This window comes from Camelina sativa, chromosome 9 (assembly GCF_030686135.1).
Source record: "Camelina sativa cultivar CO46 ecotype springtype chromosome 9, ASM3068613v1".
In the NCBI taxonomy this organism is placed as follows: Eukaryota; Viridiplantae; Streptophyta; class Magnoliopsida; order Brassicales; family Brassicaceae; genus Camelina; species Camelina sativa.
Window position 1 is genome coordinate 24,339,264 of NC_141888.1, and position 267,181 is coordinate 24,606,444.

A 267,181-nucleotide genomic window follows, 5' to 3' on the forward strand; every position below is an offset into this window, starting at 1 on the left:
AAATACATGCTAAACTCTATACATAAAAATAATTACTTTAAAAACTTAGATTTTTACGATTCATTTTAATCTAGTTTATGCTATCATGGCTAATCTACTTTCCAATGCTATAAAGAATAGAATCGGGAAAAAAGACTATTTTGTTGATTTGAACGACTTGAACCCTTTCATTCATGAGTGGAAAATTAGAGTAAAGATTCTAAGAAAATTTGAGTGTGTTCATCCTCTCTACAATTCGTCTGATTTGATTTTGGTTGATGAAAAGGTATTTTTATACGATCTCTATATTAATATTTTCACAGTAATTTTTTTAAAAAACCTTGGAGTTACAAATTATTTACAATCCTATGCCATTGGCATTTATTAATTTTCACATATTAGCAACAAAAAAATCGAGTCAATCGTTTTCCTTTATCAGAACCCTATAAATCAGTTCGAAATCGATTTTGTATTTGCATCATTATTACTCACCACATTCAATTCGGAAATTAATATTCCCCCTAAATCTCTATATGCAAAACCGAAAAAATAAATAAATTAAAGTCTCAGAAAATATAGATAAAGTTGGTATATTCCTAATAATCAAAAATTTTACAATATTTAATCCCTAATTAGTAGCATTAACCGTTAAATCTTTTTGTGTGCAAAGGTTGAAATGTTCAACCTAATTTAGAGCCTACAAATTACTTGGCCCCTAATCGCAAGTTAGTATCACCAACAATATCAAACATACGAGTGTTTTGTCAAACACCCTTTCTATTCACAATGGCTGATAATTTCCCTTTCCTCAAAGATGTATGCCCCTAAAAACCTGCTTGGAGGGTTGAAGTCAAGATCCTCCATTCCTGGCCAAAACACACGTGAAACATTCGAATTGGTTCTGTCATATGAAGTGGTAAGAATGTTTTTAATTACACTTCTGTCAATTACTCCAAATACTAATTTAGTTGAGCGTCATTATTCATTACATTGTAAAATAATTCACGCATGAGTGAAGAAAGAGTTGGTCCGCAAGTGGTCAAAATAATTCAAGTAGGCTCACAGATGATAATTGTGTGTTAATTCAAGTAGACATTTGGTCTTAATTATGCAAGTGGTCATGCAGTGTGACCCTAAATCTGATTCTAACTTTCTCTCATTGGCAAAGTTTCAGAAAATCCAGTATCCAAATCTGAGAAATTGTGACAATTGGGGAATCTTGAAGCCAACAATAAGCCAACACCAATAAAGATTTTGAACTTATAAATGAAACGGGAGTGTTGTATACTATGTTGATAGTCTATATATCCATGTTGTTTTATTCTCCTGCTAATGATTGATGTTAAAATTACTGTCCACACGCCATGGCGATGAGAGAATGGAATGCGTATGTTTTCATAATGTTGTCTATTGTTTTGCTTATCATATCAATAAAATTAAGTTTTCAGTTTCTACTCATGACTAACCACGTGCGTATCTTCATGTCTATATTTTTCCCGCTGTACACCGCGGGACAATATTTTTACAATAAAAAAAATTAAATTTTAAAAAATTGTATTTGTTTGTTAATTTTGTTTTTTTTGTTTAGTGTTTAAGATTGTATAATTATATTTTAATTGTTAATTATAAAATTTGATCAGTTGTATACCGTAGAAACACGACAATTATTTAGTTTTATTTATACTAATGTTACATTTGTACCATATCGAATTTCTTATGACTATAAAAATAGAAATTTTTACTGCTTTTTAGATTTAACCCGTGAAAGAATTATTCTTACATTATTATATTTTTAAAATTTTAGTGTTTTTAAATTTAATCCGTAAGTTTAAAGTTATTTAGATTTAACCCGTGAAAGAATTATATCCATAAAACTTATTATATAGTATACCGCATATTAATTTATATTATAAATACTCCAATTTATTAGATTTAATCCATGAAATAATTATTTTTACATTTTTTATCAGCATATTAATAACCATTAAAGTTTTAATTGTTCATATGAAACAATATAGTTATTACTGAATATTAGAGTTTTTAAAAGAAGAAAATATTGTATAGATATTTTTGGCATATGTTATTAAGTGCAATAAATTTCTTAATATATAAATTGTTTTAGAAAATTATAAACCAAATTTGTAGAGACATTTAGGAATCTAATTGATTTCGTTTGTATGTGCAATTTTTTTAAGGATTAACTTTGTAAATAAGTATAAATTAAAGGACACCAAATGTACTTCAATTTATAGAAACACCACGGGATAATTATTTAGTTTTATTTATTATAATGTAAGAAATCTAAGGAATCAACTCCTAAGTAACTCAAATCAAGTAATGTAGATTACAATCAAAATATGTAAAGCAAAATTTTCTATAGAAAGTCTATGCAAACAAAATCTCTAAAGATAGTTTTGATGATTTTATGGGATTAAAACTTTAATGGGTAGAGCTGTTTTTGGAAAAATCGGAATGTATAGATATTGTTAAGATTTTATGGCAATAAATGTAACAAATATTGTTCGATTTAAGAAAGTTTAGTATTTGAGTTTCTCTGCAATGTTATTTATGGAGTTTTTTTAGGGGTTAATGTTGTAAATAAAAATTTAAATAAGCAAAACTTAAAGGGCATAACACAAAATATACTTCAAAAATGTTAATATAGATGCTAATTGTTTTGTTGATATATTAGATACATATAATTCAATATCACCCACTTATAAACAACTTTTGCTAGACTTCTTTAGTTACTCTTTTAATATCATTTTTATATTATTGACTAATTTTTTACAGCATGTTACTGTTTAAAACATGTTATCTCTAAGGGGAAAAAGAAAGACATTTGATATTATGTATATGTTTACTTTTAAATGTTAAATATGTTATAAAACGGGGTTATATTGCAGATTTTTTAAAAAAGGTTAGACAGTTTACATTAACATTAGTATAAATTTTTAAAATAGCATTAGTCTCACCCTTGAATACTGGTTAAATCTTCATCTTATTGTTTTGTTAACACCATCAATTTTAGAATATTAGACATATTAAGTTGATTGATTACGTATCTATAAAATCAAATTGTACTATGGGTGAAATTCTAGAATTGATAATCAAAATAAAATTTTACAATTTTAAACACTAAACAAAAAAAAACAATATTAACAAAAAAATAAATGTAACTTCAAATTTATAAATTTTAGCTATAAAAAAATTTCCGCGGTGTACCGCGGGTTAAAATCTAGTATTTTTCATAAGTTAAGTTGTTCTTTACATATATTAATAAAAATTTCTCGCAGGGTCAAAAAATACACGCTTTGATGGGTCCTAGATTTCGCGACGTTTTTTTAAACAATTTGAAAGAAGGAGAGTGGATCATGTTGGCAAGTTTCTCACTATGCAGAGTTACCGGAAATTTTAGACCAACTGATCATCGTTTTATGATACATTGGAGAACCTTAACATGGTTTAGAAAGATTGCTGCTTTGTCTTCAAATCATTCTTCTCTTCTGTATCATTTAATGATATCAAAAGTGGTTATTTAGACTCTGCTAATTGTGTTGGTAAGAGAAACGATAACATTATATAGATTTTTAATATCAAAACACTAATTGATTGTAAATTTATAAATTATATAGATATCATCGGAAGAGTATTGCGGGTTGGAAATCGCTTTGAGGAAGGTCCTCCCGACAAATAATGGAATGAGTTGAATGTTGATTTGGAAAATATCGAGTATGTTATTTAAATTCATTAAACTAAGATTATGTTGTGACACTTTGACTAAATCCTAATAATTTTAATGTAGGGGTGATCGATTGTCATGCCAATTACCAAAACCTTATGCGAACGATTTCTTTAATGATTGGATACATTGTGTTGATGATAGCGTATGTGTCATACGCTTTGCAAGAATTGAGAGAAATCAAGGTTTAGTATAATTATATCTCTATATGTTTAGTTATAGTTTCATCAATTTAAATGGTTTAATATAAAAAATTACAGTTTGCTTCTTATAGATTCAATCATGGTGACCATAGTGCATAATTGTACGAGAGTGATGATAAATCCTCCATGTCTGCAGGCCACGCAGATGAGAGATGCCTTTGATGATATGGAATCCTGATTTTTATAGTTTTGAAGTTTATGGGCTTTTAATTGACATGGAATCTTGATTTTTTATAATTTTTAAGTTTTTTACCTTTTGGATTTGATATACAATTATTCAATAATTTGAAGCTTTATGGTGTTCGGTTTGAACTAAGATTTACAAATATTATTTATACATTTAAAATATCACATATTTATTTATACATATAAAATTTCATATTTACAAATTGTACTATAGATATTTTAATTATATTATTTATAAATAGATATTCAAAGATATTATTCATAACGAAAGAATGATCAAAATTTATTTCATTTTACTTCTAACTAACTATAAGGGTAGTTACAAACTTTTAGGAAATATAAGATTATAAAATAAAAATATTTAAGTCCATAATATAGATATAGAATATATACTTATTAAATTAATATAATATTTAAAAAAATTCTTGAGCGAATTTAGTTATATTATATTTACACGATTATTATAGAATACTGGAAAGGTAATTTGGAAGAAATTGATTATCACTTATATTTATATTACTATAATCCTAAAGAGTCGAGTATTTAACTTTTCCTTTAAAGAGATTGATTCATTATTATCATAATATACTTACAAAAATGTTAATTAAATATAGAAATTATCTTAAAAGTAAAATATCCTTAAAATTTATATGCTTATCGTCTGAAAATGTTATATTGACATAATTTAAATATGATAATTATTATAATGATTCTAAAAAGGAAGATAAATTCAAATTCAATATTATCATATTAATTATATATGTAAAAATTAAGAATTGGATACTCTATATATAGTGATACACATTGAATCATTGTGTACAATTCAGCGATCCTTTTTAAAAATCAAAATATTCATTATAGCCTCCAAAAAAAATCATTATCCTTCCCTATGTTAACATTAACCAGATCAATCCTGCTCTTGATCACTAGAAGATCAGGGTTCGTGTGATAAGACTTTGGAAAGCATTCAAATCACTGCAGATGGTTTTGGTCGATGAGGAAGTTTGTTTCGATTAATTCAAGTTTATTTCAAAAAACTTTGTTAACAATAATTTAAATAGTTTATTAAAGCTTTTCTACACCTTAATAACGATTTTGATTTAAACGTATTGACGACTGCTTTAAATTTAAGGGAACAAGAATTCACGCGTCTATTGAGGATGCATTAGTGAAGAAATTTCATAACCAGATCAATGTTTGTGACTCGAAAATAATCGATACTTTCTGTTTGGTCGATTATGATGGTGATTACAGGACAAATGCTTTGGGATTTAAGATGGTGTTCTATAGAACCACCACAGTTAAACCATGTGATGATTTTCCGGCACGAGTTCCTGAAAAATACTTTCAAGAATTTTTAACTATTTTGGCTGGAAAAATAGATAAACAAGTATTGTTTGGTAAGTTGTGAAACTCATGTATATATATACTCGGTTGTTGATTAGTAACTAATATTGTTATGTTTTTAGATGTGGTGGGCCAAATTGCTGGTGTTGGTTCTCTTGATAATGTAAACACTAAGGGAAAGGACAATGTGAAGATAAGTTCTGACTTACAAGATTTAAAGTCTGTTTTAAAAAAAAACAAAAAAAACAAAATACAAATATTTTATAGCGGAAGCTAACTTAAACTTTGTCTTTACAGTGGTGACCGATTAAGTTGTACGGTATGGGGTGATCTTGCTAGAACTTTTGAAGCTTCTATAAAAGAACACGAAGACTCGGTTGTTGTGTGTGTGATTAGATTTGCATGTTTGAAAGAGTGGAAAGGTAATTTTTTAAATGATATTTAGTCGTTTACTGTTCTCTGATTTAATTAGTTGAATTATCATCTTCTTGATAAATCCTAAAATTATTTCGCAGGCAATTACAGTGTATCAAACGCATTCAACACCACAGATATTCACTTAAATCCGTCAATTCCCAAAGTCGAAAAATTCCGACAAATGTATTTAGTTTTCTAGAGCATCAATTAGACGCTAGACATGTCTAAACGTATTCGCATTCTTATCTTTTATGTTTTTTAAAGGATGCCAAACACTAGCGTTGTTGACTTGGTTCACAATGAGGATGAAGCGAAGAATATACAGCCAAAGGTAACTTTGTATGAGGAGTTTTTCATGAAAATGAAAAGAACGATCTGTTCGGTCGAGACAGTGCCTAAGTGGTATTACATTGCATGCAAAGAATGTAGAAAGAAGGTTCAACCATATCCAATAGAGTCTGACAAGGGGAAAAAACGTCTATACAGTTGTGGTGTTTGCGATGACGATGTCAAAGAAGTTGATTACAAGTATGTATTACTTAATATGATTAGAATTGTGTTCATGTGAATATGTTGATCATTTGATTGCTTCTATGTTTTTTAGGTATAAACTCATACTACACGTTTCGTATGGAAGTTCTCCAAAGATTAAGCTTTTATTTTTTTTTATGGTCTAGCCCAGCTTTTTGTTGGTAAAAAGGCGGATGAATTGGTTTTCCAAATATCCGAGGTACGTTCTAACAGGATAGACAATGTACTTTCTACCAGAATATATATTTTCTAGGATTCTATAGTAACATGCACTTTTCTAACAAATTTGAAACAATGGTCAGGACGATCTAAACATCATGCCCATTTCTCTTTCTGCTCTAATCGGGAAGACCGTGCTCTTTAAGATTTCTATCACCATTGATAATTTGAAAAGTGACAAGGCTTCTTATGTTGTTGAAATTTTTTGGGAAAAAGAGGATATGGTAAACCAGTTTGTCAAGGTAATATACTAAATTAATAATGTAGACTATAAGATGATTAAATTAATTATTGTAATTCCATTATGTGCTTATCCATAATAAAATTGCTAGGAAATTTACGGAAAGGTTAATGATAATTACCAAGAACTAGAACCAGCTGAACAAATTCTACAACTTACGTCAGAGGAATCAACATCACTTTCGTCAAAGAGGGAGATGTCTAGAATCAATGAAGAAGTCGTACGAGGTTATAGCATGACTACTAGGAAGAAGATCAAGATTGAAAAGCAAGCATAGTATTATGCTTATGTTATGAATTATTTTAAAAACAATATATGCTTTTGATATTCGTTTTTTTCAAACTTCAGGCCTTTAGTTGCGTTAATAAGAATATGATTATTTATTATTTATAAATTTTGAATTTGTTAAAATCTCTACATTTTATTACTCACTAATAAAATGAATAAGTTTTATTTATAAATTAAAATACGAAAATAGGTATAATCATGTTCCATTTACTATTATTTTGCATAGATACAACATAATCTAATCAAAAACGAAAAAATGGTGATATTTTCCCACCTTTTTTAAAAAAAAACATATATATACTCTCAATTTAATTATGATTAAATAAATATATGTTAAGATAAATGAAAAAATGTTAATTTTACATTTTTGTGATATTGATATTATTATGTGATATTATTATCCGTTTGTGAAAATATTTAAGTAAATTATAGTAATGAGGAGATTATACCTACTGGTCATCATATAAATAAAGAATATCATAGACCTAAAGTTATATATTTCTAAAGAACGCAGATCGTTTCGACTGTATGCATACGATGAGACCTGCAAAATTACCAATACGGAGAAAGAAGGATCTGATTCATGTCGTGAATACAAAGGGTAACTAATATTCAGTTTCTGATATAATAAAATAAGTTTTGATTTTAAATTAATGTTCAAACGTATAAACTTATTTCAAGAGTAATCTCAAAACATGCAAGGATGAAAAGAACGCAAACTCTTAAATCAAATAAAGTTCGAAAACGCAATGAAGATCGTTTCTATATCCACATGTTATAGTATATACTAAATATTTTATTAATAAGTTTTTTTTTGTGTTCACCTATGTAGTTCCTACGTTGTTGCCTCTGATGCATGAAGATTTTGCATGTTTTATTGTTTCTGACTCTGGGTCAAATAATGATAGCGATTCTGATAGCTCGATTGATGAATCTGATACTGAGTATCGTACTACGCCTAATGTAACATGTGAATTCACAGCCGTAACATCTGGGTTACAAATAAATGGTATTTTTGTAAAGCTAAACTTTTTTTTGAAATAATTTTAAATATATATATACAGGTAAATTAATTTTGTATTGCTAATGTTATCAGGTTACTATGATGAAGGAGATCCTTCGTATCTCTGTGAAAATTGTGGAGCATATATGTGGTACGGAGAACGGTTAAACAAGCGAGTAAAGAAGGCGAAACCAATTTTTGCAATGTGCTGTGGAAAAGGGAAAGTCCAACTTCCCAAGCTGAAAACTCCACCGAATACATTATCGGCGTTGTTATATAATCACGATGATAGGAGTGACAACTTCCGTTATAATATAAGAGCATACAATATGATGTTTTCCTTCACGTCATTAGGTGGGAAAATAAACCATTCTATTAATAATGGTAGAGGGCCGTACGTGTTTCACATGTGTGGAGAAAACTATCACCGTATCGTAGATATTTTACCTGAACCTAAAGAAAAACTGACGTTATTACAACTTTATATACATGACGTAGATAATGAAGTCCCTAACAGGATAAATGTGTTCGGTTCAGTTTCATAGCTTTAAAAAATATTTATCTGCAGGTCAATTGGTGACAGTTTGTCTTGTGGGAAGGTTGTTAAAGGGTGGGGACCAGGGTTCGAGGAACGCCTGGCGCACCAATGAGGGGTTAGGATCGATGCCCTGCAGGGCCAGCTTCGGGCATATGGGGGCAAGCTAGCGGTGAGCTAGTGGGGTCAACGGGACGGGTTGTCACACCATATGGAGAGGATGGTTACAGGTTAGGCATTGACATTGGTTTTGTAGATACGGCTGGACGAAAAAGGAAAACAGTCTCGATGAGAGAATTTTATGCTTTTCGAATATTTGAGAGATATCAAGAATCTTCTACGATTGTGATGTCGGGGAAATTATATCAGCAATTTTTGGTAGATGCATTCACAACCATAGAATCTAACAGACTGAAATATATTTCCATGAACCAAAACAAACTACGGACGGAAAGAACCGATAAAATAGCTGAAGCTGTTTATCAAGGAAACGAAGATCTTGCAGAACACGGAAAAAGAATCTACATTCCTTCATCGTTTACAGGTGGAAAACGTTATAGGATGAAACGTTATTTAGATGCGATGGCTACTTGCAAGTACTATGGTTTTCCCGATATTTTCATAACAATTACTTGCAACCCCAAATGGCCTGAAGTTGTTCGATATCTAACAAGGCATGGTCTTAAGCAAGAAGATAGACCAGATATATGCTGTCGGGTCTTTAAGATGAAGCTAGATAGACTAATGGAGCAAGTGACTAAAGAAAAAACTTTTGGTGTTATAAACTCTGGTATGTTTCATATTATTAATCAATCGACTTTCTATACGTTACCATGTTAAAACCCAAATTTATTAACAATGGCTTTTGTTTGTGTGTGCAGCTATGTATACAATAGAATTCCAGAAGAGAGGTCTGCCTCATGCACACATGATTTTATTCTTGCATCCAGACTATAAAATGCGTACACCAGAAGACATTGATAGATTCATAAGTGCTAAGATTCCTGATAAAGAACTGGACAAGTACTTATATGAAGTTGTTTCTGATGTTATAATTCATAGACCTTGTGGTATTCATAACAGAGGAAGTGCTGGCATGAATAATGGTAAGTGCACTAAATTTTTTCCAAAACCATTCATGGAAAATACTGTCGTCGATGATGCTGGTTATCCAATATACAAACGGAGGAAAAACGGGAGATTCGTGCATAAAAAAGGTTTGATTGTGATAACAACTTTGTTATTTCGTACAACCGGGATTTTCTATCCGTTATCGTGCTCATATTAATGTTGAGTGGTGTAATCAGTCACGTTCAGTGAAATTTTTTTTTAAGTACATTACCAAAGGGCCAGATTATATTCGAGCTAACGTAGGAGAGGAAGACAATCAAAATGAAATCAAGAAATTCTACAACTGCAGGTATGCCTGTTCATTAATTTCATATAAATTTAACCCTATTAATTTAATATTTAATAATAGTATTATTCTTTTATTAGATATATCTCCGCATGTGAAGCAGCTTGGCGAATATTGGCTTTTCCGATTTGCTATCGTACTACTCCCGTTGAAAAACTTCCGTTTCATCTTCCTGGACAGGAATTAGTAGTTTACAACGAAGATGATCCTATTGCAGATGTTATGAAGCGTTCAGCCAGAAGATCTAAACTGTTGGCATGGATGGAATGCAATAAAAAACATCCAGAAGGTAGAAGTCTCACTTATGCTGAATTTTCCAACATATTTGTGTGGGTTCATAGTAAAAAAATCTGGCAACCAAGATCTAAGAGAAGAAAAAGTTTTGCAGTAGGCAGAATTACATATGTACCACCTTCTATAGGCTCGGCGTATTACTTGAGAGTTTTACTTAATACAGTTCCAGGGGCCACAAGTTTTGATTTTTTAAAGACGGTAAAAGGTAAATTGTACAAGGAATTTAAAGATGCCTGCTTTGCATTGGGATTATTGGATGACGACAAAGAATATATTCTAGCTATAAAAGAGGCAAGTATGTGGTGTTTTGGGCCGTTTCTAAGGAAGTTGTTTGTCATACTATTGTTTTCGAAAAGTGTTTCAGTGCCTCTCGATCTCTGGGTCGCTACAAAAGATATATTGTGCGAAGATATTTTGTATTTGCAAAGGAACCGTACGAACAACCACGGTAAATACATTGTTTTTAATAAAATATATATATAATAAAATTTAAAGTTATATTGATGTACACAAACATCTACGATTATTATTCTGATCATAAATATGTCAACTAAAAAAAATACTCTGTAATGCAGGTCTAATGTTAAGTCAGGATAAGATAACAAACCTATGCTTAGCTGAGATTGAAATGATTATGCGATCCAATGGAAGCTCTCTGTCAACTATTGTGAATATGCCTAAACCAGACCAATCTGTGATTGATAATAATTAGAATAGGCTTCTGATAGATGAGAGAAACTACAGGCGTGTTGAGCAAAGAGAGGATTTTGACAGGTTGTTACATATGTCAACCGATGAGCAACGAAGTGTCTACCTATAAATTATTGAAGCTGTGAATTGTAATAAGGGAGGTATGGTTTTTGTTCATGGATTTGGTGGTACTGGAAAAACATTTTTGTGGAGTATTCTTGGTGTTGATATTCGATCTAGGGGTGATATTGTTCTTAATGTTGCATCGAGTGGTATAGCTGCTTTACTTATGGAAGGTGGCAGGACAGCTCATTCTAGATTTGGTATACCCATCCATGTGGACGAATATACAATATGTTCGATATATGATAAATCACATCTTGCCGAGTTGATTAGAGAAGCAAAGCTCATTATATGGGATGAGGCTCCAATGATGAACAAATTTTGTTTCAAAACCTTAGATAGGAGTATGCGAGATATTATGAAGTGTGATCGGGTTTTTGGAGGTAAGGTTTTTGTTTTAGGGGGTGATTATAGACAAATTCTACCGTTTGTGCCAGAGGCTGTTAGAGTTGGGACAGTTTGAGCCTCTATAAACTCATCGTTGCTTTGGGATAGTTGTAAAGTACTTCGGCTTACACAAAACATGAGGCTTCGCAAGGCAAAAAATAGTCAGGATGCAGATGCTCTCTCTACGTTTTCAAAATGGCTACTCGATATTGGGGATGGCAAGATCAACGAGCCTAACAGTGGTGAGGTCAAAATAGAAATACCCGAGGATTTATTAATTGCTGCATCTGACAATCCTATACAAGCAATTGTTAAACAGATATACAGTACATCATTTGCAACAAGGACCGATGCAAAAAATTCTTTTGCGAAAGAGCTATTCTTAGTCCAAGAAATGATGACGTCGATAAAATAAATCAATATATGCTCTCTCAACTTCCAGGTATATTAAGAGTGCAAATTTTTTTTGGCAAACAAAAATCAATATAAACGGTTTCTTATTTTGGTTTTATTATACCCAGGGGAGAGAGACAGTATTTTAGTTCAGACAGCATCGAGACTTCCGATACAAGTGCTTACGACGATATGATCTACACTCAGAAATTATTAAACAGTATTCACGTTTCTGGATTATCTAACCATGTTCTGACGCTGAAAAAGGGAGCACCTATCATGTTGCTTATGAATATTGATCCTAAGGGAGGTTTATGCAATGGTACAAGATTGATTATCACTCAAATGGCTAATCATGTTATTGAAGCAAGGATTGTAACAGGTAAAAGAAACGTCAACGATAAAGTTCTTATCCCTAGGATGTTTGTGTCACCACCGGATGAAAAGTTTCCCTTTCGTATGAGCCGTCGTCAGTTTCCCGTTGCTCTTGCATTTGCGATCACTATTGAAAGGACCGACCTTTTTTTTTAATAATAAATAATATATATATATATATATATATATATATATATATATATATATATATATATAAATAAACTACAACTAGTGGTCCCATACCCACTAGTCACCTAACTACAATCACAATCAACAGCGGAATAACAATACCATCAACAATATCCAATAATAAAACCAATACTATAGCATAAGCAATAACCAATAACAAGATAACCAATAATCTAATAACCAATCATCAGAAAACATGAAACCAGCAACCTAGCAATGTTTCTAATGACCCAACTCTAGCAACCTAACAATGCCAGACAACATCCAATCGAGTCCCTAGAACATCCTCCTCTTCATTGCCTTGATTCCACGATCACAGTTTGCCTTTACCTGCACCACAAACACATATTGAGATGCATGAGTATTTGATAAACACTCAGTGAGGCAATCCTCCCATCTATTGGGCTATACACACAAGCAACAATAATTCCAATGTTCCAAACAAACAACAAACAAAACAAACAAACCAGGAAATCAAACATCGTCTCGCTGGAAGGGAGGTGTCGACCGACACCAGCCTAGTGTTGACCGACACTGGCTCAACGGTGTCGACCGACACTACCCCACAGTGTCGATCGATGCCCAATTTGCTGGTGTCGACCGACACCAAGTGGTGTCGATCGACATTCCCTCTGCAATCGCGATCCGCTCGAAGCCGAGAGTCGAATCTCTCTCCCAAACTCCACCAAACTCCACCAAATCATCCATTACTCGAAACCCAAGCCTTATACATCTGTAAGAACCTGCAGCAACCCATCCCAGCAAGAAAAACACACAAACAAGCAACAAACAAGCAAGAACAAGGAATCAAAGGCTTAGATAAGCCATGGTCATGCACTCACCTTCTAAAATGAAAACCAACCGTTAATTATCAAATCCTTCTGGTGAAAAGCTATCCCTAGATGCCACGAAGCTTCCCACAAAATTTCAGCACGATCAGATCTCATATGAAACCGCAATCGATCCCGAAACACCCGCTGGTCTCAATTCGCGACTGAGAAGAAACGCCCCACCAAACTGTCGATATCTTCTACAATATTAACTCAAATTCACTTCTGTAAAAAGGAGAGTGTACGAAAATCTCTTATGTACAATCCTACCAAATATCAATACCTTTCAAAACGATTTGAGCAGTCGGATCCTCCTTTTCCCAAACCCTGACGATTCTGTTCCTTTTGCTTTGAACACTCAAGTTTACTCTCCCTTCTCCTCTTTCTCTTTGTTTCCAGCGGCTAGACAACAGCAAAACACGACCTAGGTCGTTCTTCCACTTATATATCACGGTTTAATGGTTCTCCTTAAACCAAACAAACCAAAATGATTAAAAACTCAATCTGGTCGAACCAGAAAATCAGTGGTGTCGACGGACACCACCTTGGTGTCCATCGACACCCATCCCCAAAAACCAAATTTTTGGTTCGCGGATGTTACAATTCTCCCCCACCAATCTAGATTCGTCTTCGAATCTCGAATGACCATCAGCCAAGGACTCCCGTGCAACCGTCTCCACGGCCCGCACTCCTCCGACCGATCTACGGAAGGTCACCACTAGGCGATAGACTCACGCTCCAGGCGTCATTTGCTCTCGAATTTTGGACTTTCCTTTACTCATAGGCCTAGACCTGGAGTTTTTATTGGCTCCTCATCAGACCTAAGTCTGCATGCCAAATGTTGGCTCCTCATTGGGCCTAAACCCGCATGCCATAATATATAAGAAAAAATCAAAACTCATCTCTCGGGTCGTCACCCTACAGCGCGCCTCCGGATCGTCATCCGAAGTCGATATACCAACCATACTCCCGAGTCACAAAGTCTCCGAATATGGCAGTACTAGGAGAACCAAAGTCCCCCAAGAGTCGCGAGCAAACGATTCTGAACACGTCTAAGTCCTATCCCTATCCAGGTTTCCTTCCCGTGGCTCGCGTAAAACATCTCAATGTCCTACCAACCACATATCCCCTCACTGGAATACCTAATGACCACACAATGGTCATATACACGCCACAAGGGCCGCCACAAAGGCCAAACAAAATGTCCTAAAGAGGACTGCCACCAAGGCCAAACAAATGTCCTAAAGAGGACCGCCACCAAGGCCAAACAAATGTCCTAAAGAGGACCGTCACAAAGACACTCTGGCTAAACAGCCCGTCACAAAGACCATCTGTCCCAAAGGACCGTCACAAAGACACTCTGGCTAAACAGCCCGTCACAAAGACTATCTGTCCCAAAGGACCGTCACAAAGATCATCTGTCCCGAAGGACCGTCACAAAGACACTCTGGCTAAACAGCCCGCCACAAAGGCCACGCAATTGGCTAAACAGCCCGCCACAAAGGCCACACAATGGCTAAACAGCCCGCCACAAAGGCCACACACGGCTAAACAGCCCGCCACAAAGGCCACACAATATCTAAAAAGACCGTCACACCCGGGCACACTGACTCGAAAGTCCGCCACTAAGGCCACACAAGCCCTCCAAGGCTCTCCACCGCTAAAATAGACAAATTCTAACTCCCGTAAAACTTTCCATATTTAGCACTTTCCATTTTTGGAAACTTCCCACTTTTGGAAACTCCTATTCCAGGAAACTTTCCTCCAAAAACCCCGCCTCACGGAAACTTTGTACCACGAACACCACCTCTTCTTGTTAGTGAGTCGCACAACCAACCATCCCAAGCGACCGAGTAACAAGAGAGATGGGCGGGAATACTCCATTCCCGCTCCAGCCACGGATTACAGATGGGACCAGGCTAAACAAGCTCAAGTAGCGGCTTGCTTCTCATACCACTTCTTGAACCTTGCCTTCATCTTTGCCTCAGGCTCCCAAGTCTGCTCCTCAACACCATCACAGTCCCACAGAACTCTCATTAAAGGAATCTTCTTCTTCCGAAGTTCCTTGATCCTCCTCTCGAGAACCCTCACTGGTCTCGCCTCCAATGTCATGTTAGGTTGAAGATCCTCAGGAATCTTAGCCAACACCTGCTCACTCTCACGGAGACACTTCCGCAACATAGACATATGGAAAACTTTATGGAATGCACGCATCACCTCAGGTAACTCCAATCTATATGCCACTGGTCCAACCCGCTCAATCACTCTGAATGGACCCATATACCTCGGACTCAACTTAGTCTCTGACAATGACCTGTTCAGACCCCGCAACATGGCCATCTTGAGGTACACTCTGTCTCCTACCTGAAACTCAAGATCTCTCCTCCTCCTATCAGCATAACTCCTCTGCCTATCCTGAGTCTCCTTCATGTTCAGCTTGAGAATCTGAATCTTCTCTGAGGTCTCCTGAACAAAACTAGCACCAAACATGCTCCTCTCCCCCACCTGAGTCCAGCATAATGGTGTACGACATGGTCTCCCATACAAAGCCTCATAAGGAGCCATCTCAATACTCGCCTGATAGCTGTTATTGTAAGCAAACTCTACCAGGTTCAGGTGATCTGCCCAATGGCCACCCCAATCCAACACACACATCCTCAGCAAATCCTCCAGCGTCTGGATCGTCCTCTCAGACTGTCCATTTGTCTGGGGATGATAAGCTTTACTCATATGCACCTTAGTGCCCATCTCTGCCTGAAATGCCTTCCAGAACACCGAAGTGAACTTAGAATCCTTGTCAGACACAATGCTCGCTGGCACCCCATGCAATCTGACTATCTCCCTCACATACTTCTTAGCCAAGACCGCTGCTCAATCAGTGTTCTTAATGGCCAGAAAATGTGCAGACTTAGTCAACCGGTCCACAATGATCCAGATAGCATCAAAGGTCAGTGACACTGGCAATCATACTACAAAATTCATCGTGATCATATCCCACTTCCACTCTGGAATGGATAGACTCTTTAGTAATCCGCTTGGAACCTGATGCTCAGCCTTCACCAGCTGACACACGTTGCACCTCGCGACCCAACTAGCTACAACCTTCTTCATCCGGACCTAATGATAGTACCTCTTGAGATCACGGTACATCTTAGTCGCTCCTGGATGAATAGAAAACATGCTCGCATGAGCCTCCCTCAAGATCTCCTATCTCAAATCCCCATCCTTGGACACACAAATCCGACCGCGCACCAAGATAGTACCATTAGCTGAGACCTGATACTTTGAATCAATATCCTTAGAGACATTCACCAGCCCCAAATCCTTCTCCTGAGCCAACCACACCCTGCTCAGAAGATCCGCTCCATAAGCCGCCTCCTAACCCAATGGTTCTCGAGAAACCGCACACAAGCTCAACGCACTGATCTCTCCTACCAGAGACTTCATCTCCTGGTCCTGTAGTAACCTGTCAAACCAAGTAACTCCTGCTCTCAGTGACATTCTGTAGTCTAGACCAATCCCTGATAGCCTGAATCTTCTCCAGATCTACAGAAACTCACTCTACAGAAACAATGTGACCTAGAGAACCCATAACACGCTGCCAAAAACTACACTTGCTCAACTTAGCAAACAACTTCTGCTCCCGCAGCTTCTCCAGAACTGCCCTCAAATTCACTGCATACTCCTTAGGACTCTTAGAAAATACCAGGATATCGTCGACGAAAATGATGACAGACACGTCCAGAACCTCCTGAAACACACTGTTCGTCAATCTCATAAACGTTGTTGGTACGTTATTCAACCCAAAAAGGCATCTCCACGAACTCATAATGCCCATACCTCATCCTGAAAGCCGTCTTTCTCACATCTGCCTCATCTATCGGTATCTGATGATAACCCGACGCCAGATCTACCTTAGAGAACCAAGTAGCACCCCTCAACTGATCCAACAACTCATCGATTCTAGGAAGAGGGTACTTGTTCTTCACAGTGACCCGGTTCAAACCCCGACAATCAATGCACAATCGGAAACTCCCATCCTTCTTCTTGACAAATAACATTGGCGCTCCCCACAATGATACACTAAGACGGATGAATCCCTTACTCAACAAACCCTCTAGCTGCTTCTTCAGCTCTGCCCAACAAACACTCAAGTATGACGACATCAACTCAAAGCCACCTGAATGTCAACCCTCTTGTTCGTCCAAGAACCTCCAGTAACTTGCCTCTTAGGGAAAAAACTTCCACAAGATAGCTTATTCCAAAAATAGCTTTCCGCTTGGCAATTCTCCACAGCAAATCATCAATACGAGCGTAATAAAACAAACAAGTACCATACGTTCGCATATTCTGATTCACCGCTTCAACTGCTTTGCAAGCCGCTAACTCAAACCACTTGACTTATTCCCTCCAACAAACTTACCAAAACCTTGAATCTAGCAACCCTGTCCATCTCCAATGAACTTCATCCAGCATCGTCGTAATGATTAGTTTATCCTGCCATGAAGGCTTCTCGTGAACTTATGTATCTGGCAAACATGTCTTTCCCGGTTCAAACCTGCTGTAACTCCCCTTCCAGGGACTCCAGCACCACCGGCCTCACAATCCTGGCGCAAAGCCAAACATTCATAACCGCTCTGGTCATAAAACCCTGTCCCAATGGTCAACACATCCAAAACCCGAGATTAAACCACCGTCAATTATCTCGAGTTCTACATCAATCGTTATGTTTATACTCACGTCCTAGGCATTGCTTGCTCCCAACTCTTCCTCTCTTAGGTCGCAACCTTCGAGCCATACCGATCTCACTCTCAGACCAGTGTCTTCGAGTTATACCGTCTCACTCTTGGACCACAATCCTCAAGATCTCGGTATCAGGGGAACTACTCATCCCCTCAGGGGAACATCATCCCCTCTGCTTCTCGAAGCCCTCAGCCCCTCAAGCTATCGGTATTCAAGGGAATCACCATCCCCTCAGGAGTAACAATCCTTAACGACTATAAACATCTCTCGACACAAAGTACCTCCTGTGGTCCGAGTATAACATTGCAATGTTACACCTGCCCACTCAACTTCCAATATCCAACTGGATTAACCCCAAACAGAGAAATATCTGCTCCAACTGCATATTTCCACCTATCCGCCTCTCTAGGCCCGATACCCCTTGAGAATAATCTCATACCGCTCATCTACAACTGCTCCATCCCCTTAACATAAGGTGGAAAGTCCTCAACTTCCGCAGCCCTCGGCTGCACCCCGCCACATGCGGCACAACTGGAGCCTACACTGGTACCCCTCTCGGTAACCGCTCCAACAGCACGCCAACAGATCCACCAAGCGATCATCTCGACCTTGGGCTCCACCTGCTGCAACCCCACACCTGGGTTCCCAGCACTCCCGACACGCTCACCGGCTAACCCTCTCTGGTCCCTCCTGCTACGCTTGCGACCCTCTGACGTACCTCCTCGTGGAACTTTAGACCACACACTCGCTGGCCTCGGGACCCGCCCGACCATGACCAAGACCACGTCCTCGTCCATGGCCAACAACTCAAACACCTTTAACCACTGCACTTCCAAGAAAAGAGGCTAACAAGTAAACTCTTTCATAACACAAATACACAAAAAATATAAACTCACCGTGGAATCACACTGTAGGCTCGAAGAGGATGTTCTAGGATTCCATGCCACACACAATTGACTAACTCACATAATCAATCAAAGCATGCAAATCCCAAACATCTACAGCACCAAGCCTAGTGAACCCAAACCTAGAACCGTAAGGGCTCTGATACCAAAATGAAATGACCGACCTTTTTTTTTTAATAATAAATAATATATATATATATATATATATATAAACTACAACTAGTGGTCCCATACCCACTAGTCACCTAACCACAATCACAATTAACAGCGGAATAACAATACCATCAACAATATCCAATAATAAAACCAATACTATAGCATAAGCAATAACCAATAACAAGATAACCAATAATCCAATAACCAATCATCAGAAAACATGAAACCAGCAACCTAGCAATGTTTCTAATGACCCAACTCTAGCAACCTAACAATGCCAGAAAACATCCAATCGAGTCCCTAGAACATCCTCCTCTTCATTGCCTTGATTCCACGATCACAGTTTGCCTTTACCTGCACCACAAACACATATTGAGATGCATGAGTATTTGATAAACACTCAGTGAGGCAATCCTCACATCTACTGGGCTATACACACAAGCAACAGTGATTCCAATGTTCCAAACAAACAACAAACAAAACGAACAAACCAGGAAATCAAACATCGTCTCGCTGGAAGGGAGGTGTCGACCGACACCAGCCTAGTGTCGACCGACACTGGCTCAACGGTGTCGACCGACACTACCCCACAGTGTCGATCGATGCCCAATTTGCTGGTGTCGACCGATATCAAGTGGTGTCGATTGACATTCTCTCTACAATCGCGATCCGCTCGAAGCCGAGAGTCGAATCTCGCTCCCAAACTCCACCAAACTCCACCAAATCGTCCAATACTCGAAACCCAAGCCTTATACATCTGTAAGAACCTGCAGCAACCCATTCCAGTAAGAAAACCACACAAACAAGCAACAAACAAGCAAGAACAAGGAATCAAAGGCTTAGATAAGCCATGGTCATGCACTCACCTTCTAAAATGAAAACCAACCGTTAACTATCAAATCCCTCCGGTGAAAAGCTATCCCTAGATGTCACGAAGCTTCTCACAAAATTGCAGCACGATCAGATCTCATATGAAACCGCAATCGGTCCCGAAACACCCGCTGGTCTCAATCCGCGACTGAGAAGAAACGCCCCACCAAACTGCCGATATCTTCTACAATATTAACTCAAATTCACTTCTGTAAAAAGGAGAGTGTACGAAAATATCTTATGTACAATCCTACCAAATATCAATACCTTTCAAAACGATTTGAGCAGTCGGATCCTCCTTCTCCCAAACCCTGACGATTCTGTTCCTTTTGCTTTGAACACTCAAGTTTACTCTCCCTTCTCCTCTTTCTCTTTGTTTCCAGCGGCTAGACAACAGCAAACACGACCTAGATCGTTCTCCCACTTATATATCACGGTTTAATGGTTCTCCTTAAACCAAACTAACCAAAATGATTAAAAACTCAATCTGGTCGAACCAGAAAATCAGTGGTGTCGACGGACACCACCTTGGTGTCCATCGACACCCATCCCCAAAAACCAAATTTTTGGTTCGCGGATGTTACAACTATAAACAAAAGCCAAGGTCAGACGTTGGAACATGTTAGATTGTATCTACCCAAGCCCGTATTTACACATGGACAACTATACGTTGCATTTTCTAGACTGACAAGCAGAAAAGGATTGAAGATTTTGATTACAAATTAAGAAGGGCAATGTCAGAACAAAACCCTTAATGTGGTTTTCAAAGAAGTCTTTGAAAATATATGATTTTCTATTAAGCATCTAATATCTACTATAACGTTTCATTTCATACTATTGTCATCCGATTTTCAGTTTTTTCCCCTTAATAATATTACCTTTTTACATATCAATATCTAAGTGTTAAATTTTTAAAAATGAAAACATGAGAACATCTTCAATATGTTAACATAAATTATATTTTCTACATACAAGTGTGACAAACCTTATATTAAAAATGTATTAATTTATATAATATTAGTAGTTTTAATAATCCGACTAAAGTGAGAAACTAAAAAGATTAAGATGCAACGTTTAGTCGTGACTCTTTGTATTCTTACAAATCAAAAATCCTCTTTTTGTTTTCGATAACAGAGAAGAATCAAGAAAAAGCCTAATTTGAGAAAATCATGAGATTCGATTATATTGATGATCTGCTTCCCGGAAGAACTAATTGGTGTATCAACGCCAAGGTCTTACATTCTTGGAGAGTCAGAGATTTCTTTAATGGTAAACGAGTTCTGCTTCTTGTGGATAAAAAGAGTAGAGTCGTTAGTTGAATGATTGTTACTTAAATTTCAAGTTCTAACAGTTATTGTATATAAGACTTCTTACATAATTGTTGTTAAACTGTGAAGGGTGACACAATTGAAGCTCCTTATTTACCTGATACACTTGCTAACCTCCCTAAATTTATAGACGATGGTGAGTGGTACAATATTAGAAATTTTAAAGTGATCAATCCAACCATGGAGGTGAGGAATACTCATCATCCCTATCAGATTAAATTTACGGGTCAAACCACAATGACGCTGCTCGAATCATTGAGTCCTAAGAATTACTTTCGGTTCGAGGATTTGGATGACATAAATCGTGGAAGAATAGATCATCCCATCTCTTTCGGTAAGAATTTCTTTAATTAATTTTCTATTATTTTGGAACAATCCGTCAATATAGTTAATTGGTATCTTTGTGTTTGAAAAACTAGATTCTTTTTAGGATTTATGAAACTTTGTGTATTGGTCCTTCACATAAAAAAGTACGACTAACATTTTACCAAAAATAGATTAGCAACACTTTGGAAACCTAAATTCTGTCTTTTTCCCAAATTAGATGTTTGTGTATGTATAATGGATGTGGAAGATAGAAGAAGGCCTGAGAGTATCATTGATATTTAATGAAGTTGTTCTCATGTTGTTGAATGGCAGGTAAAAGATATTTACTCTACATTTATGACTGTTACATTTTAAAGTTGTCTCTGTTAAGATTTTTATTTGATTTGATAAATATGTAGGTGTGAGACTATGAAGTGTCATCTCAAAGACAACTATGCTTCTCAATTCAGGACCATATGGCAATCAAGCGGGTGCCATCTCATATACAAATCTGAATCTGTGTTCTGTGTAATGCGGTTTATGAGGGTTGGAGAATATGAAGGTATGTAACATAAGTTTTTCTGATATAATCATCATAAGGTAATCAATAAATTCACCTAAAATTCTAAATGTCCATAGGTGCACCATGTCTTGTAAACACCTTGGACTCTTTGAAGATCTTCATAAAACCAGAGTTCGAAAGACTGGAGCATCACCAGGCTATGTAAGATGTAATTATGTATATGAAATCAAGTTTTGTATGATGTTAAAGTAAAATTTCTTAAAACACTTTATATATTTACAGGTCTGAATTTGCTGGACGTTATTACATAAACCATGTGATCAAGCAACAAGGTGAAAGCTCAGGCACTCAAGTGTAAAGAATGGGGCGTTGGCCGTTAATTTTTTCTTTTAGAATGTCTATAAAATTTAGTATGTTTGTAGTAACCGCTACTTGAAATCCAACTTTGCATTACTCCCATCTTTATTTTGTAGCTGAGATAATACATTATATATAATATACTCCCTCCGTTTCAAAATATAGGATGTTTTGGAGAAGTTTTTTGTTTCATAATATAGGATGCTTTCAAATTTCAATGCAACTTTTAGATTAGTTTAATATTTTATATTATGCAGTATTGTTTCTGATTGGTTAAACTTGTTAAAAGTAAAGATTTCTTAATCTGCGTGCTTTGCTTAAAACATCCTATATTTTGAAACGGAGGGAGTATAATTTTGAACTATTGGAAATTGCTTACGCTTTTAAAATTTGGAATTTACTTATTGAATTTCAATATCTGTTTTCTACAGTTTAGTAGTTTATTTTAAAGACTCAATTAATATTTCACATTGAGAGTATTATTTATATTTGGTAAAATAACATTTCTGTATATATGCAAATACAAAAACTTCTGGACAATCCAATAAAACATTTAAAACTTTTTCAAAAGATAAAACACAATATTTAAATATGTCAATTATTACATATTACGTCATAAAAGCAATATATCATAAAGTTTAAAAGCAGTTGTTATTAAAATCTTAATACCGCGCTTTAAGCGCGGGTACCTCCCTAGTATTATATTATTTTTGAAAATACAATATGACAATTTGTGGTATAACAAAAATTAGTGATGAGTTCTAAGAAAAATACATATTTTATAAAAAACACTATTACAAAAGTTTAGATAATACAACAACAAACCAAATAAAAACGAGTGATGAGTTCTAAGAAAAAATTATATTCATAAAACCACTTTCAAAGTTTAGAAAATACAACAACAAATGAAAGACAACTTTGCCACTCATTTTAAGACGCCTAAAATGGGGATCGCAAATGAACAACCAAATGCAAACGCTGTGATGCGTACGAGCTGGTTCAGATCATCTTAGTCTAAATCGTTACACTCTTACACATGATTTTAGTTATCGTGTACTCACATAAACTGCTAAAAAATGCAAATTCGAAACCGACAAGGGAAGGCAGTGTTTGATCGAAACTAATTAACTATAATTACACGATTCAAGTCTACAATGTCAATGAAACAACCAGTACTGTGTTACCAAAGGATACATTTTTAGTATACTTAAAACTAAAGGCGGTCTGAACAACAGACTTACGAACAACATCTTATAGAATCATCCAAAAATGCCTTAAAATTTGAGGTTTTCAGTTTGACGCGAATATAAGATAGAAGTACCACTGGCAATTTAATTGGGATGTGCTCTCTAATCAGGAGAAAAATCATTCCAATGTAGGAAAAAAAACAACCCAAACTGTTGGCAGTAAATGACATTGAGAGTGTTTTGCTTGCCACAATATCATGGCGCAAAAGTGGCTTCAATTGTGCTTTGAAAAGGTTGGCTAGTGCACATGTCCATCTGCAAGAGGAAACTCATGGGGTTAGATCCACCGATTAACATTATAGACAAAAGAAAATTACGTATGGCTCAAAAGCTCTCAAAAACCAAGTTCAGGTGTGTAAAAATTATACAAGAAAACGAAGCCAAAGCTGGGGTGTACTAAGTAAAGGAATTCAGTAACTTGCCTGTTCGCAGCAGACAAGTCTCGACAGCAGAGGGTAGAACTCTCTCATGTGCTTCCTGAATATCGTGTTGTTCATAAAGCACATGCCTTCCAAAACCTGAAACAAGATGACATAAGAAAATTATCCTTCGTATAAAAACATTTGTAGTCTCAGTGACAAATGTGTAAGCAATTAAGGTGTATTGAACGCAGCTCCAGATAATGACGTGTAACCAATTAAGATGTATTAACGATAGATCTATAAGAACGTATAAAAACATTTTCTTATAGATAGTTTATCAGGCCAGACATAAAGGTTAAAAAAACATGGCATTGTATAAATTCAATTTTCTTATAGATAGTTTATCAGGCCAGACATGTCCTACGTAAATAGAAATGATTTTCCAACACCATAACGGAATCCTGTAAATTGTTTAAGCAAAAATCCAAAGTTCTACAGAGTTAAGAGGCAAGCTTCAGAACCATCAGACTTAGATTGTATCCCAGATTCTAGGGAAGCACCATGAGTACCAATCATTGGAGATGCCTGAGCAGAAACTTTCCCATTATCTTTAATATCATCCGGATTAGGATCACCTCTTGGAGACTCAGAGGCATCGGCCTCTATATCTCCTGTCAGAACTAAGTTATTTTTCGGATTGTCAAAACTCAAAGCATTCAACAGCTCCAGCGGTTGAGTTGTGTATGATGCATCTCTGGAAAGTGAAAGAAAAAGTTAGATTCAACAATTAAAGATAAAAGTTTGTAACGAAAGATGGTTACCTAATGCTTTTCAAGAGCATATCCCAGTCGCCCTCACTAAATTGGTGGCCTCCAACCTCTATCAGGTGAACCAATGCCCCTAAAGAAATTGAGACAACTGTCTGATCTGATTTCTTCGCACAGTCTTAGGAGCAAATTTAAAAGTGGAGGCAGCATAAAACAAACTTCCTGCTCCAAAGGTAAAAAAAATTCGAAGGATCAAATTTGCAACACGCAATAATATGTTTCAACGTTACATGTTACGCAAAATTTTCTGTACGATTTCATGTAGTAAACATGTCAAGTACTGCAATAAGTCTGAAAGTTAATTGAGTAATAATGGACAAAGGAAGCAAACGAAGAAAGCTTCATCAGTACCTTGTAGAAGGTATTGAAGAGATTGCAGAGGAGCTGAAGGGAATGAATGCTTCTTTCACGGAATTTTACATCCCCAGAAGATATTAAGCTTTCCTTTCCAGCATGACTCACATGATTAAAAATTGGAAACAAGATGTGACGGAAGATACTCTCCCAAAACTTTTTTCCCCTTTCATTCAGCAAATCAAACAACACTTCCGGAGCACAGTTTCTAACTTCGGGCCTAAAATCAGATGTGAGATCGGATAAACCGGCAAGCATCGGAAACCAGTAATGCTCTGTCACATCAATAGTTTCATCCTCATTGGTATCAACGGGCTTGACAACACCACCAGGTATAAGTCCCTGAGAATCATCATACGCTAGGAAAATGAGCACATGTAGTTACAGAGGGAGAACTAAAAAGGAAGTGAGGGAGCTAGAAGACAGCCGAAAAAGTAGATACGAACGGGAAGGAGTGTGGAGCATAGGATCGAAGTTATAATAGAAAAATACAACGCTGAATTATCAGGCAAAATTTGGCTTGAAAACATACCTCTGCAAGCCGATCCTCACATATTCTGAGAAGGGCAATAGCTTTCAGGCTTATACGGTCTGAAGCTTTGTTATTGGCAAACCTGATGAGACAGTTGACGCAATCCATGAAGCAGTCTCCGATCACTTGATCAAAGTGTTCAAGAATAACTGCACACAAACTAGTGGTTACACAAACATTTATCGAAACAAAAAAGTGAGAAAAAATACTAAAACTGGGATACAGGTGCAAGAGTTTGATGGACAGTTTGTCACCTTGCTCAACATTCTCAAATGATTTCTCAACTATCGATTCAACTTCGTCATCTGCAGCTGCTGTGAATATCATAAAAACACTCCTCCATCCCGATTTTATACTTCCAACTTTAGATTTTATCATCTATATAAAAAAAAAAAAATTGATTACCTGCTGACAAAATGGCTGCATACTACCGAATGACAAAATTCCAGGAAACATATTAATTTTCGAATTTAGAAAAGACTAAGCAAGAAACCTGAACGATGCAGCCAACAATTAGGCTCCTTATGGTCTGACTTTGAGTATTCCGCATGATGATAACGAACGGTTTGAGAATATCATTTTGAAAAGTGAAATTGGAGAGCTCAGCACGTTCCAAATATTTCATCCCCAGTTGCCTCAGAGAATCTATGGCATACATTGCAATCTTTTCATCATGATGACTACCAGCAGCTACGTAATGTTCAGCAAGGACATACCATATTCTTTCCCAGACCTGATATATGTCACAAAACAAAGAAAATAAGTAATATGTATATGTATTTTTAAGTATCAAAATGCATGTATAGCCTAAGATACATAATCTATCAGGCCTTCCATATTACTTTGACAAGAAGTGAGGAAGCAGTTGTATAACAGACACCAAAATTTGTTGCAATGCACACTAGAGAGTCAAATTTATAACAGAATAGACAGAACAGTTAACAAAGTTCCCCGTTTTACTCTCTGATTGTGTTATTGTTAATGCTTCTCATTCTAAGGGTATACATACTTTCAAGTTGCATGAGGTATGAGGATAGGATATGTGTTCTGACTATTTTTAAGTTCCCGTAGTTAACCATGCATTGACTAGGATAAAAGACTATCAGAAGAGTACCATTCGAATACGAGCTATATTGTAATAACTGATCTCAACAAGCTTCTGCAAGCTGAAAACACGGGCAGGAGACTGTTTCAGTTCTTCAGCTGAAACACCACATAGAGCAGTAAAGAATTCCACAACAGATTCACTGGGCAGCTTCACACTGTTTACAAAAACTTGTTCAGCTGGCCTCCCGGCTAATTCCTTCAATGATTGAACAACCCCATCCCTGGATATCTGGTTTGATCCATGCATTACTGTTGCAGCAATTCCAGAAGTAGAAATAATGAATTCTAGCCGAGAAACACATTCTAAAACTGCATTCCAAGTATCTTGAAGGGTAACAGGTTCTGAGTCACACAAAGACAGTAAGATCCTAAGTGATTCAACATTTTTGCTCCGCATTTCTTTTGGAGCATGCAAGAAAGTGAACCTATGGACAATTCAAGGAAAAATAGTCAACATGCCATAATAGCTTTCTGCTCCAACAAAACTTGCACTGTGATGGCACAATACCTCACATAAATTGCCAATACACAAGGCAACCTAAATAAATATTCAACGCTCAAACATAAAAGGGAATGTGAAGAAAGTGTTACAAGTTTACCTGACAAGCGATGTTAGAAAGGCATATCGCATTGTATCCATTCCAAGAACAAAAGCAATATGTATGCCAGCTTTAAATCCCTCCATGCAGAGAAGAATCCTTGGTTTGTTATCACCTACTTCCATTGTAACGGAGAAAGCAGCAAGCAAAGGCCATCCAACAGCTTCCACCATGGGCCTTATAATGTCACTTGCTCTACAGTGTGAAAGACTCCTCTCTTCACCCCATGCTTCCGGAAAATTTCCTGTGTTTTCCTAACAATATCCTCAGTCTCAGACTTAGCATCAGCTGCTGATATTCTTTTTGCAAACCCAGATTAAGAATGCTGACAAGACCACCTCTTTCTTCTCCTCCTGGCCTTTGACTGCTGAACTTCTTCATGCTGCTGTCATCATCTTTTAGTTTAATTTCTTCTTGTACAATAGAATCATAGATCTCTTCCAGAAGTTCAGTTGGAGCAGAATCTTCAGGATCATTCCTAGCATTCATACGTGTGAAATCTGATTTTGACATTTTCGGCCAAACCATTGGATTATGTGCATCTGTATTCAACATGATAATTGCGTAGGCTAGAACATAGGCAGTATCTGCGTTATTGACAAGACCAGGATTGTCTGCGCAATATCTACACAAAGATAACAGTGGAACAGAAAATGTGTGTTATAAATGAGGAAAAATGGATAGGATAATCAACTATAGGTTTTCAATTCAACTAATCCAGAAATAACTACCAAGCTTAAAATTTATACTAGATTCAGAAAACGCTACGGAATACATGGTGTCCTTACCTCTGCTAACTTTTCCATAATGCGATCAATTTTTTGAGCTTCTCCTGGAAGTCTAAAACCTTTGAGAAATTCACGAATAGCTGAATGAAACTTCATTTCTGAAAATTTCATTGAATCAACAAATGCGTGCATGACAGCAAGAGGAAACTCCTCGTGTTGGCCCAGGTAATCGCCAATCATAACCTATAAATAAGAACAGTTATATCCCACCTATAAATACTGAAAATAACCATGCATAGTTCTATAGTTCCACCTTGCTCAGACTCGAAGTACTTCTCAGAAACTGTGCAACTGAAGTAGGATTCCTTTCAACCAACTTGTTTGCTATTGAATATTCTACACCTTTCACTGAGTTCCTGTTGAACTGCAAAACGATTATCCATGCATTAGTATGTCACTACTGGTGGTGACAAGTATTAATGATATTGAACAATAACCTCGGAGATGGCAGCCTCCATTGTGGACTTATGAGCTTTAGCCTTCTCAAAGTTGCTTGGGACATCTTCCCTACTTTTAGTTTCAATTGGCTCTCCAGCAAAAGCAGAGTCGTCGTTTGCATTTCTTGTACTATTTTCTGCATCTCTCCTTAGTTTCTCCCAGTCGACTAGTGACTTAAGGACGTTGACCAGGCACTAGAAATTTATCAGGAAAAGGTTCCTTCAATTTCTTATTGAATATGATATGGAAAAAATAATACATAGGAATTTAACTAGTTAGTTTTCTGGATGTACGTAAAGAAAGCATGATATGAAGCCTACCTGAAGTGATGAACCTTTAACTGAAGATGTCTGTGAAGCCATGAGCAATTTTAGACAGTGTTGTTACCTAAAAGAGAAGAAAGATGCTTTGTGAGTCATAACTCTCAGTCACATTCCTGACGTACAGTAACTATATAAAAGAGAAGAAAATGGAGCAAACCATGCGCTCAAACAAGTTCGGGGCCTCTAGATCACAATCATAGTTTACATACACATCAACAAGCATCTGAGGATCTTTACAGACTTTCTCAAGCATCCTGCATTAAAGATATAGAAATGAAATTCAAAGCAAAAAGATAGTAGATTCACTTGCTTATGTATTCAAAGCAAAATATATCTGACCACAAGAATAATATTGTTCCTAAGAACACCCATCTTTTGGTCATTGGGACACTCGGAGCTGTCTAATGATCTTAAGACGATGATGGGGGAAAATATACCAATTTCACCCTGGAAATGAGATTTAGGATTATAGAAAAAACGGTAAAAGGTAAAAATCCCCACAGAGAAGAAATTTTAAACTGGAGACATCACATGCTTACTTTTAAACTATCTCTGAACCGCAGCAAAAGCACGGAGAAGATACCAGATGCATACTGCCAAAACATAAAATCCTAGTAATATACAACATTCTGATATAACTTTCAGAGATCTATATCAAATGGATAATCAAACCTGAAATATGACAGGAGATTGAGATACTGATGCCGTAACAATGCATATGAGAGGTAGGCTTTCACCGAATCAATAAAGTGAAAAATCTTTGTAAACGAATGACTAACTCCTTCTCGGGTAAACAAATATTACCTCTGTATGACTGAAAACAGAGCATGGCGAAAATGGCAGGCTGCATATTTCGTGAAAGCATTTTTCCAATATATAACATATTGAACACCCTGCCATACGAAAGCACTAATAGAAAGGAAAAAAAAAAAAAAAACTGATTAGAAGGACTGACATAATGTACTATCAATTTAAGCAATTTATTCAAAGGGCTTTTACATATTAACTGTTCCTTTCAACTACTCTTAATCTAAACCATAGCTAGGTGAAACAGAGCAACAAAGAGGTAACAAGAAGAAAACGTACTAAACAGTAAGGAAACAGAAAAGTGCAAGAATGGTGCACCTTAGAGTAGAGTGCTTGAGCTAATTCTTCACCATTTGGAAGCTCAAGGTAAACCTGAGAAATCAATATGAAACCAAAGCATATTAATATCTCACTAGGGACAATTATAAACAGAAACTTAACAAGTGAAGAATATTTGGGCTCTTGTTATGAAAAATGTTTTAACACTAAATGTAGAGGAAACTCCATAAAGCCTTTAAATCGAAACATCAAGAGACTAACAGCAAATTATAAAGAAACCAAACCAACTTCAGATGTCTAAAGGAAATCCTAAACTAAAAAAGAGTAACGTAAAAAAACGAATGCACCTACCGTTGTCGGTAATGTGGAACCAAACAGAGCAACCAAGGCATCAGGAGTAGAAAAAGCAGCAAATCCCAACACTAAGGGACCAACTTCATCACTATCTCCACTCTGCTCCCCTTGCAAGTAGACAAAATCCGTCGCAGAAGAGTTAACAGCAACCTGGAACTCCTCTGTCGTAGGATTATTCAGTACCTGAATCTACAACATGAGAAAAAAAGCATACACACAAATGCTTAAACATCTCCATAAAATTTCACTAGAAGGAACTCCCAAGTCTAGTAATATCTGAAGCCATTGAAGATTCTCACCAGCTAAAAAAAATCCCTACATACATAACTAGAACCAAATTAGTTCAACATTGTCCAATCTTACAAAAGATTCCCAATTTCAACCAAATCATTTATGCAAATCATTTATGAGAAGTAAAAGAGAATTAGAGAAGAAGAATTCAAAGGGGGCCCTTTACCTTGAGTCGCCCTGAAGAAGAGAGATCTGGAAAAGGGTATTTGGGTTGAAGAGGAGGAGGAGGAGCTCCATCTATCTGGTTATTATTATTCTCTCCAGAAACAACTGCCACAACATTACAACGGTTTCTCGAAAAACCTTGACCATGAAACATCATTCAAAGCATAACCAAACTTTCTCTAACCCAAAAGAGACAACAACTACAAAGAAGAGAACAATTCGACAAAAGAAAAAAGAAAAAAAACCCTAAAGAATAAGTTCGTCAAGAACCCACTAGTGTGTCGTGTCAAAGGCACGAATAAATCGGAGACAAAAAAGCAAAAAGAAAGATTACTCCCGCGACCTCGAATCAGCCCTAACTAAAGAAAGAAAAAAAAAAAAAAACCCTAATTTCGAACTCTTAGAGGTGAAATCGAGGAGACCCAGAAGACGGATTTTATTGGAAAAGGGGAAACTAAGAAGGAGAAGAGGCTCATTCCCAAAACTTGTTGATTAGAAGACCGTGAAAAAGGAAGCAACTTTGATGATGAGATAGTAGTAGTAAAGATCTCACACACACACAACCCAAAAGATTCAAATTAGAAAAAAATCTCAAGAACAATAAAGAAACTGTTAGATTTTTGTATTTTTAAGGCAAAAAAAAAAAAAAAAAAAAAAAAAAAAAAAAAAAAAGAAAAAAATCAAAGCAGAAAAATAAAAATCAAACATACATAGGTGAATTTTTGTAATTAAAATTAAGAGTTAACAACAAACAACAACTCAGATTAATTCCTCAGACAAAGAGAGATGTTTTGTAATGTTTTTTTGTTACAACTTTTTAACTAAAACTATTCGTCTTTCAACACTTCTTCACACAAAAAGAGTAAAACCGAGAGAACGATATGATGTTATGTTACTGCCCTTCTCTTGAGAGATTTTTAAAGATCTCTTTGATCAAAAGCTATACTAGCAGGTGAATATAAACATTATCAGGGTTAAAAACTCAAAGCTATTTACTGTTTTACTTTTGCTGTTTTCAATCCATATATGAAAAACACAAGCACACAAAATATATATATTGGAAAAGTTAAATAATACTGTAGCGATCAGTCATCTTTTTTCTTCTTTCCAACTAAATAGTAGCAATCGATCTATTCAATTATTTTATGTATTTGATAAACTATACAAACTGCATCATTACATGTCTATACTTGTTTGAAACATTTATTCATTTCACAGTCTGATGATCTTGCTATTTTTAATATTGACATGTATCAATTTCTACGAGAGATAAAAGACACAAGTAGTAATCTAGACATGTAAAAGGGAAACGTAAAAGCTCCTCTTCGGCGGCTATATATAAGAAGGACGTTCCCTAATAAGGCCTTAAACCTTTAAAAATGATCCAAAAGTCGAGATATATTATAAGAGAACAGGTGGATTTCCTAATATCTTCATCTAATCATGATTGTTAGGGAAAAAAATATGTATAAGATGATGATAATGACAAAATAAATCGTTTTACATATTTCTTTTGCCTTTTCTATAATCTATTAGTCGGCTTGCAAACAAAAGGGGAAACAAGAGAAAAGAACAATTTCAAGTGCAAAAGGAAACAGAGAAGCGCTCATCTTTGGCTATATAAGGAGGTTTTAGTCCCCGAGGCCCTAACGTTTAAGGATCATCTAAAACAAGAAATTACAAGAGAGAAATAGAGAAAGAGCAAAGAGAGATCTCCTTCTTTGTTGGACTGTTCTTCTTCTTCGGGTGTGTTTTTCATAGTTTTGCGATCTCCTTCTTTTGTTATTTATTGCCTGAAGTTATGGGAGAACGCAAAAGCCTAAACAAGTATTATCCGCCAGATTTCAATCCGAAGAAGATACCTCGCCTCCAGAAACCGAAAAATCAGCAGAAGAAGATTCGATCTATGCTTCCAGTACGTGTTCGATGCAACACATGTGGTAATTACATGTCGGAAGGCACCAAAGTCAATTGCCGTCAAGAAGACGTCATCAACGAGACGTACCTAGGCATTAAAATCCTTAGGTTCTACATCAAGTGCACAAAATGCTTGGCGGAGGTGATAATTAAGACCGATCCAAAGAACTGTAGTTATACTGTCGAATCAGGTGCAACTTGCCTGTATAATGGAGTCGAGGAGAAGGAGAAGAAGCGTGAGGTAACTGAAAACGTGTTGGAGTCCTTAGAGAGGAGAACTGTGGTATCTAAAAGAGAGATTGAAGTTATGGCTGCACTTGATGAGGTTAAGTCTATGAAGTCTAGACGAGCCTCCGTGAGCGTAGACTCCATGCTTGAGGCTTTGAGTAGAAGAAAAAAACAAGAAGAAGAGAACGTGGAGGAAGAATTGCTTATCAAGTCGATAAAATTTGGTAAGCGGACTAGAAGGATTGATGAAGAGAGAAACAAAAACTATGAGGCGTTTGATGAGAAGAAGAAGAAGGGTAATAATAAGAGACGTGATTGCCGTAATTATCCCAGTCAAATCTCTTCTGTTTGCATAATGTCGAAAAAGACTGTAAAGGAGGGACTCGAATCTCTGTGTCACACCTATGGCACCGACAGCGATGAGGAGAAGTGAACCCTTTATTAATAATATTATGTTAATTAGATTTTGATCAGATTTATCATTCACTGCAGATTAATGTAGGAATCTTTGTTTCGAATGTTTTTGTTAGACACTGAAATTACACTTCTAAATCCTTAAAAGTGGGTCGGTTGATTTAGTGATTCAGTTTTGAGCTTTTAAGATCTAATTATGGAGAGCTTTTATATGATGCTTTGTTTCAGACCTTTCATGCCGTAGACATTTTATAACAGCAAGGCATTAGTGAGTTTGGTGTTTCCCTACCTTTGTCTTGCTCCCCGTAGCTGTTATGGCTGGGTCAACTCTATAACAGCACATCTCATCTCATGGTGTCTTCTTCTTGAATATCTGACCGTGGACAAGTAATTTTGATGATACAGTGGTGTTTCTGCATATTTTGAGTGCAAGGTTTCAAACCCTTATTAAGAAAATAATGAATGTTGTAGATCGTAAAACAGGCTGAATAAAGCAGAAAGAAGATAAGCTCAAAAAGCAAGCTGAAGCCACAATGAAGAAGCTGATTCAAATCTGTAATGATTCAAAATTTGTATTTATATTTCTTAAGAGCTTTCTGATTACAGCTTGTAGAACTAGCTAGTAGAAGAAGAAGAATCAACAGGATAACAGTAATAAAACTTGGATCTATCTGTTAAAATCTAACTCACCTAACCACGACTCCACTCTTTGAATGGCTGGCTATACCTCTAGGTATCAAAATATTTTTGATATTGAGTCAGTATCTGTATATACATCTTTCAGATTACAACATGTAGAAGTACTAGTAGTAGAATCAAGACAGCATCAGTGGGTTTTTGCTGATCAAGTTCAGGTTGTCTTTCCCATCTTACAATCCTGAAATAACACAACACAACATTAGCATGACAAAACATCACAATCAATCAAGTTTTTGTTGAAATCTATCTAACCTGCTACAGGAACCAAAGTGTGAAAGTAAACACAGTTGTTTGAAGGGGCACACCACTTTGTCTTCGAACGGTTATACCTGTGCACATTTGTTCGCTCCACCCTAGTTTGAGACAATTTCAACAATTTGATCTGAACATCACCTGCTGCTGTTACCTCTTCACAAAAGATTGTGATATTGTTTAGGTTGACAAAGTAGCTGGGATCATGATGAATGAGAGGATGATCACTTGTGATGCTAAAAAGTTTCGTCCAAGCTGAAACTGGAACCTCATCTCCGACTCTGTTAGTAACCCACAGCTCAGTAAGTTCTCTGTGTCTTTGATAAAGGAGAGAGATTCTATCTTCCTGGAAACACGATAAAGCTGTTGTAGTCTCATCCAATGGCTTGACCACAAAAGGAAGTCTAACTGGTATAAACGATTCCGTGGAAAAGTTAAACGACTGCACAAAGACTTCATTGTTGTCACACCAGCAAGCTAACCAAAACGAATTTCCTCCCAGTGATAGCACGACAAACTTATTCCTATACAAAGTCCAAGTGTCATCCATCTCTACAGACTTCCAGCTCTGTGAATGGAGATCACATATTTCTGCTTCAAGTGTATTTAACGCACTATCATAATAACGGCTAGCAACGAGATTGAAGGTTAAAACCTTGTATATCATGTCTCTTGTGCGTCCAAGGCAGCAGCAGTCATCAAAGGACACAAACTCTCTATCGGGTAGCCATCTACGTACTTGTAAGTTCCAGATTGCAATTTTGCCAGAGTAAGTGTTGCACAAAATTAATCCATCACAGGCTGAGATACCTCGGATATGTTCACCACGGAGATCACACAGTTTGAAGTATAGAGGAGATTGATCCAAGTTCTCTACTATCCAAATCTGAGAAGAGTCTCTTGAGTGAAGGAACTTGTGGCTGTTGTTTTTCAGATGAGCGTAGATGAATCTGCTTTGGCCTAAGAGACTTCTCCAATCTTTACAAACGATTTGAAACCTCACAAGTTGTCTTACTGGAAGCCTTATGAGAATGTTCTCCACTAGATCTGCTGGGAGATAGAGTCTTGTGTCTGATCTTTGCATCCTCTCATCAGCAGGTGCTAACTTCTCTCGGTGAGATTTGTGGATTTTCTCGCCCAGCTTCTCAGGTTTATTCTCTTCCCAAAGCTCTCCTCCTCCTTTTTTCTTAAGATCATTGGACTGTTTATCAACCATCTGCAGGATTCAAAAAAAATGTTAATTACTACAGTCTTATCAACACAGAGGGTAACGAATCTTCAAAATTTTGAGATGGAATAAGCAAATTTCCCAAAATTAGAGTCTTATCCACACACAGCTCATAATCTTTCAGTAGATGCTTAAAAAACTATGAGATATCTGACAAGAGTACCTACAAAGATGAAGCTAACACCATTATTGCCTACAAGGAAGGATCTTTTCTACACTAACCAATCACAAGATTCAAGATTACCAATTTCTTAGAAACAACTAAATTACAAGATTCTACAAGGATCTTACTTTTCTACACTAACTAATTACAAAATTCAAGATTACCAATTTCTTAGATTCCCACCATAAGTAACGAACACACGAACTAACTACAAGATGAATCTTGAATCTTGAGCGAGCATGTATCAGGAAAAAAATTTGATTCGTACCTTGACAGAATCGGTATCGAAACACAGGGACCGAAGAGGGTGTCGAGTGGGAAGCAAAATCCGATTAAGCCCAACTTGGAAATGCAATAACGGAGAGCGACAAGTTCCAAAATTCGATTCGTACGTCGTCGATTGAACAAGTATGAGCGAAACAGAGTAAAGTTGAGAGAATTCAAGAAAAACACAAGCTAAATTGGAGAATCTGGAAGAAACGAGTAGAGTTCTCGGAAGATTCAAGAAGAAACTAAAGACGAAAAAGAAAGAGAATCAGTTGTGGAAGAGACGGATGAAGCGATTGTGTGGGAAAAGTGAAAAATGATTCTCCAGGAACGAACAGAGAAAAACACACACTTTTTATTATCCCTCTCAAGCCGTTAAGCGTAAGCTATATAACGCTGATCCAATGGCTAGGGCGATACAACCGAGACACGTGTCAGTATCCTATACAATCTTATAATCACTTATTTCTAGCCTGGAAAATAATTAGTTTAGTTTAAAAATTATTAATCCTATCGCAAGGTTTTTTTAACAACGAAGAAGCTTTCCAAAAGTGCCTATCAACGGCCAATATATTTGTAAAATATACTCAAACAAACAAGCACATTTTTTTTAATAGGATATATGAAGTAGCTTTTAATAAAAAGAGTTTAATGACAGACACAGAGTTTTAAAAATAGCAGCTAAACTATAATCAACACTATTCACATTAATCATCTCTTCACCTCTTCTTAATTGGCGATAACGTAATTTAAGTTTACCTTCTTTTTTCTTTTTTACTATTTTTTGTTATATAATCAGTCCCTTTCACTCTAATTTGTTTCATTTAGTATTATAATTCTTTCAGCATTTATAATTCATTATTTAAATTTTTACAAACGATGCAGTTTTAAAATAGGTTCAAAATTCAAGATTCTTAATTTCAATGTCAGAAAAATATTATGCTATAGATATACTACTATTTTATTTATTACTTCAGTTATTTATTTGGGATGATGGATAATGAGTTGAGAACTACACCAACTATACGTTACCATGTCTAGTTGTTTGAAACATTTATTCATTTTGACAGACATGTGTTATGATCTTGCTATTTACAATATCGACATGTATCAAATTCTACAAGTATATCTCAGCTTTACTCTAATATACTACAGTATATCTTTATTATTATACCCCGAGTCTACTCTACTCTAATACTATATCTCTAGCTTTCTACATACATGAAAACATAAGAAAGTCACCAATTAGTCCAAGAACCCTTAACCCTGAGATGATTCAACGTTACTACTCCTTGAAAATCAAATATGTATGGTATAAAATAAATTATTCTTATTAGCTTGCAAAAATTTTTTTCGCGTGCCAAAAATCTTTAAATTCTTTTGTGTTTCTCTAATCTCATTGGTTTTATTATTGGGTACCAAAATTTCCGTTATATTGAATTTAAAATGTGGAATATGTGGGATCAATGTGTGCATTAATTTATCAGTACTACACAATCCAACGCGACATAGTTGTGCCAAAAACCATAAGGACAATATGTCGTCGAGAATTTTTGTAATTAAAATAAGAGTTAACAACACAACAACAACAACTCAGATTAATTCCTCAGACCGAGAGATGTTTTTGTAATTTTGTTTTTCACATCTTTTTAATCGGGTTTTAACTAAAAAGAATCGTCTTTCCAACACTTCTTCAGACAAAATGAGCAAAACCCCTAAAGAATATCCTCATGTGATGTTTATGTTACTGTCCTTCCTTTTCTAAGAGACTTTTAAAGAAGATGTTGTTTTCTCTATTTGGTCGTAAATGATTTCGAAAATTCTTTTATACAAGATTTTTCATTGCTTTCCAACTAAAAGATATTCGTTAAAGAAATTTTGTCGAAAAGTTGCCATATGTATATAGTACTTCATAATTTTTCATTAGTTTTCATGGATTTGTTTTTAATTTTATTTAGATTAAATTAAAAAAAGTATCTCGGTTCAGATTAGAAACCAAGAAAAAATGGACACCACAAGCTGAAATTTGCTTTATAACATGTCCTCTGATTCCACTATCTTGCCTTTGTTTCTCTGATTTTCATACGTCTCCATGTATCTTCTTTGAGTTTACCTATAGTAAACACAAATGAGGACTCTCCTCCTAGCTCTGTCTCTCACCGTAGGCGAGATCTTTTGAAATTTTTCTTATTTAATATTTCTTCTATTGTTAATCATCTGATTTTTTGATTCTTAATTATGTTGTTAATACATAGTGCATAATTTGCAATGAAATATATTTTTTTTTTTTTGTATATTTTTCTAAAAAATACAATTTTCGTACTTATAAAACTTATATATGTCGTTGAGAAAAAAAAAATCTTATATATGTCTCGAATACTATTTCAGAAAATGATATACATGATTTATAAAATCCAGAGTTTGAACATCGACGATACGCTAAACAAATGTGGTTGACATATTAGTAAAAAATTCCTCATTCCATACAATATCAAACTTGTAGATTAATTATCACCAAAACCATATACAAAATATATAACATCCAGACAAATAATAAATGTATAGAATAATACAAATGATATATAAAGAGATACTATAAAGCATACAATAAAACATGATTAGTTTACGAACCTAAACCAGCAATGTACATAGGCATTCAAATCCATAGGTTCTACATCAAGTGCACAAAATGCTTGGCAGAGGTGATAATTAAGACCGATCCAAAGAACAGTAGTTATACTGTCGAATCAGGTGCAACTTGCCTTTATAATGGAGTCGAGGAGAAGGAGAAGAGGCGTGAGGAAACTGAAAACGCATTGGAGTCCTTAGAGAGGAGAACTGTGGTATCTAAAAGAGAGATTGAAGTTATGGTTGCACTTGATGAGGTTAAGTCTATGAAGTCTAGACGAGCCTCCGTGAGCGTAGACTCCATGCTTGAGGCTTTGAGTAGAAGAAAAAAGCAAGAAGAAGAGAACGTGGGGGAAGAATTGCTTATCAAGTCGATAAAATTTGGTAAGCGGACTAGAAGGATTGATGGAGAGAGAAACAAAAACTAAGAGGCGTTTGATGAGAAGAAGAAGAAGGCTAATAATAAGAGACGTGATTGCGGTAATTATATCCCAGTCAAATCTCTTCTGTTTGCATAATGTCGAAGAAGACTGTAAAGGAGGGACTTGAATCTCTGTGTCACACCTATGGCACCGACAGCGATGAGGAGAAGTAAATCCTTTATTATAATTTTTTTTTTAGTTGGAATCGGTTATGTTAATTAGATTTTGATCAGATTATCATTCACTGAAGATCAATGTAGGAATCTTTGTTTCGAACTTTTTTTTGTTAGACACTGAAATTACGTACACTTCTAAATCCTTAAGTGGATTCAGTTTTGAGCTTTAAGATCTAATTATGGAGAGCTTTTTATATGATGCTTTCTATCAGACCTTTCATGCCTCTAGAGTCTAGATGTTTTTAAAACCAGACCGGTAACTGAACCGGGAAAGCTTTTGGGTCATGAGTCAATATGGTTCGACCGGGGTCAACCGGGTGCAATTGATTTTGATGATATTTTTATAAATAATAGGTATGGATATGTCTTCTATTTTTTTCAATGATGATAACTATGATATAATTTGATATACCAAATAAAATACTTCAATAATCATAATGTTTTTAAAAAATATTAAAAAGTAATAAACTCAAACTGTAACAAACTCAAAGTATAACCAATACTAGTAAAATATTTTAGAACTTCAAATCTAAAAGCAATAAGATAATAAAAGTGTAGAACATTCAATCTTCATTCTCTAAGAAACCCTATTATTGCTAATTTGCTGAAAAGAAAACTAGAAAAGGTAATTAATTAAATTAATTGCACTCAATTTTACAAAAAAAAAAAGTAGAACCCGGTTTTATCTGGTTTAATGGTTCACTGATTTTTGGTTTTTTGGCGGGTTGATATGGTTTTTTACCGGTTCAATTTCTTTTGAGTTTTGATATTAACCCAACCCGGACATGATGCCGGTTCGCGGGTTAACATGGTTCAACCGCCGGTCCGGTCCGGTTTTGAAAACATTGCTCTAGACATTTTATAACAGCAAGGCATTATAGGCTTTTAAAAACTTGTAAAAGTACTAAGTTTGGTGTTTCAATTCTCTACCTTTGTCTTGCACATCTCATGGTGTCATTCTTCAGGTTGTCTTTTCCATCTTTTAGAATCCTGAAATAACACAACATTAGCATGAAACTGGAACATCATAATCAATCAATAACTTGGATCTATTTGTAGAAATCTATCTAACTCACCTGGTACAGGTTCTAAATTGTGAAAGTAAACACAGGGCACAACTCTTTGAATGGTTATACCTCTGTACATATGTTTGCTCCTTCCCAGTCTGTGAGAGTTTCATCAATTTGATATGAGCAACATCACAGGGGAAGGATTGAGAAACTTCTAGTATATATATATATATATATATATATATCCAAAAAAACTATTCGTTAATATTTTCTCTAGCCAGTTTAGACCATCTCCAAAGATTTTCCCTATTTTTTCCTCCATAATAGAGATGAGTTTTACTCAAATGGTTTTCCCTATTTATTCCTCTATAAAAGAATATTCTAAATAGATACTATTTTTATTTTACAATTAACACATTTTATTTATAAAAATTATAAACTAACCCATTTTACTTTAAATTTTGTAACACTTTTATAAAATTATCTTTTGCAAATGGTAGTCTCAATATTTTAGAATAAATATTTATATTTAAATTTATATTATTAGTTCTTAAAAATACTTATATTATTTATTTTGGTCATAGATAAAAGAAGTTAAAGATTAAGATGACTACTTTGTAAATAAAATAGTTCACCTCTATAATAGAGGAATTCATCTCCAATGGTTTTCCCTATTTTTTCCTCTATAATAGAAGAATTCTATAATAGAGGTGACTTTTGCTCCAATGGATACCTCTATTTTTTCCTCTAAAATAGAATATTCTATAGAGATTCCTTTTTTATTTTATTATTAATACCTTTTACTTATAAAAGTTGCAAACTAACCCATTTATTTTAGTATTTGTGAAACTTTCATAAAATTATGATATTATTTAAATTTTTAACATTCATAAATATTATTTAAATATCACATTTATTAAAAGAAATACATTGCATCATATAAAATAATAAAACATAGTAGATTTTTTTAACCATCGACATTAGTGTATTTTTCCTACAAAAAACTGCATGCATGCATAAAACAATGTGAAAACAGACATCAAAGTGGTGCTTCAAATGATGATATAGTAAGTATTTATTTGTTTGAATTTTTTACTATAAATGTTTTCAATATTTTTGGTTTTGGAGTTTTGTTGTTTTTTTTGGCTATCTTATATATTTTACAAAAGAGAAAATAACTCTTGTTTAAAATATACGAAATTAATATTATGGTATGGATAAAAACTAAAATATTTAAGTTATTTATATTTAATAAATATATTTTGATCATAGATATAAAAGTGTTAAAAGTTCAAGGACCATTTTATAAATAAAAAAGTTTAACTCTATTGTAAAAGAAAAAATAGAGTTCCTCTATATATAGAGGAAAAAATAGAAATCTCTATTATAGAAGTAGAAATAGAGATGGGTTGGAGTAGATTATACTCTAAAATAGAGTTAAAAAACAAATATAGAGGTGGGTTGGAGATGCCCTAATAGAGGAACTTTATAATAGAGGTGAGTTTTACTCCCACTCTATTCTCACTTCTAAAATAGAGATTGCTTTTTTCCTCTATTTATAGAGGAACCCTATTTTTTTTTTTTTTTTACAAAGATTCCTCTATAAATAGAGGAAAAAATAGCAATCTCTATTTTAGAGGTGAGAATAGAGTACCATTAGAGTAAAACGCACCTCTATTATAGAGGCAAAAATAGGGAAAACAATTGGAGATGGTCTGAATAGAGAAAAAAATAGTAATCTCTATTATAGAGGTGAAAATAGAGTACTATTGGAGCAAAAATTACTCTACAATAGACAGTGGCGGACCTATGTAGAAGGTAGGGGGGTCATTTGAAATGAAGTGTTTTGCATGTAAATCAGTCAAGTATCTCTAGCACAATTGGTTTATTCTCCCTAGATTGACCCCGCTAACCACAGTTCGATTCCCCCATGATACATCAAAACAATTTTTTTTTTTACATTTTAACAGTTTTCTAAAACAAATTGACCCCTCTAATTTTTTTCCCTGGGTCCGCCACTGACAATAGAGTATAGAGGTAAAAATAGAAGACCATTGGAGATGCCCTTAGAGGAGGTTTTGCAGGATTCAAAAACACATCATGCGTATATGGATAGATGTGCTATCAAGGATGTGAGAATCCCAAAATATATCGTGGTCTATGATCGATTGACTTCTGTATAATAGAGTACACAATTCAGTGTATATACATGTGTAGAATGCTATTGTTAAGAAATATGAAATAATGGTTGTGTATAACATTAACAACGAGTGTGAATGTGTGATATATATAATGATGAATAGATATTTGTATCATTACAACTTACAAGTACAAATTATTGTAGTTGATGCTACAAGAAAAGAAATAAGTCTAATTTGATGATTTAGATGAATTTGTTTGCGTTTACTAGTCAATATACATTATTAAGAACATCAAATCAAACATTTTTTAAATTGTGTTTTTCACCATAATTTAATCATCGCTGTAATTTTTATATTTTTAGCCGCTTAAGATAAAAAGGATTACAGAAATGAATAAAATCAAGATCAGTAGACATAATCAAAATTGTCCAACTGAAAACTGTGTTTTTTTTTTTTTTTTTCAGAACGTTGACTGGTGTATTTAATCCAATATTTTAATTGATTTGAGTTATACTGAATTGTTATATAGGTTTAATGATTCTACAGAAGTTGATATGATTTAATCAAAAATCCCACATAAAACATGAGCTTTAGATTTTTTTGTATTTTTGACTAAGAAAATCCTCACAAATCCTAGAAAATCATTAAAAATTAAATTTCTTAAAATGCTTTCAATAATAATGGATTTTTAAGTAGATTGTCAGATCACTAATTTAATAACACTAGATGTCATTAGACTTTTTAAAAATGCACTAGGAATTAATCTGTGGTACTACAGGAAAATTAATTAGTTTTATTTATAATAATGTTAAATTTTCACGATATTTCATTTAGTAATAAAATTACATATTTTAAATTTTAGTCTTTTATATTTTAATATGTGGCACAATTATTCTTAAAATATTATAATTTTTATGAGGATAAAACACGATGAAATATTACTATTTGAATAATGTATAATTAATAAGAATAATATTTTGTATCTATTTAAGAGAATACTATTATTGTTTGTATAATCCCCTATATATTAATAGAGAAGCACATTTGAAAAAAAAGCTGATGTGTCGCTGCTAGATAGCTCATGACACTTTTTTAGCAAAATACCTTTAAATTTTCTAATTAATTACAGCTCTATGCTGGTATGGCTCTATTTTATAATCAAGGTGATTTTCAGGTCTCAATTTTGTTTGAATCAAACAGATTAATCGATAATGAAGCATTTTTTAATGGTCGGATAATACATTTAACTTTCGTTTATGGTGATCCGGTCCCTAAGAATCGAGATTTGGTTTGGGAACGTCTCTTAAGAATTAGTTCTACTCGGTCCACCCCTTGGTTTGTGGTTGGTGACTTTAATGAGCTAACAGGTAATCATGAAAAGCGTGGTGGGAAATTACGTCATCCTTCCTCTTTTTTTTCTTTTAATGGAATGATTTAGGACTATGGTTTTTTGGAGTTTCCCTATCTTGGGGATTGTTTGTCTTGGAGGGTTGGCGCGATAAAAAATCTATTTGCTGTCGGTTGGATAGGGCGTTAGGGAATGAGGATTGGCATGATTTGTTCCCGGACACTGTGATGGAGTATTTTACCAATGATAGCTTCTGATCACAAGCCTCTAGTGGTTAGTATTGGGGCTAAAAGGCCGCGGGGGAAAAGGAGTTTTATGTTTGACCGCCGCTGGATTGGTAAGGCGGGACTAATGGATGCGATTGCATCAGGGTGGGACGGGGACTTGGTCCAGTGGCGTAAATCACAAGTCCCATACGGTAGGGAAACCATTGAGGATTTAAAGCGGCAGTTGGAGGTAGCTCTGGCGGATGATTCAATTCCTCCTTCCACAATCTCGGATTTACAGAATCGCTTACGTCAGGCGTATGGGGATGAAGAGATTTATTAGTATCAAAAGAGTCGGAGTAAATGGATGAGATTGGGGGATAAAAAAATCCAAATATTTTCATGCCTTAACAAAGCAGAGACAGGCTCGTAATCGGATTACTAGTTTGTTTAATAAAGATGACTCCTGGTCAAATGAGATGTGGATATTTGTAATACGGCGGTATCATATTTTGAGGAATTGTTTACTTCAAAAAACCCGGACAATTTTGAGAAGGTCCTAAGGGAGGTCAATACGGTGATTACAGTCAAGGATAATGAGCAGTTGACAAGACCCGCTACGGAGGCTGAGGTCAAGTCCGCTTTGTTTATTATGCATCCGGATAAAGCCCCTGGCCCGGACGGGATGACAGCTTTGTTTTTCCAAAAAGCATGGGGTATAGTTAAGACGGACCTTGTAACTTTGGTTAATGGTTTTTTGGTGGAGGGAGTTTTTGAAAAGGACCTAAATCAAACTCATATTTGCCTTATTCCAAAGGTGGCCAAGCCTACTCGAATGGCAGAATTACGCCCGATTAGTTTGTGTAACGTTGGATATAAGATCATTTCTAAGATTTTATGTCAGCGGCTTAAGAGGGTTTTACCTGGTCTTATCTCTGAGACTCAATCGGCTTTCATTCCAGGTCGGCTGATCTCAGATAATATTCTTATTGCTCAAGAGATGTTTCATGGCTTACGTACAAATCCGTCTTGTAAGGGGAAATTTATGGCCATCAAAACAGACATGAGTAAGGCTTACGATAGGGTTGAGTGGGATTTTGTGGCAGCTTTGTTACAGAAGATGGGTTTTGCAGAGTCATGGGTTTCATGGATAATGTTTTGTGTCACTTCGGTAGAATATAGGGTTCTTATTAATGGCCAGCCGAATGGTTTGATAGTTCCATAGAGGGGGTTGCGACAAGGTGATCCTCTGTCTCCTTATTTGTTTATTTTATGCACAGAGGCTTTTATTGCTAATATATGGAAAGCAGAGAGGGATAAGCTTATTACAGGGATAAAAGTGGCGAACAAATGCCCGCCTATTACGCATTTGTTGTTTGCCGATGATTGTCTTTTTTTTTCTGTAAGGCGGACAGAGGACAATGTTGGGTTATTTTAGATATTCTAAAACAGTACGAGTCTGTTTCGGGTCAACAAATAAAATTTTCAAAATCCTCGGTACAGTTTGGGCACAAGATTGATGACCATACAAAAACCAAGCTCCAGGATGTTCTCGGGATCACAACTATGGGTGGTATGGGGTCATATTTAGGTCTACCCGAAAGTTTGGGTGGGGCTAAAACCAAGGTATTTTCTTTTGTTCGTGAGCGGATTCAAAGTCGGACGAATGGTTGGACTGCAAATTTGCTTTCAAAAGGGGGAAGGGAAGTGATGATTAAATCTGTTGCTACTGCTGTTCCGACATTTGTGATGTCTTGTTTTAGATTACCAAAATCAATTACATCCAAGCTTACCAGTGCAGTGGCAAATTTTTGGTGGAGTACTAATGGTCAGACAGGGGGCATGCATTGGCTGGCCTGAGAGAAATTATGTGTTAGCAAACAGTTGGGTGGTCTGGGTTTTAGGAATGTGGATGATTTTAATTCGGCATTACTGGCCAAGCAACTATGGCGTCTGATAGACGTTCCAGAGTCTTTGTTTGCCAGGGTTTTTAAGATTAGGTATTATAGGAATACGCATCCGTTGGATCCGATCAGGTCATACTCTCCCTCCTATGGATGGAGGAGTATCTGTTCTGCTCGCTCTCTGGTTAATAAAGGGCTTATTAAACGGGTTGGCTCAGGGGACACCATCTCTATATGGTCTGATCCTTGGCTACCAGCTCAATTCACGAGACCAGCTTTAAGCAAGGGTCCATTAAAGGACCCTTCTCTTCAAATGAATCAATTAATTGATCGACAAACTAATACTTGGCGTATGGATATGCTTAATGAGCATTTTGATCCACTTGATGTTGCATTGATAAGGGCTATACCATTGGGTGGTAACCAAAAGGATGATCCTTTCGGTTGGCACTTTACGAAAACTGGGTTGTATACAGTCAAATCAGGCTAACACACTGCACGTCATGACGTGGTTCGGAATTTTGCGGCCACTGGTTATGGCCTGGAAATTACCCCCTACTCGCTAGCGTGTGGAGGGCTCGTTGTCCACCTAAGATCCAGCATTTTATGTGGCAGGTTTTATCTGGTTGTATTTCGGTTTCGGCAAATTTGGGACGACGGGGTATTGCTTGTGATTTACGGTGCGTACGATGTGGTGCGGATATGGAGACAATAAATCACGCTATCTTTGTGTGTCCTTCGGCCCGTCAGGTTTGGGCCCTAGCACATGTCCCGGTGGGTCCTAATTTCTTTCCGACAGAATCAGTATATGCAAATGTTGATCACTTTTTAGGGCAGCAGAATCCTGGGGCTCATGTTGCGGCTTTCCCTTGGCTCATGTGGTTTATTTGGAGAGCAAGGAATGCACGTGTCTTTGACAATATTATTGAGCGGCCGGAGGATATTGTTAGGGTTGCAGAGGGAGAAGCTGCAGCATGGCAGCAGGCTCAGCTAGAGGAAGATCAAGTGACCTATCCCACTATCCCAGGTGTTTCGGAGATACCAGTTAGGGTGGCTACTGCTTCCCTTCCTTTAGTCTATTCGGGATACCGATGTTTCATAGATGGCTCTTGGAAAGCAGGAGATATGTATGCAGGTGCTGGATGGTGTTGTACCTCGGTCCAGACAGCGTTGCCGTTTTTGGGAGCCAAGAATTTCTGGCAAAGTCTCTCTCCATTACATACAGAAGTTGAAGCGTTCCTTTGGGCAATGCGCTGCATGATCGGCCATGACTTCAGAGAGGTGGCTTTCTATACCGACTGCTCAGCTTTGGTGAAGATGGTGTCTTCCCCTTCCGACTGGCCAGCGTTCTCGGCGTACCTTGACGACATCAAAACTGATAGGGAGGAATTCTCTTATTTCTCTTTATCTTTAATTCCTATAAATGTTAATGTAAGAGAGGATTCTTTGGCACGCCAAGCGCGTACGTCTCCGCACCAAGTATTGTTTGTAAACGATTTCCCTACCAATTGGCTCGTCTGAGCTGATCTCTTGTTGACAAAAAAAAAAGCTCTATGCCATTGTATTTATTTTTAAAAAAATTAACTGAATAATAATTATATATGCCATCATTTCTCACACAAATTTAATACTAGCAAAATTTCATTAAAATTTACTTACAAATATACAAGTCAAAATTAATATAAGTAAATTATTCTTAAAAGGCTATAAAAACATATCAATTAATATAAAGTTAGTAAAAATAAAGAACATATAACTTATTAAAAATTTAACTTATTAAAATAATCATATAAAAATGAAATGTTATATGTTACCATAATAATTTAAATAACAAGCTTTCAATAGTTATTAAAATGGATTATAAAAAGAAGTATGTTACCCCTGAAATATCTCTAACTCATTAAAAGAAACTTAATTCCCAATAATTATAGATTTATATATATTCATAAATAAATATAAAAATGACAACAAATTAGGGGATATCATGATGTGTGATTATTTATATATATCTAAATATGTAAACTAATTAATCTCAACATTTGGTGTGATTATTTATATAAAAAATAGAAATATTGATAACCGAATAGGACAATACGTTCTAATTGTATATTCAGTTATGTGCTATTAAAAATGAATGAGACAATAACTCTTATCATTATAAATAAACTTAGTACCAAAAATATATATATATTTAAAATGAATGATTATTAGATTATGCAAAATTGTTATAGTTACTCGACCAACTATAAATATAAATTTGATTTTTAAAACACAGAAAAATATATATTGCCATAAATTGTAACATTTTATAAATATTTTCTTTACCACGTTCACATATTTCACAGGTGAAATGTATTCTTACACGAATACGTTGATTTTGGAATTTCATTAATTTTTTCATAATGGCTTTTTTGGTAATAATCCGTCATTTATAGAAAATATTAACAAATCAACTAACTCAAAAGATTTAAATAGAATCAAAAATAGTAAATCAATAAATTAGATTATCTTCGGAAAATTTAGTTTAGAATCTGATTGTTACTAACATATAATAAAATTGAATAATTAAACTACCGAGTAATTTAGTATATGCTGTTATGGTTACATAAGAAACATGCAAAATTGTTATGATTACAAAATAAAATATAAGAAGATATAAATTTTTAAACCACACAAAAGACATGCTGCAATAAATAGTAACATTTTATCAATATTTTCTCTACCAGAAAAACTCTTACACATTCAAAGATTTCACTGCAATAAATAGTAACATTTTATCAATATTTTCTCTACCAGAAAACCTCTTACACATTCAAAGATTTCACGGGTGAAACATATTTTTTACACGAAAAATGCAGCTTTGAATAAAAAAATAAAAATTTAAGTTACATATTATGTTTGATACAAACATATATTGGTTCTAAGATAATAATTTTACTTATAACAATTTTTGTAAAATCGATTTATCCCGCACATAGTGGGGGTTGTTACCTAGTATATATTTAATTTAATTTATTGTTAATTTTTAAGTGAGACATATAATATTTAAGGTATACAGTTTAATACATTACAAAAAAAGGTATACAGTTCAATAATTGATTTTTTTTTTGGACACATATATAGAAAAAAATCTGCTACTAATAAGGAAGTTAGGTAGAATTAATTAGTTTCTAAAAAAAATTCGATTTAGTGAATTTACCATATTCCACTTATTGTTTTTAGTGAAATTTTGTAGGGACTAAAATTGTAAATAAAATTTTAAATAACTATAACTAAAAGGATAGAACACAAAATGTACTTTAAAAATGTTAATATAGACCATTGAATAACATATGGTTTTGTAAATTTTACATATATTATTTAAAATTTTAGAAATAATACATGTCTTCTTTTACTGCCTATATACACAGAGTCTGGCGCTGAGATTTTGATGGTTTTAAGAAGGGAACATTTTTTGAAAATCGACTTTTGTGTGAGTGGAAGAACCTGTGACTCTTTCAATATGTTAATAGTATGTTTCCATAACCAATGACGTTTTATGCAATATATATCATATTATTACGGCTCTGCCTACATAGAAAACTAGAGATTGATATTTTAGAATTTGACAACCAGGGGAGAAAGTCTTAGCAAAATATATTTAGTGTGGTAGTCCTTGTTTGGCTTTTATTTGGCAGTTTTGGAATATGGCAGTGACATCTCCGAATATAAAGTCTACGGTGCCTGTTATAATGCATTCTCTAAAGAATTGACGCATTGAGTGGGCATAGAGAGTGTCTTGGTAACCTCTCATCGCATACCGATAAAGACTCCGAGATCCGTATCCGACCGTAGTGCGGCTGCTTGGTGTTTTTCAGGTCCTGCTATGTTTTGAAATATGATATCGCGTGCAATAAATCATCTACCGCTCACAGTTGCAAAAAAAAAATTATAATCAGTTCTAAAATCTTTGATTCAACCATATACATCTTAGTGAAAAACTCAGTTTAATATAAAAATTAACAATTCTAAAGTAATAAAAAATTATTTTTCTAAGTAATTATTGCAATATACTTTTAGAAAAAATATAAACCTTGAAAATTCGTAAATTTTAATTTAAATTTTTGATTTGATTAGATATTAGTATATCTAATAAATTAATTTATTTTACTAACCAAAAGTAGCAGACCGGTAAGTAGTCCAGCCATCGATAAAAACTCCGGTTACCGGTGATCACGGTGGCATCAAAGCCGTCACCAACCATCATAATGTTCCATTTCTTCTTTTTAATCTCCACATTCTCCACATATACACCTCTTTTCACATGTATCACATATTTTTTGGTGCGGCCAACACCGCGTCACTTATCGTCTTGAAATTCCCAGTCCCATCTGCCGCTACAACCGCGTCAGCAGCCGTTTGTGGGCTATCAGTTTGCAGTAACTTTCGATCACCGGGTTTAACCCATGAGGGAAACTTACTGAAGCCACTATGAGCGGTATCCGTCATGTGGGCTTTCATGGACTTGGATTTGGGTTTAGAAGGAGGAGGGTGAACCATCGTTAGTAAATTTCGGACGGTAGAACTGACCCGGCTAAGACCACCAGCCACGAATTTTCTGATAATTCCATCAGTGCCTTCGAAGCCGTCGAGACACGTGTCTTGGTTAGAAAGTGCAGCGCTTATCCATGTCCTTAGATCCAAACCCACGTCCTCTGTACTGTTATCTTTACCTGACAGTGACAGTATTATGTACTTCATTCATTTTTTCATTCATTTACATTTTACATCTTGTTACACAATCGTAAAAATGTATGATAATGTATTAGTAGCATTTACTCAGAGCATATTTGAAACAACCCTTCCCGTTTTTTTTTTTTTTTAACCTTAGTTTACTAGTGGTCCCATACCCACTAACAACCTAACAAAAATCAATAACTGCGGATAACCAAATAAAACAATTTCCATTAAACCAAAGAATACCAACAACAATAATCCAATAACCAATAACGAAAAAGCAAAGTTCCAACATCCTACAATGCTCTATCAACTCAATGCTAGCAACCTAACAACAGCTAGACCACAATCAATCAAGCCTCTAGAACATCCTCCTCCTCATCGCCTTCGATTCCACGATCACACTTTTCCTTTACCTGCACACCACAAACAACAATTGAGATGCGTAAGTATTATCATAAATACTTAGTGAGGCCGTCCTCCCATCTACTAGGTTATACACACAAGCATATGAGACTCTCAAGTTATGCAAGCAAACAAAACACAAGCAATACATCAAACCAGGAAAACAAGTCTCGGTTGAGACTAGTATCGACCGATGCCACAAGAAAGTGTCGACCGATGCTGAACCAAAGTTGTCGACCGATGCCACTAGGGTGTCGACCGATGCTGTCACCAACAGTGTCGACCAATGCTCGAATGGTGTCGATCGATGCCATACCTGCAGACGCGAACTGCGCGAACACGAACGACGAATCCCGATTCCAAACCATCCCGAATCCGTTCCAAACTCACCCAATTACCTCAGAAATCACTGGGAATCACAAAAGCAACGAACCCAAGCAACAAAACAACAAAAACAGCAAAGAAAACACACAAACAAGAGAGATCTCATGCTTAGATCAACCATGGTCAAGCACTCACCTCAAGAACAGGAAGATTGGATTGAGAAACGTGGAAAACAACACCTCCAGAAGCTCCCCCTTCGTTTCCAGCAACAACTAACCCTCCTACAGCCTCTGATCTCTCCAAAAACTCCAAGAACAAGCCCAGAAAGTCACAAAAACGTTTTTCTCTCTTTTCTCTCTTTCTTTCACTAAGCGGCGACCAAATAACTTCCCAAAAACCCTTAAACTCGTCCTTAGACGCTTATAACACGATTTAGGGATTTAATTGAACAAAACCGAACCAATTCGACAATTAATCAAACCCGACCAAACCGGAAAAACATGGTGTCGATCGATGCAACAAAGGGTGTCGATCGACACCCACACCAAAAATACACAAATTGGTTCGCGGGCGTTACGATTCTCCCCCACCAATATGGATTCGTCCCCGAATCCCGCAATACCATCCATCTGCCAAGGACCTCCGTGCCACCATCTGCACGGCCCGCACGTCCCCAGACCGGACTAAACACCATCAGCCAAGGTTTCCCGTGCCACTGTCGCAACAGCCCGCACACCTCAGACTGTCCCTCGATGTCTCCCTCTAGCCAATATACTCGCATCATAAACACTATTTGCTCACAACTCAGTGCTTCCCCCGTCCGTGGTCGCAACCAACAAATCATGCCGGCTCGCTATCAGGCCAACCGCCTTTAGCTACGGCATCCAGGAAGTCACTCACACTCACTCCCCCCGCTCTCGGGTCGCAACCCTCGAGACATACCGGCTCACTGCCGAGCCTCGGCTCACAGCTACGGTATCCAGGGAGCCTCACATATCCCACTCTTGGGTCGTCACCCTCAAGCGCGCTCTCGGATCGTCATCCGAAGCAACATACCACTCCCACTCTCTAGCCACAAAGTCCATCGAGCTATCGGTATCACGTGAGTTGGGCCCGCACGGCCTTGAGCAAAACAAATACTGATGCCAACGAGTATCTCCCGGCTAGATCTACCTCAACATTTCCACAAAACTTTCCTCTTTTAGAAACTTTATAATTCTGGAAACCTTCCTTTTGTGGAAACTTCTATTTATGGAAACTTTCCAAAAATAGAAACCCGAGCTATTTCTCTTTTCCCATGACAACAACAGTCAAACATAAAGAAAAATACTCATCTTATTAATCTCAAAAATGTCATAATCGTAACAATCTCCACGAAATTACATCAGAAAAAGCCAAAAATACAACAACCAGAGCCAACACCCGCATCCCGAGCACCACCTCATCTAGATACTTAGTCGCACAACCAACCACCCCTAAGCGACCAAATATCAAGAGAGATGGGCTGGAATACTCCGTACCCGCTCCAGCCACGGACTACAACTTGGACCCGGCTAGACAAGCTCAAGTCGCGGTCTGCTTCTCAAACCACTTCTTAAACCTTGCCTTCATCCTCGCCTCGGGCTCCCAAGTCTGCTCCTCTACTCCGTCACAGTCCCACAAGACTCTCATCAAAGGAATCTTCTTCTTCCGAAGTTCCTTCACTCTCCTCTCGAGCACCCTCAATGGTCTCGTCTCTAAAGTCATGTTAGGCTGAAGATCCTCAGGAATCTTAGCTAACAACTGATCACCCTCGTGAAGACACTTCCTCAGCATCGACACATGAAATACCTTGTGGAACGCACGCATAACCTCAGGCAACTCCAACCGGTATGCCACTGGTCCCACCCGCTCAACCACTCTGAACGGACCCATGTACCTCGGACTCAACTTAGTCTCTGTCAGTGACCTGTTCGGACCCCGCAACATGGCCATCTTGAGATACACTCTATCACCAACCTGAAACTCAAGATCCTTCCTCCTCCTATCAGCATAACTCTTCTGCCGATCCTGAGCCTCCTTCATGTTCAGCCTCAGAACCCGGATCTTCTCCGAGGTCTCCTGAACAAAATCTGCACCATATATGCTCCTCTCCCCTACCTAAGTCCAACATAACGGTGTACGACACGGCCTCCCATACAAAGCCTCATAAGGAGCCATCCCAATACTAGCCTGATAGCTGTTGTTATAAGCAAACTCCACCAAGCTCAAGTGATCTGCCCAATGACCACCCCAATCCAGCACACACATCCTCAATAAATCCTCCAAAATATGGATCTTCCTCTCTGACTGACCGTCCGTCTGAGGATGATAGGCTGTACTCATATGCACCTTCGTGCCCATCTCTGCCTGAAACTCCTTCCAGAACACCGAAGTGAACTTGGAATCTCTATCAGACACAATACTAGCAGGCACACCATGCAGTCTGACTATCTCCCTCACGTACTTCTTGGCCAAAACCGCTGCTCCATCAGTTTTCTTGATGGCCAGAAAATGCGCAGACTTAGTCAAACGGTCCACAATGACCCAAATAGCATCAAACGTCCTCGACACAGGCAACCCCACCACGAAGTCCATCGTGATCAAATCCCACTTCCACTCTGGAATAGGCAAACTCTGTAATAAACCACCATGAACTTGATGCTCCGCCTTCACCAGCTGACAAGTATCACACTTCACCACCCAGTCGGCTACGTCCTTCTTCATCCCGACCCAGTGATAATACCGCTTGAGATCACGGTACATCTTGGTCGCCCCTGGATGAATAGAGAACTTGCTCGAATGAGCCTCTCTCAGTATCTCCTGCCTCAAATCCTCACCCTTGGGCACACAGACTCGACCATGCACAAGGATAGTACCATTAGCAGAAACCTGATACTCTGAACCCGCAGCTCTAGAGGCATTCACCAGCCCCTCATCGCTCTCCTGAGCTTACCGTACTCTGCTCAACAAATCCGCTCGATCAGCTGCCTCCAAACCCAAAGGTTCCTGTGAGATAGCACACAAACTCAATGCACTAATCTCACCTACCAATGCCTCCATATCCTGCTCCTGAGCCGAAGCCGCCCGCTTCCGACTCAAGGCATCTGCAACCAGGTTAGCCTTACCAGGATGGTAAGCTATGTCCAAATCATAATCCGCTACCAACTCCATCCAACGCCTCTGTCTCAAATTCAGCTCAGGCTGAGTAAAAATGTACTTCAGACTCTTGTGATCTGTAAATACCTGTACCTTCCCACCATACAGATAAGATCTCCAAATCTTCAGTGCAAAGATCACTGCTGCCATCTCCAAATCATGAGTAGAATAATTAGCTTCATGCTTCCGCAACTGCCGCGAAGCATAGGCTATAACCTTCCCCTGCTGCATAAGCACACAACCCAACCCCACTCCAGAAGCATCTGTATACACAACATAAGGCTCGTCCTGCTCAGGCAGTGCTAACACCGGCGTGGTAGTCAACATCTGCTTGAGGCTAGCAAAACTCTCCTCACACTCCGGTGACCATACAAGTGGAACATCCTTCCCTGTAAGCTTAGTCATCGGCTGTGCCATACTCGCAAAACCCCGAACAAACCTCCTGTAGTAACCTGCTAACCCCAGGAAACTCCGAATCTCAGTGGCACTCTGCGGCCTCGGCCACTCCCTGATAGACTGAATCTTCTCTGGATCCACTGAAACTCCCTCAGCTGAAACAATATGACCCAAGAACCCCATCTCACGCTGCCAGAAACTGCACTTACTCAGCTTAGCAAACAACTTCTGCTCCCTCAGCTTCCCCAACACTGCTCTCAAATGATCTGCATGCTCCTCAGGACTCTTAGAATATACCAGGATGTCGTCGATGAAAATGATGACTGACACGTCCAGAAACTCCTGGAACACGCTGTTCATCAATCTCATAAACGCAGCTGGCGCGTTTGTCAACCCAAACGGCATCACCACAAACTCGTAGTGCCCATATCTCGTCCTGAAGGCCGTCTTCCTCACATCTGCCTCATGTATAGGAATCTGATGATATCCCGAAGCCAAGTCGATCTTGGAGAACCAAGTAGCACCCCTCAACTGATCGAACAACTCATCAATCCTCGGGAGAGGGTACTTGTTCTTCACAGTAACTCGGTTCAAACCCCGATAGTCAATACACAATCGAAAACTCCCATCCTTCTTCTTAACAAACAGCACCGGAGCTCCCCACGGTGAACAACTAGGACGGATAAAACCCTTGCTCAACAAATCTTCCAGCTGCTTCTTCAGCTCTGCCATCTCTGCTGGAGCCATTCTGTAAGGAGCCTTGGATAACGGCATCGTCCCCGGTTCCAGCTCAATAGTAAAAGGATCCGACCGAGATGGTGGTAATCCCTGCAATGACTGGAACACATCCTCAAAGTCCTCCACAACCGGAATACCGCCAACCGTAGACTTCTCCACTGACTCTAGCATAGATATAGTAACCAGATAAGCCTCACGGTCCTTCTCGATCATCTTCCCTGCCTGAACGGCTGAGATCACGAGACTCCCCGAAGTCGGTCTAATACCCTGAAAAACCAACTTCCCTCCTGGACGCTCAAACTCCACTCTACCCCGATAGCAGTCCAAATGCACCTTATACCGATGCAACCAATCCATACCAAGAATAACATCATACAACTCCACTGGACTGATAAGCAAATCCGCTGGCCACGACTCTCCTGCGATCTGAATATCAACCCCTCCAGCTCGTCCAATAACCCTCAGGAACTTGCCTCCCGCAACTCTGACAACTCCTGAACGCTCTCCAGAATCCCCTCTGATCCCCGCACTCTCGGCACACTCCGGAGTAATGAAGCTATGAGAAGCTCCAGAATCAAACATAACATGGGACTTAAACCCGCCCACCAACAAGGTCCCTACACAAACCTCATGTGTTGAGAACCTAACACTTGACCACAAGCAAAAACAAATATAATCTGAACTATTGAATTGACTAAGTTCGAATCTCAGAAGTTATACATGTGATCGCTCCTGCACTAGTGCCACCGGGCTCCTGGGTAGAGTACACCTGAGTCGTCGGCTCAATCCAACCCACCGGCTGCACACCGTGCTGCACACCCTGCTGCACCCCTGGCTGAGCTCCAGCCTGCAACACTGCTACTGCCCTCTGCTGCAACTTGGGACAACGAGGCTTGATATGCCCCGTCTCTCTGCAGTAGTAACACACCCGAGTATCTGTCCGCGGCTCCGTCACCGCTCGCTGCTCTGTCACTGCCCGCTGCTCACCCCTCTGTGGACAGCTAGTCACCTTGTGGTCCCTGCTACCACACCCAAAACATCTCGCACCCCCGTGCCTCGACCTTTGCATAACATCAAACTTCCGTTTCTGCCCCTGCGTAGGCTTGCCGCCCTTGCTAGGAACAGAAAGCGGCTGGGACTGCTGTGGCTGCACTGAAGAACTGACCACAATCACCTATGACCTCAAGTCATCCTCTATCCCAGCTGCGACCTCAACCAACTCTGCTCTCGTAGCATAGCTCCTCACTCTGCACCGAGTCCTCAAATCATCCCGCAGAGCCAACAAAAACCTCCGCACCTGAGCCGACTCTGGCTCCCATGCCCTGCCTGCATACCCCACAAGCCGACTGAACTCTGCATCCAGCTCCCGCACCGTACGGTCCCCCTGAGTCAACCCCAAGAACCGTGCCTCCATACGATCAAGAGCCTCCTGAGGAAAATACTTGGAGTTAAACTCCCTCACAAAATCTCCCCAAGACATACCCCGCTGCACCCTCCGTGCTGTCACCGACCTCCACCACACACGTGCATCTCCTGACAAGTAAAACACTGCCAGATCCACCCTGTACTGGTCGGGACACCTAAGCGAAAGGAAAATATCCTCCATCCGCTCTCTCCACTCATCCGCTACACTCGGATCGGTACTTCCTGAGAAATACCCTGCTCCCACATGCCGCAGCTGCTCCATCATCCGCACATACTGAGCATCCACTACCTCGGTCCCCGGCTGCACACCTGCCTGCAATCCCGCCACAGGCTGCACCACTGGAACCTGCCCACCATCCCCTGGCGGCACTACTGGATCCTGCCCACCAACCACTGGCGGCACTACTGGATCCTGCCCACCAACCACTGGCGGTACAACTGGGTCCTGCCCACCAACCACTGGCGGCACAACTGCTGGAAGTCGCTGCAAAACCTGAGCTAGCAAGTCCATCAAGACATCCTCCCTGCCCGGAGCACCCGCAGCTGCAAACCTCACACCCGGGGCAACACCGTGACCGACACCGGGCCCATCCGCCCTGCCGTCACCCAAACCAGCCTGGTCTCCAGACACACTAGGATGAACCTGTGACTCCGCCACCTCCTCACTAGCCATGCTCTGGGTCACACTCACACTGGCCTCAGGAACCTGACCTCGTCCCCGACCACGACCACGACCACGCCCACGACCACGACCACGACCGCGACCAACAGCATCCTCACCTCTAACCATCTGTATCATCCAAGAACAGAAGGCTAAGCAAACAATAATTCTAATACACAAAAACACAACTTACCGTGGATTCACAATCAGGCTCGAAGAGGATGTTCTAGGACTTCATGCCACACACAATTGCCAATCACACAATCAATTATAGCATGGAATCCTAAACATCAACAGCAAAAGCACAATGAACCCTAGACCTAGAACAGTAAGGGCTCTGATACCAAAATGAAACAACCCTTCCCGTTTTTTTTTTTTTTACCTTAGTTTACTAGTGGTCCCATACCCACTAACAACCTAACAACAATCAATAACTGCGGATAACCAAATAAAACAATTTCCATTAAACCAAAGAATACCAACAACAATAATCCAATAACCAATAACGAAAAAGCAAAGTTCCAACATCCTACAATGCTCTATCAACTCAATGCTAGCAACCTAACAACAGCTAGACCACAATCAATCAAGCCTCTAGAACATCCTCCTCCTCATCGCCTTTGATTCCACGATCACACTTTTCCTTTACCTGCACACCACAAACAACAATTGAGATGCGTAAGTATTATCATAAATACTTAGTGAGGCCGTCCTCCCATCTACTAGGTTATACACACAAGCATATGAGACCCTCAAGTTATGCAAGAAAACAAAACACAAGCAATACATCAAACCAGGAAAACAAGTCTCGGTTGAGACTAGTATCGACCGATGCCACAAGAAAGTGTCGACCGATGCTGAACCAAAGGTGTCGACCGATGCCACTAGGGTGTCGACCGATGCTGTCACCAACAGTGTCGACCAATGCTCGAATGGTGTCGATCGATGCCATACCTGCAGACGCGAACTGCACGAACACGAACGACGAATCCCGATTCCAAACCATCCCGAATCCGTTCCAAACTCACCCAATTACCTCAGAAATCACTGGGAATCACAAAAGCAACGAACCCAAGCAACAAAACAACACAAACAGCAAAGAAAACACACAAACAAGAGAGATCTCATGCTTAGATCAACCATGGTCAAGCACTCACCTCAAGAACAGGAAGATTGGATTGAGAAACGTGGAAAACAACACCTCCAGAAGCTCCCCCTTCGTTTCCAGCAACAACTAACCCTCCTACAGCCTCAGATCTCTCCAAAAACTCCAAGAACAAGCCCAGAAAGTCACAAAAATGTTTTTCTCTCTTTTCTCTCTTTCTTTCACTAAGCGGCGACCAAATAACTTCCCAAAAACCCTTAAACTCGTCCTTAGACGCTTATAACACGATTTAGGGATTTAATTGAACCAAACCGAACCAATTCGGCAATTAATCAAACCCGACCAAACCGGAAAAACATGGTGTTGATCGATGCAACTAAGGGTGTCGATCGACACCCACACCAAAAATACACAAATTGGTTCGCGGGCGTTACAATTCTCCCCCACCAATATGGATTCTTCCCCGAATCCCGCAATACCGTCCATCTGCCAAGGACCTCCGTGCCACCGTCTGCACGGCCCGCACGTCCCCAGACCGGACTAAACACCATCAGCCAAGGTTTCCCGTGCCACTGTCGCAACAGCCCGCAGATCAATTGGTGGCAACTTGTCCTGTGGGAAGGTTGTTAAAGGGTAGGGACCAGGGTTCGAGGAACGCCTGGTACACCAATAACCTACTGTGGATTTGGATGAATAGTTCCATTTGCCCAGTGAGGGGTTAGGATCGATGCCCTGCAGGGCCAGCTTGGAGTCCGTTGGGGCGGCTAGCGGTGGGCTAGTGGGGTCTGCGGGACGGGTTGTATTATTGTAGAGTTTAATTTTTTGTATGTTTTTTGGTTACTTAACTTAATTTTGAAATGTGTTTCGATAGATTCCTAATATATTATATTGTGTACTCCTTTTAATCTTGTAACGGAAAATCTTTTATTTCTTTCCAAATTCTAATTAATTCGAAACACATCATGTGAATTGGCCACATAAAGTATATTTAAAGATCGACAATGCAATTAACTACGGACGTAGTTTTTATATTCATGTTCTAATATCAAGATCCACATAAATGCAAGGTTTTTTTTTTTTTTTTTTTTTTTTGGAAAAATTCCCAAAAAAAAAACAACTATTTAATATTTGCCAAAAAAAAACATGGATTTTTTTCGTTGCCAGAAAAATACGCAGACTATTTTTTAGTTGATAAAAAATACACGAACTATTATTTTTTTTTCATTTTCTTCCTCCTCTCCGTTACAACCGTTAACGGTATTGTGACGGTGTTACTATTTTTGAAAAAAGTTCCAGAAAAAAACACAAACTATTTTTTTTTGCCAGAAAAATACATGAACTTTTTTTTTCTTTGCCTGAAAAATACATAATTTTTCATTTCTTATTTTCCCACTAACAATACGCCATTTAATTTTTTTTTGGCCGTTTAATTCCTCTAGTTATTAAAATTCCTGGTTTAATTTCAGTTGTCTTTAAAAACCTTCATCTTATTAATATTGGTAGATCAATACAGGAGTCTTAACTCTATTGAGAGAAATGTTAACCAAGGTTAAAATTTAACAACCACGTGTTTAATTAAAGAGATCTAATGACACTGTTGTCCTTCTTCTTCTTCAGAAATCGACAACCTTTTTGAGAGAGATAGAACCCTAAAATTTCAAAAAATCAGAGAATAGCTTCGCAAAGTTGATCTAACCCAAAAAAACTTGACCTAAAGTACAAAAATACAAAATCGGGACCCAAATGAATATATCTCCAACCCAGATAAATCGCCATCCCTAAATTGCGAACCCTAAATCGCAAACCATAAATCACAAACCATAAATCTAGAAATTGAAATGAACGATTGCTTAGTTAATACCCAGAAATCGGGACCCAGTTGAATACCCAGAAATTGCGAACCCTAATTCCGAAACCTAATCACTAAAATTGAAATTAACAACGGTTTCATACCTCATCTCTCAGTCGATTCTTGCAACGAACACACCACACAATCAGACGGCAACTATTATAGCAATCAATGGAATTCGGGACTTGAAGTTTTAGAAGAAAAAACAATTTTTGAAATTTTAGGGTTCTATCTCTCTCAAACAGGTTGTCGATTTGTGAAGAAGAAGAAGGGCAACAGTGTCATTAGATCTCTTTAATTAAACATGTGGGTGTTAAATTTTAACCCTGGTTAACATTTCTCTAAGTAGAGTTAAGACTCGTGTATGGATCTACCAATATTAATAAGATGAAGGTTTTTAAAGACAACAGAAATTAAACCATGTATTTTTTTGGGATATTTAATAACTAGTGGAATTAAACGGCAAAAAAAAAATTAGATGACGTATTTTTCGGGTTTTTTCCCGTTAGAGATCATAACTTTCTCTGTTTTCTTAAACTTCATACAAATTTTCACTACTATTTATGATAACTAAATTCAAGAACAAAAATACATAATTAGGTTAATCAACTTCAAAATTTCTCAATTAGTATTGTTTTTGCATAAATAAATGGTGAATCTGGTTAGGTTACAAGAGTTGATATCCCACAAAATGGCTATAATCTACGATCTCGATCAAGTTTGCGTACACCAGCCCATTTGATGATTTACACTGGCTATAAGCATCATAAAAGGTACTAAACTAAAGAGATGAATATTTTTTGAAATGTATACAAAGGTCTACAAAGGTGGAGATATCATAAAATTTTAAAGAAGTGTTGATGAAGTTTCAAAATTTATAAAGTCAGTATAAATCCAAAAACAACACTAATTGAGAAATTTGGAAATCGATTAATCTAATTGTGTATTTTTGTTCTTGAATTTAGTTATCCTAAATAGTAGTGAAAACTTGAATGAAGTTCAAGAGAGTAGAGAAAGTTATGGGTTATGATCTCTAACATTGTTAATGGAAAAATAAGAAATGAAAAATTATGTATTTTTCAGACCAAAAAAAAAAGTTCATGTATTTTTCTGGCAAAAAATAAATAGTTTGTGTTTTTTTCTGGAACTTTTTTCAAAAATAGTAACACCGTCACAATACTGTTAACGGTCGTAACGGAGACGAGGAGAAACTGGAAAAAAATAATAGTTCGTGTCTTTTTTATTAACTAAAAATAGTCTGCGTGTTTTTCTGGCAACGAAAAAAGTTCATATTTTTTTCTGGCAAATATTAAATAGTTGGTGTTTTTTTTGGGAATTTTCCCTTTTTTTTTTTTTCTTTTATGAAAAACTTATTAGTATGTTTACATTCATTTTTCTTTCTGATATGCTCAAATTTACTCTAAAGGTACTCTCTCAAATTAAGAGATCAATTGTAGTACTTAGGGGTCGAATCCACAAGAATTCTAGATTCACACAATAGATTTAATAATCTTTTAATTATGCTAAACCAAAATTATAATTTAAATAGCAATGCAAAAACAGAAAATAAAAGAGTTGTAAATCAATAGGAATAAACGCTAGGCTTAGGGAAAATCTCAAGAAATCATGGAAAATCAGATCAATTAATTAAACAAGCATGATTCAACAATTAAACACCGTTCTTGAACTCTAAACACAATTATAAAATAAATCAGTTCTCAGTGCAAATATTATCAAAGTTTAAAACCAGAAAATGTAAATCTCTTTGCAAAATTCAAGTTAAAAACCAGCAATAAAATCAAGTTTAGATAAGTTCACAAAATCACTAATTCAAATCTCTTTACAAAAGGTAATTTTGCTCACCAAAGGTTTTTTCAGGAAAATTAATTATATTCTCATATCAATCAATAATCTTAAGATCTAAATCCAGATGACTAATCAAAGATCTAGCATTAAAAATAACCTATGGTGAAGAACAAGAAAGATAATGAATCATAAATTAACAGATCTAACAATCCATGAAATCTCTAATGAAAAACCCTAAACCTAACAAGCAGATCTACTCAGACATAATCAATGAAACACAAAACATCTTCTGAATAAATTGCATTAAGAAGGAGATTAAAGAAGAAGTAAAGGAGTTCTGAATCTTCTCTGAAGGAGTCTTGATTCTTCTCTCCAAAAGCTCTCTAAAAATCTGTCAGGGTTTTCTCTCAAAAGTTGCAGGGAAAAATAAAGCTTAGGTCTAAACAATGATCCAAAAATCCTATTTATATTCCTAAACACGTCCAGGGACTAATGATGCAAATATGGAAAACTTTGGGGCATCTTTGTAAATCTTCAAAACTTGTGGGAAAACTTCCAATTTCTTCTTTTGGCTCTGCATCGATCGACACCATATCTTGCATCGACCGATGCTGATCTCTGAATTCGTCTCTCAACTTCGTAGCTCAGCCTCAATGCTTGATTAAGCTTCAAATCTTCCTATTTAGCTCCATTATGCTCTTATCTATGCTAAATCCTATAAAGACTCAAAAGACTCTAAAAATACCAAAAAGACTCTATAAATAACACTTATATCATGGCTAAAAACACCTAAAAACCATGATATATCAACTCCCCTAGACTTAGCCTTTGCTTGCCCTCAAGCAAAACATAAACTTAGCCCTGTGGAAGAAGTTTGAAAACGCAGGAACTCATTTCTTTTTTAAAGTAATGCCATGATCATCCAAACCATAATCCATATGCTTAGCTGATAAATCCAAATCGAACCACCATGAACTTCTCCGTTGACTTTCATAGCATCCCAATTTCAAACCAAATTACACTACTTCCTCCATTAAGCCTTCATCGGTGGGTCTCATCAATTTGATCAATATCAAGAACCTTCTAGACTCATTCCCGTACAATACCATAACAAGCAAGACATATCCTTTACCACATGTGGTACTCTTTCTCTCCCCCAGACTTATTCTATTTTATCTTTCTTAGAGCTTTGCTTTGTTTTTTTTTCCTCAAAGTTGTAGGCGAATAATGGGGTCATCGGTAATTTACCTACCCCTCACTTCCAAGCTTTGTATGATCATTTGACTCAAGAGTAGAATAATGAGGTCACAAGTAATTTACCTATCTCTCTAAACTGATCAAAATCATCTCATCTTTTCTTATCTCTCTCTTTTTTTTTTTTTTTTTTTTTTTTTTTTTTTTTTTTTTAACAAAGCTCTCAGGATTTTTTTTAACTTGAATGAGGGAGAGGAATACAATTTTCTTTTGAACCTTACTTTCCAGGTATGAACAAGGAGTCAAGCTCTATGAACATCAATCTCCTTGATGAGGTAAAAAGAAAAGTACATAAATTACCTCAAGCTTTTACGGATTCTATTGGAAATTCGGATGTCTCTGGTTCACTGGTCAGCCATTAGATTTTTCATTAGTCGGATTTGTGGATTCAATCTGCAGTATTAATCAACCAAGGCAGTATACTAAATAGAAAAATCATAGTTCCCAACACAAATTTGACTCAATAAAACCATTTTTTTTTCTACTGACTCTCAAAAACAAAAACGTAGTTAGTAACTGCCTTCCCCAGAATTAAACAACAATGTTCCCAGTGTTATCAAGTAAGAGATTGACGAATAAAATAAAATTAAATAAAAATAATTCATAAGAAAAAGGAAAAAGAAAAACCTACCAGTGGGTTGCCTCCCACTAAGCGCTTGTTTTCAGTCATTAGCTTGACTGTGTCGGATCTCAGGTATCCGGTGGATCAGAACATGGCAGTGAATGCTTCCGAGAGGAATGTCTCATCATCCAAGGTGGTGTGTAGGCAGTAGATGAAAGAGGTCTACAATGGACATGAGGAACAGGACCAGGGCGTGACTTAGGTATGGGTGGCTTTCTTTTATGTCCTGCAAAATCATCAATAGAAGAATCAAGCGCTCTACGATAATCTCGTGGCTTGGTTAACTGCAAAACAGTGTTTGTACCTTTGAAATTCTTATTGATGAATGGAGAAGGTTTGGGTGAAGAAGATGCATACCTTGGCCTTACCTGTGGCTTTTGAACTGTGGAAAGGTGAGATTTCAGCTTTACAACTGGTCTAGGACTTGCTGCTAAGGAATCAATTCGAGAATCTTTGGTTTTGGACAAGTTTGAGCCGATTCTGGAAGGTGTGTCGATCAATGCAACAGCTGCATCGATCGATGCTTGGCCTGCAACTCGTGTTTCTTCAACGGTTCTGCAGCTTTCCTCAGCAATCCGTGTTTCCATTACAAAAACATCATCTACCAGCGACTTGTCATGGATCAGAACCTCATCATGGTCTCTAGTACTGATTAGATGATCTCCACTCCAATCTTCAAGCTTAACAGCTTGCTTACTCACTTTCTCAACAGTCTCCAACTCTTTGACATACCCAGCAGTAATGTCTTCATGAAGTTCTATGAGTAGATCATCATCAGAAGCAATTTTCACAGAAAATGTCTGACCATCAATAGTGGGAACCCTTCTCAGCTTGTCCATCTCAAAGTTCATAACCAAATCATCTATATTCAGAGCTATGTTTCCCTGCTTAACATCAATGATGGCACCAACTGTAGCCAAGAATGAGCGTTCTAAGATGAGAGGATCACTAGGCTCTTTGTCATATTCCAGCACCACAAAGTCATTGGGAATCATGCATTCTCCAATCTTAATCGAAACATCTTCTAAGACACCTTCAAGAATCCTTCTAGATCGATCAACTAATATAAGAGAGATCATAGTTGGCTTGAAATCTGTCATCCTAAGTCTCACAGCAAAAGAATGTGGCATCAAGTTAATACTAGAGCCAAGATCAAAAAGTGAGTGAGGAAACCTTCCTGTGGAGATAGAGCAATCTAACACAAAACTTCTAGGATCTGGTACTTCTCTGCAATCCTACTTTGAATCACTGCACTTACTTCCTTAGAGACAACCACCTCCTGCTTCTTATCATTTTTCCTCTGTGGAGGCTGCTTCAACATAATTGAGCTGACATCCTTTGTAAGCAGTGCTCCTTCCTCAGGACTCAAACCATTGGTGACCATCCTCTTCATATATCGCTTAATCCCAGGAGAAAACTTGACAGCATCAATCAAAGGCATCTCTATCATCACCTTGTCCATCATAGCCTTGTATCTAGCTTCCTCAAGCTCCTGCTTAGACCTCATAGGCTTAGGAAAAGAAACCTTAGGCTTATATGCTTTTTCTGAATCAGATGGTGGAACTCGAAGAGAAACCGAGCTGTTTGTGGGGTGTGTCGATCGATGCTGACATTGTGTCGATCGACGCTTGATTGAGTTTGCATCGATCGATGCTCCTGTGTATCGGTCGATGCAACATACGCTATCGAATGGTTGTCTTCTTCCTTCACCAAAATTGCATTACAAGCATGCTTAGGGTTCGACTCTGTTCTTCCAGAAAGAAATTCCTCTTGTCTTTTAACAGACCCAACAGTCTGAATCACTTGATTCTCCAGCTTATTAATATGAATGTTTAATACATCGAACTTCCCAGTAAGCTCAGTGTATACAGAATCAATCTTCCCATTGAAGTCCACTGTAAACTTCTGTTGACCTTCCAAAATCTGTCCAATCATTGATTCCATCTTGCTCTCTGAATTGGGTGGAGGGAGGGGTTGGTAAGAAGAAGAACTATAGTTCCTAGTGAAGTTGTTGTTTGGATTTCCTTTGAAGGAATTCTTCTGACCAATTCTCTGATTTTGATACCCAGCTCCATACACATAGTTGACATATTCTTCTATAGTCTCTGGCTTTGGCTCAAAAATCTCAACATCTTCAGCAAAATGGATAGACTTCTTTCCCACAAGAAGATTATGCACTGTATCCAACTTAGCATTCACTATAGCAAACTGATTTGAATCATGGCCTTCATGTGCTCTCTTCCGCTCTAAGTCTGCATTCTTGGTACTGTTGCTTGATGCTAGCCTTTCTATCAACTTTTCAGCGTCATCTGGGTACCTTATCTTGAAGTTCCCATCACTAGCAGCATCCAAAGCCATCTGATATCTCCAGTCAATCCCGCTAAAGAAGATACTGATCAACTGCACCTCTGAGAAACTATGATGCGGACAGTCTCTCTGGTATGCTTTAAACCTTACCCAAGCAGCTTTGTAAGATTCAGCAGGTCCTTGTCTAAAGGTCGAGCTCTTAATCCTCAGCTCATCAGTCATTGCATCGTCATAGAAGTAATTGAAAAACGCCACCTTGATGTCATTCCAGGTCTTTAGAGATCCTGGTTTGATTTGCCTTAACCAATGAGAAGCTTCCCCAGCAAGAGAGTAGGGGAAGAGCTTGCAGTAGAGATAGTCCTCTGTGAGTCCATTAGCCTTGATGCTTGTGACTATGTCCTAAAAATGCTCAATATGGTCTAGAGGCTTCTCATGTGGCAAGTTCTAGAATGGTCTTTGTCCAACAAGAGCAAAGTAGGCAGGCTGTAGCTCAAAATCATTCCTTGGGAATGGAGGAGGGACAATTGCAGAGCAGTTCTCATAAAACAAATCTGGCCTGTTGAAGTCCGCAAGAGTCTTGACAAGCTCTCCATTGTTGTCTCGTCTAGGCTGAAGGTTCTCTGCTTCGGCTATGGCATTGCATTGATCGACACCAACGTTGCGTCGATCGATGCCATCTTGGTTGTGTCGATCGATGTCAGCATTGCCTCGATAGACACAACCTGCATTCCCATCGGCCACAACGATTTCTTCTTGAATAACCTGTCCTTCAGCATCAAGTTTTTGGCCTAGTTCGTTGCGCACATGACCCTCTTGATCCCTCAAAACTCCAGCCTCATCAGGTCTCAATATGATTGGGTTGACCATCTTCGCTGACTTGGCTGCTTTTGTGTTATCACGCTCTAGTTGTCCAAACTCTTGGTTTGTAAGCTTAACAACCGGACCAGTAGGATTTTTTCTGGTGCTAGGCTTAGGCATGTACCTGAAACACACAAGAGAAAAGAAACAAAAGCGTGTGAGTAAAACAGAAAAAGAAAAATTTAGACAAAATCAAAGATTTTAATCTAATGGTGAATTAAAAAAGTCCCCGGCAACGGCACCAAAATTTGATATGCTCAAATTTACCCTAGAGCTACTCTCTCAAATTAAGAGATCAATTGTAGTACTTAGGGATCGAATCCACAAGAACTCTAGATTCACACAATAGATTTAATAATCTTTTAATTATGCTAAACCAAAATTGTAATTTAAATAGCAATGCAAAACAGAAAATAAAAGAGTTGTAAATTCAGATGGAATGAAACGTTAGGCCTTGGGAAATTCTCAGGAAATCATGGAAAATCAGATCAATTAATTAAACTAGCAGGATTCAACAATTAAGCACCGTTCTTGAACTCTAAACACAATTATAAAATAAATCAGTTCTCACTGCAGATATTATCTAAGTTTTAAAACTAGAAAATTCTAATCTCTTTGCAAAATTCAAGTTAAAAACCAGCAATAAAATTAAGTTTAGATAAGTTAACAAAATCACTAATTCAAATCTCTTTGCAAAAAGTAATTTTGCTCACCAAAGGTTTTTGTCAGGAAAATCAATTATATTCTCATATCATCCAATAATCCTAAGATCTAAATCCAGATGACTAATCAAAGATCTATCATTAAAAACAACCTATGGTGAAGAACAAGAAAGATAATAAATCCTAAATTAACAGATCTAACAATCCATGAAATCTCTAATGAGAAACCCTAAACCTAACAAGCAGATCTACTCAGACATAATCAATGAAACACAAAACATCTTCTGAATAAATTGCATTAAGAAAGAGATTAAAGAAGAAGTAAATGAGTTCTGAATCTTCTCTGAAGTAGTCTTGATTCTTCTCTCCAAAAGCTCTCTAAAAATTTGTCAAGGTTTTCTCTCAAAAGTTGCAGGGAAAAATAAAACTTAGGTCTAAACAATGATCCAAAAATCCTTTTTATATTCCTAAACACGTCCAGAGACTAATGATGCAAATATTGAAAACTTTGGGGCATTTTTGTAAATCTTCAAAACTTGTGGAAAGGGACTAATGATGCAAATATGGAAAACTTTGGGGCATCTTTGTAAATCTTCAAAACTTGTGGGAAAATTTCTAATTTCTTCTTTTGGCTCTGCATCGATCGACACCATATCTTGCATCGACCGATGCTGATCTCTGAATTCGTCTCTCAACTTCGTAGCTCAGCCTCAATGCTTGATTAAGCTCCAAATCTTCCTATTTAGCTCTATTATGCTTACATCTATGCTAAATCCTATAAAAACTCAAAAGACTCTAAAAATACTAAAAAAACTCTATAAATAACACTTATATCATGGCTAAAAACACTTAAAAACCATGATATATCACTTCCTATAAAAGGGCAAGATTTCAAGGTTAACTCTGGAGCAAAATATTCTATACCCACGGGCCACGTCGAAGATTAATCACCGACGATAAGATACCAAATCACTTTCTTCATTAAAGCAAAAAAAGGTTCTGTGAATCTGATTCAGCAGAAGAAAAGTCTTGAAAGTTATCAAATATTTATTTAAAAGAGATCGAAAAGTAAAAACAAACAAAAATAGGTCGGTTCGTGTCAAACTGTCAATTGATGCTTAATAAATGGACTTGTGTAATGTTCTTTTCCGTCGGCTCCTAGTTGCAAAGTACTACTACTACTACTGACTCAACGAAACAAATAACATAAAATAATGTAAAGCTACTAAACATAATAATGCGAGTTATCGTGATTTTTAATAACTTTGTTAACTTATTAATTTATTTTTGGATAATTGATATTTGTAACTTTGTCTTTAAGTTTGTAATATTGTTGAACATAGCATCTTTTCGAATGATCATATCTATGTAACACGATTTTGCATGCAAAAAAAAAGACTAGTAAGTGTAAAAAAGTTACCGTTGGGGTCTTGAGAAGCAGAGATGATCCAAGAAAGCTCTTCGGCGGCGGAATCAAGAAGATCAACGCAATCAAGAATCGCATTGGACACTCGTGACTTCCCCACTTTCTTGTCGAATTTGGACACTATAGCTCCCGCTTTTTGTATAGCGTCAATGACAGTTTTGGCCGCTTCGGCGAATTCTGACGACGGGACTCTCAAACACTCCATATGAACCAACCCATTAGAAGAAACCGCCACTTTATGAGCGGAACATAAAGAGATGGTAAGAAAGAGGAAAAAGATCGGCGAACAGACTTGGCGGAACGTAGTCATCTATCGGAAAACACAGAGGAAGTTGAAGAGTGTCTCTCTCACACTCTATGATATCTTTGTGAAGAGATTAATTGACGAGTTGAGGTGAGTGATGTGTGATATTATTTATTTGTGAGAGCGGGTGAGAGAGAGAGAGAGAGAGAGAGAGGGTAATGGCTAGCTAGGCAATAAAAAGAGGACATAGCCTCGCTTTTTATACTACCGGTTATGGTTGAAACTATAATTAATCGATTTGGACAGCAACAAAATGTTAATTAGACTTTTGATATTCGTTGAAAATTTGTCGGACCACAAATCTACATGATTTGATAAAGGTTTCTGATTAGACTTGTGGATGCAATTATTTTTACTACGCAGATATTTTTACTAGCTAGTGATATATTGTTATTGTGTTATCATTTGGATTTAAAGTCTGACTACACTACAGGAATTTTAAGTTTTAATAGCACAGTAGTATAGCGTTTATGGCAATAATGCTATCGTTAGTAGACTTTTAATTTTTAGATAGCGTTTGTGTATATGTAAACGCTATGTTATATTATATTAAAAATGAATAATTTTTTTTTACGTATTTCGGGGCCATGTTTAATAGCAATACCAAATAGTAAACGCTATAATAGTGTTAGGCGGTAAACTAAAAATTAGATCCCGCGACACTTAGAAATATTTGGAGGCTATCTTTTCACTTCTCGACAAAAATCCCCAATTACCCACAAACCCTAAAATTTCATTTCTTTCCTCTCTCTTTTTTCTTTTGCTCGATTTTCACTGTCTATTTGCGAAATCCGACTGTGTCCCACATAAATTTTACTCTCCCAACTAGATATTTGTCACAGTACCGACAATTTCACTCTCTGACACAGATCTTAGTCACAGTCTTTGCCAAATTGGATTGTCTCCCGAGTCTTTCCAGCTTCCCCTCGCTCGATTGTGGTTTTATTCTTCTGGTAAATCTCAGTCTTTTGTACGAAATCTCAGTCTTGTTCATTCTTCGATCTAGGGTTTTATTGTTCTGATTCTTTTGATCTGTTTCTAATTTATTATTTTTCGTTTTTTTGTCAGACGATTTTAAGGAAAAGTGAAAATAATCTAGAAGGTATCTCACTCCAACTTGATTCTTCTAACATATCTTGTTCTTTTTTGTTGTGACTTAACGTGAGTGTATCTGATTACTTGTGTGCACATTTAGTCGGAGCTGTTGTAACATGGATAAAACTTGGGTCTGGTTACCAAGGTATTAACTTGAATGTTCTTCATCCATATCATTTCAGATTCGGGTTTCTTTTTTGTTTGTCTGATTACTTTTGTATGTTTCTTTATTACTTACAGGAATAGTCTTGAGTATGAGCTAGGAGCAACTAAATTTGTGTTTGATTCAGCAAGATGTTTGGGTAATCTATCAGATATGTTCTGTCCTTGCGTTGACTGTCGCAATGTGGTTCATCAGTCAAATGAGACAGTGTTGGAGCATCTGGTTATTAGAGGGATGGATCTAAAGTACAAGAGAAGTAAATGTTGGAGTAAACATGGGGAGATAAGGAATGAAAAGACAGCGGATGCTGATACGTCTGAGTACGAGGCTTTTGAGTTGATTAGGACAGCTTTCAAGTCGAGTGAAGGCAAGAAGTGTATTCTGTTGGATATTAATAACTCTGGGCAGAGAGTTGCAACCGGTCGTGTATCTTCAACTGATCCAGCCGAGAAGGTTCATTTCATCCCTTTAGATCCCAATGCTAGCAAGGTATGGGTAGATATTTCAAAGGTTGATGGTGCTAGAGTATGAAGAGCAAACTCTGAAGTTGAATTCATAGCTGATGCAGTCGGAACCACTGTGGCTTGGCCTAATGACAAGATTATATTCATTTGAGGCTAACACATTTGAGTTTTATGTAGTACTATGAACTTGTATCTTTAGAATGTTTGTGGCTTTGTAACATTCAATCTTATTGGATATTTTACATTTCTACTAAACAAATCAATATTTTTATCAATAAAAAAATAATAAAAAATAATTAATAAAAAATAAATAATAAAAAAATAAATATAAACAATTACATTTATATAAATGCTATAGTATTATTTAAAACAACATTTTAAAAACGCTGTTATAGAATATTTAATTGCAGACGCACAAACGCTATTATAGTCGCAAATACGATAGCAGAACAAAAAAACGCTATATAAGACCTATAATGACAGGCGTAGTAGATATAGCGTTTGTTAAAACGCTATGGTATCGATAGATAGCGTTATTCAGATGCTATTAAAACTCAATTTTCTTGTAGTGCTAAAACATGTAACCTAATGATTTGTGTTATCATTATCATTATGTAATCATCCCAATTCAAACGCGTGTAATATAAGTTTTTATTTTTGTTTTACCAGAAAAAAAAAATGTAGTTCTTGGTCAGTACATCTTACAACAAAAATGGGTAGTCCAACTGTCCAAGGATGATATGTCTTCCAAACTCATACCCATCTAAACTACGAATCTAGTTTTTGGCTCTGACTGAACACGTAATGAAGCTAGAACTAATATTTGAATTCTTACTTTATTACTCAAGAGCTAAACACATGCATCTCAAATGGGATGGCATGTGATATATCATGGTTTTTAGGTGTTTTAGCCATGATATAATTCTTATCTATAGAGTATTTTTGGTGTTTTAAATCCTTTTTGAGTCTTTATAGGATTTAACATGGATGGGAGCTTAATGGAGCTAAATATGAAGATTTGGAGCTTAATCAAGCATTGAGGCTGATCTACGAAGTTGGGAGACGAATTCAGATTGTGCATCGATCGACACAGCATATGCATCGATCGATGCTAGGCCAAATTCGAAATTGGAAATTTCTCTCACAAGTTTTGAAGATTTACAAAGTTGCCCCAAAGTCTTCCATATTTGCATCATTAGTCCCTGACCGTGTTTAGGAATATAAATAGGATTTTTATGGTCATTGTTGAGACCTAAGCTTTATTTTTTCCTTGCAACTTTTGAGAGCAAAACCTTGTGAGAGATTTTAGAGAGTTTCTGGAGAGAAGAATCAAGACTCCTTCAGAGAAGATTCAGAACTCCTTTTCTTCTACTTTTAATCTCTTAATGCTATCTATTTTATTCATGATTTGTATTCTTACAATTATGTCTGAGTAGATCTGCTTGTTAGGTTTAGGGTTTCTCATTAGGGATTTCATGGTTTATTAGATCTGTTATTATTTAGGATTCATTATCTTTCTTGTTCTTCATCATTGGTTGTTTTTAATGCTAGATCTTTGATTAGTCATATGGATTTAGATCTTAGGATTATTGATTGATATGAGAATATAATTGATTTTCCTGATAAAAACCTTTAGTGAGCAGAATTACTTCTTGCAAAGAGATTTGATTTAATAATTTTGTGAACTTATCTAAACTTGATTTTATTGCTGGTTTTTAACTTGAATTTTGCAAAGAGATTTGGATTTTCTAGTTTTAAAACTTAGATAATATTTGCAGTGAGAACTGATTTATTTTATAATTGTGTTTAGAGTTCAAGAACGGTGCTTAATTGTTGAATCCTGCTAGTTTAATTAATTGATCTTATTTTCCATGATTTCCTGAGAATTTCCCAAGGCCTAACGTTTCATTCCATCTGAATTTACAACTCTTTTATTTTCTGTTTATTCTTGCAATTTAATTACAATATTTTTGTTTAGCATAATTAAAGAATTATTAAGTCTATTGTGTGAATCTAGAGTTCTTGTGGATTCGATCCCTAAGTACTACAGTTGATCTCTTAATTTGAGAGAGTAGCTCAGGGTTAAATTTGAGCATATCAAATTTTGGCGCCGTTGCCGGGGACTCTTTTGATTCACCATTAGATTAAAGTCTTTGATTTTGTCTAGATTTTTATTTTTCTGTTTTACTCACACGCTTTTGTTTCTTTTCTCTTGTGTGTTTCAGGTACATGCCTAAGCCTAGCACCAGGAAAAATCCTATTGGTCCGGTTGTTAAGCTTACAAACCAAGAGTTAGGACAACTAGAGCGTGATAACACAAAAGCAGCCAAATCAGCGAAGATGGCCAATATAATCATATTGAGACCTGATGAGGCTGGGGTTTTGAAGGATCAAGAGGGTAATGTGCGCAACGAACGTGGCCAAAAACTTGATGCTGAAGGCCATGTTATTCAAGATGATCTCGCTGTGGCCAATGGGAATGCAGATGGCGTCGATCGACGCAACGATGGCATCGATCAATGCAACCAGGAAGGCATCGATCGACACAATGCTGGCATCGGTCGATGCAATGCCAGAGCTGATGCGGAGAATGTTCAGAGGCGACGGGATGACAATGGAGAGCTTGTCAAGACTCTTGCGGACTTCAACAGGCCAGATTTGTTTTATGAGAACCGCGCTGCAATTGTCCATCCTCCATTCCCAAGGAATGACTTTGAGCTGAAGCCTGCCTACTTTGCTCTTATTGGACAAAGGCCATTCCAGAACTTGCCAAATGAGAAGCCTCTAGACCACATAGAGCACTTTGAGGACATAGTCACAAGCATCAAGGCTAATGGAGTCACTGAGGACTATCTCTACTGCAAGCTTTTCCCCTACTCTCTTGCTGGGGAAGCTTCTCATTGGCTAAGGCAGCTGAAACCAGGATCCCTAACAACCTGGCATGACATCAAGGTGGCGTTCTTGAACTATTTCTATGATGATGCAAAGTCTGATGAGCTGAGGATCAAGATTTCCACCTTTAGACAAGGACCTGCTGAATCTTACAAAGCTGCTTGGGTAAGATTCAAAGCATACTAGAGGGACTGTCCACATCATGGGTTTTCAGAGGTGCAATTGATCAGTATCTTCTTTAGCGGGATTGACTGGAGGTATCAGATGGCTTTGGATGCTGCTAGTGATGGGAACTTCAAGACAAGATACCCAGATGACGCTGAGAAGTTGATTGAAAGGCTAGCATCAAGCAACAGTACCAAGAATGCAGACTTAGAGCGGAAAAGAGCACATGAAGGCCATGGTTCAAATCAGCTAGCTTCAGTTAATGCCAAACTGGATTCAGTGCACAATCTTCTTGTGGGAAAGAAGTCAGTCCATTTTGCTGAAGATATTGAGATTTTTGAGCCAAAGCCAGAGACTAGAGAAGAAGATGTCAACTATGTGTATGGAGCTGGCTATCAAAATCAGAGATTTGGTCAGAAGAATTCCTTCACAGGAAATCCAACCAGCAACTTCACAAGGAACTATGGATCTTCTTCTTACCAACCCCTCCCTCCACCCAATTCAGAGAGCAAGATGGAATCAATGGTTGAGCAGATTCTTCAAGGTCAACAGAAGTTAACAGTGGACTTCAGTGGAAAGATTGATTCTATTTACACTGAGCTGACTGGGAAATTTGAAGCTCTAAACACTCATGTCAGGAAGCTAGAGAATCAAGTGATTCAGACTACTGGGTCTGTTAAAAGACAAGAGGAACTTCTTTCTAGAAGAACTGAGAACCCCAACCATGCTTGTAATGCGATTTTGGTGAAGGACGTAGACGATGATACAGTAGTGGATGATGCATCGACCGATGCAGCTGCAAAGTATCGATCGATGCAACCTTGAGTGGTCGTAGAAGAGTTGACTTCACGAGACAGTATCGACCGATGCAATTCAAGCATCGACCGATGCAATGTCCAGGCCAAGGAAGAAGTTACGGAAGCTCCAATTCCAGTTGCTGAGAGAGCCTACAAGCCTAAAGTTCCTTTTCCCAAGCCTAGGAGATCCAAACAGGAGATTGAAGAAGCTAGATGCAAAGCTATGATGGACAAGGTAATGATTGAGATGCCTTTGATTGATGCTGTCAAGTTTTCTCCTGGTATTAAGAGATATGTGAAGAGGATGGTCACCAATGGTTTGAGTCCTGAGGAAGGAGCACTGCTTACAAAGGATGTCAGCTCAATTCTGTTGAAGCAGCTCCCACATAGGAAGAAGGATAAGAAGCAGGAGGTGGTTGTCTCTAAAGAAGTAAGTGCAGTGATTCAGAGTAGGATTGCAGAGAAGTTACCAGATCCTGGAAGTTTTGTGTTAGATTGCTCTATCTCCACAGGAAGGTTTCCTCACTCTCTATGTGATCTTGGCTCTAGTATCAACTTGATGCCACATTCTGTTGCTGTAAGACTTGGGATGACGGATTTTAAGCCAACTAAGATCTCTCTTATCTTAGCTGATCGATCTAGGAGGATTCCTGAAGGTGTCTTAGAGGATATTCCAATCAGGATTGGAGATTGCATGATTCCCACTGACTTTGTGGTGCTGAAATATGACCAAGAGCCTAATGATCCTCTCATCTTAGGACGCTCTTTATTGGCTACAGCTGGTGCAATCATAGATGTGAAGAAGGGACACATAGCTCTGAATGTAGAAGATTTGGTCATGAACTTTGAGATGGACAAGCTGAGAAGGGTTCCCACTATTGATGGTAGGACATTTTCTGTGGAGGTTGTTTCTGATGACAATCTGATCATAGAGCTTCAAGAAGACATTACTGCTGGGTATGTCAAAGAGTTGGAGCCTGTAGAGGAAGTGAGTAAGCAAGCTGCTAAGCTTGAAGATTGGAGTGGAGATCATCTAATCAGTACTAGAGACCATGATGAGGTTCTGATGCATGACAAGTCACTGGTAGATGATGTTTTTATAATGGAAACACGGATTGCTGAGGAAAGTTGCAGAATCGTTGAAGAAACACGAGTTGCAGGCACTGCATCGATCGATGCAGCTGTTGCATCGATCGACACTCCTTCCAGAGACGGCTCTGACTTGTCCACAACCACAGATTCTCGCGTTGGATCCTTAACTGCAAGTCCTAGACCAGTTGTAAAGCTGAAATCTCACCATTCCACAGTTCAGAAGCCACAGGTAAGGCCAAGGTATGCATCTTCTTCACCCAAACCTTCTCCTATCATCAATAAGAATTTCAAAGGTACAAAAACTGTTGTGCAGTTAACCAAGCCGCGAGATTATCGCAGTGTGCTTGTTTCTTCTGTTGATGATTTTGCAGGACTTAAAAGAAAGCCACCCATCCCTCAGTCCCGTCCTGGTCCTGCTCCTCACATCCTTGTCAAACCTCATGCAGCTAAAGCCTACACACCCCCTTGGATGAAGAGGACACCCTCTCAGAAGCATTCACTGCCATGTTCCGATCCACCGGATGCCTGAGATCCGACACAGTCAAGCTAATGACTGAAAACAAGCGCTTAGTGGGAGGCAACCCACTGGTAGGTTTTTCTTTTTCATTTTTCTTTTAATTTTCATTTATTTTATTTTGTACGCCAATCTCTTACTTGATATCACTGGGGACAGTGTTGTTTAAGTCTGGGGGAGGCAGTTACTAACTACGTTTTTGTTTTTGAGAGTCAGAAAAAGAAAAAAAAATGGTTTTATTGAGTCAAAATTTTGTTGGGAACTATAATTTTTCTTTTTAGTGTACTGCCTTGGTTGATTAATGCTGCAGATTGAATCCACAAATCCGACTAATGAAAAATCCAATGGCTGATCAGTGCACCAGAAACATCCAAATTTCCAACAGAATCCATAAAAGCTTGAGGTAACTTCTGTACTTTTCTTTTTACCTCATCAAGGAGATTGATTTTCATAGAGTTTGACTCCTTGTTCATACCTGACAAGTAAGAATTCAGAAAGAAAATGGTACTCCTCTCCCTTATTTAAGTTTAAAAGATTTTTCCTGAGAGCTTTGTTTAAAAAAAAAAGAGAGAATAAAAGATGAGATGATTTTGATCAGTTTAGAGAGGTAGGTAAATTACCTGTGACCTCATTATTCTACTCTTGAGTCAAATGATCACACAAAGCTTGGAAGCGAGGGGTAGGTAAATTACCGATGACCCCATTATTCGCCTACACCTTTGATAAAAAGAAAAAAAAAACAAAGCAAAGCTCTGAGGAAGATTAAAAAGAATAAGTCTGGGGGAGAGAAAAAGTACCAAATGTGGTAAAAGATATATCTTGCTTGTTATGGTATTGTACGGGAATGAGTCTAGAAGGTTCGTGACATTGATCAAATTGATGAGACTCACCAATGAAAGCTTAATGGAGGAAGTAGTGGAATTTGGTTTGAATTTGGGATGCTATGAAAGTCAACGGAGAAGTACATGGTGGTTCGATTTGGATTTATCAGCTAAGCATATGGATTATGGTTTGGATGATCATGGCATTACTTTGAAAATAAAATGAGTTTCTATGTTTTCAAACCTCTTTCACAGATGAAATTTATGTTTTGCTTGAGGGCAAGCAAAGGCTAAGTCTGGGGGAGTTGATATATCATGATTTTTAGGTGTTTTAGCCATGATATAAGTCTTATCTATAGAGTCTTTTTGGTGTTTTTAGAGTCTTTTTGAGTCTTTATAGGATTTAACATGGATGGGAGCTTAATGGAGCTAAATATGAAGATTTGGAGCTTAATCAAGCATTGAGGCTGAGCTACGAAGTTGGGAGACGAATTCAGATTGTGCATCGATCGACACAGCATATGCATCGATCGATGCTAGGCCAAATTTAAAATTGGAAGATTCTCTCACAAGTTTTGAAGATTTACAAAGTTGCCCCAAAGTCTTCCATATTTGCATCATTAGTCCCTGACCGTGTTTAGGAATATAAATAGGATTTTTATGGTCATTGTTGAGACCTAAGCTTTATTTTTTCCCTGCAACTTTTGAGAGCAAAAACCCTGTGAGAGATTTTAGAGAGTTTCTGGAGAGAAGAATCAAGACTCCTTGAGAGAAGATTCAGAACTCCTTTTCTTCTACTTTTAATCTCTTAATGCTATCTATTTTATTCATGATTTGTATTCTTACAATTATGTCTGAGTAGATCTGCTTGTTAGGTTTAGGGTTTCTCATTAGGGATTTCATGGTTTATTAGATCTGTTATTATTTAGGATTCATTATCTTTCTTGTTCTTCATCATTGGTTGTTTTTAATGCTAGATCTTTGATTAGTCATCTGGATTTAGATCTTAGGATTATTGATTGATATGAGAATATAATTGATTTTCCTGATAAAAACCTTTAGTGAGCAGAATTACTTCTTGCAAAGAGATTTGATTTAGTAATTTTGTGAACTTATCTAAACTTGATTTTATTGCTGGTTTTTAACTTGAATTTTGCAAAGAATTTGGATTTTCTAGTTTTAAAACTTAGATAATATTTGCAGTGAGAACTGATTTATTTTATAATTATGTTTAGAGTTCAAGAACGGTGCTTAATTGTTGAATCATGCTAGTTTAATTAATTGATCTGATTTTCCATGATTTCCTGAGAATTTCCCAAGGCCTAACGTTTCATTCCATCTGAATTTACAACTCTTTTATTTTCTGTTTATTCTTGCAATTTAATTACAATATTTTTGTTTAGCATAATTAAAGGATTATTAAGTCTATTGTGTGAATCTAGAATTCTTGTGGATTCGATTCCTAAGTACTACAATTAATCTCTTAATTTGAGAGAGTAGCTCAGGGTTAAATTTGAGCATATCAGCATGCATAAAAAAGTGTGGACAACTGGGACCACCACCCCTTAACCCAAAGGCGATGAATTGAATGAAACAATTGTTATCAAAATGAATTCAACAACGATGCGAGATGTGATCTGGGACAATCGTCATCTATACGTGTCCTCTCAAACCATTATCCTCGTCGGTACTCGCATTGATGACGGTTTCTAAAATTATTCTAAAATTTAGTATATTTTTGCTTGGCATACCATGATGTCAATACACAAAAACTAAAAAATATTAAATTCATTTTTTCTCTATAAGAATAATTTTTTAAGAAAATATACATTTTAAACCACTAATATTTGGTTACGTCAAAGAAAATTGTAGCTTCTTGTGATGTTGTTTGAAATTTGGAACTAAAAATATTTTTGAGAGGACAGGGCACGAGTTCATAGCTGCAGTGGTGTACTCTTCCGTCTTCGGTTAAAATATTTTACTGCAGTGTGTACTCTTCCGTCTAGACAGGGCACGAGTTCATAGCTGACATATAACTCCTATAATTTCATGGTATTTATAGACAGAACATAGCTTAATACTACATGGATGACTTATTGTGATAACATATTGATGTTCATATATTTTGCCTTGTTTTCCTTTAGTTTATTCACATCTTTTGCATCTTTTTCTATCCATTTAGGCCATTATTGTGTAGCTTTTGATCCAATCATGCATTAGAGTTTAGTTGCATTGCATTTGCATGTTTTCATGCATAAACAGGTGATTTTGGAGCTTAAGGAGCATGGAAACAATGGAGAAGAGATGTGAGGCAATCATGAGGAGGAAACAAGGGAGTTAAGGCTGAAACAACAAGGTCCGTAGTCCAACTCGACCGCACACTCGACCAGACACTCGACCGTGTGTTGAGGAGGAATCGACCGAGTGGAGATTGCACGTGAGAAGCCAGCTCGACCCCTAGCTCGACCGAGCACAGGTCGAGTTGACCAAGCCGTTGACTGCTTTGACTTTTTCTATTTTTAGGGCTTCCACTTCCCCACTTTATAAGGCTTTGTACCTGCAGCCACCAAAGAGTCCAGTCTTTTGTCCAGCTTTTTAGATATTCTCTAAACCTAGTTTTTACCTTTTTTAGCTTTATTCCTTTTGCATTTTATTTTTATTAGATCTTGTACTTGTTTAAGAAAACTCTTAGATTCTTCAATATTGTTGGTTCAATAACTTTCTTAATATTGAGAATTTGAGTTTCATCCTTTCATCAATATTGTAGATCTCTATTTCATCTTTCATTTAATGCAAGTTTCAACATTTTCTGGGTTTTTGACTTTGATCATCATGTATTGTTGTGAGTAGTTTGCTTAGGATCTTGAGGATGGTTAGGATGGATTGATCTTGTGGTTTATTTGATTTGGTCAAGCTTGATTGTTGTAGATCTCTTCTAGGCTAGATGTCCTTAATGCTGATCCTATATCTGAGAGGGTAGGATCTGATCTCAAGCTTCTTAGCATCACACCAATGTTTAAGAAGCATAGATAAGGCTAGATCTAGAGCTTACCATTAGGCTTGCTAAGAGATTAGAGGTCTTGTTTGGTTTGAGATGTATTGCTTAATGCCTGCTTGTGTAGATTCTTTAATGTGTGAGAACAAGTCTAGAGTTGCATAGGTTTGATTGTTTCTTGACCATGAGAGTGGGAGAAACTTGTCTTAGATTTATATGTCTAGAGGTTAGCTCAAAGTTTGCTTGAGATTTGTTGACCAAGTTAGATAGCCACAATGATCAGTTCATCCCATGAATCCATCCTCAGGAACCTTCTTTGTTTATTGATTTTAAAGTCTTAATCTTGTAGCTTGCTTGTTGTTTGATTTGTTTTAGCATTGCTCTGTTTTTATTGTCTTGCTCTGTTTTCACGTTTAAGTCCAACTCGACCACCCACTCGACCTACACTCGGTCGAGTGCTTGCTCGAGTTCATCCCTAGAACTCTTGTTTATGATTTGTGATTGTCTTGTTTCATTCCTGTTTCATTCCAGTTGCATTCATTTAGTTTTCAGTTCATTAATTGTCTTGCATTAGTTCATTAGTAGTAATTTCTGTTTCTGTTCTTGCTTCATTACAGTTACAATCATTCTGTTTCATTTGCATTTAGTTCTTAGTTCTTGTAGTTTACCTTCTGCATCTTTACATTTCCATCTTAGGATTGTTAGTGACAAACAATCATCATATTTGTCTTAACTTAGATTCATATGCACATCTTAATTGCTCACAAACACTCATTTAGGATTGATACCTCTTATACTGCAACAGCATAAGGGGAATTGAAACACCCATCCATCATTCCATTCATATATCACCATTGCATACATTCATCACACATCATTCCACCACCACAAAATACCTTGTTTCAATTTGGCGCCGTTGCCCATTTGAGTGTGTTTTTGTGACATTTAGGATCCATATTAGTCTAAGATTAAGTTCGTTTAAACACTTGTGAGGTTTCTGGACTTGAATCTTCTGTTTCTGGGTTGAAGTTCCATTTCAGGTACCACTCGACCGTCAACTCGACCACCACTCGACCGAGCAGTGATCGAGCACTTGATCGAGCCAGACGCCGTGTACATTTGGACATCAGTTTCCAGTCGACTTGATCACCAACAAGAGCCTGTGCTCAGTCGCTTGCCTGGGAAAAATCGTTTGTGTTTGTTGATGCACACAAGGTCTAAAGGAAAGGACCATCTTCTCAAGCATATTGACAACATCCACAAGGTGACAAAGGGTTTGGGAACTAAGCAAAGGAGAGTTGTTCAGGACCAACAAGAGGTTATAGTAGCAATGGATCATCAGGATCAGGTTCAGAGACCAAGGAACATTGGTGCTGGAGATGCACCCAACACTCACAACCAAAAGGCTGGAATTGTGCCTCCAACTGTAGCAAACAACAACTTTGAAATAAAGAGTGGATTAATCTCCATGATCCAGGCCAACAAATTTCATGGATTGCCAATGGAGGACCCACTTGATCATTTGGATGAGTTTGACAGAATCTGTAGCTTAACCAAGATAAATGGAGTAAGTGAAGATGGTTTCAAGTTGAGGCTCTTTCCATTCTCACTTGGAGACAAGGCTCACCTTTGGGAGAAGACTCTTCCTACTGGAGCAATAACAACTTGGGATGATTGCAAGAAGGCTTTCTTGGCCAAATTCTTCTCCAATGCAAGGACTGCTAGGTTGAGAAATGAAATCTCTGGATTTGCTCAAAGGAACAATGAGACCTTTTGTGAGGCATGGGAAAGGTTCAAAGGATATCAGACTCAATGTCCTCATCATGGTTTCAGCAATGAGTCACTTTTGAGTACCTTGTATAGAGGAGTGCTTCCAAAGATAAGGATGTTGCTTGACACAGCTTCTAATGGGAACTTCCTCAACAAGAATGTAGAAGAAGGCTGGGAGTTAGTAGAGAATCTTGTTCAATCTGATGGCAATTATAATGAGGATTATGACAGAACCATAAGGAGCTCCACAACTGATCAAGAGGACAAGTATAAGAAAGATTTGAAGATGGTCAATGAGAAGCTTGACAAGATCCTTCTTAGCCAGTCCAAGTCTATTCACTTCATTGGTGAAGAAGAGGCTCAAGTTCAAGAGGGGGAGACTGAGTTTGCTGAGTTGTGCTACATGCAGAATCAAGGAGGATTCAAAGGCTACAACCAAGGAGGGTTCAAGAACAACAACCTCTCTTATAGGAGTACCAATGTGGCTAATCCTCAAGACCAAGTCTATCCACCTCAACAGCCTCAACAGCAACAAACCTACATCCCCAAACAACAACACCAAATGTTCCAGCCTCAGTTGTGTCCCCCACCAGGGTTTCAGACTAACCAAGGCCAAGAACAAGACTTAAGAGCTATGATGCAACAGTTGTTGATTGGGCAAACACAAGGAAAGATTGAGGAAGCCAAGCAATTTGCTGAGTTGAACCAAAGGTTAACATCACAGTACAATGATCTGAATATGAAGTTTGAGGGTCTTAATTCAAGAGTGAAGTATATGGAGGGTAACATAGCATCTACTTCAGCTCCAAAACCCAACCAACTCCCTGGAAAAGCTGTTCAAAATCCAAGGGAGTTCACAGCCAAAGCCATTCAATTTCAAGAGGAAGGAGTCACTGAGGACAGTGAAGTCTAAGTTTGGGGGAATTCATTAGTTACTGAAGCCCCAAGTGACATTTGTGCAAAGCAACAGGAGCTCAAAAGCGAACTCGACCAGGAGCTCGACCACACACTCGACCGAGTGCATGCTCGAGTGGTCGATCGAGCTGGGGACTCCGAAGCTGTCAAGCCTGATAAGTACATTCCTCCTGCTTACAAGCCTCCACTACCATTCCCTGGGCGTTTCAAAGCACAGAGGATCAAGGAGTTAAGGGAAATCATTGAGAAAAAGGAGATGTTGGCTAAGCAACAAGAGGAAGAAAGGGTTTTGAAGGAAGAAGCTTTGGTTGAGAAAAAGGAAGAAGTGATGGCTATTCAAGAGATCATCATAGCTTACCAAGAAGAAGAGAGAGGACCTGCCTTGGAACAGTATGCACCATATCCTCTCTATAGAGATTTTCTGCTTGATTTGTCAGTAAAGAAGGCTCAAGCTCAAGATGAGAAGGATCTTGAGAACCTTGGAGGAGTGATCATCCCACTTAAGCTTAAGGACCCAGGGCCATTCTATCTGCCTTGCACAATCAGTTACCTCCACTACAATCAATGTCTTTGTGATTTGGGAGCTTCAACAAGTGTGATGCCATACTCCCTAGCTCAAAAGCTTGGGAGAACTGATTTCAAATCCACTAAACTCCATGTGTGCCTAGCTGATGGGACAAATAGAGAGGTAGTTGGAAGGTTGGAGAATGTCCCACTCCAGATAGGGAAGGCAAGGGTTCACACTGATTTTGTGGTCATAGAGATGGACAAGGAGCCTGAAGATCCAATCTTGTTAGGGAGGCCATTTTTAGCCACTGTTGGAGCAGTAATAGATGTCAAGGAAGGTCTTGTGACCTTGAACATTGCTGAGGATACAGTCATGAAGTTCAACATCTACAACCCAACCAACCTGCCTACTATTGATGATCAACCCTTCACTATCAAAGAGAGAGTTGATCATGAGGTTTTCAAGGATGAAGGAGAACCTAAGGCTGAGCTTCCACTTCAAGAGGATTCTGTTGAGAAGCTTAAGAGGTCAGTTCAAGAGCTGTCAAGTATGGTTGAGGATCTCAAAGTCAAGCTGAACAAGAGGTCTTTGAGGAAAGCAAGACCTAGGCTCAAATTTAAGAAGAAGTATGGTTTGTGTGCTAAGGGTGAGGTGATCAAGGATCAACTTCACAGTGACCAAGAGGTTCCAAGGAGGATTTCATCACCTCCTTGGTATCTAGACCAAAGTTAAGAAGGAAACCAAAGTCAAGCTTAGTGACTTTAAACAAGCTCACTAGGGAGGAAGTCCCTAAGGTATCCTTTGTAAATATGGTTTTAATTCTTAGTAGTTTTGATGTGTTTTCTTTTATGTTTTTGTTGGACAGGCTTTTAGTGAGAATGTAGTGGGTTAAGGAGAGTTGTGGACTTGGAGAAGAAAACTAGCAGGCCCACTCGACCAGTCCGAGAGAGGTACTCGGCCGAGCTGGGTGTGAATTAAGGCCCATTTCATCTTCAAACCGTTAGGACGATCGAGTGGAGGGAAGAACAAGGAGAAAAATTTTGAAATTTCAAAATTGGTCAAGGAGCTCGACCACGTGCTGGTCGAGTGTGCGGTCGAGCTACAGCCAAAAGCAAGTCAAAGATTCCCAATTCAAATTTGAATGGTATGGACGCTCCACCCTTGTCTCCTTGTCCCCTTAGCTTCTTTAAATAGCCCTTGCACGATCCTATGCATCTCACATTCTCTCATTTGCTCAAAACACTTAAATTCAAGCTCTAAAATCTCTTTCAAAGTTCATCTCTTGCTCAAGCTTTGTTCTTTCAAGTTTTTGGGTCACTAACCTATTAACTTTGAGCTTTGAGTTTATTTCCCTCAGTTTCTTTTGAAAATGTCTTCCAAGATCACCAGAAAGTCTCACCAAACCGCTGCAAGCTCCATGGAACGTCGTGATGCTGACCTTGAATCAAGAGGAGAAACTGGGAGAGTCACTCGACGGGCCACTCGATCGACCACTCGACCGTGTGCTGGTTCGAGCAGTCGGTCGAGTCAGATGCCGTATCCAAGGAGAGAATCTGTTGAGGAAGATCCTGAAAGGACTGAGAGTGAGGAGGAAAGAGAGCCTACTATCAATGAGTTTATGAGGAAACACAAGGCCAAAGGGAAGAGGCCAGCTGTTGAAGTTGAGGAAGTGAGTGAAAGTGAAAGTGAGGAGATGTATGAAGAAGAAGAATTGAGGGATGATGGAGAAGCTGAGTCTTGTGGGCTGACAAAGAGGCAGCTTTATGATGCTTTCATGAGGATGGAGTTCCTGGGAACAAGATATCCTCACAAGGAGACCATGGAGAAGCTTGCCATTGATGAGGATGTGCAATACCTCTTTGAGAAGAGCAATCTCACCAAGTTCATGGGGCTGTGTATGGAAGGTTACAAGGAGGAAAGCTGTGAGTTCCTAGCCACTGTCAAGCTGCACACATATGCAAGGAAGAGTGCTGAACATGGAGCTGGTCACATCTCTTTCACTATCAAAGGGAAAAGGCATGAGCTTTCAATGAAGGAGATAGCAAGTGTGTTTGGATTTGAGGTTGGGAGCAATAGGATTTTGATGATCCCAAGAGAAGAACTGTTAGCTGTGTGGGAAACCATTGGGGATAACAAGTACTATTCATCCTCCAACTCCAAGAGCTCAAGGATAAGGAGCCCAGTCCTAAGGTACTTCCACAAGGCCCTTGCCAATACCTTCTTTGCAAGGAAGGAAACTGGGAACATCAATGAGGGGGAGCTTAAGATGATTAACTTGGCTCTCAATGGAGTCATCTTACAAGCAAGAAATGGTACAATCATCCTTGGGAGCACTGTGGAGACTGACTTGGGAATGGTGCTAATTGACCACATGATCCAATTGAGAAGTTGGGTAGGAAAGTTGGAGAACAAAGGGTCAAGAGGAGCACTAACCATTGGAGGCATCATCACTCCAATCCTACAAGCTGCTAGAGTTCAACTTAGAGGAGAAAGGGTCTCACCAAGATGGGTTGACTCAAGCTACCTCACTTCTACTCTCATCCTAGCCAAGGAAATGCATCAAGGGAACCACATCTTCAACTTTGAGCTTCCAACACTTGGGAAAAAGCAACTTATATTGCCTAACCAAGAGCTCACCACCATTCAAGAAGGAGCAAACATTGATTTTTGGCCAGCTGAGGAGCATTGGTTTGATGGGGTGATTCAACATAGAGTTGAGGAAGCTGGGAATGCACAAGTAGCTGATGGAGAGGAGCAGTTCTACTTTGAAGATTATGAGCCTAACCCAAGAGATAGTAGAGGAGTGAGGGAGAATGCCAAGAGGTTGACTCTTTTACAAAAATGGGGAAAGTGGCATGGAAAGAGGTTTGATAAGCTGAAGAAGAAGGTGACCAACATGGCTAAGTCTATCAAAGGCTTGAAGAAGGAGATTGCTGAGCTGAAGAGTGGAAACTCATCTCCTAGTCAACATTCAAGCCCTTTGAGGAGAAGCAGCTCAACTAGAGCACTTTCAAGGGTTGGGGAACCTGTGGAACCAGCTAGGGCTTCAATGTATGAGCCAAATAAGAGGAAGAGGAGCTCAAGTACCCGCGAACATCAGTTTTCGAGGCACTCGACCGGGTCACTCGAGCACCCACTCGACCGAGCACCTCCAATGCACTCGGCCGAGCACCTTCCCAGACCACCCTATGGCTTCCCACCTCCAGCTGCTTATCCAGGTTATCCAAATTACCCTCCCTTCCCACCCTAATACTTTATGGATCCAGCACTATACCAGTAGTACCAGCAGTACCAGACTCAAGAAATGGAGACACGCGGTCCAGCTCGACCCCCCCACTCGGACATGCACTCGACCGAGTCCAGGTCGATCTCCATAGTCGAGCTGCCCCAAAGTCCATCTCCAAGCCACCAGCCTGACCCCAACTACTCCTATGACAGCATGCAGATGGATGTGGACAACTTCTTCCACAACCCCTAAGGTACCACTATCACCTTACCATTGTTTATACCATTGCATTTGATGTTGTGTTTTGTGTTTAAATCTTGAATCCTCTCACAACTTTCTTTAACACAAGGGACTGTGTGATTTAAGTTTGGGGGAGGGTTTGAGATAGCATTTGATGTTGTGTTTTGTTTTCTTATTTCAAATTTTTATCATCATCATGTTAGAACTTTTATTAGCATCTAAGGCATAGAAAAACCATAAAAATTTGAAAAATTTTAAAAAAATCTTCATAAAAAAAAAAGTGTTCATGTAGTTTGCATTGCATATTAGGATCTTGTTTAGCATGTTTCATGTAGAATTGTATAATATTTGCATTAGGGATCTATGATGAGTTTGCCTTGCTAGCTAGCTTATTCACTAGACTAGGATCAATGCCCAAGTTATTAGTACTTTGATGCTAGTTGAGTAGTTAGAAGAATAAGATTGAACCAAGCTTTGAATTCCTGCATTGCATTTGGTCTATTTTGAAGCATGCTGAGATTTGAAACCATTTCCTATTTATAAGAACCTAATATTGACTTTCAATTATCAATGTGTGCATTGCTTTAAACTCATGGATACCATATACATACTTGGATCATCTTTCTCCTTTTTACCACTCTTGTTGATCCAAGTAGCTGATTAAATCATTAAGATCAGTTCCCCTACCCCTAAACCAAACCTTCTTTCAAGCCTTGTTTATTTTTGAGTGTGTGAGGCCTATTTTTGGGATTGAGCTTGGTAGAAAGTGTTAGGTTTGAACTGACAAGAGTAAGACCTTGTGTAGTTCTAGTTTGCATTTTTCAAACTAGATAGGACTAGTGGTTCACTTGTTGGGTTTGGGACTTGGCTGTTGTGAAAAGAAAAGAAAGAAAAGAGAAAGAAAAAGGGTAGAGTCTTTAAGAGGAGATTGTGTTTAAGCAAAGTATAGTGAAAGGATGGGAAGTAAAGTGTTGATTAAAATGGTTCTAGTTAAGGAAAAGAAAAGAAAGAAAAGGAAAGATTAGCAAAAATGCTTATATGTCTTATGAATAAGAAGAAAAGAGAACCATAGCAAATAAGTAAGATTCCCCCATCCCACTAGAAAGATCAAATAAGAAACATCTCCTAAGACTTGAAAACCAAAAGAGAAAAGGGTTAAAGAGAAAAGAAGAAGCAAAGGGTAGCACTAGGATCATTTGGGTTTAGATTGATAGGATGAAGTCTTTGGGTGCCTTTGGGTAGACAAGGTTTTATTCTTGTATGTGTCTAAGTGTTCTTACCTTTAGCATTCTTCTAAAGCTCAATCCATTTTCATGAGAGAACCTTGATTTTGATAAACCCACTCTAAACAGAGACCATCATTGTCTCAAAACCCTTTATTACCAAGCCAAATGAGTTTAAGCATTGCATAGATTTGATCCATGTTCTTGTCTAATGAATGTTAAAGGAAATGGTTGATTTGAATGCATGTGGATGTCTTAGGCTCAAATCAATAAAGGTTGTGAAATGCTTGTCTAAAGTCTTTTATTCCAGCTCATTCAACTTGCATCATAGTATTAGTAATTTGGACATTGATTCTAGATGGTCTATTTGCAAGCTTAAGGAGCTGAGATCCCACTTTCAAACCTCACTTACCTTCTTATGTCTTTGATTATTTGCTTGAGGGCAAGCAAAGACTAAGTTTGGGGGTGTTGATGTTCATATATTTTGCCTTGTTTTCCCTTAGTTTATTCACATCTTTTGCATCTTTTTCTATCCATTTAGGCCATTATTGTGTAGCTTTTGATCCAATCATGCATTAGAGTTTAGTTGCATTGCATTTGCATGTTTTCAAGCATAAACAGGTGATTTTGGAGCTTAAGGAGCATGGAAACAATGGAGAAGAGATGTGAGGCAATCATGAGGAGGAAACAAGGGAGTTAAGGCTGAAACAACAAGGTCCGTAGTCCAACTCGACCGCACACTCGACCAGACACTCGACCGTGTGCTGAGGAGGACTCGACCGAGTGGAGATTGCACGTGAGAAGCCAGCTCGACCCCTAGCTCGACCGAGCACAGGTCGAGTTGACCAAGCCGTTGACTGCTTTGACTTTTTCTATTTTTAAGGCTTCCACTTCCCCACTATATAAGGCTTTGTACCTGCAGCCACCAAAGAGTCCAGTCTTTTGTCCAGCTTTTTAGATATTCTCTAAACCTAGTTTTTACCTTTTTTAGCTTTATTCCTTTTGCATTTTATTTTTATTAGATCTTGTACTTGTTTAAGAAAACTCTTAGATTCTTCAATATTGTTGGTTCAATAACTTTCTTAATATTGAGAATTTGAGTTTCATCCTTTCATCAATATTGTAGATCTCTATTTCATCTTTCATTTAATGCAAGTTTCAACATTTTCTGGGTTTTTGACTTTGATCATCATGTATTGTTGTGAGTAGTTTGCTTAGGATCTTGAGGATGGTTAGGATGGATTGATCTTGTGGTTTATTTGATTTGGTCAAGCTTGATTGTTGTAGATCTCTTCTAGGCTAGATGTCCTTAATGCTGATCCTATATCTGAGAGGGTAGGATCTGATCTCAAGCTTCTTAGCATCACACCAATGTTTAAGAAGCATAGATAAGGCTAGATCTAGAGCTTACCATTAGGCTTGCTAAGAGATTAGAGGTCTTGTTTGGTTTGAGATGTATTGCTTAATGCCTGCTTGTGTAGATTCTTTACTGTGTGAGAACAAGTCTAGAGTTGCATAGGTTTGATTGTTTCTTGACCATGAGAGTGGGAGAAACTTGTCTTAGATTTATATGTCTAGAGGTTAGCTCAAAGTTTGCTTGAGATTTGTTGACCAAGTTAGATAGCCACAATGATCAGTTCATCCCATGAATCCATCCTCAGGAACCTTCTTTGTTTATTGATTTTAAAGTCTTAATCTTGTAGTTTGCTTGTTGTTTGATTTGTTTTAGCATTGCTCTGTTTTTATTGTCTTGCTCTGTTTTCACGTTTAAGTCCAACTCGACCACCCACTCGACCACCCACTCGACCTACACTCGGTCGAGTGCTTGCTCGAGTTCATCCCCAGAACTCTTGTTTATGATTTGTGATTGTCTTGTTTCATTCCTGTTTCATTCCAGTTGCATTCATTTAGTTGTCAGTTCATTAATTGTCTTGCATTAGTTCATTAGTAGTAGTTTCTGTTTCTGTTCTTGCTTCATTACAGTTACAATCATTCTGTTTCATTTGCATTTAGTTCTTAGTTCTTGTAGTTTACCTTCTGCATCTTTACATTTCCATCTTAGGATTGTTAGTGACAAACAATCATCATATTTGTCTTAACTTAGATTCATATGCACATCTTAATTGCTCACAAACACTCATTTAGGATTGATACCTCTTATACTGCAACAGCATAAGGGGAATTGAAACACCCATCCATCATTCCATTCATATATCACCATTGCATACATTCATCACACATCATTCCACCACCACAAAATACCTTGTTTCACATATTAACAATACCGCTGTGTTTTTTTAGCTGTGGATGTTCTCTATTACTAGTCTGTATGCGAATATAACATATGGCAGTAGACTAGCATTATACTCTGGATTTTGTATAAAATGGTGCATTCAGTGCTGCTAAATGTTGTTTGTGCATTTTTCCGTCACAATTGGCTACAAATCCGCTTGAGTATATAGAATATTATCGTACATGATTGTACTTTTTTTTTAAACTAAATTCGCAATTTTTATAACATTGTATAGCTTGCTTATATTACTTTGTTTATTTTTCCTCATATATATATATATGTATATTTTTATTTTTTATTTTATTTTGGAAGCCTAACCTGTATGAGAAACTAATTATCTTTCTGGTAGGTTGAAGTCTACATTATAGTTTTCCACCTCCATAATTTAATATATGATAATTCATTTAGAAAGCACAAATAAAAATATGAGAAAGCATAACATGTCGGTTTTAAAATTGAAAAAAAGTTAAGTTGTGTGGAGTCGGTGCCTCACATTTCATATCGCACTTATTTTTGTGTTACACTGTTAATCTAATCTTTTGGTCAATTTATCGGAGCCTATACTGACTACTGCATGCATTTCTGTTGTCAAATTGACAAATTCTATACCATTTCTAGTATACGTAGCGTTTTCAAAAACCCATATTCAATAAAAGCCGTCCTTTGGATTCAACCTCAATTTTGTTTTTGTTAATTCCAGCTTTGAGAAATAAAACTGAGATGCATTGTTGTTATTATGTCCAAAAGCTTCAAGTTTGGAACCAATCGGCAATCACTATTTAACTCGATGAGTGAATACGATTAATTATATTTTGAAGAAAACATAAAAAGCAAAAAAAGATGCAAAAACGCGTTTAATAACTTTAAATCTTTGTTGTCAAAAAAAAAAAAAAAAAAAACTTTAAATCTTTTTTCGCCATCATGGCGCAATCACTTTCATGCAGAGAACTTTTAATATTAATTTGCTTATATTTTCAACGTCTAAGTAATTAACAAATTAAGACTGTTCTTCAAATTTTACAATGAAACAAAAACTGAACAGAATTTAAACAAATTTTAGATTAACCTCGGTTCCACTTTACTCCAGATTCGTAAAATACCGGTGATGGTTATGTCCGAACCGACTTCAAGTTGAGTGAAAATGATACTAAATTGTCTTTAGTTTTGAGCGAAAATAATAATAATTCAAATAAAGCAAAACGCGTTCTATAACTTTGAAATCTTTTTTTTTGGCCATCATGTGCGCAATCACTTTCCAAATTTCCATGCAAATGCAAAGTTGTAGTTACTCGGTGCTTTTGCTTTGGCATGCACGATCATCTTATCTCCTTTGTCTCTTGAGCTTAACCCACTCTGTAGCTAACAGGTGTTGCATCTCTATTGAAAGCTATTTGAATAAGAAAATAGACGTAGCTTGTATTTACTTGGGTAAACAATAGAACTATGACAGCAAAATTACCATCGGACTGCACTCCTCTGATTGAAAAGATACGGCAACGCATCAGCTCCTGGAAGCACCGCTTCTTGTCGTTTGCAGGGAGGCTGCAACTTCTCAGCTCTGTAATAGCTAGCCTCACTAATTTTTGGATTTCCGCGTTTCGTCTTCCCAGTGCTTGTGTTAAAGAGATAGAGCGCATCTGTTGTTGGATAAACTTCAAGACTTAAAGCCCAAGACATTCTTATCAAGGAAGATAAGGACAAGAGAGGCTTAGGACAATTCCTTAAAGGATTAGGAATTAGTTAGTCCAAATAGAAATAGGAGATTAAGTTCTATATATATCTTTGATTGAGGTGTGATCAAGATATAAGAAAAGAGAGAAAACATTGTTTAGTTTTAAGAGGAGATTTTCTAAGCAATAACATAAGAGAGGTTTCTTATAATACAAAAGTCTTTTCTATCTTATATTTGGTATCAGAGCTTTTGGTTCAATCGATCAAAGAAGTGTTTTCGATTACAGAAGTTTTGAACAAGCAAAACCACAACTATGGGAGAAATTGTTGAAACATCACGTCCGAAGGAGCTAGAGAAAGGGATCTCTCTGCAGTGTCCCCTTCTGACTTCAACAAACTACACGGTATGGTCCATGAGGATGAGGATCATGCTGCGTATTCAGAAAGTGTGGGAAACAAAAGAACCAGGATCCGATGATCCAAAGAAGAACGACATCGCTACTACTTTGTTGTTTCAGTCGATTCCAGAGTCACTCACCATGCAAGTTGGTAACTTGAGTACTCCTAAAGCGATTTGGAACTCAATTCTATCTAGGAATCTTGGAGCTGAACGTGTCAAGGAGGCTCGTTTGCAGACACTCATGTCAGAATTCGAAAAAATACGAATGACAGAGGGTGATAAGGTCGATGTTTTTGCTGGAAAATTGTCGGAGATTGCAACCAAGGCAGGAGCACTTGGTGAGGTCATTGAAGATTCTAGACTTGTGAAGAAGTTCTTAAACAGTCTACCTAGAAGCAAGTTTATTCACATGGTAGCTTCGCTTAAGCAAGTTCTCAACCTCAACACCACAAGCTTCGAAGATATAGTGGGTAGGTTAAAAGCGTTTGAAGAAAGAATTGCAGGAGAAGGACTTCCTGAAGAAAATCAAACGAAACTGTTGTTCTCCAACTCAGATCAGTTTCAAACGAATTACAACGGTCGTAATAATAGCTTTCGAGGCAGAGGACGTGGTAGAGGGAGAGGCAATGGAGGAAGAGGTTACCGAGGAAGAGGTAGAGGGAGAAACAATTCGCAGTATAACAATCAGTACAATACACAGGATCGGTCAAATACAGAACAGAACAAGACACAAGACAAGAAGGAGAAGACCATTATTTGTTTCTATTGTGACAAACCTGGTCACTACGCTTCACAATGTCCGGAGAAAGTACAGAGAAATCAAGAAGCTAACAAAATCGAAACTTTAGAAACAGAGGAAGCGGACAAAGCTTTGTTCTTACATGAAATTGTCTATTTGAATGAAGAAAGAGTTATTCCAAGAAACTACACCTAGGAAGATGGGATGTGGTATTTAGACAATGGAGCTAGCAACCATATGGCAGGTCATAAGGAGTATTTTTCTGAACTCAACGAAAACATTGGAGGCAAGGTAAAATTTGGAGATGGATCTTGTGTAGAAATAAGAGGTAAAGGATCGATAATTTTTCAGAGTAAAGGTGAGGAACAGGTTCTAGTGAATGATATCTATTACATTCCTGACCTCAAGAGCAATATCTTGAGCCTAGGACAGGCTACAGAAGTTGGCTGTGATGTGCGTGAGAGAATTGGTTGACAGTTCACGATCCAAATGACAGACTGTTGGTGAGAGTGCTGAGATCAACTAGTCGACTGTACAAAATCAGTCTTAAGGTGGGAAGACCAGTCTGTTTGCACTCTCGGATCGAGGATGAAACATGGAAGTGGCATGCTAGGCTTGGCCACATTAACTTTAAGGCTTTGAAAGCTATGTCAACACAGAAGATGGTTCATGGCTTGTCAGAGATTAAAGAAGAGAAGAAGCTGTGCGAATCGTGTCTTGTTGGGAAGCAAACACGGTTGTCATTCCCAAAAGCCACATTGTACCGAGCTTCTAAGCCATTAGAGCTTCTTCACGCTGATCTATGCGGACCTATCACACCCGCAACCTTAGCACATAACAGATATATATTTGTTATTGTGGATGATTTTTCAAGATATATGTGGTCAATCTTGCTAAAAGAGAAAAGTGAGGCGTTTGGGAGCTTTAAGGCGTTCAAGAGTAGTGTGGAGAAGGAACTTGGGAAAGAAATCATTACTCTTCGAACAGACAGAGGTGGTGAATTCACGTCAAACGATTTCAATGTTTTCTGTGAATCAACTGGGATAAAGAGACATCTGACAGCTCCGTATACTCCACAACAGAATGGCGTAGTGGAGAGAAGAAATAGGACTCTCATGGAGATGACAAGGAGCATTCTCAAGGCCATGGAGGTTCCAAACTACTTGTGGGGAGAAGGGGTTCGTCACAGTACCTATGTGATCAACAGGATACCTACTAAGGCACTAAACAACATTATTATGTATGAATGTTTGCGAGAGAGAAAACCAAACATTGATCACCTGAGAGTGTTTGGGTGTATAGCTTATGCTAAGGCTGATACTGCAGGTCTTAGGAAGTTGGATGATCGTTCGCAGTTGTTAGTTCACCTTGGTATCGAACCTGGATCCAAGGCATATCGACTGTTCAATCCGAATAGAGCAGAAAACAGAGATAACAGAGAACCAGGGATGTTTCTTATGCAATGGAGAGAGATAGAGAATGCTGGAAAAGGACCAATATCATCGAGTTCTGCACAACATGATCACGGTGATGAAAACAGGGCAGACTCAGAGGATGATATGCCTCGAGAAGACAGAATTGAGAACAAAGTCGAAGACGAGGCTGTTTCTACTCAAGAGAATCAACAAACGACATTAAGAAGATCAGAACGACAGGTTAAGAAACCAAAACGGTTTGAGGATTATGTCTTACTTGCAGAAACTGAGAGTGAGATTATGCTCTTGATGATTAATGATGAGCCACGGTTCTATGAAGAAGCTAAAGGAATGCAAGTTTGGAGATTAGCTTGCAAGGATGAGATTGACTCTATCAACAAAAACAAGACTTGGCTTCTTGTTGATAGACCACAAGGTGTGAAGGTAATTGGTCTCAAATGGGTTTTTAAAGTCAAGAGGAATGCAGACGGAACAGTGAACAAATACAAGGCGAGGCTCGTAGCTAAAGAATATGTCCAAGAAAGTGGAGTTGATTATGAAGAAGCTTTTGCTCCTGTCGCACGTATGGAGACTATAAGGATGTTGATTGGTATGGCTGCATCAGATGGGTGGGAGATCCATCACTTAGACGTGAAGACGGCTTTCTTACACGGTGAGTTGAAAGAAGACGTCTATGTCGATCAACCCGAAGGATTTGAGATCAAGGGGGAAGAACATCGAGTCTACAAGTTGACAAAAGCTTTGTACGGTCTAAGGCAAGCTCCACGAGCCTGGAACACTATGTTGGATCAAATTCTGAAGGAATTGGGTTTCAAGAGGTGTTTGAAAGAGACTGCAGTATATCGAAAGGAGAAGGGAAGAGATTTGTTGATTGTTGCCGTGTATGTTGATGACCTGTTCATCACGGGAAACAACCTCAGATCAATTGAAGTATTTAAGGCTGGGATGTCATCAAAGTTTGAAATGTCTGATCTCGGTAGGCTCACTTACTATCTCGGAATAGAAGTTCATCAAGGGGTTGATGGCATAACTATCAAGCAAGAAGGTTATGCACAAAGGATCTTAAGAGAAGCAGGACTTCAAAGCTGCAACTCGAATGTGATTCCAATGGAGTTCGGGTTGCAGGTCTCTAAGTCTCTTGATGAAGAAGAAATAGATCCTACTCGGTTTAGAAGGTTTGTTGGTTGCTTGAGATATCTCTTGCACACTCGACCTGATTTGTCTTTTGCGGTGAGTGTTGTAAGTAGGTACATGCAGAGTCCAAGGAAGCCTCATGGGGAAATCATCAAGCAAATCCTGCGATATCTCAGAGGAACAACATCTTATGGTCTTAAGTACAAGCGTGGAGGCAGGAAGGAGATAGTCGGTTTTAGTGATAGCAGTCACAACATCGATCAAGATGATGGAAGAAGCATTACAGGGCACTTGTTTCTTTTCGGTGAGACTCCGATCACATGGTGTACAAGGAAGCAAGACACGGTTGCTATGTCTTCATGTGAGGCTGAGTTCATGGCGGTAACAGAAGGAGCTAAACAGGTTTTGTGGTTGCAGGATTTATTGAGTGAGGTTACAGGGAAGAAGGAAGCTCAAATTATAATGTATGTTGATAATAAATCTGCAATTGCACTTGCGAAGAACCCAGTGTTTCATGGGAAGAGTAAACACATACATAAGAGGTACTACTTTGTGCGTGAATGCATTGAGAGGGAGCTCATCCGTGTGGAGCATGTACCAGGAGTGGAACAAAAGGCTGACATCCTCACCAAAGCATTGGCTAGAGTAAAGTTTGCAGAAATGAGAAGCTTGATAGGAGTTCATGAAGTGAAGAAGAAAGACTTGAAGTTTAAGGGGGAAAATGTTGGATATACTTCAAGACTTAAAGCCCAAGACATTCTTACCAAGGAAGATAAGGACAAGAGAGGCTTAGGACAGTTCCTTAAAGGATTAGGAGTTAGTTAGTCCAAATAGAAATAGGAGATTAAGTTCTATATATATCTTTGATTGAGGTGTGATCAAGATATAAGAAAAGAGAGAAAACATTGTTTAGTTTTGAGAGGAGATTTTCTAAGCAATAACATAAGAGAGGTTTCTTATAATACAAAAGTCTTTTCTATCTTATATATGTGCTGCGTTCCTCTGGTCTGGCCCAGAGCTATTGAGTAAAAAGAATAAGTTGGCTTGTCTGATGTTTGCTTGCCAAAGGTTGAAGGCAGTTTAGGCTTGAGGTCTCTAGCTGAAGCGAATAAAGTTAGCTGTTTTAAGTTAATATGGCGTTTAGTTTCTGGCTCATCATCTCTTTGGATAAATTGGGTTCAACGGGAACTTCTGCGTTCTTCTTCTTTTTGGTCAGTCCCTGACACAACAAGCATGGGTTCTTGGATGTGGAGGAAACTCCTTAAGTATCGGTCTCAGGCTAAAAGTTTTCACATGATGGAGGTCTGCAGTGGATTGCAACCTTCGTTTTGGTTTGATCATTGGTGCCCTCTTGGGCGGTTAATTGATCTTCTTGGCTCAAGAGGCTTTATCGCGATGGGTATCCCTTCCTTAGCTACTGTTGGTTTGGTGGTTTCTACTCACCGTCACCTTTGCCATCGTTTGGACCTTTTGAACAAGGTCGAACTCGAGATAACCAATCTTAGAGATAAAGGACTATCTCAAGGAAAGGATGTCTCCCTCTGGCGCCAATCTAACTTGCAGTACAAGCCTCAATTTTCCTCCTCCGACACTTGGCAGCAACTACGTCACCCCCGGCAAACAGTGAACTGGTATCGGGGTATTTGGTTCTCTGGTTCTATTCCGAAGCACTCATTCATGCTTTGGTTAGCTGCAAAAAGTGATTAATGACGGGTGACCGTCTGGCGACTTGGAACAGAGGGGTTGATACAGCTTGCGTTTTTTGTCAGGCGCCCATGGAGACGCTAGAGCACCTCTTCTTTACCTGCTCCTACACTTCACGGGTTTGGGCTGATTTATCTCGTAAGCTGTCAGGAAGTCACTACTCGGCTAGTTTCTCTCAGCTTCTTACCCTGTTATCGTCAACTACAATTACTGGGACAGCTCTCTTCATTCTACGTCTTGTTTTCCAAGCTACTCTCCACACAGTTTGGCTGGAGCGAAATCGGCGTCGTCATGGAGAACATCCGACTTCTTCTGATCACATGGTTCAGTTCCTTGACCGACTTATGCGTAACAAGCTCCTCCCCATCCAGCGGCTCTCTCTCCCCAAGCATGCTAATGCTCTGCATGTCTGGCTGGCTACTAGATTCTAAGTTTCAGTTCCTTTTCTATGGTTTACTTTGATCACACTTTCAGTATAAGGATGCATATATTGTACCAAGGACTTTTTTTGGATTGAATATAATTTAACATTCATTCAAAAAAAAAAAAAAAAAAAAATACCATCGTTATTTGGTATTTTCAAATAAAACTTATCTAAATTAATCAAGTCGACCATAATAGTATATTAATTCTAGCGGTATATATTTATCTACAAACTAATATTCATTAAGTTCAGAGATATTTTTTTTAATTGTTAAAGTAATAGAAGATTGTGAGCTAAGAGATTTTGATCTAAATAAATTAATGTTGTGGGTGTTACAAACTTCGTAGTTTTGGACCTTGTATAACAACAACTAACAAACAAATTATAGATGAATTCACTTGTACAAACGATATTTGTATTCAAATATGTTAATAATGAATTTAGTTTCCGTATTTTTGACAATGTATAAAATGAAAATGATAAATATGCAAAAATTAAAAATTTACATAACAATTTAGCAAATATTTATAGTTATAGAATTATCTATTATATTAAACAGGAAGTGAAAACATCCCACATTCAATCTCAGCAAAATTTTACCGTTTTACCATTAATGAAATTGCCCCTGATGTTGAAATATTTTGCCCCTGGACGTAAATATACTTCTTTCCGGATTAAAAAAAAATAAAAAAAAAAATCACAGAAATAATCTAATTGCATAAAAAGTTATTTGCAAAACTAGAATTTGCTAAATTAATCCCTAATTTTTATGAAAAAAAACTCTTTGATGTTTAATTGGAGAATACATGACCATAATATAACACGCATAAAATAAATTTTGGGTAATTAATGGGCTTAGATTAGATTGTTTAAAGATCGACGTAAATATAAATTTATGCATGAAAAAAGCCCGATGACAAAACACCTTCTTGCTGGAAACCCTAAAAACCTAGAAACCCTAAAATGATAGGTCATTTACATCTATAAATACAATGATATCGTATGCTTTCACCATAACCCAAAAAAAAAAAAAAGTCTTCTCTTGAATTTTAATAATTCTTTTATCATATTCTCAAATTTATATTTGTATTCTGATCTTGCTGTTTTTAATGACTCATCGACTGATCCCTTTTATTTTCCTGTTCGTATAGTGGTTTCTTGGAAAGCAAGATAAAGTTTTGGTTGTTGTTGGTTCGTCTTCTAATAAAGGTATAATATCATGCTTTTTTTTGGTTGAGTTTTTATAGATTCATTCATATTCTCAATTTTCAATTTGTCTTCTGATTTTGCTGTTTCTTATGATTCACCGACTGAACCTTTTTATTTTCCTGTTCGTGTAGTTGTTACTTGGAAAGCAAAATTTTTGATCTTGCTGTTTTGTATGATTCACCGACTAATGTTATGTGTTTTCCTGTTCGTGTAGTGGTTTCTTGGGAAGCTTTGGTTATGGTTGGTTCACCTTTTTAAAAAGGTATATTATTTTACTTTTTTGGTTGATGTTTTACATTAGCTTCTTTTGTCATGATCTCAACTTTATATTTGTATTCCGATTTTGTGTTTTGGACTGATCGACATATTAATTGTATTTACCTGTTTGTATGGTGGTTTCATATATAATAATATAATAATAATAATTGTTTGATGTAGGTATTATGGAGCAGATTAAACGATACATGAATTTGATTCTAAATAATATCAGGTATTATTTCTTATAATTAGAATGCTTATATCGATTGTATTTCCTTTTATAATTGATTTATAGTTTATAATAGATAATAGTTTTGTCTAAACTTGGATTGCCATATTTGCAGGAATATTATGATCGTAGATACCCATGGATCGAATTACGGGTATTTCATCACAAAACTGTTTTAAATAATCATGTTATATAATTATTCGGAAATTGATAATATTCCATGTTTTTAATATGGCTTACTTTTTAAATAAAATATTGAACAGGTTACACCTCAAGAATGCTACAATGAAGATGGTCCTGAGGATAATGTTATGATTCGTTCGACGACTACGACAACTAAATTCTCGGATTGGATTATATTCAATACACAAGCTGCTCAAGCCAAAGAAATCACTTATTCTGAAATTCCAAATCCATTAGTTTGGTGTCGTAAAGAGATGATATGGAAGAGAAAAACAAAAGAAGACAATTTCAATCGCCATACAATATTCATATAATATTTGTTTCTTTAAATTAATTTGAAATTTATTTAAATGTACCAATAATCTAATTTTTAGTATAATTATCTTTGATCTTTTTGAAATTATTTCACTTTAATGAGTTTTGTATAATATACAGTGTGCTCAAGACAAAGAAATTACTGATGCTGAAATTCCAAATTCAACAGTTTTGTGTCATAAAGAGATGATATGGAAGACAAAATTAAACAGAAGACAATTTCCATCACCATACAATATTCTTATAATATTTGTTTCTTTAAAATAATATAAAATTTATTTAATATAATAATAATCTATTAATTAATATACTGATCTTTTAAACATAGTGTTAAGTTTTTAGAAATTATACCTTTATGAGATATTTGATTATAAACGTTTCTGAGAAGTGTTTTTTTTTTTCTTTTGTTTTTTGGGCAACCAACTCTTATATTAATAAAACAACGTTTCATCTACACAAGAGGGAGAGTTAAACTACGGGCTTGTTTCGCGAGATTATCAGCGATCAAGTTTTGGTTCAGAGGGATAAAATAGAAATTACAAACAGAGAAACAATTTGATAGATCCAGGATGTCGTGGAGAATCCCGTGAAGGTCCTTCGAGTGGAACTTCGCATTCAAGGCCTTGACTAACAGTTGAGAGTCCGAGGCAAATGAGATGTGTGTGAAACCCGAAGCAATTGCAACTTCCACCGCGGTGAGAGTTGCCGCCGCTTCGACCATCAAAGGGGAGTGGACTTGGTCCACCAGATCTAAGCCCTGTAGGAGGATGTGGTCATTCCGGTCTTTGAAAACCCAACCAAGTCCTGCTTTTTGTTCTGTTTTCCACAAGCATCTGTAAAACAGGTGACCATGTTCTTGCTTTTGTATATCCCGCTTGGAGGGAGAGGGATCTTGACTGGTGGGGGGTTTGTAGCTTTTTTGGCTTGGGCTTGTTGCCATTCTTTCGCCCTGGTGGTAGCTAGATTGAGGGCTTATTCCGGTAGGATCTGTTTCTTATTAAACAGGAGCTTGTTGCGAGAAGTCCATAGAACCCAGAGAATCCATGGAGCCAAGGGACCACCGCCAACGCCAGTAGGTGGTAGGCAAACCAACTGATTTACTGTCTTTATGCCTTCAGTGGTTGATGTTATCAGTTGTGGGACGAAATCGATACTGAAGGGGGCCAAATCCCAGACTTGAGTCGCGAAAGGGCAAGTGAAGAACATATGGAGCTCAGACTCGATCTTGGTACAATGCGGGCAATTAACATTCCCCGAGATATTACAGTGAGTAAGGTTGCTTCCCACTGGAATGGCTTGTTGTACAATTTTCCACATCAGGAGTTTAACTTTTTGTGATGCCTTAATACTCCAAATATTCTTTTGCAAGTTAAAGCTGTCAGGATGCGGGGAACTACCTGAGGGAGTTGGACACTGTTCGTTTGATTGACTTACATGGTAACCTGCTTTGGTGGAGTATTGCCCATCAGTTGATGGTAGCCATGCCCACTTGTCTGGGGCGCCTTTCTTGCTAGCTTTAAGCTTTAGGATGTCATCTTTATATGCTGGTAGCACTCTGTTGAGACGATCAATGTTCCAAGAGGATGTGCTTGGTGTGAGGAGGTCAGCCACTGACCACGCTTGAGTTTCCACAGTTGGAGGGCCCATTGAGGTTGTTGGGGTATCAAGGGATAGCCACGGGCTAGTCCAGAGAGGGATTGAGTTACCTGAACAGATAAGATATCCCACATGGGGTTTTAACAAATCTCTACCAATGCATATGCTTCGCCAGCCGTGTGATGCCAAGTTGGATACTGGACAGTCCAAAAGTCTTGTACTGCTGCAATATTTCCCGAGGAGGACCCTGGCTAATAGACAGTTGGGTTGGGTGAGCAGTCACCAGCTTATTTTAGCAAGGAGGACATCATTTAAGGACATAATCTCTCTGAAGCCTAAGCCCCCCAGTTTAAAAGGTTTAGTCATCTTCTTCCAGGAGATCCAACACATCTTTTTCTTCTCTAAGAAGTGTTATATTATGAGTTATACAAAAATAGCATACATCTTCAAAATTGTGTAATTTCGTAAATTTAAAACGACTATTAAGTAATAAAATATTTTATATACCTTTATTTCTAAAAGTTATAATACTCATAAAAGGATAAAATTTACGATTTTTATAAAATTTACAAATTTAAAATGATAAAGATGGCAATAACCATTGTTTGAATAATAAAATATAGAAATATATATAATATATTATATATAATTACTTAAACGGATGATTATCTGAATGAGTATATATATTGTAAAATTAAAGTGATAAAGATAGTAATAAATATATTTTGGAATGAAAGATATTTATTAGATTTTACATAATCGATAGATTATGATGCAAGTAAATATTGTTTAAATAAGTAAATAAATATATATAAGAGATAAATATGTTATATATTTGCACATATCTATTATTAATTATAAATACACGAATCTTATAATATTTTATTATTTATATTTAGGAAAATATACTAATCTCTAAAGTTATATATATATATAGAGACGTCTAACATATCTTAAGTTCAATATCCAAATCTGGAGAATATTCCAAGGTTCTTTAAAACTTTCGACACACAATTCTTTTATTATGTTTGAAAATCTTAATTTGCTTATAATTACTGATTTCGTTTAGTGCAGGTTAGATTATGGTCATGAAAATTCTCCGACTGATCATGTTTCACGTTTGAATCCTTCAAAATACAAATGGAAAATCCGTGTTAGGATTTTGTGTTTATGGGAAGAAAAAACTCTTCGTCTTGGTTCAACCCTAGAGATGGTTCTAACTGATAATCATGTTTACTAAATGTTTAAATTCTTAATTAATTACTTAATCTTTTGAACATGATACTTATCCAAAATTTATAGAAATATGATTATATTTGTTTTATTTAATAGGGTAAGAAGATCCAGTGTAGTTTTTGTGGTGATGTTTATGACAAATTTTGTGTCCAAATTTCATGTTGGCGATTAGATTGAGCTTGAAAATTTTAAAGTTATCGATCAATATGGGTCATGCAGAGCTACCACTCATCGATACAAGATTATTATTTTGTATAAGACCAAAATTAGTAAGACTTCGATTGTTGGAGGTGAAGAATATTTTGAATTCATCGATTATAATCAAATATTAAACGGTTCTTATTGTGATGATTACTTGGTCGGTAAGTTACCTTATTCGTCTAATTTAGAATCTCCCATAATTGACTTCTAATATATTATACATTATTTTGATATGAGTTCGCGTCTTATATTTTAAGATGTCATTGGAGAAGTAACCAATGGTGGAAAAATGGATACTTGGAATGATATAACAGACTCGATGGATCCGAATAACGGCAACAAGTATGAGCTTAAATCACAAAGTGATCATATTCGTAAGTTGCTAAAGATGTGCTGCCGAAATTCTTTGGCGAAGAAGGTGGATGATTCTAATGACACTGACTCGGATGATATCGACTCTGATGTATCCAAAAATGAAGACGATGATGGAAACAGTTCTGATGAGGATTATTGTGAAGAAGAAGAAGATAAAGAAGATGAAGGCTTTTATGAAATAGTGTATGTAGACGAAGAAGATAGTGAAGGCGATGATGAGGATGACACTGATGATACTGAAGACGATGAATATGATTCTGAATAAAGTGAAGATGCTGAGTCTGAAGAAGAAGATAGTGAGAAGCAAGTTTCTTCTCCGAAAGGGAACGAAACACAAGAGTACTCCATGTACCATAGAATTTCCTTTGACCTTCGTCACTCCAGGTATTTGGTTTTAAAAATATTATCTAATGGACACTGCTTAAATATATAAACGTTTTATTAAATTTTTTATTTAGTGGCATACTTTTGCCGTGTGAGTTAACCGGAATAGCGGCTGACGATTTCTACAAGACTTACAAAGATTCCATAGGTGAAAGCCTCATATGTGTTGTTCGATGGGTGTGATTGATGTCTTCCAAGGTACATACTCTATTCCTTCGTTTAAAATGTTTTAAAATTAGTTTTGATAATACCTAACTATTTCGAATTCTATATCAAATGTATTGTAGGAAGGAGGTCTGTATCCAGCACTATATGTACCCAAATTAGGCTTAACCCGGAGATTCTAGAAGTTGAAACATTTAGACGATCGTATGTTACCCTCTATTGTTAGTTTCTTATATTAATGTTTCAAAGGTATATTTTTAATTTATAATTTGTGTTGTAGGAACACAAGAAAGAGAGCACACAAAAAAAAATGATTGAAGTGTTGTAGAAATACCAGGAAGTGAGCTCGCATAAAAAAAAAGACATGAACATGTGTTTTTTATACGGCTACATCTCTATGTTTTAAATTGTTTACCTTTACTATCGAATCTTAAAATTTCAATACTGGGTTATTGTTACTTTGGACAAGCATATTCATCTTTTTATGTTTGATACTATTATAATTTCCAAAATAATTTGTTATATTATATAGTATTAAATAAATGTAATTCCACTGTGATTTATGTATATGACTTCATAAGGTATGAATTTTCTTTATTTTAAAGTTTTAGATAATGATGTCAATATAAACGCTCACACATTATGTATTAATAAACTTTAATGGGCCTGAGCTCATGAGACGCCAACATGGAAAGGCTTTGCGACTCTTTGGACAGATATTTAAGCACTATTCGTCTCTCCTTTATTGTGAGTTTCTGACCTTTCGTTGTCTCTTCTTAACAATAATCATCCTCTAAACTTCTTTAACGACTTATTATCATCCGTATCTTTCAGGTAAGTTATCAAACATATTTTTTAGTCTTCCGTTAATTCAAATTTTTACTTACGAAAAAAATCTGTTTTTAAACTTTGTAGTCTCAAATTTCACGATGGATGATGAAAGTTCTAGAAAACGCAAAGAACTCATGTCCGATTGTGAATGGGAGGACGAAGCAATCGACAAAGTTAAGAAGGCGTTTCAGAAATCGAGAGATGTGTCTCAAAAGGAAATGTCGAAACGATTCACCGCGATTTTCGATATGGTGAAAGAGCATATGAAGAAGAAAGAAGAATCAACCGAACTCATGTGTAAACTTAAAACAATCGATGCTCAACTTACACTAATGAATGATATCTTGGAAGGACGCATCGATTTGATTGAAGAGTGTAAGAGGCTGGAAGACGTTAGGGTTGTTATTGAGAAAGATGAAAAAGATTGTGTTGTGCGTGATATTGATTGGGATAAACTTCGTATTCCATTTAGTGCTTAACAATCATTGTAATTTCAGTTTTAACATTTTAAGAATTCGAATAAAATAATTATCCTTTTCAAAAATAAATTACCATATATCTTTAATATAAATCTAACAAACCTAATATATTTTACTAAAATTGATTATATAAAAAGATATTGAGCTTTATGCGAAATGAAAAATATTGTAATAACGAAAACAGATTTAGAAATATAAATCAAAACAAAATTAGGTAAATGAATAAAAAATTAACAAAGATATGTATAACAAATATACAATAAGATGTGATTTTCAAGCAGCAAACCAAAAAAAAAAATATTTTACACACTTCATAATATATTTAATTATTGCATTGATATATGTTTCTATAACGTTCTTAAATAAAAATTGGATAATATACAATCTAATCAACCGTTATCTCATAAGATAATGTTAAAATTCTTAAAATTGTTAATAATGATAATCCCCCGATATTATTTATGTATGTTGATTTTGTATATATATATATATATATATATATATATATATATCTATATTCATTAGATGCTTTGAATGCATTATAGTTTATTTAGAAAATCGGAAACATGACCACTGATTCTAATTCTTGTGTTTATCTTGCCGACTTGCATCCTTTAATCATACAAAGAAGGATCAAGGTTAAGATTATCAGAAGATTTGTTTGCAGTGCTGCGTTGAATGACGTGATCGAGTTTGTGCTAGCGGATGATAAGGTAATAATACAAACATCTACTCCGAATGATAAGCAAATTTGAATAATATTTGATATATTTTTTTTACTCTAGGGTTCAAAGATACATGAAACTTTCGAAAGGAGTTTGGTCCAACACTTCAAACCATTTTTAACGAAGAGAATTGGTTTATCTTATCTAATTTTGATATAACATTAGTTGTTGGAACTTTTAGGCCTACTACCCATGAATTCAAAATACTCTCAAGCAGCATGACTTCAGCGCAGCTGATACCTTCTTTGAATGAAAAAGATTATTTTTCATTCATATCTTTCATAGATGTCCTGTCTGGCTCTCTAAATCCGAATATGTGTATTGGTATGAAACGAGCCGACCCGTTTTTTTTTTAAATAATTTATAATAAACTACAACTAGTGGTCCCATATCCACTAGCCACCTAACCACAATCACAACCAACAGCGGAAATAACAAACACCAATATCCAATAAATATCTAATAATAAATAACCAATATTCAAAACGTAACCAATATCCAATAACCAAACAACAGGAATCATAGAACCATCAACCTAGCAATGTTTCTAATGACCCAACTTGATGTGAGCACCGGTCGACTCGCGGTACGGACAAAAAGTCGCGTCTTTGGGTCGGACAGTATAGGGACAAATTTCCTCGGACCAAACGTTGGCGAATGGCTTTAGAGGGCAACGAATGATGGAAACGAGTTTTGGTGAAGAACGAACGAGTAGAACACGAGATCGAAAGATGGTCATGACTTCGGGCGTTGGGACGGTCCGATGCGGTAGCGGTTCGGAACGGCTGTCGAGAACGGGAAGCGGCTAGCGAACCAAGTGATGGTTTTGCTAGAAGAAATGGAAGCGAGGGTGGATTGAATGACGGCACACGAGTGTTGGCTCGACTTGTGATACGGTCGGACTAGGAGATTACAAACCCGGTTCGTGAATCTACTAGGATTTCTCCATAGTTAGTCCCGGACTATGGCTAAAGAGAGAAGTGAGACAAGAAACAAAGAATCGCTCTTTGAGAAAACTAATTTCATTCAAGTCTGCATTTTACAATAGAGAGAAGGGTTTAAATAGTGTGAGGGTTTAGAGGGGGCTAGGGACACGCGGACACGCTATGGTCCGCACACGTTTGCCCTTGACGTGTTTCCCTTTTGATGGAGAACATGTTGCCCGCTAAGTGGTTTAAACAGGACCACACACGTCACACTACTCGAACGTTACAAAAGAAAGTTCTAGACAAAGTTTTAAAACACAACGTTTAAACAAAAGATAACACGTCCTCGGGCTTAGACCCGGGAACCACGTCATCGGCTTCAAAACGCGGAGGTTTGCGTTAGGACTCGTCGCCTCATTAAAACCTTCCCCGGTAAACCTCGTGGGACAAACCCTGAGTAAGGAAAAAGAGTACGGGTCATGATCCTAACGACTTGGTCGCCTTCATCCTTGGGTAAGGATGAAGGCCGTGCGAACGGTCTCCACTTGAATTGCTTTGGCCGGGTCGTCTTCTTGAACAAAGTCTTGCACGAACCGGTTGCTCTTCTGTCTTGCGGCCTTAGACGAGCTCTTCGATCGCGTAGTAGCTTCCGGAGTGATCCTTGGTGCATTGGCCTGATGTTGTCCCACGGGTAATGCAAGTGTCTCAGCCGCGTCCTGGGCGTCCTGGTCCGGTACGAGTGTTTCTGGCCGCGTGTCCGGTCCCGTGCTCACATCACAACTCTAGCAACCTAGCAATGCCAGACAACAACCAATCGAGTCCCTAGAACATCCTCCTCTTCATTGTCTTGATTCCACGATCACACTTTGCCTTTACCTGCACCACAAACACAAATTGAGATGCATGAGTATTTTATAAACATTCAGTGAGGCAATCCTCCCATCTACTGGGCTATACACACAAGCAACAGTAATTCCAATGTTCCAAACAATCAACAAACAAAGCATACAAACCAGGAAAACAAACATCAACTCGCTGGAAGGGAGGTGTCGACCGACACCAGCTAAGTGTCGACCGACACTGGCTCATGGTGTCGATCGACACTACCCCACAGTGTTGATCGATGCTGCTTCACTGGTGTCGACCGACACCAATTGGTGTTGATCGACACTCCCTCTGCAACACGAAGCCGAGAGTCGAATCTCGCTTCTAAACTCCACCAAATCGTCCAATACTCGAGACCCAAGCCTTATACATCCGTAGGAAACTGTAGCAATCAATCACAACAAGAAAAACACACAAACACAGCAACAAACAAGCAAGAAAAAGGAATCACAGGCTTAGATTAGCCACGGTCATGCACTCACCTCTCTGCAGGAAGATTCAGACAAACAATGACGAGTCCACACTCCCAGCAAGCTTCCCACACGTTCCTAGCCTTGAATCCTCACTCCCACAACAAGATCTCACCCACAAAGCCTTGAAATCTCACAATCTCTCACAAGAATAAATTTCTTTCTTTGTTTTCTCTAAAAACGGCGAGACAACAACAAAAACACGACCTAGGTCGTTTCCTCACTTGATTATCACGGTTTAATGATTCTCTTTAAACCAAACCGACCAAAATCGACGATTAAATCAATCAGATCGAACCAGATAACATTGGTGTCGACCGACACCACCTTGGTGTCGATTGACACCCATCCCAAAAAACCAATAATTGGTTCGTGGATTCGTCCTCGAATCACGAACAACCATCAGCCAAGGGCTCCCGTGTAACCGTCTACACAGCCCGCACTCATCCGACCGATCTATGGAAGGTCACCTCTAGGCGATAGACTCACACTCGAGGCATTATTTGCTCTCGACTTTTGGACTTTCCTTTATCCATAGGTCTAAACCTTGAGTTTTTACTGGCTCCTCATCAGACCTAAGTCTGCATGCCATGATATTGGCTCCTCATCGGGCCTAAGCCCGCATGCCAATATATATAAGGAAGTCCAATATTTGTCTTTCGGGTTGCCACTCTACAGTGCGCCCCCGGATCGTCATCCAAAGTCGATATACCAACCATACTCCCAAGCCACAAAATCTCAGAATATGGCAGTACTAGGAGAACCAAAGTCCCTCAAGAGTCGCGACCAAACAATTCTGAACACGTCTGAGTCCTATCCCTATCTAGTTTTTCTTCCTGTGGCTCGCGTAAAACATCACAATGTCCTACCAACCACATATCCCCTCACTCGAATACCTCATGACAACACAAGGATCATATACATGCCACAAGGGCTGCCACAAAGGCCAAACAAATATCCTAAACATGACTGCCACAAAGGCCAAACAAATGTCCTCAACAGGACTGCCACAAAGGCCGAACAAATGTCCTAAACAGGACCGCCACCAAGGTCAAACAAATGTCCTAAACAGGACTGCCACCAAGGCCACTCGTCCCGAAGGACCGTCACAAATACCACTTGTCCCGAAGGACCGTCACAACGACCAGACTGGCTAAACAGTCCGCCACAAAGATCACACATTTAGCTAAACAGCCCGCCACAAAGGCCACACAACTTGCTAAACAGCCCGCCTCAAAGGCCACACAATGTCTCAAAAGACTCCCACACACGGGCACAATGACTCAAAAGTCTGCCAATAAGGCCACAAAAGCCCCTCAACCACTAAAATGGACAAATTCTAACTCACATAAAACTTTCCATTTTAAGCACTTTCCACTTTTGGAAACTTCTATTTCAGAAAACTTTCCTCCAAAACCCCGCTTCACGGAAATTTCGTACCCTGAACACCACCTCATCTTGTTACTTAGTCGCACAACCAACCACACCAAGCGACTAAGTAAACAAGAGAGATGGGCTGGAATACTCCATTCCCGCTCCAGCCACGGATTACAGATGGGACCAGGCTAGACAAGCTCAAGTCGCGGCATGCTTCTCATACCACTTCTTAAACCTTGCCTTCATCCTCGCCTCAGGCTCCCAAGTCTGCTCCTCAACACCATCACAGTCCCAAAGGACTCTCATCAAAGGAATCTTTTTCTTCCGAAGTTCCTTGATTCTCCTCTCGAGCACCCTCACTGGCCTCGCCTCCAAAATCATGTTAGGCTGAAGATCTTCATGAATCTTAGCAGACAACTAATCATCCTCACAGAGACACTTCCACAACATAGAAATATGAAACACCTTGTGGAACGCACGCATAACCTCAGGCAACTCCAGCCTATATGCTACCGGTCCCACCCGCTCAATCACTCTGAACGGACCCATTAACCTCGGACTCAACTTAGTCTCTGTCAATGACTTGTTTGGACCCCGCAACATGGCCATCTTGAGGTACACTCTGTCTCCTACCTGAAACTCAAGATCTCTCCTCCTCCTATCAGCATAACTCCTTTGCCTATCCTGAGCCTCCTTCATGTTCAGCTTGAGAACCCGAATCTTCTCTGAGGTCTCCTGAACAAATCTGCCCCGAACATGCTCCTCTCCCCCACCTGAGTCCAGCATAACGGTGTACGGCATGGCCTCCCATACAAAGCCTCATAAAAAGCCATCTAAATGCTCGCCTGATAATTGTTGTTGTAAGCAAACTCTACCAGGTTCAGGTGATCTACCCAATGGCCACCCCAATCCAACACACACATCCTCAGCAAATTCTCCAGCGTCTGGATCGTCCTCTCTGACTGTCCATTTGTCTGGGGATGATAAGTTGTACTCATATGCACCTTAGTGCCCATCTCTGCCTGAAATGCCTTCCAGAACACCGAAGTGAACTTAGAATCCCTATTAGAAACGATACTCGCTGGCACCCCATGCAATCTGACTATCTCTCTCACATACTTCCTAGCCAAGACCGCTGCTCCATCAGTCTTCTTAATGGCCAGAAAATGTGCTGACTTAGTCAACCGGTCCATAATGACCCAAATAGCATCAAAAGTCCAAGACACTGGCAATCCTACCACGAAATCCATCGTGATCATATCCCACTTCCTTTCAGGAATGGGTAGACTCTTCAGTAACCCACCAGGAACCTAATGCTCAGCCTTCACTAGCTGACACACATCGCACCTCGCGACCCTACTAGCTACATCCTTCTTCATCCCGACCCAGTGATAGTACCTCTTGAGATCACGGTACATCTTAGTCGCTCCTGGATGAATAGAAAACTTGCTCGCATGAGCCTCTCTCAGGATCTCCTGCCTCAACTCCTCATCCTTGGGCACACAAACCCAACTGTGCACCAAGATAGTTCCATTATTTGAGACCTGATTCTCCGAATCAACATCCTTTGAGGCATTCACCAGCCCCAAATCCTTATCTTGAGCTAACCGCACCCTACTCAGAAGATCTGCTCTATCAACCGCCTCCAAACCCAACGGTTCTAGAGAAATAACACATAACCTCAAAGCACTGATCGCTCCTACCAGAGAATCTATTTCCTGCTCCTGTGCCGAACCTACCCTCTTTCGACTCAGAGCATCTGCAACCGTGTTAGCCTTACCAGGGTGATAGGCTATCTCCAAATCATAATCCGCCACCAGCTCCATCCACCGCCTCTGCCTCAAGTTCAGCTCGGGCTGAGTGAATATATACTTCAGGCTCTTATAATCTGTAAACACCTGTACCTTTGCACCATAAAGATAAGACTCCAAATCTTCAGGACAAAAACTACAGCAGCCATCTCCAAATCATGAGTAGGATAGTTGCCCTCATGCTTCTGCAACTGCCACGAAGAATAGGCAATCTCCTTCCCATGCTGCATCAACACACACCCCAAACCAACTCTAGATGCATCAGTATAAACCACATAGGGTTCTCCCTGCCCAGGAGAAGCCAACACTGGCGTAGTAGTCAACATCTCCTTAAGGCTTGCAAAGCCCTCCTCACACTCCTGTTACCAAACAAAAGGAACATCCTTCCCTGTCAACTTAGTCATAGGGCGTGCTCTACTTGCAAAACCCTGTACAAACCTCATGTAGTAACCTGCCAAACCAAGGAAACTCCTGATCTCTGTGGTATTTTGCGGTCTAGGCCAATCTCTGATAGCCTGAATCTTCTCCGGATCAACAGAAATCCCCTCTATAGAGACAATGTGACCCAGAAAACCCATCTCACGCTGCCAAAAACTGTACTTGCTCAACTTGGCAAACAACTTCTGCTCCCGCAGCTTCTCCAGAACTGCCCTCAAATGCACTGCATGCTCCTCAGGACTCTTAGAATATACCAGGATATCGTCGATGAAAATGATGACAGACACGTCCAGAAACTCCTGAAACACACTGTTCATCAACCTCATAAACGCTGCTGGCGCGTTAGTCAACCCAAAAGGCATCACCACAAACTCATAATGTCCATACCTCGTCCTGAAAGCCGTCTTCCTCACATCTGCCTCATCTATCGGTATATGATGATAACCCGACGCTAGATCTACCTTGGAGAACCAAGTAGCATCCTTCAACTGATCCAACAACTCATCGATCCTGGGAAAGGGGTACTTGTTCTTCACAATGACCTGGTTCGAACCCCGATAATCAATACATAACCGAAAACTCCCATCCTTCTTCTTCACAAGAAACACCGGCGCTCCCCACAATGATACACTAGGATGGATGAATCCCTTACTCAACAAATCCTCTAGCTGCTTCTTCAGCTCTGCCATCTCTGCTGGAGCCATTCTGTAAGGAGCCTTGGATAACGGCGTCGTCCCCGCTTCCAGTTCAATAGTAAAAAGATCCGACCGAGATGGTGCTAATCCCTACAATGACTGAAACACGTCCTCAAACTCCCCCACTATCGGAATAAAGCTAACCGTAGACTTACCCACTGACTCCAGCATAGATATAGTAACCAGATAAGCCTCACGACCCTTCTCGATCATCTTCCCAGCCTGAATGGCCAAAATCACGAGACTACCCAAAGTCGGTCTAATACCCTGAAAAACCAACTTCCCTCCTGAACGCTCAAACTCCACTCTACCCGATAGCAATCCAAATGCACCATATGCCGATGCAACCAATCCATCTCGAGAATATCATCATACAACTTCACTGGACTGATAAGCAAATCCGCTGGCCACGACTCTCCTGCGATCTGAATATCAACTCTTCTAGCTCGTCCAATAACTCTCAGGAACTTGCCTCCCGAAACTTTGACAACTCTTGTACGCTCCCCGGGACCCCCTCTGATTCCCGCGTTCTCTGCACACTCCGGAGTAATGAAGCTATGAGAAGCTCCAGAATCAAACATAACGTGGGACTTAAACCCACCCACCATTAAGGTCCCTACAAAAACCTCATGTGTTGAGAACCTAACACTTTATCACAGGAACACATAAAATCTGAAACTACTGAAATTCACAAAGTTTAAGTACCAGAAATTACACCTGTGATCGCCCCGGCACTGGTTCCACCGGTCTCTGCAGTCGTGTACACCCGTGGCGCATGCTCAATCCGTGCCATATGCTGCCCTCCCGGCTGCACCTGCTGCCAGGCTCCCTACAATGATAGCATACACGAGCCACTACCGTCGGAGCACTCCTCTTGGGACAGCTAGCAATCTTGTGATCCTTGCTCCCACATTTGAAGCAACTCGCACCACTCAGCGTCTGCATAGCCTCCCACCTCCTCTTGGTTCCCTCCTCAATCTCTGCTGCAGTCTCAACCAGCTCAGCACGCGTAGTAAAACTACGTCCTCTACAATGGACCCTCAAGTCATCACGAAGATCCCTCATAAACCTCATGATCTGGGCCTCCTCACGCTCCATAGCCCGACCCCCATAACATAGAAGTAGACTGAACTCCAAGTCCAGCTCCTGCACTGACCGCGTCCCCTGAGGCAACTGAAGGAACTGCACCTCCAACCGGTCTAATGCTTCTCTAGGAAAATACTTGCGGTTGAACTCCAAGATGAAGTCAGCCCAAGTCATCTCCCTCTGTACTCTCCTAGCAGCCACTGATCTCCACAACACCTGAGCATCACTAATCAAGTGGTGGACCCCTGTGTCCACCCAAAACTCCTCAGGACATCATTGAATATGGAAGTTACGTTCCACACTCGTCCTCCTCGCATCTGCAGCAGTAGGATCTGTACCACCCGAAAACCGCGCAGTCTCGATGCCCTTCATCTCCTTGAGCATGAACAAATAACGTTCACGTGCTCCTGCATCCGACTGAGCTCATGAGACGCCAACAAGGAAAGGCTTCACGACTTTTTGGACAGATATTTAAGCACTATTCGTGATGTGATCGCAGGACGCGACCTCGGCCAAGAAGACCAAGACACGCCGGACGCAACCTAGACACTTGACCAAGACGCATTGGACGCGGCCAAGACAACCACTTCAGACGCGGCCAAAGCACCAGCAATCCTTCCCGAAGCTACCACACGCTCCAAGAGCTCAGCAAAGGCGGCCAAGCAACGGCTCAACCTGTTCGTCCGGTTATTCGCCCAACGTCAGCCGTCCCATCAAGACTCCAAAGGCTCAGTTCGCTTAGTTTTCACTATTACCCAAGAGTGAAGACGATCAAGTCACTTAAGCAAGGAAGTGTACTCTTTTTCCTCACTCCGGAGTTTTCCCAATGGGTTTACCGGAGAAGGTTTTAACGAGGCATGGAGCTAAGTGCACAACGCCAATGGCTAAGTTGCTTCCCGCGCAAGGCCAAGGCGGTTTTCCTTCCTTCCTCTTATCTTTGGTTTAAATTCGAACTTTGGGAATATTTCTCTTTTGATCCTTTTGCTTTTGAACATTGGGAGCTTTGTGTTGAATGTCAATAGAGGTGACGTGTTCCATTTATAAGGGAAACACGTCTAAGGACGATTGTGCGGATCATAAAGAATCCGCGTGTCCCTAAGCCCTCACTTGACCTAATGTATTTAAACTCTCTCTTAGCATTTGTTCCTCCTTAGACTTGAATGACAATAAAACTTTTCTCAAGAGAGATTCTTGACTTGTCTCATTCTTCTCTTTCTTCAATCCAGGATTGAACATTGACGAAACCCTAACAAGACTCAAACCGGGTTTGACCATGTTAGTGACCGTATCAAGAGGAGAGCCAAACCTCTTGTGTTATCGTTCGATCCACCTCTTTTCCCATCTTCCGTTTCCCCCTCGAGTCATCTCCATCTCGCTTTCGTTTCCGCATTCTCACTTTAACCATTGGTCATCTTCCCGCATCGTCCATCGGTTCCGCATCCGATCGATCCGATAGAAGCCTCCGACCGTATTTACAAACGGCTCGTTGAAATCTCATCATCTCTCGTTTCCCTCGTTTGAATCCTCCCTAGATTTGAACCCTCCATCCTTGTCCAAGGAAACTTTCGCGAGTCGAGTTCTGTCCGAAGCCGTTTCTTCTGTCCCTACCGGATCCGCGACCCTCGGTCACATCAGCTTGGTATCAGAGCTTTAAAAGCTCCTGTCAGGTTGTTTCGTTTCATAACTTATCTCTTTCGTTTCATAACTTATCTCGTTTCAATCTTTGTTTGTTTGGTAGCTTAGTTTGCATCTTTTCGTTTCATAAGTTCCGTTAGAAGTTTTGGTTTAAATTGGTGCATGTTTGGTCTCGTTCTTTGTTTGTCTAGGTTGTTAGCTGTCAATTTTGTTCATTGTGTTCATCTGAATGTTCATTCGTGTTCTCGTGAGTCCACTTTTAGATCGATAAAGCAAGGAGTGTGTTTTTGTTTACGCGTTTTTGTTTGGGTCGTAAAGCAAACCTTGTCGTTTTGTACTTTCTCTTTGCTTTTTGTTTTAGTCTTAGGTTTGAACTTGCTAGCTGTCTTCAATCATTAGTGACGAAACAAAATATCTTGTGTGGTCCTCTTGAACGTGTGATACTCACGTGTGCGTGTTTTTGTGTTTTATTTTGGGAAGCCAAGCGACACGTCACCGTAGTCCGTACGATGGCCGAAGAAGTTCCACCAGCACCACCCGAGATAGGAGTCACCCTCGCCGTGTTACGAACTGGCTAGAACAACTCCCGGAGCGTTTAACAAGAATCAAACTGTAAAACCCTCCCCGCGAAGATCCTTTACCCGTGAGGCGACCACGACGAGAGCCGGCGAGCGAACAGTCTGATGAGGACTTTGAACCGCGGCCTAGATGACGACACCGTTGTAATGATCAGTACGACGAATCTCCAAGACATCACGAGCCGAACCACAAGATGATCGCACCCACGTTCGCGGGAAAGTAAGACCCCGAGGCCTATCTTGAATGGGAAAGCCGTATGGAGCAATTATACTCGTGTCATGCCTATCCAGAGCTGCGAAAGGTCCAATATGCGGTGGCTCAATTCACCGATCACGCCCATACCTAGTGGGATCGACTCGAAGCTGAGCAGCAACGCAACCACGACCGACCTATCACTGTTTGGGAGGTCTTGAAAGCGGAAATGCGAATGCGCTACGTGCCTCCATACTACCACCGCGAGCTCCAGAAGAAGTTTCGGCGACTTACGCAAGGCGCGCGAACCGTGGATGAGTATTACGAGGAGTTTGAACACTTGCGCAACCGATTGCAAGTCGATGACTCCGAAGAGTCTCTCATGGCTCAGTTCTTGGACGGATTGCAAAAACGCATTGCGCGCAAGGTCGAGTGCCAACCCTATCAAACTTTTGAAGAGTTGTTACACCTCTCGGTGCAAATCGAGAATCAAATCAAGAAGAAGAGCACCTCTGCGACGCGTGCCCGAACCCAAGGAGTTTCAAATTGGACTCCTAATGCGTCGCATCGAACCATTTGCCAGAGAAGCTAAAGGCGACCAGTGTAGACTCAAGATTTAAACCAAGGGAGCCAGCCACCAATGAGCGCCAAGATCCGCGACACAACACCACCGACGTCCGGAGCCGTGACATTGTGTGTTTTAAGTGTCAAGGGAGAGGCCACTATGCTCGAGAGTGTCTGAACGCACGCACAATGATCCTGACCGAGGCTGGCGAGATCGAGCCCGACGATGAGGCCACCGAGGAGAACATTCGAGGAGAGGCTGAACTGGAGGAAGCTGTTGCTGAGCCCGAAGTCGGAGAGCTGCTGATGATACGCAAGCGTAGCCACCGATGACGCAAATCACCGATGACGCAAATCAGCGCGACAATATCTTCCACACGAGGTGCACTGTAGGTGGTCGCGTTTGTGGCTTGATAATAGACGGAGGTTCTTGCACTAACGTGGCAAGTTCCAGTCTTGTCAAGAAACTTTCTCTTGAAACCACAAACCACCCCCCACCCTTACCGTTAGAAATGGTTAAACGATAAGACCGTGATCCATGTAAAGGAACAGGTCACGGTCCCATTCAGCGTCGGTCCGTATAAGGACCAAGTCCTATGCGATGTAGTGCCTATGCAAGCTAGCCACCTCTTATTGGGGCGTCCATGGCAGTTTGATAAGCGCACTACGCATTACGGCCACACGAACCAATATTTCTTCGTTCATGACAACAAACGTATTTGTTTGAAACCCTTGAGCCCCACGCAAGTGCATGAAATGCAAAACAAGTTGTCTAAGGATTCGAACGATAAAAAGAACTTTTTGGTTCAATATGGTGATGTTAGAAAGTCCATTAGGGACTCTGGCCAAGTGTTATTGATGGTTTTTCGAGATGTGTTGCTTTTAGGTCTTGAAGGTCCGATCGACGCCTTACCGGAGGTGATCCGCGACATCCTTAGGCGCTTCGCGGACGTGTTTCCCGAAGAGCTTCCTGAAGGCTTACCACCGATCAGAGGCATTGAACATCAGATCGACCTTGTTCCGGGAGCACAACTACCGAACTGGCCAGCCTACCGAGTCAGCCCCGAAGAGGCGAAGGAGCTTGAGCGACAAGTCAAGGAGCTGATGGCGCAAGGATACCTTCGAGAGAGCTTGAGTCCGTGTGCTGTCCCTGTTCTCCTAGTTTCCAAGAAGGACGGATCATGGCGTATGTGCGTTGACTGCCGAGCCGTCAACAACATCACCATCAAATATCGACATCCGATCCCACGCCTTGATGATATGCTCGACGAACTAAGTGGCGTCAGCGTCTTCTCAAGGATCGACTTGAAGAGCGGCTACCATCAAGTTTGTATGAAGGAGGGCGACGAGTGGAAGACGGCCTTCAAAACGAAACAGGGTTTGTACGAATGGTTGGTAATGCCATTCGGTCTTTCTAACGCCCCTTCTACCTTTATGCGTCTCATGAACCATGTTTTAAGGTCGTTTACAATAAATTTGTAGTGGTTTACTTTAATTACATCCTTGTGTATAGCTCTAGTCTGTCCAATCATGTTAGGCACTTAGAGGCTGTCTTGATTACTCTCCCCGAAGAGCAACTCTACGCAAACTTGAAAAAGTGCGTGTTTACTGCTGATGAATTGGTCTTTTTAGGCTTTGTTGTGAGTTCGCAGGGCCTCAAGGTCGATGGAGAGAAGATACGCGCGATAGAGGACTGGCCCACCCCAGCAAGCATCACACAAGTCCGATCGTTCCATGAACTCGCGAGCTTTTACCGCAGGTTCGTGAAGGACTTCAGCACGGTCGACGTGCCTTTCACTGCCGTTATCAAGAAGAACAGCGAGTTTCATTGGGGAGAAGAACAAGACCAAGCTTTCATCGAGCTCAAGAGGCGCTTCACGCAAGCCCCCTTGCTCACCTTGCATGACTTCAACAAAACCTTCGAGGTTGAGTGCGATGCTTCGGGAGTCAGGATCGGAGCCGTTTTGACTCAAGGAGGCAAGCCCGTGGCGTATTTAAGCGAGAAGCTTAGTGGTGCAACGCTCAATTACCCGACGTATGATAAGGAGTTGGACGCCCTCGTTCGTGCGATGGAGGTTTGGCAACACTATCTATTGGCGAGAGAGTTTGTGATTCACACCGATCACGAAACTTTGAAGCATCTCCGTGGCTAAACCAATCTTAAGAGACGTCATGCGAAGTGGTTGGAGTTCGTGGAATCTTTTTCTTACGTCATTAAGTACAAGAAGGGAAAAGAAAATGTGGTGGCCGATGCTTCGTCAAGGAGACACGCTCTCATCACTACTATGGACGCTCGTGTGTTGGGTTTTGAAAGCATCAAGGATGCGTATGCTGGAGACGCTGAGTTTGGAGAATGTTTCCATAACCATGGGAAGGGAATTTACACCAAATTCTACCTTCATGAGGGTTTTCTGTTCAGAGGGCGACGGCTGTGCATACCAAACGGTTCTATCCGGGAGTTGCTTGTTTGTGAAGCCCATAGTGGAGGCTTATCAGGTCACTTCAGCATCACCAAGACGCTGGCCGTGCTACAAGAGCATTTCTACTGGCCGAAGATGCGTAGTATGGCGGAGAAGCATTGCGGTCGTTGCATTGTGTGTCGAGCCTCCAAGTCGACAACACACCCCCATGGCCTCTACATGCCCTTACCAGTCTCAATCGTGCCTTGGATAGATCTATCAATGGATTTCATCCTCGGCCTGCCCCTCTTGGCGCATAGAGATAGCATTATGGTAGTTGTGGACAGGTTCTCGAAGATGGCCCATTTTATCCCGTGCAACAAGAACTATAACGCCGTGCAACTGGCGAACTTATTCTTTAGTCAGGTCATCAGGCTCTATGGCGTCCCGCGCACCATCATATCCGATCAGGATCCCAAGTTTCTTGGCCACTTCTGGCGCACTATTTGGCGAAAGATCGGGACAAAGCTCCTCTACTCCACCGCGGCTCACCCTTAAACCGATGGCCAAACGGAGGTTGTCAACAGATCAATAGGCGCCTTACTCCGCACAACAATCACAAGTAACAAAGGCTCCTGGCTCGAGTGTATTCCGATTATCGAGTTTGCATACAACCAGGCGGTGCACTCATCTACGAAAAAGTCACCGTTCGAGGTTGCATATGGATTCAAGCCGTTAACGCCACTGGATCTCCTTCCTATACCACCAAACGAAGCCGAGAATCAAGACGGAGCCGCAAGAGCAGAAATGGTCAAGGCGTTGCACAAGGAGGTTCAAGCCAACATCGAACAAAGGAACGAACAATACGCACGCTTTCTCAACCGAGGCCGTAAACCGATGCTTTTCAAGCCTGGCGACTGGGTGTGGCTTCACTTAAGGCCAGAGAGGTTCCAGCAGAAGCGAAAGGATAAGCTCAGCCCGCGTGGAGACGGCCCTTTCCGAGTCGCTGAAAAGATCAACAACAATGCTTACCGACTCGAGCTTCCAGGTGAGTTTGGTACATCTACCTCTTTCAATGTCAATGACCTCGTTTCGTTTGATGTAGGTGAAGACGGAGATGTTTTGGGGACAAAACCTTTTCAATGGGGAGGGAATGATGTGATCGCAGGACGCGACCTCAGCCAAGAAGACCAAGGCACGCCGGACGAGACCGAGACGCCTGACCAAGACGCATCGGACGCGGTCAAGACAACCACTTCAGACGCGGCCAAAGCACCAGCAATCCTTCCCGGAGCCACCACACGCTCCAAGAGCTCAGCAAAGGCGGCCAAGCAACGGCTCAACCTGTTCGTCCGGTCATTCGCCCAACGCCAGCCGTCCCATGAAAACTCCGAAGGCTCAGTTCGCTTAGTCTTCACTCTTACCCAAGAATGAAGACGATCAAGTCGCTTAAGCAAGGAAGTGTACTCTTTTTCCTCACTCCGGGTTTTCCCAATGGGTTTGCCGGAGAAGGTTTTAACGAGGCATGGAGCTAAGTGCACGACGCCAATGGTTAAGTTGCTTCCCGCGCAAGGCCAAGGCGGTTTTCCTTCCTTCCTCTTATCTTTGGTTTAAATTCGAACTTTGGAAATATTCCTCTTTTGATCCTTTTGCTTTTGAACGTTGGGAGCTTTGTGTTGAAAGTCAATAGAGGCAACGTGTTCCATTTACAAGGGAAACACGTCTAAGGACGATTGTGCGGATCATAAAGAATCCGCGTGTCCCTAAGCCCTCACTTGACCTAATGTATTTAAACTCTCTCTTAGCATTTGTTCCTCCTTAGACTTGAATGAAAATAAAACGTTTCTCAGAGCTTCTTGACTTGTCTCACTCTTCTCTTTCTTCAATCCCGGATTGAACATTGAGGAAACCCTAACAAGACTCGAACCGGGTTCGACCTTGTTAGTGACCGTATCAAGAGGAGAGCCAAACCTCTTGTGTCGTCGTTCGATCCACCTCTTTTCCCATCTTTCTTTTCCCCCTCGATTTATCTCCATCTCGCTTTCGTTTCCGCATTCTCACTTCAACCATCGGTCATCTTCCCGCATCGTCCGTCCGTTCCGCATCCGATCGATCCAATAGAAGCCTCCGACCGTATTTACAAACGGCTCAGTGGGATCTCATCATCTCTCGTTTCTCTCCTTTGAATCCTCCCTAGATTCGAACCCTCCATCCTTGTCCGAGGAAACTTTCGCGAGTCGAGTTCTGTCCGAAGCCATTTCTTCTGTCCGTACCGGATCTGCGACCCTCGGTCACATCAATTCGTCTCTCCTATATTGTGAGTTTCCGACCTTTCGTTGTCTCTTCTTAACAATAATCGTCCTCTAAACTTCTTTAACGACTTATTATCATCCGTATCTTTCAGGTAAGTTATCAAACAAATTTTTTTAATCTTTCGTTATTTCAAATTTTTACTTACGAAAAAAATATGTTCTTAAACTTTATAGTCTCGAATTTTGCGATGGATGGTGAAAGTTCTAGAAAACGCAAAGAACTCATGTCCGATTGTGAATGGGAGGACGAAGCAATCGACAAAGTTAAGAAGGCGTTTCAGAAATCTAGAGATGTGTCTCAAAAGGAAACGTCGAAACGATTCACCGTGATTCTCGATATGGTGAAAGAGCATATGAAGAAGAAAGAAGAATCAACCGAACTCATGTGTCAACTTGAAACAATCGATGCTCAACTCACACTAATGAATGATATCTTGGAAAGACGCATCGATTTGATTGAAGAGTGTAAGAGGCTGGAAGACGTTAGGGTTGTTATTGAGAAAGATGTAAAAGATTGTGTTGTGCCTAATATTGATTGGGATAAACTTCGTATTCCATTTAGTGGTTAACAATCTTTGTAATTTCAGTTTTAACATTTTAAGAATTCGAATAAAATAATTATCCTTTTCAAAAATAAATTACCATATATCTTTAATATAAATCTAACAAACCTAATATATTTTACTAAAATTGATTATATAAAAAGATATTGAGCTTTATGCGAAATGGAAAATATTGAAATAACTAAAACAGATTTAGAAATATAAATCAAAACGAAATTAAGTAAATAAATAAAACATTAACAAAGATATGTATAACAAATATACAATAAGATGTGATTTTCAAGCAGCAAACCAAAAAAAATATATTTTACACACTTCATAATATATTTAATAATTGCATTGATATATGTTTCTATAACATTCTTTAATAAAAATTGGATAATATACAATCTAATCCACCGTTATTTCATATGATAATGTTAAAATTCTTAAAATTGATAATAATGATAATCCCCCGATATTATTTATGTATGTTGATTTTGTATATATATATATATCTATATTCATTAGATGCTTTGAATGCATTATAATTTATTTAGAAAATCGGAAACATGACCACTGATTCTAATTCTTGTGTTTATCTTGCCGACTTGCATCATTTACTCATTCAAAGAAGGATCAAGGTTAAGATTATCAGAAGATTTGTTTGCAGTGCTGCGTTGAATGACGTGATCGAGTTTGTGCTAGCGGATGGTAAGGTAATAATACAAACATCTACTTTGAATGATAAGCAAATTTGAATAATATTTGATATATTTTTTTCACTCTAGGGTTCAAAGATACATGGAACTTTTGAAAGGAGTTTGGTCTAACGCTTCAAACCGTTTTTTAACGAAGGGAATTGGTTGATCTTATCTAATTTTGATATAACACCAGTTGTTGGAACTTTTAGGCCTATTACCCATCAATTCAAAATACTCTTAAGCAACATGACTTCAGCGCAGCTGATACCTTTTTTGAATGAAAAATATCATTTTTCATTTGTATCTTTCATAGATGTCCTTTCTGGCTCTCTAAATCTGAATATGTGTATTGGTATGATACGACCTGACCCATTTTTTAAAAAAATAATAAATAATAAACTACAACTAGTGGTCCCATATCCACTAGCCACCTAACCACAATCACAACCAACAGCGGAAATAACAAACACCAATATCCAATAAATATCCAATAATAAATAATCAATATTCAAAACATAACCAATATTCAATAACCAAACAACAGGAATCATAGAACCAGCAACCTAGCAATGTTTCTAATGACCCAACTCTAGCAACCTAGCAATGCCAGATAACAACCAATCGAGTCCCTAGAACATCCTCCTCTTCATTGCCTTGATTCCACGATCACACTTTGCAATTACCTGCACCACAAACACAAATTGAGATGCATGAGTATTTTATAAACACTCAGTGAGGCAATCCTCCCATCTACTAGGCTATACACACAAGCAACAGTAATTCCAATGTTCCAAACAATCAACAAACAAAGCATACAAACAAGGAAAACAAACATCAACTCGCTGGAAGGGAGGTGTCGTCCGACACCAGCCAAGTGTCGTCCAGACACTAGCTCATGGTGTCGACCGACACTACCCCACAATGTCGATCGATGCTGCTTCATTGGTGTCTACCGACACCAAATTGTGTCGATCGACACTCCCTATGCAACACGAAGCCGAGAGTCGAATCTCGCTTCCAAACTCCACCAAATCGTCCAATACTCAAGACCCAAGCCTTATACATCCGTAGGAACCTGTAGCAATCAATCCCAGCAAGAAAAACACACAAACAGAGCAACAAACAAGCAAGAACAAGGAATCACAGGCATAGATTAGCCACGGTCATGCACTCACCTCTCTGTAGGAAGATTCAGACAAACAATGACGAGTCCACACTCCCAGCAAGCTTCCCACACGTTCCTAGCCTTGAATCCTCACTCCCACAGCAAGATCTCACCCACAAAGCCTTGAAATCTCACAATATCTCTCTAGAACCTCAAGAACAATTTTCTCTCTTTGTTTTCTCTGAAAACGGCGAGACAACAACAAAAACACGACCTAGGTCGTTTCCTCACTTTAATATCACGGTTTAATGGTTCTCCTTAAACCAAACCGACCAAAATCGAAGATTAAATCAATCAGATCGAACCAGATAACATTGGTGTCGACTGTCACCACCTTGGTGTCGACCGATACCACCTTGGTGTCGATCGACACCCATCCCAGAAAACCAATAATTGGTTCGCGGATGTTACATGGTAAGTAGTGTATCGATTATTTTAGTTGTCTTATATATTTTATATTAAATATTTGAACCTGATTAAACAGTATTTATTTTGTTTTAGATTTAATTGGACGTCTCGTGCGTGTGGAAAGATCTGAATACCTTTTGGCTAACAACGTGCACACCGGACTTTTTTTTGAAATCGAAAACGAAGAGTAAGATTTCTTATTTATTTTGTACAAACAATACTTTATTCTTTGGTTTTCTTTTTTATTTTTACTAATTTCGTATTCTTGTTAAAGTGGTATACGTTTGAGATGTCATCTGAGAAGAGGATATTTGGAGTATTTTTACGACAGCTTCCAAAAAACTGATGAAGGCATCCTTATATGCATAGTCAGATTCGGTCAATTTGATAATGTTGAAGGTGAATGTATATTATAAACCATTATGGTAACTTTGTGAGAATAAATACTAATGTTATGTTATATTTTTAGGTCGTACAATGATTACTACCGCATGCAGTTATACACAGATTCTATTCAACTACCCATGTCTTGAAGTTTCGAATATGCAAAATCACTTTGAAGAATCGGAAGATTAGTTTATGGTTTTACTTTATGGTTTTGTGGTTTTGGTTTTTTCTTTTATTTACGCAAATTGGTTTCTTGAATGATTATATTTAATTTTGAGATAAGACCACCTCTTGGAATTTTAAGGCTTACTACACATAAATTCATAATTCTATCAAACATCATGACTTTGGCACAACTGATACCTTCTTTCGATGAAAAAGATTTTTTTGTTTAGTATCTTTCATAGATGTCCTTTCGGGCTCTTTAGATCCGAAAATGTGTCATTATATCAAATTTTTTTCTGATCAAAAGATTTATTTCAATTTTTAGATTTGATTGGCTGTCTTGTGCATGTTGAAAGCTCTGCTTACGTTTCAGACAACAATGTCCAACATCAACTTTATTTTGAGATTGAAAACGAAGAGTGAGTTTTGTATACAATACTAAAATATTTATTGTTTCCTTATTTTAAAAAATGTAATTCGTCTTCATGTTCAAGTGAAATTGAAGATGGCATTGTTATATGCGTTGTCATTACCTCCACTTATATTATTATTCTAGGATCATACAATGATTACTATTGCATGTACACGGTTTATATTCAACTCTAACAATCCGTTTGAAATCAAGTTCATAGACCAAACAGATATGATTCCAATACCTCCGAGAAGCACTTTTTTACCGTCTTATTGATTCATCAATGATCCAGAATTTTTCACCTGATGAGAAGAACTGTTGTGTTGGTAAGTTCTTATATACAAGTAATCTTTTATAAGTCTTCAGTTTATAATTAGATTCTAAATTTAAGATGATTGATTAACATTCTATTTTAAGAAAATATTCCTTTTTATGTTAGATTTTTGTGGAATGGTGTTGCATGTAAATGAGCCTCGGACGATTTCCTCGATCGTCAACATGGCTACACGTCCAATAATCAAGTTGTGACATTTACTTTTCTTGACACAATGTAAGATAATATGTTAAACTATCAAGAGTACTTACAGTATTCTTTCTTATTTTATTTAAGTGTTGTCTAACAATTACATTATTGTTTTTTTGTTTTTAAAAAAAAACTCTTAAAGTGGGAAAGAGAATCGAATGTGTTGCAGTTGGCGGGACTTCTGTTGAATTTATTAAGGAATGGGAGAAAATTGTTTTCTCTCCAACCTATTGTAATGAACCAGTAATGTGCACGCTTTTGTTTTGGAGGATCTCTGTTTTCGAAGGTACTGTATAATAACTTCCTAATCATAACACTTTTTATCGCACGAAATTATCATTTTATTAATAACTTAACTTATACTTTGCTAGGAATCGAATGTCTGATGTCTCAAATATGATGTTCGAAGGTTATACTTGAAGATGAAATTGCTGGAATGAAAACGGGCGGTCTACTGTAATGTTTAAAATCTATTAAATTATATAAATTTAGTGTAATCGATAAATGAGTTCCAAAACCTAATTATATTATTTATTTCAGTCAGTGGGCTGACGATGAATCATCTGATGAAGATTGTTCAGAGGAAGCATGCTGTTCAAGCAACCGGAAGTGAGAATATCCCGATGTTTTCTATTGTTTTCTGACGTCTATGTTTGATTTTAATTTTTCAATATTATGTTGTTGTTTATTCGGACATGTGTATTTGTCATTTACTATTGTAACACCCGCAAACCAAAACTGTGCGTTTTGGGGGAGGGTGTCGATCGACACCAAGGAGGTGTCGGTCGACACCATTGATTTCTGGTTCGAACAGTTCGATTTAATTATAGATTTGGATCGGTTTGGTTTAAGGAAACTATTGAACTGAGATTTAAAAGGGAGAAAACGACCTAGGGTCGTGTTATGTTTTTGTCTCACGCCGCTTTGAGAGAAAACAAGGATAAAGTGTGTTCTTGAGCTTTTTGGTGATTTATGGGTGATTGGTTGGCTTTTCTTGGGAGATTTGAAGCTAGGAAGAAGCTAGAAGGTTGCTGGGAGTGTGGGATTCGTCATTGTTTGTCAGATTCTTTCTGCAGAGAGGTAAAGGCAAAGTGTGATTGTGGAATCAAGGCAATGAAGAGGAAGATGTTCTAGGGACTCGATTGGTTGTTGTCTGGCATTGCTAGGTTGCTAGAGTTGGGTCAGTAGAAATTTTGCTAAGTTGCTGGTTCTATGATTCATGTTGTTTGGTTATTGGATATTTGTTATGTTTTGAATATTGGTTATTTATTATTGGATATTTATTGGATATTGGTATTTGTTATTTTCGATGTTGGTTGTGATTGTGGTGAGGTGGCTAGTGGGTATAGGACCACTAGTTGTAGTTTATTATTTTTTATTATTATTATTATTATTATTATTATTATTATTATTATTATTATTATTATTTAATTATTATTTTTTTTTTTAAAGGGGTCGGGTTGTTTCAGCTTGGTATCAGAGCCCTTACGGTTCTAGGTTTGGGTTCACTAGGCTTTGTGATGTAGATGTTTGGGATTTTCATGCTTTGATTGATTATGTGAGTTAGTCAATTGTGTGTGGCATGAAGTTCTAGAACATCCTCTTCGAGCCTACAGTGTGATTCCACGGTGAGTTTGTGTTTTTGTGTTTTTGTGTTATGTTAATATTGCTTGTTAGCCTATTTTCTTGGAAATGCAGTGGTTAAAGATGTTTGAGTTGTTGGTCGTGGAAGGGGACGTGGTCGTGGTCATGGTCGGGCGGGTCCCAAGGCCAGCGAGTGTGTGGTCCACAGTTCCACGAGAAGGTACGTCAGAGGGTCGCAAGCGTATCAGGAGAGACCAGAGAGGGTTAGCCGGTGAGAATGCCAGGGGTGATGGGAACCCAGGTGTGGGGTTGCAGCAGGTGAAGCCCAGGGTCGAGATGATCGCTTGGCGAATCTGTTGGCGTGATGTTGGAGCGGTTACCGAGAGGGGTACCAGTGCAGGCTCCAGTTGTACCGCATGTGGCGGGGTGCAGCCGAGGGCTGTGGATGTTGAGGAGTTTCCATCTTATGTTAGGAGGATGGAGCAGTTGTAGATGACCGGTGCGAGATTCTTCTCGAGAGGTATCGAGCCTAGAGAGGCGGATGGGTGGACATATGCAGTTGGAGCAGATATTTCTCTGTTTGGTGGTTAATCCAGTTGGATATTAGAAGTTGAGTGGGCAGGTGTAACATTGCAATGTTATACTCGGACCATGGGAGGTACTTTTTGTCGAGAGATATTTATAGTCGTTAGGGATGGTTGCTCTTAAGGGGATGGTGATTCACCTGAATACCGATAGCTCGAGGGGCTGGAGGCTCCAAGAGTGGCGGAGGGGATGATGTTTCCCTGAGGGGATGAGTAGTTCTCCTGATACCGAGATCTTGAGGATTGTGGTCCAAGAGTGAGATGGTATAACTCGAAGAAACTAGTCTGAGAGTGACATCGGTAGGGCCCAAAGGTTGTGACCTAAGGGTGGAGGAGTTTGGAGCAAGCAATGCCTAGGACATGAGTATAAACATAACGACAGAATGTAGACCTCAAGAATTGATGGTGGTTTAATCTTGGATTTTAGTAGTGTGGCCGATGTGCTTATTGGTGTTGCTGGAGGTCCAGCGGGTGCTGTGAGTGTGGTGACAGTTTTGCTTAGACCGAGATCACCGTATTGCAGATTTTCTGACAATGTTGTTGGAGAAGATTGAATAAGATGATTAGTTCTTATGAAATCTTGATGTGGAAAGTGTTGAGGGAGTTAGAGTTTTGCTATTTATGGAAAGTGTTGTTGCAAGGGAAGAAAATAAAGTTCCAGAAAAGGAAAGTTTCCATAAACAGAAGGTTCTATGAATAGTTAGGACTTGTCTATTTTTGAAAGGGGGATGTGAATTTCCGGAAAGGCGAAAAGTTTAATGGATGACCTGAAGAGTGGTCACAGATGAGATGATCAGTTCTCAAGGATCTTTGATTGGTGATTTTCAGGTGGCGGCGAGTTGATGTTGGTATATTTGATTATTAGTTTAGTAGAGCTGAGGAAGTAACCAAAGGATTTGTTGAGCATGGGATTCTTTCGTCCTATAACTTCACCGCGGGGAGCGTCGGTGTTGTAAGAGTAGAAGAAGGACGAGGTATGGGTTTTATGAGTTCCTTGGTTTGGCAGGTTACTACAGGAGGTTTGTACAGGGTTTTGCAAGTAGGACACGTCCGATGACTAAGTTGACAGGGAAGGATGTTCCTTTTGTTTGGTCACAGGAGTGTGAAGAGGGATTTGCAAGCCTTAAGGAGATGTTGACTACTACGCCAGTGTTGGCTTTGCCTTAGCAGAGAGAACCCTATGTGGTTTATACTGATGCACCTAGAGTTGGTTTGGGGTGTGTGTTGATGCAGCATGGGAAAGTGATTGCCTATGCTTTGCAGCAGTTGCGGAAGCATGAGGGCAACTATCCTACTCATGATTTGGAGATGGCTGCTGTAGTTTTTGCCCTGAAGGTTTGGAGATCATATCTTTATGGTGCAAAGGTACAGGTGTTTACAGATCATAAGAGCCTGAAGTATATATTCACTCAGCCCAAGATGAATTTGAGACAGAGGCGGTGGATGAGCTTGTGGCAGATTATGATTTGGAGACAGCTTATCACCCTGGTAAGGCTAACACGGTTGCAGATGCTCTGAGTCGAAAGAGGGTAGCTTCGGCTCAGGAGCAGGAGATGGAGTCTCTGGTAGGAGAGATCAGTGCTTTGAGGTTGTGTGCAGTTTCACAGGAACCGTTGGGTTTGGAGGCAGTTGATAGAGCCGATAGCCTGAGTAGGGTGCGGTTGGCTCAGGAGAAGGATTTGGGGCTGGTGAATGCCTCAAAGGATGTTGATTCAGAGTATCAGGTCTCAGATAATGCAACTATCTTGGTGCACGGTCGGGTTTGTGTGCCCAAGGATGAGAAGTTGAGGCAGGAGATCCTGAGAGAGGCTCAAGCGAGCAAGTTTTCTATTCATCCAGGAGCGACTAAGATGTACCGTGATCTGAAAAAGTACTATCACTGGGTCGGGATGAAGAAGGATGTAGCTAGTTGGGCCACGAGGTGCGATGTGTGTCAGCTAGTGAAGGTTGAGCATCAGGTTCCTGACGGGTTACTGATGAGTTTACCCGTTCCTGAGTGGAAGTGGGATATGATCACGCTGGATTTCGTGGTAGGATTGCCATTGTCTCGGACTTTTGATGCTATTTGGGTCATTGTGGACCGGTTGACTAAGTCAGCACATTTTCTGGCCATTAAGAAGACTGATGGAGTAGCGGTCTTGGCTAAGAAGCATGTGAGAGAGATAGTCGGATTGCATGGGGTGCCAGTGAGTATCGTTTCTGATAGGGATTCTAAGTTCACTTTGGTGTTCTGGAAGGCATTTCAGGCAGAGATGGGCACTAAGGTGCATATGAGTACAGCTTATCATCCCTAGACAGATGGACAGTCAGAGAGGACGATCCAGACGCTGGAGGATTTGCTGAGGATGTGTGTGTTAGATTGGGGTGGCCATTGGGCAGATCACCTGAACCAGGTAGAGTTTGCTTACAACAAAACTATCAGGCGAGTATTAAGATGGCTCCTTATGAGGCTTTGTATGGGAGGTCATTCCGTACACCGTTATGCTGGACTCAGGTGGGGGAGATGAGCATGTTCGGGGCAGATTTTGTTCAGGAGACCTCAGAGAAGATTCGGATGCTCAAGCTGAACATGAAGGAAGCTCAGGATCGGTAGAGGAGTTATTTTGATAGGAGGAAGAGAGATCTTGAGTTTCAGGTAGGGGACAGAGTGTACCTCAAGATGGCCATGTTGCGGGGTCCGAACAGGTCATTGACAGAGACTAAGTTGAGTCTGAGGTTTATGGGTCCGTTGAGAGTGATTGAGCGGGTGGGACCGGTAGCATATAGGCTGGAGTTGCCTGAGGTTATGCGTGCGTTCCACAAGGTGTTTTCATATTTCTATGTTGCGGAAGTGTCTTCGTGAGGATGATCAGTTGTTGGCTAAGATTCCTGAAGATCTTCAGCCTAACATGACTTTGGAGGCGAGACCAGTGAGGGTTCTCGAGAGGAGGATCAAGGAACTTCGGAAGAAGAAGGTTCCTTTGATGAGAGTCTTTTGGGACTGTGATGGTGTGGAGGAGCAGACTTGGGAGCCTGAGGCGAGGATGAAGGCAAGGTTTGAGAAGTGGTATGAGAAGCAAGCCGCGACTTGAGCTTGTCTAGCCTGGTCCCATCTATAATCCGTGGCTGGAGCGGGAATGGAGTATTCCAGCCCATCTATCTTGTTTACTTGGTCGCTTGGGATGGTTGGTTGTGCGACTAAGTAACAAGATGAGGTGGTGATCGGGGTACGAAATTTCCGTGAAGCAGGGTTTTGGAGGAAAGTTTCCTAAAATAGAAGTTTCCAAAAGTGGAAAGTGCTAAAAATGAAAAGTTTTATGTGAGTTAGAATTTGTCCATTTTAGTGGTGGAGAGCCTTGGAGGGGCTTGTGTGGCCTTAATGGCAGACTTTTGATTCATTGGGCCCGTGTGTGGCAGTCTTTTGAGACATTGTATGGCCTTTGTGGCGGGCTGTTTAGCCAGTTGTGTGACCTTTGTGGCAGGCTGTTTAGCCAGATGTATGGCCTTTGTGGCGGGCTGTTTAGCCAGTTGTGTGGCCTTTGTGGCGGGCTGTTTATCCAGATGTGTGGCCTTTGTGGCGGGCTGTTTAGCCAATGTGGTCTTTGTGACTGTCTTTCGGGAAAACTGGTCTTTGTGACGGTCCTTCGGGACGAGTGGCCTTGGTGGCGGTCCTGTTTAGGACATTTGTTTGGCCTTGGTGGCGGTCATGTTTAGGACATTTGTTTGGCCTTTGTGGCGTTCCTGTTGAGGACATTTGTTTGGCCTTGGTGGCGGTCTTGTTTAGGACATTTGTTTGGCCTTCGTTGCGGCCCTTGTGGCATGTATATGATCCTTGTGTGGTCATGAGGTATTCCAGTGAGGGGATATGTGGTTGGTAGGACGTTGTGATGTTTTACGCGAGCCACGGGAAGGAAACCTGGATAGGGATAGGACTCAGACGTGTTCAGAATTGTTTGCTCGCGACTCTTGGCGGACTTTGGTTCTCCTAGTACTGCCATATTCTGAGACTTTGTGGCTTGGGAGTATGGTTGGTATATCGACTTCGGATAACGATTCGGGGGTGCGCTGTAGGGTGGCAACCCGAGAGACGAATATTGGACTTCCTTATATATATTGGCATGCGGGCTTAGGCCCGATGAGGAGCCAACATTATGGCATGCATATTTAGGTCTGATGAGGAGCCAGTAAAAACTCAAGGTTTAGACCTATTGGTAAAGGAAAGTCCAAAAGTCGAGAGCAAATAATGCCTGGAGCGTGAGTCTATTGCCTAGAGGAGACCTTCCGTAGATCAGTCGGAGGAGTGCGGACCGTGGAGACGGTTGCACGGGAGTCCTTGGCTGATAGTTGTTTGAGATTCGTGGACGAATCTATATGTGTGGGGGATAATTGTAACACATGCAAACCAAAACTGTGCGTTTTGGGGGTGTCGATCGACACCAAGGGGGTGTCGGTCGACACCATTGATTTCTGGTTCGACCAGTTCGATTTAACTATCGATTTGGACCGGTTCAGTTTAAAGAAACCATTGAACCGAGATTTAAATGGGAGAAAACGACATAGGGTCGTGTTATGTTTTTGTCTCACGCCGCTTTGAGAGAAAACAAAGAGAAAGTATGTTCTTGAGCTTTTTGGTATTTCTTGGGAGATTTGTTGGGAGATTGGTTGGCTTTTCTTGGGAGATTTGAAGCTAGGAAGAAGCTAGAAGGTTGCTGGGAGTGTGGGATTCGTCATTGTTTGTCAGATTCTTCCTGCAGAGAGGAAAAGGCAAAGTGTGATGTGAAATCAAGGCAATGAAGAGGAGGATGTTCTAGGGACTCGATTGGTTGTTGTCTGGCATTGCTAGGTTGCTAGAGTTGGGTCAGTAGAAACATTGCTAGGTTGCTGGTTCTATGATTCATGTTGTTTAGTTATTGGATATTGGTTATGTTTTGAATATTGGTTATTTATTATTGGATATTGATATCTATTATTTCCGCTGTAAATTGGTTGCGATTGTGGTTAGGTGGCTAGTGGATATGGGACCACTAGTTGTAGTTTATTATTTACTATTATTATTATTATTATTTTGTTAAAAAATGGGTCGGGTCGTTTCAATTATGTCTTGAATTTGAACTTAAATTTAAACTTAATCTTTAATCAAAGTATTTTTATAGTTTTATGTATATCATTAATTAATATTGATATATATTACACTACTACCAATATGTATTATGGGGACAAAGAATATGCTGTATTTCGTTATTAAGTAAAGTTGGAAATATATGAAATATTAGCTTTGATTGAAAATAGATTTGATGATAGTAGAATTGTAAAATTAAACCGATAAAATCAAAAAAGATACTGAAAATATCTCAATATCATATGAAAAAAAGGGTATAAAGAGTAAACTATAATTATTGAATACCAAGAATTTGTTAATACACATATAAACAGAATACTATAATAATCGAATTACAAATAATTGGGAAAGATACCATTAAAGTATTCTCGATGATATAGTTGTTATACTTATTGACATTATCTATTGATGAAAAATTCCAAAAAAAAAGAAAGAAAAGATAAACCTATATAATTATACACCTTTAAATACATGCTAAACTCTATACATAAAAATAATTACTTTAAAAACTTAGATTTTTACGTTTCATTTCAATCTAGTTTATGCTATCATGGCTAATCTACTTTCCAATGCTATAAAGAATAGAATCGGGAAAAAAGACTATTTTGTTGATTTGAACGACTTGAACCCTTTCATTCATGAGTGGAAAATTAGAGTAAAGATTCTAAGAAAATTTGAGTGTGTTCATCCTCTCTACAATTCGTCTGATTTGATTTTGGTTGATGAAAAGGTATTTTTATACGATCTCTATATTAATATTTTCACAGTAATTTTTTTAAAAAACCTTGGAGTTACAAATTATTTACAATCCTATGCCATTGGTATTTATTAATTTTCACATATTAGCAACAAAAAAATCGAGTCAATCGTTTTCCTTTATAAGAACCCTATAAATCAGTTCGAAATCGATTTTGTATTTGCATCATTATTACTCACCATTAATTCCGAAATTAATTTTCCCCCTAAATCTCTATATGCAAAACCGAAAAAATAAATAAATTAAAGTCTCAGAAAATATAGATAAAGTTGGTATATTCCTAATAATCAAAAAATTTACAATATTTAATCCCTAATTAGTAGCATTAACCGTTAAATCTTTTTGTGTGCAAAGGTTGAAATGTTCAACCTAATTTAGAGCCTACAAATTACTTGGCCCTAATCGCAAGTTAGCATCACCAACAATATCAAACATACGAGTGTTTTGTCAAACACCCTTTCTATTCACAATGGCTGATAATTTCCCTTTCCTCAAAGATGTATGCCCCTAAAAACCTGCTTGGAGGGTTGAAGTCAAGATCCTCCATTCCTGGCCAAAACACACGTGAAACATTCGAATTGGTTCTGTCATATGAAGTGGTAAGAATGTTTTTAATTACACTTCTGTCAATTACTCCAAATACTAATTTAGTTGAGCGTCATTATTCATTACATTGTAAAATAATTCACGCATGAGTGAAGAAAGAGTTGGTCCGCAAGTGGTCAAAATAATTCAAGTAGGCTCACAGATGATAATTGTGTGTTAATTCAAGTAGACATTTGGTCTTAATTATGCAAGTGGTCATGCAGTGTGACCCTAAATCTGATTCTAACTTTCTCTCATTGGCAAAGTTTCAGAAAATCCAGTATCCAAATCTGAGAAATTGTGACAATTGGGGAATCTTGAAGCCAACAATAAGCCAACACCAATAAAGATTTTGAACTTATAAATGAAACGGGAGTGTTGTATACTATGTTGATAGTCTATATATCCATGTTGTTTTATTCTCCTGCTAATGATTGATGTTAAAATTACTGTCCACACGCCATGGCGATGAGAGAATGGAATGCGTATGTTTTCATAATGTTGTCTATTGTTTTGCTTATCATATCAATAAAATTAAGTTTTCAGTTTCTACTCATGACTAACCACGTGCGTATCCTCATGTCTATATTTTTCCCGCGGTACACCGCTGGACAATATTTTTACAATAAAAAAATTAAATTTTAAAAAATTGTATTTGTTTGTTAATTTTGTTTCTTTTGTTTAGTGTTTAATATTGTATAATTATATTTTAATTGTAAATTATAAAATTTGATCAGTTGTATACCGTAGAAACGCGACAATTATTTAGTTTTATTTATACTAATATTACATTTGTACCGTATCGAATTTCTTATGATTGTAAAAATAGAAATTTTTACTGCTTTTTAGATTTAACCCGTGAAAAAATTATTCTTACATTATTATATTTTTAAAATTTTAGTGTTTTTAAATTTAATCCGTAAGTTTAAAGTTATTTAGATTTAACCCGTGAAAGAATTATATCCATAAAACTTATTATGTAGTATACCGCATATTAATTTATATTATAAATACTCCAATTTATTAGATTTAACCCATGAAATAATTATTTTTACATTTTTTTATCAGCATATTAATAACCATTAAAGTTTTAATTGTTCATATGAAACAATATAGTTATTACTGAATATTAGAGTTTTTAAAAGAAGAAAATATTGTATAGATATTTTTGGCATATGTTATTAAGTGCAATAAATTTCTTAATATATAAATTTTTTTAGAAAATTATAAACCAAATTTGTAGAGACATTTAGGAATCTAATTGATTTCGTTTGTATGTGCAATTTTTTTAAGGATTATCTTTGTAAATAAGTATAAATTAAAGGACACCAAATGTACTTCAATTTATAGAAACACCACGGGATAATTATTTAGTTTTATTTATTATAATGTAAGAAATCTAAGGAATCAACCCCTAAGTAACTCAAATCAAGTAATGTAGATTACAATCAAAATATGTAAAGCAAAATTTTCTATAGAAAGTCTATGCAAACAAAATCTCTAAAGATAGTTTTGATGATTTTATGGGATTAAAACTTTAATGGGTAGAGCTGTTTTTGGAAAAATCGGAATGTATAGATATTGTTAAGATTTTATGGCAATAAATGTAACAAATATTGGTCGATTTAAGAAAGTTTAGTATTTGAGTTTCTCTGCAATGTTATTTATGGAGTTTTTTTAGGGGTTAATGTTGTAAATAAAAATTTAAATAAGCAAAACTTAAAGGGCATAACACAAAATGTACTTCAAAAATGTTAATATAGATGCTAATTGTCTTGTTGATATATTAGATACATATAATTCAATATCACCCACTTATAAACAACTTTTGCTAGACTTCTTTAGTTACTCTTTTAATATCATTTTTATATTATTGACTAATTTTTTACAGCATGTTACTGTTTAAAACATGTTATCTCTAAGGGGAAAGAGAAAGACATTTGATATTATGTATATGTTTACTTTTAAATGTTAAATATGTTATAAAACGGGGTTATATTGCAGATTTTTTAAAAAAGGTTAGACAGTTTACATTAACATTAGTATAAATTTTTAAAATAGCATTAGTCTCACCCTTGAACACTGGTTAAATCTTCATCTTATTGTTTTGTTAACACCATCAATTTTAGAATATTAGACATATTAAGTTGATTGATTACGTATCTATAAAATCAAATTGTACTATGGGTGAAATTCTAGAATTGATAATCAAAATAAAATTTTACAATTTTAAACACTAAACAAAACAAAACAATATTAACAAAAAAATAAATGTAACTTAAAATTTATAAATTTTAGCTATAAAAAAAATTTCCGCGGTGTACCGCGGGTTAAAATCTAGTATTTTTCATAAGTTAAGTTGTTCTTTACATATATTAATAAAAATTTCTCGCAGGGTCAAAAAATACACGCTTTGATGGGTCCTAGATTTCGCGACGTTTTTTTAAACAATTTGAAAGAAGGAGAGTGGATCATGTTGGCAAGTTTCTCACTATGCAGAGTTACCGGAAATTTTAGACCAACTGATCATCGTTTTATGATACATTGGAGAACCTTAACATGGTTTAGAAAGATTGCTGCTTTGTCTTCAAATCATTCTTCTCTTTTGTATCATTTAATGATATCAAAAGTGGTTATTTAGACTCTGCTAATTGTGTTGGTAAGAGAAACGATAACATTATATAGATTTTTAATATCAAAACACTAATTGATTGTAAATTTATAAATTATATAGATATCATCGGAAGAGTATTGCGGGTTGGAAATCGCTTTGAGGAAGGTCCTCCCGACAAATAATGGAATGAGTTGAATGTTGATTTGGAAAATATCGAGTATGTTATTTAAATTCATTAAACTAAGATTATGTTGTGACACTTTGACTAAATCCTAAAAATTTTAATGTAGGGGTGATCGATTGTCATGCCAATTACCAAAACCTTATGCGAACGATTTCTTTAATAATTGGATACATTGTGTTGATGATAGCGTATGTGTCATACGCTTTGCAAGAATTGAGAGAAATCAAGGTTTAGTATAATTATATCTCTATATGTTTAGTTATAGTTTCATCAATTTAAATGGTTTAATATAAAAAATTACAGTTTGCTTCTTATAGATTTAATCATGGTGACCATAGTGCATAATTGTACGAGAGTGATGATAAATCCTCCATGTCTGCAGGCCACGCAGATGAGAGATGCCTTTGATGATATGGAATCCTGATTTTTATAGTTTTGAAGTTTATGGGCTTTTAATTGACATGGAATCTTGATTTTTTATAATTTTTAAGTTTTTTACCTTTTGGATTTGATATACAATTATTCAATAATTTGAAGCTTTATGGTGTTCGGTTTGAACTAAGATTTACAAATATTATTTATACATTTAAAATATCACATATTTATTTATACATATAAAATTTCATATTTACAAATTGTACTATAGATATTTTAATTATATTATTCATAAATAGATATTCAAAGATATTATTCATAACGAAAGAATGATCAAAATTTATTTCATTTTACTTCTAACTAACTATAAGGGTAGTTACAAACTTTTAGGAAATATAAGATTATAAAATAAAAATATTTAAGTCCATAATATAGATATAGAATATATACTTATTAAATTAATATAATATTTAAAAAAATTCTTGAGCGAATTTAGTTATATTATATTTACACGATTATTATAGAATATTGGAAAGGTAATTTGGAAGAAATTGATTATCACTTATATTTATATTACTATAATCCTAAAGAGTCGAGTATTTAACTTTTCCTTTAAAGAGATTGATTCATTATTATCATAATATACTTACAAAAATGTTAATTAAATATAGAAATTATCTTAAAAGTAAAATATCCTTAAAATTTATATGCTTATCGTCTGAAAATGTTATATTGACATAATTTAAATATGATAATTATTATAATGATTCAAAAAAGGAAGATAAATTCAAATTCAATATTATCATATTAATTATATATGTAAAAATTAAGAATTGGATACTCTATATATAGTGATACACATTGTATCATTGTGTACAATTCAGCGATCCTTTTTAAAAATCAAAATATTCATTATAGCCTCCAAAAAAATCATTATCCTTCCCTATGTTAACATTAACCAGATCAATCCTGCTCTGGATCACTAGAAGATCAGGGTTCGTGTGATAAGACTTTGGAAAGCATTCAAATCACTGCAGATGGTTTTGGTCGATGAGGAAGTTTGTTTCGATTATTTCAAGTTTATTTCAAAAAACTTTGTTAACAATAATTTAAATAGTTTATTAAAGCTTTTCTACACCTTAATAACGATTTTGATTTAAACGTATTGACGACTGCTTTAAATTTAAGGGAACAAGAATTCACGCGTCTATTGAGGATGCATTAGTGAAGAAATTTCATAACCAGATCAATGTTTGTGACTCAAAAATAATCGATACTTTCTGTTTGGTCGATTATGATGGTGATTACAGGACAAATGCTTTGGGATTTAAGATGGTGTTCTATAGAACCACCACAGTTAAACCATGTGATGATTTTCCGGCACGAGTTTCTGAAAAATACTTTCAAGAATTTTTAACTATTTTGGCTGGAAAAATAGATAAACAAGTATTGTTTGGTAAGTTGTGAAACTCATGTATATATATACTCGGTTGTTGATTAGTAACTAATATTGTTATGTTTTTAGATGTGGTGGGCCAAATTGCTGGTGTTGGTTCTCTTGATAATGTAAACACTAAGGGAAAGGACAATGTGAAGATAAGTTCTGACTTACAAGATTTAAAGTCTGTTTTAAAAAAAAAACAAAAAAAACAAAATACAAATATTTTATAGCGGAAGCTAACTTAAACTTTGTCTTTACAGTGGTGACCGATTAAGTTGTACGATATGGGGTGATCTTGCTAGAAATTTTGAAGCTTCTATAAAAGAACACGAAGACTCAGTTGTTGTGTGTGTGATTAGATTTGCATGTTTGAAAGAGTGGAAAGGTAATTTTTTAAATGATATTTAGTCGTTTACTTTTCTTTGATTTAATTAGTTGAATTATCATCTTCTTGATAAATCCTAAAATTATTTCGTAGGCAATTACAGTGTATCAAACGCATTCAACACCACAGATATTCACTTAAATCCGTCAATTCCCAAAGTTGAAAAATTCCGACAAATGTATTTAGTTTTCTAGAGCATCAATTAGACGCTAGACATGTCTAAACGTATTCGCATTCTTATCTTTTATGTTTTTTAAAGGATGCCAAACACTAGCGTTGTTGACTTGGTTCACAATGAGGATGAAGCGAAGAATATACAGCCAAAGGTAACTTTGTATGAGGAGTTTTTCATGAAAATGAAAAGAACGATCTGTTCGGTCGAGACAGTGCCTAAGTGGTATTACATTGCATGCAAAGAATGTAGAAAGAAGGTTCAAACATATCCACTAGAGTCTGACAAGGGGAAAAAACGTCTATACAGTTGTGGTGTTTGCGATGACGATGTCAAAGAAGTTGATTACAAGTATGTATTACTTAATATGATTAGAATTGTGTTCATGTGAATATGTTGATCATTTGATTGCTTCTATGTTTTTTAGGTATAAACTCATACTACAAAGATTAAGCTTTTATTTTTTTTTATGGTCTAGCCCAGCTTTTTGTTGGTAAAAAGGCGGATGAATTGGTTTCCCAAATAGCCGAGGTACGTTCTAACAGGATAGACAATGTACTTTCTACCAGAATATATATTTTCTAGGATTCTATAGTAACATGCACTTTTCTAACAAATTTGAAACAATGGTCAGGACGATCTAAACATCATGCCCATTTCTCTTTCTGCTCTAATCGGGAAGACCGTGCTCTTTAAGATTTCTATCACCATTGATAATTTGAAAAGTGACAAGGCTTCTTATGTTGTTGAAATTTTTTGGGAAAAAGAGGATATGGTAAACCAGTTTGTCAAGGTAATATACTAAATTAATAATGTAGACTATAAGATGATTAAATTAATTATTGTAATTCCATTATGTGCTTATCCATAATAAAATTGCTAGGAAATTTACGGAAAGGTTAATGATAATTACCAAGAACTAGAACCAGCTGAACAAATTCTACAACTTACGTCGGAGGAATCAACATCACTTTCGTCAAAGAGGGAGATGTCTAGAATCAATGAAGAAGTCGTACGAGGTTATAGCATGACTACTAGGAAGAAGATCAAGATTGAAAAGCAAGCATAGTATTATGCTTATGTAATGAATTATTTTAAAAACAATATATGCTTTTGATATTCGTTTTTTTCAAACTTCAGGTCTTTAGTTGCGTTAATAAGAATATGATTATTTATTATTTATAAATTTTGAATTTGTTAAAATCTCTACATTTTATTACTCACTAATAAAATGAATAAGTTTTATTTATAAATTAAAATACGAAAATAGGTATAATCATGTTCCATTTACTATTATTTTGCATAGATACAACATAATCTAATCAAAAACGAAAAAATGGTGATATTTTCCCACCTATTAAAAAAAAACATATATATACTCTCAATTTAATTATGATTAAATAAATATATGTTAAGATAAATGAAAAAATGTTAATTTTTTACATTTTTGTGATATTGATATTATTATGTGATATTATTAGCCGTTTGTGAAAATATTTAAGTAAATTATAGTAATGAGGAGATTATAGCTACTGATCATCATATAAATAAAGAATATCATAGACCTAAAGTTATATATTTATAAAGAACGCAGATCGTTTCGACTGTATGCATACGATGAGACCTGCAAAATTACCAATACGGAGAAAGAAGGATCTGATTCATGTCGTGAATACAAAGGGTAACTAATATTCAGTTTCTGATATAATAAAATAAGTTTTGATTTTAAATTAATGTTCAAACGTATAAACTTATTTCAAGAGTAATCTCAAAACATGCAAGGATGAAAAGAACGCAAACTCTTAAATCAAATAAAGTTTGAAAACGCAATGAAGATCGTTTCTATATCCACATGTTATAGTATATACTAAATATTTTATTAATAAGTTTTTTTTTGTGTTCACCTATGTAGTTCCTACGTTGTTGCCTCTGATGCATGAAGATTTTGCATGTTTTATTGTTTCTGACTCTGAGTCAAATAATGATAGCGATTCTGATAGCTCGATTGATGAATCTGATACTGAGTATCGTACTACGCCTAATGTAACATGTGAATTCACAGCCGTAACATCTGAGTTACAAATAAATGGTATTTTTGTAAAGCTAAACTTTTTTTTTGAAATAATTTTAAATATATATATACAGGTAAATTAATTTTGTATTGCTAATGTTATCAGGTTACTATGATGAAGGAGATCCTTCGTATCTCTGTGAAAATTGTGGAGCATATATGTGGTACGGAGAACGGTTAAACAAGCGAGTAAAGAAGGCGAAACCAATTTTTGCAATGTGCTGTGGAAAAGGGAAAGTCCAACTTCCCAAGCTGAAAACTCCACCGAATACATTATCGGCGTTGTTATATAATCACGATGATAGGAGTGACAACTTCCGTTATAATATAAGAGCATACAATATGATGTTTTCCTTCACGTCATTAGGTGGGAAAATAAACCATTCTATTAATAATGGTAGAGGGCCGTACGTGTTTCACATGTGTGGAGAAAATTATCACCGTATCGTAGATATTTTACCTGAACCTAAAGAAAAACTGACGTTCTTACAACTTTATATACATGACGTAGATAATGAAGTCCCTAACAAGATAAATGTGTTCGGTTCAGTTTCATAGCTTTAAAAAATATTTATCTGCAGGTCAATTGGTGACAGTTTGTCTTGTGGGAAGGTTGTTAAAGGGTGGGGACCAGGGTTCGAGGAACGCCTGGCGCACCAATGAGGGGTTAGGATCGATGCCCTGCAGGGCCAGCTTCGGGCCTATGGGGGCAAGCTAGCGGTGAGCTAGTGGGGTCAATGGGACGGGTTGTCACACCATATGGAGAGGATGGTTACAGGTTAGGCATTGACATTGGTTTTGTAGATACGGCTGGACGAAAAAGGAAAACAGTCTCGATGAGTGAATTTTATGCTTTTCGAATATTTGAGAGATATCAAGAATCTTCTACGATTGTGATGTCGGGGAAATTATATCAGCAATTTTTGGTAGATGCATTCACAACCATAGAATCTAACAGACTGAAATATATTTCCATGAACCAAAACAAACTACGGACGGAAAGAACCGATAAAATAGCTGAAGCTGTTTATCAAGGAAACGAAGATCTTGCAGAACACGGAAAAAGAATCTACATTCCTTCATCGTTTACAGGTGGAAAACGTTATAGGATGAAACATTATTTAGATGCGATGGCTACTTGCAAGTACTATGGTTTTCCCGATATTTTCATAACAATTACTTGCAACCCCAAATGGCCTGAAGTTGTTCGATATCTAACAAGGCATGGTCTTAAGCAAGAAGATAGACCAGATATATGCTGTCGGGTCTTTAAGATGAAGCTAGATAGACTAATGGAGCAAGTGACTAAAGAAAAAACTTTTGGTGTTATAAACTCTGGTATGTTTCATATTATTAATCAATTGACTTTCTATACGTTACCATGTTAAAACCCAAATTTATTAACAATGGCTTTTGTTTGTGTGTGCAGCTATGTATACAATAGAATTCCAGAAGAGAGGTCTGCCTCATGCACACATGATTTTATTCTTGCATCCAGACTATAAAATGCGTACACCATAAGACATTGATAGATTCATAAGTGCTAAGATTCCTGATAAAGAACTGGACAAGTACTTATATGAAGTTGTTTCTGATGTTATAATTCATGGACCTTGTGGTATTCATAACAGAGGAAGTGCTGGCATGAATAATGGTAAGTGCACTAAATTTTTTCCAAAACCATTCATGGAAAATACTGTCGTCGACGATGCTGGTTATCCAATATACAAACGGAGGAAAAACGGGAGATTCGTGCATAAAAAAGGTTTGATTGTGATAACAACTTTGTTATTTCGTACAACCGGGATTTTCTATCCGTTATCGTGCTCATATTAATGTTGAGTGGTGTAATCAGTCACGTTCAGTGAAATATCTTTTCAAGTACATTACCAAAGGGCCAGATTATATTAGAGCTAACGTAGGAGAGGAAGACAATCAAAATGAAATCAAGAAATTCTACAACTGCAGGTATGCCTGTTCATTAATTTCATATAAATTTAACCCTATTAATTTAATATTTAATAATAGTATTATTCTTTTATTAGATATATCTCCGCATGTGAAGCAGCTTGGCGAATATTGGCTTTTCCGATTTGCTATCGTACTACTCCCGTTGAAAAACTTCCGTTTCATCTTCCTGGACAGGAATTAGTAGTTTACAACGAAGATGATCCTATTGCAGATGTTATGAAGCGTTCAGCCAGAAGATCTAAACTGTTGGCATTGATGGAATGCAATAAAAAACATCCAGAAGGTAGAAGTCTCACTTATGCTGAATTTTCCAACATATTTGTGTGGGTTCATAGTAAAAAAATCTGGCAACCAAGATCTAAGAGAAGAAAAAGTTTTGCAGTAGGCAGAATTACATATGTACCACCTTCTATAGGCTCGGCGTATTACTTGAGAGTTTTACTTAATACAGTTCCAGGGGCCACAAGTTTTGATTTTTTAAAGATGGTAAAAGGTAAATTGTACAAGGAATTTAAAGATGCCTGCTTTGCATTGGGATTATTGGATGACGACAAAGAATATATTCTAGCTATAAAAGAGGCAAGTATGTGGTGTTTTGGGCCGTTTCTAAGGAAGTTGTTTGTCATACTATTGCTTTCGAAAAGTGTTTCAGTGCCTCTCGATCTCTGGGTCGCTACAAAAGATATATTGTGCGAAGATATTTTGTATTTGCAAAGGAACCGTACGAACAACCACGGTAAATACATTGTTTTTAATAAAATATATATAATAAAATTTAAAGTTATATTGATGTACACATCTACGATTATTATTCTGATCATAAATATATCAACTAAAAAAAAATACTCTGTAATGCAGGTCTAATGTTAAGTGAGGATCAGATAACAAACCTATGCTTAGCTGAGATTGAAATGATTATGCGATCCAATGGAAGCTCTCTGTCAACTATTGTGAATATGCCTAAACCAGACCAATCTGTGATTGATAATAATTAGAATAGGCTTCTGATAGATGAGAGAAACTACAGGCGTGTTGAGCAAAGAGAGGATTTTGACAGGTTGTTACATATGTCAACCGATGAGCAACGAAGTGTCTACCTAGAAATTATTGAAGCTGTGAATTGTAATAAGGGAGGTATGGTTTTTGTTCATGGATTTGGTGGTACTGGAAAAACATTTTTGTGGAGTATTCTTGGTGTTGATATTCGATCTAGGGGTATATTGTTCTTAATGTTGCATCGAGTGGTATAGCTGCTTTACTTATGGAAGGTGGCAGGACAGCTCATTCTAGATTTGGTATACCCATCCATGTGGACGAATATACAATATGTTCGATATATGATAAATCACATCTTGCCAGTTGATTAGAGAAGCAAAGCTCATTATATGGGATGAGGCTCCAATGATGAACAAATTTTGTTTCGAAACCTTAGATAGGAGTATGCGAGATATTATGAAGTGTGATCGGGTTTTTGGAGGTAAGGTTTTTGTTTTAGGGGGTGATTATAGACAAATTCTACCGTTTGTGCCAGAGGCTGTTAGAGTTGGGACAGTTTGAGCCTCTATAAACTCATCGTTGCTTTGGGATAGTTGTAAAGTACTTCGGCTTACACAAAACATGAGGCTTCGCAAGGCAAAAAATAGTCAGGATGCAGATGCTCTCTCTACGTTTTCAAAATGGCTACTCGATATTGGGGATGGCAAGATCAACGAGCCTAACAGTGGTGAGGTCGAAATAGAAATACCCGAGGATTTATTAATTGCTGCATCTGACAATCCTATACAAGCAATTGTTAAACAGATATACAGTACATCATTTGCAACAAGGACCGATGCAAAATTCTTTTGCGAAAGAGCTATTCTTAGTCCAAGAAATGATGACGTCGATAAAATAAATCAATATATGCTCTCTCAACTTCCAGGTATATTAAGAGTGCAAATTTTTTTTGGCAAACAAAATTCAATATAAACGGTTTCTTATTTTGGTTTTATTATACCCAGGGGAAGAGAGACAGTATTTGAGTTCAGACAGCATCGAGACTTCCGATACAAGTGCTTACGACGATATGATCTACACTCAGAAATTATTAAACAGTATTCACGTTTCTGGATTACCTAACCATGTTCTGACGCTGAAAAAAGGGAGCACCTATCATGTTGCTTATGAATATTGATCCTAAGGGAGGTTTATGCAATGGTACAAGATTGATTATCACTCAAATGGCTAATCATGTTATTGAAGCAAGGATTGTAACAGGTAAAAGAAACGTCAACGATAAAGTTCTTATCCCTAGGATGTTTGTGTCACCACCGGATGAAAAGTTTCCCTTTCGTATGAGCTGTCGTCAGTTTCCCGTTGCTCTTGCATTTGCGATCACTATTGAAAGGACCGACCTTTTTTTTTAATAATAAATAATATATATATATATATATAAATCATTAATGAATTGGAAATCGCGTATACATGCGTATTCTTATCATACTGAAACGATTTCCGTTAGTAGTATTAAATAAACTACAACTAGTGGTCCCATACCCACTAGTCACCTAACTACAATCACAATCAACAGGGGAATAACAATACCATCAACAATATCCAATAATAAAACCAATACTATAGCATAAGCAATAACCAATAACAAGATAACCAATAATTTAATAACCAATCATCAGAAAACATGAAACCAGCAACCTAGCAATGTTTCTAATGACCCAACTCTAGCAACCTAACAATGCCAGACAACATCCAATCGAGTCCCTAGAACATCCTCCTCTTCATTGCCTTAATTCCACGATCACAGTTTGCCTTTACCTGCACCACAAACACATATTGAGATGCATGAGTATTTGATAAACACTCAGTGAGGCAATCCTCCCATCTACTGGGCTATACACACAAGCAACAATAATTCCAATGTTCCAAACAAACAACAAACAAAACAAACAAACCAGGAAATCAAACATCGTCTCGCTGGAAGGGAGGTGTCGACCGACACCAGCCTAGTTTTGACCGACACTGGCTCAACGGTGTCGACCGACACTACCCCACAGTGTCGATCGATGCCCAATTTGCTGGTGTCGACCGACACCAAGTGGTGTCGATCGACATTCCCTCTGCAATCGCGATCCGCTCGAAGCCGAGAGTCGAATCTCTCTCCCAACTCCACCAAACTCCACCAAATCATCCATTACTCGAAACCCAAGCCTTATACATCTGTAAGAACCTGCAGCAACCCATCCCAGCAAGAAAAACACACAAACAAGCAACAAACAAGCAAGAACAAGGAATCAAAGGCTTATATAAGCCATGGTCATGCACTCACCTTCTAAAATGAAAACCAACCGTTAATTATCAAATCCCTCTGGTGAAAAGCTATCCCTAGATGCCACGAAGCTTCCCACAAAATTTCAGCACGATCAGATCTCATATGAAACCGCAATCGATCCCGAAACACCCGCTGATCTCAATCCGCGACTGAGAAGAAACGCCCCACGAAACTGCCGATATCTTCTACAATATTAACTCAAATTCACTTATGTACAATCCTACCAAATATCAATACCTTTCAAAACGATTTGAGCAGTCGGATCCTCCTTCTCCCAAACCCTGACGATTATGTTCCTTTTGCTTTGAACACTCAAGTTTACTCTCCCTTCTCCTCTTTCTCTTTGTTTCCAGCTGCTAGACAACAACAAAACACGACCTAGGTCGTTCTTCCACTTATATATCACGGTTTAATGGTTCTCCTTAAACCAAACAAACCAAAATGATTAAAAACTCAATCTGGTTGAACCAGAAAATCAGTGGTGTCGACGGACACCACCTTGGTGTCCATCGACACCCATCCCCAAAAACCAAATTTTTGGTTCGCGGATGTTACAATTCTCCCCCACCAATCTAGATTCGTCCTCGAATCTCGAATGACCATCAGCCAAGGACTCCCGTGCAACCGTCTCCACGGCCCGCACTCCTCCGACCGATCTACGGAAGGTCACCTCTAGGCGATAGACTCACGCTCCAGGCGTCATTTGCTCTCGAATTTTTGACTTTCCTTTACTCATAGGCCTAGACCTGGAGTTTTTATTGGCTCCTCATCAGACCTAAGTCTGCATGCCAAATGTTGGCTCCTCATTGGGCCTAAACCCGCATGCCATAATATATAAGGAAAAATCCAAACTCATCTCTCGGGTCGTCACCCTACAGCGCGCCTCCGGATCGTCATCCGAAGTCGATATACCAACCATACTCCCGAGTCACAAAGTCTCCGAATATGGCAGTACTAGGAGAACCAAAGTCCCCCAAGAGTCGCGAGCAAACGATTCTGAACACGTCTAAGTCCTATCCCTATCCAGGTTTCCTTCCCGTGGCTCGCGTAAAACATCTCAATGTCCTACCAACCACATATCCCCTCACTGGAATACCTAATGACCACACAATGCTCATATACACGCCACAAGGGCCGCCACAAAGGCCAAACAAAATGTCCTAAAGAGGACTGCCACCAAGGCCAAACAAATGTCCTAAAGAGGACCGCCACCAAGGCCAAACAAATGTCCTAAAGAGGACCGTCACAAAGACACTCTGGCTAAACAGCCCGTCACAAAGACCATCTGTCCCAAAGGACCGTCACAAAGACACTCTGGCTAAACAGCCCGTCACAAAGACTATCTGTCCCAAAGGACCATCACAAAGATCATCTGTCCCGAAGGACCGTCACAAAGACACTCTGGCTAAACAGCCCGCCACATAGGCCACGCAATTGGCTAAACAGCCCGCCACAAAGGCCACACAATGGCTAAACAGCCCGCCACAAAGGCCACACACGGCTAAACAGCCCGCCACAAAGGCTACACAATATCTAAAAGGACCGCCACACCCGGGCACACTGACTCGAAAGTCCGCCACTAAGGCCACACAAGCCCTCCAAGGCTCTCCACCGCTAAAATAGACAAATTCTAACTCCCGTAAAACTTTCCATATTTAGCACTTTCCATTTTTGGAAACTTTCCACTTTTGGAACTCCTATTCCAGGAAACTTTCCTCCAAAAACCCCGCCTCACGGAAGCTTTGTACCACGAACACCACCTCTTCTTGTTAGTGAGTCGCACAACCAACCATCCCAAGCGACCGAGTAACAAGAGAGATGGGCGGGAATACTCCATTCCCGCTCCAGCCACGGATTACAGATGGGACCAGGCTAAACAAGCTCAAGTAGCGGCTTGCTTCTCATACCACTTCTTGAACCTTGCCTTCATCTTTGCCTCAGGCTCCCAAGTCTGCTCCTCAACACCATCACAGTCCCACAGAACTCTCATCAAAGGAATCTTCTTCTTCCAAAGTTCCTTGATCCTCCTCTCGAGAACCCTCACTGGTCTCGCCTCCAATGTCATGTTAGGTTGAAGATCCTCAGGAATCTTAGCCAACACCTGCTCACTCTCACGGAGACACTTCCGCAACATAGACATATGGAAAACCTTATGGAATGCACGCATCACCTCAGGTAACTCCAATCTATATGCCACTGGTCCAACCCGCTCAATCACTCTGAATGGACCCATATACCTCGGACTCAACTTAGTCTCTGACAATGACCTGTTCAGACCCCGCAACATGGCCATCTTGAGGTACACTCTGTCTCCTACCTGAAACTCAAGATCTCTCCTCCTCCTATCAGCATAACTCCTCTGCCTATCCTGAGTCTCCTTCATGTTCAGCTTGAGAACCCGAATCTTCTCTGAGGTCTCCTGAATAAAACTAGCACCAAACATGCTCCTCTCCCCCACCTGAGTCCAGCATAATGGTGTACGACATGGTCTCCCATACAAAGCCTCATAAGGAGCCATCTCAATACTCGCCTGATAGCTGTTGTTGTAAGCAAACTCTACCATGTTTAGGTGATCTGCCCAATGGCCACCCCAATCCAACACACACATCCTCAGCAAATCCTCCAGCGTCTGGATCGTCCTCTCAGACTATCCATCTGTCTGGGGATGATAAGCTTTTCTCATATGCACCTTAGTGCCCATCTCTGTTTGAAATGCCTTCCAGAACACCGAAGTGAACTTAGAATCCTTGTCAGACACAATGCTCGCTGGCACCCCATGCAATCTGACTATCTCCCTCACATACTTCTTAGCCAAGACCGCTGCTCAATCAGTGTTCTTAATGGCCAGAAAATGTGCAGACTTAGTCAACCGGTCCACAATGACCCAGATAGCATCAAAGGTCAGTGACACTGGCAATCATACTACAAAATTCATCGTGATCATATCCCACTTCCACTCTGGAATGGATAGACTCTTTAGTAATCCGCTTGGAACCTGATGCTCAGCCTTCACCAGCTGACACACGTCGCACCTCGCGACCCAACTAGCTACAACCTTCTTCATCCGGACCTAATGATAGTACCTCTTGAGATCACGGTACATCTTAGTCGCTCCTGGATGAATAGAAAAAATGCTCGCATGAGCCTCCCTCAAGATCTCCTATCTCAAATCCCCATCCTTGGACACACAAATCCGACCGCGCACCAAGATAGTACCATTAGCTGAGACCTGATACTTTGAATCAATATCCTTAGAGACATTCACCAGCCCCAAATCCTTCTCCTGAGCCAACCACACCCTGCTCAGAAGATCCGCTCCATAAGCCGCCTCCTAACCCAATGGTTCTCGAGAAACCGCGCACAAGCTCAACGCACTGATCTCTCCTACCAGAGACTTCATCTCCTGGTCCTGTAGTAACCTGTCAAACCAAGGAACTCCTGCTCTCAGTGACATTCTGTAGTCTAGACCAATCCCTGATAGCCTGAATCTTCTCCAGATCTACAGAAACTCACTCTACAGAAACAATGTGACCCAGAGAACCCATAACACGCTGCCAAAAACTACACTTGCTTAACTTAGCAAACAACTTCTGCTCCCGCAGCTTCTCCAGAACTGCCCTCAAATTCACTGCATACTCCTTAGGACTCTTAGAAAATACCAGGATATCGTCGACGAAAATGATGACAGACACGTCCAGAACCTCCTGAAACACACTGTTCGTCAATCTCATAAACGTTGTTGGTACGTTACTCAACCCAAAAAGGCATCTCCACGAACTCATAATGCCCATACCTCATCCTGAAAGCCGTCTTTCTCACATCTGCCTCATCTATCGGTATCTGATGATAACCCGACGCCAGATCTACCTTAGAGAACCAAGTAGCACCCCTCAACTGATCCAACAACTCATCGATTCTAGGAAGAGGGTACTTGTTCTTCACAGTGACCCGGTTCAAACCCCGACAATCAATGCACAATCGGAAACTCCCATCCTTCTTCTTGACAAATAACATTGGCGCTCCCCACAATGATACACTAAGACGGATGAATCCCTTACTCAACAAACCCTCTAGCTGCTTCTTCAGCTCTGCCCAACAAACACTCAAGTATGACGACATCAACTCAAAACCACCTGAATGTCAACCCTCTTGTTCGTCCAAGAACCTCCAGTAACTTGCCTCTTAGGGAAAAAACTTCCACAAGATAGCTTATTCCAAAAATAGCTTTCCGCTTGGCAATTCTCCACAGCAAATCATCAATACGAGCGTAATAAAACAAACGAGTACCATACGTTCGCATATTCTGATTCACCGCTTCAACTGCTTTGCAAGCCGCTAACTCAAACCACTTGACTTATTCCCTCCAACAAACTTACCAAAACCTTGAATCTAGCAACCCTGTCCATCTCCAATGAACTTCATCCAGCATCGTCGTAATGATTAGTTTATCCTGCCATGAAGGCTTCTCGTGAACTTATGTATCTGGCAAACATGTCTTTCCCGGTTCAAACCTGCTGTAACTCCCCTTCCAGGGACTCCAGCACCACCGGCCTCACAATCCTGGCGCAAAGCCAAACATTCATAACCGCTCTGGTCATAAAACCCTGTCCCAATGGTCAACACATCCAAAACCCGAGATTAAACCACCGTCAATTATCTTGAGTTCTACATCAATCGTTATGTTTATACTCACGTCCTAGGCATTGCTTGCTCCCAACTCTTCCTCTCTTAGGTTGCAACCTTCGAGCCATACCGATCTCACTCTCAGACCAGTGTCTTCGAGTTATACCGTCTCACTCTTGGACCACAATCCTCAAGATCTCGGTATCAGGGGAACTACTCATCCCCTCAGGGGAACATCATCCCCTCTGCCACTCTCGAAGCCCTCAGCCCCTCAAGCTATCGGTATTCAAGGGAATCACCATCCCCTCAGGAGTAACAATCCTTAACGACTATAAACATCTCTCGACACAAAGTACCTCCTGTGGTCCGAGTATAACATTGCAATGTTACACCTGCCCACTCAACTTCCAATATCCAACTGGATTAACCCCAAACAGAGAAATATCTGCTCCAACTGCATATGTCCACCTATCCGCCTCTCTAGGCCCGATACCCCTTGAGAATAATCTCATACCGCTCATCTACAACTGCTCCATCCCCTTAACATAAGGTGGAAAGTCCTCAACTTCCGCAGCCCTCGGCTACAGCCCGCCACATGTGGCACAACTGGAGCCTACACTGGTACCCCTCTCGGTAACCGCTCCAACAGCACGCCAACAGATCCACCAAGCGATCATCTCGACCTTGGGCTCCACCTGCTGCAACCCCACACCTGGGTTCCTAGCACCCCCGACACGCTCACCGGCTAACCCTCTCTGGTCCCTCCTGCTACGCTTGCGACCCTCTTACGTACCTCCTCGTGGAACTTTGGACCACACACTCGCTGGCCTCGGGACCCGCCCGACCATGACCAAGACCACGTCCTCATCCATGACCAACAACTCAAACACCTTTAACCACTGCACTTCCAAGAAAAGAGGCTAACAAGCAAACTCTTTCATAACACAAATACACAAAAAAAATATAAACTCACCGTGGAATCACACTGTAGGCTCGAAGAGGATGTTCTAGGATTCCATGCCACACACAATTGACTAACTCACATAATCAATCAAAGCATGCAAATCCCAGACATCTACAGCACAAAGCCTAGTGAACCCAAACCTAGAACCGTAAGGGCTCTGATACCAAAATGAAAGGACCGACCTTTTTTTTTTTAATAATAAATAATATATATATATATATATATAAACTACAGCTAGTGGTCCCATACCCACTAGTCACCTAACCACAATCACAATCAACAGCGGAATAACAATACCATCAACAATATCCAATAATAAAACCAATACTATAGCATAAGCAATAACCAATAACAAGATAACCAATAATCCAATAACCAATCATCAGAAAACATGAAACCAGCAACCTAGCAATGTTTCTAATGACCCAACTCTAGCAACCTAACAATGCCAGAAAACATCCAATCGAGTCCCTAGAACATCCTCCTCTTCATTGCCTTGATTCCACGATCACAATTTGCCTTTACCTGCACCACAAACACATATTGAGATGCATGAGTATTTGATAAACACTCAGTGAGGCAATCCTCACATCTACTGGGCTATACACACAAGCAACAGTGATTCCAATGTTCCAAACAAACAACAAACAAAACAAACAAACCAGGAAATCAAACATCGTCTCGCTGGAAGGGAGGTGTCGACCGACACCAGCCTAGTGTCGACCGACACTGGCTCAACGGTGTCGACCGACACTACCCCACAGTGTCGATCGATGCCCAATTTGCTGGTGTCGACCGACACCAAGTGGTGTCGATTGACATTCCCTCTACAATCGCGATCCGCTCGAAGCCGAGAGTCAAATCTCGCTCCCAAACTCCACCAAACTCCACCAAATCGTCCAATACTCGAAACCCAAGCCTTATACATCTGTAAGAACCTGCAGCAACCCATCCCTGCAACCACCTTGGTGTCCATCGACACCCATCCCCAAAAACCAAATTTTTGGTTCGCGGATGTTACAACTATAAACAAAAGCCAAGGTCAGACGTTGGAACATGTTAGATTGTATCTACCCAAGCCCGTATTTACACATGGACAACTATACGTTGCATTTTCTAGACTGACAAGCAGAAAAGGATTGAAGATTTTGATTACAAATTAAGAAGGGAAATGTCAGAACAAAACCCTTAATGTGGTTTTCAAAGAAGTCTTTGAAAATATATGATTTTCTATTAAGCATCTAATATCTACTATAACGTTTCATTTCATACTATTGTCATCCGATTTTCAGTTTTTTCCCCTTAATAATATTACCTTTTTACATATCAATATCTAAGTGTTAAATTTTTAAAAATGAAAACATGAGAACATCTTCAATATGTTAACATAAATTATATTTTCTACATACAAGTGTGACAAACCTTATATTAAAAATGTATTAATTTATATAATATTAGTAGTTTTAATAATCCGACTAAAGTGAGAAACTAAAAAGATTAAGATGCAACGTTTAGTCGTGACTCTTTGTATTCTTACAAATCAAAAATCCCCTTTTTGTTTTCGATAACAGAGAAGAATCAAGAAAAAACCTAATTTGAGAAAAATCATGAGATTCGATTATATTGATTATCTGCTTCCCGGAAGAACTAATTGGTGTATCAACGCCAAGGTCTTACATTCTTGGAGAGTCAGAGATTTCTTTACTGGTAAACGAGTTCTGCTTCTTGTGGATAAAAAGAGTAGAGTCGTTAGTTGAATGATTGTTACTTAAATTTCAAGTTCTAACAGTTATTGTATATAAGACTTCTTACATAATTGTTGTTAAACTGTGAAGGGTGACACAATTGAAGCTCCTTATTTACCCGATACACTTGCTAACCTCCCTAAATTTATAGACGATGGTGAGTGGTACAATATTAGAAATTTTAAAGTGATCAATCCAACCATGGAGGTGAGGAATACTCATCATCCCTATCAGATTAAATTTACGGGTCAAACCACAATGACGCTGCTCGAATCATTGTCCTAAGAATTACTTTCGGTTTGAGGATTTGGATGACATAAATCGTGGAAGAATAGATCATCCCATCTCTTTCGGTAAGAATTTCTTTAATTGATTTTCTATTATTTTGGAACAATCCGTCAATATAGTTAATTGGTATCTTTGTGTTTGAAAAACTAGATTCTTTTTAGGATTTATGAAACTTTGTGTATTGGTCCTTCACATAAAAAAGTACGACTAACATTTTACCAAAAATAGATTAGCAACACTTTGGAAACCTAAATTCTGTCTTTTTCCCAAATTAGATGTTTGTGTATGTATAATGGATGTGGAAGATAGAAGAAGGCCTGAGAGTATCATTGATATTAATGAAGTTGTTCTCATGTTGTTGAATGGCAGGTAAAAGATATTTACTCTACATTTATGACTGCTACATTTTAAAGTTGTCTCTGTTAAGATTTTTATTTGATTTGATAAATATGTAGGTGTGAGACTATGAAGTGTCGTCTCAAAGACAACTATGCTTCTCAATTCAGGACCATATGGCAATCAAGCGGGTGCCATCTCATATACAAATCTGAATCTGTGTTCTGTGTAATACGGTTTATGAGGGTTGGAGAATATGAAGGTATGTAACATAAGTTTTTCTGATATAATCATCATAAGGTAATCAATAAATTCACCTAAAATTCTAAATGTCCATAGGTGCACCATGTCTTGTAAACACCTTGGACTCTTTGAAGATATTCATAAAACCAGAGTTCGAAAGACTGGAGCATCACCAGGCTATGTAAGATGTAATTATGTATATGAAATCAAGTTTTGTATGATGTTAAAGTAAAATTTCTTAAAACACTTTATATATTTACAGGTCTGAATTTGCTGGACGTTATTACATAAACCATGTGATCAAGCAACAAGGTGAAAGCTCAGGCACTCAAGTGTAAAGAATGGGGCGTTGGCCGTTAATTTTTTCTTTTAGAATGTCTATAAAATTTAGTATGTTTGTAGTAACCGCTACTTGAAATCCAACTTTGCATTACTCCCATCTTTATTTTGTAGCTGAGATTATACATTATATATAATATACTCCCTCCGTTTCAAAATATAGGATGTTTTGGAGAAGTTTTTTGTTTCATAATATAGGATGCTTTCAAATTTCAATGCAGCTTTTAGATTAGTTTAATATTTTATATTATGCAGTATTGTTTCTGATTGGTTAAACTTGTTAAAAGTAAAGATTTCTTAATCTGCGTGCTTTGCTTAAAACATCCTATATTTTGAAACGGAGGGAGTATAATTTTGAACTATTGGATATTGCTTATGCTTTTAAAATTTGGAATTTACTTATTGAATTTCAATATCTGTTTTCTACAGTTTAGTAGTTTATTTTAAAGACTCAATTAATATTTCACATTGAGAGTATTATTTATATTTGGTAAAATAACATTTCTGTATATATGCAAATACAAAAACTTCTGGACAATCCAATAAAACATTTAAAACTTTTTCAAAAGATAAAACACAATATTTAAATATGTCAATTATTACATATTACGTCATAAAAGCAATATATCATAAAGTTTAAAAGCAGTTGTTATTAAAATCTTAATACCGCGCTTAAAGCGCGGGTACCTCCCTAGTATTATATTATTTTTGAAAATACAATATGACAATTTGTGGTATAACAAAAATTAGTGATGAGTTCTAAGAAAAATACATATTTTATAAAAAACACTATTACCAAAGTTTAGATAATACAACAACAAACCAAATAAAAACGAGTGATGAGTTCTAAGAAAAAATTATATTCATAAAACCACTTTCAAAGTTTAGAAAATACAACAACAAATGAAAGACAACTTTGCCACTCATTTTAAGACGCCTAAAATGGGGATCGCAAATGAACAACCAAATGCAAACGCTGTGATGCGTACGAGCTGGTTCAGATCATCTTAGTCTAAATCGTTACACTCTTACACATGATTTTAGTTATCGTGTACTCACATAAACTGCTAAAAAATGCAAATTCGAAACCGACAAGGGAAGGCAGTGTTTGATCGAAACTAATTAACTATAATTACACGATTCAAGTCTACAATGTCAATGAAACAACCAGTACTGTGTTACCAAAGGATACATTTTTAGTATACTTAAAACTAAAGGCGGTCTGAACAACAGACTTACGAACAACATCTTATAGAATCATCCAAAAATGCCTTAAAATTTGAGGTTTTCAGTTTGACGCGAATATAAGATAGAAGTACCACTGGCAATTTAATTGGGATGTGCTCTCTAATCAGGAGAAAAATCATTCCAATGTAGGAAAAAAAACAACCCAAACTGTTGGCAGTAAATGACATTGAGAGTGTTTTGCTTGCCACAATATCATGGCGCAAAAGTGGCTTCAATTGTGCTTTGAAAAGGTTGGCTAGTGCACATGTCCATCTGCAAGAGGAAACTCATGGGGTTAGATCCACCGATTAACATTATAGACAAAAGAAAATTACGTATGGCTCAAAAGCTCTCAAAAACCAAGTTCAGGTGTGTAAAAATTATACAAGAAAACGAAGCCAAAGCTGGGGTGTACTAAGTAAAGGAATTCAGTAACTTGCCTGTTCGCAGCAGACAAGTCTCGACAGCAGAGGGTAGAACTCTCTCATGTGCTTCCTGAATATCGTGTTGTTCATAAAGCACATGCCTTCCAAAACCTGAAACAAGATGACATAAGAAAATTATCCTTCGTATAAAAACATTTGTAGTCTCAGTGACAAATGTGTAAGCAATTAAGGTGTATTGAACGCAGCTCCAGATAATGACGTGTAACCAATTAAGATGTATTAACGATAGATCTATAAGAACGTATAAAAACATTTTCTTATAGATAGTTTATCAGGCCAGACATAAAGGTTAAAAAAACATGGCATTGTATAAATTCAATTTTCTTATAGATAGTTTATCAGGCCAGACATGTCCTACGTAAATAGAAATGATTTTCCAACACCATAACGGAATCCTGTAAATTGTTTAAGCAAAAATCCAAAGTTCTACAGAGTTAAGAGGCAAGCTTCAGAACCATCAGACTTAGATTGTATCCCAGATTCTAGGGAAGCACCATGAGTACCAATCATTGGAGATGCCTGAGCAGAAACTTTCCCATTATCTTTAATATCATCCGGATTAGGATCACCTCTTGGAGACTCAGAGGCATCGGCCTCTATATCTCCTGTCAGAACTAAGTTATTTTTCGGATTGTCAAAACTCAAAGCATTCAACAGCTCCAGCGGTTGAGTTGTGTATGATGCATCTCTGGAAAGTGAAAGAAAAAGTTAGATTCAACAATTAAAGATAAAAGTTTGTAACGAAAGATGGTTACCTAATGCTTTTCAAGAGCATATCCCAGTCGCCCTCACTAAATTGGTGGCCTCCAACCTCTATCAGGTGAACCAATGCCCCTAAAGAAATTGAGACAACTGTCTGATCTGATTTCTTCGCACAGTCTTAGGAGCAAATTTAAAAGTGGAGGCAGCATAAAACAAACTTCCTGCTCCAAAGGTAAAAAAAATTCGAAGGATCAAATTTGCAACACGCAATAATATGTTTCAACGTTACATGTTACGCAAAATTTTCTGTACGATTTCATGTAGTAAACATGTCAAGTACTGCAATAAGTCTGAAAGTTAATTGAGTAATAATGGACAAAGGAAGCAAACGAAGAAAGCTTCATCAGTACCTTGTAGAAGGTATTGAAGAGATTGCAGAGGAGCTGAAGGGAATGAATGCTTGTTTCACGGAATTTTACATCCCCAGAAGATATTAAGCTTTCCTTTCCAGCATGACTCACATGATTAAAAATTGGAAACAAGATGTGACGGAAGATACTCTCCCAAAACTTTTTTCCCCTTTCATTCAGCAAATCAAACAACACTTCCGGAGCACAGTTTCTAACTTCGGGCCTAAAATCAGATGTGAGATCGGATAAACCGGCAAGCATCGGAAACCAGTAATGCTCTGTCACATCAATAGTTTCATCCTCATTGGTATCAACGGGCTTGACAACACCACCAGGTATAAGTCCCTGAGAATCATCATACGCTAGGAAAATGAGCACATGTAGTTACAGAGGGAGAACTAAAAAGGAAGTGAGGGAGCTAGAAGACAGCCGAAAAAGTAGATACGAACGGGAAGGAGTGTGGAGCATAGGATCGAAGTTATAATAGAAAAATACAACGCTGAATTATCAGGCAAAATTTGGCTTGAAAACATACCTCTGCAAGCCGATCCTCACATATTCTGAGAAGGGCAATAGCTTTCAGGCTTATACGGTCTGAAGCTTTGTTATTGGCAAACCTGATGAGACAGTTGACGCAATCCATGAAGCAGTCTCCGATCACTTGATCAAAGTGTTCAAGAATAACTGCACACAAACTAGTGGTTACACAAACATTTATCGAAACAAAAAAGTGAGAAAAAATACTAAAACTGGGATACAGGTGCAAGAGTTTGATGGACAGTTTGTCACCTTGCTCAACATTCTCAAATGATTTCTCAACTATCGATTCAACTTCGTCATCTGCAGCTGCTGTGAATATCATAAAAACACTCCTCCATCCCGATTTTATACTTCCAACTTTAGATTTTATCATCTATATAAAAAAAAAAAAATTGATTACCTGCTGACAAAATGGCTGCATACTACCGAATGACAAAATTCCAGGAAACATATTAATTTTCGAATTTAGAAAAGACTAAGCAAGAAACCTGAACGATGCAGCCAACAATTAGGCTCCTTATGGTCTGACTTTGAGTATTCCGCATGATGATAACGAACGGTTTGAGAATATCATTTTGAAAAGTGAAATTGGAGAGCTCAGCACGTTCCAAATATTTCATCCCCAGTTGCCTCAGAGAATCTATGGCATACATTGCAATCTTTTCATCATGATGACTACCAGCAGCTACGTAATGTTCAGCAAGGACATACCATATTCTTTCCCAGACCTGATATATGTCACAAAACAAAGAAAATAAGTAATATGTATATGTATTTTTAAGTATCAAAATGCATGTATAGCCTAAGATACATAATCTATCAGGCCTTCCATATTACTTTGACAAGAAGTGAGGAAGCAGTTGTATAACAGACACCAAAATTTGTTGCAATGCACACTAGAGAGTCAAATTTATAACAGAATAGACAGAACAGTTAACAAAGTTCCCCGTTTTACTCTCTGATTGTGTTATTGTTAATGCTTCTCATTCTAAGGGTATACATACTTTCAAGTTGCATGAGGTATGAGGATAGGATATGTGTTCTGACTATTTTTAAGTTCCCGTAGTTAACCATGCATTGACTAGGATAAAAGACTATCAGAAGAGTACCATTCGAATACGAGCTATATTGTAATAACTGATCTCAACAAGCTTCTGCAAGCTGAAAACACGGGCAGGAGACTGTTTCAGTTCTTCAGCTGAAACACCACATAGAGCAGTAAAGAATTCCACAACAGATTCACTGGGCAGCTTCACACTGTTTACAAAAACTTGTTCAGCTGGCCTCCCGGCTAATTCCTTCAATGATTGAACAACCCCATCCCTGGATATCTGGTTTGATCCATGCATTACTGTTGCAGCAATTCCAGAAGTAGAAATAATGAATTCTAGCCGAGAAACACATTCTAAAACTGCATTCCAAGTATCTTGAAGGGTAACAGGTTCTGAGTCACACAAAGACAGTAAGATCCTAAGTGATTCAACATTTTTGCTCCGCATTTCTTTTGGAGCATGCAAGAAAGTGAACCTATGGACAATTCAAGGAAAAATAGTCAACATGCCATAATAGCTTTCTGCTCCAACAAAACTTGCACTGTGATGGCACAATACCTCACATAAATTGCCAATACACAAGGCAACCTAAATAAATATTCAACGCTCAAACATAAAAGGGAATGTGAAGAAAGTGTTACAAGTTTACCTGACAAGCGATGTTAGAAAGGCATATCGCATTGTATCCATTCCAAGAACAAAAGCAATATGTATGCCAGCTTTAAATCCCTCCATGCAGAGAAGAATCCTTGGTTTGTTATCACCTACTTCCATTGTAACGGAGAAAGCAGCAAGCAAAGGCCATCCAACAGCTTCCACCATGGGCCTTATAATGTCACTTGCTCTACAGTGTGAAAGACTCCTCTCTTCACCCCATGCTTCCGGAAAATTTCCTGTGTTTTCCTAACAATATCCTCAGTCTCAGACTTAGCATCAGCTGCTGATATTCTTTTTGCAAACCCAGATTAAGAATGCTGACAAGACCACCTCTTTCTTCTCCTCCTGGCCTTTGACTGCTGAACTTCTTCATGCTGCTGTCATCATCTTTTAGTTTAATTTCTTCTTGTACAATAGAATCATAGATCTCTTCCAGAAGTTCAGTTGGAGCAGAATCTTCAGGATCATTCCTAGCATTCATACGTGTGAAATCTGATTTTGACATTTTCGGCCAAACCATTGGATTATGTGCATCTGTATTCAACATGATAATTGCGTAGGCTAGAACATAGGCAGTATCTGCGTTATTGACAAGACCAGGATTGTCTGCGCAATATCTACACAAAGATAACAGTGGAACAGAAAATGTGTGTTATAAATGAGGAAAAATGGATAGGATAATCAACTATAGGTTTTCAATTCAACTAATCCAGAAATAACTACCAAGCTTAAAATTTATACTAGATTCAGAAAACGCTACGGAATACATGGTGTCCTTACCTCTGCTAACTTTTCCATAATGCGATCAATTTTTTGAGCTTCTCCTGGAAGTCTAAAACCTTTGAGAAATTCACGAATAGCTGAATGAAACTTCATTTCTGAAAATTTCATTGAATCAACAAATGCGTGCATGACAGCAAGAGGAAACTCCTCGTGTTGGCCCAGGTAATCGCCAATCATAACCTATAAATAAGAACAGTTATATCCCACCTATAAATACTGAAAATAACCATGCATAGTTCTATAGTTCCACCTTGCTCAGACTCGAAGTACTTCTCAGAAACTGTGCAACTGAAGTAGGATTCCTTTCAACCAACTTGTTTGCTATTGAATATTCTACACCTTTCACTGAGTTCCTGTTGAACTGCAAAACGATTATCCATGCATTAGTATGTCACTACTGGTGGTGACAAGTATTAATGATATTGAACAATAACCTCGGAGATGGCAGCCTCCATTGTGGACTTATGAGCTTTAGCCTTCTCAAAGTTGCTTGGGACATCTTCCCTACTTTTAGTTTCAATTGGCTCTCCAGCAAAAGCAGAGTCGTCGTTTGCATTTCTTGTACTATTTTCTGCATCTCTCCTTAGTTTCTCCCAGTCGACTAGTGACTTAAGGACGTTGACCAGGCACTAGAAATTTATCAGGAAAAGGTTCCTTCAATTTCTTATTGAATATGATATGGAAAAAATAATACATAGGAATTTAACTAGTTAGTTTTCTGGATGTACGTAAAGAAAGCATGATATGAAGCCTACCTGAAGTGATGAACCTTTAACTGAAGATGTCTGTGAAGCCATGAGCAATTTTAGACAGTGTTGTTACCTAAAAGAGAAGAAAGATGCTTTGTGAGTCATAACTCTCAGTCACATTCCTGACGTACAGTAACTATATAAAAGAGAAGAAAATGGAGCAAACCATGCGCTCAAACAAGTTCGGGGCCTCTAGATCACAATCATAGTTTACATACACATCAACAAGCATCTGAGGATCTTTACAGACTTTCTCAAGCATCCTGCATTAAAGATATAGAAATGAAATTCAAAGCAAAAAGATAGTAGATTCACTTGCTTATGTATTCAAAGCAAAATATATCTGACCACAAGAATAATATTGTTCCTAAGAACACCCATCTTTTGGTCATTGGGACACTCGGAGCTGTCTAATGATCTTAAGACGATGATGGGGGAAAATATACCAATTTCACCCTGGAAATGAGATTTAGGATTATAGAAAAAACGGTAAAAGGTAAAAATCCCCACAGAGAAGAAATTTTAAACTGGAGACATCACATGCTTACTTTTAAACTATCTCTGAACCGCAGCAAAAGCACGGAGAAGATACCAGATGCATACTGCCAAAACATAAAATCCTAGTAATATACAACATTCTGATATAACTTTCAGAGATCTATATCAAATGGATAATCAAACCTGAAATATGACAGGAGATTGAGATACTGATGCCGTAACAATGCATATGAGAGGTAGGCTTTCACCGAATCAATAAAGTGAAAAATCTTTGTAAACGAATGACTAACTCCTTCTAGCATACCCTGCATATTTTTGTTGCGGAAATTTTGGTCAAAACTCGACCAACAGAAATGACCTCCAAAATACAACATACATAACAATCTGATGTCAACAATCCTTCTTCGTTTTCTAAGAGTCAGGATAAGCAAAGAGGTATATATGGGCTTTTCACAACATCAAAGTTCTGAGGAATCATAGAATCTGTTTTTGGTGTAAATCCCACTGCATATCTCAAACATGTAGGCATGAAGCATTGGAAAGGTAACAGTCACAAAAATCATGTATACACACACCTCTATTCGATGGGCAATTTGAAAGTTCACACTTACAACAATCATGTATACACTCCTCTATTTTGACTTCAAAACAAAAATAGTTAATATATGATGCTCTTGAGTCTTTATGCTTTTCTTACAAACTTACAAGAATAATGTAACTAGGTTTACCTGAAGAAGCTCAAGAGACAATATACGGGTCTTCGTTGTGACTTCATCACTATCTTCTTTCATACCCATCTGATGCAGAATTTGAAAAAAATGTCACAGAAGCACCACAAATAAGCTAGTCAAGGATAGAAAAATGGAACCCTCAATAAGCCAACCTTGCAAAGGGTACGGAATACTAGCAATGCATCACGCTGTCCAATACTCATGCTCTCCAGCTCGATGCCCCTATGGAATTTAAATGAGTTGAATACAAAGTCGTGACTACAAAGAAAAAAAACAAGTCTAACTCATTTTCCGCTAATCAAAACAGATATATATATGAGCATGTGTAGATGTTCAGCCACATGCAAATGTTTTACGTATAATACACACACTTGCCCCACAAGCTATTGAAGCAGATCTCCGAGGCTCAGAGAAAACCCGCTCTGTTTTTTCTGAGTTGACCACTGAATGGACTAGTTGGATCTTCTCAATCACCTCATGTTTTATGTGATTTTCCTAAAGCTGTTATTTACAAAGGAGACTAATGATAAACCCCATTGCACATGTATGCAGAGTAGAGGTCATATTTAGAAAGGTTAAAATCCCTTGCCTGGTCACTGAAACAGGTCTGCGCATTTCCAGACACCAGCATTGATATGTGTACTGAAGAACAGGTCGAGATATCACACCGCATGGTCACTACACCACGAGTAAATGTTCCTGCTTGAAGAGGAGGTGCTGGAGCACTGCATTATGAAAGTAAGAGTAAGTCTTAAAACTAACTCCATAGGCACAAAATCAAAGATTATTCGAGGGATGCACAACATATCATTTGGCCATATAAACTACATACCTAGAACGGTTACGGAGCCTACTTCCTCGCATCTGGAACAACGAAATGATAAAGCTATTTTGATAGGACTAAAATGCACACATTTTCGTATGCCCACTAATAAAGAAAAAGCTAAACTGAAAACTAACAAGCTACTCACTTCTACTCTCAAGAGAGCATTAAGTCCTTCCACCAAAGATCCCAGTACAGATGTATCCTGAAATAGAGAACCAGCTTTAGGACTGAAAATAGCATAGAGAAATACGAACATTTGCGCAAACAAGCCAAGCATCATAAAATGTGCAAGAAGGTCAGCAACACCCACCAGTGTGCATGGTGGTCCACACAAAAGGAATCTCACTGTAACATCTTCGTCGTATATCTTTATTGACGGGAGGCTCTCTAATGAATTTTCGTCTTCTAGTTCATCAGCTTCCGGCGAAACCACGTCAATCTTTGGAGGGTCTCCAAGCAAGCAGGGTCCCCATCTCATAATTCATTTTACGGTTGCTGTTCGAAGGAAGGACGGTATTGTCAGTCGTACAATAGAGTCGGAAAGATGCCTCTGCAACATGGAACACATCCCACGTATCACTGCACGAACTGCATTGCCAAAGAACATAGCATAGTCAACTAAATTTGTAGACTAGGTGAAAAAGAGTATATAATGTAGATGTAAATCAGACTAAAATCAAGGCTAGTCGCAATTTCAGATGCTCGGGTAAACAAATATTACCTCTGTATGACTGAAAACAGAGCATGGCGAAAATGGCAGGCTGCATATTTCGTGAAAGCATTTTTCCAATATATAACATATTGAACACCCTGCCATACGAAAGCACTAATAGAAAGGAAAAAAAAAAAAAAACTGATTAGAAGGACTGACATAATGTACTATCAATTTAAGCAATTTATTCAAAGGGCTTTTACATATTAACTGTTCCTTTCAACTACTCTTAATCTAAACCATAGCTAGGTGAAACAGAGCAACAAAGAGGTAACAAGAAGAAAACGTACTAAACAGTAAGGAAACAGAAAAGTGCAAGAATGGTGCACCTTAGAGTAGAGTGCTTGAGCTAATTCTTCACCATTTGGAAGCTCAAGGTAAACCTGAGAAATCAATATGAAACCAAAGCATATTAATATCTCACTAGGGACAATTATAAACAGAAACTTAACAAGTGAAGAATATTTGGGCTCTTGTTATGAAAAATGTTTTAACACTAAATGTAGAGGAAACTCCATAAAGCCTTTAAATCGAAACATCAAGAGACTAACAGCAAATTATAAAGAAACCAAACCAACTTCAGATGTCTAAAGGAAATCCTAAACTAAAAAAGAGTAACGTAAAAAAACGAATGCACCTACCGTTGTCGGTAATGTGGAACCAAACAGAGCAACCAAGGCATCAGGAGTAGAAAAAGCAGCAAATCCCAACACTAAGGGACCAACTTCATCACTATCTCCACTCTGCTCCCCTTGCAAGTAGACAAAATCCGTCGCAGAAGAGTTAACAGCAACCTGGAACTCCTCTGTCGTAGGATTATTCAGTACCTGAATCTACAACATGAGAAAAAAAGCATACACACAAATGCTTAAACATCTCCATAAAATTTCACTAGAAGGAACTCCCAAGTCTAGTAATATCTGAAGCCATTGAAGATTCTCACCAGCTAAAAAAAATCCCTACATACATAACTAGAACCAAATTAGTTCAACATTGTCCAATCTTACAAAAGATTCCCAATTTCAACCAAATCATTTATGAGAAGTAAAAGAGAATTAGAGAAGAAGAATTCAAAGGGGGCCCTTTACCTTGAGTCGCCCTGAAGAAGAGAGATCTGGAAAAGGGTATTTGGGTTGAAGAGGAGGAGGAGGAGCTCCATCTATCTGGTTATTATTATTCTCTCCAGAAACAACTGCCACAACATTACAACGGTTTCTCGAAAAACCTTGACCATGAAACATCATTCAAAGCATAACCAAACTTTCTCTAACCCAAAAGAGACAACAACTACAAAGAAGAGAACAATTCGACAAAAGAAAAAAGAAAAAAAACCCTAAAGAATAAGTTCGTCAAGAACCCACTAGTGTGTCGTGTCAAAGGCACGAATAAATCGGAGACAAAAAAGCAAAAAGAAAGATTACTCCCGCGACCTCGAATCAGCCCTAACTAAAGAAAGAAAAAAAAAAAAAAACCCTAATTTCGAACTCTTAGAGGTGAAATCGAGGAGACCCAGAAGACGGATTTTATTGGAAAAGGGGAAACTAAGAAGGAGAAGAGGCTCATTCCCAAAACTTGTTGATTAGAAGACCGTGAAAAAGGAAGCAACTTTGATGATGAGATAGTAGTAGTAAAGATCTCACACACACACAACCCAAAAGATTCAAATTAGAAAAAAATCTCAAGAACAATAAAGAAACTGTTAGATTTTTGTATTTTTAAGGCAAAAAAAAAAAAAAAAAAAAAAAAAAAAAAAAAAAAAGAAAAAAATCAAAGCAGAAAAATAAAAATCAAACATACATAGGTGAATTTTTGTAATTAAAATTAAGAGTTAACAACAAACAACAACTCAGATTAATTCCTCAGACAAAGAGAGATGTTTTGTAATGTTTTTTTGTTACAACTTTTTAACTAAAACTATTCGTCTTTCAACACTTCTTCACACAAAAAGAGTAAAACCGAGAGAACGATATGATGTTATGTTACTGCCCTTCTCTTGAGAGATTTTTAAAGATCTCTTTGATCAAAAGCTATACTAGCAGGTGAATATAAACATTATCAGGGTTAAAAACTCAAAGCTATTTACTGTTTTACTTTTGCTGTTTTCAATCCATATATGAAAAACACAAGCACACAAAATATATATATTGGAAAAGTTAAATAATACTGTAGCGATCAGTCATCTTTTTTCTTCTTTCCAACTAAATAGTAGCAATCGATCTATTCAATTATTTTATGTATTTGATAAACTATACAAACTGCATCATTACATGTCTATACTTGTTTGAAACATTTATTCATTTCACAGTCTGATGATCTTGCTATTTTTAATATTGACATGTATCAATTTCTACGAGAGATAAAAGACACAAGTAGTAATCTAGACATGTAAAAGGGAAACGTAAAAGCTCCTCTTCGGCGGCTATATATAAGAAGGACGTTCCCTAATAAGGCCTTAAACCTTTAAAAATGATCCAAAAGTCGAGATATATTATAAGAGAACAGGTGGATTTCCTAATATCTTCATCTAATCATGATTGTTAGGGAAAAAAATATGTATAAGATGATGATAATGACAAAATAAATCGTTTTACATATTTCTTTTGCCTTTTCTATAATCTATTAGTCGGCTTGCAAACAAAAGGGGAAACAAGAGAAAAGAACAATTTCAAGTGCAAAAGGAAACAGAGAAGCGCTCATCTTTGGCTATATAAGGAGGTTTTAGTCCCCGAGGCCCTAACGTTTAAGGATCATCTAAAACAAGAAATTACAAGAGAGAAATAGAGAAAGAGCAAAGAGAGATCTCCTTCTTTGTTGGACTGTTCTTCTTCTTCGGGTGTGTTTTTCATAGTTTTGCGATCTCCTTCTTTTGTTATTTATTGCCTGAAGTTATGGGAGAACGCAAAAGCCTAAACAAGTATTATCCGCCAGATTTCAATCCGAAGAAGATACCTCGCCTCCAGAAACCGAAAAATCAGCAGAAGAAGATTCGATCTATGCTTCCAGTACGTGTTCGATGCAACACATGTGGTAATTACATGTCGGAAGGCACCAAAGTCAATTGCCGTCAAGAAGACGTCATCAACGAGACGTACCTAGGCATTAAAATCCTTAGGTTCTACATCAAGTGCACAAAATGCTTGGCGGAGGTGATAATTAAGACCGATCCAAAGAACTGTAGTTATACTGTCGAATCAGGTGCAACTTGCCTGTATAATGGAGTCGAGGAGAAGGAGAAGAAGCGTGAGGTAACTGAAAACGTGTTGGAGTCCTTAGAGAGGAGAACTGTGGTATCTAAAAGAGAGATTGAAGTTATGGCTGCACTTGATGAGGTTAAGTCTATGAAGTCTAGACGAGCCTCCGTGAGCGTAGACTCCATGCTTGAGGCTTTGAGTAGAAGAAAAAAACAAGAAGAAGAGAACGTGGAGGAAGAATTGCTTATCAAGTCGATAAAATTTGGTAAGCGGACTAGAAGGATTGATGAAGAGAGAAACAAAAACTATGAGGCGTTTGATGAGAAGAAGAAGAAGGGTAATAATAAGAGACGTGATTGCCGTAATTATCCCAGTCAAATCTCTTCTGTTTGCATAATGTCGAAAAAGACTGTAAAGGAGGGACTCGAATCTCTGTGTCACACCTATGGCACCGACAGCGATGAGGAGAAGTGAACCCTTTATTAATAATATTATGTTAATTAGATTTTGATCAGATTTATCATTCACTGCAGATTAATGTAGGAATCTTTGTTTCGAATGTTTTTGTTAGACACTGAAATTACACTTCTAAATCCTTAAAAGTGGGTCGGTTGATTTAGTGATTCAGTTTTGAGCTTTTAAGATCTAATTATGGAGAGCTTTTATATGATGCTTTGTTTCAGACCTTTCATGCCGTAGACATTTTATAACAGCAAGGCATTAGTGAGTTTGGTGTTTCCCTACCTTTGTCTTGCTCCCCGTAGCTGTTATGGCTGGGTCAACTCTATAACAGCACATCTCATCTCATGGTGTCTTCTTCTTGAATATCTGACCGTGGACAAGTAATTTTGATGATACAGTGGTGTTTCTGCATATTTTGAGTGCAAGGTTTCAAACCCTTATTAAGAAAATAATGAATGTTGTAGATCGTAAAACAGGCTGAATAAAGCAGAAAGAAGATAAGCTCAAAAAGCAAGCTGAAGCCACAATGAAGAAGCTGATTCAAATCTGTAATGATTCAAAATTTGTATTTATATTTCTTAAGAGCTTTCTGATTACAGCTTGTAGAACTAGCTAGTAGAAGAAGAAGAATCAACAGGATAACAGTAATAAAACTTGGATCTATCTGTTAAAATCTAACTCACCTAACCACGACTCCACTCTTTGAATGGCTGGCTATACCTCTAGGTATCAAAATATTTTTGATATTGAGTCAGTATCTGTATATACATCTTTCAGATTACAACATGTAGAAGTACTAGTAGTAGAATCAAGACAGCATCAGTGGGTTTTTGCTGATCAAGTTCAGGTTGTCTTTCCCATCTTACAATCCTGAAATAACACAACACAACATTAGCATGACAAAACATCACAATCAATCAAGTTTTTGTTGAAATCTATCTAACCTGCTACAGGAACCAAAGTGTGAAAGTAAACACAGTTGTTTGAAGGGGCACACCACTTTGTCTTCGAACGGTTATACCTGTGCACATTTGTTCGCTCCACCCTAGTTTGAGACAATTTCAACAATTTGATCTGAACATCACCTGCTGCTGTTACCTCTTCACAAAAGATTGTGATATTGTTTAGGTTGACAAAGTAGCTGGGATCATGATGAATGAGAGGATGATCACTTGTGATGCTAAAAAGTTTCGTCCAAGCTGAAACTGGAACCTCATCTCCGACTCTGTTAGTAACCCACAGCTCAGTAAGTTCTCTGTGTCTTTGATAAAGGAGAGAGATTCTATCTTCCTGGAAACACGATAAAGCTGTTGTAGTCTCATCCAATGGCTTGACCACAAAAGGAAGTCTAACTGGTATAAACGATTCCGTGGAAAAGTTAAACGACTGCACAAAGACTTCATTGTTGTCACACCAGCAAGCTAACCAAAACGAATTTCCTCCCAGTGATAGCACGACAAACTTATTCCTATACAAAGTCCAAGTGTCATCCATCTCTACAGACTTCCAGCTCTGTGAATGGAGATCACATATTTCTGCTTCAAGTGTATTTAACGCACTATCATAATAACGGCTAGCAACGAGATTGAAGGTTAAAACCTTGTATATCATGTCTCTTGTGCGTCCAAGGCAGCAGCAGTCATCAAAGGACACAAACTCTCTATCGGGTAGCCATCTACGTACTTGTAAGTTCCAGATTGCAATTTTGCCAGAGTAAGTGTTGCACAAAATTAATCCATCACAGGCTGAGATACCTCGGATATGTTCACCACGGAGATCACACAGTTTGAAGTATAGAGGAGATTGATCCAAGTTCTCTACTATCCAAATCTGAGAAGAGTCTCTTGAGTGAAGGAACTTGTGGCTGTTGTTTTTCAGATGAGCGTAGATGAATCTGCTTTGGCCTAAGAGACTTCTCCAATCTTTACAAACGATTTGAAACCTCACAAGTTGTCTTACTGGAAGCCTTATGAGAATGTTCTCCACTAGATCTGCTGGGAGATAGAGTCTTGTGTCTGATCTTTGCATCCTCTCATCAGCAGGTGCTAACTTCTCTCGGTGAGATTTGTGGATTTTCTCGCCCAGCTTCTCAGGTTTATTCTCTTCCCAAAGCTCTCCTCCTCCTTTTTTCTTAAGATCATTGGACTGTTTATCAACCATCTGCAGGATTCAAAAAAAATGTTAATTACTACAGTCTTATCAACACAGAGGGTAACGAATCTTCAAAATTTTGAGATGGAATAAGCAAATTTCCCAAAATTAGAGTCTTATCCACACACAGCTCATAATCTTTCAGTAGATGCTTAAAAAACTATGAGATATCTGACAAGAGTACCTACAAAGATGAAGCTAACACCATTATTGCCTACAAGGAAGGATCTTTTCTACACTAACCAATCACAAGATTCAAGATTACCAATTTCTTAGAAACAACTAAATTACAAGATTCTACAAGGATCTTACTTTTCTACACTAACTAATTACAAAATTCAAGATTACCAATTTCTTAGATTCCCACCATAAGTAACGAACACACGAACTAACTACAAGATGAATCTTGAATCTTGAGCGAGCATGTATCAGGAAAAAAATTTGATTCGTACCTTGACAGAATCGGTATCGAAACACAGGGACCGAAGAGGGTGTCGAGTGGGAAGCAAAATCCGATTAAGCCCAACTTGGAAATGCAATAACGGAGAGCGACAAGTTCCAAAATTCGATTCGTACGTCGTCGATTGAACAAGTATGAGCGAAACAGAGTAAAGTTGAGAGAATTCAAGAAAAACACAAGCTAAATTGGAGAATCTGGAAGAAACGAGTAGAGTTCTCGGAAGATTCAAGAAGAAACTAAAGACGAAAAAGAAAGAGAATCAGTTGTGGAAGAGACGGATGAAGCGATTGTGTGGGAAAAGTGAAAAATGATTCTCCAGGAACGAACAGAGAAAAACACACACTTTTTATTATCCCTCTCAAGCCGTTAAGCGTAAGCTATATAACGCTGATCCAATGGCTAGGGCGATACAACCGAGACACGTGTCAGTATCCTATACAATCTTATAATCACTTATTTCTAGCCTGGAAAATAATTAGTTTAGTTTAAAAATTATTAATCCTATCGCAAGGTTTTTTTAACAACGAAGAAGCTTTCCAAAAGTGCCTATCAACGGCCAATATATTTGTAAAATATACTCAAACAAACAAGCACATTTTTTTTAATAGGATATATGAAGTAGCTTTTAATAAAAAGAGTTTAATGACAGACACAGAGTTTTAAAAATAGCAGCTAAACTATAATCAACACTATTCACATTAATCATCTCTTCACCTCTTCTTAATTGGCGATAACGTAATTTAAGTTTACCTTCTTTTTTCTTTTTTACTATTTTTTGTTATATAATCAGTCCCTTTCACTCTAATTTGTTTCATTTAGTATTATAATTCTTTCAGCATTTATAATTCATTATTTAAATTTTTACAAACGATGCAGTTTTAAAATAGGTTCAAAATTCAAGATTCTTAATTTCAATGTCAGAAAAATATTATGCTATAGATATACTACTATTTTATTTATTACTTCAGTTATTTATTTGGGATGATGGATAATGAGTTGAGAACTACACCAACTATACGTTACCATGTCTAGTTGTTTGAAACATTTATTCATTTTGACAGACATGTGTTATGATCTTGCTATTTACAATATCGACATGTATCAAATTCTACAAGTATATCTCAGCTTTACTCTAATATACTACAGTATATCTTTATTATTATACCCCGAGTCTACTCTACTCTAATACTATATCTCTAGCTTTCTACATACATGAAAACATAAGAAAGTCACCAATTAGTCCAAGAACCCTTAACCCTGAGATGATTCAACGTTACTACTCCTTGAAAATCAAATATGTATGGTATAAAATAAATTATTCTTATTAGCTTGCAAAAATTTTTTTCGCGTGCCAAAAATCTTTAAATTCTTTTGTGTTTCTCTAATCTCATTGGTTTTATTATTGGGTACCAAAATTTCCGTTATATTGAATTTAAAATGTGGAATATGTGGGATCAATGTGTGCATTAATTTATCAGTACTACACAATCCAACGCGACATAGTTGTGCCAAAAACCATAAGGACAATATGTCGTCGAGAATTTTTGTAATTAAAATAAGAGTTAACAACACAACAACAACAACTCAGATTAATTCCTCAGACCGAGAGATGTTTTTGTAATTTTGTTTTTCACATCTTTTTAATCGGGTTTTAACTAAAAAGAATCGTCTTTCCAACACTTCTTCAGACAAAATGAGCAAAACCCCTCTATTTGATCGTAAATGATTTCAAAAATTCTTTTATACAAGATTTTTCATTGAGTTTCCAACTAAAAGATATTCGTTAAAGAAATTTTGTCGAAAAGTTGTCATATGTATATAGTACTTCATAATTGTAACGCATTTAGAATTTTTTTTTTTTACATGACCTAAAATTGTTACTTATCACGACATATAGGAAATTTATCATTGAAACAAAATTAGTTTTTATAGATTTGTTTTTAATTTTGTCTAGATTAAATTAAAAAAAGTATCTCGGTTCAGATTAGAAACCAAGAAAAAATAGACACCACAAGCTGAAATTTGCTTTATAACATGTCCTCTGATTTCACTATCTTGCATTTATTTCTCTGATTTTCATACGTCTCTATGTATCTCCTTTGAGATTACCTATAGTAAACACAAATGAGGACTCTCCTCCTAGCTCTGTCTCTCTCCTCCTAGCTCTGTCTCTCACCGTAGGCGAGATCTCTTTAAATTTTCCTTATTTGATATTTCTTCTATTGTTAATCATCTGATTTTTGATTCTTAATTATGTTGTTAATACATAGTGCATAATTTGCTATGAAATATTTTTTTTTGTATATTTTTCTAATACAATTTTTGTACTTATAAATCTTATATATGTCGTTGAAAAAAAAATCTTATATGTCTCGAATACTATTTCAGAAAATGATATACATGATTTATAAAATCCAGAGTTTGAACATCGACGATACGCGAAACAAATGTGGTTGACATATTAGTAAAAAATTCCTCATTCCATACAATATCAAACTTGTAGATTAATTCTCACCAAAACCATATACAAAATATATAACAACCAGACAAATAATAAATGTATAGAATAATACAAATGATATATAAAGAGATACTATAAAGCATACAATAAAACATGATTAGTTTACGAACCTAAACCAGCAATGTAAGTGATACCAGTTGATGGTAACCACAAGTTCCCTTGTATGAATTGAGCTACCGTAAAGTTATTAGCCTCGGCCGAAGTATTCAACAAATGGTATCCTGGCCACTTAACACGACCGTCAAGACTAGCCCCCGGTCTGCTGTTCATATACTCACCATAATATAATGTATCCAATGCAAATCTCTGTTCCATTCGAGCCATCCTTCAGGCTTGAGAGCATCACTCATGTAGTTTTGCATGAACACTGTTCTAGAATACAATTTCCACGGTCGACCCAAGTAAGTAGCAGTTATATTTAAGTTTGGAAGTAGGTCGGTATCAGCCGTTATGTTGCTAAATTGGATTGTGAATCCAGTTGGTTCGTTTGGATCTTTACGTCCTTGAGCCGTGATGCTGTTCTTCTGGTTTATTGGTTAAGCTTCGTTATGCACACATTTTACACTTACGAAAGGAACCCAAATCCGTTCTCTCTCGATCAACCTACTAATATTTTGGAAAAATTCTAACAATCCAATTACTTGAATTGAATCTTGAGCTTAAATTGATAAATAATGTTAAAGCTGTTGTTGATCCGAACGTATTATCCACCCACTGATCCATGTAGGTCTTGATGAAAAACACTTACCATACTATATTATTTCATCACTTTATAAAATCAAGAATCAGTTTTAGAAAATGAAAAGAAAAAAAAAAACTCATTATCTACGTCAACAAAATTATTTGAGGTGTGAACTATACAAGGTTTTAATAAGATAACCAAACTAAAAACGCAGCCGTCTTGGCCTTCTCTTAAAACTACTAATCACTACGTTTGGTTCATTAGGTATCGACTTTTACAAATTCTTTTGTTGGGTGTATTTTTTAGGTGCAAAGGATAATAAAGACATTATCAAAGACATGATGAGTCTGTCACAGTCATTGAGTATTACAAAGGACAATAAAAAAAGTTGTTAATGATGAAACATATGCAGAGGCTATCTCTGGTGCATTAAATTAAATCTTTACTTCTGAGTTCTGATGATAACAGTCACGCTTCGTCTCTATTTCCTAGTCGTACTATCTGCTAATTTATATACACAAACACAAGACACAACCCTCAAGAAGATCAATCACGCAGTTCGTTCAAAGCTTCCATTCATTCTCATATGGAGCCAGTCCGGTTGTGAGACCCTAGGGCTTTGTCAGCTTCTTGTTGATCGAACAATGTTCGATGAACCTCAATCGGCAGAGTATTAAGCTGTAAAATACAACATCAATAGCTCATACAAAAGTCAGTGGCTCTTATCGATCCCAAAGATCAAGCAAGTTTGTAGGCTGACTTTTGTTATGAAAACTCTATAGATAAAATCAATTAATTATATCCAATCAATAGCGACAGATGAACAAAAAAAAAAAAATCATACGTTTATAAGAGAACCAAACTACTATATGGACCACTGAACTGTATCGACAACAGAGTCTAAAGTTTGATGTTTTGAAGCAAATGTAGTATTGATGATGGAAACCTTGTGATCAACAATTACCAAGAACTGTAATTTTAGTAGCATCGTAAGAATTTCTAAAGAAAGGAGTTTGGGGCTTACATCTCCAGAAGTAAACATTCCTACTTCCGGACCACTGCTCACATCTGAATTAACGATTTCTAGCTTCATCGATAGAAACTGCATCCAAATTCGTTCTTATAGCTTAATAATAATATTATAAGAGGTGCAGCATTTAGAAGAAAGATATAAAGTACACAGAAATGGCTACCATACCTCAACTTGCCGTTGCATTGACTGAATATAATTGATAATCTCATCAAGCACAAGAGCTTTGCCTATAATCTGAATCATAGAAGCATTCTTATAAATATTTCGAAGGTGTTAAAGCATTGTTGTAACAGTGGCTTTAATGGTAAAACAGCGGGTGCAATGAACATGAAGCAATTGTATTTTCATGTACAGGAGCAAAGACAAAAGGATTATTAGCAAGGTACCTTATTACATCCTGGAATCAAATCCTGAAGAAATTTCATCCTCTCGCTGATCTTTTCTCTTCTAGCCTGTAAATTAAAATAAAAACCATGCTGTAGATAAATAATATACATGATAAAACGTTGAACATAACACTGATATGAGTAACAAAAAGAACAAGCCAATCCGTGTAACTGTAACAAACCCCTTTCAAAACATACCCGCTCTGCTAGACTGTGCCGGTCAGTAGCTTGTCCTCGTCTTGCTCTCACGTGAATATAACCCTTTGCCGGACTCTTTTCTTCTGTTTCTTTGCTTCCACCACCTGAGTTTGTTTCACCTTCAGCTCTCCAACCATACTCAGTTTCTCCATCAGATCCACAAGGACCACAAACTTTCATTTTCTTCTTCCTTGATTCTTTCTGTTCAAAGTTATATACACATACACAACCATTGAGTTCAAAAATCATCACTTGTACTAACATAATAAACTAATCACTTGTACTCACACAGCAACAACCATTAAGGAATCAACTAGTCATATTTATATAAATACCAATTCCAGAGGATTACGTCTAATTACAGTTATCAACTTTACTATAAACTAATCCTAGATCCAGCTTAAGCGAAGTGATGAAAATGTAAACAAAAGCTCACCAATCGAGTAACGCTGGTCAAAGGTCGTCTCTTTCTTCCTCCTCCGGTTAGCTCCGTCACCGTAGACTCCTCAGCCGCCGACATGTAACTGTTACCGGAATACCCGAATAATTCGCTTCGACTAGTGAAGTCTTGACCCGAATTGATCGGTAATTGGATACCATAGTTCACTGAAAATGGCCAAACCTCAGAGAAGGATGACTCGTTCACTACCGGAGGATCCATTAGGAGCTCCGGTTCCGACATCGGAGCTAGCGTTACCGTTTGGGTTTTGGATAAATCAATCAGTCACTGTATCCAAAAATCACTTTATCCAAAAAAATCTCAAAGAGGACCTTGTAACTGGACAACATGCCGTTTTCGTAATCCTTGACTGCACGATGTGCCGTTTTACGTTAAATTTGATTGGACTCTTCTTCTGTCTACTATAGTGAATGTTTTGTTTTCTTCAGGTGAAGAAAAAACTAAAGACATGATTTTGAGTGTGAGAAATGGCGGCACGATCCAACGGTTTTGTACAGCTTCGATTTCATTACTGGAGAGACCGGTGGGGGAGAACCGTATCACGAATCAGGTGGTGGTCACATTTGATTTCAACTCTCACCTTCGAAGTCTCGTCAACGCCGGGAATTTACGAGATGCTCGCCAAGTGTTTGATAAAATGCCACAGAGAGATGTTGTGTCATGGACAACCATCATGAAAGGATACGTGACTGCAAACGACTCTAACGAAGCACTGCTTTTGTTCTCCGCTATGCGTCGTGTTGTTGATCCTGCCGTCGTCTTACCTGATTCCTCTGTGCTAAGTGTTGCACTCAAGGCTTGTGGTCAAAGTTCCAACATTGGGTATGGTGAATCTTTACATGCTTACGCGGTGAAGTCTTGGCTTCTCAGCTCTGTGTACGTGGGAAGTTCTTTGGTTGAGATGTATAAGAGAATTGGGAAGATGGACAAGAGTTGTAGAGCTTTTAGTGAGATGCCTTTTAGAAATGCGGTAGCGTGGACAACAGTCATAACGGGTTTGGTTCTCGCTGGTCGTTACAAGGAAGGGCTGATGTACTTTTCGAATATGACCAGACTGAATGAACCATCTGATACTTTTACATTTGCTAGTGTTTTGAAGGCTTGTGCTGGTTTACGTCAAGTTAAATATGGTAAGGAGATTCATACTCATGTGGTAGTGAGAGGCTTTGATGATACTCTCTGTGTGGCTAACTCGCTCGCTACTATGTATACTAAATGTGGGGAAATGCAGGACGGTCTTTGTTTGTTTGGAAATATGAGTGACAAGGATGTTTTTTCGTGGACAAGCCTTATCGTAGCTTACAATCAAATGGGCCAAGAGGAAAAAGCTGTGGAGACGTTTATAAATATGAGAAATTCTCAAGTACCTCCTAATGAACAAACTTTTGCATCGATTTTTTCTGCGTGTGCGAGTCTTTTTAGACTTGTGTGGGGCGAGCAGCTCCACTGTAATGTATTCTCCCTAGGTCTAGGTGATTCTTTGTCAGTGAGTAACTCGATGATGAAGATGTATTCAGCATGTGGGAAGTTAGATTCGGCTTCTGTTTTGTTTCAAGGAATGAGTTGCAGGGACATTATTTCGTGGAGCACGATTGTTGGAGGATACTCTCAAGCTGGTTTTGGAGAAGAAGCTTTTAAGTATTTCTCATGGATGAGACAAGCGGGGACAAAACCAACGGATTTTGCTCTTGCTAGTTTGTTGAGTGTTTCAGGAAACATGACAGTTCTTGAGGGAGGCAGACAAGTTCACGCGCTTGCTCTTTATCTTGGTCTAGAACAGAACCCCACGGTTCGTAGTAGTCTGATTAATATGTACTCGAAATGCGGAAGTATCAAAGAAGCTTCAAAAATATTCGAAGAAACAGATAGAGATGATATTGTTTCTTTGACAGCTATGATCAATGGATTTGCAGAACATGGAAAGAGCAAAGAAGCTATTGATCTGTTTGAGAAGAGCCTAAAGGTTGGTTTTAGACCTGACTCTGTAACTTTCATCAGCGTTCTCACCGCCTGCACTCATTCGGGACAGCTTGACCTTGGTTTTCACTATTTCAACTTGATGCAAGAGAAGTATAATATGAGACCAGCCAAGGAACATTATGGTTGTATGGTTGATCTTTTATGTAGAGCAGGAAGGCTAAGCGATGCAGAGAAGATGATCAATGACATGCCATGGAAGAAGGACGATGTAGTCTGGACCACACTTCTCATTGCGTGTAGGGCCAAAGGAGACACTGAACGTGGGAGAAGGGCGGCCGAGAGGATTCTAGAGCTGGATCCTACTTCTGCAACTGCACTTGTAACACTAGCCAATATATATTCAGGCACAGGGAACTTGGAAGAAGCTGCAAACGTAAGGAAAGATATGAAGTCTAAAGGCGTGATCAAAGAGCCTGGATGGTCATCAATTAAGATTCAGGATCGGGATGCAGCGTTTGTATCTGGCGATCGGCTCCATCCTCAAAATGAAGATATATACAATATCTTGGATTTAGTAGTATATGGTGCAGATGCTCATAGGTTTGATTGTGCAATAAAAAGAGCTTTTGGGAATTATTCATATACGTGAAAAAACAACAATGACCCTTTGAGAAACAGTGATTCTTCCTGATTATATTAGTTTGCACTTTGCAGTAATACTAATAAGATATGGATGAGTCTGATTTATACATCAATCAATATGAACACGTTATAGCTACGAAAAACAAAAAGACAAGAGCTGCTAATTCCATGGACTCTGAAGCCGTGATTCTCTGAAAACAGAAGTGCCACCAGAACCAACTGGTGAAGGAGATGAAGCAATGTAGTTTGTTCCAGATGCAGAGACAGTGACTGCAGCACCATGTTGATTAGGAGCCACTCGTGGGCTCCATCGAGAAGTATGCGGAACCTGGGAAACATTAACAATAGCCAATCACCATATATATATATATGAATCCAAAACCAGAGATAGAGCAAGAAGAAAAGAGATCCCATGTTTTATTTTGGATCCAACGATTCTAAGTAATTTGTTTATATAGTTGTATAAGATGAAGGAGAATTGAATATTTACCTTATTGTGTTGTGAAAAGGCTGCTGCTCTTCTGAGAGGAGATTCAGATGACGAAGAAGCACCACAAAGTCGTTGCACAGTACGAGTTTGAGCGTTATTATGATTCGCTGCATCATCAGTTTCTCCACCTTCCATTTGAGCACCAGCATTACCTCCCGAGTCATTAGAGACATCCACATGGAGTGGAAGAGCAGGAAGAGTCGCTGCTGTTGTTCCTTGCTGTTGCATGTAGCTGCGTCTTTTCAATTCTTCCTCAGCATTTAATATCTGTGTATCCATTAATTTGACAAAAGTATTATTACATAATACATCGATATTAGTATATAGAGCTGAAACACTTTTCTAGAGAGAAGAACAGATACTGGACTGACCTGCTTAAGCACTTGGACTAGATTGTGTTTCTTTGCATTCAAAACTTGTAACCTGTCCTCCACTTCTTTCCGTTTAATCTCTATTTCGCTTGGTACTTTTTCGGTTGTTTCAATTGCCTATTTCGGAAAGAGAGAATACAGTCACGAAACGCAAAACAATAAAGCTATAGACTTTTTGATTGATGGCATTTAAAACACAGGAAAACAAAACTACGACCCATATTGGTAAACTCTCTTGCGGCTATTGTTTCATGTATAAGACTTGTTACGTGACAACAACATCCATCAATGCAACTTAAACTACTTGAGGACACAGCCCAAAGCTTGAGACAATGGCGGCTTCGCTTCAACAATGGCTATTCTACAATTCAACATGTCTGCCACTAATACTGATAAATTCACCTAAACTGATCTAGTTTTCCCAATATTCCTATCTACTTCACCTAGCTCACCACAAATCTCTCAATGAACATGATATTTTCAGCTTCAAATCAGCTAATTTATACTCAAATCCCATAGTAGGATCATAAAGGAGTTGAAAATTATCAAAGAAACCTAAACAAACCTCGACCTTCTCGTTCGCCGCATCCTCGTGTGGCACATCATCAGCTTCCTTGGATTCCGTCACTCCTCCGGGAAGATCTCCACCGTCTGGTCTAGCTCCTTCAAAACCTCTGTCGTTCTCATCTTCCCTAACCTGATTCCCACAAACCTCCTCTCTCTTCACCTCAACTAGCTTCTGCTTCCCAGAAGAACCGTTCTCTTCAGATGGAAGAATCGGATCCTCCTGAACGGCAACCAATTCAGTCTTGACGGTAAGGTTCGCGTTAGGGTTGGAATCAACGGGGAGACGAGAAAGGGCTCGTTTACGGCGATGAAGGAGAGATTTGAAATCCTTTCTAGAGAGATTATGGTCCGGCATCATCCACTCGCGTTTTACGTGGGGAACTTTGTGAAGGTTGCCTCTGTACATTGAAATCGCCACCATCGTCTTCTTCGGGGTTTCCGTTCGTCGGATTCGCCGTTTCGTTCTGTTTCCATGGTCATATGACGATGGGGTTTCGACTTGCATGACGTTTTGCTCTGGGAGGTGAGAAACGTGCGTCGTTTTTTTTAATAGTAAACTTTATTTAAGTAAACACAAACTACGAAATTAGGCCGCTGAAAGCCCAAACTAGGCCCATTATACTACGTTGAGTGAGTATATCTCACTGCCTGACTAGTTCAAACGCTGCCGTTGCGGTTGCGGGAGATTGCGGAAGCGAGCGATTGCAGTTTCAAGCGTTATTAAGTGTTTTGAACAACTGGTTTAGCGGTTTAAAATTGGTGCATTTGCGGGAGGTTTACGACTGGTTGACCAGCGGGTACAATAGCGGTTGGAACATAATAAATGTGATATATAATATAGAAATGATTAAAAACACCAAAATTTTTATTAAACATGATTTATAATTCAAATTTTTTAAAAAATATTAAAAATAATTATTTAAAAAACAAATAAATTTCATATTGAAATATTTATTCTTTTATGCATTTGGCTTTTCACCAAAAATTTAATCAAGTAATTTGATAAATGACAAAACATATGCTTTAGATCGTAGATCTTTTCTCTTTTCTCTTAGATCGTGGGTCAGTAGTTACATCGGTAGGAATGGTCAAGTGAGAGTTGAGAAGAGTCACTGGTGATTTGTTTTAATTTTTTTGACAAATAATCTTATTTTCTTAAATTTCTGATGATATATTATATTTATTTAGATTTTTTTGAACTTATGTGCGATGTGCCATTAAATTTACATCAAGTTTTCCGGATTATTGTTATTTGGAATATTATTTTCTTATAATTGTTTATTTTATAATCTCTGCAATCGTATCCGTACTTCATTTTCTCTCATCCTTAATGAGTAAAATGGTTATATAGAAGATATACCAAAAAAAAAATTCATTATCATTGTTATGAAAGTAGAGGTTTAGGGATAAACTCTTGTGTTTCTTATTATTGATTCCCAAAGGTTACATGCATATATATAGTAGATTACAAAGCTAGGGTTAGACCGACATAAGAGTGTATGGCCGAGTAAGGCTTTGGCCAATGGGCCGAGCCTATATGGACTGAGTATGGCCGATGGGCCTAAGCTCCATGGCTTAGTATATGGGCCGGTCTAGTGAGTCCACTAAGTGTTTCACAACACTCCCCCTTGGACGAACAACCGTGCCTATGTTGGATGGGATCGCTGCAATGTGCTTAGGGGATGCTGCCTCATTAAAACTTTACCAGGAAAACCCATTGGGACAAAACCTTGGTGAAGGAAAAAGAGTACAGCACACATTGCTCCCCCTGTTCCAAACATCACTCCAAGTCCCTAAGTCTCCGCATTCCAATCTGGTGCGCGAGCTTCCTGAAAGTAGTTGTCGGTAACGATTTGGTGAAGAGATCGGCTGAATTCTCACTTGACTGAACTTGCACTATAAGAACTTCTCCGGCCTTTTGTAATTCATGTGTATGGAAGAACTTTGGTAATATGTGCTTCGTCCGATCTCCCTTGATGTAACCTTCCTTGAGCTGTGCGATGCATGCTGTGTTATCTTCATAAATAATGGTTGCTTCTTTGCTGTCCTCCAATCCACTGTCTGTCCGTATATGCTGAGTCATGGACCGCAACCAAACACACTCACGGCTGGCCTCGTGCATTGCTAGTATCTCTGCGTGATTTGATGATGTTGCAACAAGGGTTTGCTTCATAGAACGCCAAGAGATTGCTGTACCACCGTATGTAAACACATAACCTGTTTGTGATTTCCCATTGTGTGGATCGGAGAGATAACCTGCATCAGCAAAACCAACTAAACCATCTTTGTTATAGTTAGTGTAATATAAACCATAGTCTGTCGTACCCTGTAGGTATCGCAGAACATGTTTAATACCATTCCAGTGCCTTATGGTCGGACAAGAACTATATCTCGCTAGGAGGTTCACGGCAAAACTTATGTCTGGTCTAGTGTGGCTAGCTAGGAACATTAACGCTCCTATAGCACTGAGGTAAGGCACTTCAGGCCCGAGAACTTCTTCATCGGCCTTCTTGGGAGCAAATGGATCTTTATCCACTTGTGTACTTCTCACAACCATGGGGCTAGTCAATGGGTGAGCCTGCTCCATATTAAACCTTTTGAGTACTTTTTCTGTATATGCCTTTTGATGCACAAGGATGCCATTGCTTCTGTACTCAAGCTGCAATCCCAAACAAAATTTTGTCTTGCCTAGGTCTTTCATCTCAAATTCCTTCTTGAGGTATTCTACAGTTTGGGCGATTTCCCCAGAGGTTCCTAGGATGTTTAAATCATCCACATAGACTGCTATTATCACAAATCCTTTGTTTGCAAACTTCTTAATAAAGATACATGGACTGATGGGGTCATTCCTATAGCCTTTCTTTGCCAAAAATTCGCTAAGTCTATTATACCACATTCGACCACTCTGTTTCAGTCCATAAAGCGATTTGTCTAGCCTTATGCAGTACTGTTCTCGAGAACCACTATTTCCTTTGAGTTCTGTTCCCTCTGGTAATCTCATATATATTTCATTATCCAGTGGACCATATAGGTATGCAGTTACAACATCCATTAACCGCAAATCCAGTTTCTCTCTTACAGCCAGACTTATTAGATACCTAAAAGTCGTTGCATCCATCACAGGGGAGTATGTCTCCTCATAGTCAATTCCTGGTCTTTGAGAGAATCCTTGTGCTACAAGCCGTGCTTTGTATCTCACGATTTCATTCTTCTCATTTCTCTTTCTTACAAAGACCCACTTATGTCCTACTGGTTTAATTTCAGGTGTTATCCTCAAGATCGGACCAAACACCTCTCTCTTCCTCAAAGAGTTTAGCTCCACATCAATAGCTTCTTTCCATTTAAGCCAATCTTTGCTTTGAGTGCACTCTAATATGGATGTGGGCTCTAGATCCTCATTTAGTTCAAGTGCTACCTTATATGCGAAAATATCATCGACGTCGATATCCTTACGGTTCCAAGTAATTCCAGACATGAAATAATTGATCGATATTTCATCGTTATCAATACTCTCAGGACCTAGAGGTTCAGCGTCCTGAACCCCATCCGGCTCCTTATCACTTGCCGCGGCCATGTCTGTTTTCTCGGTAATTCCCTGAGCCTCGGTCTGACATGCACCTCTTTTACTCTTCCGAGGATTCTTATCTTTGGAACCTAATGGTCTACCTCGTTTCAAACGGGTTTTAGACTCTGTAGCAACTTGTGTATTGTGTTCCTTCTGAACATCAATTCGTACTGGTGCATTGCAAGCAGGTATGTACGATTTTGTCACTCTCTTTGGGTCAGCAAAGGAATCTGGCAATTGATTAGCTAGCTGCTGTAAATGTATAATCTTTTGAACTTCTGCATCACATGCTCTAGTTCGAGGATCTTGCCAATTTAAGGATGTTTGATTCCATGTTAATTCCTTGACCTGCTTGCTATTCTCACCACCCATTACAGGGAATTCGGACTCAATGAATTGACAGTCCGCGTATCTGGCCTTGAACAGGTCTCCTGTCAGTGGCTCGAGATACTTTATTATGGTGGGAGATTCATATCCAACATATATTCCCATCCTCCTCTGAGGTCCCATCTTAGTTCTCTGTGGTGGAGCAATCGGTACATAAACGGCACAACCGAATGTCTTGAGATGGGATATGTCTGGCTCATGACCCGTTAATAGTTGGGATGGTGAATACTTATGTTCACTAGATGGCCTGATGCGTATGAGCTCTGCTGCATGCAATACTGCGTGTCCCCAAGCCGACACAGGGAGCTTCGATCTCATTAACAATGGTCGAGCTATCATTTGTATTCGTTTAATGAAGGACTCAGCCAGTCCATTTTGTGTATGGACATGTGTCATAGGATGTTCCACACTCACCCCCATGGACATACAATAATCATTAAACGCTTGGGATGTAAATTCACCAGCATTATCTAGACGTATAGTCTTAAGTGGAAAATCTGGAAAGTGTGCTCTTAGCCTTATAATTTGAGCCAACATCTTTGCAAAGGCGAGATTTCTTGTGCATAACAAGCAAACATGCGACCATCTGGTTGATGCATCTATCATCACCATAAAATATCTAAACGACCCACTAGATGGGTGTATTGGTCCGCAAATATCTCCCTGAATTCTTTCCAGAAAGTTTAAAGTCTCTCTTGTGACTTTTACTGGTGAAGGCCTTATAATAAGTTTCCCTTGTGCGCATGCTACACACGTGAGATGTTTAGGGATAACTTTCCTTTCACTTAGGTTGTGCCCATTCGAACTCTTAATTAGTTTACGCATCATGTTCGAACCCGGATGGCCTAGCCGGTCATGCCGTAAAGTGAATTCTTCACTAAACATTCTATGCTTTGCCAAGTTAGCCTCTATCATATTTATCTTTGCATGGTACAAGCCAGTGGCTAGTGCAGGTATAGTCTCTAGGACCTTCTTTTGTCCATTTATATTTTCTGTAATATATAGGAACTCTCTAGTTCCTTCACCCTTGGTTTCAACATGATAACCATTCAATCTTATATCTTTAAAGCTCAACAAGTTTCTCTTGGAGCTGGGTGAATATAGGGCATCACTTAATTCAATGTGTGTTCCATTAGGCAACAACACGTGAGCCTGGCCGTAGCCCTCTATAAGGTTTGCTATACCCGCAATTGTACTAACATTGGCATTTTTCATGGTGAGGTTTATAAAATATCTTTTATCTCTAGTTCACCACTAGTTCACCACTAGTTCACTCATATCCTCAGCCATTTCTATAAAACAACATTTATGTTTTAACTTAATAAGGCAAATAATTTATGAAATAAATCCTTGAATTTAAACCAAATAAATTATCCAATACATAGAAATAAATCAAGCATAAAAGCATAGTCTTAAAACCAAAATAAAAACCGAAAATTTCATTCATCCTCTTAAGGAGATAGGGAGTCTATGGGGAGTCATCCTTCTCATGATCTTTATCATCGAGATGCACCACATTTGTTTCTGCATCCATCTTTAGTATCACCGAAAGCCATTCAAACATGTCTACATATGTTTTGAAGCTCCTTTCACGAATTTGCTGCTGGAGCAGTTCATCATCAGTGTGAAAGGTTGAGAGTGTCTTCTCTATCAAGTCCTCTTCAGTGACCTCGAGACCACATAACTTTAGGTTTGTTGCTATCTTAAATAGCTCTAAGTGGTACTCATACAAGGAATCGAAATCATCGATCCTTATTGTTTCCCAATCCTCTTGAGCCTTTGGTAGTACAACTTCTTTGTACCCAAATCTGTCTTTTAAGTCTGTCCAAAGTTCAAGAGGATCTTCAACATGGAGGTACTGCAGTTTGAGGTCCTCATCCATATGGCGGCGCATATACAAGCTTGCCGTGGCCTTGCTCCTTTCGGAACACTCATTCTCACTCTCAATGCACCTGAAAAGATCTCTTGCTTCCAGGTTCATCTTGGTGTCTACTACCCATTGCAAGTAGTTATCACCGTCTCTTTGCAGGATAGCGTAATCTGGGATTTTAACACTTGCCATCTGTGCAAAACAGAAACAAGACATCCGAGTATTAGCATGCGATATTTGAGATCGAACCATGCACTCAATCAATAGGACATGCGATATTTGAGACCGACCATGCCTTAGGCCATGCGATATTTGAGACCGACCATGCCTTATCATATTTGGTTTTTGGTTTAAATTCATGCATGCAAGACAACAAAAGCAAATAGGCTAATGCATGCAACAATTTCAAGTATGTTTTCCTTTTCTTAAGTTTCCTTTTTAATCTAGGATTTAGGACTTAGGATAATTGCTATATTTTTAGGTACTTATCCTTGTTAATATTTTAATTCCGAATTCAAGTTTCACAAATATGGAAATTTAACAATTCTATTATTCTTGATCGGATTCAACCCTAGAACACAAGGAACTAAAATTCATGCAGCCGATTTTTCTAGCAACCTAACATGGTCCGATTTTATCTTATGATGCATGAAACAATCCAAGTTTAAATCTCCTAGAACAGTTAGATCAATCTCTCTATGCTTCTAACAATTTAATTCTAGGTTCTTATGCAACATAACAATTCAAGCAATCTTAGACTATGCAATCAATCAAATTCGGATTTTAAAGCTTGATGTTTATGGTGCAATTTCTCAAACAATCTAACAACCTAAGCAATCTGATTTTAAGTCTTAGGATTTATAGAATTTAGGGTTTGTTAGATTGTGTACTTGGATGTTTTAATGGTCCGATAGTTTTAGGTTTAAATTCGGTCATAAGGTTTTGAGAGGGTTCGATATAGTTTACCTTAACACCTTAGGATTCTGACCGGATATGATCTGGGAGCTAAAGACCTCAGATTTCTCACGAACCTCGAACAGCTTCCACGGACCACGAACCACGAACAGCCTCCTTGCGAACTGAAAGCTGCTTCCCGCGAACTAGATCTCCTTCCCGCGAACTAGAACTTGCGCGCGAACTCACCCCCGAGCCAAGTAACTCCAAACCTCGATAGGGTTTTGGTAGAAACTCGATCACAAGTTTAAGGAAGCTTGTGTATCGGACAGAACTTCGAGATCAAGAGATTCTCGAAGAAGAAGAAGGAACAAGAGGCGATTTTTAGGGTGTTTAGGGAAGAAGGATCGGCGGCTGCCTATTAGGGTTTTAGGGTTAGAGACTCGTGCTGATAACGTGTTATGAAAGTAGAGGTTTAGGGATAAACTCTTGTGTTTCTTATTATTGATTCCCAAAGGTTACATGCATATATATAGTAGATTACAAAGCTAGGGTTAGACCGACATAAGAGTGTATGGCCGAGTAAGGCTTTGGCCAATGGGCCGAGCCTATATGGACTGAGTATGGCCGATGGGCCTAAGCTCCATGGCTTAGTATATGGGCCGGTCTAGTGAGTCCACTAAGTGTTTCACAACAATCATTGATTTCTTTTAAGTTTTTTACAAAAGAAAAAAAAAAAAAAATCCAACTGCAATTGCCCGCAGCCGCAAACGCTTGCGGGAAGCAGCTTTTAAAATTCTGTGGTTTGGAGCGATTGGGAGCGATTAAGAACGATTGGGAACGATTTGTGTAATTGGTTCCAATTGCTAGCAACCGCTACCACCCGCAAACGTTGCGTTTGCGGGAGATAGCGGGAGAACCAGTCACCACCTCAGTTGCAAGTTCTGCAACTTCGAGTTGTTTTAGAATTCTTCTTATAAATTATCCACAAAAACAAGAACTCGTGTATTTTTAAAAATAATGCCGTTGAGAAAGAGAAATCCAACGATCTTAAAATTTTGAAAAACTATTAAAAATAAAAATAATTAAAAAAAAAAAAGTTTATGATGTGACTGTAACGGCGGTTTTTTTGTGTAAATGTCAGCATCAGTAGTAATGAAGAAGGCTTATATTTTCAAGTTCTGAATAAACAAACTTGTTCATCATCATCTCTTCAAATCAGTTCACTGTGAAACTGATTTGAATCCGTTCTTGATTTTGATTTTATGTGGATAATTCGAGAAAAAAATAAGTAAGCAATGAGGAACTCGAAGCTGTCAAAACCAAACAAGTGGGAAAATTTCGTAATGTTCGTTTCTCTCAGCAAGAAGAGATCTGTTCAGATACTAATGTTGGTTGGTCTACTGTACATACTTCTAGTCACCACGCTCGAAATCCCCGTCGTCTACAGAAACGGGTTCAATACTTTATCACAGGATCGGTTGACCCGACCGGAGAAGCTCGGTAGCGAGTGGGATTTGCAAGAGAGACCAGCTCCGGGTCGTCCCTTCAGGAGATTAATCTACCGAGAAACAGAATCGGAAGCGCCTGCTCGAGCTCTGGTTAGCTCAGAACTGAGAAGAACGGTAAGGATTATATCCGGGTTGAAGTTTGAACCGGAAAGATTCGACCCGAGTAGTAAAGATGAGTCCTTTGAGCTCCTTGAATCCGCCAAGGTAGCTTGGGAAGTTGGTGGGAAGCTATGGGAAGAGCTTGAATCTGGGAAAACCTCAAAAGCTTTCAAGGAAGATGAGGAGAAGAAGAAACGTGGCTCGAGTTCTTGCCCGCTCTCTGTTTCGTTATCCGGGTCGGATCTTTTAGCTCGTGGGAACCTCATTGAGCTTCCTTGTGGGTTAGCTTTGGGATCACACATCACGGTGGTTGCGAAGCCTCGCGCTGCTCACTCAGAGATGGACCCGAAGATAACAATGTTGAAGGGAGAAGATGAAACTGTGAATGTTTCACAGTTTATAATGGAGCTGCAGGGGTTGAAGGCAGTGGAAGGTGAAGATCCACCTCGGATTCTTCACTTTAATCCTAGGCTTAAGGGTGATTGGAGTGGTAAGCCTGTGATTGAGCAGAACACTTGTTATAGGATGCAGTGGAGCTCAGCTCAAAGATGTGAAGGTTGGAGATCTAGTGATGATGAAGAAACAGGTCAGTTCAATGTACTGTTATACTTTATTAGTAGTTAAGAGTTGCAGACACAGGTTCAAAGAGTGACCTTTGTTTCATAGTTGATGGTCAGGTTAAGTGTGAGAAATGGGTTGGAGAAAATGGTATATCATCTAAAGAAGAGCATAACAAGGCAACATGGTGGCTGAGTCGTTTTATACGCCGGAGTAAGAAAGTAACTGTAGAATGGCCATTTCCATTCACTGAGGAGAAGCTCTTCGTTCTTACACTAACGGCTGGATTGGAGGGTTATCACGTTAGTGTTGATGGGAGGCATGTCACATCCTTCCCTTTCCGAACTGTAAGTGATGCTTCAGAACATTCTTTGAATTGCTTTTGGAGCAGTAATAAAAGATCATAAAGTGATATTTGTTTGTGTGTGCTTTTGGCTATATGAAGGGTTTTACGCTTGAGGATGCTACTGGTCTAACTGTTACTGGGGATATAGATGTTGACTCTGTTATTGCTGGCTCTCTCCCAACCTCGCACCCTAGTTTTGCTCCTCAGAGGTACCTTGAGCTCTCAAGCAACTGGCAGGCCCCATCAATACATGATGAAGAAGTTGAGTTATTCATTGGTATTCTTTCTGCGGGTAATCATTTTGCTGAGCGGATGGCCGTGAGGAAGTCTTGGATGCAGCATACACTCATCCGATCTTCCAAAGTAGTGGCTCGGTTCTTTGTGGCATTGGTAAGTTTAGCGTAGTTGCAGTAAGGTTCTTTGAGGCTAGTCGTTTTAGGTCTTCTTGATCCTGTTGGAATCAGTAACTTTTCCAAACAAAGTTAATGCTGAGTGTTTGGTATTAACGTAGCACTCGAGGAAGTCAGTCAATGTGGAGCTAAAGAAGGAAGCTGAATTCTTTGGGGACATAGTTATAGTGCCTTACATGGACAGCTATGACCTGGTTGTTCTGAAAACTGTTGCAATCTGCGAGTACGGGGTGAGGTTTTTATTCTAAGAATCAACGAGTCAACAAATTTGGTGTCATTTTTTCAGTGAATTCAACATTTTGGTTTGTAGGCTTATCAGTTGGCTGCCAAATACGTTATGAAGTGTGACGATGACACATTTGTCCGCATAGATGCGGTGCTTACTGAAGTGAAGAAAACACCCATGGATAGAAGCTTGTACATTGGCAACATCAATTATTATCATAAGCCTCTTCGCCAAGGGAAATGGGCTGTTTCATATGAGGTAATATTTGAAGAAATTTGGTATTTCGCTTCTTTGTTCCAGGAATGTAAAAAATCTCAAACTCTTACTCAATTTATTCAACGAGTTCTACAGGAATGGCCTGAGGAAGATTATCCACCTTATGCCAATGGTCCTGGCTACATACTGTCAAGAGATATCTCCCACTTCATCGTAAAGGAGTTTGAGCAACACAAACTAAGGGTAACTGATCATCTTTGTTTGAAAAAGAGTATTAGAGATAAGAATTTATAGCTATGTGATGTGTAATATACATCATTTTCATCCTGGTTTAGTTATTCAAAATGGAAGACGTGAGCATGGGAATGTGGGTGGAACAGTTCAACAACAGCGTGAAGTCTGTGGATTATGTGCACAGCTTTAAATTCTGCCAGTTTGGTTGCATAGAGAATTATTTAACGGCGCATTACCAATCGCCTAGACAGATGATCTGTTTGTGGGACAAATTGGTCATGACGGGCAAACCTCATTGCTGCAACTTGAGATGACACAACAGTGCGTTGTTTTGTTATGTTTATATCGCTTGGTCGTGAGAAAAAGAATTATATTTCCAATGAGAACAGCTTTTGTTGCATAAAAAATAAGCGCCTTTGCTGTTTCTGTGTAGTCAATGAATCCTTGTAAAAATCATTCATTTTTTCCCCTTTATCAAATGATGCTATTTTGATTCTGATACTTTAAACCAAATTCAAACTGAAGGTCCGTTTCTATGGTCGGTCACCCAACCAAAATATTCTCAAAATGTTTTAGCTTTTACTTGAAAACATCTTTTAAGAGGCAAGCTCTCAGAGTTGCTGTATATATCAGGAGAGGCAAACTCTTGAGAGTTGGTGAAAGAATACAAAAGGTGAAGAAGATAAACAATCTTCACTTCTCCTGTGGAATCTACAATCATTGAGGTCGTCTAGTTTCATTTTTTTACTACTGAAATGTTTTAATAATATGATCCATAAAGAAATTGCTTCATCTCCTTACGCAGTCTCATAGCTTCTATTCTAGCCATCAAGTGCTCCTAGAGCTTTCATATCCTCCAAGAAAGCAGAATAAGAGGCGTCGATGCTCTGTGGCTTTGACGGTGCTGATGTGTTGGTGGCCGACGCTGGCTTCACCGGGGCAGCATAAGTTGTAATAGTCCTTGGTGTAAATCCCAGGGTGGTCGCTGTCAAAGTGTTTGGCTTTGGTTTGATTGTAGCTACTGACTCTCTTTTGACCCGAACTGATGCAGGGACCTGAATATCAGAAAACAAATCAGAATCCAAATGAATGTACAGATAAATGGGCCATATTTATGCACTATTAATTATTGTAAATCATGTCCACTCACCATGGATGTAAGCTCAGGTGTGTGCTGAGCAAGTGGTCTCTTGACAACCGTAGGAGCAGCAGCTTTTACATAAGATGGTTTTTGTGGCACATATGGCCTACTCATTGCATGTCCATCTTGAAAATTAGGCGCTGGTCCTGGAGGAAGTGGCGGTCTCGTCATAGGAGGTGGTCGAGCATAAGGCAGCCTTGGGACTCCTAGATGAACCAACATTCCATGAGGAGGGGGTCCAGGAGGGGGACACATATCTGGAGGCAACGGTGGAAAGTGTAATACCCCTGGATGCAGAAGATCAGGCTGTAAATTAGAGAGTAAAGCTGGTTGGTGGTGTTGAGGTAAGAGTGGTGGTGTAACCGTTGTGGAGAAGTTAGCATCTTGAAGATTGCTACTACTAGTATTAGTATTTAGTGGACCACCATCAGACCCATTGCTTACAGGTTTCGGGGGAAGCCCAGGCGGGGGAGGAGGGATAAAAGTCACAGTAGAGACCTGCACGATGAGAACGCAAAATGAATCTCGCTTTAACCTTTCTCTGATATGTAACTTTCATAAGACAATTTTGATTATTGACAACCTAATGCAGAATTTTAATAATCCACAAACTTGCTTTGTCCTAACTTATAAAAAAAGAAAGCTATCAGTCACGCATTGGTATATACTCTAGAATGAGTTTCAGTGCAAAAAATTACCTTATGGTCGCTGAAGGTTTGATCTGATGAGGAAAGGATATTGCTACCAGTTTCACTTCCAGTAAGGCCAGGTGGAGGTAGTTGGGAAGATTGAGAAAGGGGAGGAGGTGGCGGAAGAGGAGGACGAACTGAAACCCGCTCATTTGGTGGGGGACCAGGGGGCGGTGGTGGAAAAGCAAGTCCAGTAGTTGGAACAGGAGGGTTTGGAGGCAACGGAGGTGGAGGTGGAAGAGGCAAAGTAGAGCCTGGGCTACTGCCATTTATTGGGAGAGGTGGAGGCGGGGGAGCAGTCACTAAGGCATCTTCTGACTCAGTATTTGAAGACGATACAGCACCGATAGAGAAAACGCCATCTAAAGGGATTCCAGGTCCTGCAACATCAACAAATTTTATTAAGAGAGAGAAGGTAGGAAACATTGTATGGGTAAAGAACGGCATGTGACAAAAGAAAAATAGTACCTATTGAGGATTTATACATGGGTGGCTTTCCATGGGGAGGGGCACCAGTCGGGTTCAATGTAGGATGATAATAAACAGAATCCTGTCATCAAACAATATTAAGGTAAGGGAAATCTAAAAGCAGGAAAGAGAAACAAAGACGAAGAGAAGCTAAGTAAGTACTTGTGGTGTTAGGTTCCTTGATCTTGCATCCTCCTCGCCAGTTCTTCGTTGTTGGGGTAGGTGGCTATATAGAAACACAAGAAACAAGATATAAATCATAGGAAGCCAGGGGCATCTCATACTCATATTAACTTTCAATACTGATAGAACTAAAGAACTCAACAACTCACCTAAACATAACAGAGGTTGTAGGCTTCCCCTGCTCCTTCATTTTCTCCTCATGTTCCTGGAGAGAAAAAAAAAAACACAAGAGAAAGAAGAATAAGACGACATTCAATTCCAACAATGTACTCATCCTAATAAGAAACCAAAAGGATTCTGTTTATACCTTTCTCTTCTTCACAACCATCTGCAATGTATCTTCAAGTTGTCTCTTTTTATGTTTCCTTGCTTTGTCTAAAGCACCTTCCGCCTCTACACCATAATCAATTAGAACCTTTGTGTCAGTTGCTTATAAGCTGATAGACTTTGCAAATTAAGACTATAGGATAATGAGGATGACGACTTACTTGACATATCGAGTTTCCTGATCTGTTCCTTGATTTGTTCAGGATCCTTCTTCAAAATTCCCACCTCTCTTACTTTATCTCTCACTAACTTGTTCTGCGTTAGCAACAACAAAAGTCTAATTAACCCACACAGAAAGGCAAATAAAAACACATTATTTCACAAATTATAAACCATAGAATGAAAAAATTAATATCGTTGTTCAAAAGACTTCTATTGAATATGCGAAAGAAAACTAATGACAACTTGATACTCTGAGCACGTCTTTCAAATTTCATGTTATAAACAAGAGCTCGAGAAGCTCACAACAAACCAAAACTAAAACCATTCAGCAATTCGATTTTACAAATAAGCATCCCTAATAGAATTGTTCAAAAAAATAAAAAAATAAACCCTAATTACTTACACGGAACAGTTCTTTCTGTCGTTGCTCTTTGCGGAAGACATCGGTAGGGTTCATCGCCTTCCCTCCTTTCGTCTTCTTCTTCAGCTTCATCTTCATCTTCATCTTCGCTTGTTTCCCCCAATTCCAATTCCAATTCCAATTCCAATCCCAAAAAGAATTTGTAACTTTTACTTCCCTTGATCGCACAATTTATGAACTTTGGATTCCCTACTATATATGTGTTTTTTTAAGTGTTTTAATAACAGATACAAATGGGCTATAATTTAATTAAAACGCCCATACTTGGCCCATTAATTCATTTGGACTAAGCACGTGCGGAAACACATTGTAAACTATTTTCATCGGAGAATTAAAACTGCCGGCGGCGAATGAGAGATGCGCAGAAGCTACGCCGCCGATCTGGCAACTCTTGGTTTGGTGGTGGTAGGTATTGATTCGTGTTGAGATTCTCCAGTTAGTGTGTTAAGAGATTAGATTAGTGTGATCTGTAGATGAAGCAGAAGATTTCACTTACATATGGAGCTAACGATTGGTTTACATGTGTGGTTTTTGTGAGAATTAGTGAGAGGGTTTTGTCTTTGTTGATGGTGGATCATGGTGGTGTTAATGATACAAGTTGAATGAGTAAACCCTTTTGGCTTGGTTTCTCTCTGTTGAGTGCTCGCATTTATTAATAAAACCTTTTGGCTTACTAATACATTAAGTCAATAGAGTATCTGCTTTATACCAGCCACTGTCCACTGAATCTGTTGCGTTCAATCATCCCTGAGACATTTGATGTAGTTACCATTTTCAAGCCAGTTAAAGGCAGCCACGGTGAGATACTATATTTGCTCTGTGAAGTTGGTTGGTTACTTGTATCTATTTGTGATAAGAAAGCTTCAAGAAAGGAACATTGTTTGTCTTGCTTGTGGTTGGTTGATAAGAACTCAAGTATATGATCAGAAGACTGTTTAATATTAGAAGATGTATATACCACTCAGTCAGGTGAATAAGCATATGCAGGGTTGTCACGTTAGTGTTGACGGGAGGCATATCACATCCTTCCCTTTCCAGACTGTAAGTTATGCTTCAGAACACTCTTTGAATTGCTTTTGGAGCAGTAATAAAAGATCAGAAAGTGATATTTGTTTGTGTGTGCTTTTGGCCATTTGAAGGGTTTTGCACTTGAGGATGCTGTAGAGATCACAGCACAAAACGATACAGTTTTGTCTTCAGGCTCAGGAAGTGTCAAGCCCATAAAGCCCAAGGCCCGTCAACAAGAGTCAAAGAGTCTTCAACGTCTACCTGCAAGAGACAAGAAAGTATTAGCAGAGGATGAAGGACATAGTACGACAGTGACATTGCACAATCGATTCAAGGTGTTGGGACCAGTTGATGAAGATGATGCCACATAATCTCTCACAGCTGGTTGATCAAGGAACACTCTAGAATCTAGGTTTAATCTTGTGTAACTATATAAGAGAACCTCTTGCAATGTAACCTTCTTAAGGATTGAATAATAAGAAACAGAACAATCTTTCACTCTGTTACTTTCTTCATGGTATCAGAGCCATGGACGGAACCATGGAACCTTACTTTTCACCTTCACTTCACATCTCAAACTGTGTCACCATAAAGCTCACTGAGCAAAACTATATCATTTGGAAGTCCCAGTTTGAATCTTTCCTGCGCACTCAAGCTCTCCTTGGCTTCGTTAATGGAGCTGCCAAACCTCCTGATGAAACCATCCCCATCCGCAACAACAAAGATGGCAGAGTCGAAGACATCCTCAATCCAGATTTTGAGAGTTGGTCCAGATCTGACCAAGTTGTTAAGGCATGGCTGCTTGGTTCGATGTCTGAGAACGTCCTGCGACTAGTGGTAGGAGCTTCGACAGCTCAAGAGGTATGGGAAACTCTGATCTCTCACTTTAATCGCACGTCGTCTTCTAGGCTTTTTGAGTTACAAAGACGTCTGCAGAATGCTGAAAAACTTGACAAAAGCATGTCTGACTATCTTAGAGGAATTAAAGACATATGCGATCAGTTAGACTCCATAGGGGATCCTGTTAGTGAGAAAATGAAGATATTTGCAGCATTAAGAGGTTTAGGTCGTGAATACGAACCTATTATTACGGTTATTGAAGATTCCTTGGATCGACGTCCTGAACCTACTTATGAGAATGTAGTCTCTCGTCTCACTGGTTATGAGGATAGACTCCAGGGATACTCTGTTTCAACCGATGTCTCTCCACACCTTGCCTTCAACACTACAAGGTCATCAAGTTATCAACACAGGGGACGTGGTAATAGAGGCAGAGGACGAGGAAGCTACTCAACCAGAGGACAAGGCTTTCATCAATAATTCTCATCTCCAAACCCGTCTCGACCTGCTGTCAACACTAATGACAAACCTCTCTGTCAAATCTGCAACAAACGAGGACATAACGCTTTTGAATGCTGGTATCGCTTTAATGAGGAGTTTCAGCAGCCTGCTCAACCTGCAATTAATGCTGCTGCTTTCTCGGCTCTACACATCATTGATGTCACAGAGGACAACAGCTGGTATCCGGACTCTGCTGCAACAGCTCATATCACCAGCTCAACTCAGCGTTTGAAACAAGCTCAACCATATCACGGTTCGGATATGGTCATGGCAAGTGATGGGAATTTCCTTCCTATCACTCATGTCGGTTCTGCTAACCTCCCTTCGACGTCAGGTAATATTCCTCTCAAAGATGTATTAGTATGTCCTGAAATTGCAAAGTCTCTGTTGTCAGTGTCGAAACTAACCAAAGACTATCCATGTAAAGTTTCTTTTGATTCTGACGATGTTATTATAAAGGACAAAGCAACACGCAAAGTTCTGACAAAGGGAAGGGAAAATAATGGCTTGTACAAGCTGGATGATCCCAAACATCAGATGTACTACTCAACAAGACAAGTCAAAACCAGTGATGAAGTATGGCATCAGAGGCTGGGACATCCAAATCAACAAGTCCTTCATCTTTTATCAGCAAATAAGGCAATTGAAGTTAATAAAAGTACCAACAAGGTGTGTGAGTCATGTCAGCTTGGGAAGAGTTCAAAATTGCCATTTAGTTCTTCTACTTTTAATGCTACAAGGCCTTTAGAGAGAATCCACTGTGATCTCTGGGGTCCTTCTCCTGTTTCTTCTATTCAAGGTTTCAGATTTTATGCAGTGTTTATTGACAACTTCTCAAGATATTGTTGGCTTTACCCTTTAAAGAAAAAATCTGATTTCTGTTCTGTCTTCATCAAGTACCAGCTTCTTGTTGAAAATTTGTTGCAAACAAAAATTGGAACCTTTCAATCAGATGGTGGAGGAGAATTCATAAGTCAAAGTTTCTTAACTCACTTACAAAAGGCTGGAATTCAACATTTTGTTTCATGTCCTCACACCCCACAGCAAAATGGAATTGCAGAGAGGAAGCATCGACAACTGACTGAGATGGCTCTCACCTTGATGTTTCAAAGTGCAACTCCACAAAATTTCTGGGTCGAAGCATTCTTTACCTCTAATTTCCTCTACAATCTTCTTCCAACCACTGCTCTTGTAGGACACAAGAGTCCACACGAAGCTCTCTTTGGTAAAGAACCAGTCTACTCTGCTCTCAGAACTTTCGGTTGTGCGTGTTTCCCTACCCTGAGATCGTATGCTCAAAACAAGTTTGATCCACGTTCTCTCAAATGCGTATTTCTTGGTTATACTGAAAAATACAAGGGTTATCGATGTTACTATCCTCCAACTGGGCGTATATATCTAAGTCGTCATGTAATATTTGATGAAGCTTGTTTTCCGTTTGCAAGCACCTATAGCTACCTCCAGCAATCATCACCTACGCCTTTATATGGAGCTTGGCTTAAGGCGTTTTCACATACATCTTCAGTTCCAGCTCAACCGGATGTCTCTGCAGATGCTCCTCCAGTTCTCCCTGAGAAGGAAGTTATCGCTACTACAGTTAGCAACGATTCTACAACAGACATAACTGCTGAATCTATTCAAGGAACTAACAGTGAGAGTCCTGAGTGTACGGCAAGCATAGATCTTGTTCCTATAGGAAACAGCTCTCACTCGTTTGTTCCCAACATAGATCTTTCAGCAGTAAATACAGAGTTACGTGGTGATGCAGAGAGTGATGCAGAGAGTGATGCAGAGAATGATGATGCAGAGCGTGATGTTCCCTCCACAGCGGTCTCAAATCATCCAATGCTCACACATTCTAAGACCGGAATCTACAAACCAAATCCTCGTTATGCACTGCTTACTCAAAAAGTTGCATATCCCAAACCAGAAACAGTCACAGATGCTTTACGAGATCCATATTGGACAGCAGCAATGAATGAGGAGATGACTAATTGCAAAGAAGCAAACACTTTTTCACTAGTTCCTCAAACACCTGATATGCATGTTCTAGGCTCAAAATGGGTGTTTAGAGTCAAACTCAATGCTGATGGCACACTTGACAAATACAAAGCCAGGTTAGTTGCCCAAGGCTTCAAGCAAGAGGAAGGCATTGATTATCTTGAAACATATAGTCCTGTTGTAAGGACTGCAACAGTTAGGGCAGTTCTTCACTTTGCTACGATGATGAACTGGGAAATAAAACAAATGGATGTGAAGAACGCTTTTTTACATGGTGATCTCACTGAAACAGTATACATGAAGCAGCCTACAGGATTTATAGACAAAAACTATCCGGATCATGTTTGCCTTCTTCATAAATCTCTCTACGGCCTCAAACAATCTCCAAGAGCCTGGTTTGATAAATTTAGCAATTTTCTGCTAGCCTTTGGCTTCACCTGTAGTCTGAGAGATCCTTCGTTATTTGTCTGCTTCAAAGGCCAAGATATCATCATCTTACTACTTTATGTTGATGACATGGCAATTACAGGTAACTCTTCGGAGTTGCTCTCCACACTCCTTGATCAACTGAATACAGAGTTTCGGATGAAGGACCTTGGCAAGCTCCACTACTTCCTCGGTATCCAAGTTCAATATCACGACACTGGTATCTTCTTATCTCAACAAAAGTACGCTGAGGATCTCCTAGCTACTGCAGGCATGTCAACATGCGCATCCGTAGCCACACCACTTCCACAGAAACTCAAGAAAACACCCCTTCAAAATGTTCTGTTTGCCAATCCCAAGTATTTTCGAAGCCTAGCAGGAAGATTGCAGTACCTGACGTTAACAAGACCAGACTTGCAGTTCTCTGTTAATTACGTTTGTCAGAAGATGCACGCCCCTTCTATAGCTGATTTCAATCTCTTAAAAAGGATCCTTCGATACATCAAAGGAACAACCACTATGGGAGTCTCGTTTTACAGAAACACGGGTTACAAGCTGCAAGTTTACAGTGATAGTGACTACTCTGGATGTCCAAATACTAGCCGCTCAACTGGAGGCTTTTGCACCTTCCTTGGCCGCAACATGATCTCCTGGTCATCCAAGAAACAACAAACAGTCTCTAAAAGCTCCACTGAAGCTGAGTACCGAGCCATGTCTGAAGCAGCATCTGAGATCACTTGGCTTGTTAACTTACTTCATGACTTGGGGATTCAACAGCCTGCAACACCAGAGCTCTTCTGTGATAATCTCTCTGCAGTTTATCTCACGGCCAATCCAAGCTTTCATGCTCGCACCAAACACTTCGCCACACACTATCATTATGTTCGTGAGCAGGTTGCTTTTGGTGATCTAATTGTCAACCATATCCCTGCACACCTCCAAATTGCGGACATATTCACTAAATCTCTCCCACAAAGGCCTTTTGAACATCTCCGAGCCAAACTTGGCGTTGGTGTGCCACCCACTCCAAGTTTGCGGGGGAGTGTAGAGATCACAGCACAAAACGATACAGTTTTGTCTTCAGGCTCAGGAAGTGTCAAGCCCATAAAGCCCAAGGCCCGTCAACAAGAGTCAAAGAGTCTTCAACGTCTACCTGCAAGAGACAAGAAAGTATTAGCAGAGGATGAAGGACATAGTACGACAGTGACATTGCACAATCGATTCAAGGTGTTGGGACCAGTTGATGAAGATGATGCCACGTAATCTCTCACAGCTGGCTGATCAAGGAACACTCTAGAATCTAGGTTTAATCTTGTGTAACTATATAAGAGAACCTCTTGCAATGTAACCTTCTTAAGGATTGAATAATAAGAAACAGAACAATCTTTCACTCTGTTACTTTCTTCAGATGCTACTGTTCTAACTGTTACTGGGGATATAGATGTTGACTCTGTTTTTTGCTGGCTTTCTCCCAACCTCGCACCCTAATTTTGCTCCTCAATACCTGATGAAGAAGTTGAGTTATGCATTGGTATTCTTTCTGCGGGTAATCATTTTGCTGAGCGGATGGCCGTGAGGAAGTCTTGGATGCAGCACAAACTCTTCAAATCTTCCAAAGTAGTGGCTCGGTTCTTTGTGGCATTGGTAAGTTTAGCATAGTTGCAGTGAGGTTCTTTTAAGGCTAGTCGTTTTAGGTCTTCTTAATTAGGGTTGGAATCAGTAAAAAAAATTCAAACAATTTGATGCTGAATGTTTGTATAGCACCCGAGGAGGTCAGTCAATGTGGACAAATTGGTCTTGACGAGCAAACCTCATTGCTGCAACTTGGGATGACACAACTGTGCCTTTTTTTTTTTTTTTGTTCTGTTTGGTTGTGAGAAAAAGAAATAGATTTCCAATAACAACAGTTTTTGTTGCATAAAAAATAAGCGCATTTGCTGTATATGTGTGTGTAGTCTAAACCTTTTAGCAGCTCAACGGGTCCTTGTTGAATTCAGATTCATGTTCTATTGTGATTCTGTTCACACTTTAACCAAAATTCAAAATCCTCTATATGGTCTCAAAAATTCAAAACCCAATATTCTCAAAACGTTTTGGCTTTTATACTTATTAGAACATCTTTTGAGATACAACAAACTCTTCAGAGTTGTTATTAAAATGTACTCAGGAGAGGCAAACTCTTGGCAGTTGGTAGATTATCTTAAATATTATTAGATAATATATCAACAGCTAAAGATAAACCATCTTCACTTCCGAAGACTCTACAACTATTTCATGTCGTCTAATTTCATTTTTCGCTAGAATGTAGCAGGAGTTTGAGATTGTATAAATGAAAACAAAATTGTTCAACGAAAATTAAAAACAAAAGTAACAAGAGAAAATAAAAATGAAATCACAACTTCAAATCAGTAACGGGCTCGGTGGAGGCGGATTTGTTTCTTTGAGATGGTGGAACCAAATTTGGATAAAGTTGGGCCATCATACTACACCAAAAGACGACATCTTCGCATTTATGCTCCAACTCCAACTTTTTAATATTTGCCTTAATCTCTGAAAGCATGGTTTGCGTTTGGAGATAATTGTCTTCAGTTTCTCGCCATTTTGCCTCGCACGATTTCTTGTATGAACTTTGCCCCACTTCTTCATCAAACGGTATGGATCCGACTCCAAATCTTCGTCCTTTCTGAATTGGCACTACCTAAAAATAAACAAAATTACAGGATGTTATAAGTTCCTTTAAAATAGTACTAAATTTTAGTGTGTAACAATCATATTCTATTTAGTACTAACCGAGCGAAAGATTGCGTCTTTCTCAGCTCGTGTTAGTTGGTAACGAACGGGAGTGTCTTTCTCAGCTTTGTTTTCTTGTAATATATTAAGACAAGCTGGCAAATTGCAAGTTTTGTTGGAGCCGAGAGATATGAACAGAAACTAATAAGCTTGTTAAGTTTTGTTAGCAGTAGTCTAAGAAAATAATTGTTATATAAGCTGAGAGACCTTGCAAAAACTATAGGAGGATGATGACTTACTTGGCATATCGAGTTTTCTGATTTGTTCCTTGATTTGTTCAGGACCCTTCTTCAAAATTCCCACCTCTCTTACTTTATTTCTCTCTATCTTGTTCTGCGTTAGCAACAAAAGTATACTTAATTCACAACAGCAATGACAGAAAAAATTCAATTGTCAACAATTTTAATCTCTTTGTTCAAAAGACTAGTGCTAATGAAACTGCAAAAACTAATAATGACAATCTTGATTCTGAACACGTCTTTCAAAATTCCAGCTCAACTTCAACAAATACTTTAAGCTAGAACACAAACTTCACCAACAGAAAACACTGATTAAGACTCAAATTGACAAAAGGAGAAGCCATTCTATGAAAATGTATCATTTTAACCATTGAAAAAAACAACAATTTTATATTATAAACAAGAGCTCGAGAAGCACAACAAAATTTGCCACTTGCAAAAATTCCAGTAAACAACAGTAAAAGAGACAAACAAAACAAAATTCAGGAATCAACACAAGAAGATTCAAGACTTAACTTTTAGTACAATAGCAATTCAGGCAGAACCTAAATAGAAACATGGGAAACATTATCGTAAGCCATTTCAGCAAAATTCGATTAAAAACAAAACCCTTACACGTCTCAAGTCTTTCTTTCGTTGCTCTTTGCGGATGGCATCGGTAGGGTTCATCGCATTCCCTTCTTTCGTCGTCTTCATCTTCACTATCCTCCAATTTTTCACAATAATATGAAAATGTAAAAGACAAAAAAAAAAAACCCCAAGACAAGATTGGAAAGGAATTTGATGAAGAGTCCCTCTCTCAATCATCACTCTGTATGTGCTTTAAACAGATGCAAATGGGCTACAATAGCTCATTCTTGGCCCATTAAGTCATTTGGACAAACAAAACACTGTAAAATTATTTCCATCGGAAAAGTAAAAGTAAAACTGCCGGCGACGGATGAGAGATGCGGTGAAGCTAAGCCGCCGCCGATCTGCAACTCTTGGTTTGGTGGTGGAAGGTATCGATTCGTGTTGAGATTCTTCAGTTAATGTGATATAAGCTATTTTGCTGAATGAGTTATTATGAGATTATTAGATTAGTGTGACCTGTAGATGAAAAGCAGAAGGTTTCACTTAGTTATGAAGCTAACGACTGGTTTAAATGTGTGGTTTTGTCTTTGTTGACGGTGGTTATGTTAATGATACGAGTTGAATAAGAAAGGCAGAAAGCTTCAAGATTGCCTTGCTTGTGGTTGGTTGATTATCTGAAGACTGTTTGATATTAGAAGATGTATATACACTCAGTCAGGTGTATAACCATATGGACAGTGATCATATACGATATACACAAGAATTCAAAAGCTTGAACGGAAGTACATAGCTGGTCTACTTGAAATAGAGCGGGACAAGTTTCTTCAAGGTTTCAAACACACTTGTGAAGGGATCAAATTGGACTGACTTTCTTAACTCAAGATCTGGGAACTGGTTTGTCAGCGTTTTCTCCATACCTGGCATCGACATCATGGCAGCTAGCTCACCATCAGACATCACTTCACAGTCCTGTGGTGTATCTTTTATTTTTTCCGGATCATAGCCAAACTGTGCCAAGTAGTTCTTGTTCTTGGCGATGAACTCAGGTCCTGGGTTAGGTGTCCTTGAGTATATCTAACAATATCAAAACACATGAAAGTTATTAATTATACAAGAAAATGCAAGAGATATCTCAAATTCTTTTGAGTTCTTTGTCTTTTGAATCACCTGAACAAAGCCCTTGTCTTTGGCGCCAGAAACTAGAGCGTAGTTGTCGTAGTCAGTCGCTATGACATCATAAGGCAACTTGGGGATAAAAGGAATTGTTGGAAATCGAAGGAAACACTTCTCTTTAATCATCTCTTGTTTTTCTAAGTCAGTCTCGCTTTTCTCCAGGTCTTCTGCTCCAATGCATTGAACCTTTCCTCTGATTCCCGTTATGTACCCATCAGGGCTGCCGTGTACACAAAATGTATCTACCCGGATGGCTGGTTCCTTCATATCAAACGAGTATACCCCCTTGCAACAGTTTTGGAAATTTAGAGCTTGTCAAGATTACATTAGTTCACTATGGAGAGTGGTAATGTCTAGTTGAAGAAACAAACTACCCTACCTGGGTGCAGTGGCAGTCTTCTTGGCCTTGACCTGCAAAGCCACGCTTAAGAGAAGCTACTTCGAACCATCTTCCAGAGTACCTAACTGGGTCAAAGTTCTTAGCAGTCATGCCTCTCATCATCATCATCATCATTGTTTCCGGGTCAGATGGATTTTCAAGTGGAAGAGTCAGCTTGTTGTTTTCTTCCACAGCAGCACTGCCTAGTTGGCAAATGTTCTGATGGCCAGATGAGAGATCCAACGCAACACCCTGCCAGAAGAAAGTGAGAAGGTTAAAACAACTTGTTGGCTCTCCAATCAGACATGATTAATTGCAATGTCGGCTTCCAGCATACCTGTCCTGCCTGAGATAATAGCAAAATAGCTGCCAACCCTGAAACTAGATGCTTTCTCAAAGCCAGGTTTCCAATTGGCTTCTCCAATGAACATTTTAAATCAAGAAACCCTGTGGAAGAACAGTAGCACTTGACTGTGACAGAGCAATGAGATTTCCTGTCTATCCTGATCAGAGAGCATCTTCTGTTTCATAAAAGAAGCAACAATGAATAACAGAAATCTGAGGTCAGGTTAACCTTGAATTAATCTATCCATAACCGGAGACAGTTTCATTCCAGGATCTGATTCTGTAACTTTTGTCCTAAAACTAACTAAATGATGCTCTATGCATTTGATGATTACTTGAGGTTGATCGGAGCTATGAAGTTCAATATATAAAAATCCTACCTTGATGTCGTAGTAGCAGCAGGTGGAGAGAAGCCATGAGAAAAAACTGGTCTCGAGATGCTTATACTACTACTTACCATTCTCTCTCTCAATTTGTTTCGGTCGCCACAGATTTTTGTGTCTTTTTTTTTGGTTTTTTTTTTTGTTTTAATGTTGACAGGTTGGGGAGCTTGATATTTTTTCCCCGGTGTCGTTTTCAACTTGCTGTAAAAGGGGGCCAACATAAATCAAGAACCCAATACTGTAAACTAGTAACCCAATAATTTATATAAATATTATATTTCCCAAAATGTAATAACATTTTATATATAATTTAAATCAAAACATTTTTGATATATGTCAAGAAGAATAGTCTTTTTTTTATAAGGGCTTTAGTGTTTTTAAACTTTTCTATTGTGATTTTCAAGATTTTTAATGAATTTCATATGTGATATTTTTATTTCTATTTCAAGAAATATGATCTAAATGATATTATAAGTTTTACATTTTTTAATATTTAACAAAATTTCATTTCATAACGGAAATTCAAAGGAAACAAATGTCGTGAAAGTTTTTGTTAATATTTAAAGAAAAAAACAATTTAATACTTTTCAAACAAAAATTCAAACGAAAACATTGATTTAATATATTTTAAAAATCATCAGTTAAAATATCCTGAGATTTTAAGAGATATTTAGAAATATTATAATTAGTAAAACCATATATAAAATTTTGAACAAAATATTTGACTATTTAATTATTATTATTATATGACAAATAAATAACATTGTTTTTTTTTTGTCAATAGCATACAAGTAAAACCAATGAGATAGAACATCGTTTACATAGGTAATAAGATGCGCTTCGGAACGAACTCGTCATGCCAAATTATCGGTTTTACCATTCTGCGAGCGAGGAATTAAAATCAACGAGAAGGATCAAGGAATTAAGATCAACGAGAAGGATGTAAAACTACACTGTATCTCTAATGTAAAGAAAACAAATCTATGTACTTGTGAACATGTATAGTGAAGAATTTTACAAAATATAAACAATTTGTAACACCTGAAACCAAACTATCTCTAACTCCACGCTAGAATCCTTAACCTCACCTCCATAATTTTCTTAGGCTCATTAGCCTAAGAAAACTTCAACGTATATCTTGTATCATCTTTTATCACTAAAAAGATTCTATCTTAAAAAAAGAAAAGATTCTTTCTATATTTATTTCTTGTAACAAACACATGATTAATTACAATCAAATAAGAGAATTTGTCGGTAAATATGGTGTTACTACCGTAAATCAAAGATTTCTCCAATCTGAGAGACGTATCGGGACAACGTGAGTGATAAGCTACACCTACACGATCTACCACCTGATCATTACAAGCTCCTTCTCCTTGGACACACAACCGGCTGCCCGCACTATATTTCAATGAATAACACTATATTTAATTAAAAGAGATCCAAAACAGATTTTATTATATGAAAAAAAAATTAGAGAAATAGTTAAAAAAAACAACGTATACGTCTCCATTTAATAAAAATAAGAAGAAAAGAAAATGTCAACAAAAAAGTAACAAAACTTCAGAGACGACGTGGAAAAAAAACGTAATAAAAAAGATCATGAATTGATAAATCAATTCAATTCACACTGGTTAGACTGAAGCAAGTAGCTGCACTTCTTAATTCATTCTCTCCAATTTCATCAATCTGTTCCTTCAACGTTTCACCAGAGCTGTAACCACCACCAAAAATTACTCAAATTCAATCATATACTTCTCATAAATTTTTCATACTTTTTACAAATAAGAGAATGGAGAAAAGAAAAAAAAGAAATCACATACCTTGAGGCATACGCTTCTTTAGAATCCGCAAATGATTGCCTATCGTCGATGATTTCAAGAAACTGATGGATTTCATCGTACTCATGAGGATCATCTTCGTCTTCTTGTTGCTGATGATTTGATGCCATTTGCAGATTAACGAGCTGTGATTGTATCCCCATTACACCGTTATTGCTCTTCATCTCGTGGCAGCTCTCGTTTTGATTGTTGAACCCTCCTCCGTTGTTGTCGTTATACAGAAATCGATTGTGAACACCCCAAACATTATTATTGTTTGTCATAATCTCCTTTCCCGAATCCGTATTATAAGCTGGAGGACTATAGCCATTGTTGTTGACCTCACTACAACTATAAGTGTAAGACATTTGAGGCTGTTGTGTTTCAGATACTGGCAACGGACTAAAGAATGGGGCTACCACATTGCTTTGGTTATTGTTAACGTTAAGTCCCATTCCTAAATCTAGCTGCGATGTTACATCATCCTGTTGCTGCTTATTATCAACACCAACACCAAGCTCATTAATCATCATCTGATTATGATTTTGCTGGTTTTGACCGTCGTTTTGAGAGCGATAGAGTTGTAGCTGTGCATTGACAGCTTTGAGTTCTTCTTCAGCGAGCCAAATCATGTATTGAAGCTGTTGCGTGACGCCTAGGCAACCGTGGACAGGGGAGCGGTCACGGACATAAGACTGGAAGATGATAGATTTCATAGCTTCGGGTCTTTGAGTTTCGTCGAGTCTTTCGAGGATTTTGACGATGCTTCTAACGCCGAATAGCCTGTGAACGTTTTGGAACAGTTTTGGCTGTTCAGCGGGGAAGTAAGGCGCGAGGGGGCAGTCCGCGGCGCAGCGTCTACGTTGGTATTTGCATGCGGCACAGGCCCCACTCGTGCCGCCTTTAAGAGTCATCAAAACAACGAGAGCGATCAAGAGGAGATCCAAAAACCTCTCCAGTGACCCTTTGTGGATGTGTTTTACGTGGCTCATTCGATGGGAACAGAACAAAAAACTAGACAAAAAAGAAAGAGAAGAAAATGAAGAAAAAGAGATGGAAGGATTTTGAAAGAGACGTGTGTGAGTTAGTGTTTGTGTGTTAATGGTTTTTGGTAAATTGGGAAGGGAAGAAGGAGATGTAGTCTGGTATATAAGCCGGATTTTGCTGAGAGTAGAGACGACTCAGTAAAATACAGATTAATATTAAAATTAAAAACGTCTTACGATTTTTTAGGGTGAGATTCTTTTTATGATTTGTTTTTTTTTTTCTAAGAATAGTTACTTTGTTTTTACTTAATAGAAAAGCATAAAATCTTACTTGTTTTATTTCTTTTTTTAAGTTTTGGATTGGATCATTTTTTGAATTTTGTCTTGATCATCTCACTATAACACAAATTTTTGGGTCAATTTATGTAGGTTTTAAATTGAATATTAAGAAAATTTGTTAGAATTAGCCTTTTTGGATACCCATTTCAAAAATACCCTTTTTGAACATTTTTATTTTTACCTTCTTTTACACAATTACAATATGTTAAATTAATTTTTAGAATTCTTTTTTAGGTTTGGGTTCTCTATTTTACATTTAATATATACTTTGGAGGGGTTAGACTAGAGTTTACTATTTAAAGTTTATGACTTAGAATTAAGTTATTTTATATCTATGAAAAGAGTATTTTTGAAAATGAACAACATGAAAGAGTATTTTTGAAAATGAACAACATAAAAGGAGTATTTTTAAAAAATGATATAGAAAAGGAAGTATTTTTGAAAATTCAATATTAATTTTTTTCAGTCTTATCACATAGTTGAACCAGACAAAATCTGAAGTTATATTTGATCGAATTTTTCTTAGATTATTTCTTTGTTATACAGATTTGATTTTTTTATTCGAATACTTCTATTTGACTTGTTATAATGAAGTTAAATTCTCAATTACTCTTAATTCCTTTTTAAAAATATAAACGTGGACGTTGAACAATGTAGAGAAACGTATGAATTTGTTTTTTTAACTTCGGACATAAAGTGATAAAACACATTGTTGGAAAAAGTCGCCCAAGATCATAATCATATAATCAGACGACCTACCAAAAAAAGGCTGCAAGGAATTTTCATTTTTATTTTCTCGAAGGTCGTATAGATTTATATGAACATATAATGCTTTAATGTGACGATGATTTTGCCAAAGATTATACTATAAATGACATCTTCTAAAACCTCTTCCACTGAAAACACTATTGCTTAATCTTAAAGACAAAATCTTCTTCCCCATCATCTCTTAGAACGACTGGGATGAGTAAACCACACATTCCATTCCTCTCCAGTTTCCGATTATCAAAAAATAGTACTTACTTTCTTTGCAGTTTGTACTTGGGCGATCTCCAAAATTGTAGCAACGTAACTCTCTACTTGCTGTTTTTTTCTTTTTCTTTTTCTCAACGTTTCTTTTCGTAGAGAAGAACCTGTGGTTGCAAGTGTCCTCTCTCACACATAGAAAGTACATCACTCCAGCTACCGATAACCTGAAGATATTACATCAAATGAGGTGAGATAATGTTGACAAAATGTATCTGCCTACAAAGTCCGGTGTAATGATAGTCTTACCTTGACAGTTTTGTCATCGTACATGATCCACCGATCGTGTTCATGACTATATGTAAAGCAATGATAATGCTGTCCATAATAACAAACCTGGAGTTGCAGAAATAGCAACAACAAACAAAAAAAAAAAAAGGCCGTGAGAGTTTTAGGTTGAGACCAAACAATGAAAACACACGGTACAGTCGGTTTCAAGTTTGGGACCATTTTTCTGGTAATATCACAGGAAAAAAAAAAAAGAAATTCATACCACGGAAACTAAGCTATATGTGCTCTTAGGGTCCAAACCACGGTACATGATGCTGATATCTATCTCTGTATTCAAGGCTGCAAGTGTAGCTGCTATGTCTTCTACCGTCTCACATGTGTTTTGCCACCCTAAGACTGCCAACCCCAAAATAATTAGTGTCAAGACACAAATATCAGTGATTTGAAAAAAGTTTACATCCATCAAAACACTTAATCCAAGTTTTACCTGTAGTAAAAACATGTGGTGGAGTGGTGAGAATATGGTGGATATGGTTGGGTTTCCCACACCCGCCAGCTTCGGGATCACAGGCTACTTGATGGTTCATCTCGACAAGATTGAGAAGTTCTTCAAATGAATTTTCAACGCATGTAACCTATGAGGCATAAAGTGGGACAGAACCACAGTGAATTATCTAGTAATATACATGAAAACGCAAGTCCAATGAACACGCATATGCTACCTTCATGGTGCGTAGGGCACTAGCATTGATGTTATGGAAAAAGGAAGTGTATTTCATGTGTCTGGACTCCAGACCACAGCTGTAGCAATTCAGTTGCTCAAAAATATCCATTCCAAACAGAGAATGGGCAATACATGTGCGATTGGCACAGTCCCATAAACCCGTACTGTTGCTCTCAGCAGAATCTGTGTCAGACACGCTTGAGGTTTGAGCAAATGAGCGATGAAGGCAGTCGAAGATTACAGCCAATACTTCTGAAGCATCGTTCATCTGAGCCTGTACACCATATGACACTCAAGTTTAGGAACTTTGTGAAAACAGAGCTTAGTCGTGTAAAACCAGAGATCAATTCCTTTACCTCTTGAAAAAAACTGCTATCTGGATACAATTTACTCAAAGCAATCCTGAGAGATGAAGGAGCCACAGGTTCTTTTCTTGTTTCACTCGAAGCAGCGCTTAAAGCAGTAAAAATTTCATACAAAGCGCAGACAACACAGGGATCTCCCACGTGATGGTGCTCTAGTGTTGAACTCTGCAAGAACTCAGCGCGAAACATCCCCAAATTCCATAGAGACTAAGATCATAACCAATAAAAAGAAAAAATCAACATATGGAAAACTTTTAAGCTGGAAACTATAGACACTGATACCCAAGAAATCTAACAGTTTGTGGGAAATCAAGAATTGAAGGTTACCTGTATGATAACATTTAAAAAGCAATTGTATTCGCCAACTTCATTCTGAAGACCAGTGCCAAATATGGCAACTCCGCTCGTACTCTGAGATTCCATTGTCACATCAGATAGGATCCCATCATTAATTACTTCCAGAGGTGTCGGCATACTTCTACCACCTTGGTACACGTCTGGGTTCAAACAAAAATGTTCTGGTGTCAGATGCTTCATATCAAGGGGATTTGTCACCCCAAAATTATCTCAGAACAAATATGTTGAAAATTTTGAGAGAAAGGTAGATAAGGTGTCCATAATTAAAAAAAACAAACAACTGATTAAGACATCTATATAAATATGCCTACAAGTATCATATGAAAAATGTGTCCTGAGATGGAGAGAAGTGATATACACTATAACCATTCTCCATACATATGACATAGTCAGCCAGACATAATATATAAACAAGGATGGTTGAAAACCTACCAAGGCTTTGACGTACTGCCCTTTTAAGGTCAGCTTGAAACCTTTCTTCTTCATCGTCTTCAGCTTGTAATTGTCTTAATGTCTTTGTTCCCGCATCTACATCACCAGGATAACATAATAAATGAAAACTATATGAAACTAGAAAAGCGCTAGAAATTAGTGCAAATACTGTCATTCTTCGTTGACAGAAACGAAAAGTCAAGACACTTGTTACAGAGGCATATTTAAATTATTTCATTAATTTCTACAGATAAAAGCAGTTTCATTAGTGCCTTAATGGTCTTCCCAGGCGCATCTAATATAAGTTTGAATTATCAGTAAGCTGATGAAAACAAAGCTAGATCCATATCAGATCATCTATCTACACGTCACAATTATTTATGCTTTAAAAACAATGAGACAGAGAAGAATCTAGGACAAGAATGAAGAAACAAAAAAAGTCTTACCACCATTGCTACGTAGAATTTCAGATTGTCCCTCACTTTCGGTGCCTGACCTCTGAGATTTACAATTCTCGCTCCCAGAAGGTGTGACCTGATATTTTCCATCAACTAACTTGTTTGAAGCTTTTTGGCGTCTACCTCTCCGCCCGGTGCGTTGATCAGGTTGCAGAACACCAGCTGGAATAGCTACGCCATTAGGCACTACTGCAACACATAAAAAAAAAACAATGTAAGTGCCACAGAAAGGCAGTAGACACATAATTTCATATTTGAAGATTAGAGCTAACCTTCTTGGGATTTTACATCCTGCATATTAGCAGTATCAGATATCAAACAATGATTTGTCGCTGGGATAACACCATTTATATTCACTTTGGCTAATTCCAAGTCATTCTGTTTTCCATTCCTTTTCTCCTGGTAAATCAAAGAAACCGAGAAATTAATTTCAAGTGATGATAAAAAGAACCACAACTCCACAACCTTGTCACTCTATTGTTACCTGATTTATGGATTTTTCATGTTCTTGTAAATCTAAATCATCATCGAAAGTTTCTATGCGATCATTATACACTGCCTCTGTCACATTTATCGGCACTAAAGAGCTGTATTTCTTTTTTTGTTCTGCGATGTGCTTCTCCTTAGCTTCATTCTCAATTCTTCGTTGATACTCTAGAGTTTTTTCAAGCTTCCTCTCCTCTTCCTCTAGTTCCATACGGCGTCTGTATTCCTCTTCCTGTTCATTTAAAGCTTCAACGGCTTCAGAAAACACATCAGCCTCTGAAGGATCACCATAAGATGCAACAGAAGGGTGGCTGGAACAAGAAATCAGCAGGAACATCAATGGCAGATTATTCACCACCAACATTTATAAAACAAAGATTTTCCAAGTTACACCATCTTCACTAAAAAATATTTATAAAGCAGATCATCACCTGTGTTCAATTGAATCATCGTTGAAGCGTTGGTCGTTTTCAGTAGAAGCCTATAACAAAACATTAAAACTAGTTACAAAGAGATACAAGAAATAACTAAAAGGTAGACTACAGATAAGTTCAAACCTTTAAATCCTTCAGTTTTCTAGTGTCTTTAATCTTTTTCTTGTCCTTGGACTTTTCCAGCATGTGTTTTGAATTATCATTTCTTCCTCGAGTCTCCTTCGTAGAATCTAGAGCGAGCTCAACAAGCAAAGCTTCTCTTGCAGCATCAGACTTCTCAGTGGCATCTTTCTCTGCCAACGCCTCCAAATGTGCCTGGCAGAGATTGTACCAAGGTCTAAAGAGTTAGAACCTGAAAGAACACAGCATCCAAATGGAAGAAAAAGTAACAAGGTCTAAAGAGTTATCATTACCCGCATGTAGGACTTCACCAAAGGTAACAATACTATCTGATAATCGCTGGAGGAAACTGGTCCAAGCCTTAGCTCTGTTTGCTGCATCCCAGTGACAATTCGCATCATTTGCGCGTCGATTTTGCTAAGCTGCGATAGCACACGTGCAGGGTATTATTAAAGACGAAAGACGGTTATTAATTATCCCAGTAGTGTTGCGTAAAGATAGAAAAGGTTACCTCTGCAGACAACTGCTCTTTTTGTTTTTGGATCGCAATCTCTATACAACTGTCAGCCTCATGTAAGGAATCCTTCATCCCCCTTTCATAAGCTTCACCAGATTCCAGATCACGTAGCTGAGAACTCATGCTTCCATATGATTCTTCATATCCAAATTGATTGTAGTTAAGAGATTCTGCATCTTTCAATACGTTTGTTATGGCATCTAACTCAAACCTACTACTCATAAACACCAACTCATGGTCATTCTCATTTAGCTCTTCTCTTCGTCTCCTAAGCACAGTTTCATAGCTTTCATGCGTAAAGTCTGCTGAAGTCTCCCTCTTCCGGCTTTCTTCAAGACAAATGTCCACAACAGTTTGCAGTGCTCCCTCGTAGCTTATGTGTTCGCATTTTCTCTCGCAAAGGTTCTGCAAGCGACTTAACTCCTTTTCAAGAATCTCCATGATTTCCAGCCCTTGGTTTGTTTTCTCTTCCATTGTGTGCATCCATGACACAATTTGTTCCCCGCTAGAGGGTCCTGTGAAGATCCATGAAAGAAATCCATCCGCACCAGAAGACACATTATCCCCATTAGCAATATCTCTGGAACTTGCTATAACTACATTATGCAATGTTGCGCCCATAATTTTCTCTTGTATGCACTCAGTGCCAAGCAATTTTTCATCCAGAAGAAGACATGAACCTTCAGCATCAAAAACAATCTTCTCTGTAACTTCACGACCAAGGTCGCCAAAATTAATTTCATCATTGGGGTTACTTGGTTCAGAATATCGACTCAATCCACAGGCCTGAGATAAGTCATGCAGAAATCTAAGAATTTTCCCGAGTTGGGAAGCTTCCAGAAAACAGATGCACATGGGTGACTGGTTCAAGCTTCGATTAACGAATTGCGAAACCGAGGGTAGATTCAGGAGTTCATCCACGGTAAATTGTATCACCTTATCATGATGGCTGGCAGCTAAATATTTGTGTCTGATAAGTAGCTCAAAGGCTGCACGGATTTTTATAAGGAGCTTTGCGCGTTCAGGATCATCAGATATAGGCCATCCATCAGGAGGAGGAAATGCGATCGACAGCTTACGCTCTTCAGATTCATTCTCATCACAACCGTTGCAAGCATCTCCAAGGCTTTCTTTCTCTGGTGAAGTATCATTCCATGCATCCTCGAAGCAATCGTCACCATCTTCCATATTATCGCCAGGGTGAAAGTCATTAAACTCAGATTTTTGGATTCTCTGCTGACTGCGAAGCAATTCCACTGCAGCAGAGAGATCCAATGGTTTCCATGGGGAACTAAGAAGTATATCAATCCTATCAGTGTCAAGAATCTGAGGCAGAACCATTTGCATCTTAGGTACGACATTACCCATGTGCACCTGCACAATGTGCTGCATATGAGCTTCAGAATCCATGAACTTTTTACTACACCTGCAGCAAACCAAGAAACTCCAAGTCTTGCTGGCCTCACAAAAAGACAGAGCTTCACTTATAATCTCATTTGCTTGCCCATCCTTTGAAGCACTAAAGTGACTCTTAAGATCACTAACCTTAACTCTAAGCAATTCTTTCTTCATCTCTTTGCTCATAGAATCCCAGTACGACCTAACCCGATCCCTTCTGTCCGCGGTGGACCCGTTTTTCCTCGCATTTCCATGCTTTCTCCTCTCCCCACTTCTCTGCCCCGCGCCTAATGTTTGATCTGATCCCTTTTTGTCAACATTCTCCGATGGGGAAGACTCAGAGTTCTGCTGTATCAACCTAGCTGCAGCTACCCTAACTTCAACCTCCTTCCTTAACTCTTCACGACTCTTGGTAGCTTTTTTAATCTCGTTAGGCCTCCTGGTCTGAACCAAGTTACTCTCAATAGGATCCTCAGCCATTCTCCTAATCGGAATCAACCGAAACTTGTCTTCACCTTTGCCCAGGTTACTCATCCAAGTTGACAACGAACCAATGTTAGACTTCTGTATCAGAGACCTGAGCTCATCCTGGACATGTGCAATACGAGCCTCAGGTGTCAATATCTTAAGCTGAGTCTCATCCTGAAGACTCTCTTTAGCAGGATCAATAGGATTCTCGATGGAGAGAGCACGTTGGCACTCTTGCACAACTTCGTCGTACTCTCTCTTGCCATCGTTGGCAGCGTCGTAAAGCAAGTTGGCATAGAAATGCCCAAACTCAATCGAATCGGGAGAGAGTTCAACAGCTTTACTAGCGGATTCGATTGCATTGCGGAGATACTTGTGTTTGGTAGTTAGATCCTCGTAGACGGAAGCAACCTTGACGTAGATAGTACCTTGAACACGGTGGGCTAGGGCAGAGTCGGGATGGCGAGAGCAGGAATCCTTGATGAGACGAATCGCCTTGTTGTAGCTCCCACGACCGAATGACTTGAGTGCCTTCTCACATTCTAGCTTGATCACAGACGAATCCAACGGCGCCGGGGTTTTCTTCTTCTGACCCATCCACGATTCAGCTTAAAACCCCTAATTTAATCGGCATGAAGAATATATATACTCAGTTATATATGTATACGCCCTCCCCCACCAAATGCGCAAAGATGCGCAAATCGGAAATTAAATTACAGACGGCGTCGTCTCGGGGATTCCGGCAACGCAATACGGCGGAGAGAGTTGGTGAAGGGGAAAGAGAGAGAGAGAGTAGAACGAACAAGAGTCGTTGTTTGCTCTCTCTCTCTCTCTCTATGGAGCAGAAAAATCACTAAACCGAAAAAGGATTACACGACCGGTTCACTCATTTTAGTGTTAACCCATCCGTATTTATGGTTTAACCACACTGAGCGGAATTATCGGTTTGCGAACTGAACCGCTCTGTTCTATTGGATTTTGATCAAACAAAAAATGATGTCTATGAGATTTAAGAAAACAAAATGTGCCCTTTAACCAATTGAGATTAATATAACTAGGTATGAGCGGAATAAGAATTTCAAAGAAAATAAATTAATTAAATTAAATTTGAACTTATATATTATAAATTTATTTGAAAGTAATATAATATTTTAAGAGTATGTGATCCTAAAAAAATAAAAAATTATAAGTAGTACTAAAACTACACAAATGTTAAATATAAAGCATTTGCAAAAACACAACCATCAAAATGAAATCCAAAAATATTATTCATAATAGAATAGTATAACAAAAACCTTCCAATTGAACCAACCAAGAAGATATAATAGTTTGAGCTGATCTGATCTAGAATATACTATTATGAACAATATACTATTCTTTAAATTTATGCTTTAAATTTTCTTTCCAATTGGCTCGTTTGAGCTGATTTAGAGCTTGACTGGTTCTCCCGCTAGCTCTCGCAAACGCTGCGTTTGCGTTTGCGGGCGGTTGCTAGCGTTTGGGACCAATCACACAAATCGCTCCCAATCGCTCCCAGTCGCTCCTAATCACTCCCAACAGCTGAATTCCAAAAGCTGGTTCCCGCAAGCGTTTGCGGTTGCGGGCGTTTGTGTTTCAAAATTTTTTTTTTTTTTTTGAGAAAAAACTTGAAACAGATCAATGATAATGAAATATATTTTTTATATATTTTTTACCTAACTATTTTATTCATTAAGGATGAGAGAAAATGAAGTACGGATACGATTGAAAATATTAAAAAAATAAACAATTGGAAGAAAAAAATATTTCAATTAACAATAATCCAGAAAACTTGATGTAAATTTAATGGCACATCACACATAAGTTCAAAAAAATCTAAATAAATATGACGTTTCATCAGAATTTTAAGAAAATAAGATTATTTGCGAAAAATAAAAACAAATCACGAGTGACTCTTCTCAACTCTCGTTTGATCATTACTACCGATGCAAATACTGCCCCACAGAACTTATTGAGTGTGTGAGATTTAAGAAAAAAGATCTACGATCTAAAACATATGTTTAGTCATTTATCAAATTACTTGATTAAAGTTTTGGTAAAAAGCCAAATGCATAAAGTAATAAGTATTTCATTATGAAATTTATTTATCTTTTTAATAATTATTTTAGTATTTTTAATGAATTTTAATTATAAATCAAGTTTAATAAAGTTTTTGATATTTTAAAACATTTATATAATTATATATCACATTTATTATGTTCCAACAGCTATTGCACCCGCTGGTCAACCAGTCGTAAACCTCCCGCAAACGCACCAATTTTAAACCGCTAAACCAGTCGTTCAAAACGCTTAATAACGCTTGAAATCGCAATCGCCCGCTTCCGCAATCTCCCGCAACCGCAACCGCAACCGCAGCGTTTGAACCAGTCAGGCCCTTAGTACTCTGTTGACAAAAGATAAAAAAATAAATAAATAATGGTGGACCAAAAACATATATATATATATATATATATAAAGATAAAAAAATCAATTATGCAAATAAAGAAATATTTAGTAGAATATTTTACTCTGTAATTTTTAATATGAAGAATTATTTTTAAGGGCAATATTAGTGTATACCACAATTTTGAAAGTTAATTAAGAGAATACCACAATGTCAGAAATCTTTGGTTTATACCACTTTCCATAGGTGGTAACTTTACGAGAGTGCCCTCTACAAAGAAGCGGGAAAATGAAATCCCGACAGTAGGGTTGGAGAAATAGGGGACAACTTTTGTACTAGGTAATGAGTATAGTTTCATGTATTGTGGCTTTGGTGGTTCCTAAATATATACAGCTATATACAAAAATCCCATGTAACCAATTTATAGACAATGTTGTATTTTACATCACCTGTAAGGCCATGTGCGAAGTTTTAACCAACTATTAAAAGTTTCCTCTGTAATTATGAGAAGGAAACCCTGGAAGCGTTCATTGACTAAGACATAGAAATCGATCCAGATATTGTGTACACTTATATTTGCCTCAATAAGATTCAATGGGCTTACAGAGCAAATAAAACCCATTAAAGAATAATTCGTGGGAATTGGTTACAGAAACTATTGGCTAAAAATATCCAGTTTTAAGTTCCAAAGATGCTCTGGTTCTGTCTCCACATCCTCAAAGTCGGGGAACAAAGACGAGGCAAGGACGTCAAGGTAAATCTTCAGGGAACAAAGACGAAGCAAGGACGTCAAGGTAAGTTAATTCCGTGTACGAGTGAACCCGTTCACCATTGGGTTCAGACCCTTCTTTGAATAGGCGTTTCGGCAGTTGCAGGTTAGCCATAATCAACCTAAATATGACAGCCACAAGTTAAAATCAACAAATCTGGTAATCAGTGATGTAAAATTACATATTAAATTAGACAAAGGGTAAAAAACAAGAACCTTTAATCGCTTGTCTGCGAACTTCTCCCACAAAATTTGCGGCGGAGATTGCGAGGTTGGACAAAGACAGCTTCCGATTAGCTTACACTATGTCAAGACCGCCGAAATTATAAGAAACTATTAACCACAAGCAAACAAGATACAGATTCGACAACACCGGCTTGAAAAGGACAATTGTGTAATGGATGATTTTTTTTGTTTTACTCAGCTTTCGGGGTACTCAGAGGTAATTAATAAGAACAACGGTTATCTCAAGGAAGGGATGAAGGTGTACAGTTATTTAACCCACTATGTGGCTGTAAAATGTTGCGTAGATAATCCTCTTTTGAAGATTTAATATTTGAAATTCAAAATAATAATGATTCCTACCTATATTAAATGTCCCCTACACAATGGTCAGCTAGGGAAGGACGCCGATGTAATTTTAACAAGGCTGAACGACAGCCACTGTACATTTGTGGTAGTTTCTTAATTATTTCCGATTCTTGTGGCATCTACTGCATATTCTCTATTTTTAATCTGCGAGTTTATAAGAGCGTCTCCAACGGAGACTTTTAGATGGAACTTTGAGAAGCTCTTATGCCAAATGTAATTAAAATTAAATCAAAAATGGTAAATATAACAACAACCGCCTCTTATTTAAGAGGTTCAAGAGCCGCCTCTTAATAGCGACGTGTCGCTACATGGTTGGTTGGAACTTTTTTTTTTTTGTCTGATCTATCTCTCTCACGATGGCAAGTTCTTCTGACTTTGCTCGAAGAGATCGGCCAAGTGAAGAAGAAGAAGAGAGAGATTTTGTGAAGAAGATATCGAAGCTATCTATTAAGGTTCATTGGCTTGAGGATTCTTCGTTCTTCTTTCGATCATGTTCGTATTTTATAAGTCTGTGCAAAGTTTTGTTCTCCCTCTTTGTGATTAATTTCAGAAATCTAAGGTTTTATAGTCTGATTCTCCATTTCTGAGTTGTTTTTGCTTTGTTGCTTCTTCAATTTTGTGAAATTATTCAATTTATATTGTTTCAGGTAATTTTCGTGGCTAACGAGATATGGATTTGGCTTCCCGTTATAAGGTGAATATTTTCTCTGATTGTGAGCTTTATTCAGCTGTTAAGCTTTCTGTTTTGGGTCTAATGCATGTATCCTCACCGGTTGCCTCAAGGACTGATCTCATTTGGTATACGTTTCCTTTTTGTTATCATTTCTGCTAATCACATATGCTTGTGATTGTTGATTCTCTTTATATGAATTACTTCGCTTCAATATAGGTATGTTAATATATTCCTGGTGAAACCTGAAGCTTTACTGCTGCACTTGTTGATGGTGTTAACAAGAAGGGGAAATATGCCAAATTCAACAATTGACTCGAGGAAAAGCTGATGACCTCGGTCCTCCTCTCCATTGTGGTCCTACTGGTCATCTGATTTCCAGAGTCTGCAATAATAAGTAAAATTATGTTGTACTTGCAACATTTTTATTTTGAAATTGATATTTTTTCAAAAATAAAAACCCCAATAAGAGTTTTACCATTGGAGAAGATAATTTTAATTAACCTTCTAAAAGTTCTTATTTATAAAAAGTACACAGTTTAATCTTAAAAGAACTAGTGAGCTAACTTATCTATTGGCTTGAGAAAGTATACTTTGATCATTGACTTTTTCTCAGGCAGCAAAGAGGCTTATTGGTGGCACTGGTGAACTGAAGAGCAAACTGCAAGATTTTCGTAACGACCCCTCTATATTATGTGAGAAAATATACAATTTTAAAAGATTCATTTGTTTACATTGCGCTGGCTTTAATTAATCTGGATTACAAGATTTCATTGAGGATGCCATGTTTTTACTATGTATATAGGTTGGCTTGAAGATGCTGCGTATTTTGCTGCTATTGACAATACTTTAAATGCATACAGTTGGTTTGAGTGGCCTGAACCACTTAAAAACCGTCATCTTTCAGCCTTGGAAGCTATATATGAAAGTCAAAAGGAGTTTGTATGATTTTGCTAGCTTCTTGGATTTGGTTTCATCATGAATTAATAATGTTTTGTGAAATTCCTTTCAGGGTAACCTCTTCTTCTTTGCTGCAGATAGACTTGTTCATAGCTAAAAAAATTGTTTTCCAAACGCAGTAGACTTTGCTGCAGATAGACTTGTTCATAGCTAAACAATTTTTTTTCCGAAGGCAGTAGACTTTGCTGTAGATAGACTTGTTCATAGCTAAACAATTTTTTTTCCAAAGGCAGTAAACTTTGCTGCAGAATTGATCATTTTAGAGGATTTGCAGGGTTTTGGGCGCACTTGTTACCTGTTGTTGTTACCTGGTTCCTCCTCCTTCATTTGAGATGTTGATGCGTCTTACATTCCCCGCTTCATTCGCAAGAGTAAAGGTAAGTAGTAGAACTATTGGAATTTATGGAACAAAACTTTGACTTGTTTGTTGATTCTGATCACAAGCATGATTCTTTGATTGCACACATACTACAGAAAGGTTTGAGGCAATATATCCCTTGTTGAAAGAAGTGGCTCTTGCTGGTGCACCAGGAAGCAAGGCAATGAAACAAGTCACACAACAATATTTCCCTTATTAATGTTTTTATTATGTTTTGTATGTTTGAAAATTAATTAAAATGCAATATTTTCTAATTTTATAAAATCTTAAATGTTTACACATTTGTACCACTTCTATTCTATTTAAAACTAGGAGAGTTACCCGCACGCTTGTGCGGGCAAGAACTGAATAGAAAAAAAAATTAATTTAATTCTTCATAATGTTGAATCAAATTTTTATTATATTTTAAAAACCTGTTTAATTTTTTTTAATTTTTATAGTAGTTCGTATGTTCAAATATATTTTTTTTTAAAGTTTCATATTAAATATTATTATTTTCACTTTTTAAAATAATAAAATGAATAGTTAATAAAATGTTTATAGTATTACTCTACATATGCAAAATATAAATTGAATTTTAAAGTCTATTTTTAAAGTTTAATTGAAATTTTAAAGGCTATTTTCAAAGTTTAAGCCCAAATTGACCGTAACAAAGTTTTAAATGAGCCAAATACAATTGTTACGGTCAATTTTAATTACCTTGATATAATAATTTGGGATAATATAATATGTAATTTCGTTTAGACTATTAAAATAATATTTTAAGCAACCCATAAATGTACTTCTATTTAGACCATTGTATTTGGTACTATAAATATTCAAAATTATACTAAAGTTTGCATATACAAAAAGTTAATTAAGCCACTGTATCTTTATTTCTGAGTCCATTCTTTATGACTGAGTCCCTGAGCTCTCACTTTGATGCTTCATCACATGGTTTATGTAATAACGTCCAGCAAACTCAGACTTGTAAATATATAAAGTGTATGAAACAAAATTATTTTAACATCATACATAATCATATATAAAGCGTATAAAGTTATTTTTACATAATCAAATCTTACATAGCCTGGTGATTCTCTAGTCCTTCAAACTGTGGTTTTATAAACATTTGCAGTTTAAAATTAATATATTGGTTACCTTATGATGATTATATCAGAACTATTTTATGTTACACACCTTCATATTCTCCGAGTTTCACAAACCGCATTACACAAAAAAAGGTTTGGATTTGTATATGAGATGGCACCCGTTTGATTGCCATTTAGACATGAATTCAGAAGTGTAGTTGTTTTTGACACGACATTTCACAGTTTCATTCCTACATGTTTATCAAATTAATAAAAAATCTTAATAGAGACAACTTTAAAACGTAACTGTCCTAAAGATAGAGTAAATGTCTTTTACCTGCCATTCAACAACGTGAGAACATCATTACTATTATTGGCACTCTCAGGTATTCTTTTATCTTCCACATCTACTATACACTCACAGACAACTAATTTGGGAAAAAGACAGAATTTAGCTTTCCAAAGTGTTGCAAATCTATATTTGGTAAAAGTTTAATTCATACTTTTCTAAGGGAGGGACCAATACGCAAAGTTACAACAAATCCTATAAAGATTCTAGATTCCCGAACACAAAGTTACAGTTAACTATACTCACATATTGTACCATATCAATATTAAATTAATTAACGAAACACTTACCGAAAGAGATGGGATGATTTATTTTTCCATGATATATATCATCCAAATACTCGAATCAAAAGTAATTCTTTGGACTCAATTGTTGGACCAGCGTCATAGTGGTATCGTCCGTGAATTTAATTTGATAAGGATGATGAGTATTCCTCTCATTCATGGTTGGATTGATTACTTTGAAATTTCTAATATCATACCATTCAACATCGTCGATATATTTCTGGAGTTTAGCGAGTGTATTTGGTAAAAAAGTAGTTTTGATTGTGTTACTCTTCACAGTTTAATAACAATTGTGTAGGAAGTCGTATATATAAGAATTGTTAAAAAGTGAACTTTAAGTAAGAATGATGTTCAATTAACGATACTAACCTCTACATCCACAAGAAGCAGTACTCTTTTTGTAAAGAACTCGCTGATACTCCAAGAATGTAAGACCTTGGCGTGTATACGCCAATTAGTTCTTTCGGGAAGAAGATCAATTAGACCTTGACCTTGGCGCTAATCGAATCTCATGATTTTCTCCAATTAGGGTTTTTCCTGTTTCTTCTCTGTTATCGAAAACGAAAAGGGGATTCCAGATTTGTAAGAATACAAACAGTCACGATTAAACGTTGCCTCTTAATCGTTTTAGTGTCTCACCTTTTGTTTGACTATTAAATATTTTTTAATATTTATTATTATATATATAATTACAGATTAAAGGTAAAGTTTGTAGTTAATAGTTATGATGTAAAATTATATATACATTTTATGACACAGATAAAAATTATATGTTTTCAAACAACATTGTTGAAACCAAATAAAATATAATCATGTGAATTTTTTTAATAAAATGTTCTTAGACCATCTACAATGTATTTATCTTTTATTTTATAATATAAAATAAGTCAAAATTAGAAAATGGTTTTTTCCAATGTGAAAGTCTATATCTGACTATCAAATAGAGGTAGTGTTAAAGATATTAAAGATTACTTTATTTAAGAGAAAAAATATAATTCAAGTCTAAATATCCAAAACAATTATCCAACTACAAACCATAATTATACAGTCTCAAATACCTCTTTGAAAACAACATTAAGTGTTTTATTCTGGCATTTCTCATATTTATTTGTAATTAATACCTTTAAGCATTTTCTGGTTGTGATTCGAGAGAAGGCAACATAAAGCTGTCCATGTGTGAAAACCGGTTTCGGTAGAAACAATCCAACATGTTCTAGCGTCTGACCTTGACTTTTGTTTATAGTAATTGCAAACTCCACGGTAACAGAAAACTTTCGTCACCTCATACGAAAGTGAAACTTTGCATCAGGTGGACTAACATACATCCTAGAGATAAGTACTTTATCACCAACCTTTTTTCCTGTCACGACTCTTGCTTCGATTATATGATTGGTCATCTGAGTAATAATTAACCTCGTACCGTTACTCAAACCTCCCTTAGGGTCTATATTCCTTAGCAACATGACATGTGCTCCTATTTCAATGTTAAAGCATGGCTTGACAATCCAGAAACTTGTATATTGTTTTGGAAATCCTAAGTGTAGATCATATTATCATGAGCACTTTTATCTGACGTTTCAATACTATCAAAGTTAAGATATCGTCTCTCCTCACCTGTAAATAAAAAAATAAAGAAGGAATTTTAGATATGTGATATCTTGTTTTTTGTTGGGTTTTAAGCCTTGTTTTTGGTTAGTTTTGTTGCATAATCTTGTCATTCTAGGTTGTTTTAGGAGCATATGCATATAGTGTGCTACCTCTCAGGTTCTTAGAGTAATATCATCACATTTGGAGCATTTGGACTTGTTTTGATGCAAAGAAGCAAAGAAGAGTGAACTGGAGAAGAGGCACTTGAGCACCACCATCAGCGGCCAAGACCATCGGCCAAACGGTGGTCGAGTGAAGCAAGCGGTCAAGACCAGCAGCCAAACACAAGCCGATTGAACAGGAGACGCACTTGATCGCCACCATCAGCGGCCACCTCCCGCGGCCAAACCTTTTCCGCGTGAAGCCAGCAGCCACCTCCCGCGGCCAAACCATGCCTGCGTGAAGCCATCGGCCACCTCCCATCAGCCAAATCTTGCCCGCATGAAGCAAGCGGTCAAGACCAGCAGCCAAACAAAAGCTGAAGGAGACGCACTTGATCGCCACCATCAGCGGCCCTCCCGCGGCCAAACCTTTTCCGCGTGAAGCCAGCGGCCACCTCCCGCGGCCAAACCATGCCTGCGTGAAGCCATCGGCCACCTCCCATCAGCCAAACCTTGCCCGCGTGAAGCAAGCGGTCAAGACCAGCAGCCAAACAAAAGCTGATGGAACAGGAGATGCACTTGATCGCCACCATCAGCGGCCAAACCTTTTCTACGTGAAGCCAGCGCCCACCTCCCGCGGCCAAACCATGCCCGCGTGAAGCCATCGGCCACCTCCCATCAGCCACCCCCCATCGGCCAAACCTTGCCCGCGTGAAGCCAGCGGCCACCTCGCGCGGCCAAAACATGCCTGCGTGAAGCCATCGGCCACCTCCCATCAGCCAAACCTTGCCCGCATGAAGCAAGCGGTCAACACCATCAGCCAAACAAAAGCCGAAGGAGACGCACTTGATCGCCACCATCAGCAACCACCTCCCGCGGCCAAACCTTTTCCGCGTGAAGCCAGCGGCCACCTCCCGCGGCAAAACCATGCCTGCGTGAAGCCATCGGCCACCTCCCATCAGCCAAACCTTGCCCGCACGAAGCAAGCGGTCAAGACCAGCAGCAATACAAAAGCCGAAGGAGACGCACTTGATCGCCACCGTCAGCGGCCACCTCCCGCGGGCAAACCTTTTCCGCGTGAAGCCAGCGGCCACCTCCCGCGGCCAAACCATGCCTGCGTGAAGCCATCGGCCACCTCCCATCAGCCAAACCTTGCCCGCGTGAAGCAAGCGGTCAAGACCAGCAGCCAAACAAAAGCTGATGGAACAGGAGACGCACTTGATCGCCACCATCAGCGGCCACCTCCCGCGGCCAAACCTTTTCCACGTGAAGCCAGCGGCCACCTCCCGCGGCCAAACCATGCCCGCGTGAAGCCATCGGCTACCTCCCATCAGCCACCCCCCATCGGCCAAACCTTGCCCTCGTGAAGCCAGCGGCCACCTCCCGCGGCCAAATCATGCATGCGTGAAGCCATCGGCCACCTCCCATCAGCCAAACCTTGCCCGCACGAAGCAAGCGGTCAAGACCAGCAGCAATACAAAAGCCGAAGGAGACGCACTTGATCGCCACCGTCAGCGGCCACCTCCCGCGGGCAAACCTTTTCCGCGTGAAGCCAGCGGCCACCTCCCGCGGCCAAACCATGCCTGCGTGAAGCCATCGGCCACCTCCCATCAGCCAAACCTTGCCCGCGTGAAGCAAGCGGTCAAGACCAACAGCCAAACAAAAGCTGATGGAACAGGAGACGCACTTGATCGCCACCATCAGCGGCCACCTCCCGCGGCCAAACCTTTTCCACGTGAAGCCAGCGGCCACCTCCCACGGCCAAACGATGCCCGCGTGAAGCCATCGGCCACCTCCCATTGGCCACCCCCATCGGCCAAACCTTGCCCGCGTGAAGCCATCGGCCACCTCCCATCGGCCAAACCCTGCCCGCGTGGAGCCGCCAGGCTCCTCACTTGTTTTAGTTTTGATCCGGATTTAAACCGGTTTGAACTGGATTGACCCGGCTCCCTTTTATCCTTTATCTTATATTCTGTTTAGCAGCCACTAAGGGTTCTTAAGCTTATCTACTCTTGGTTTGTTGAATGATTGAGTACTTCTAAGTTTTTAATAGCAATTTCTCCTTTAAATCTCTTAGTATGATTTCACAAAGATCAAACTCTTTCCTTTGTGTGAGCATGATGATGAGTGAGTAGATCTTTAAAACCTTGGGCTAGGTAGATTAAGGAGATAGATGATTGATCTTTGATGTCTAAGGCTTTATTTATGTGTTTCCTATCTTGATTAATGTTAATAATGCTAGATAGCCTTGATCATGCTTGAATCTAGACATTAGGATTTTCATGCCCATAAGGTGTTTGATAAAATTCCCGAACCAAATTAATCAAGAGCTTTGTATTCCTAGCCAATGGAAATTGATGATTAGGGTGCTTAGTGGTATTTAGACTTGTTCTTAATGCATGCTTGCCTTGTGATTGCCTTTGGAAATTGTTGATTATCACTTGATTAGCATAGGAATCTCTATCATGGAAATGAATTGATTTGCATAAGTGTTCTTAGCCATAGGATTGTTCTTGATTGTTGCTTAGACATTTAGGATTGGTTAGCTATCTCCCAAGTCAATTACCTTGCCTAAGGTTCACTTGTTTAATCTTGATTTAAAGTTTGTTGCTAGTTGTGTTATGTTTCTTTGAGTTTGCATTGTTTGAATTGTCTTGTTTTCTTTCTTTGAATCAGTTTGTTAGTTATGATTGTTACAAAAGAACATTTTCCTGTTTAAGAATAGATTAAGCATCTTTGTATATTCTTAGTGAGTTGATTAATGCAAATTGTAGATTGATAATTTAATTGATAGAAAAATACTACATCAATATGTATTTAATATTAGTATTTTTAAAAATTATTACTTCAATATCCATATTCCATATCCTATTTAATTTGCATACATGGTAGCTTGCTAAGCATAAATTGATTTATCTTATCAACATCACCATTTCTTGGACTTAGAATAGCTCTTTCCCTAAAGAACTTTGGATCAGTTCTGCTTGCAAAATTTTTCACCTTAGATTTTTGTAACTATTGCTTGAATAGAATTTCCACTTGTATTCATTAATAAATCATCCGGAATTTCTATCTCCACATCTCTACTATTTGTTTCGTTGATTTTGCCATCCCCGATATCAAAAAGCCACTTTGAAAAAGTGGCGAGAGCACCCGCATCCATACTATTATGTGCCTTGCCAAGTCTCAAATTTTGGGTAAGTTTAAGAACCTTACAACTATTCCAAAGAACAGATGAGTTGATAGATGCTAAAACTGTCGCTACTCTTCCTCCTTCTGTAATAACATGTAGAATCTGTCACACACCTCATGATATCTCGCAAACTCCTATCCAAAGTTTCGTAACAAAGCTTGTTCATCATTGGAGCCTCGTCCCATATTATGAGCTTTGCTTCTCTAATTAAGTCAGCAAGATCAGATTCGGCATCGATCGTACACACAGAATATTCATTAAGATTGATTGGAATACCAAATATTGAATGAGCCGTTCTACCACCTTCCAAAAGTAAAGCAGCTATACCACTTGAAGCAACATTCAGAACAATATTACCTTTAGACCTTATATCAGCACCAAGAATAGTCCACAAGAAAGTTTTCCTACTACCACCAAATCCATGAACAACAAACATACCACCTTTGTCGTGATTCACAGAGTGAATGATTTCTTCATAAACACGTCTTTGCTCCTCAGTTAGCATAGGTAACAACTCATTGTACAATTCTTGTTGTTTATGAGGCTTATATATTCTCTCATCTGCGATAAGCCTATTTACACATGTGTTCATCATACTATTATCTGGTTTAAGAATTTTCTCAACGGCCGTAAGAGACGTCCTATTCGATCGCAACATCAGTTCTATTTCAGTTAAACATATATTTTTTATCTGAACATGTGTCAACATTAGACCTACAACAGTAAAGTTAAACACTTCTTTATAGTTTTTTTTGCGAAAAAATAAATTACATTCAATTAACAAAATAACAATTTGACTTGTGCGGGCAAAAACATTTTAAAAACAATTATTGGCTAAACTTTTTGTGGTCAAATATAACACTAATTCAATTCTTTTATAAATTTGTGTAGGCAAATATATTTTTAAATAATAGTTCAACTAATTTAACAAAATAAAAAGTAAATTAATTATAGGGCTAAAAAGGATTCCAACAAAAATGTAAATAGAAAAGAATTAACTAAAAGAGAAGCTATAATTTAATCTTCAAAAATAGTATTCATTTTGAGAATTTGTTAGAAATGCCCTTTTTGGCATACCATGTTCAAAAATGTCACTTTTTTTGAATATTTTCACTTTTGTCATCTTTTACACAATTTCCCTATGTTAAATTAATTTATAGAATTTGTTTTTTTTTGGTTTGGGTTCCCAATTTACACATTTAGGGTATAGTTTTTAAGGAATAGGGTTTAGTATTTGGGGTTTAGGGTTTATAATTTTGTCATTTTATATACTAAAATGGGGTATTTTTGAAAATGGACACAATCAAATGGTAATTTTTAAAAGTGACATAGAAAAAGGGGTATTTTTGAAAACCCTCCATTTATTTTCCATTTTTTAATAATTTAAAATGGGATAAGATTATTTTATTTCTAAGATTTTCTAATTTTAGTTTAAAAAATAATAATTCGTTTTTTTAAACATTTTATTTTTAAAAGTGAAAGAAAATAATTTGTTAAAATTACTCATATACATATTAATTGTCATGACCTTTTGTCTTATTTAGAATCTTTGTTATTCCTTTTGGTGATAGAATATTCAGCTGGAATAACATGGTTTTTCCAGAGATTTACATCAACCCTATGAGATTTTGTCGAGATCACAAAAATGTGTCATATCTTCAAATTAAATGGATGTTTGTGGTATATCCTCACGAGATTTTCAGTTCCTTCAATCCAAATCAAACCGTTATAGTTATCTATAGAAGTTTAACATTTTAGAAAATATAAATTTTCTTGAAACAAATATTTACAAAAGATTTTATTATTGAATATTTGATTTCTATTTTTTTAATTTTTGTTTTAAAAAAAATTAGAGTAAAAAATAAAAGGTCTGTAGAAATTTAATAATTTTAAAAACAGAAATATTCTCAAAGAAATATTTGCAATATTTTGTACAGTATTTATTTTCTTTTACTTTAGTATAATACATTAATTTGCTGTGCACATGTGACTATGCCTTTTTCCGATATATATAGGAACGAAATTTGTAATCCGTATCCACCACATTCCAACATATTTATAATATGACCGCAACTTAGCTTGATTTTATTTTTATTTTGGGTCAAAACCGCAACTTAGCTTGATTTGTGTTTCTTTTATCAACTTCAACCTTACGTATTAAAAATCCCATTTAATTTGGAACTTGTTTGTTCCTCGTTAAATCAGTTATGCATTGAAATTTTGATTGCTTGGTGATATTGTAATGAATGTACTTTATATATATATATATATATATTTATATACATATACGTAATAAATGTTACTTTATATAGGTTCTATCTTAAATAATATTTTGTTAAAATTTGTCAACTTTCAAGTTTTATTTTCTAAATTACGAATGTAAAATAATAAAAATATACAGGCGTTAGCAAATATTTACATAAATGGTGATATTTCTATAAATATATATTTATATACATATACGTAATAAATGTTACTTTATATAGGTTCTATCTTAAATAATATTTTGTTAAAATTTGTCAACTTTCAAGTTTTATTTTCCAAATTACGAATGTAAAATAATAAAAATATACAGACGTTAGCAAATATTTACATAAATGGTGATATTTCTAAAATTACTAATTCTTCTAACTTTTTTTTGTTCATACAAAACTTGCAGAGTAGTGTGCTTCAATTGGTTAACATGTAATTGTATGCCCTTATATGTATAGTCGAATAAAAAAACCACTAACCAAAATGGTGCTCCGACACACATATAACATAACCAATCGAAAGACACAAACATTAACTAAAACTTTAACAGGAAACATTGTATTTTTCGTGTTTAAATGAAAAATAATTTTATAAGTGAAACAAAAGATATTTAGAAATTTAATAATTTTAAAAACAGGAATATTCTCAGAGAAATATTTGCAATATATTCTAGTATTTATTTTCTATTACTTTTAAATTTTAAATAAGATATAAAATTTAGATTTTAGATTTTTTTTATTAAACTAAATGCGAAATTTACAATTTGTAATATAGATTATTTATCCATCTAAAGCAATTTCAAATAAATAATAATTGTAAATTGTTAAAAAAGCTTTTCCTAATCTTCCTTAATCTCTTTCTTTCTTGAAAAACCTGAAGATATAAAGTCCTTAATCCAATTAATATTTCTTCCTTCTTCTTTCTATCAATTTAAGAGGAAGAATAAATATTAATCACAAATATTTATGAAGAAATATTTAATCTATTTGTAAATGGAAAGAAATCAAATTTTTTAAGAAATTACCTTTTTTTTTATGAATAGAATCCACCATAGTTTTTGTCCAACTATAATCATTACAAAAAATATTAGCAACAATATTATTTTTAAAAATTAAGGATTCGGGTTATCAAAAATTAATACTTGAATTTCATTATATTCAATTTTGTAGATCCACAATTATGATCAATGATCATCCATGAATTCAACTGAAACAAAAAAAAATTATGTAATAGGTTACATATAAATAGAATTCTAGTTTAAATGTATTTGTAAACAGAACGAAATCCAAGTTCTTAGAAAATTACCATATATTTGTTATAAACAGAATCCATCATAATTTTCTGCAACTATAATCATTACAAAAAAAACATTAGCAACAATATTATTTTAAAAAATTAAAGATTCAGATTAGCAAAAATTAATATATGAATTTTATTATATTCAGTTTTGTAGATCCACAATTATGATCAATGATCATCCATAAATTCAACTGAAAAAAAAAAATGTATTAGGTTACATATAAAAGTTTTTCAAATTACTAAACTACAAAAAAAAATATAGAAAATAATACAATATATATGTTTAAACAGATGGAGAAACCACATACAAAGTCTATGATTGCTTGATCTTGCTTTCCAAACAACCACTACAAAAAAAAAAGCATAAAAATTAGAATCTGATGAATCATATAAAATTGTGAAAAGTTGTATTTGCTCATTTGCTTGTAGAATAAAAAATCATCGAATAAAAATATGATCATGTTTAGCCAAGAGAATAAAATTGAATAACAATCACCACTTAAAAAAAAACACAATTATTAATAATAATTTACCGAATTGATTATTTTTGCATGCTTCATCAACTTGTTCGTCCAATCTTGTTTTTGATATACAAAAAAACATCCATGGTCCATGGCAAGTACACCTAAAACACAATCAAACAGAACAAAATGAGTAAAATTTTTGATATGATTCAACATAATAATTAAAAATTATAGCAGCATAAAATTTAATTATGCAAAGCACCAAAGCATATGGATAGTACATCAACATGAAAAAAAAAATCAAAATCATACAATAGTAAAGTTGATTCATTAGAACCAAAATAATACAAAAGAAAAATTATACTCTCAAAACTATATGTTTAGCTTATTGAATCCGACTTCTACTGTTTTGGCTGAGCGTTTATATATATAGCTTAGAAGGAAAATCGTCATAATTATCTTTACCATTTTAATATTTTAAAAAATAGAAATTTTCTTTAAACAAATATTCGTAATATATTGTAATATTTATCTTCTATTTTTTTAAAGAGAGATATTGCATAAATATATTAGATTTCCGATTCTGTAAACAAATTTCGTTTTTTTTTTTAATTTTCGTTTTTTAGTTTTTTTAAAAAAATTAAAACTTAGAAAAAGAGTATAATTGTCCAGTTTTGAATCTCATTAATGGCAAATTAGTAATCTTAAGTCTGAGGATGAATGTGGTGCGTTTCAGCAACCTAAATAGAGAGTAAAAGCTTGTTCGAAATATTTATAAGGGTATTTTTCATTAAGGGCAAAGAAGGTCAATTTTTGTGAGATTGGCTGTGAGCTCTCTCGACTTCTCCTTTAAAATATTAGATTTTAAAATTTTGAAAAACAATATTTTCAAAAATAAGAGACTCAAAATAAGAACCTACCAATAAAAGAAAATTTTTTATCTAAGAGATCATGGGTTCTTATATTCCAAACAGTACACAATTAATTCATAAAAATTTTAAAAACTCCCCTTATATGAACCCCCAATAATCTTGCTCTTAGTCATCATCCGTTCATTATATTAGTGGGGAGCATTTGATTTGATTACAAACGCATGGACCTTCGGTTTGCGTGAGAAATCAAATAGCATATGCATATGCATAATGAAATTAATCATATACGTAGTTGATTTCTTTTATGTACTAGATGTTATACGGTAATTATGAGTAGTGATTAATAATGAAATAATTAATTCTTTAAAGAAATGTTCAAACCTTGCTATGTACTATAAACTGGTTATGTGGTTATGCTGAGTTATAAGGTAAAAATTTATATTTTTTTTCATAATTAACTTCTCTTGCTTTTGTGACATTGAAGACAACTTTGATGATGAAGATGAAGATACTACATCTGTGACTAGTAGCTCAGGAGTATGAGACCAAGATAAAAAAATTAAAATTGTTACTTACGAATAGAGATGAAGTTATGAAATTATAACCTAAATTTCATTGTTTTGTTGCTGTTTAGATTCTGATCAGGTTTTGAAAGAACCAGAGGAGGAAGAATGAGAAAAAAATTGTTATTGTTTTTGTGACTTTGTTTTTGGTTTTGATATTTTATCAATGTTAACAAAACTATTAAATATATTTGGTATACTTTATCTATATGATATAAGATTATAAATTTTTGAAAATTGTCACAGATAATAATATAAACAAAATACATAATATAAATCACATTTGGTACCAAAAAGTTAAAGACACAAAAATATATAATGCAAAATACTTCTCATAAGACAAAAATATTTCAGGTATCCACGAATTTACCACAAGACTATCCCGTTCTACCACAATATTATCCCACTTCAGGCATTTGTCTGGCAGATTAGATGCCCACCAAAACTCAGACATTTCTTATGGCAAGCAATTACGGGTTGCATGGCGACAACAGCTAATTTACGGCGTCGTGGATTAAGCTGTGGTATGGAGTGCGAAATTTGTGGGGAGACGGAGGAGACAGTCAACCACGCTCTTTTCTTATGCCCTCCGGCTAGGCAGGTGTGGGAACTGTCCCAATTTCCGACTTCTACGGGCTGCTTCCCATCGGAGTCTATATATACTAATATGGATTCCTTATTTTGGAGGCTTCAAGACACTCCTTCGGTGGAAATATTTCCGTGGGTTTTATGGTATATCTGGAAGGCTCGGAATGATAAACTATTTAGCAACTTGGATTCCAATCCGGTAGCAATTTTACGGATAGCAAAGGAGGAATCCAGGCTTTGGTCTTCAGCTCAAGAAGACCTGCCCCGATCCCTTTCTACTGATGCCCCTCGGTCTCTACCCAGCTCTATGACTCAGACTTATAACGCGTACGGTTATGAATCTAGCTATAGATGCTTTGTAGATGGATCTTGGAAGGCGACTGATCAGTTTATGGGTAGAGGATGGTATTGCATTTCTCCTGCCGGAGAATCTCCCACCATGGGTGCATCTAATTCTCGCCGTAGCTTGTCACCGCTTCACGCAGAGGTAGAAGCTCTTATCTGGGCAATGAGGTGTATGATTGGTGCTGACAACGAAAGAGTCGTCTTTCTCACAGACTGTTCTGATTTGGTGAAGATGGTGTCTTCACCTTCCGAGTGGCCTGCTTTCAAGACATATCTGGACGCTATTGATGAAGATAAAGGTGAATTCCTTTCATTCTCTCTCATCCAGATACCAAGATCACAAAATGGTAGAGCGGACAAACTGGCGCGTCGTGCTAGAGTGGAATCGCTTCCAATTACCCTTGTGAACAACTTTCCGTCTAATTGGCTCGTTTGAGCCAATCTTGTAACATGCTGGAAAAAAAAAAAAAAAAAAAAAAAAAAAAAAAACTATCCCGTTCGGATTTTATAAATTCAGGCTTTTTGTGGGCCGGTTTTTTCGGATTCGGGCCGGGGTGGGTTTTTTTACCCACCACAACATCCCTAACTCTCTCGATCTAATATTTTTAGCTCTCCTCTCCCATCGTCTCGTTTCTGTGACTCTCGTGATCGTCGTCTGAACAAAAAAAAAATGGCGAGAAAGTTCTTCGTGGGAGGCAACTGGAAATACGTAAGTGATATTCTCTTCTGGATCTTTGTGTACTTTTTTAAAGTTCTTCCCCGATCAAGTGAACGAGATCGGAAAAATCTCGATCGTGATCTGAGTTTTAACTTTTAAGGTTGTGTTCGTTTTTTCTTCGATTGACGTAGAATTCAGATCCATGATTTGATTCTATGTTTTTGATTAAGTACTGATGGTTGCGATTTGACGATTCGATGCCGGATCTCAAATTTTTTTTTTGTTTTTGTCAATTTTGATTACAAATTCTTCATCGATTGGTTTCGTGTTCTATTTTTGATGGATCTGTGTGTTATTTTTTGTTAGCTAAACTATCCTAACATGCTACGATTGATATTTTTTTTTTTGGTTATTGGGAGAATGATGCTTATGGTTTGTTTTGAATGCTTTTAATCTAATGTAGAACGGAACTTGTGAAGATGATTGTGAACACTCTTATTGAAGCTCAAGCACCTTCACAGGATGTTGTAGGTAAGCGTAGCATCTCCATTGCTTTGACGATGATCTAATTCTGTCTTTGCATGTCTATGAAATCTGAGTGATGTCATAGTGGACTAAAACGTATCGCATGGATTTTGGCATACACACAAACCTGTTTCACTGTATATAGATGTTATATATATAACATGTAAGCTGTTGATAGGTGGTTAAATATTGCTTACCTCTCCAAGCATGATTGGATAGTATATAGTTTTATCTACATGTGTTCTATCATATTTGTTATGGTTCTATCTATGTTCATGACTATGGTTGTGATTGGGTTAATCATTTGATGCCCTCCATATGTTTTTCTTCCCCTGTGTTAAGAGCACATTGAGTTCCGACTTTTTCGTTGCTGCACAAAACTGTTGGGTTAAGAAAGGTGGTCACTTTCACCGGTGAAGTGAGGTGAGATTCTCGCCACGGGTGTACTTTAAGCTGCTTTACCGTTATTGCTTCATTCAGTAAAGATCTATGGTTTTGTCGATGAATATTAGTTTTTCAAAAACAAATCAACTTCCCCATCTGTCGCTCTACACTATTTTGTTTACTATCTCACCCAAGTGATTATGAAAAAAACTTAACAGTTGATAGTCATAACATGATTTGATGCATGCGTGGTTAGATAAGCAGGTGTAAAACGATTCACCTGTCCATTGGATGCTTTCCTAGGAAGAATATATATTATGTGATGTCTCTACTTCCTGCGTATTATTTCCTCTACTTACGCATTATGTAATTTGTGTGTGCAGTGCTCAGATGCTTGTGACTTGGATATCCCATGGGTTATCCTTGGTCACTCTGAAAGAAGGGCAGTCCTTGATGAATCAAACGAGGTTGGTGACCTTTCATGATAAAACAAAAATTATATGGAGTACTACTCACATTATCTTTTTGATCCATGATTTTGGTCTTTGACCTCTATCTTATTTTTGTAGTTCGTTAGAGACAAGGTTGCCTATCCACTTGCTCAAGGTTTGAAAGCGATTGTTTGCGTTGGTGAGACTCTTGAGGAGCGGGAGGCTGGGTCAACCATGGATGTGGTCGCTGCCCAGACCAAGGCTATCGCTGGTATGTAAATTGTTAAACATTTGTATCTCTTTTTGCTACTTGAGTTCATTCGCGTTGACACTGTGACTTGTTTTGATGATAGTAATTCCTGTTTCTACTCACTATACTCCCTTAGTGTCTTATCTTTAAACAACACAGAAATCTTTTGTTGGCTTAAGAACCCATTTTTGTTTGTAATGGCAGATCGCGTGTCGAACTGGTCAAATGTTGTCATAGCCTATGAACCAGTGTGGGCCATTGGAACCGGAAAGGTCGCTAGCCCAGCCCAAGCTCAAGAAGTAAGTTGTTGTTGATGCGTCTGAGCACTTTGATGGGAAAGCCAATTATCTTTTTCTGACGAAAACTTGTTACATTTATGAACAGGTACATGATGGACTCAGGAAATGGCTCGCCAAGAACGTGAGTGCCGATGTAGCTGCTACAACCCTCATCATTTATGGAGGTTAGACTTTATGATTAGCATATTTTAATGTGACAGTAACCCATTTTTGATTAATTTCCACCTCAAGAGTTTTATGTTAATTAGCTTGATTGTGCAAATTTTCCTATCAGGATCCGTCAATGGTGGTAACACAAGGAGCTAGGTGGTCAGGCTGATGTTGATGGTTTCTTGGTCGGTGGTGCTTCTCTAAAGGTACATATACTATGTTTTGCCTCGTGATAACATACATCGTCGTTTTGTTTCAATCAAAACCGTACCTAATGTTTATTTTTTGTTCATTCTTGCTTTTGCAGGCTGAGATTATCGAGTGAAGAAAAGCGCCTAATGAGTTCATTAAGCAGTTTGAAAATCCTTTACTTTTCCAGTGTTGGTATGATGATACATTTTGGTTCCGTTGTATTTGACAAAAGCTTCTCTCTTACTATATTGTTTTGAGAACGTAACAATCATTTTTCTTCTCCATTTATTTTATTTTAGCTGTCAACTTGCAAATCTCTTCCACTTTTACAAGTGAAGCCTGTGTTCGTTGTTCATAATTAATCCCCTAACATGATTTTAAAGCTAAGAATAAACTATTGGCTTATATATATATATAAGTTGCGACATATTATAAAATCATATTCTGTTTCTCTTGTGCAAAATTTAGGATAAATTTGCATACATCTCATAGCTTTTATATATGAGAACCATTAACAAATAGGACTAACAAATAGGATTTGATAAGGTAACAAATAGGATTTGATAAGGTAACAAATAGGATTTGATAAGGTTCAGGAGAGAGAGATAAATTAAGAATCTTCATTACATTAAGCGTGTCAGGTGCCAGGGTAATGCATGATGGGCTTCATGAGATAGTTTTTTCCTCGTCGTCGAAGAAGCGGGTATGATTAATTACTGATTCAAGTTTTTCTCTAAGATCCCGATCTGAGCGCAAGAAAAAATTCAATTAATAACAAAAAAAAAAAATGTAAGAGAAATAAACTAAAATAAAGAGTTAAATCGTACAAATTAGATCTTACATGTAATACCGCTGTCGCCGCCGCCGATAACTTTGGTTGAATATGTAAGCCACAGATTGATGTTATCTTTGCTCCGTTTGAGAATATCTGCTCTACGGTGAAGACAGAGTGCCTTCTGATCTTTCGGATAGATACGTCTGCTTAACTCTAAAATGCAAATAGCGTCATTATCGCTCAATCCATAATGCGATGCGCAATTTTTATCACTTTTTTTACTCAAGATCGAAGCCGCCATTAAGAGATCAACAATGGAGCCGGGACCGGGACGGAGAGACGTCATATAGATCTGAAGGGAGGAAGATGGGGAGATGAAAAACGGCTGCCAAGGGGTTCGTAGTTCGTGGAGTGGAGGAGAAGATCTATCAGAACAATTAAGGTAGGATTTAGGGTTTGTTTCTCAAGGCCCATTTCTAGTTATGGGCCAAAACGTTGGACCTCTTTCATTGTAACAGTAAAAAAGCCAGATGTAAATTTGAAAACTATGCGGTTTCACCCGCGGTACACCGTAGGACTAAATTAAAAATTATTGTATTTTAAATAATAATTTTAAATTTATTTAGTTTTCAAATTCCTAATTAATTAACTTTTATCTAATTAATTTATAATTTTGTTTAGAATGTTTTTCTTTTCTTTTTACTTTGTTTACAGTTTAGAACCTAATTACATTAAATTTATTATTAAATAGAATATAAAATTTTAAAGCACTTAGTTTTGTTTTCTATAATTAAACAGAGGTATATGCTTATATGGTATGTTATATGTGTATACAATTTTTTTTTGGGATATTAAGAATATGTTGTAGTATGTGTAATATTTTGTAGTTCATATACTAAATAATTTATAAGTTAATTTTCTAAACTATGACTACAAATCTATAGTATATGAATTATGAATTAAACTAATAGTTTTAGTGTTAGTTCTGTAATCCAAATCCGTCATGTTAGGCAGATCACACAATATGTTCAAAGATTTTTAACCCGCAAAAACTCATCATACGAAATCCGTAAAAGTAAAATATAGGCCCTGATTTTTTTTATTTTTTTTCAACAAAAGAATCAGCTCAAGCGAGCCAATTTGAAGGAAAGTTACCTACAAACAAAACATGATGCGGAGATAAGCGCGCTTGGCGTGCCAAAGAATCCGCTTTTACATTTGCATTTCTAGAAATATGAAATAAAGAGAAAGAAGAGAACTCCTCCTGATCCGTCTTGATTCCCTCCAAATATGTTGCAAAGGCCCTGATTGGTGAAGACATTTAAGACTTTAAAAGCATTTAAAAGTCTTAAAAGCATTTTATTTACCAATCAGACTTTTATGACTTTTTTATTTTTTAAAGTTTCAACAGCCACTTTAATTTTTTTCTTCCTTATTTCTTTTCTTTTTTTAAAGCTTCAAAATGACGTTTTAAAACCAACAATTTTTTTTTAAAAAAATTTCTTCCTCCATCATAATTTTAAAATTTTAAAATCTTTTTTTTCTTCCTCCATCATAAATGAAGCCTGTTTTCGTTGTTCATAATCCCCTCGGCGTTAGCTTAGGAAACATGATTTCAAAGCTAAAGAGTAAACTATTGGCGTGTATATATATAAGTTACGATATATTATAAAATGATCAATAGTTTCCCCAACCATGATGATTAGAAATCGCTTGATACAAGGAAATTCTTACTCTGTTTTGCAAAATTTAGGATAAATTTGTTTGGATATGATTCAAGGGATTGCATACATCTCATAGCTATATATGAGAACCATTAACAAATAGGATTTGATAAGGTTTAGGAGAGAGATGAAATTAAGAATTTCATTACATTAAGCGTCTCGAAAGGATAGTCGAGAAAATTAAAAATTATATTCATCCCCTACACTGGTGTCAGAGTAATGCATGGTGGGGTTCCCTTCTCATGAGATAATTTGTTCCGCCTTCATTGTACGCCAAAATCGTTTTAAACTCCATCTCCTTGGCCAAGGCTATGACCCTGCGGAAATCGATGTCTCTCGAGGAGATACACAACACAGCCCCTTCGTTGTGCTCATCTAGATGAGTGATCATTCAATTCACGATTTTTATGAGCATCACTTTATCGGCGGTGTCGGTAGATTGTGTACCAGAGACTAAAGAAAAAAGAAAAATATTATGCCCGTGTTATAGCAACGGGTAGACCTAGTTGTTGATAACAAATGTGCAGGTCATGCACAATTGAATATGAGTTACAAAACTAAAACAAATTGTTCATAACAAATTGCATATATGTTATTTATGTAGGTAATTCACATTTAAGTGTATTAATTGATTGGTCAACCATTAACATGGTGGAGAAAACATTACCAAAATAGTTTAACTTAATTGTGTTTTGAATTCTTATAGTTGTGTTTAAATGTAAGAAAAATAGTAGAAATATTAAAAGGCCCAATAGATGTAGGAAACCAATTTATGGTGTATTAATTGTATAGTTAGAATGATTAAAATTAGATAAATTTTAAAATAAATTTTAATATAATGATATACTTAAATCTAATGAAATTTGGTGTATAGTTATGATTTTACTTAATTAAAGTCGTTCGACAAGTGTCAACCTCTCAATTGATCCATGTCACCCTATAATCTAAAAATTTTGGATGGACAATATATTAAGACAGTACATATAGGGTTTGTGTACATCTAGAGTTCGTGACTTTGTATATTTTTTGTTAGGTTGTTTTGGCTAAAAGTTTATGTACTTCAGTTTTCCAGCTTTACGGTCTACTAAAGTTTATGTATTTCTTTGGGAAAAAAACAAAATACAGAAAAATATATTGAGTGGTGATAAATAAATATTGTAAATTTACTATTTTTAAGATTTAAAACACAATTTTATACATTACTAGATTTGGACCCGCACGTACGTGCGGGGTTGATTTCAAAAATTAAGATTATTATAAGGTTTGCAATATTTACGTATGTGCGGGATAATGTTTATAAACATATTTTTAACGAATATTAGTAACATTTATAATCTAAACTCTTATCAGTATATCATTTGATATGTTATTGTTTTTTTAAACGAAAAGAATGATCATATATGTTTTGTTTTTTAGACGAAAAGTATAAACAACTACAATTAAAAAAAGTAAGACGAATATAGAATGTTTATATCTTGACAGAAAAACCGTCACGTCCCATATATGTCATGTTTATTCTATTTCATAACTGTGATTTTAAAAATACTTTATCTATTTGAGATTGTATATTTTAGTCTAACATATAAAGAAATAGGTAGAAGATTTGGATGGGATATTCATACTTCATGTACTTTTTGTTTGGATATTTAATTTTTACAAATTAGTGGACATTATACAATTTTTCTTTATATTTCTCATTATCTATCAAATTGGATAAAATCTGCCATAATGATTAAAATTCCTAAACTTGATGACCTAAATTGTATAGCGTGACAAACCCACATTGATAGACTTACTTTGTAATAGTTTTGCTATTTTTTTACTTGCCACCCAAAAACCACATGAGCAATGTTTGTATTCGCCGTGTTGAATTTACAAAACCCGTAGGTAACATGTATTTCAATAAAAAAAAAATTATCTATAAAATATGTCTTAAGAGATTGGATAAGAGATTATTTTATGTTTTGATAGACTAAAACTCAGTAAGATATTCAAAAATACTCAAATTTATTCCATTCCAAATTGATCGTACTCAAGTTAGATTTTGAGAATAAAATATAGCTATTAAAAAAAAAAATTCTAGCCTGTTACCCAAAATTTTATATATTCATGTGTGAAAAGAAGTGAAACTATTCCTCTTTAAATTTGATATTTATTCATTAGTATTTATTAACAAAACTTATCCTTATGCACTAACACAGTTACGGTAATTATGTTGGTATGATAGGTTCTTTCGTTTTAGTTGGTAAGATAGCTTCTTTTTGCCCCAAAAAAAACTTGGTATGTTTAGTTCTATATTTATGCAATCGAATTAAAATTGATTTCTATATGTTATTTAAAATTGATAATTATATTTCCAAAATTTTATTGTAGGTTATTGGTTTCGTATAAGTTTGGATATGCAATTCTAACCAATACTCTAAAATATGTATTGTTTGATTGCCACAATTTAAATAACACAAATTAAATGAAAAATAAACAAAAATGAATTTACAATTTAAAAATAATTTTGTAAAATATATTAATAAACATTTTGATTTTTTATACCGCACATATATACACATATATACCTATGCTATATGTGTGGATGGTTGCACAAATCTACTATACAATTATATTAAATAGAATCAATCACTTCAGAATTATATTATTGATAATTAAAGTCCTTTGTCAATACTCCTTCACGTTTCACCTTACATGTTTTTTTCTCCTTGACACCATATGTAGTAACAACATTTGTTCTTTTTACCGCATGCAAACATATATATACATATAAATATTAAAATCATGTCTGACAAAAAAATATTAAAACCATGCGTGACAAAAAAATATTAAAATCATTTATATATTGGCATTTTCACGTATTTTTTTTGGTAGGAAGTACCTCCAAGTATCTATATTGGTATCTTCATGTATCATTAATAATATATAAAATGAAAATATCAATTTAAAATTTCAAATCTTAATTAAAGATATTACTATTTTTCATAGTTATGATAGTCTTAAGATATAATTTCATAAAGATAAACAACACATTTTGTTGTTAAATGGTTAGGATTTTGTCAACAATGATGTAAATGATAGCCCTTTTCAAGGATGAAAAATATTAGAATACTAAAAGCATAAAAACCTTAAAAGAGTAGTTCAAAATAGAACAAAAACGCTGCACATATTTTTTTGAGTTAAACATGAATTTTTGAACTCTGTAAAAAAATAGAATTCAACATAAATTAGTTTCATATTAAAAAAAGACTTAGAAAAGAAGTATGCATACTAAATACTTTCTAATTCAAACCATTGTTTTTTTTTTTGTCAACCTTCAAACCATTGTTTATAATTGATGATTTTTTTTATTATTTTATCTGATAAAACGACATATCCCCACTGGTTTGAAAAAGCTTGACATCATGATTTGGATCTGCCATCGTTGATAGCCATTTTGATATACAAAATTAGATATTTCAAGTAGGATCGGGTACAAAGCTCTTTATCTAACGATGGTTATATTTATAGTGGAGGTCAGCGATTCTATTAATAGGATAAATGCAATTGATACCATATATTTTCATAACAAAATTGTTTTTTTGTTCCTGTATTTACGATTTTTTGAATTGAAAATGTCTATAATTTAGGTGATACTAATTAATATTGTGTGCACATTTGGTAAGTAGATATATATTTCTAAAGATTTTGAATTTGATCCTAATGACTCATATCCTAAACAATTCAAATATGGTTGATATTTAAATTCGTAACTGTTAAGATTCGGATTATGGAAATTTTGAATGCTAATTATTGTTGTTTACTTGTTTGAATGCTAATTATTTTTGTATGTCGTAAATGTTGTTTACTTGTTTCCCTTTTTGTGCTACTAATTATAGGTCTGTTTGGATACATGTTTACCTTATACAGTTCTTCTATTAATTGTATATGTTTGGCTCTGAGTTATATATATCCTTATTCTGTTTTAAATGGCATTTTATGTAATAATCTCTTAATCTATGTCTACTTATTAAAAATGCTTCCCTTTTAATAGTATAGATGTTTGAGTTTTTTTGGTTTTTTTGCTCTAATAGTTTAGTATTTGGGATGAAGTATGTAGGTAAAAAAATCTATGTGTTTTTCTCTATCTTCTAATATACATTTCCTTTACTAAATTATTCATCGAATAAAATCTTTTGATATCTAACTTAACATATTAATTTGTTAATTATCATTATACTTCACCTCTCATTTTTATATATGAGTCTATTTTGTGAAACAAATAAATTATCATATTATTTATTATAATTAAAAATAGTTTTATTTACGGATATACCATAAGTTGAATTTTTTAAAAACAAATATAAATTTTTTAATCTATAAAATATTCAAGCTTTGGTAATATTATTCTTTAAAAATAATATATATTAAATTAGAATTTTTTACTGAGTAACGGGTCAAAATTTGAATGATTAAATTCAACTTCATATTTTTTGTTGAATTTTATAATTTTGTATAATATAAAAATTTTTAAATAATTTATTTTGAAATATTTTAAAATATTGAAACTTGATATAAAAGTTAGAAACTAAAAAAACTCTAAATTGATTTGTTATTACAATGTCAATAATATGTCACTATAATATGAAAGAATTTCAAGAAACCAAGTATATTAAAACAAAAAGTATAACAATATATTAAATTACTCATAATATAATAACTCGCTTTTCAAAAATCAAATTTACAAAATTATGTCTTATAATGACATTCAAGTCATGATGTAGAATATACATTGTTGAAATAACTTCACATAAATAAACTAATACAACAGATTAAAATTTTATTTTAAAATATAAATATACAAAATTTTGTTTAAAATAAAATTTAACCAGTGTTATAGTAGAGGTACTTATCTAGAATCATTAACAATAGAAAACTTACAAAATATGTATCTTTTTCAAGCCATCATACTTTAGCATATGATTTTATTACATAATGTTTTATCCCAAAAAAACTTTTAAAAACAATCACATAAATTATATTTTATATAAAATTACAATATAAATAAAATAAATTTCAACCCGTGCTCTAGCACGGATCTTAATCTAGTAGCCATATTATACTCCCTAACATAACAAACAAGTTTATCCTCCTAATATTTTTCTTTTTATCTATAATAAAAAGCTATAATGAACAAGTAGTGACTTAAAAGTTAAAACACGTAATGACGATCATATAATAATATAGTATCATTAACCTCGAAAACCACAAACCTCAAAAAGGTGTCGGTCGACACCAGGTTGCCAGTGTTGATCGACACCAACCTTCATTAGTGGCTGATCTTTGTTTGTTGCCTGGTTTGATTATGTTATATGTTGTGTGTTGTTTGGAGATCTCAATTGTTTGTGTGTATAGCCCAATAGATGGGAGTATTGTCTCACTGAGTATTTGTGATAATACTCATGCATCTCAATTGTTGTTTGTAGTGCAAGTAAAGGAAAATTTTAATCGTGTAATCAAAGCAATGAAGAGGATAATGTTCTTGAGAAGTAATCATTGAAAACATTTAAAATTTTGATTTATTATTGGTCTAAAATTAAATAATATATTTTTAGTGAGAAAAAATAATATAGATAAAATCAGTTATCATTATTTTCTTAAAATGTGTAAAAACTCTTAAACATCAAACTATGAGAGACAGATGGAGTATTATCTTGTAATTCATATCGGGCTGTCTTATCATCTCCTCATGCCATTTGCCCCTTTATCTTCCTGAGACATCGTTTACCGTCTATCTTGATCTCTTTGGCCTGATGGACTCCCTAACCTTGATTTTTTGTAAGTGTTAGTGGATCTGAGTCAATCAGTGTAGTGGTTATTTTTAACAAAACTACTGTCAAGGTATGCGATAAACGTTGCTAGAATTTCAACTCGCTATGTATTTCAAAAAAACAATGTGTTGGACCGAAAGTACGAAATTGGAGTACTAATGTACTATAGTGGCCAAACTTCATCCAAATTTGGCTCCACCATGTCGAAGAGATCAATATGCCACCTCCAATTAGTACTCTGATCAGAATACAATATCTTTCTAGTGGTGAATTCCTTATATGAGATGGTGGAAACACATTGGAATGGCTTGTAGATGCCTTAATTAAAAACAAGACCAAAAGTTAACCAAACTTCTTCATCTTCGACTACCATGCAAAGAATCAATGTTGGATTCATTACCACCATTATTCCGATGAATATTCAGGTTAAAAATTGCGCGAAGAGATAATGTAATGTTTACAATCATGTATACTAAGGTAAAACTAATAAAATTTAAATATATATACATATATATATATATAGAGTTGGAAATTAGAAGAATTCACCAAAACAAAATTTATAAAAAATTTAACAAAACATTCGCCAACTTAACAAAGGTTCATCGAACTAACCCAAACAAATTAACTTAAACAGGAAAATCTTGGATGCAGCTTGAGAAATGTGAAGCATTCCCGACATGTTTGCTTTTCTGTTTTCAACAATATCCCTAAATTAGCTTATATTAATTTTAAAAAATTTTGGTGAAGAATTTTTCCTCCTTTGAATTTCCTGAATGATTAGGTTTTTTTTTTTTCTCGTTTAAAGAAAAAAATAAGATTAGGTTTTATATATGACCTATTCTTAAAAGCTAATTTTCTTCTGCGTTTAGTTGAAGCCGGCTCTGCTCTATATATAAATCTGAAACCTTAACCCTCAAACGTAAAAAAAAAAAAGAAATAAAATCTGAAAGTATGCACAAGAAAAACATGAAGAAAGAAGGCGATCTTGTACGAGAAGATGCCCCAAAACCCACCATTGGAAAACCCTCACCGGGAGATCTAAGTTCTGACTCGTACATCCTTTACTTCAAGGGTTTGAGAAACTGGCAGTGGCAGATACCAACGGGTTTAACATTGGCTGGATTTGGGGTTGCAATTAGCAGAGAAGACGATGATAATATCTTGTTTCAGATGAACGGCCTACTTGATGACTCAGACGTTTCAATTTGGGAGGTTGAGTTTATGGCATTGAAGCTAGGACTAAACAAAGCCCTAAGTTTGGGGATCAATCATATCTCATTTTACTGCGATGACCATGATATTTTCGAATCGGTAAGTTTTGTTTGCTTTTAGGGTTCACGTAATGTGTATTTTGTTTCTCAATATCTTAATTGATGTTTTTTTCCCTTTAATGAATTAGGTCATGGGGAGATTGGCTCCTACGAGTGAGAAAATCGCCTTATTAATGGATGATGTGCAAAGCATCAGACAAAAATTTACAACGAGCATCCCTGTTCTTGTGACTAGAACTCGGACTAAGTTTGTCTTTGATCTCGCAATGGAAACACTACCAAAGCCTCTTTTTGGTAGAGCTGGTAATATGTTTTCCGTTGCTTGCTCTCATCGGTTCAGTGTGGAGTACATGAAAGAACAAATAGAACTGGCGCTAAACCAGGGAGATCTACCTAGGTGTCCTCATCCTGGCTGCAAATCAAACCTGACTCTTCGAAGTTGTGCCCATCTTTTGACACCTAAACTAAAAGAGATGTGGGAACAAAGGGTCAATGAGGACTCAATCCCTGTATGTGACAGATTCCATTGCCCTAATCCAAGTTGCTGGGGTTTGATGTCCAAGACCGAGCTCCTTGAATCTAGTGAAGATGGAGTTAGGAGAAGCTGCTATAAATGCCGCAAACCCTTTTGCATTAACTGCAAAGTTATGTGGCATAGTAACTTGTCGTGCGCGGAGTACAAGAGGTCTGGTGGAAAGCCTAGTACAACATTGTGGCGTCAATGTAGAAGTTGCCAACACATGAACAAATTATTTGACGGACGCATCACTGTAACTTGCAGGTATATATATATATATCATTTATAATCACATTATTTAGTTATTATTATGATTCAAAATTCTCTTTGGAGATTTGATTATGTTTTCAACTAATGTAATGTTTCATGGTTGATATGTGTAGGTGTGGCTATAGGTTTTGTAACAAATGTGGATCTCAATGGAAGTTTGGAGGTTGCTTTCATCATCGCCAATTTCTGATGATGGTGGTGTTTGCTTTAGTCTTCTTTTTTATTCTTTTTTATGTTTAGCAATTTTTAAGCACACGCCAAGTAGGTCGGAGGAACTCATATTAGTAAAATATTCATTACAAAATTTCTTTAATTAAATTTCTTTATTAAACTATTAGGATTTCTAAACTATTTAATAAAAATTTCAAAAACATACAAATTTTTAAAACATTCTTTATATCTTTATTGAAAAATATTCTTTAAAAATAATCTTACCTTCACATATGATTAAATATATAATTAACAATGCTATACACATCAAATTAAACAAATTTTTATGATTAACTGCCATGAGATTACATTGCAGTTTTGTTATTTCGTTCGCTTTTATTCGTCATAACCTTTCGTTCGCATCTTTTCAATGTAACATTTTATCTGTGTCTTTTCGTCGTAATTTTTCGTAAAATATTTTTTAATTTCTGAAAAATGAAGAAATGCAATCTAGAGTCGTGTCTTCTCTTCTTAAACTTACAGTCATATTTTTGTATATTTTATGAACCGTTACAACTTGTTCTCTTGTTTTCAAATATGATATGTAAATGATTATATTTTTACATTTCTTTTTTTTGTTTTTTTTAAATGATAAAATTATGAATACATTGTATAAAACAATATAAATTTCTTAAATAATCATATAATAAATTAAAAATATTAATTGAGAACCATTCTTAAAATGACATAATGATTTGTTTAAATTCATTTTCAATTAATTATTTAAATCTTTTTAGCATAACTCAAACATATTTCTATTTCCAAAATCAATTTCTTACTTCATACAAAATGAATAAAAATATTACTCCCTCCGTTTCATAATATAGGATGTTTATAGAAGTATTTTTGTTTCATAATATAGGATGTTTCCAACTTTCTATACAAATTTTAGATTAAATCTATATTTTATATTATGCAGTCTTATCTATGATTGCCACAGTGTTCAAGAAAGCGCTAGGCGGTATCTGGGCGGTGACCCAGCGCCTAGCGCTTAGAACGCTTAGTCGGGGCCTAGACGGTTTTTAGGCGTTTACAACATAAAACATTATATATATAAAATTATGTAAAAATATATGTTAGAAAAATAAAAAAAATTATAAATTATAAACAAAAGTAAGAAAAATACATTTATTTAAGTTATATTAACAACATATAAATGTTTATAATTACGTATAAAGATATAAAAGTTAATAATTTAAATATATTTAGTTAAAAAACAAAAATAAAAATTAAAATAAAATTTATGTAATTTTAAGTGGTTTAGGCGGTCATCTAGGTGTCTGCTGAGCGCCTAGCGCCTAGACGGCGCCTAGGCGGCTGCCTAGACCGCTTTCTTGAACACTAATGATTGGTCAAGTTGTTTAAAAGTAACTTTTTCTTAATATGTGTGTTTTAACTAAAACATCCTATATTTTGAAACGGAGGGAGTACTATTCACTCATTCAGTAAGAAAATTACCAATCCTCTCAAATTTGAATATAACTAAACAGAAAATTATAACATATTTTATTTATTTGAATCAAAACTCAGTTATATTTTCATATAAAAAATAAGACATCTATTTTTATAGAGGCAGTATTGTAAATGAATATATAATACAAACAACTATCGTTTCATAGATGAAACATATTTTTATGTAAAACAACCTATAGTCATTAAACATTTTGGCAATTATAATAGATTATATATGTGGTTAATCCAATATTGAATGTACTTACTACTTATTTTTTTCTGTGTAAGATGCTGGTTAATTATCCCGAGTCACACATAAATAAAGAATATAATAAATATTAGAGGGGAACAATAATAGTTATAACATATAACAATAATATTTAGGTGTATGATGTAGCATCAAAATGTGCGTGTCTAAGGAAGATGGTCGGCCAAGGACTGCCGGATTCATTGTTTCCACACGCTCCTCTTTCTTTTTGGTAGTCAAAACCTTTTCAATTTGAGTGTATTATGACTAGAACTAAATATACAAACTCCTTTATCCTGTATGAAGTTGTGGATAAGTCTTTGTCGTCAAGATAGTTTATTGGACAATCATCTCAACCGTCAATCTTTCTGTTGATCACCAGTTTTCCATCTCCCAATAAACTGAATATTTCCAACAATAGAAAATATAATAGAACAAACTGTGATATTTTATTTTTATTTTTACCTTGATATTTCAAAATCAAATATTTTTTATAAAAAAATAGAAATATAGAAAGCCATTTTGTTATCTATAATACAATTAGTTTTCTAATCAAAAAGCTTGGAGTAGACAAACAAACAAACATATACGAGCCAATATGCTCTCATTTTCGGAAAAACCAACTTGAACCACATTTTTTAACAGCTAAAAACAAAAATTTCGGTGTGGATTCATATCAATAGAATGATAACCCTCGATGAATAGATAGTTGTATACCTAGGGACTGAATATAATTAAATATTACAACGATTAACAAAATATATCAAACTGGAATAAATTTCTCACAGTGATGAGACAACATTTCCAACAAATTCTCTTTTAACAAATACAAATATAAAGAAAATTTGAATACAATAATGAGAAGTTATTTATATATAGATTTCTAAAGATGTGAACAGACACAACTGTTTGTAAAAGACACAACTCTATATTCAAAAGACACAACTTTTTAGAGAGACGCAACTGTAAAAATTTACTGTCAAAAATATATAAAAAAAAAATTGAATACAATGATGAGAAGTCACTTATATATAATTTTATAAAGATGTGAACATTTGAATAGACACAACTGTTTGTAAGAGACACAACTCTACATTTAACAGATGCAATTTTTCAAAGAGATGCAACCGTTGAATTTTTCTGTCAAAAAATATATTTTTACGAAAAAGGTACGACGAATATATAGATATCTATATTCAACAGATGCAACTCTTTAGAGAGACGCAACTGTAAAAATTTACTGTCAAAAATATAAAATAAAGAAAATTTGAATACAATGATGAGAAGTCACTTATATATAAATTTATAAAGATGTGAACATTTGAATAGACACAACTGTTTGTAAGAGACATAACTCTACAGTTAACAGACGCAACTTTTTAAAGAGATGCAACCGTTGAATTTTTCTGTCAAAAAAAAATATTTTTTACGAAAGGTACGATGAAAAATCGCAACTGTTGGCATTTTTTCAGATTGTTATTATTATATAGATTTAAGAGGCTCAAAATAATAACTTACCAAGAATTTAAGTAGCTTGGGGAGGAAGAGTCTCAACTTATAAGGAGAAACTTCAAGTCTTCAATCCCAATTTCCTTTTTTTATTTTCTGTTTTTTAATTTATTTACAAAGAAAAAAAAAGTAAATTTTGATAAACGTATATTCATTTTTTTCACGGAATGGTAAAGTTGAAAACATGAGCAGATGTAGAAAATGATTATTGCACTGTAGAATCCGTTGAACATCCAGCCAAGTATCATGCGCCAGCTGAATAGAACATTTTTGGTATAAGAGCGGAAACTATAACCAAGAAAAAGAAAGAAGTTAGGTACAAACTGTTTGACGGTGAGAAAATTAAGCTTGTTTTAATAATGCAATGAATAAGTTTACCTTTAGACAATACCGTGCAGAGACATCCTGGTCGAAGACACCAAGAGCAATAACAGGAAGGGATGAGAAAAAGACATTATAAAGAGACAGAAACCACTCGTTGTAGGCAGGTGTCGATGAGAATGTTGTGTATGTTTAATATAAGAAGAGAGTGAAACCGAATGTAATGTTCTTGTAGAAGAAGTAGCAAATCTGTGAATAAGAGAATACTAGTTAGAACCAAAAGTAATGATTATATTAAAGATTCATGCCACAAAAGGCTGGTCTCAATCTGAAGATATGTAGGGATGATATTTACCATTGTCGAGATCCGCCTGTAACACCAGTACTGTCCATGGACTAGTAACAAACGCTCCAGATATCTGAACTGAGCAATCGCTATGTCGCTGGACATTACAGCCTGAACAAAGGATCAGGATTAGCCCACAAAAAGAAACAACACACAACGAAAAGACACAAATGAGTTAAACAAATCTATATTGAACCTGCATTCCTTCCACACCGCTAATCCCAACACCTATATCTGTTTCTTGAAGCATTCCAACATCATTAGCGTCATCAGCAATTGCTAATGTCGTTTTACCATTTCCAGATTTTACTAGTCTTGTCACCTGCATTGCCATTTTGATAGACTCCTGAAGAGGAATCTGCTTCCCAAGAACACACTCGCAAGGTCTTGAAGATGATGGGTCAGACTGATGAAGATCAAGAGACCAAAGATGCAATAGATCGGACAAATGGAAGGTGAAGGGGGTTGATTATGCAGCGGATTGAAAGAAATGGAATGGTGAAATGATGCAGTGGATGAAAAGGGGGATTGAAGTGAACTTCCAAGAGAGATGAAAATCTCTTAGACTTCAGGCTCGAGTTCAACTTAGATATGACACACTAAGAAGAAAACAAGTTGAGAAGATATTACACACTTCTCAGATCAAACAAGTAAAAGAAAGGTTTTTGATTAAAATGTTTGATGAAAAACAAAGAAGAGATACAAGGTCTTTAAATAGGAGAAGGGGGACGAAGGAGAAGGATCTAGAAGAGAAGAGGTGGAGCTCATGCAAGAGTCCACACTCATGCAAGCTCATGCACAAAGTCTTGGAAATTACAAAAGCAATAAATGCAAAGTTTGAATGAGAAAGAGATAGAAAATGGGCCAAGGCCTTTGTGGGGAACCTTGGACCACGAATTGGGCTGGCAAAGGGGCTTGAAAATGTTACTTAGGCCTCATTAAAAACCTTGTCAAGAAAACCCAATGGGACAAAACTTGACCAAGGGAAAAAGAGCACCAAAGCAACACTTTACCCTTTACCGAGCACCTTGAGCTGTGAGCAACGTCTTAGTGGTTTGAGCCATGTCTTCTTGGTTCTTGTCCAGCTCCTTGAGTAGTCCATTGATAGCTTGGTTGAACCTCTTGGACCGTGACCTTGTTATCGGATCCGCCGGAACGATTAATGCTTCCTCCGCTGCTTCCGCTGGTTCAAGCTGCTCCTCCGGTGCTTCCTCTGGTTCAAGCTGCTCCTCCGGTGCTTCCTCTGGTTCAAGCTGCTCCTCAAGTTCGTGTGGTTGAGTGGAGCTGTCCATGGTCTCATCATCCTCTCCCACTTGAAAAGGATTTGACCTCAAATCCGAATTATCTGCACAATAAGGAAGAAGATCAGAAACGTTGAAACTGCCACTAACTTTGTACTTACCTTGGAGGTCGAGTTGATAGGCATTGTTATTGATTCTTTTGAGCACGGTGAATGGTCCATCAATCCTCGGCATGAGCTTGGATGCTCGCTCCTCCGGGAAACGTTCCTTCCGAAGATGAACCCACACTTGATCACCCTCATTGAAGATGACCTCTCTACGCCCTTTGTTCGCATATTTCTCATACAGCTTCGTCCGGGCCTCCAAATTCTCCTTAGCCTTTTTGTGAACCTGTTTAACTAAATCGGCCTTTTTCTTGCCATCAAGACTTGTTCTTACACTCAAAGGTAAAGGCATTAGATCCAAAGGAGAAGTGGGGTTGAACCCATAAACAATTTCAAATGGAGAAAACTTAGTCGCAGAATGCATAGAATGATTATAAGCAAATTCTACATGCGGCAAGCAATCCTCCCAAGTCTTAAGGTTCTTTTTGATAAGCACACGCAACAAAGTAGACAAAGTTCGATTCACAACCTCAGTTTGCCCATCTGTTTGCGGATGACATGTAGTAGAGAAAAGCAATCTAGTTCCTAGCTTAGACCACAAAGTTTTCCAAAAATAACTAAGGAACTTAGTATCACGATCAGAAACTATGGTCTTAGGTATGCCATGCAAACGAACAACTTCCTTAAAGAACAAGCTAGCAACATGAGATGCATCATCAGTTTTATGACAAGGGATAAAATGCGCCATTTTAGAAAAGCGATCAACCACCACAAAAATAGAATCCTTACCAGCCCTAGTCCTAGGCAATCCAACCACAAAATCCATAGATATATCAGTCCAAGGATGCGAAGGAATAGGTAAAGGGGTATACAAACCGTGGGATTGAACCTTAGCCTTAGCTTGTTTGCAAGTCGCACACCATTCACATAGGCGTTCAACATCTCTTTTCATGTGCGGCCAATGGAAATGTTCTTGCATCACCTTATAGGTCTTAGCAACTCCAAAGTGACCCATTAGACCACCTCCATGTGCTTCCCTTAAAAACAATTCTCTCAAAGAAGAGTGAGGCACACAAAGTTTATTTTCAAAGAACAGATATCCCTCATGTCGATAATACTTTCCAAATGCGAACTTCTCACAAGATTGAAATATTTTGCCAAAATCTGAATCATCAGCATACAAGTCTTTTATTTGCTCAAAACCTAGCAACCTTGCATCCAAAGAAGTAAGCAAAACATACCTGCGAGATAATGCGTCGGCAACGACATTATCCTTACCTTTTTTGTACTTGATCACATATGGAAATGTTTCAATGAATTCGACCCACCGCGCATGACGTTTGTTGAGCTTTTGTTGACCCTTGAGGTGCTTAAGAGACTCGTGGTCAGTATGAATGACAAACTCCTTCGGCCAGAGATAGTGTTGCCACGTTTGTAGGGCTCGGACCAAAGCGTAAAGCTCTTTGTCGTAGGTCGGATAATTGAGTGTAGCTCCTCCAAGTTTCTCACTGAAGAAAGCTATGGGCTTATGATCCTGCATCAAAACAGCTCCAATACCTATTCCTGAGGCATCACACTCAATCTCAAAAGTTTTCATAAAATTTGGAAGAATTAAAACAGGGGAATTAGTAAGCTTCTCTTTCAAGGCCTGGAAGGCATTTTCCTGTGAAGCTTCCCATTTGAAACCAACGTCCTTCTTGATGACCTCCGTAAGCGGTGCGGCAATAGTGCTAAAATCCTTGACAAACCGTCGGTAGAATCCTGCTAAGCCGTGAAAACTCCTCACCTCGCTCACATTTGTAGGACTTGGCCAATCTTTGATTGCCTTGACTTTCTCCTCATCAACCTTGATTCCATCTGCACTCACAACAAAGCCTAGGAAAACAAGATTATCTGTGCAAAAGGTGCACTTCTTATAGTTCGCATAAAGCTTTTCCTTGCGAAGCAAATCCAAAACAAGTCTAAGATGCATGACATGATCTTCTAAGTTCTTGCTATAAACCAAAATGTCATCAAAATAGACCACAACAAATACACCAATATGCTTCCTAAGGACATGATTCATCAATCTCATGAAAGTGCTAGGCGCATTAGTTAACCCAAACGGCATGACTAACCACTCATATAACCCTTGTTTTGTTTTAAAGGCCGTTTTCCACTCATCACCTTCTTTCATACGGATTTGATGATATCCACTTTTAAGATCAATCTTAGAAAAGATGCTAGAACCATGCAATTCATCAAGCATATCATCTAATCTAGGGATAGGGTGGCGATACTTAACCGTTATGTTGTTGATGGCTCGACAGTCCACGCACATTCGCCAACTCCCATCTTTCTTTGGTACTAGCAACACTGGAACGGCACATGGACTCATGCTTTCTCGAATATGTCCTTTGTCCATCAGCTCGTTCACTTGTCTTTCAAGCTCCTTGGTTTCGGTTGGGTTGGTGCGGTAAGCTGGTCGATTTGGTAAAGCGGCTCCCGGCACAAAGTCGATTTGATGTTCGATCCCTCGGATTGGTGGTAAGCCAATGGGGTTATCCTCCGGAAACACGTCCTTAAAATCTTGCAAAACCGACTCAATCTCACTCGGTAGCACCGGTTCGGGGTTAGTAGAACAAGCAAGAGTTTCTTTATAAACAAATAGTAAACTATTGTGACTTACCTTGCTCTTACCCTTGTTATCGGTTGGTTCAGTTTGTTTGGCGGTTCGCTGTTTCATGCTCAGCTGATCAAGATAGACCTCATGCGGCGTCATTGGAATGAGAGTCGTCTTGCGGCCATTGTGTTCAAAGGTGTGTCGGTTGGTGAAGCCATCATGGTGAACTTGTCGGTCTGATTGCCATGGACGTCCAAGAAGAATGTGGCTAGCGTCCATCGGAAGTATGTCACACATGATCTCGTCCTGATACTTACCAATTGATAACGGCACCTTAACTTGCTCCTTAACGGACATCTCACCTTTTTCGTTGAGCCATTGAAGCGCATATGGTTTTGGATGTTTGAGAACTTCTAAACCAAGCTTTTCCACCATAGTCCTGCTTGCAACGTTAGTACAACTACCACCATCAATAATCAAACTACATACCTTGTCTTTGACAATACATCGCGTGTGGAACAAGTTTTCCCTTTGTGCTTGCTCCTCTGATTTGGTTAGAACACTCAACGACCTCCTAGCAACAAGCAGCTCTCCTTTAGCTGGGGCTTGCAAACCCTCTTCCACAGAGTCGTTTTCCGAACGCTCTTCTTCAGATTCTACCTCGCCATTATCCTTAAGAACCATGATCCTTTTGTTGACACATTCGCTTGCGTAATGCCCAAGTCCTTGACATTTAAAGCAACGAATATCCCTTGTCCTCGTGATCACCTCCTTACCCTTACCTTTCGGGTCTGACTCAATCGGCTTTGGTTTGACGAATGGCTTGTAGTCCTTCTGGTAGCCGGGCTTGTCCTCCTTTTGATAACTTGACTTACCTGAGCTGTAGCTGGTCTTAGTGGTGCTGTAGCTGGATCGAGAGTTCTTCCTCTTGATTTGCTGTTCGAACATGACTGCTTTGTGAAGCATCTCCTCAATTTCCACATAGTGCTGGGTTTCTAGACGGTCTTGGATTTCGCGGTTGAGACCTCCCATGAATCGCGACATCATAGCTTCTCCATCTTCGTGAACATCAGCTCTTAGCAATAGGGTTTCCATTTCCTTGAAGTACTCTTCGACAGTCTTGCTTCCTTGAATTAAGTTCCTCAAACGTTGATGAAGATCGCGGTGATAATAACTCGGCACAAATCTCCTTCGCATGACGGCTTTCAGCTGGTTCCATGTATCGATCGGCATGTCTCCGGTACGTCTGCGGCTGGTAACAAGCTGATCCCACCAACTTAGAGCATAGTCGTAGAACTCGGTTGCGGCAAGTTTAACTTTGTTGACCTCGGTGACCTCTTGACAAACAAAGACTAATTCAATTTTCTGCTCCCACTCCAAGTAGGTATCCGGGTTGCTGGTTCCGTGAAAGGCTGGGATCTTGCACTTAAGACCTCCCAACGGATCTCTTAGTACTGGACGTTCACGTCGACGCCTCCGCTGACTGCTGTGTGAATAACCGTGGCTATAGTACTGCCTGGTCTCATCGTCTTGCCTTGGTTCCTCCTGGTTCTGCCTTTGACGCTGATTTGCTTCCGGGTTGGGTTGATTCAAGTGTAGAGCGCCAAGTCTAGCATCAAGCATGGTTGTCATAGCTGCGGTGACTGACTTAAGGATCTTCCTTTCAAGACTGGATGTAGATGACTCTTCCTCTTCTGATGTCACCATGGTACCTGAAAAGAAAAACAAAGATCCACCAGTAAATAGTTCTAAAAAACACGTAAATGAAAATGGATCTGGGAAAATTATAAAAACGAATCCAAAAATTCTCAAATCAATTTTCAAAAATACTAGACTCGTTCCTGGTTCTAAAACAGTTGAGTTTATAATTTTTGAATGAGTAAAACATTTTATAAAACTCTCGCAAGATGAAACGACAGATCTGAAAAAACACAAAAAATGACGATTGGAATTTCAAAACCTGGTTGCAGAGTGGTTGCTCTGATACCACATGATAGACTCCTGAAGAGGAATCTGCTTCCCAAGAACACACTCGCAAGGTCTTGAAGATGATGGGTCGGACTGATGAAGATCAAGAGACCAAAGATGCAATAGATCGGACAAATGGAAGGTGAAGGGGGTTGATTATGCAGCGGATTGAAAGAAATGGAATGGTGAAATGATGCAGTGGATGAAAAGGGGGATTGAAGTGAACTTCCAAGAGAGATGAAAATCTCTTAGACTTCAGGCTCGAGTTCAACTTAGATATGACACACTAAGAAGAAAACAAGTTGAGAAGATATTACACACTTCTCAGATCAAACAAGTAAAAGAAAGGTTTTTGATTAAAATGTTTGATGAAAAACAAAGAAGAGATACAAGGTCTTTAAATAGGAGAAGGGGGACGAAGGAGAAGGATCTAGAAGAGAAGAGGTGGAGCTCATGCAAGAGTCCACACTCATGCAAGCTCATGCACAAAGTCTTGGAAATTACAAAAGCAATAAATGCAAAGTTTGAATGAGAAAGAGATAGAAAATGGGCCAAGGCCTTTGTGGGGAACCTTGGACCACGAATTGGGCTGGCAAAGGGGCTTGAAAATGTTACTTAGGCCTCATTAAAAACCTTGTCAAGAAAACCCAATGGGACAAAACTTGACCAAGGGAAAAAGAGCACCAAAGCAACACTTTACCCTTTACCGAGCACCTTGAGCTGTGAGCAACGTCTTAGTGGTTTGAGCCATGTCTTCTTGGTTCTTGTCCAGCTCCTTGAGTAGTCCATTGATAGCTTGGTTGAACCTCTTGGACCGTGACCTTGTTATAGGACCCGCCGGAACGATTAATGCTTCCTCCGCTGCTTCCGCTGGTTCAAGCTGCTCCTCCGGTGCTTCCTCTGGTTCAAGCTGCTCCTCCGGTGCTTCCTCTGGTTCAAGCTGCTCCTCAAGTTCGTGTGGTTGAGTGGAGCTGTCCATGGTCTCATCACATTTCATTCTTGAGAAAATTTTGATAGACGAAAAAGTAGACAAAAGAACAAGTAAAACAAAAACTAACCAGAGCTTTCTGTTTTGGTGATGAACGACAACAGATGACAGACGCACAACCAACAGCTAGCTCAAACGCGTAAGGAAGTGATTTTCCATCAATGATTAAAGCAAAAGCATCAGAGTTCCCACCAGAGTACATTAACTGAGTGTTTCCATTAATTATCTGAGACAAGACATTTTCTTTTGATGCCTGCATGATACAATTAGACACATTGATTCATTCATCTAATGCTAATTAATACTATTCAGCTACATATCAAATGTCTCTTGGCTATCTTTACATTTGTAATGGCATCTTTTTCTCCAGTCTTTTCCAGTGATAGGATTTCAGGGGTCTCCAAGTTGATTATGATCTGCTTCATGTCTTGTCTGAGCAAACTACAAGGGAAGCTGTCAAAGACGAATACACAAAAGGGTTTATAGAGTGGAAAGACAGTAGTAAAAAAAAAAAGTAGGCAGAAACTCAAAGAGGTGATACCATGTCTCCATAAAAAAAGTATGCAAAATATTGATAGCAGTCTCCATAATATATTAAGGTGATACCAAGAAATTGATAGCAGTCTCCGTTTTGTCACCGGTCAAAACCCAAATCTTTATTCCTGCTTGAGCAAGCTTGTCTATGCAATCAGGGACCTGAAAGAAATCAAAGGATCAAAAGGGAAAAGATTTGAGTATTTCAATTCATCAATCATATAAATTAGTCATGTAAAAATGTCCTCAGTGGTTTTGCTTACTCCATTTTGAAATTTATCTTCAACAGCAGTAGCTCCAAGGAGAATCATACACACAGATTTTTGTTTTCTTTCTTTAGCCATTAGAGGCAACAAACAACCCATCAATAACATCCCAGTTTTGTCTCAAAAACACTTCCCATCTTTAGCGCCTCAAGCCTGCACTGTTAACTATGTGGGAAAGTGGGTTTCTCATCTCAAAGCAGAACCTTCTAAGAGTGCTTAAAACAGTAAGAGTCTCTCTCTCTCCGGTTTTGTTTTCTTCTTTGATTTGTGTTCATCTTACTGTTTCCATGTGGTGAAACTAAAGAGACTACCAAAACAGAGGATTACAGAGGAGCATGTGGTTGAAGAGAGCTGAGAAAAAGGGATATATAGATGGGTAATATATACTTATGTTCTGGGTTTCTGGCACAAGAAAGCTTTGTTTTCTTACATGGAAGTACTTTTGTGTCTTTAGTTTTTTATAGAAACAATAAGCAAGAGAGAAATCTTCAGAAAATAGAATAAAATACATCAACACTAGAAAATAGAATACAATACATCAACACTGAGAATAAGCAAGAGAGCGAAACTAGAAAATAGAAAATAGAATACAATACATCACAAGAAGCAATTGCAGTTAATAATGAAACAAGAGAAAATAGAATACAATACATCAACACTGAGAATACAATACATATGTAGGTGAAATTAGTGATCATGCCGTCAAAATCGTAATCTTAGAAGACGGATCCTAAATTATATTGTGACCAATGTTTGGTACTCATCAGTGGCTCCCAGAAGTGGATCGTAGCCTGCAGGAAACAATGTTGAAGAAAAATCCAAATCCATCCAAGAAAGATCCCAAGCACCATCATCGTTGGCACAAACCCCAAAATCATCTGCCGGAAAATAATCGCTGCCGGACGTGAAAGGATCGAGCAGAGAAGAATCCGAAACACCAACATCCCTAGAAACCGCACAAGATCCCATAGCTGTTTCGTGGTAGCCACCGAAGACGACGTGACCAAACCCTAATCGATCTGAAACCCTATCTTCTTCCTCCGTCTCCGTCTCCTTTTGCTTAGGGTTCTTCGAGTTTCCTCTTCTTAGAGAGAGCTTTCGTTGCTTGATTCCAACTAGGTGAGAATCAAGGTCTTCGACATGTCTCCTAAAATCCTCACCCGACAAACCCTTCGTATCAGGGAAGTCGTAGAGATCGCAAGCATTATTCTTTCTTTTGTGATCACTCAACGCATTGAATTTGGCCAACAGCTGCGTTAGCGTTAGCGCTTGTGGTTTCTCTTGCGGCTCTGGCCAGATATGGAGATTGTTGTCGTCGGGAGTGTAACACACGAAACCAACAGAGTTGCCGCAGAGGACAGAGAGCTCTATCGCTTTCTTCTTAAACCCTGGAAATCTTTTCTTGAAAACCTTTTTCTTCATCATCTTCAAATCATTATCATCATCAACACAGGACTTGGATCGAGGAGCCATTAGAGTAGTCGTAATGAGTTTATTCGATTGAAAACTATACCAAAAGCTATAACTAAGTGATCATAATGATGAGTGTATTCAAATTGACATTTTAGGTGATTTGTATAAAAGTTACAAATCCTATGTTATTCAATCATGAATTTTAAAAAGTCTCATGAAATCCACTGTTATTGAACTGATGATTTAAAAATCTACTTTAAAATCCACTGTTATTCAAAACAGTTTGTGGATTTGGATTTTAATAAGTTTTAGGGATTTTGGAGGATTTGAGAGGATTTGTTTAGTTAAAAATACATAAATCCAAATCTCATAGTTTTATGTGGGATTTGAAAGAATTTTACCATAAATCATATCAACTTCCCTAAAATCTATCAAAATTCCAAATTTCCTAAATCCCATAGAATTCTCCAAAATCATTGTTTCAATACACCCCCCTATATATATGAGTAAGTTAAAAAAAAAAAAAAAAAAAGGCATTTGCCTAGACCCCTAATATTAAGAACTTTTGGCCTTTTGGTCCCCAAATTTAAATAATTATTTGATATATTAGTAAAATATATATTTTCAATGTTCCTTTTCTTAAGTTTCAAAAATTTATTTAACTAGCATTTGATCCGCGCTATGCGCGGAAGTTAGATGAGGTTTTTTTTTTTTTTGGTTGTTTTGCTAGTTTGTTATTTGGTTATGTGGTTATGTATATTTCATCTTTCTGTCTAGTTATGTTGTTCTCATTTTATCCTTTGCACTTTTGTTTGTTTATTTCTTGGTGTATTTTTCTAGTTTGTATAATGTAGTCTATTTTAAAAATTTTAAATTTATTTAAATCATCATTATCTGTTTTTGTTTTCATAAAATATAGAATTAGAAGTTAAGTTTTGTATAGAAATTGTTGTTGTCTTGCTTTAGTTGTTAGTTGTGGTTTATTAAAATTATTTTTCATTTTGTCGTTTTATTGTTTTCTTGTTTTATTAGATGTGGTTGTAGGTAATATTTTTATTATATGTTATTTTACTTAGTAATCTGTGGGAGTAGTATTTTTCTAAACGCTTTTGTGTTTGGAGTAATGAGTTTGTGATTTTTGATGACAAATGTTTTAAAATCTCAATTACTTACAATTCTGTTTTTTTCTTCATTACCATAACTATCTATCATGAACTTGTTAATTTTGGTTTAACTCCTAATGTCTAACCTCATCCTAACGAAATATATTAAAAATGACCTTCTGGTTCCTTTTACTCTAACCAAAATTGTTTGTTTTGGATTCTTAATCCTAATTCAATGTTTAAGCTTTTCAAACTATTAAGCAAACAAAAAAATATCTTAAACTGTTTCGTCAAGAATTAAATAGTGTGTACACACACACAAACTGTTTCGTTCAAGGAATAATATGGACATTAAGAGCCACGTGCATTGTAACCAAATCCAAACCAATGCACGTGGTTTAACAGATTTAAAACATATGTTTTACAAAAAAAACTAATCCAAACCAAATCTTATATACAAAAACATCAACTACTCTGTCTTAGACAAAACGCTCCTCTTCTCTCTAATCTCTTCAGCTCTCTCTTTTGGGTTCTTGCTCACTCACCACTGGTTCTGCATAAAAGTAAACAGTTTGAAGAAGGATGGTTAATAACTGTATCAAGAGATCACTCACCTTAACTGAATAAACCATATACTAAACCGGAACAATTTGTAGAAACAAGACTCACTAACCTCAATATCTGTAGCTTAAAGTAAGCGGCACTATCCCAAAAATAGTAGCTTCCAGATTCACCCTACAAAGCCGCACTATCCCAAAAACAGTAAAAGGAACAAAAAGAAAAGTAAAAACTATAAATCAGATTGTTTACTGCAACAATCGATTCTCAATATTTTATAGAACATAACATATCATAGTCAAATACTCAAATAAATACAGAAAATAGTTTTTTTATATAAAAAAGATACATTCAAATCTCCATCCTCACCTTCTTACATGCCTCGATACACTTACAGCTCATAGGTTCCTCCTGCTCGATTTCCCTATCATAAGTAAACATTCATAACTCTGTTTACAATATGAACAGAAGAATAACACAAGCAAGAACTCACTCACCATTGCTGCTAACCCAACGTCGAATCCAACAATGCCCTGAACACATTCAAAGCTTATATGAATGACTTATATTAAGAAACACAAGTTAGTTGATGATAGAAAACACACTTATAAATATAAACCAGCCAGCAAACCTCTTTGTAGTTTAATCGCATGAAGCTCTCTGTCCTTCTCTTGATTCCATTGTAATCATTGGGCTCGAAGTTCAATCTCCACCTGCTGTAGTTCTCTTTGTAGAAATGTTATGAATTTGCTGCTGCAACAGCTCACCATACATAGTAATCAAATAGTAATCCAAATCAACAGCTCTCTTCCATTTACACAAAAGTATAATTTTCTACTCTCCAATAAGCAAGACAATTAAGCGGACTTGCAAAAACAGAAGTAACTAATCTAGTATATGGTTCTCTCATATGTCTGGTTTAGCTTCAACTGTTCTAAATCCTGCAACAGATTTGACAAAGGAAATGAACCATTAAGATACAACTGAAAAATATACCTCCAATGGTAAAGTTCTTAATTCAAAGTTCTTAAATTTTTTTTTAAAAAACTTGCTTTAAAAAAGGAAGAAGAAGCAGCTTGAACTTCAAGCAAGAAACATGACACACAAGAAAAAGCTTACAAGGTTGGGATATTTGGTGCTAGGTGCAGAAAGAAGAGCTGCAGTGTAAACCAAATGGTAAAGAGAAGCCGTTTGCCACACCTGAAATAAACATAAAATCGGAGCCAGCAAGCAAACCGGAGCCACAATGAGGCTAAAAATTACTATATGAGCTAAAACCATTGTTCCAATACAAGAATGTGTTCACGGTTTGTTATCATTGAGACGTGATGACTAATTCTGATTTGAGATTAAAATATAGATGTAACATGAAGAAGGGAGTTTTCTTTTGGAAAAGGAAGAAACATACCATGTCATTCTCCTTCTTCTTCTCAATTAGATTTATCGACCAATCTTGCTAACTCTTTGGGAGGCCATACCACATCATCATATCCATCATCTACATTCAAAATCTATGTTAATATGTGATTAAGAATACTGTAACCATCAAGGATAAGACATTAACAGGAGAGTAGAGACTAACATTACATGTAATCAACTAAAACTCATTATATAGTTCTTGTCAAAGGATGACTCAAACGTGGTTTGGTATAAGGAACATACTTGAAAACTACAACATCACCACACACAAACTTGTAATCCTTGAGGCAAATTTTGTCCACAAGTACAAAATCATCTGCACCAACAATTGAACATCTAATAAGAAAAGAAGAATAGACCAAAAAATGCAAGAGTCAACTTTGAACCACTTTTGGCTAAAGGACACTCACCAAAATAAGAATTTTTCTGGGGATTCACTGTCGGAAACCATCTGCAACAAAATCCACAAGGTTCCAGAGTTAATAAAGCTTTTAAATAATGTTTTCTAATAAAAATGACACAATCTATCAATTGCATCTTACAATAATCTTAAATAATTCCCATTCCAAACCAGACCCAATACAGTTATACCAGACTTAAAACCATAGTATTGTCAAGCAGCATGAACTGATCTTGTGAATCTAACCTTAATTAAACTATGCTAAACTAATTGAACTAAACCTAATCGATTCATGGAGATGCAGCTTAAGCCGTTTGTCGTTAAAAAAAAATAAAACGTACCAATAGAAAGAGATTGGAGCATCGAAAGAGAGATTGAATCATTGACCATCGATTAGTGTTGGGTTGCTTCTCGATTCTCCTCTAAATTCACGTGCAAGGAAAAATACACTCCTCGTAGCCAGTATCATCGTCTTCACCAGTCTCAGTGGGCAACCTCGTCCCGTGTCCGCTGTAATGAACGACAAGAACATCGCCAGAATCAGCAGATCTGATGGAAGACTTCAATTCGCATCAAATGGTGAAACAGCATGGATTGTGAGTTAAGGAGAAGAGCAACCGGTGGAGATGGAGCGTGCGGAGGAGAGATTAATAGGTTTAATCCATAAGATAGAAAAACGCGTGGGCCTGAATTATCTCTGCAAAACTTTGGGCTAAGTCCAATCCGAAAAACCCAAAATAAAAAGAAGAAGTTGCTGACGTGGCAGCACCAGGAGTGAGTAAAAGTTAACTTTATATATATAGATAGATATATTAAAATGTATTGCTATTTATCTCTAGTATTTTACAATATATACTTTTAAAAGTTATAGTATTTTCGTTGATATAAAGTGTTAATTAAGAAAATAGATTAAAAATTGTATAATATTATATATTGATAGTATATAACATAAAGTTTTATTTTTATAGATCAAAAACAAAGTACTAATTATCTATAATTTATTATAAAAAAATATATCTAATTTTAGTCATAAGTTATAACACTTTTTATCATAAAAATGTATAATTTTTTTTTCTTTAGGCCTCTGAGAATCTAGGCATGAGTAATAATGATGATAGACAAGTGAAAACCTAGACAAACTTATGATATGTTATATACACCCTCCGTTTCAAAATATAGGATGTTTTAGTAGAAACACGCATATTTAGAAATAGTTACTTTTAAAAAGTTTAACCAATCATAAACAAGTCTGAATAACAGAAAATACAAATTTAATCTAAAAGTTGGAAATATCCTATATTTTGAAACAAAAATACTTATCTAAACATCTTATATTATGAAACGGAGGTAGTATAAGAGAGACTCAGGAAGATGAAAACCTAGAGAAGGCTCTTGATCTCTCAATTCCACCACAACGGTCATATTATTGTGAAAACACGCAGAAATTTTAAAAGATCTTTCTCTTTAGATCTTGTAGGTAGTGGTATTTTCTTTTTTGCACAGAAAAAAGAGGTATTTTCCTTTAGTTTGAAACCTATTTTGTTTAGTTTTATTTATACTAAGACTCAGACCCCCGCGGTGTAGCGGAAGAAGAATTTCAAAGAAAAAAAAATAAATTGAATTAAATTTAAACTTATATATTATTAATTTATTTGAAAGTAATAGAATAGTTTAAGAGTATGTGATCCTAAAAAAAGAGAAAATAATAAGTAGTACTAAAACTATACAAATGTTAAACATAAAGTTTTTAGTAAAAATACAACCATCAAAATAAAAACCAAAAATATTGTTCATAATATAAAAATATTTTGGTAAGGAGACATAACTAAAAAAATATAATATAGTGAAAAGTCATACTTAATCGAGGCAATCTTGCAAAAAATATTGTTTAATGTATTATAAATATAAAATATTTTGTAAAGAATTACGATAAAGAGTTGCAACTATTATAACAGTTATTAATATATATATATATATATATATATATATATATATTATTAGTAAAAACTATAATAAAAATGATCTTAAGTGAAAATATCGACTGAATGGTTGTAATGAGTAACTGTAACTTTCTAACAAAATAATTATAAATATAAAATATATTTAATCATTAGTGAAAACATATCAATGACAATTATAGTAAAAATACACAACTTCTAAAAATAAAATACATATTCTACAAAGTGTTAAGATAAATAGACGCAACTCTAAATTATATTTATAAAACTGAACATTGGACGATTCTCGAACATCCCTTGAATTTCGACAAGATCTGAAACTCATTGTAGAGAGACTTGGCGTGTTCAGAGGTTTTCACGGCGGCGTGAAAACCTTTCTCTTCATCTTCAAATCATTATCATCATCAACACAGGGATCGAGGAGCCATCGGTCGTATACGAGAGAGAAACAGAGTTGTCGTAATGAGTTTATTCGATCGTATACCAAAACCTATAAGCGGTCGTAATGAGTTTATTCAGGATTTAGGATATAAGTGAGTTTATATACGAGTAAGTTAAAAAAAAAAAAAGGTCGTAATGAGTTTATTCAGGATTTAGGATATAAGTGAGTTTATATACGAGTAAGTTTAAAAAAAAAAAAGGCATTTGCTCTAGACCCCTAATATTAAGAATTTTTGGCCTTTTGGTCCCCAAATTTAAATAATTATTTGATATATTAGTAAAATATATATTTTCAATATTGCTTTTCTTAAGTTTC

General features: G+C 37.5%; 30 protein-coding genes, 5 long non-coding RNA genes, 3 other non-coding genes and 8 pseudogenes across 81 annotated transcripts; 23 read left to right on the forward strand and 23 right to left on the reverse strand.

Annotated features, from left to right (window-relative positions):
• Nucleotides 1-710: 710 nt before the first annotated feature.
• On the forward strand, nt 711-1,435 carry LOC147938665 (uncharacterized). Of its 2 annotated transcripts, none has more exons than XR_015565265.1 (2): nt 711-895; nt 1,154-1,435. It is a non-coding gene; the product is annotated as an uncharacterized LOC147938665 (long non-coding RNA). The 2 variants fall into 2 exon arrangements; XR_015565266.1 differs by having other exon boundaries at nt 714-895; nt 1,148-1,435.
• Nucleotides 1,436-5,386: 3,951 nt separating this feature from the next.
• LOC147938666 (replication protein A 70 kDa DNA-binding subunit E-like) lies at nt 5,387-7,142 on the forward strand. Its single transcript, XM_087465708.1, has 9 exons — nt 5,387-5,510; nt 5,580-5,676; nt 5,755-5,879; nt 5,973-6,057; nt 6,139-6,402; nt 6,479-6,510; nt 6,552-6,604; nt 6,708-6,866; nt 6,957-7,142. The coding sequence occupies exons 1-9, from the start codon at nt 5,387-5,389 to the stop codon at nt 7,140-7,142; spliced, it is 1,125 nt and encodes a 374-aa protein (XP_087321834.1).
• A 1,897-nt stretch (nt 7,143-9,039) lies between these two features.
• On the forward strand, nt 9,040-11,114 carry LOC147938667 (uncharacterized). Its single transcript, XM_087465709.1, has 6 exons — nt 9,040-9,481; nt 9,573-9,908; nt 10,039-10,111; nt 10,189-10,697; nt 10,767-10,850; nt 10,978-11,114. Exons 1-6 carry the CDS (start codon nt 9,040-9,042, stop codon nt 11,112-11,114), a joined length of 1,581 nt encoding a protein of 526 aa, XP_087321835.1.
• A 624-nt stretch (nt 11,115-11,738) lies between these two features.
• Nucleotides 11,739-12,526, forward strand: LOC147938668 (uncharacterized). Its single transcript, XM_087465710.1, has 2 exons — nt 11,739-12,004; nt 12,124-12,526. Exons 1-2 carry the CDS (start codon nt 11,739-11,741, stop codon nt 12,524-12,526), a joined length of 669 nt encoding a protein of 222 aa, XP_087321836.1.
• Nucleotides 12,527-24,539: 12,013 nt separating this feature from the next.
• Nucleotides 24,540-29,940, reverse strand: LOC147938669 (brefeldin A-inhibited guanine nucleotide-exchange protein 5-like; annotated as a pseudogene). The gene is made up of 16 exons (XR_015566942.1): nt 29,827-29,940; nt 29,694-29,747; nt 29,494-29,601; nt 29,312-29,408; nt 29,152-29,218; nt 28,831-29,025; nt 28,647-28,757; nt 28,394-28,576; nt 27,606-28,232; nt 27,014-27,431; nt 26,393-26,632; nt 26,154-26,277; nt 25,900-26,048; nt 25,365-25,709; nt 25,008-25,175; nt 24,540-24,940 (listed from the first exon to the last, which is right to left on the reverse strand). The product of XR_015566942.1 is annotated as a brefeldin A-inhibited guanine nucleotide-exchange protein 5-like (transcript).
• Nucleotides 29,701-31,652, reverse strand: LOC104711251 (AT-rich interactive domain-containing protein 4-like). Its single transcript, XM_087465712.1, has 5 exons — nt 31,052-31,652; nt 30,592-30,783; nt 30,280-30,333; nt 29,959-30,047; nt 29,701-29,803 (listed from the first exon to the last, which is right to left on the reverse strand). Exons 1-5 carry the CDS (start codon nt 31,205-31,207, stop codon nt 29,701-29,703), a joined length of 594 nt encoding a protein of 197 aa, XP_087321838.1. The 5' UTR covers nt 31,208-31,652.
• Nucleotides 31,653-32,617: 965 nt separating this feature from the next.
• LOC104711248 (uncharacterized) lies at nt 32,618-33,777 on the forward strand (annotated as a pseudogene). Its single transcript, XR_015564964.1, has one exon. The product of XR_015564964.1 is annotated as an uncharacterized LOC104711248 (transcript).
• Nucleotides 33,778-34,168: 391 nt separating this feature from the next.
• Nucleotides 34,169-37,027, reverse strand: LOC104711249 (putative F-box protein At3g22650). Its single transcript, XM_010427938.3, has 3 exons — nt 36,220-37,027; nt 34,561-35,776; nt 34,169-34,486 (listed from the first exon to the last, which is right to left on the reverse strand). Exons 2-3 carry the CDS (start codon nt 35,774-35,776, stop codon nt 34,479-34,481), a joined length of 1,224 nt encoding a protein of 407 aa, XP_010426240.1. The 5' UTR covers nt 36,220-37,027; the 3' UTR covers nt 34,169-34,478.
• A 1,833-nt stretch (nt 37,028-38,860) lies between these two features.
• On the forward strand, nt 38,861-39,441 carry LOC104715375 (uncharacterized; annotated as a pseudogene).
• Nucleotides 39,442-44,984: 5,543 nt separating this feature from the next.
• On the forward strand, nt 44,985-46,543 carry LOC147938670 (uncharacterized). Its single transcript, XM_087465713.1, has 3 exons — nt 44,985-45,357; nt 45,430-45,523; nt 46,054-46,543. The coding sequence occupies exons 1-3, from the start codon at nt 44,985-44,987 to the stop codon at nt 46,541-46,543; spliced, it is 957 nt and encodes a 318-aa protein (XP_087321839.1).
• A 212-nt stretch (nt 46,544-46,755) lies between these two features.
• Nucleotides 46,756-47,574, forward strand: LOC147938671 (uncharacterized). The gene has a single exon (XM_087465714.1). The coding sequence runs from the start codon at nt 46,756-46,758 to the stop codon at nt 47,572-47,574; it is 819 nt and encodes a 272-aa protein (XP_087321840.1).
• Nucleotides 47,575-50,361: 2,787 nt separating this feature from the next.
• LOC147938672 (putative pectinesterase/pectinesterase inhibitor 32 pseudogene) lies at nt 50,362-50,793 on the reverse strand (annotated as a pseudogene).
• A 184-nt stretch (nt 50,794-50,977) lies between these two features.
• LOC147938673 (uncharacterized) lies at nt 50,978-70,335 on the reverse strand. Of its 18 annotated transcripts, none has more exons than XR_015566981.1 (5): nt 69,779-70,260; nt 64,889-67,820; nt 64,541-64,757; nt 64,210-64,256; nt 50,978-51,185 (listed from the first exon to the last, which is right to left on the reverse strand). XR_015566981.1 is itself a non-coding variant. In XM_087467290.1 (3 exons), the coding sequence occupies exons 2-3, from the start codon at nt 65,659-65,661 to the stop codon at nt 64,751-64,753; spliced, it is 780 nt and encodes a 259-aa protein (XP_087323416.1). In that variant the 5' UTR covers nt 65,662-67,820; nt 69,779-70,260; the 3' UTR covers nt 64,145-64,750. The 18 variants fall into 14 exon arrangements, 1 of the variants encoding a protein (XP_087323416.1); XR_015566979.1 differs by lacking the exon at nt 50,978-51,185 and adding an exon at nt 58,262-58,544 and having other exon boundaries at nt 64,210-64,302; XR_015566971.1 differs by lacking the exon at nt 50,978-51,185 and having other exon boundaries at nt 64,145-64,302.
• Nucleotides 66,945-67,051, forward strand: LOC147938674 (small nucleolar RNA R71). Its single transcript, XR_015567681.1, has one exon. It is a non-coding gene; the product is annotated as a small nucleolar RNA R71 (small nucleolar RNA).
• Nucleotides 70,336-74,804: 4,469 nt separating the features above from the next.
• LOC147938675 (small nucleolar RNA R71) lies at nt 74,805-74,911 on the reverse strand. The gene has a single exon (XR_015567658.1). It is a non-coding gene; the product is annotated as a small nucleolar RNA R71 (small nucleolar RNA).
• A 7,898-nt stretch (nt 74,912-82,809) lies between these two features.
• LOC147938676 (small nucleolar RNA R71) lies at nt 82,810-82,916 on the reverse strand. The gene has a single exon (XR_015567548.1). It is a non-coding gene; the product is annotated as a small nucleolar RNA R71 (small nucleolar RNA).
• A 10,330-nt stretch (nt 82,917-93,246) lies between these two features.
• On the forward strand, nt 93,247-94,266 carry LOC147938677 (uncharacterized). Its single transcript, XM_087465715.1, has one exon. It carries the CDS (start codon nt 93,247-93,249, stop codon nt 94,264-94,266), a length of 1,020 nt encoding a protein of 339 aa, XP_087321841.1.
• A 4,081-nt stretch (nt 94,267-98,347) lies between these two features.
• LOC147938678 (uncharacterized) lies at nt 98,348-98,776 on the forward strand. Its single transcript, XM_087465716.1, has one exon. It carries the CDS (start codon nt 98,348-98,350, stop codon nt 98,774-98,776), a length of 429 nt encoding a protein of 142 aa, XP_087321842.1.
• Nucleotides 98,777-101,935: 3,159 nt separating this feature from the next.
• Nucleotides 101,936-102,610, reverse strand: LOC147938679 (uncharacterized). Its single transcript, XM_087465717.1, has one exon. It carries the CDS (start codon nt 102,608-102,610, stop codon nt 101,936-101,938), a length of 675 nt encoding a protein of 224 aa, XP_087321843.1.
• A 32,457-nt stretch (nt 102,611-135,067) lies between these two features.
• LOC147938680 (uncharacterized) lies at nt 135,068-135,792 on the forward strand. Of its 2 annotated transcripts, none has more exons than XR_015565248.1 (2): nt 135,068-135,252; nt 135,511-135,792. It is a non-coding gene; the product is annotated as an uncharacterized LOC147938680 (long non-coding RNA). The 2 variants fall into 2 exon arrangements; XR_015565249.1 differs by having other exon boundaries at nt 135,071-135,252; nt 135,505-135,792.
• Nucleotides 135,793-139,743: 3,951 nt separating this feature from the next.
• On the forward strand, nt 139,744-141,478 carry LOC104715379 (uncharacterized). The gene is made up of 8 exons (XM_087465718.1): nt 139,744-139,867; nt 139,937-140,033; nt 140,113-140,237; nt 140,331-140,415; nt 140,497-140,764; nt 140,893-140,940; nt 141,044-141,202; nt 141,293-141,478. Exons 1-8 carry the CDS (start codon nt 139,744-139,746, stop codon nt 141,476-141,478), a joined length of 1,092 nt encoding a protein of 363 aa, XP_087321844.1.
• A 1,739-nt stretch (nt 141,479-143,217) lies between these two features.
• On the forward strand, nt 143,218-145,446 carry LOC104715381 (uncharacterized). Its single transcript, XM_087465720.1, has 6 exons — nt 143,218-143,818; nt 144,003-144,245; nt 144,346-144,448; nt 144,526-145,034; nt 145,104-145,187; nt 145,310-145,446. The coding sequence occupies exons 1-6, from the start codon at nt 143,218-143,220 to the stop codon at nt 145,444-145,446; spliced, it is 1,677 nt and encodes a 558-aa protein (XP_087321846.1).
• A 622-nt stretch (nt 145,447-146,068) lies between these two features.
• LOC147938681 (uncharacterized) lies at nt 146,069-146,624 on the forward strand. The gene is made up of 2 exons (XM_087465721.1): nt 146,069-146,372; nt 146,452-146,624. Exons 1-2 carry the CDS (start codon nt 146,069-146,071, stop codon nt 146,622-146,624), a joined length of 477 nt encoding a protein of 158 aa, XP_087321847.1.
• Nucleotides 146,625-158,274: 11,650 nt separating this feature from the next.
• On the reverse strand, nt 158,275-165,377 carry LOC104711252 (brefeldin A-inhibited guanine nucleotide-exchange protein 5-like; annotated as a pseudogene). Its single transcript, XR_015566003.1, has 22 exons — nt 165,246-165,377; nt 165,081-165,137; nt 164,942-164,973; nt 164,699-164,834; nt 164,262-164,331; nt 164,107-164,175; nt 163,562-163,683; nt 163,429-163,482; nt 163,251-163,336; nt 163,047-163,146; nt 162,887-162,953; nt 162,566-162,760; nt 162,382-162,492; nt 162,129-162,311; nt 161,341-161,967; nt 160,749-161,166; nt 160,128-160,367; nt 159,889-160,012; nt 159,635-159,783; nt 159,100-159,444; nt 158,743-158,910; nt 158,275-158,675 (listed from the first exon to the last, which is right to left on the reverse strand). The product of XR_015566003.1 is annotated as a brefeldin A-inhibited guanine nucleotide-exchange protein 5-like (transcript).
• Nucleotides 165,378-168,301: 2,924 nt separating this feature from the next.
• On the forward strand, nt 168,302-169,461 carry LOC104711254 (uncharacterized; annotated as a pseudogene). The gene has a single exon (XR_015564961.1). The product of XR_015564961.1 is annotated as an uncharacterized LOC104711254 (transcript).
• A 391-nt stretch (nt 169,462-169,852) lies between these two features.
• On the reverse strand, nt 169,853-172,711 carry LOC147938682 (putative F-box protein At3g22650). Its single transcript, XM_087463640.1, has 3 exons — nt 171,904-172,711; nt 170,245-171,460; nt 169,853-170,170 (listed from the first exon to the last, which is right to left on the reverse strand). Exons 2-3 carry the CDS (start codon nt 171,458-171,460, stop codon nt 170,163-170,165), a joined length of 1,224 nt encoding a protein of 407 aa, XP_087319766.1. The 5' UTR covers nt 171,904-172,711; the 3' UTR covers nt 169,853-170,162.
• A 2,807-nt stretch (nt 172,712-175,518) lies between these two features.
• On the reverse strand, nt 175,519-177,413 carry LOC104711255 (transcription factor bHLH79). Its single transcript, XM_010427943.3, is given in 7 exon segments — nt 175,519-175,727; nt 175,730-175,792; nt 176,139-176,216; nt 176,313-176,381; nt 176,534-176,599; nt 176,732-176,932; nt 177,168-177,413. Coding segments are annotated over 7 exon segments (786 nt in total). The 3' UTR covers nt 175,519-175,664.
• Nucleotides 177,414-177,517: 104 nt separating this feature from the next.
• Nucleotides 177,518-179,866, forward strand: LOC104711257 (putative pentatricopeptide repeat-containing protein At3g47840). Of its 2 annotated transcripts, XM_087464170.1 has the most exons (2): nt 177,518-178,321; nt 178,423-179,866. In XM_087464170.1, exons 1-2 carry the CDS (start codon nt 178,319-178,321, stop codon nt 179,758-179,760), a joined length of 1,341 nt encoding a protein of 446 aa, XP_087320296.1. In that variant the 5' UTR covers nt 177,518-178,318; the 3' UTR covers nt 179,761-179,866. The 2 variants fall into 2 exon arrangements, with proteins under 2 accessions (XP_087320296.1, XP_010426248.2); XM_010427946.3 differs by having other exon boundaries at nt 177,518-179,866.
• On the reverse strand, nt 179,778-181,714 carry LOC104711256 (uncharacterized). 2 transcript variants are annotated; one of them, XM_019229284.2, is made up of 4 exons: nt 181,186-181,714; nt 180,615-180,731; nt 180,244-180,510; nt 179,778-180,081 (listed from the first exon to the last, which is right to left on the reverse strand). In XM_019229284.2, the coding sequence occupies exons 1-4, from the start codon at nt 181,684-181,686 to the stop codon at nt 179,914-179,916; spliced, it is 1,053 nt and encodes a 350-aa protein (XP_019084829.1). In that variant the 5' UTR covers nt 181,687-181,714; the 3' UTR covers nt 179,778-179,913. The 2 variants fall into 2 exon arrangements, with proteins under 2 accessions (XP_019084829.1, XP_010426247.1); XM_010427945.3 differs by having other exon boundaries at nt 181,180-181,714.
• Nucleotides 181,715-186,601: 4,887 nt separating this feature from the next.
• On the reverse strand, nt 186,602-187,195 carry LOC147938683 (uncharacterized). The gene has a single exon (XM_087465722.1). The coding sequence runs from the start codon at nt 187,193-187,195 to the stop codon at nt 186,602-186,604; it is 594 nt and encodes a 197-aa protein (XP_087321848.1).
• Nucleotides 187,196-189,028: 1,833 nt separating this feature from the next.
• LOC104711258 (hydroxyproline O-galactosyltransferase GALT6-like) lies at nt 189,029-191,998 on the forward strand. Of its 2 annotated transcripts, none has more exons than XM_087464735.1 (7): nt 189,029-190,093; nt 190,174-190,412; nt 190,511-190,801; nt 190,923-191,051; nt 191,132-191,305; nt 191,399-191,506; nt 191,599-191,998. In XM_087464735.1, exons 1-7 carry the CDS (start codon nt 189,196-189,198, stop codon nt 191,809-191,811), a joined length of 2,052 nt encoding a protein of 683 aa, XP_087320861.1. In that variant the 5' UTR covers nt 189,029-189,195; the 3' UTR covers nt 191,812-191,998. The 2 variants fall into 2 exon arrangements, with proteins under 2 accessions (XP_087320861.1, XP_087320862.1); XM_087464736.1 differs by having other exon boundaries at nt 189,066-190,093; nt 190,185-190,412.
• A 58-nt stretch (nt 191,999-192,056) lies between these two features.
• On the reverse strand, nt 192,057-195,219 carry LOC104711259 (protein EARLY FLOWERING 5). Of its 2 annotated transcripts, XR_015565974.1 has the most exons (10): nt 194,871-195,080; nt 194,467-194,560; nt 194,286-194,371; nt 194,128-194,183; nt 193,958-194,021; nt 193,796-193,877; nt 193,337-193,707; nt 193,002-193,136; nt 192,648-192,925; nt 192,057-192,552 (listed from the first exon to the last, which is right to left on the reverse strand). XR_015565974.1 is itself a non-coding variant. In XM_010427948.2 (9 exons), the coding sequence occupies exons 1-9, from the start codon at nt 194,970-194,972 to the stop codon at nt 192,319-192,321; spliced, it is 1,578 nt and encodes a 525-aa protein (XP_010426250.1). In that variant the 5' UTR covers nt 194,973-195,219; the 3' UTR covers nt 192,057-192,318. The 2 variants fall into 2 exon arrangements, 1 of the variants encoding a protein (XP_010426250.1); XM_010427948.2 differs by having other exon boundaries at nt 192,648-193,136; nt 194,871-195,219.
• Nucleotides 195,220-195,547: 328 nt separating this feature from the next.
• Nucleotides 195,548-196,397, forward strand: LOC109126168 (uncharacterized). Its single transcript, XM_019229255.2, has 2 exons — nt 195,548-195,929; nt 196,028-196,397. Exons 1-2 carry the CDS (start codon nt 195,837-195,839, stop codon nt 196,265-196,267), a joined length of 333 nt encoding a protein of 110 aa, XP_019084800.1. The 5' UTR covers nt 195,548-195,836; the 3' UTR covers nt 196,268-196,397.
• Nucleotides 196,398-201,934: 5,537 nt separating this feature from the next.
• LOC104711261 (uncharacterized) lies at nt 201,935-203,864 on the reverse strand. Its single transcript, XM_010427951.2, has 4 exons — nt 203,309-203,864; nt 202,694-202,787; nt 202,455-202,549; nt 201,935-202,362 (listed from the first exon to the last, which is right to left on the reverse strand). Exons 1-4 carry the CDS (start codon nt 203,498-203,500, stop codon nt 202,057-202,059), a joined length of 687 nt encoding a protein of 228 aa, XP_010426253.1. The 5' UTR covers nt 203,501-203,864; the 3' UTR covers nt 201,935-202,056.
• Nucleotides 203,865-203,936: 72 nt separating this feature from the next.
• LOC104711262 (chloroplastic lipocalin) lies at nt 203,937-205,715 on the reverse strand. Its single transcript, XM_010427952.3, has 5 exons — nt 205,544-205,715; nt 205,156-205,339; nt 204,819-205,070; nt 204,434-204,724; nt 203,937-204,340 (listed from the first exon to the last, which is right to left on the reverse strand). The coding sequence occupies exons 1-5, from the start codon at nt 205,621-205,623 to the stop codon at nt 204,062-204,064; spliced, it is 1,086 nt and encodes a 361-aa protein (XP_010426254.1). The 5' UTR covers nt 205,624-205,715; the 3' UTR covers nt 203,937-204,061.
• A 1,257-nt stretch (nt 205,716-206,972) lies between these two features.
• Nucleotides 206,973-208,478, reverse strand: LOC104711263 (LOB domain-containing protein 27-like). Its single transcript, XM_010427953.2, has 2 exons — nt 207,370-208,478; nt 206,973-207,260 (listed from the first exon to the last, which is right to left on the reverse strand). Exons 1-2 carry the CDS (start codon nt 208,356-208,358, stop codon nt 207,167-207,169), a joined length of 1,083 nt encoding a protein of 360 aa, XP_010426255.1. The 5' UTR covers nt 208,359-208,478; the 3' UTR covers nt 206,973-207,166.
• Nucleotides 208,479-209,461: 983 nt separating this feature from the next.
• On the reverse strand, nt 209,462-216,595 carry LOC104711270 (uncharacterized). Its single transcript, XM_010427960.3, has 15 exons — nt 213,836-216,595; nt 213,618-213,746; nt 213,328-213,519; nt 213,202-213,251; nt 212,769-213,081; nt 212,557-212,683; nt 212,273-212,473; nt 211,827-211,922; nt 211,365-211,534; nt 211,029-211,244; nt 210,671-210,946; nt 210,436-210,583; nt 210,211-210,344; nt 209,967-210,053; nt 209,462-209,884 (listed from the first exon to the last, which is right to left on the reverse strand). Exons 1-15 carry the CDS (start codon nt 216,302-216,304, stop codon nt 209,798-209,800), a joined length of 4,695 nt encoding a protein of 1,564 aa, XP_010426262.2. The 5' UTR covers nt 216,305-216,595; the 3' UTR covers nt 209,462-209,797.
• Nucleotides 216,596-218,679: 2,084 nt separating this feature from the next.
• On the reverse strand, nt 218,680-219,412 carry LOC147938684 (uncharacterized). Its single transcript, XR_015567456.1, has 2 exons — nt 219,115-219,412; nt 218,680-219,020 (listed from the first exon to the last, which is right to left on the reverse strand). It is a non-coding gene; the product is annotated as an uncharacterized LOC147938684 (long non-coding RNA).
• A 262-nt stretch (nt 219,413-219,674) lies between these two features.
• Nucleotides 219,675-221,779, forward strand: LOC104711269 (4-alpha-glucanotransferase DPE1, chloroplastic/amyloplastic-like). Of its 10 annotated transcripts, none has more exons than XR_015565257.1 (8): nt 219,746-219,981; nt 220,137-220,183; nt 220,273-220,287; nt 220,379-220,556; nt 220,776-220,854; nt 220,965-221,172; nt 221,394-221,496; nt 221,594-221,779. XR_015565257.1 is itself a non-coding variant. In XM_087463983.1 (8 exons), exons 1-4 carry the CDS (start codon nt 219,846-219,848, stop codon nt 220,488-220,490), a joined length of 270 nt encoding a protein of 89 aa, XP_087320109.1. In that variant the 5' UTR covers nt 219,763-219,845; the 3' UTR covers nt 220,491-220,556; nt 220,776-220,854; nt 220,965-221,172; nt 221,394-221,496; nt 221,594-221,779. The 10 variants fall into 10 exon arrangements, 5 of the variants coding, with proteins under 5 accessions (XP_087320110.1, XP_087320109.1, XP_087320108.1 ...); XM_087463983.1 differs by having other exon boundaries at nt 219,763-219,941; XR_015565258.1 differs by having other exon boundaries at nt 219,789-220,048.
• A 12,295-nt stretch (nt 221,780-234,074) lies between these two features.
• On the forward strand, nt 234,075-234,962 carry LOC147938685 (uncharacterized). The gene has a single exon (XM_087465723.1). The coding sequence runs from the start codon at nt 234,075-234,077 to the stop codon at nt 234,960-234,962; it is 888 nt and encodes a 295-aa protein (XP_087321849.1).
• A 234-nt stretch (nt 234,963-235,196) lies between these two features.
• LOC104715383 (triosephosphate isomerase, cytosolic-like) lies at nt 235,197-237,729 on the forward strand (annotated as a pseudogene). The gene is made up of 9 exons (XR_015566253.1): nt 235,197-235,264; nt 235,648-235,715; nt 236,019-236,132; nt 236,477-236,560; nt 236,663-236,795; nt 236,979-237,073; nt 237,159-237,237; nt 237,348-237,429; nt 237,531-237,729. The product of XR_015566253.1 is annotated as a triosephosphate isomerase, cytosolic-like (transcript).
• Nucleotides 237,730-237,844: 115 nt separating this feature from the next.
• Nucleotides 237,845-238,662, reverse strand: LOC104711268 (uncharacterized). Its single transcript, XR_015566553.1, has 2 exons — nt 238,257-238,662; nt 237,845-238,161 (listed from the first exon to the last, which is right to left on the reverse strand). It is a non-coding gene; the product is annotated as an uncharacterized LOC104711268 (long non-coding RNA).
• Nucleotides 238,663-246,610: 7,948 nt separating this feature from the next.
• LOC104711267 (E3 ubiquitin-protein ligase RSL1-like) lies at nt 246,611-248,092 on the forward strand. The gene is made up of 3 exons (XM_010427955.2): nt 246,611-247,038; nt 247,127-247,779; nt 247,899-248,092. The coding sequence occupies exons 1-3, from the start codon at nt 246,679-246,681 to the stop codon at nt 248,023-248,025; spliced, it is 1,140 nt and encodes a 379-aa protein (XP_010426257.2). The 5' UTR covers nt 246,611-246,678; the 3' UTR covers nt 248,026-248,092.
• A 3,177-nt stretch (nt 248,093-251,269) lies between these two features.
• LOC104711266 (putative phospholipid-transporting ATPase 9) lies at nt 251,270-252,429 on the reverse strand. The gene is made up of 4 exons (XM_019229256.2): nt 252,067-252,429; nt 251,880-251,981; nt 251,582-251,773; nt 251,270-251,491 (listed from the first exon to the last, which is right to left on the reverse strand). The coding sequence occupies exons 1-3, from the start codon at nt 252,202-252,204 to the stop codon at nt 251,717-251,719; spliced, it is 297 nt and encodes a 98-aa protein (XP_019084801.1). The 5' UTR covers nt 252,205-252,429; the 3' UTR covers nt 251,270-251,491; nt 251,582-251,716.
• A 7,621-nt stretch (nt 252,430-260,050) lies between these two features.
• Nucleotides 260,051-261,143, reverse strand: LOC147938686 (agamous-like MADS-box protein AGL49; annotated as a pseudogene).
• Nucleotides 261,144-262,362: 1,219 nt separating this feature from the next.
• Nucleotides 262,363-265,180, reverse strand: LOC104711265 (uncharacterized). 7 transcript variants are annotated; one of them, XR_015566654.1, is made up of 10 exons: nt 264,808-265,180; nt 264,477-264,517; nt 264,310-264,382; nt 264,056-264,145; nt 263,767-263,847; nt 263,279-263,588; nt 263,145-263,180; nt 263,017-263,071; nt 262,763-262,837; nt 262,363-262,642 (listed from the first exon to the last, which is right to left on the reverse strand). It is a non-coding gene; the product is annotated as an uncharacterized LOC104711265 (long non-coding RNA). The 7 variants fall into 7 exon arrangements; XR_015566658.1 differs by having other exon boundaries at nt 263,017-263,058; nt 264,808-265,179; XR_015566660.1 differs by having other exon boundaries at nt 263,017-263,058; nt 264,235-264,382; nt 264,808-265,175.
• Between the last annotated feature and the right edge of the window lie 2,001 nt (nt 265,181-267,181).

Bases quoted from the DNA above. Each gene is read 5' to 3' on its own strand.
- LOC147938666 (XM_087465708.1), top strand. From the start codon at position 5,387: ATGGTGTTCTATAGAACCACCACAGTTAAACCATGTGATGATTTTCCG. The intron at 6,058-6,138 runs GTATTTAGTTTT...TGTTTTTTAAAG, and splicing joins GTCGAAAAATTCCGACAAAT to GATGCCAAACACTAGCGTTG. The intron at 6,403-6,478 runs GTATGTATTACT...TATGTTTTTTAG, and splicing joins GTCAAAGAAGTTGATTACAA to GTATAAACTCATACTACACG.
- LOC147938667 (XM_087465709.1), top strand. From the start codon at position 9,040: ATGTCGGGGAAATTATATCAGCAATTTTTGGTAGATGCATTCACAACC. The intron at 9,909-10,038 runs GTTTGATTGTGA...ACATTACCAAAG, and splicing joins GAGATTCGTGCATAAAAAAG to GGCCAGATTATATTCGAGCT. The intron at 10,698-10,766 runs GTATGTGGTGTT...AAAGTGTTTCAG, and splicing joins TCTAGCTATAAAAGAGGCAA to TGCCTCTCGATCTCTGGGTC.
- LOC147938668 (XM_087465710.1), top strand. From the start codon at position 11,739: ATGAGGCTTCGCAAGGCAAAAAATAGTCAGGATGCAGATGCTCTCTCT. The intron at 12,005-12,123 runs GTCGATAAAATA...TATTATACCCAG, and splicing joins TTAGTCCAAGAAATGATGAC to GGGAGAGAGACAGTATTTTA.
- LOC104711251 (XM_087465712.1), bottom strand. From the start codon at position 31,207: ATGATGTTTCATGGTCAAGGTTTTTCGAGAAACCGTTGTAATGTTGTG. The intron at 30,334-30,591 runs GTAGGTGCATTC...TTGATTTCTCAG, and splicing joins GTTCCACATTACCGACAACG to GTTTACCTTGAGCTTCCAAA. The intron at 29,804-29,958 runs GTAATATTTGTT...CATTTGATATAG, and splicing joins CTGTTTTCAGTCATACAGAG to ATCTCTGAAAGTTATATCAG.
- LOC104711249 (XM_010427938.3), bottom strand. From the start codon at position 35,776: ATGGTTGATAAACAGTCCAATGATCTTAAGAAAAAAGGAGGAGGAGAG.
- LOC147938670 (XM_087465713.1), top strand. From the start codon at position 44,985: ATGGCAGAATTACGCCCGATTAGTTTGTGTAACGTTGGATATAAGATC. The intron at 45,358-45,429 runs GTTTGATAGTTC...TTTTATGCACAG, and splicing joins TATTAATGGCCAGCCGAATG to AGGCTTTTATTGCTAATATA. The intron at 45,524-46,053 runs GTTTGCCGATGA...TCTGGGTTTTAG, and splicing joins CCGCCTATTACGCATTTGTT to GAATGTGGATGATTTTAATT.
- LOC147938671 (XM_087465714.1), top strand. From the start codon at position 46,756: ATGGAGACAATAAATCACGCTATCTTTGTGTGTCCTTCGGCCCGTCAG.
- LOC147938673 (XM_087467290.1), bottom strand. From the start codon at position 65,661: ATGCCACATTCTTTTGCTGTGAGACTTAGGATGACAGATTTCAAGCCA.
- LOC147938677 (XM_087465715.1), top strand. From the start codon at position 93,247: ATGGGAGAAATTGTTGAAACATCACGTCCGAAGGAGCTAGAGAAAGGG.
- LOC147938678 (XM_087465716.1), top strand. From the start codon at position 98,348: ATGACGGGTGACCGTCTGGCGACTTGGAACAGAGGGGTTGATACAGCT.
- LOC147938679 (XM_087465717.1), bottom strand. From the start codon at position 102,610: ATGGGCCCTCCAACTGTGGAAACTCAAGCGTGGTCAGTGGCTGACCTC.
- LOC104715379 (XM_087465718.1), top strand. From the start codon at position 139,744: ATGGTGTTCTATAGAACCACCACAGTTAAACCATGTGATGATTTTCCG. The intron at 140,416-140,496 runs GTATTTAGTTTT...TGTTTTTTAAAG, and splicing joins GTTGAAAAATTCCGACAAAT to GATGCCAAACACTAGCGTTG. The intron at 140,765-140,892 runs GTATTACTTAAT...GGTCTAGCCCAG, and splicing joins AAGAAGTTGATTACAAGTAT to CTTTTTGTTGGTAAAAAGGC.
- LOC104715381 (XM_087465720.1), top strand. From the start codon at position 143,218: ATGGGACGGGTTGTCACACCATATGGAGAGGATGGTTACAGGTTAGGC. The intron at 144,246-144,345 runs GTTTGATTGTGA...AGTCACGTTCAG, and splicing joins GAGATTCGTGCATAAAAAAG to TGAAATATCTTTTCAAGTAC. The intron at 145,188-145,309 runs GTAAATACATTG...TCTGTAATGCAG, and splicing joins GAACCGTACGAACAACCACG to GTCTAATGTTAAGTGAGGAT.
- LOC147938681 (XM_087465721.1), top strand. From the start codon at position 146,069: ATGAGGCTTCGCAAGGCAAAAAATAGTCAGGATGCAGATGCTCTCTCT. The intron at 146,373-146,451 runs GTATATTAAGAG...TATTATACCCAG, and splicing joins TATGCTCTCTCAACTTCCAG to GGGAAGAGAGACAGTATTTG.
- LOC147938682 (XM_087463640.1), bottom strand. From the start codon at position 171,460: ATGGTTGATAAACAGTCCAATGATCTTAAGAAAAAAGGAGGAGGAGAG.
- LOC104711257 (XM_010427946.3), top strand. From the start codon at position 177,640: ATGATTTTGAGTGTGAGAAATGGCGGCACGATCCAACGGTTTTGTACA.
- LOC104711256 (XM_010427945.3), bottom strand. From the start codon at position 181,686: ATGCAAGTCGAAACCCCATCGTCATATGACCATGGAAACAGAACGAAA. The intron at 180,732-181,179 runs GTTTGTTTAGGT...TTTCCGAAATAG, and splicing joins CGGCGAACGAGAAGGTCGAG to GCAATTGAAACAACCGAAAA. The intron at 180,511-180,614 runs GTCAGTCCAGTA...ATGGATACACAG, and splicing joins TAGTCCAAGTGCTTAAGCAG to ATATTAAATGCTGAGGAAGA.
- LOC147938683 (XM_087465722.1), bottom strand. From the start codon at position 187,195: ATGGCAAGTGTTAAAATCCCAGATTACGCTATCCTGCAAAGAGACGGT.
- LOC104711258 (XM_087464735.1), top strand. From the start codon at position 189,196: ATGAGGAACTCGAAGCTGTCAAAACCAAACAAGTGGGAAAATTTCGTA. The intron at 190,802-190,922 runs GTAAGTTTAGCG...GTATTAACGTAG, and splicing joins CTCGGTTCTTTGTGGCATTG to CACTCGAGGAAGTCAGTCAA. The intron at 191,306-191,398 runs GTAATATTTGAA...CGAGTTCTACAG, and splicing joins AATGGGCTGTTTCATATGAG to GAATGGCCTGAGGAAGATTA.
- LOC104711259 (XM_010427948.2), bottom strand. From the start codon at position 194,972: ATGAAGATGAAGATGAAGCTGAAGAAGAAGACGAAAGGAGGGAAGGCG. The intron at 194,372-194,466 runs GTAAGTCGTCAT...ATTATGGTGTAG, and splicing joins CAGGAAACTCGATATGTCAA to AGGCGGAAGGTGCTTTAGAC. The intron at 194,184-194,285 runs GTATAAACAGAA...TTTTCTCTCCAG, and splicing joins TGGTTGTGAAGAAGAGAAAG to GAACATGAGGAGAAAATGAA.
- LOC109126168 (XM_019229255.2), top strand. From the start codon at position 195,837: ATGTATATACCACTCAGTCAGGTGAATAAGCATATGCAGGGTTGTCAC. The intron at 195,930-196,027 runs GTAAGTTATGCT...GGCCATTTGAAG, and splicing joins CATCCTTCCCTTTCCAGACT to GGTTTTGCACTTGAGGATGC.
- LOC104711261 (XM_010427951.2), bottom strand. From the start codon at position 203,500: ATGATTGAGAGAGGGACTCTTCATCAAATTCCTTTCCAATCTTGTCTT. The intron at 202,788-203,308 runs GTAAGGGTTTTG...TTGCTAACGCAG, and splicing joins GAAAGAAAGACTTGAGACGT to AACAAGATAGAGAGAAATAA. The intron at 202,550-202,693 runs GTAAGTCATCAT...GCAATTTGCCAG, and splicing joins CAGAAAACTCGATATGCCAA to CTTGTCTTAATATATTACAA.
- LOC104711262 (XM_010427952.3), bottom strand. From the start codon at position 205,623: ATGGTAAGTAGTAGTATAAGCATCTCGAGACCAGTTTTTTCTCATGGC. The intron at 205,340-205,543 runs GTAGGATTTTTA...TTTATGAAACAG, and splicing joins GCTGCTACTACGACATCAAG to AAGATGCTCTCTGATCAGGA. The intron at 205,071-205,155 runs GTATGCTGGAAG...TTCTTCTGGCAG, and splicing joins TATTATCTCAGGCAGGACAG to GGTGTTGCGTTGGATCTCTC.
- LOC104711263 (XM_010427953.2), bottom strand. From the start codon at position 208,358: ATGAGCCACGTAAAACACATCCACAAAGGGTCACTGGAGAGGTTTTTG. The intron at 207,261-207,369 runs GTATGTGATTTC...TGGTGGTTACAG, and splicing joins AAAGAAGCGTATGCCTCAAG to CTCTGGTGAAACGTTGAAGG.
- LOC104711270 (XM_010427960.3), bottom strand. From the start codon at position 216,304: ATGGGTCAGAAGAAGAAAACCCCGGCGCCGTTGGATTCGTCTGTGATC. The intron at 211,923-212,272 runs GTAAGACTTTTT...CTGGTGATGTAG, and splicing joins AATTCTACGTAGCAATGGTG to ATGCGGGAACAAAGACATTA. The intron at 209,885-209,966 runs GTAAGACTATCA...TAATATCTTCAG, and splicing joins ACGATGACAAAACTGTCAAG to GTTATCGGTAGCTGGAGTGA.
- LOC104711269 (XM_087463982.1), top strand. From the start codon at position 220,160: ATGGATTTGGCTTCCCGTTATAAG. The intron at 220,855-220,964 runs GTGAGAAAATAT...CTATGTATATAG, and splicing joins TAACGACCCCTCTATATTAT to GTTGGCTTGAAGATGCTGCG. The intron at 221,102-221,196 runs GTATGATTTTGC...TCTTTGCTGCAG, and splicing joins ATGAAAGTCAAAAGGAGTTT to ATAGACTTGTTCATAGCTAA.
- LOC147938685 (XM_087465723.1), top strand. From the start codon at position 234,075: ATGGCGACAACAGCTAATTTACGGCGTCGTGGATTAAGCTGTGGTATG.
- LOC104711267 (XM_010427955.2), top strand. From the start codon at position 246,679: ATGCACAAGAAAAACATGAAGAAAGAAGGCGATCTTGTACGAGAAGAT. The intron at 247,039-247,126 runs GTAAGTTTTGTT...TTAATGAATTAG, and splicing joins ACCATGATATTTTCGAATCG to GTCATGGGGAGATTGGCTCC. The intron at 247,780-247,898 runs GTATATATATAT...TGATATGTGTAG, and splicing joins CGCATCACTGTAACTTGCAG to GTGTGGCTATAGGTTTTGTA.
- LOC104711266 (XM_019229256.2), bottom strand. From the start codon at position 252,204: ATGGCAATGCAGGTGACAAGACTAGTAAAATCTGGAAATGGTAAAACG. The intron at 251,982-252,066 runs GTTCAATATAGA...TCCTTTGTTCAG, and splicing joins GCGGTGTGGAAGGAATGCAG to GCTGTAATGTCCAGCGACAT. The intron at 251,774-251,879 runs GTAAATATCATC...TCTTATTCACAG, and splicing joins ACAGGCGGATCTCGACAATG to ATTTGCTACTTCTTCTACAA.